Source organism: Stegodyphus dumicola, chromosome 5 (assembly GCF_044657685.1).
Source record: "Stegodyphus dumicola isolate Sdum_Otavi_A_Nest chromosome 5, ASM4465768v1".
NCBI lineage: Eukaryota > Metazoa > Arthropoda > Arachnida > Araneae > Eresidae > Stegodyphus > Stegodyphus dumicola.
In genome coordinates, this window is record NC_140772.1 from 42,112,462 (window position 1) to 42,400,819 (window position 288,358).

Here is a 288,358-nt window from a genome sequence, read left to right on the forward strand (position 1 = left end):
TGGTGGCTAAAATTTTCAGGATCCTTCAAATACTCATAAATGTTTCCAAACTCAGGATCCTTACCCAGTTCGGTTATTACAGTTTCTCGGGAATTTATTGTACATGCTGTAAGCATTGCCATCTTTACGGTATTGCCTTGTTCGTCTATTTTAATCCTTGATAGGGCATCTGCTACGATATTTTCCTTTCCAGGGGTATGCTTGATTACCAGATTATATTCTTGCAGCTTGAGTGCCCATCTTATTAACCTTGGGGATAAATTTTTCCCTGAGTACAATCTAGTTACCGCCGCATGATCAGAGTACACTGTTATCGGCGCCTTTCCAAAATAGACTCGGAACTTTTGCACTGCTAACAGAACTGCAAGTGCCTCTCTCTCGGTCGCGGAATAGTTTCTTTGTGTTTGATTTAAAGTTCGGCTAAAAAATGCCACGGGCTGCTGATTTTGCGAAAGTACCGCTCCTACCGCATAATCCGAAGCATCCGCTGAAATTTATAATATGAACAAAGTCCTAGAAAAGAAGAGAGCTTCTTTGCCGTGTTTGGAGTCGGATACTTTTGTACAGCGATTATTTTTGATTCATCTGTCTCGATCCCTTTTTGAGATATTTTGTAACATAAATATTTTAATTCAGGGGCTGCAAATTTGCACTTTTCGACATTAACTTTTAGACCGGCCTCATTTAATAAAGAAAACACCTGTCTTAAATCCTGTACATGTTGGTCGAGATTATCACTAGTAATAATGATATCGTCTAAATAGATAAATGTGGACTTTCCAAGAACAGGTCTTAACACAATGTCCATGCATCGCTGAAATGTTGCCGGGGCCCCTGAAAGGCCAAACGGCATACGCAAAAATGCATAAGTGCCAGACTTGGTTATAAAAGCAGTCTTAGGCACGTCCTCAGGCCTCACCCCTATTTGAAAATAACCAGTCGTTAAGTCTAAAGTCGTCATAAATTTGGTTGATTTTATGTTCCTTAGAATTTCTTCTATAATCGGTAACGGATATACCGGATATTTAGTTATGGAGTTTAATTTACGGTAATCAATAGCGAATCTCCATCTTTTTGGATGCGTCAAAGGATAGTCATTATTTTTCTTACATAAAACCACCGGGCTAGCATAACTACTTGAGATGGGCGTTATGATCTTTTTACGTAGCATATCGGTAATATGCCATTCTATAATTTTTTCCTTATTCTTATCATACCGGTATGGTTTTTGACGAACTGGCATTGCATCTCCGGTGTCAATACTATGGTTAGTAACCTGAGTAAATCCTGGAATATCACTAAATAACGAAGCAAATTCACTTACAACTTGTCGGATTCTTCCTTGCTCGTCATTAGGGAGGTGGTCAAGTTTTAACATCGGCGGTTCAGCGTTTTCTGTACGAACTGGTATCATTGTCAGCTTAAGGGACGCTTCATTAAAATCCAGCGTAGCTTGTGCTTCTGAAAGAAAATCTATTCCTAAAATTAAATGTGCTTGCAGATTCTTTACTATAAAAAACATCACCTTTACTTGTTCATCCTTGATACGGATATACAAAGGTACTTTACCTACGCACTTACATTTTTCTCCTTGCGCCGCTAACACTGTCGTATTATCCGCATTATATATGCGGTATTTGCGAAAATACTTCCTACAAAAATCTTCTGCCACACAGGAACACTGCGCGCCGGTATCCAGGAGTGCGGTGGCTGGGATATTATTCACCAAGACTTCAATCTTCGGAAGAGTCAAATTTTTCACCATTACTGTATTTAACTTGTAGGAAGAGGGGTTTTCGTGGCCTTCGGATTTCCGCACCCTCTCGTCAGCAGAAATCCGTTTTAGTTTAAATTATTTTTCCTTTCCGTGCTTTCCTTCTTTTTCCACTGGCCTTGAGACTTTTTTCCTGGGTTGCTATTGAACTGTCGACGTTCGCCGGCTGTTTTTGAATGCTCGGGTTTCCTTGCCCACTGATTCGCTTTTTCTCCGTAGCCGTGTGCTTGAGTTTGCTGTAGTCGTGGCGTACCAAATTGGTTTCGCTGTTGATATTGGCGTCTTCTTTCGACATCCGCCGTTCTTCTACTTTCAAACTGGATTGCTAGCTCTAATAACCTTTCCAGTGTAGTTGGATTTCTTAATTCAATAAAGTCTTGCACTTGGGGCAGTAACCTCGGCAAAATCACTTGAATTATTTCAGGATCCGGACGTTTTCCATACAAGAGCTTGAAAACGTGAATTTTTCTTAAAATAAAGCTCGAGAGGTTTTCGATTCTTTGTTGATATATACTGAAAAGTTCCGTTTCTAATTTCGCACGATCCCTTACAACAGGGAAGGCTCTTAGTAGGGCAGTCTTGAAATTTTCGTAAGTATAGGTGGGACTTTCTGCTTGACCCAAGAGACTTCTGCCTATACATTTGACAGTTAAGCGCTTGGCCCCTCAAAGCGCTGGTAGCTAAGGTAACTTTTTGAAACTCGTGCACGGGGTAGAGCATGAAGTGGTCATCCAATTTTTCCAAAAAACTGGTTACCGGTGAGTTTCCATTAAACGTTGCTTCTGGTTTCATCGAAGCGCGCATGGTCTGGACGATGTAACCAAATCCTACCAGGGCAGCAGCTGGCATTTCTGGATTCTGAGCCGTTTCTGCAGGCAGCACAGGTTCTTCTTGAAACTCGGCCATGGTTATTCTTCTTCGTTGGGCGCCACTATCAGGTTCAATGTTCCTTCTTACCTTCTTCGGGAACATACAAGGACCTGACTCGGAACAGAGAGCTTACTAAAGCTATGTTCACTAATTGTGGTAAGTAGACAGGATACAGACGAAGGGTATACAAAACCCTTTATTTTTCTCTATATACAATAACTTCCGTACTTCGGAATACACTGACCCGCTACTTGGGATCTAACGTAAAAGTATAAAAATAAAACTAAACTCTAATTTAACTTTAGAATAATAAACGTGGAAGATTGGCCTTATATTAACAGGAAGCGTATGTAGTACAGAGGCTGTGAACACTACAATACGTTTAAATTTATCAAGAGGATTAAAACCTCTGGCCTGGAAGGCAAACAGCAACTACGTAACTTCTAAGGTAAGCGGCCTGCTTCGAACTCACTGCTTCCTCTCTCTCGCTTGGCAAAAAGCCACAACTTAAATACTTGGCGTTCGCCAGACAACTTTGCATAAAAACCTTCATGCTTATAATTCTGGCCGGAAGTAGAAAATAAGAAGTGATAGTAAAGATTTAAAATAAAAATAAACGTTAGTAAAACTTAAGATCCTTACAGTATAAAAGAAATTAAGCAAAAAAAAAAAGAAAAAGAAAAAGAAACAGTTTTTCACAGACGATTGAATATTTCTCATTCAATTAATTCAGTTTTCACTTCGCGACAAGGCAAAAATACATAAAAACTCAAAATATCCGTATTAAAAATTACGAAGTAAATCTTAAATACTTATTTCCTCGAAAAAATTCCGGAAAGTATTAAGCATGAATTAATTCGCAATAATAAATGAAGGCGTTATTTTTGTGTTGCGAAGCTTAGTGTCTCTAGATTGGCAACAAATCTATAATTCTGCTGCTTGAAATGTAAACAAATATGTCCGCCATGTTATTTAAAACATAACCGCACATAAACAGCTTTTAAATTAATGATAATTGTACAAATATTGCTTCCAGAATTACGAAAGGCATAAAAACTTTAACCGGAACATAAAAACAACATAATTCAATCATTTTTAAAGCAAAAAATGTACAATTTACAAACAAATAAGAGTAAAGAAACTGAGATCACTGAGCCTGGTAACAGAGTGGATATATTTATAAATATATTTATATACATTTGGCGCTGCTGATTGAAACCAAAATACGAGGTGCACATCTACATGGTATAGTAGTCTTATATACAAAATTTCAACGTTCTGAGGCTACTCGTTTTTGAGTTATGCGAGATACGTACGTACGTACATACGTTCGTACAGACGCCACGAAAAATTCTCTTCAGAATTCATTTTAAAGCAGTTTTTTAGTTTTTTTTGGAGGAAAACAGTCTTTTATTCTGTCCTTACGTATAGATATTACGCAAAAACATCGTTAAATTGCATTCGAAAGCGGTCAAAGTGGATATTTTCGTTGAAATATGCTGCCTGAAGCATTTCGCGACTACAGTACTTCCTCTTTACTTCGTACAAGGAAGTAAAAATGTACAATTTACAAACATATAAGAGTAAAGAAACTGAGATCACTGAGCCGAGTAATAGAGTGGATATATATATAAATATATTTATATACGTTTGGTGCGGCCGATTGCAACCAAAATACGAGGTGCACATCTACATGTTATAGCAGTTCTATATACAAAATTTCAACGTTCTGAGGCTACTCGTTTTTGAGTTATGCGAGATATGTACGTACGCACGCACGTACAGTCGGTCACAAAAGTATTCGAACACCGGCACCCATTCAGAAAATTTACTTTTCCGTTGAGAAACAAGATTGTCTCCAGAGTCCATCTTGGTTCGATAGAAAAAAAAACAAAAGGATGGCTCATGTCCAAAATTGGCTAGGTGCATGAAACAAAATACAACATGACCTATCTGGGTGAGATGGGAAACAAAATGGCTGCTCACGTGATCCATTATTGCGCTCATAGAAAACGCAAAGTGTCGCTGCGGCTCGTCTCGGTTCGCGAAGAGTGAAAACCCAAAACGGTCTGTAGTGTCTATCTTTGTTGGATGAGAAAACAAAAGGATGGCTCATGTCCAATTTATTTAGGTGTGGGAAAAAATATAACGTGACCTATCTGGATGAGATGTCTCCAGCGATCCAGTATAGACTTTTTCCCCATCTGCAATAGGTGACATCTATAAACAATTTCATTGAAATCTCCTCGAAATATAAGAAACAGCTAGCTCGTGAAATTGTAAGGTATTCCCAAAGAATTCCACTTCTTGAAGAAGGAAAAACATCCTAGCTGCAGATGAGGTAGAGAGAGAAAAAGCATGTTGCACCATAGAGAGCCCGCACGGTTCTGAACAGAAAACGTGGAATGCTTTTATAGAAAAGAGTTGAAAGTGAAAGTAAAAGCCGATTGGAAATTTTTCACTTGGTTGCCGACTGGAAAAAAATTTTCAGAGCTCAGAAAAAAAAATTCTGAGATGTAAAAAAAAAAAAAAAAAAAAAAAAAAACTTTTTGTTAATTTTTATCATGTTCTCTAGACATGATAAAAATTAACTCTACCACACCCCTTTTGTGTGGGAATGTTGTCTCACTGTTTCTAAAAATAGACCATGACTCATTCTAGGAATTCTATGTTTTAGAAAGGATGAGTCATGGTCTTTGGGTTTCTCCATTCCAAAGTAAACAAAGTGCAGACATCAACTTAATAGAAAAAAGGAAGAGTTTTTTTTTTTTTTTTTTTTCAGCTCTGGAAATATTTTCCCATTCAACAGCCAAAGAAATATTTCCAGAAAATACAATTTCATTTTTACTTTCACTTTCAATTCATTTCTTATATCTATAAGAACATTTCATGTTTCTGTTCAGATCAGTGTGGGTTGTTCAAGATGCAGCAACTCTACTCCATCCCACAACCAGGAAAAAAAAAGATGTTCTTTCATGAGGAATTCTTTTGGCTTTCGAAAACAACGATGACACGATGATTGTAATATATTTCTGTTCTCATGTCCGATGCTTGAACTCAGAATTATTTCCAGACCTCTGAGAATTTTTCTTAGTCCACTCGATGACCCAAATTTCGTATATTTATTTAAGCCACACGAGTTTCGACTTCCCATTCGTGTGTGCTGTGCATTCAACCTGGACACACATTCCCTGAGCTCTAAGAACATTTTCCGAGCCCACTCAATCGCTGAAATGGATTAAAAATAAATTCTTTCATACCTTTTTAAAGCTCAAGCGTGTTAGGTGTCATGGAAAGAGCCTTTTTTTCCCCTGAGCCCTAAGAAAATGTTTCCCACCCCCTCAATCGCTGAAATGGATTAAAAATAAATTCTTTCATACATTTTTAAAGCTCAAGCGTGTTAGGTATCATGGAAAGAGCTTTTTCTTTTCACAGCCCACTCAATCGCTGAAATCGATTAAAAACAAATTCTTTCATACATTTGTTTAAACCTCAAGACTCTTAGCTGTCATGGAAACTAAAATTTATGCCACGGTTTGTGTGTCACACGTCATCAACGTTATGATTTGAGGTGAAAATTGAAAACCCGGTATGAAAAATCTCTTTAACTTCACTTTAGAAGAAGGTGTGGGATAGAGAGATTTCGTCATGGGAAAATGTCTTTCAATGTCCGTCATGGGAAAATATATTTCAATATCATGTCAACTCCTTTCAAATAGGATTGAAGGATTTTTCTTAAACTATGTTGAAATCTTGATCCATAAAAACCACGGATGGGAAATTCTGATCCATGGATGGATCATCCAATTTCGCTAGACCCTGATAAACGGTTGCTGATGAAATCCAAACGAGGGGCCCTAGCTTTTCAAATGGGAAACATTTTCCCCTAAACGGAGGAGTGATTTCTATTCTGTGAGACGTCAAAAATTGAAAAAAAGCTTGTGTTCACAGAAGCTCTTGCTAGAAGAGTGGTCCTGGGTCCAGATGAGGTAGAGAGAGAAAAAGCATGCTGCACCTTGGACAGCCAGCACGGTTCTGAACAGAAAACGTAGAATACTTTTATAGAAAAGAGTTGAAAGTGAAAGTAAAAGGCCAATCGTCTTGGCTGGAGAATTTTCACTTGGTTGTCGACTGGGAAAAAATTTTCAGAGCTCAGAAAAAATTTGAGATGAAAAAAAAAAAAAAAAAAACTTTTTGTTAATTTTTATCATGTCTTCTAGACATGATAAAAATTAACCCTACCCCCTTTTCTCTGGGAATGTTGTCTCACTGTTTCTAAAAATAGACCATGACTCATTCTAGGAATTTTATGTTTTAAAAAGGATGAGTCTTGGTCTTTGGGTTTCTCCATTCCAAAGTAAACAAAGTGAAGACATCGAATTAATATAAAAAAAGGAAGAGTTGGTTTTTTTTTTTTTTTTTTTTTAGCTGTGGAAAATTTTTTTTTTATTTGACAGCCAAGAAATATTTCCAGCCAACAGGAGTTCATTTTCACTTTCAGTTCATTTCTTATATCTATAAAAACATTCCACATTTCTGTTCAGATCAGTGCGGGTTTTTGACGATGCAACATCTCTACCTCATCCCACAACCCAGGAAGAAAAGATGTTGTTTCATGAGGAATTGTTTTGGCTTTCGAAAACCACGATGGCGTGATGATTATAATATATTTCTCTTCTAATCCGTGGGGTTTGTGGAAAATACATTCTCGGTACGCAATCCCCCACCCAGGAAGAACAGAAAATGTTTTAAAAAGAAAAACTTTGGCCTGACTTTTGAAAAAAACAATGATCACAGGGCTGTTGGGATAAGATTGAGAACCCATGATGATGTGCGATGGGGCTAATCTTTTTTACTTAAACGGATCTTCTTCTAAACATCCAAGGTATGATTGTTTCCCTAGACCAAAGAAAACAATACCTTTTTTTCTTTTTTACAAGAAAAGTATCCTCAATAATGTTGCTGAAAAGATTAAAGCGATATTTCCTCATGGAACTATTGGACCGCTCGTCTATGGTGTTGTCGGGTGGGATATCGCATTTAACCCCTTTTTACCGACTCACAAATCACGAAAGAAGTGGCTTTCCAGCATCCAGTGCACCCAGCTTCCCTTACAGAGTTCCGTGAAGGAGGCTCGTGGGTATTGAATTCTATTTCTGTGTGTTGTTTCTCAAAGACCCACAGGATGAAATCCATCTTCCTCCCTCGCGATTGACTAAAAGAATTCCTCTTCTTGAGAAAGAACATCCTAGGTCTAGAGGAGATAGAGAGAGAGAAAAAAAGCATGTTGCACCTTGGACAGCCCGCACGGTTCTGAACAGAAAACGTGGAATACTTATATAGAAAAGAGTTGAAAGTGAAAGTAAATCGCGTTGGCTGGAAACATTTCTGTTGGCTGTCGACTGGGAAAAATATTCTCAGAGCTCAGAAAAAAATTCTGAGTCATGGAGAAAAAAAAAGAAAAAAAATATATATTATATAATATATATATTATATAATATATATTATATAATATATATATTATATATTATAAATACTTTTTGTTAATTTTTATCATGTCTTCTAGACATGATAAAAATTAACTCTACCCCCTTTTGTCTGGGAATGTTGTCCCACCCTTTCCAAAAATAGAGCATGTATACCAATATACTACAAACAGACCTGAACGCCTGTTCTCAGGATGTAGCTATACAAATTTGAAGGTAAAATAAAATAAAAAAAAGACATCTTTTTGGGGGAAAGGGAGTAAATTTGTATAGGAATATACTACAAACGGAATTTAAGGCCTGTTTTCAGTATATAGCTATACAAATTGGAAGGTAAAAAAAATAAAAAAAGACATCTTTTTTTTCGGGGGGGAAGGCAGTGAATTTGTATAGGAATATACTACAAACGGACTTTAAAGCCTGTTTTCAGCATATAGCTATACAAATTGGAAGGTAAAAAAAAAAAAAAGACATCTTTTTGCTGGGAAATTAAGTGAATTTGTATAGGAATATACTACAAACTGACTTTAATGCCTGTTTTCAGTATATAGCTATACAAATTGGAAGGTAAAAAAAAATAAAAAAAAGATATCTTTTTTGGGGAAAAGGAGTGAATTTGTATAGGAATATACTACAAGAACATCAAGAAAAGAACATCATGGGTCCAAGAATTGAAACTGAACGTCCAAAAACGAAATGTTAACGACTGGGAAGAAAATTTTCAAAGCTCAAAAAAGATTTAAAAAAAAAAAAAAAAAACTTCCTTTTTCTTTCTTAATTTGATGTCTTCATTCTTTTGACCTTGTAGAAATTAAAAATGTGAAGACATCAAATTAAGAAAGAAAAAAAGAAGGTTTTTTTTTTTTTTTTTTTAATGTGTGTAAATTTTTCCAGAGCTCTGAGAATTTTTCCCAGTCGGTTTCTAGAAGCAACTCGTTATTGTATTTAAACCACTCGCGTTTCGGCCTCAGATCAGTCTGTGTTGTGCACTCAACGTGGATACACGCTTCTCACTCTCCTGGGAAGAGCTTCTGTGAAGGTATGTGAACATTTTTTTCTTACTCTTTTGTATTTCATAGACTACAAATATTTATTGAGTCACCCATTTTATAGAAATGTATTCTTATTTCCTTTCAATACTTTGAGGTAGGGTAATATTTTTCCCCTGCTACTGTTTTTGCTTTTCAAGGCTAGAAATGTTTTACTCAATAGCCGTTTTCATAGAAAACATGCTATTATTTCGTATACTGATATATTTTGTGAAATTTTAACAAATGACTTTCAACAAGGCAAGATCATGTGACCCACAATTGACTCCATCAGTCAGGATCAACGGGTCACGATTGTTCCATCGTGTACTGATATATTTTGTGAAACTTTAACAAATCCTTTTCAACAAGGCAAGATCATGTGATCCACAGCTGGCTAGACACGTCAGTGTAATCGGATCACGATTGTTCCATCATATACTGATATATTTTGTGAAACTTTAACAAATTCCTTTCAAGAAGCCAAGATCTCGTGATCCACAGCTGGCTAGACCCGTCAGTGTAATCGGATCACGATTGTTCCATCATATACTGATATATTTTGTGAAACTTTAACAAATTCCTTTCAAGAAGCCAAGATCTCGTGATCCACAGCTGACTCCATTAGTCAGGAAAAACGGATCACGATTTTATCAATCGTATACTGATATATTTTGTGAAACTTTAACAAATCCCTTTCAACAAGGCAAGATCTCGTGATCCATAGCTGGCTAGAGCAGTCAGGATCAACGGATCACGATGGTTCCCTCGTATACTGATATATTTTGTGAAATTTTAACAAGGCAAGATCTCGTGATCCACAGCTGGCTAGACTAGTCAGGATTAACGGATCACGATTTTATCAATCGTATACTGATATATTTTGTGAAACTTCTTTAACAAATCCTTTTCAATAAGGCAAGATCTCGTGATCCACAGCTGGCTAGAGCAGTCAGTATAATCGGATCACGACTGTTCCCTCGTATACTGATATACTTTGTGAAATTTTAACAAATGACTTTCAAGAAGGCAAGATCTCATGATCCAAAGCTGACTCAATCAGTCAGGATTAACGGATCACGATTGTTCCATTGTATACTGATATATTTTGTGAAACTTCTTTAACAAATGACTTTCAAGAAGGCAAGATCTCGTGATCCAGAGCTGACTCAATCAGTCAGGATTAACGGATCACGATTATTCCATTGTATACTGATATATTTTGTGAAACTTCTTTAACAAATGACTTTCAAGAAGGCAAGATCTCGTGATCCACAGCTGACTAGACTTGTCAGAATTAACGGATCGCGATAGTTCCATTGTATACTGATATATTTTGTGGAACTTTAACAAATTGTTTTCAACAAGGCAAGATCCTGTGATCCACAGCTGACTCCATCAGTCAGGATAACGGATCATGATTTTTTTCAATCGTATACTGATATATATTTTGTATATTTTGTGAAACTTTAACAAATCCTTTTCAAAAAAGGCAAGGTCTTGTGATCCACAGCTGACTCCATCAGTCAGGATAACGGATCACGATGGTTCCATCTTATACTGATATATATTTTGTGAAACGTTAACAAGTGACTTTCAAGAAGGCAAGATCATGTGATTCAATAGAATTGTTCAATCGTATACTGGCATATTCTGATAAAACAACAGAATGATCCAATTTTGAATACGATCCCAATATGTTTTTATAAAATCCATTTCATATTTTGTAAAACGTGAACGACTGATTTTCAAGCTGGCTGCATGGGTGTTTTTTTCGTGGTTTTCCCCCATGTGTAACGTGAATACGAGCCAGTTTCCCTTCCAAAGTCCTCCACGAAGGCATTTCTTAAGGCAAATAGCCCTCAAATGCTTTGCCGTCATCCGAATCGACTTGACCTCTCTCCAACTTCCACGGTGTCATTTGAACTATCGAGTCGGCTGTTGGAAAAAAATGTCTGACAGCTGAAAACAATATCTCCACACACCTTCACAAAACCTCTTTCCAGGAGGAAGAAGCGTGTATTCAGCTCCAGTGCACAGCACAAACTGATTTAAAGCTGAAACGCGACTGGTTTAAATAGATGAGAACCCTCTATAGAAATAATTTGAACATATCTGGTTTTGTGAATCAAGCCGACTGGGAAAAAATTCTCAGAGCTCAGAAAAAAATTCTGAGATGTAAAAAAAAAAAAAAAAAAAAAAAAAAAAAAAAAAAAAATCTTTTTGTTAATTTTTATCATGTTTTCTAGACATGATAAAAATTAACTCCCTTCTCTTTTTGTCTGGGAATGTTGTCTCACTCTTTCTAAAAATAGACTATGACTCATTCTTGTGGAATTCTGTTGGGCTTTTACTTTCGATTGGGTTTTGACTTTGTTTCAATTCCCCAGTTATCTATAAAAGCATTCCGCGTTTCACTTCAGATCCGTGTGGGCTGTGGAAGAGGCAACACGTCTCTATCTTTACCCAATCTCATGATATTCTTTAAGAATTTCTTAGCCATTTGTCAAAGAAGGGGACTATAATTGAAGAATTTATGAATTTGGGAACATGTCACCCATGGCAAATCTAAAATCTTGGCACTGGATACTGGAAAACCCCGCTCTGATTATAATTCTGAGTTCTAGCATGGGACATTTTTTAGATCAATAAGCTAAACTATTTTTCTAGTCTCTTTTTCTCTCGTGACTAGGGTTCCACATTTGTGTAGAGAGAGACATGTTGCCTCATCAACAGCCCGCACTGTTCTGAACAGAAACGTGGAATGCTTTTATAGAAAAGTGAAGAGTTGAAAGTGAAAGTCGAAAAACGAAATGGCATCGGCTAGGAAAAATTTCTCAGAGCTCAGAAAAAATTTTGAGATGAAAAAAAAAAAAAAAAAAAAAAAAAAAAAAAAAAAAAACTTTTTGTTAATTTTTATCATGTCTTCTAGACATGATAAAAATTAACTCACCCCCTTTTTGTCTGGGAATGTTGTCTCCCACTTTCTAAAAATAGACCATGACTCATCCTTTCTAAAGAATAGAATTCCAAGAAAAGATTGGGTTCTGGTCTATTTTTAGAAACGGTAAGACAACATTCCCAGATAAAAGGGAGATGAGTTAATTTTTAATTTTTATCATGTCTAGAAGACATGATAAAAATTAACAAAAAGTTTTTTTTTTTTTTTTTTTTTTTAATCTCAAAATTTTTTTCTGAGCTCTGAAAATATTTTCCCAGCCGATCTCATTTCGTTTTTCGACTTTCACTTTCAACTCTTCTCTTTTCTATAAAAGCATTCCACGTTTCTGTTCAGAACACTGTGGGCTGTTGAAAAGGCAACACGCCTCCCTCTCTACCCTAATCGGGAATCCATGATGTTCTTAAGAAGAATTCTTTGAGAATCTCTTAACCTTTCTGAACTTTAGACGAGCTAGCTGGATGTTTCTTCATTTCTTTTTCAAGTATGGGTTCAAAGGATTCTTTTAAATAGTTGCAAGTAAGACGTTGTATCATTTTCTGTTGATCATGAATCTATTAAAAAGTTTCAATGTTTAGTTTTAGGGTTACCTATACCCGGCATGATTCATATGTTTTACTCTACGTTTTAGATGAGACCCTCTCTTAAAAACACGATTTTCCTATTCAAAGTTGAAATGAGTTTCTAAAAGCATGATTCTTTTAAAAAAACATGTGTGATTGTGTAGGTGTGGTGGGACGGTTAGATTTATTCTCTTACGAGATAGTCATCTCCACCCTCTCGTGGTCGCTGAAATCTCGTGATGGCTCAAGTGAAAAGGGTTCGTTTATTTTGACTCACAACCACGTTATATTTTTTTGGATATCTCCTCCAACGACTCGTGGAACTCTTTTCCCTGAAATCAGGTATGTTTAGCAGCGCACGCCCTCTGAAGTGAAGCTCGGAATACTTTGACAAATCCTGTCGAGTGGATTCTGAAACCATTTTTAAAGGACCTCAGAGAAACACCCATGAAGACGATACCAACGTGTCGTTTTTCAGAAAGCATGAAGGTGGTTCATGGTGAGAGATGAGGTGGTAAAATAGTTTTTTTCTTAGAAAGTTGAAAAAAATGGAGAGTAGTAAGACACAGTCTCTTTTTTCGAAACTGAGTAGGAGGGTCATTTTGAGATGAGCTGGAAAATATTTTCTGAGAGATTTGAAAAAAAATTTTAAAAATAAAAAAATATATATATTATATAATATATATATTATAAACAATTTTTGTTCATTTTTATCATGTCTTCAGACATGATAAAAATGAACGACATCTCTCTTTTTTTCTTTGAAACCTCTCTCAACCTATCTCGTCCTGTTTTTCAAGTAACATTCCTTTCCTGAAAAGCTAATTTCTTTAGAAACCTAAGACAACTCCTTTCTTGAAAAGCTAATTTCTTTAGACACCTAAGACAGCAGGTAGAGACATCCTTCGAACCAAAAAGAGAGTAGAGGTCCTTTTGAATAATGTCGAATAGACAAAACACGAGTAGCCATTTCCGTTCTGTGCTTTTTTCATAGGGACGATCCACGAAGGGTCCTCTTTTGTTCACGGCCCGTGGTTCACCCATGAATTAAACACGTAGGCTCGAAACTTTCTAACATCTCTACCTCCACGGTGCAGTTTTAAAGGAAGGTGACCCACCCATCACCCCAGCTATGAAATGAAATGTCAAAACAGTGCACACGTTCTAGAATAAGAACCCTTGTAGACATTTGAGGGCTCTACAGCACATACTCAACAGAAACAAAACGATAAAAACTTTCATAGATCCCAGAGAGTGGATGCTTAAAAATAAGGTGATGTCTCGTCGATCAAATCAGCTGTAAATAAATGTCTAAGAGCTGTGAAGAATGGATGGCCTACCTTTACAAAAGCTCTTTCTAGGAGGGAAAAGTGTGTATCCAAGCAGAATACACAGCACAGACTGATGTTAAGTCGAAACTGGATTGATTTCAATACACAAGTATGAATTCGTTCTAATAACACTTTAGATAGGTCTCGTTTGACTCATCGAGTCGAGGGGGAAAACATTGACGTGTTGCCTTTCCAACAGCCCACACTGTTCTGAACAGAAACGTAGAATGTTTTTATAGATAAGAGAAGAATTGAAAGTGAAAGTAAAAAAACGAAATCGGATCGGCTGGGAAAATTTCTGAGCCGAGAAAAAATTCTGAGTCAGAAAAAAAAAAATAATAATAATAATAATAATAATCCTTCCTTTTTTCTTTTTTGATGTCTTTCTGATTATTATTATTATTATTATTATTATTAGTATTAGTATTATTTTTTTTTTTTTTTTTTTTTCCTGACTCAGAATTTTTTCTCGGCTCAGAAATTTTCCCAGCCGATCCGATTTCGTTTTTTTACTTTCACTTTCAATTCTTCTCTTATCTATAAAAACTTCTACGTTTCTGTTCAGAACAGTGTGGGCTGTTGGAAAGGCAACACGTTAATGTTTTCCCCCTCGACTCGATGAGTCAAACGAGACCTATCTAAAGTGTTATTAGAACGAATTCATACTTGTGTATTGAAATCAATCCAGTTTCGACTTAACATCAGTCTGTGCTGTGTATTCTGCTTGGATACACACTTTTCCCTCCTAGAAAGAGCTTTTGTAAAGGTAGGCCATCCATTCTTCACAGCTCTTAGACATTTATTTACAGCTGATTTGATCGACGAGACATCACCTTATTTTTAAGCATCCACTCTCTGGGATCTATGAAAGTTTTTATCGTTTTGTTTCTGTTGAGTATGTGCTGTAGAGCCCTCAAATGTCTACAAGGGTTCTTATTCTAGAACGTGTGCACTGTTTTGACATTTCATTTCATAGCTGGGGTGATGGGTGGGTCACCTTCCTTTAAAACTGCACCGTGGAGGTAGAGATGTTAGAAAGTTTCGAGCCTACGTGTTTAATTCATGGGTGAACCACGGGTCGTGAACAAAAGAGGACCCTTCGTGGATCGTCCCTATGAAAAAAGCACAGAACGGAAATGGCTACTCGTGTTTTGTCTATTCGACATTATTCAAAAGGACCTCTACTCTCTTTTTGGTTCGAAGGATGTCTCTACCTGCTGTCTTAGGTGTCTAAAGAAATTAGCTTTTCATGAAAGGAGTTGTCTTAGGTTTCTAAAGAAATTAGCTTTTCAGGAAAGGAGTTGTCTTAGGTTTCTAAAGAAATTAGCTTTTCAGGAAAGGAATGTTACTTGAAAAACAGGACGAGATAGGTTGAGAGAGGTTTCAAAGAAAAAAAGAGAGATGTCGTTCATTTTTATCATGTCTGAAGACATGATAAAAATGAACAAAAATTGTTTATAATATATATATTATATAATATATATATTTTTTTATTTTTAAAATTTTTTTTCAAATCTCTCAGAAAATATTTTCCAGCTCATCTCAAAATGACCCTCCTACTCAGTTTCGAAAAAAGAGACTGTGTCTTACTACTCTCCATTTTTTTCAACTTTCTAAGAAAAAAACTATTTTACCACCTCATCTCTCACCATGAACCACCTTCATGCTTTCTGAAAAACGACACGTTGGTATCGTCTTCATGGGTGTTTCTCTGAGGTCCTTTAAAAATGGTTTCAGAATCCACTCGACAGGATTTGTCAAAGTATTCCGAGCTTCACTTCAGAGGGCGTGCGCTGCTAAACATACCTGATTTCAGAGAAAAGAGTTCCACGAGTCGTTGGAGGAGATATCCAAAAAATATAACGTGGTTGTGAGTCAAAATAAACGAACCCTTTTCACTTGAGCCATCACGAGATTTCAGCGACCACGAGAGGGTGGAGATGACTATCTCGTAAGAGAATAAATCTAACCGTCCCACCACACCTACACAATCACACATGTTTTTTTAAAAGAATCATGCTTTTAGAAACTCATTTCAACTTTGAATAGGAAAATCGTGTTTTTAAGAGAGGGTCTCATCTAAAACGTAGAGTAAAACATATGAATCATGCCGGGTATAGGTAGCCATAAAACTAGGCATTGAAACTTTTTAATAGATTCATGATCAACAGAAAATGATACAACGTCTTACTTGCAACTATTTAAAAGAATCCTTTGAACCCATACTTGAAAAAGAAATGAAGAAACATCCAGCTAGCTCGTCTAAAGTTCAGAAAGGTTAAGAGATTCTCAAAGAATTCTTCTTAAGAACATCATGGATTCCCGATTAGGGTAGAGAGGGAGGCGTGTTGCCTTTTCAACAGCCCACAGTGTTCTGAACAGAAACGTGGAATGCTTTTATAGAAAAGAGAAGAGTTGAAAGTGAAAGTCGAAAAACGAAATGAGATCGGCTGGGAAAATATTTTCAGAGCTCAGAAAAAAATTTTGAGATTTAAAAAAAAAAAAAAAAAAAAACTTTTTGTTAATTTTTATCATGTCTTCTAGACATGATAAAAATTAACTCATCCCCCTTTTATCTGGGAATTTTGTCTTACCGTTTCTAAAAATAGACCAGAACCCAATCTTTTCTTGGAATTCTATTCTTTAGAAAGGATGAGTCATGGTCTATTCTTAGAAAGTGGGAGACAACATTCCCAGACAAAAAGCGGGTGAGTTAATTTTTATCATGTCTAGAAGACATGATAAAAATTAACAAAAAGTTTTTTTTTTTTCTTTTTTTTTTTTTTTTCATCTCAAAATTTTTTCTGAGCTCTGAGAAATTTTTCCTAGCCGATGCCATTTCGTTTTTCGACTTTCACTTTCAACTCTTCACTTTTCTATAAAAGCATTCCACGTTTCTGTTCAGAACAGTGCGGGCTGTTGATGAGGCAACATGTCTCTCTCTACACAAATGTGGAACCCTAGTCACGAGAGAAAAAGAGACTAGAAAAATAGTTTAGCTTATTGATCTAAAAAATGTCCCATGCTAGAACTCAGAATTATAATCAGAGCGGGGTTTTCCAGTATCCAGTGCCAAGATTTTAGATTTGCCATGGGTGACATGTTCCCAAATTCATAAATTCTTCAATTATAGTCCCCTTCTTTGACAAATGGCTAAGAAATTCTTAAAGAATATCATGAGATTGGGTAAAGATAGAGACGTGTTGCCTCTTCCACAGCCCACACGGATCTGAAGTGAAACGCGGAATGCTTTTATAGATAACTGGGGAATTGAAACAAAGTCAAAACCCAATCGAAAGTAAAAGCCCAACAGAATTCCACAAGAATGAGTCATAGTCTATTTTTAGAAAGAGTGAGACAACATTCCCAGACAAAAAGAGAAGGGAGTTAATTTTTATCATGTCTAGAAAACATGATAAAAATTAACAAAAAGATTTTTTTTTCACATCTCAGAATTTTTTTCTGAGCTCTGAGAATTTTTTCTCAGTCGGCTTGATTCACAAAACCAGATATATTCAAATTATTTCTATAGAGGGTTCTCATCTATTTAAACCAGTCGCGTTTCAGCTTTAAATCAGTCTGTGCTGTGCACTGGAGCTGAATACACGCTTCTTCCTCCTGGAAAGAGGTTTTGTGAAGGTGTGTGGAGATATTGTTTTCAGCTGTCAGACATTTTTTTCCAACAGCCGACTCGATAGTTCAAATGACACCGTGGAAGTTGGAGAGAGGTCAAGTCGATTCGGATGACGGCAAAGCATTTGAGGGCTATTTGCCTTAAGAAATGCCTTCGTGGAGGACTTTGGAAGGGAAACTGGCTCGTATTCACGTTACACATGGGGGAAAACCACGAAAAAAACACCCATGCAGCCAGCTTGAAAGTCAGTCGTTCACGTTTTACAAAATATGAAATGGATTTTATAAAAACATATTGGGATCGTATTCAAAATTGGATCATTCTGTTGTTTTATCAGAATATGCCAGTATACGATTGAACATTTCTATTGAATCACATGATCTTGCCTTCTTGAAAGTCATTTGTTAACGTTTCACAAAATATATATCAATATAAGATGGAACCATCGTGATCCGTTATCCTGACTGATGGAGTCAGCTGTGGATCACAAGACCTTGCCTTTTTTGAAAAGGATTTGTTAAAGTTTCACAAAATATACAAAATATATATCAGTATACGATTGAAAAAAATCATGATCCGTTATCCTGACTGATGGAGTCAGCTGTGGATCACAGGATCTTGCCTTGTTGAAAACAATTTGTTAAAGTTCCACAAAATATATCAGTATACAATGGAACTATCGCGATCCGTTAATTCTGACAAGTCTAGTCATCTGTGGATCACGAGATCTTGCCTTCTTGAAAGTCATTTGTTAAAGAAGTTTCACAAAATATATCAGTATACAATGGAATAATCGTGATCCGTTAATCCTGACTGATTGAGTCAGCTCTGGATCATGAGATCTTGCCTTCTTGAAAGTCATTTGTTAAAATTTCACAAAGTATATCAGTATACGAGGGAACAGTCGTGATCCGATTATACTGACTGCTCTAGCCAGCTGTGGATCACGAGATCTTGCCTTATTGAAAAGGATTTGTTAAAGAAGTTTCACAAAATATATCAGTATACGATTGATAAAATCGTGATCCGTTAATCCTGACTAGTCTAGCCAGCTGTGGATCACGAGATCTTGCCTTGTTAAAATTTCACAAAATATATCAGTATTCGAGGGAACCATCGTGATCCGTTGATCCTGACTGCTCTAGCCAGCTATGGATCACGAGATCTTGCCTTGTTGAAAGGGATTTGTTAAAGTTTCACAAAATATATCAGTATACGATTGATAAAATCGTGATCCGTTTTTCCTGACTAATGGAGTCAGCTGTGGATCACGAGATCTTGGCTTCTTGAAAGGAATTTGTTAAAGTTTCACAAAATATATCAGTATATGATGGAACAATCGTGATCCGATTACACTGACGGGTCTAGCCAGCTGTGGATCACGAGATCTTGGCTTCTTGAAAGGAATTTGTTAAAGTTTCACAAAATATATCAGTATATGATGGAACAATCGTGATCCGATTACACTGACGTGTCTAGCCAGCTGTGGATCACATGATCTTGCCTTGTTGAAAAGGATTTGTTAAAGTTTCACAAAATATATCAGTACACGATGGAACAATCGTGACCCGTTGATCCTGACTGATGGAGTCAATTGTGGGTCACATGATCTTGCCTTGTTGAAAGTCATTTGTTAAAATTTCACAAAATATATCAGTATACGAAATAATAGCATGTTTTCTATGAAAACGGCTATTGAGTAAAACATTTCTAGCCTTGAAAAGCAAAAACAGTAGCAGGGGAAAAATATTACCCTACCTCAAAGTATTGAAAGGAAATAAGAATACATTTCTATAAAATGGGTGACTCAATAAATATTTGTAGTCTATGAAATACAAAAGAGTAAGAAAAAAATGTTCACATACCTTCACAGAAGCTCTTCCCAGGAGAGTGAGAAGCGTGTATCCACGTTGAGTGCACAACACAGACTGATCTGAGGCCGAAACGCGAGTGGTTTAAATACAATAACGAGTTGCTTCTAGAAACCGACTGGGAAAAATTCTCAGAGCTCTGGAAAAATTTACACACATTAAAAAAAAAAAAAAAAAACCTTCTTTTTTTCTTTCTTAATTTGATGTCTTCACATTTTTAATTTCTACAAGGTCAAAAGAATGAAGACATCAAATTAAGAAAGAAAAAGGAAGTTTTTTTTTTTTTTTTTTTTAAATCTTTTTTGAGCTTTGAAAATTTTCTTCCCAGTCGTTAACATTTCGTTTTTGGACTTTCAGTTTCAATTCTTGGACCCATGATGTTCTTTTCTTGATGTTCTTGTAGTATATTCCTATACAAATTCACTCCTTTTCCCCAAAAAAGATATCTTTTTTTTTATTTTTTTTACCTTCCAATTTGTATAGCTATATACTGAAAACAGGCATTAAAGTCAGTTTGTAGTATATTCCTATACAAATTCACTTAATTTCCCAGCAAAAAGATGTCTTTTTTATTTTTTTACCTTCCAATTTGTATAGCTATATGCTGAAAACAGGCTTTAAAGTCCGTTTGTAGTATACTCCTATACAAATTCACTGCCTTCCCCCCCGAAAAAAAAAGATGTCTTTTTTTTATTTTTTTTACCTTCCAATTTGTATAGCTATATACTGAAAACAGGCCTTAAATTCCGTTTGTAGTATATTCCTATACAAATTTACTCCCTTTCCCCCAAAAAGATGTCTTTTTTTATTTTATTTTACCTTCAAATTTGTATAGCTACATACTGAGAACAGGCGTTCAAGTCTGTTTGTAGTATATTGGTATACATGCTCTATTTTTAGAAAGGGTGAGACAACATTCCCAGACAAAAGGGGGTAGAGTTAATTTTTATCATGTCTAGAAGACATGATAAAAATTAACAAAAAGTATTTATAATATATATTACATAATATATATTATATAATATATATATTATATAATATATATTTTTTTTCTTTTTTTTTTCTCCATGACTCAGAATTTTTTTCTGAGCTCTGAGAATTTTTTTCCCAGTCGACAGCCAACAGAAATGTTTCCAGCCAACGCGATTTACTTTCACTTTCAACTCTTTCTATATAAGTATTCCACGTTTTCTGTTCAGAACCGTGCGGGCTGTCCAAGGTGCAACATGCTTTTTTTCTCTCTCTCTACCTCCTCTAGACCTAGGATGTTCTTTCTCAAGAAGAGGAATTCTTTTAGTCAATCGCGATTGAGGAAGATGGATTTCATCCTGTGGGTCTTTGAGAAACAACACACAGAAATAGAATTCAATACCCACGAGCCTCCTTCACGGAACTCTGTAAGGGAAGCTGGGTGCACTGGATGCTGGAAAGCCACTCCTTTTGTGATTTGTGAGTCGGTAAAAAGGGATTAAATGCGATATCCCACCCGACAACACCATAGACGAGCGGTCCAATAGTTCCATGAGGAAATATCGATTTAATCTTTTCAGCAACATTATTGAGGATACTTTTCTTGTAAAAAAGAAAAAAAGGTATTGTTTTCTTTGGTCTAGGGAAACAATCATACCTTGGATGTTTAGAAGAAGATCCGTTTAAGTAAAAAATATTATCCCCATCGCATATCATCATGGGTTCTCAATCTTATCCCAACAGCCCTGTGATCATTGTTTTTTTTTCAAAAGTCAGGACAAAGTTTTTCTTTTTAAAACATTTTCTGTTCTTCCTGGGTGGGGGATTGCGTACCGAGAATGTATTTTCCACAAACCCCACGGATTAGAAGAGAAATATATTATAATCATCACGCCATCGTGGTTTTCGAAAGCCAAAACAATTCCTCATGAAACAACATCTTTTCTTCCTGGGTTGTGGGATGAGGTAGAGATGTTGCATCGTCAAAAACCCACACTGATCTGAACAGAAATGTGGAATGTTTTTATAGATATAAGAAATGAACTGAAAGTGAAAATGAACTCCTGTTGGCTGGAAATATTTCTTGGCTGTCGAATGGAAAAAAATTTTCCACAGCTTAAAAAAAAAAAAAAAAAAAAAAAAAAAAAAAAAAAAAAACTCTTCCTTTTTTTATATTAATTCGATGTCTTCACTTTGTTTACTTTGGAATGGAGAAACCCAAAGACCAAGACTCAGCCTTTCTAAAACATAAAATTCCTAGAATGAGTCATGGTCTATTTTTAGAAACAGTGAGACAACATTCCCAGAGAAAAAGGGGTAGGGTTAATTTTTATCATGACTAGAAGACATGATAAAAATTAACAAAAAGTTTTTTTTTTTTTTTCATCTCAAATTTTTTCTGAGCTCTGAAAATTTTTTCCCAGTCGACAACCAAGTGAAAATTCTCCAGCCAAGACGATTGGCCTTTTACTTTCACTTTCAACTCTTTTCTATAAAAGTATTCTACGTTTTCTGTTCAGAACCGTGCTGGCTGTCCAAGGTGCAGCATGCTTTTTCTCTCTCTACCTCATCTGGACCCAGGACCACTCTTCTATAAAGAGCTTCTGTGAACACAAGCTTTTTTCTAATTTTTGACGTCTCACAGAATAGAAATCACTCCTCCGTTTAGGGGAAAATGTTTCCCATTTGAAACGCTAGGGCCCCTCGTTTGGATTTCATCAGCAACCGTTTATCAGGGTCTAGCGAAATTGGATGATCCATCCATGGATCAGAATTTCCCATCCGTGGTTTTTATGGATCAAGATTTCAACATAGTTTAAGAAAAATCCTTCAATCCTATTTGAAAGGAGATGACATGATATTGAAAGATATTTTCCCATGACGGACATTGAAAGACATTTTCCCATGACGAAATCTCTCTATCCCACACCTTCTTCTAAAGTGAAGTTAAAGAGATTTTTCATACCGGGTTTTCAATTTTCACCTCAAATCATAACGTTGATGACGTGTGACACACAAACCGTGGCATAAATTTTAGTTTCCATGACAGCTAAGAGTCTTGAGGTTTAAACAAATGTATGAAAGAATTTATTTTTGATCCGTTTCAGCGATTGAGTGGGCTGGGAAAAAAAAGGCTCTTTCCATGACAGCTAACACGCTTGAGCTTTAAAAATGTATGAAAGAATTTGTTTTTAATCGATTTCAGCGATTGAGTGGGCTGTGAAAAGAAAAAGCTCTTTCCATGATACCTAACACTCTTGAGCTTTAAAAATGTATGAAAGAATTTATTTTTAATCCATTTCAGCGATTGAGGGGGGCTAGGAAACATTTTCTTAGAGCTCAGGGGGAAAAAAGGCTCTTTCCATGACATCTAACACGCTTGAGCTTTAAAAATGTATGAAAGAATTTATTTTTAATCCATTTCAGCGATTGAGGGGGCTGGGAAACATTTTCTTAGAGCTCAGGGGAAAAAAGGCTCTTTCCATGACACCTAACACGCTTGAGCTTTAAAAATGTATGAAAGAATTTATTTTTAATCCATTTCAGCGATTGAGTGGGCTCGGAAAATGTTCTTAGAGCTCAGGGAATGTGTGTCCAGGTTGAATGCACAGCACACACGAATGGGAAGTCGAAACTCGAGTGGCTTATATAAATATACGAAATTTGGGTCATCGAGTGGACTAAGAAAAATTCTCAGAGCTCTGGAAATAATTCTGAGTTCAAGCATCGGACATGAGAACAGAAATATATTACAATCATCGTGTCATCGTTGTTTTCGAAAGCCAAAAGAATTCCTCATGAAAGAACATCTTTTTTTTTCCTGGTTGTGGGATGATGTAGAGTTGCTGCATCTTGAACAACCCACACTGATCTGAACAGAAACATGAAATGTTCTTATAGATATAAGAAATGAATTGAAAGTGAAAGTAAAAATGAAATTGTATTTTCTGGAAATATTTCTTTGGCTGTTGAATGGGAAAATATTTCCAGAGCTGAAAAAAAAAAAAAAAACTCTTCCTTTTTTCTATTAATTTGATGTCTGCACTTTGTTTACTTTGGAATGGAGAAACCCAAAGACCATGACTCATCCTTTCTAAAACATATAATTCCTAGAATGAGTCATGGTCTATTTTTAGAAACAGTGAGACAACATTCCCACACAAAAGGGGTGTGGTAGAGTTAATTTTTATCATGTCTAGAAAACATGATAAAAATTAACAAAATTTTTTTTTTTTTTTTTACATCTCAGAATTTTTTTTCTGAGCTCTGGATATTTTTTCCCAGTCGGCAACCAAGTGAAAATTTTACAGCCAAGACGATTTGGCTTTTACTTTCACTTTCAACGCTTTTCTATAAAACTATTCCACATCTATTCAGAACCGTGCGGGATATCCAAGGTGCAACATGCTTTTTCTCTTTCTCTATCTCATCTGGACCTAGGACCACTCTTCTAGAAAGAGCTTCTGTGAACACAAGTTTCTTTCCGCTTTTTAATGTCTCACAGAATAGAAATCATTAATACGTTTAGGGGAAAATGTTTCCTGTTTGAAAAGCTAGGGCCCCTCGTTTGGATTTCATCAGCAACCGTTTATCAGGTTCTAGCGAAATTGGATGATCCATCCATGGATCAGAATTTCCCATCTGTAATTTGGATGGATCAAGATTTCAACATAGTTTAAGAAAAATCCTTTAATCCTATTTGAAAGGAGATGTCATGATATTGAAAGACATTTTCCCATGACGGACATTGAGAGACATTGAAAGACATTTTTCCATGACGAAATCTCTCTATCCCACAGCTTCTTCTAAAGTGAACTTAAAGAGATTTTTCATACCGTGTTTTCAATTTTCCCCTCAAACCATACCGTTGACGACGTGTGAGACACAAACCATGACATAAATTACAGTTTCCATGACAGCTAACACTCTTGAGCTTTAAAAATGTATGAAAGAAGTTATTTTTAATCCATTTCAGCGATTCAGTGGGCTGGAAAAAAAGGCCCTTTCCATGACAGCTAACACGCTTGAGCTTTAAAAATGTATGAAAAAATTTGTTTTTAATCCATTTCAGCGAATGAGTGGGCTGGGAAACATTTTCTTAGAGCTCAGGGGAAAAACGGCTCTTTCCATGACAGCTAACACTCTTGAGGTTTAAAAATGTATGAAAGAATTTGTTTTTAATTCATTTCAGCTATTGAGTGGGCTGGGGGAAAAAAGGCCCTTTTCATGAGAGCTAACATGCTTGAGCTTTAAAAATATAGGAACGAATTTATTTTTAATCCATTTCAGCGATTGAGTGGGCTGGGAAACATTTTCTTAGAGCTCAGGGAATGTGTCTCCAGGTTGAAAGCACAGCACACACGGATGGGAAGTCGAAACTCGAGTGGCTTAAAAAATAAATATACGAAATTTGGTTCATCGAGCTGACTAGGAAAAATTCTCAGAGTTCTGGAAATAATTCTGAGTTCAAGCATGTGACATGAGAACAGAAATGTATTACAATCATCATGTCATTATTGTTTTCGAAAGCCTAAAGAATTCCTCATGAAAGAACATCTTTTTTTCCTGGTTGTGGGATGGAGTAGAGTTGCTGCATCTTGAACAACCCACACTGATCTCAACAGAAACATGAAATGTTCTTATAGATATAAGAAATGAATTGAAAGTGAAAGTAAAAATGAAACTGTATTGGCTGGAAATATGTCTTGGCTGTTGAATGGGAAAAATATTTCCAGAGCTGAAAAAAAAAAAAAAAAAAAACCTCTTCTTTTTTTTCTATTAATTTGATGTCTTCACTTTGTTTACTTTGGAATGGAGAAACCCAAAGACCATGACTCATCCTTTCTAAAACATATAATTCCTAGAATGAGTCATGGTCTATTTTTAGAAACAGTGAGACAACATTCCCACACAAAAGGGGTGTGGTAGAGTTAATTTTTATCATGTCTAGAAAACATGATAAAAATTAACAAAATTTTTTTTTTTTTTTACATCTCAGAATTTTTTTTCTGAGCTCTGGATATTTTTTCCCAGTCGGCAACCAAGTGAAAATTTTACAGCCAAGACGATTTGGCTTTTACTTTCACTTTCAACGCTTTTCTATAAAACTATTCCACATCTATTCAGAACCGTGCGGGATATCCAAGGTGCAACATGCTTTTTCTCTTTCTCTATCTCATCTGGACCTAGGACCACTCTTCTAGAAAGAGCTTCTGTGAACACAAGTTTCTTTCCGCTTTTTAATGTCTCACAGAATAGAAATCATTAATACGTTTAGGGGAAAATGTTTCCTGTTTGAAAAGCTAGGGCCCCTCGTTTGGATTTCATCAGCAACCGTTTATCAGGTTCTAGCGAAATTGGATGATCCATCCATGGATCAGAATTTCCCATCTGTAATTTGGATGGATCAAGATTTCAACATAGTTTAAGAAAAATCCTTTAATCCTATTTGAAAGGAGATGTCATGATATTGAAAGACATTTTCCCATGACGGACATTGAGAGACATTGAAAGACATTTTTCCATGACGAAATCTCTCTATCCCACAGCTTCTTCTAAAGTGAACTTAAAGAGATTTTTCATACCGTGTTTTCAATTTTCCCCTCAAACCATACCGTTGACGACGTGTGAGACACAAACCATGACATAAATTACAGTTTCCATGACAGCTAACACTCTTGAGCTTTAAAAATGTATGAAAGAAGTTATTTTTAATCCATTTCAGCGATTCAGTGGGCTGGAAAAAAAGGCCCTTTCCATGACAGCTAACACGCTTGAGCTTTAAAAATGTATGAAAAAATTTGTTTTTAATCCATTTCAGCGAATGAGTGGGCTGGGAAACATTTTCTTAGAGCTCAGGGGAAAAACGGCTCTTTCCATGACAGCTAACACTCTTGAGGTTTAAAAATGTATGAAAGAATTTGTTTTTAATTCATTTCAGCTATTGAGTGGGCTGGGGGAAAAAAGGCCCTTTTCATGAGAGCTAACATGCTTGAGCTTTAAAAATATAGGAACGAATTTATTTTTAATCCATTTCAGCGATTGAGTGGGCTGGGAAACATTTTCTTAGAGCTCAGGGAATGTGTCTCCAGGTTGAAAGCACAGCACACACGGATGGGAAGTCGAAACTCGAGTGGCTTAAAAAATAAATATACGAAATTTGGTTCATCGAGCTGACTAGGAAAAATTCTCAGAGTTCTGGAAATAATTCTGAGTTCAAGCATGTGACATGAGAACAGAAATGTATTACAATCATCATGTCATTATTGTTTTCGAAAGCCTAAAGAATTCCTCATGAAAGAACATCTTTTTTTCCTGGTTGTGGGATGGAGTAGAGTTGCTGCATCTTGAACAACCCACACTGATCTCAACAGAAACATGAAATGTTCTTATAGATATAAGAAATGAATTGAAAGTGAAAGTAAAAATGAAACTGTATTGGCTGGAAATATGTCTTGGCTGTTGAATGGGAAAAATATTTCCAGAGCTGAAAAAAAAAAAAAAAAAAAACCTCTTCTTTTTTTTCTATTAATTTGATGTCTTCACTTTGTTTACTTTGGAATGGAGAAACCCAAAGACCATGACTCATCCTTTCTAAAACATATAATTCCTAGAATGAGTCATGGTCTATTTTTAGAAACAGTGAGACAACATTCCCACACAAAAGGGGTGTGGTAGAGTTAATTTTTATCATGTCTAGAAAACATGATAAAAATTAACAAAATTTTTTTTTTTTTTTCACATCTCAGAATTTTTTTTCTGAGCTCTGGATATTTTTTCCCAGTCGGCAACCAAGTGAAAATTTTACAGCCAAGACGATTTGGCTTTTACTTTCACTTTCAACGCTTTTCTATAAAACTATTCCACATCTATTCAGAACCGTGCGGGATATCCAAGGTGCAACATGCTTTTTCTCTTTCTCTATCTCATCTGGACCTAGGACCACTCTTCTAGAAAGAGCTTCTGTGAACACAAGTTTCTTTCCGCTTTTTAATGTCTCACAGAATAGAAATCATTAATACGTTTAGGGGAAAATGTTTCCTGTTTGAAAAGCTAGGGCCCCTCGTTTGGATTTCATCAGCAACCGTTTATCAGGTTCTAGCGAAATTGGAAGATCCATCCATGGATCAGAATTTCCCATCTGTAATTTGGATGGATCAAGATTTCAACATAGTTTAAGAAAAATCCTTTAATCCTATTTGAAAGGAGATGTCATGATATTGAAAGACATTTTCCCATGACGGACATTGAGAGACATTGAAAGACATTTTTCCATGACGAAATCTCTCTATCCCACAGCTTCTTCTAAAGTGAACTTAAAGAGATTTTTCATACCGTGTTTTCAATTTTCCCCTCAAACCATACCGTTGACGACGTGTGAGACACAAACCATGACATAAATTACAGTTTCCATGACAGCTAACACTCTTGAGCTTTAAAAATGTATGAAAGAAGTTATTTTTAATCCATTTCAGCGATTCAGTGGGCTGGAAAAAAAGGCCCTTTCCATGACAGCTAACACGCTTGAGCTTTAAAAATGTATGAAAAAATTTGTTTTTAATCCATTTCAGCGAATGAGTGGGCTGGGAAACATTTTCTTAGAGCTCAGGGGAAAAACGGCTCTTTCCATGACAGCTAACACTCTTGAGGTTTAAAAATGTATGAAAGAATTTGTTTTTAATTCATTTCAGCTATTGAGTGGGCTGGGGGAAAAAAGGCCCTTTTCATGAGAGCTAACATGCTTGAGCTTTAAAAATATAGGAACGAATTTATTTTTAATCCATTTCAGCGATTGAGTGGGCTGGGAAACATTTTCTTAGAGCTCAGGGAATGTGTCTCCAGGTTGAAAGCACAGCACACACGGATGGGAAGTCGAAACTCGAGTGGCTTAAAAAATAAATATACGAAATTTGGTTCATCGAGCTGACTAGGAAAAATTCTCAGAGTTCTGGAAATAATTCTGAGTTCAAGCATGTGACATGAGAACAGAAATGTATTACAATCATCATGTCATTATTGTTTTCGAAAGCCTAAAGAATTCCTCATGAAAGAACATCTTTTTTTCCTGGTTGTGGGATGGAGTAGAGTTGCTGCATCTTGAACAACCCACACTGATCTCAACAGAAACATGAAATGTTCTTATAGATATAAGAAATGAATTGAAAGTGAAAGTAAAAATGAAACTGTATTGGCTGGAAATATGTCTTGGCTGTTGAATGGGAAAAATATTTCCAGAGCTGAAAAAAAAAAAAAAAAATAAACCTCTTCTTTTTTTTCTATTAATTTGATGTCTTCACTTTGTTTACTTTGGAATGGAGAAACCCAAAGACCATGACTCATCCTTTCTAAAACATATAATTCCTAGAATGAGTCATGGTCTATTTTTAGAAACAGTGAGACAACATTCCCACACAAAAGGGGTGTGGTAGAGTTAATTTTTATCATGTCTAGAAAACATGATAAAAATTAACAAAATTTTTTTTTTTTTTTTACATCTCAGAATTTTTTTTCTGAGCTCTGGATATTTTTTCCCAGTCGGCAACCAAGTGAAAATTTTACAGCCAAGACGATTTGGCTTTTACTTTCACTTTCAACGCTTTTCTATAAAACTATTCCACATCTATTCAGAACCGTGCGGGATATCCAAGGTGCAACATGCTTTTTCTCTTTCTCTATCTCATCTGGACCTAGGACCACTCTTCTAGAAAGAGCTTCTGTGAACACAAGTTTCTTTCCGCTTTTTAATGTCTCACAGAATAGAAATCATTAATACGTTTAGGGGAAAATGTTTCCTGTTTGAAAAGCTAGGGCCCCTCGTTTGGATTTCATCAGCAACCGTTTATCAGGTTCTAGCGAAATTGGATGATCCATCCATGGATCAGAATTTCCCATCTGTAATTTGGATGGATCAAGATTTCAACATAGTTTAAGAAAAATCCTTTAATCCTATTTGAAAGGAGATGTCATGATATTGAAAGACATTTTCCCATGACGGACATTGAGAGACATTGAAAGACATTTTTCCATGACGAAATCTCTCTATCCCACAGCTTCTTCTAAAGTGAACTTAAAGAGATTTTTCATACCGTGTTTTCAATTTTCCCCTCAAACCATACCGTTGACGACGTGTGAGACACAAACCATGACATAAATTACAGTTTCCATGACAGCTAACACTCTTGAGCTTTAAAAATGTATGAAAGAAGTTATTTTTAATCCATTTCAGCGATTCAGTGGGCTGGAAAAAAAAGGCCCTTTCCATGACAGCTAACACGCTTGAGCTTTAAAAATGTATGAAAAAATTTGTTTTTAATCCATTTCAGCGAATGAGTGGGCTGGGAAACATTTTCTTAGAGCTCAGGGGAAAAACGGCTCTTTCCATGACAGCTAACACTCTTGAGGTTTAAAAATGTATGAAAGAATTTGTTTTTAATTCATTTCAGCTATTGAGTGGGCTGGGGGAAAAAAGGCCCTTTTCATGAGAGCTAACATGCTTGAGCTTTAAAAATATAGGAACGAATTTATTTTTAATCCATTTCAGCGATTGAGTGGGCTGGGAAACATTTTCTTAGAGCTCAGGGAATGTGTCTCCAGGTTGAAAGCACAGCACACACGGATGGGAAGTCGAAACTCGAGTGGCTTAAAAAATAAATATACGAAATTTGGTTCATCGAGCTGACTAGGAAAAATTCTCAGAGTTCTGGAAATAATTCTGAGTTCAAGCATGTGACATGAGAACAGAAATGTATTACAATCATCATGTCATTATTGTTTTCGAAAGCCTAAAGAATTCCTCATGAAAGAACATCTTTTTTTCCTGGTTGTGGGATGGAGTAGAGTTGCTGCATCTTGAACAACCCACACTGATCTCAACAGAAACATGAAATGTTCTTATAGATATAAGAAATGAATTGAAAGTGAAAGTAAAAATGAAACTGTATTGGCTGGAAATATGTCTTGGCTGTTGAATGGGAAAAATATTTCCAGAGCTGAAAAAAAAAAAAAAAAAAAACCTCTTCTTTTTTTTCTATTAATTTGATGTCTTCACTTTGTTTACTTTGGAATGGAGAAACCCAAAGACCATGACTCATCCTTTCTAAAACATATAATTCCTAGAATGAGTCATGGTCTATTTTTAGAAACAGTGAGACAACATTCCCACACAAAAGGGGTGTGGTAGAGTTAATTTTTATCATGTCTAGAAAACATGATAAAAATTAACAAAATTTTTTTTTTTTTTTTACATCTCAGAATTTTTTTTCTGAGCTCTGGATATTTTTTCCCAGTCGGCAACCAAGTGAAAATTTTACAGCCAAGACGATTTGGCTTTTACTTTCACTTTCAACGCTTTTCTATAAAACTATTCCACATCTATTCAGAACCGTGCGGGATATCCAAGGTGCAACATGCTTTTTCTCTTTCTCTATCTCATCTGGACCTAGGACCACTCTTCTAGAAAGAGCTTCTGTGAACACAAGTTTCTTTCCGCTTTTTAATGTCTCACAGAATAGAAATCATTAATACGTTTAGGGGAAAATGTTTCCTGTTTGAAAAGCTAGGGCCCCTCGTTTGGATTTCATCAGCAACCGTTTATCAGGTTCTAGCGAAATTGGATGATCCATCCATGGATCAGAATTTCCCATCTGTAATTTGGATGGATCAAGATTTCAACATAGTTTAAGAAAAATCCTTTAATCCTATTTGAAAGGAGATGTCATGATATTGAAAGACATTTTCCCATGACGGACATTGAGAGACATTGAAAGACATTTTTCCATGACGAAATCTCTCTATCCCACAGCTTCTTCTAAAGTGAACTTAAAGAGATTTTTCATACCGTGTTTTCAATTTTCCCCTCAAACCATACCGTTGACGACGTGTGAGACACAAACCATGACATAAATTACAGTTTCCATGACAGCTAACACTCTTGAGCTTTAAAAATGTATGAAAGAAGTTATTTTTAATCCATTTCAGCGATTCAGTGGGCTGGAAAAAAAAGGCACTTTCCATGACAGCTAACACGCTTGAGCTTTAAAAATGTATGAAAAAATTTGTTTTTAATCCATTTCAGCGAATGAGTGGGCTGGGAAACATTTTCTTAGAGCTCAGGGGAAAAACGGCTCTTTCCATGACAGCTAACACTCTTGAGGTTTAAAAATGTATGAAAGAATTTGTTTTTAATTCATTTCAGCTATTGAGTGGGCTGGGGGAAAAAAGGCCCTTTTCATGAGAGCTAACATGCTTGAGCTTTAAAAATATAGGAACGAATTTATTTTTAATCCATTTCAGCGATTGAGTGGGCTGGGAAACATTTTCTTAGAGCTCAGGGAATGTGTCTCCAGGTTGAAAGCACAGCACACACGGATGGGAAGTCGAAACTCGAGTGGCTTAAAAAATAAATATACGAAATTTGGTTCATCGAGCTGACTAGGAAAAATTCTCAGAGTTCTGGAAATAATTCTGAGTTCAAGCATGTGACATGAGAACAGAAATGTATTACAATCATCATGTCATTATTGTTTTCGAAAGCCTAAAGAATTCCTCATGAAAGAACATCTTTTTTTCCTGGTTGTGGGATGGAGTAGAGTTGCTGCATCTTGAACAACCCACACTGATCTCAACAGAAACATGAAATGTTCTTATAGATATAAGAAATGAATTGAAAGTGAAAGTAAAAATGAAACTGTATTGGCTGGAAATATGTCTTGGCTGTTGAATGGGAAAAATATTTCCAGAGCTGAAAAAAAAAAAAAAAAAAAAAACCTCTTCTTTTTTTTCTATTAATTTGATGTCTTCACTTTGTTTACTTTGGAATGGAGAAACCCAAAGACCATGACTCATCCTTTCTAAAACATATAATTCCTAGAATGAGTCATGGTCTATTTTTAGAAACAGTGAGACAACATTCCCACACAAAAGGGGTGTGGTAGAGTTAATTTTTATCATGTCTAGAAAACATGATAAAAATTAACAAAATTTTTTTTTTTTTTTTCACATCTCAGAATTTTTTTTCTGAGCTCTGGATATTTTTTCCCAGTCGGCAACCAAGTGAAAATTTTACAGCCAAGACGATTTGGCTTTTACTTTCACTTTCAACGCTTTTCTATAAAACTATTCCACATCTATTCAGAACCGTGCGGGATATCCAAGGTGCAACATGCTTTTTCTCTTTCTCTATCTCATCTGGACCTAGGACCACTCTTCTAGAAAGAGCTTCTGTGAACACAAGTTTCTTTCCGCTTTTTAATGTCTCACAGAATAGAAATCATTAATACGTTTAGGGGAAAATGTTTCCTGTTTGAAAAGCTAGGGCCCCTCGTTTGGATTTCATCAGCAACCGTTTATCAGGTTCTAGCGAAATTGGAAGATCCATCCATGGATCAGAATTTCCCATCTGTAATTTGGATGGATCAAGATTTCAACATAGTTTAAGAAAAATCCTTTAATCCTATTTGAAAGGAGATGTCATGATATTGAAAGACATTTTCCCATGACGGACATTGAGAGACATTGAAAGACATTTTTCCATGACGAAATCTCTCTATCCCACAGCTTCTTCTAAAGTGAACTTAAAGAGATTTTTCATACCGTGTTTTCAATTTTCCCCTCAAACCATACCGTTGACGACGTGTGAGACACAAACCATGACATAAATTACAGTTTCCATGACAGCTAACACTCTTGAGCTTTAAAAATGTATGAAAGAAGTTATTTTTAATCCATTTCAGCGATTCAGTGGGCTGGAAAAAAAGGCCCTTTCCATGACAGCTAACACGCTTGAGCTTTAAAAATGTATGAAAAAATTTGTTTTTAATCCATTTCAGCGAATGAGTGGGCTGGGAAACATTTTCTTAGAGCTCAGGGGAAAAACGGCTCTTTCCATGACAGCTAACACTCTTGAGGTTTAAAAATGTATGAAAGAATTTGTTTTTAATTCATTTCAGCTATTGAGTGGGCTGGGGGAAAAAAGGCCCTTTTCATGAGAGCTAACATGCTTGAGCTTTAAAAATATAGGAACGAATTTATTTTTAATCCATTTCAGCGATTGAGTGGGCTGGGAAACATTTTCTTAGAGCTCAGGGAATGTGTCTCCAGGTTGAAAGCACAGCACACACGGATGGAAAGTCGAAACTCGAGTGGCTTAAAAAATAAATATACGAAATTTGGTTCATCGAGCTGACTAGGAAAAATTCTCAGAGTTCTGGAAATAATTCTGAGTTCAAGCATGTGACATGAGAACAGAAATGTATTACAATCATCATGTCATTATTGTTTTCGAAAGCCTAAAGAATTCCTCATGAAAGAACATCTTTTTTTCCTGGTTGTGGGATGGAGTAGAGTTGCTGCATCTTGAACAACCCACACTGATCTCAACAGAAACATGAAATGTTCTTATAGATATAAGAAATGAATTGAAAGTGAAAGTAAAAATGAAACTGTATTGGCTGGAAATATGTCTTGGCTGTTGAATGGGAAAAATATTTCCAGAGCTGAAAAAAAAAAAAAAAAAACCTCTTCTTTTTTTTCTATTAATTTGATGTCTTCACTTTGTTTACTTTGGAATGGAGAAACCCAAAGACCATGACTCATCCTTTCTAAAACATATAATTCCTAGAATGAGTCATGGTCTATTTTTAGAAACAGTGAGACAACATTCCCACACAAAAGGGGTGTGGTAGAGTTAATTTTTATCATGTCTAGAAAACATGATAAAAATTAACAAAATTTTTTTTTTTTTTTCACATCTCAGAATTTTTTTTCTGAGCTCTGGATATTTTTTCCCAGTCGGCAACCAAGTGAAAATTTTACAGCCAAGACGATTTGGCTTTTACTTTCACTTTCAACGCTTTTCTATAAAACTATTCCACATCTATTCAGAACCGTGCGGGATATCCAAGGTGCAACATGCTTTTTCTCTTTCTCTATCTCATCTGGACCTAGGACCACTCTTCTAGAAAGAGCTTCTGTGAACACAAGTTTCTTTCCGCTTTTTAATGTCTCACAGAATAGAAATCATTAATACGTTTAGGGGAAAATGTTTCCTGTTTGAAAAGCTAGGGCCCCTCGTTTGGATTTCATCAGCAACCGTTTATCAGGTTCTAGCGAAATTGGAAGATCCATCCATGGATCAGAATTTCCCATCTGTAATTTGGATGGATCAAGATTTCAACATAGTTTAAGAAAAATCCTTTAATCCTATTTGAAAGGAGATGTCATGATATTGAAAGACATTTTCCCATGACGGACATTGAGAGACATTGAAAGACATTTTTCCATGACGAAATCTCTCTATCCCACAGCTTCTTCTAAAGTGAACTTAAAGAGATTTTTCATACCGTGTTTTCAATTTTCCCCTCAAACCATACCGTTGACGACGTGTGAGACACAAACCATGACATAAATTACAGTTTCCATGACAGCTAACACTCTTGAGCTTTAAAAATGTATGAAAGAAGTTATTTTTAATCCATTTCAGCGATTCAGTGGGCTGGAAAAAAAGGCCCTTTCCATGACAGCTAACACGCTTGAGCTTTAAAAATGTATGAAAAAATTTGTTTTTAATCCATTTCAGCGAATGAGTGGGCTGGGAAACATTTTCTTAGAGCTCAGGGGAAAAACGGCTCTTTCCATGACAGCTAACACTCTTGAGGTTTAAAAATGTATGAAAGAATTTGTTTTTAATTCATTTCAGCTATTGAGTGGGCTGGGGGAAAAAAGGCCCTTTTCATGAGAGCTAACATGCTTGAGCTTTAAAAATATAGGAACGAATTTATTTTTAATCCATTTCAGCGATTGAGTGGGCTGGGAAACATTTTCTTAGAGCTCAGGGAATGTGTCTCCAGGTTGAAAGCACAGCACACACGGATGGGAAGTCGAAACTCGAGTGGCTTAAAAAATAAATATACGAAATTTGGTTCATCGAGCTGACTAGGAAAAATTCTCAGAGTTCTGGAAATAATTCTGAGTTCAAGCATGTGACATGAGAACAGAAATGTATTACAATCATCATGTCATTATTGTTTTCGAAAGCCTAAAGAATTCCTCATGAAAGAACATCTTTTTTTCCTGGTTGTGGGATGGAGTAGAGTTGCTGCATCTTGAACAACCCACACTGATCTCAACAGAAACATGAAATGTTCTTATAGATATAAGAAATGAATTGAAAGTGAAAGTAAAAATGAAACTGTATTGGCTGGAAATATGTCTTGGCTGTTGAATGGGAAAAATATTTCCAGAGCTGGAAAAAAAAAAAAACCTCTTCTTTTTTTTCTATTAATTTGATGTCTTCACTTTGTTTACTTTGGAATGGAGAAACCCAAAGACCATGACTCATCCTTTCTAAAACATATAATTCCTAGAATGAGTCATGGTCTATTTTTAGAAACAGTGAGACAACATTCCCACACAAAAGGGGGGTAGGGTTAATTTTTATCATGTCTAGAAGACATGATAAAAATTAACAAAAAGTTTTACATCTCAGAATTTTTTTCTGAGCTTTGAAAATTTTTTCCCAGTCGGCAACCAAGTGAAAATTTTACAGCCAAGACGATTTGGCTTTTACTTTCACTTTCAACGCTTTTCTATAAAACTATTCCACATCTATTCAGAACCGTGCGGGATATCCAAGGTGCAACATGCTTTTTCTCTTTCTCTATCTCATCTGGACCTAGGACCACTCTTCTAGAAAGAGCTTCTGTGAACACAAGTTTCTTTCCGCTTTTTAATGTCTCACAGAATAGAAATCATTAATACGTTTAGGGGAAAATGTTTCCTGTTTGAAAAGCTAGGGCCCCTCGTTTGGATTTCATCAGCAACCGTTTATCAGGTTCTAGCGAAATTGGAAGATCCATCCATGGATCAGAATTTCCCATCTGTAATTTGGATGGATCAAGATTTCAACATAGTTTAAGAAAAATCCTTTAATCCTATTTGAAAGGAGATGTCATGATATTGAAAGACATTTTCCCATGACGGACATTGAGAGACATTGAAAGACATTTTTCCATGACGAAATCTCTCTATCCCACAGCTTCTTCTAAAGTGAACTTAAAGAGATTTTTCATACCGTGTTTTCAATTTTCCCCTCAAACCATACCGTTGACGACGTGTGAGACACAAACCATGACATAAATTACAGTTTCCATGACAGCTAACACTCTTGAGCTTTAAAAATGTATGAAAGAAGTTATTTTTAATCCATTTCAGCGATTCAGTGGGCTGGAAAAAAAGGCCCTTTCCATGACAGCTAACACGCTTGAGCTTTAAAAATGTATGAAAAAATTTGTTTTTAATCCATTTCAGCGAATGAGTGGGCTGGGAAACATTTTCTTAGAGCTCAGGGGAAAAACGGCTCTTTCCATGACAGCTAACACTCTTGAGGTTTAAAAATGTATGAAAGAATTTGTTTTTAATTCATTTCAGCTATTGAGTGGGCTGGGGGAAAAAAGGCCCTTTTCATGAGAGCTAACATGCTTGAGCTTTAAAAATATAGGAACGAATTTATTTTTAATCCATTTCAGCGATTGAGTGGGCTGGGAAACATTTTCTTAGAGCTCAGGGAATGTGTCTCCAGGTTGAAAGCACAGCACACACGGATGGGAAGTCGAAACTCGAGTGGCTTAAAAAATAAATATACGAAATTTGGTTCATCGAGCTGACTAGGAAAAATTCTCAGAGTTCTGGAAATAATTCTGAGTTCAAGCATGTGACATGAGAACAGAAATGTATTACAATCATCATGTCATTATTGTTTTCGAAAGCCTAAAGAATTCCTCATGAAAGAACATCTTTTTTTCCTGGTTGTGGGATGGAGTAGAGTTGCTGCATCTTGAACAACCCACACTGATCTCAACAGAAACATGAAATGTTCTTATAGATATAAGAAATGAATTGAAAGTGAAAGTAAAAATGAAACTGTATTGGCTGGAAATATGTCTTGGCTGTTGAATGGGAAAAATATTTCCAGAGCTGAAAAAAAAAAAAAAAAAACCTCTTCTTTTTTTTCTATTAATTTGATGTCTTCACTTTGTTTACTTTGGAATGGAGAAACCCAAAGACCATGACTCATCCTTTCTAAAACATATAATTCCTAGAATGAGTCATGGTCTATTTTTAGAAACAGTGAGACAACATTCCCACACAAAAGGGGTGTGGTAGAGTTAATTTTTATCATGTCTAGAAAACATGATAAAAATTAACAAAATTTTTTTTTTTTTTTTCACATCTCAGAATTTTTTTTCTGAGCTCTGGATATTTTTTCCCAGTCGGCAACCAAGTGAAAATTTTACAGCCAAGACGATTTGGCTTTTACTTTCACTTTCAACGCTTTTCTATAAAACTATTCCACATCTATTCAGAACCGTGCGGGATATCCAAGGTGCAACATGCTTTTTCTCTTTCTCTATCTCATCTGGACCTAGGACCACTCTTCTAGAAAGAGCTTCTGTGAACACAAGTTTCTTTCCGCTTTTTAATGTCTCACAGAATAGAAATCATTAATACGTTTAGGGGAAAATGTTTCCTGTTTGAAAAGCTAGGGCCCCTCGTTTGGATTTCATCAGCAACCGTTTATCAGGTTCTAGCGAAATTGGAAGATCCATCCATGGATCAGAATTTCCCATCTGTAATTTGGATGGATCAAGATTTCAACATAGTTTAAGAAAAATCCTTTAATCCTATTTGAAAGGAGATGTCATGATATTGAAAGACATTTTCCCATGACGGACATTGAGAGACATTGAAAGACATTTTTCCATGACGAAATCTCTCTATCCCACAGCTTCTTCTAAAGTGAACTTAAAGAGATTTTTCATACCGTGTTTTCAATTTTCCCCTCAAACCATACCGTTGACGACGTGTGAGACACAAACCATGACATAAATTACAGTTTCCATGACAGCTAACACTCTTGAGCTTTAAAAATGTATGAAAGAAGTTATTTTTAATCCATTTCAGCGATTCAGTGGGCTGGAAAAAAAGGCCCTTTCCATGACAGCTAACACGCTTGAGCTTTAAAAATGTATGAAAAAATTTGTTTTTAATCCATTTCAGCGAATGAGTGGGCTGGGAAACATTTTCTTAGAGCTCAGGGGAAAAACGGCTCTTTCCATGACAGCTAACACTCTTGAGGTTTAAAAATGTATGAAAGAATTTGTTTTTAATTCATTTCAGCTATTGAGTGGGCTGGGGGAAAAAAGGCCCTTTTCATGAGAGCTAACATGCTTGAGCTTTAAAAATATAGGAACGAATTTATTTTTAATCCATTTCAGCGATTGAGTGGGCTGGGAAACATTTTCTTAGAGCTCAGGGAATGTGTCTCCAGGTTGAAAGCACAGCACACACGGATGGGAAGTCGAAACTCGAGTGGCTTAAAAAATAAATATACGAAATTTGGTTCATCGAGCTGACTAGGAAAAATTCTCAGAGTTCTGGAAATAATTCTGAGTTCAAGCATGTGACATGAGAACAGAAATGTATTACAATCATCATGTCATTATTGTTTTCGAAAGCCTAAAGAATTCCTCATGAAAGAACATCTTTTTTTCCTGGTTGTGGGATGGAGTAGAGTTGCTGCATCTTGAACAACCCACACTGATCTCAACAGAAACATGAAATGTTCTTATAGATATAAGAAATGAATTGAAAGTGAAAGTAAAAATGAAACTGTATTGGCTGGAAATATGTCTTGGCTGTTGAATGGGAAAAATATTTCCAGAGCTGGAAAAAAAAAAAAAAACCTCTTCTTTTTTTTCTATTAATTTGATGTCTTCACTTTGTTTACTTTGGAATGGAGAAACCCAAAGACCATGACTCATCCTTTCTAAAACATATAATTCCTAGAATGAGTCATGGTCTATTTTTAGAAACAGTGAGACAACATTCCCACACAAAAGGGGGGTAGGGTTAATTTTTATCATGTCTAGAAGACATGATAAAAATTAACAAAAAGTTTTACATCTCAGAATTTTTTTCTGAGCTTTGAAAATTTTTTCCCAGTCGGCAACCAAGTGAAAAATTTCCAATCGGCTTTTACTTTCACTTTCACTTTCAACTCTTTTCTATAAAAGCATTCCACGTTTTCTGTTCAGAACCGTGCGGGCTCTCCATGGTGCAACATGCTTTTTCTCTCTCTACCTCATCTGCAGCTAGGATGTTTTTCCTTCTTCAAGAAGTGGAATTCTTTGGGAATACCTTACAATTTCACGAGCTAGCTGTTTCTTATATTTCGAGGAGATTTCAATGAAATTGTTTATAGATGTCACCTATTGCAGATGGGGAAAAAGTCTATACTGGATCGCTGGAGACATCTCATCCAGATAGGTCACGTTATATTTTTTCCCACACCTAAATAAATTGGACATGAGCCATCCTTCTGTTTTCTCATCCAACAAAGATAGACACTACAGACCGTTTTGGGTTTTCACTCTTCGCGAACCGAGACGAGCCGCAGCGACACTTTGCGTTTTCTATGAGCGCAATAATGGATCACGTGAGCAGCCATTTTGTTTCCCATCTCACCCAGATAGGTCATGTTGTATTTTGTTTCCTGCACCTAGCCAATTTCGGACATGAGCCATCCTTTTGTTTTCTTTTTTCTATCGAACCAAGATGGACTCTGGAGACAATTTTGTTTCTCAACGGAAAAGTAAATTTTCTGAATGGGTGCCGGTGTTCGAATACTTTTGTGACCGACTGTACGTACATAAGTTCGTACAGACGCCACGAAAAATTCTCTTCAAAATTAATTTTAAAGCAGTTTTATAATCTTTTTGAATCAAAAGAGTATTTTATTCTGTCTTTACGTACAGATATCACGCAAAAACATCGTTAAATTGCATTCGATAGTGGTCAAAATGGATATTTTCGTTGAAATATGCTGCCTGAAACTTTTCGCGATATCAATACTTCCTTTTTACTTCTTACAAGAAAGTAAAAAGGGGACTTACAGAAAGAAAAGGAAAAGAAGTAAGAGAATTTTCTTTCAAAAAAGTAACGATTGTGTCCATGAGTGTAGTCAAAAGGGGAGGAAGCTGTTGTTATTTACATTAAATAGAGGCTTGCAAGTGTGTGTAGTGAGTATTTTTTGTAAAGCTGAATAGATGTGTAGATGGGAGAAAATTAATTATAAAAATATAAATATTGGGGTTTCAGTCACATAACAGTATAAGTCTAGTTTAGAAGCTAACTTTTGCTATGGTAGAAAAACTAAAATTTAAAAATATTTTAATTATTTTTTTTAACATGGGAAACAATATGTTTGCCTCTACCTTGAGACACAGTAACAAAAGACACATAATATCAAAAGACATATAATGTCAGGCAAAATTATATATTAACTAAAGTAACATCATCTATTGCGGTTTCCAACATATTCATGTGGGATGGCATCATTCATTATAATGAGATGACGCGACAAGCTGTGAGGATAAATCTTTTACTTTTCCGATGATAGAAGTCAGACGATTCCGCCATTAAGACGATGACGCGATTAAAAGATGTTTGAATGTAAAGGCGATTCCTTCTCTTCATCTGTAAATATTCTCATCTATTTCCTTCTACGTATATAATTACTTTGTAGTTTGTTGTAACTATTCATGTTTCATTAAATATTCAAGTTTTACGTAAATCGGACTAGTTTATTAGCCCCTAGACAGCCACATCGGAAGAAAGTTTACAGACATCATATTCCTAGACAGTAAGTACCGATTCTACAGATTTAAGCGCTCAGGCCGCGATGAGCCTAGGAAGAAGCATGATGAATATCGCAAAAGAATACACGCGCTATACCTAGTAAGATTAAAGAGCCAATGTGTTATAATTGTGGAAGTTTAGGTCATAAATCTAATTCGTGTAACAATAAGAGTAAAGGATTTAAGTGTTTTAAATGCGATTTGTTTGGACACAAAGCCGTAGATTGTTCGAAAACATCATCTAAAAGTATCCAAGATGCCAAAGCTGTTACTCCAATAACTCAGACTTGTCAGAAAGAAATGCATAAAACTGTTAATTTGGGTTATTTGCAGATTGATGCTGATACTGGTAGTCAGGTAACGTTAATCCGAGAAGATATATATAAGAAAATAACTTAAGTCGGCAGATCTACAGTTAACGGGGTTTGGTAATGGTAATTATACTATACTAAAATTTGATGGTGAATTCCAAATTGATGGTTCGTTATTTAAATTAAATATTTGCGTTATCGCAGAAAATAAAAAATCTGATAGTGATTCCGAAGGGCATAAAAATGCTCATTGCAATGGAAATGGATCTGAAGAAGGATATGGAAAAGTTGTTAATTATGTTTTTTTTACTTCTAAAACCAGAAACTGATCCTGTTAGTATAGTTCCTGTTACAGTACAGAATGTGATCAAACTGGATACTTCATTTACAATCAAAGCAAATGGCAATGATTCCCTGACTGTGAATTCTGACGACGTTCCGAGTGATGTAGCTTCTGATATAAATGAAAATGATGCTATTAAAGATGAATTAGTGCAAAAAGGAAACTCAAGCACAATACAATTAACTCTGAAGCCAACGAGGAGAAACACCACTGCAGAAGGAGATTCTGAAGCGAAGCATTTTCCCGAACAAGAGTAATTTGCTAAAGATGATGAATCAAATGCGAATTCTACTAGAACAATTTCAGTAAAATACTTTGCAATAGAGAAGCAAAAGAAGCCACTGGAGACGAAGAAACTACAGAGACCAACGAAGAGGAGAAGATTGAAAAGGAGAAGTCGATCAGAAAACCTGACGACAACGACGTTGATACAGAAAGCAAAGACGGAACAAAAGAAACTAAAGAAGGTGAGAAAAAAGAAGCGAAAAAGCAGATTCAGAAGATATAGGAAGAAACCCGAAAGGCTTTGACAATGAAATACCAATTTTGATGATTCCTGATTATAAACTTTTTCCCAGGATGACAAAATTTTCCCTATTTGACTAATGGACTATTATTTTAAAGACATGAACTAATTTAAGAAGACTGAAGATGATGTCTAAGGATGAAATGTATGAAGGAAGACGACTTAAAGAAGATGATTTTTAGAAGACGCATACGAATGACGGATTTTGAAGATATCTAAGACGCATTCAGAAGACGTATCCAGACGGTATCTAAGAAGACGCATTCAGAAGACGTATCCAGACGATGTTTAAGAAGACGTAAATACGAAGACGAATTGTTCCAGACAACATCAAAGAAGACGTGTTTGTGAAATGTATGTATTCAGATAGACTGTTAAAGATGAACGAACACTGAAAGAGCATTGAAGAAGAGATAAAGCCGTTATTTTTGAGCATGTTAAGATGATAAGGGAAGATGGCTGAAATAAACCATTTAAGACGACTTTTCCCTCAATAGTAACTAAAAATCTCTTTTTTTTTTTTTTTAATTTTATTTTTCAGATCCCTAGATGAGATAGTGGTGCTACGAGAATGCGAGGCCGCATTCCATCAGGATGGACGAGCAGTTGTGGGTTGGCATCGTTCATTATAATGAGATGACGCGACAAGCTGTGAGAATAAATCTTTTACTTTTCCGATGATAGAAGTCAGACGATTCCGCCATTAAGACGATGACGCGATTAAAAGATGTTTGAATGTAAAGGCGATTCCTTCTCTTCATCTGTAAATAATGTCATCTATTTCCTTCTACGTATGTAATTACTTTGTAGTTTGTTGCAACTATTCATGTTTCATTAAATATTCAAGTTTTACGTAAATCGGACTAGTTTATTAGCCCCTAGACAGCCACTCGGAAGTAAGTTTACAGACATCATATTCCTAGACAGTAAGTACCGATTCTACATTCATATATTTTTCAGAAAACAACATCAGACAAAATCATAAATCCATACAGTGCAATAGCAATATGCATATCAGCAAAAATAAATAAGTAAATAAATTACAGAGTTTATTTAAGACTTTATTACAGAGTTTAATTTTAGTATTAATTATTTTTTAATTAAGCATTTTATTTATTTATTTATTTAACCGTCATAATTTATTATATTTGTACTAGTTTATCAAGTTGAGACATACTGTATTAATATATGCTTTTTAGAGAGATAGGAAACATAGATTAATCTTTGTCTCTCATTTTGCGGAAGGAGCAAAACCGCAAATCGATACATTCATCAAGGCCCAAGATCGTGTTTTTCACCTCTCGAGAAATTCCTCAGAGGCAGGCCCGCGCCGACAATAGGTGCAAGGTCGTGTGTGCAATCATTAAAACAAGCGTTTCGTCTCGCTGCCTGTATGAACAGGAAAATTCTTGTCTTATTTGATCGCCCCTCCGGGGCTCGACTCAGGTAAAACATGGGAAGCTACTGATTAGTATCTGTACATAGGCAGTTTCGGCCACGGGTGTTTAAAATCAGTCTCCACAGGACCGGAGTCATCGCAGGTGATGGCTGTTTCAGGCTCGACAGGGACCGTCTTGCCCGTTCCGTTCGTTCTGGTGGAGCTATATAGTCACATAGTCATTGTAGTCCGGGGAGAAATACCCCCGTCGATGGAGTTGGCGAATTCAGCGAGCCTTTAAACTGCTTGAGGCTTCCAGTGGGCGCCTGGAGCCTCAAAACTGCATATTCATATACTTCCCTTGGTTTTCCCCTGAGGGCGCCTAAAGCCGACATCTGTATACCATGACGTAGCGCTAGCAGGACGGATTGGTGGTCCAAGCTGTCTGACAGTGTTTAAGTGACTTCGTTCTGCTGTCCGCGGTTGGGGCCCCTGTTGATGGCAGATGTGTTTACCATTCCTCCAGAACGGGAAGTTAGAACGTGAGTTGCTGACTATTTCTGTCGACTCAGGTTAGACTTGGCTCGACCGATAGGTTAGCGGCTTCTTGGATCGCCTTTAAGGGTTGGGGCGTTTAACATTGTTTAACATTGTTTAGGCAGGCTCGACCCTGCCAGGTCTGAGTGCCCTTCCTCTTCGCCCACTGTCTTACTTCACCGAAAGTTATGACCAGGGCAAGAGTTCGTCTCTGGTCTTCTCTTCTGTCTGATTTGAACGTGAAAATACTTGATGTCGATGCGTATGTAAGAGTAGACGCATTTGATAAATTGCTTAATCTTTATTTTTTGTCTACTGTTGCAATTGAAGTAATTTGTTGCAACATTTATCTTTTTTGTGATTGCTTGTACTTATTGTTTTTCTACATAAAAAAGAGCAAGTGCAGTTACATATTATGCTAACCCGCGAACAGACGCACTGGGTCAAAAAGAACCGGTTCGGGATTTTTGAAGAAAAAATTGTAAATCTTCAGAAAACGTTTTACATCTGTGCCAATAGTAAATTTTAGGATCAACCATGAAAAAATATGCCCATTAAAATTTTTAATTTCTAAAAATGCATTTATGGAATAAAATGTCTTAAAGGAATAGTCATTTATATTATATATTAGCTTATTAAAAAAATACTTTATCTCTGTGTCGCTTCTTTACTTTCTTTATCAGCTCTATTATTTACGCTGCATCGATTCTTTATTTTCTTAGTTAGCTCTGAAGCTAGTGTGTTATTAGCTCTGAAGTTTACGCTACATTGATTCATTATTAGCACTATAGACACCGAGGAATTTCGAAACTAGATGATTTTGCTTTGATCTCATCACTTAAATTCGCGGCTAAATCAGTAACTCTTTCCGCAACTGTATTTCGAGACAATGAAATTGATTGAAAAGCCTTCACATTTCCAGGACAAACAATGTCTTCAGGTTTCATTAGGCATTCCTTGATGAAATCACCGTCAGTAAAAGGCTTCGAATGTTTAGCTATCAACTCGAACAAGACATAGCTTGCATGTACCGCCGCTTCACTTTCTTGCAACACTTGACTAAACATGGACTGTTGCTTTTTCACTCCTAACTTGAGCTCTTTCAACTTTTCTTCTCTCATTAATTCTTCGTAATTGTTATATTTCGATTTGTGTTGTTCGTAATGACGTTTAATATTATATAACTTTGGTACATTAATAGCATTATTACATATCAAGCAGATTATTTTATCTTTTATTTCACAGCAAAAATATTCTAATTCCCATTTTACTTGGAATATTCTATGTTCGTCAGCGATTTTTCGTTTAATTTTACTACCAATTGGTTTTGATATAGACATACTGAATACAAAGGGCTGGAATAAACCCGGTTAACGTTAAAAAGTTAACAAAAATTTATTCTTTCCACAAGAGATAAATCAAAATGCTGAAATATTTCTTCAAAAATATTCTAACAATATCACAAAATGTCAAACGTTTAGCAAAAATCAATTCAAAACAGAGAAACTAATTCTATCTCACAGCGAAATCGCTACAAATCAATCACATCATACTGAGATGAGTTGTTTGTTCTCGGCTTTTATAAGCTTTATATTTAATTTCTCGAATATACTGGAAACATCTATAAATATTTGGATTTTTGTGGGTGGCAACAGCAATTACGAGATATTTATTTATTAGGTATTAAATGCACGCGCTGTTCTATTTTTAACCTTCCAACGCAGCTGTCTTTTCAAAAATCGTCTGCGTTGCTAAGGCAACATGAAGCAAATCTAATTACAATTCTAAATAAAAAAAAAAGAATAAAAAAACAAATAAATAACTATGAAATCCGTAACAATATGAATTAAGTAATAATTAATAATAAAGCAAAGTGCATGCACATGCATGCACCAATATATCGTACAAAACTATGATTGGAAAACTGAGACCATGAGTTCGGCCACATTCGGCTATCCGGGGATGCGTACAAGTTCTGAGTGCACGTGTCCCCCAAAAGCCGAAGGTAGCTGAACGCAAACTACTCACACGCATTTGTAATTTAAAGTAGTGTGTGTGTGTCAGCTCGCTGTGAGTAATGTAACAACACTGAATAAATTATCGTTAATTACTTAGCAGTAAACATTTCATTTTTTTCTTCGTTGATATGTAATTTTATTATTATATATTATTATTTGCCGATATATTGGCCGGGCCGCAAAAATATTTGTTGTGGGCCTCATGCGGCTCGCGGGCCTCGAGTTTGACATCCTTGCTTTAAATATTCACAAGATATATATGAAATGTATTATAATGATTTCCTGTCACACACTATGTTAATTCATCGCAATGGCAACTGGTGGCATTTTGATTAAATATATTTACTGCATTAATTACTGACACAAATTAGTACTGTCTTTAACAAAGAAAAAACAGTTTTACTGGGTTTAATTCCCGCAAGTACATTTAATATACTAGATGATTTAACTCTTCATTACTTAAAAGTTTTAGAATGATTTGTAAGCCACACTACGTCATTTTCCAGCCATCAGTAACTTCGTTCCCCGTACATGTGGATTTTATAATAAACCGGCGTGCATCTTTAGATTAGAATATTTATACTCTTGCCATGTTAGTGAACTATCATAATAGTAAATTTTAAAATTTATTTATACCTAAATCGCTCGAATGTATGACTAATTATAAATTTTACAATGAGTTTCGACAAAGATGGGTCCCGAATTTATCATTACGAAGCAAAAGATAGAAGAGTGTTTCCTTTGAGCAGAAAACCGATTTAAAGGTGCACGAAGCGGCATTTTGGTTTTTGCTTACAATTACAGCGGTTTCTGCCGAGTTTCTCTGAAGGTACTATATAAATCTTATTCCTCTTTTAATTGAATGTAAAGCATTGCTACTTGTTACTACGCTTCATCTGAGGTACCTCTAATCTCTCTGTTTGAATATATTTTCTGATATTCATTTGCTCGTTATTTCATTGGAGTATAATGGTATTTTGCTATAAACAGGAGAAAATTATTATAAATTAATCTTTTTAGAATTAAATATCTGGATATGAAAGTAAATAAATATATTGATTTAATTCTTAAAGAAATAAATGCTTTGAATTTTTGCATGTAGGCGAATCTCAATGTAACATTGATGGATATAACTCTTAAATGCATTCCTTCGTAAAGAGGTGGCAGAAGAGAACGAAAAATAATGCATTTTTTTCTCATGATATAATTATTTTCATTTATATTTTGTATTCGTTGTAGTTTATGACATTTTCCCATTGGACTAATCTTTGGAATATGGTTACAGGTAGTTTGGCGACATTTTGGTAAGGCGATAAAAGTTACTAGCTAGGACTTTAGTAGTGTACATGGATAAAGTCAAGAGTGTGCGCAATGCCATTTTTGTGCAATTCTGGGATGTTTTTTTTAAGTGAAAATAGGTCGACGTGTACATGGATGATACCGTGTATGTGTATGTGTGTGTACCGCGTATTCTTAAAAACGCGGCAAGCAGTTTGCGATTCTGCACTTTCTCCCAATTTCGCACCCAATCTTCGTCATGATTAAGCATTTTTGTTCCATAAAAGTTCTAGTATAAGCGTAATTCGGCTAGCAGATTGTTGGAAAAAATGTTGAGTAAAAAATAAACGCCTTTACTTCGTGAAAACAAATTGCCGTCCAAAACAAAACTAGCAGGTTGCTATATCAGGGTTGGTTGCCAAATTTTCGCCAGAAAATCGCCAAGTAATATTTTGTGGTTGATGCTTGTAGTAAATTCATAAATAAGTGATTCACATATTGGTTATAGATAAATAACTTGAAAACAACATTTGCCAAAAAATGTATAATTTTCTCAGTAACGTTTCCCCATGAATGTTGTTTCTTTTCTGCACTGTCTTCTGTACTTCTTTTCTACTTTGAATTCTATATTGTTAGCCATTCTGAAAAGTTTCGTGATGAGTTCTTTCTGAAATAGTTTCAAAATAGATATTTTGTCAATTGAAGAATTCCAAATTTTTAACTGGTAATAATATGTAACCAGGTTAAGGGCAAACGTCAAAGTTACTAAGCCGGTAAACATTTTTTCAACAAATCTCTAAACCATTCATCTTCAAACTGTGTCTTCTGCAGAATCCTGAGGTCTCATGCCATGACTCGAGAAGTTAAAAATTTGAAACTTTTCAGATTATTATTATTATTATTATTATTATTTTTACATTTACTTTTTTGAAGTTTTAGAGTAGTTCAGCCAAAAAAAAGGGGGGGAAGGCATTTTCTGAAATAACAGTGGTTTGAAACCTCTACTTTGAACCATAGTGAAGAACAAAAGGGTTATCTACTGCTAATAAGTGTAGTATGGAGAAGACTGAAGAAAAGACGGTTTAATCCTAGTATCCGGTGCACACGGGATTTGGCTACTTTTGGCGACTTTATGATGAGCAGTAAAAACGCGACATATATGATGAATAGTAAACGGGTCATTCAAAGAATATATATAGTTATACATAGTATATACTATGTTTTTATATATACACATAGTATATAGTGTATAGTATATGTTGCGTATGTGTATAGTATATACAGTGGATGGACAAAAATATGGAAACACCTTGTGAAATGCATGTTTGAAAAGAAAGATTGATTTTAATGAAATATGTAGGTGGCGCTGGCGTTTTTGACTACTGACGCCACCTATACAACTTCGTAAATGTGCTAAACAGTTCAGTTGTTGTCGGAGTACTGTTATGTGAGGTTGTCATTGCATTATGTCAGAGTTAACAGACTTTGAACGTGGGCAATTTGTTGGAGCACGTATGGTAGGTGCTTCGGTAAGCAAGGTAGCCGAGGTGTTTAGTGTATCGAAGATTTATTCCGCATATTTGAAAAGCGGAAAAACATCATCTGCTAAATCACAGCGCGGACGAAAGTGTGTCCTAAGTGATCGTGACAGACGATCATTAAGGCCAATTGTGACGAAAAATAAGAAGACCACAGCTGCAAAAGTTACTGCTGAAATGAATGTTGTGTTACCGAACCCTGTGAGTACCAAAACAATTAAAAGGGGAAAACATAAACAGGGTATTGCTGGCCGTGCTGCAATTGAGAAGCCACTCATCAGTGATGCTAATGCCCGTAACAGGAAAAGGTGGTGTTTAAGTCATAAAGCCTGGACTATAGAGCAGTGGAAGCGAGTAATATGGTCTGACGAGTCTTCTTTCACACTGTTTCCCACTTCTGGCCGAGTTTACGTCTGGAGAACGCCATCTCAAGCCTATAATACAGACTGCTTGTTGCCAAGAGTGAAATATGGCAGGGGTTCTGTTATGGTTTGGGCAGCCATATCGTGGTTCTCTGCTAGCCCCATGATAACTGTGTCAGGGCACATGACTGCCAAGACTTATGTGAACATTGTGGCCGATCAAGTTCATCCATCCCATGGTACAGACTTTGTTCCCCGATGGTGATGGTGTCTTCCAAGACGACAAAGCCCCTGTTCACACAGCTCACATTGTCCAGGACTGGTTTTCTGAGCACGAGGATGAGTTGTCCCATCTCCCCTGGCCACCACAGTCACCAGACCTGAATATTATCGAACCTTTGTGGTCTACATTGGAACGGAAAGTGTGTTCTCGTTATCCACCGCCAACATCGTTATCTGAACTTTCCACCGTTTTGCAGGAAGAATGGTATAATATTCCCTTGGCAAACATACAGGAACTGTATTTATTCATTCCGAGAAGACTGCAAGCTGTTTTGGATGCCAACGGGTTTCCTACACCATATTAAGCAAAGAAACATGTTTTTTTAAAGGTGTTTCCATATTTTTGTCCAACCCCTGTATATAGAAGTTCTTTGGATCATTTTTGGTATTGGCGATAATTTTCAAAATCGCGCCAAGGCTGCACCGTGTACTAGGATTTTACCGAAAAGGCAATTTTCTGGTTTGGAAGAAGTTTTAATATTTATTTTGATTATTAAATATAAAATTATGAGTATTTCAATTTCAAAAGAGAGCTACAATTCTGACAGAAAAGTATGTCGTTGTTTTGGATAGTTAAGTATCTTTGAAGTGGTTAAATAATTATGGTTGAAATGAACTCTACAGTACCCCTTAGTGAATTGTTTCTTTTTTGACAGACTATCAGCACCAGGAAGGATCGGCATCAATTTCAAGATGGTGCCGATCCTTCTACCTGCTATACAAAACCAAAACAAGAAGTCAAAGACTTGCACAAACTCGGTGTCCATGTACACATTGACCTATTTTAACTGGAAAAAAATCAGAGAATTGCACAATCTCGGCATTGTGCACTGCCTTGACTTTCTTTGTGTACACACCGATTTATTTTCACTTAAAATCAGGAAGCTAAAACCAAGATAAAACTATCATGGTAACCGGAAATGAGATGGAATGATAACCAAAATGTGTCGCCAATGAATTGCACAAATGAGGCATTGTGCACTGCCTTAACTTTGTCTATGTATACATCAATCTATTTTCACTTAAACAAAATCAGGAAGCTAAATTAAAGTTAAAACTATCATGTTAACCACAAAATATTCGCTGCTGTCTTAACACACAGAGATTAACAAATAACCAAAAATACACAAACAGAGAGTAATTAATAACCAAAAATACATATTTCTTAAAATAAAAACATTAAACAACAAATCTTTTAACAAAAGTTAATGCACAGAGACTAATAAATAAATGAGACGTCAATTTTTAACATACCTTTTTTTTACATGCATACGTTCACGCTTCCCACCACCATCTCCGTCCTCCATGTAATTTAAATTATTGGTTGTTTTGGCTCATCTGCTGTTAATGGTGGATAAATACGTATAATAGCTTCCAAGTCAACATTCATCCTGTTACTTGCCTCAGACATACTCAAATGATGATACCTATGTCAAAATACAACCACCAACGCACGTGCAACCAAACACAGCAGTTGAAAAGAATGGTAAGAATAAAAAAAAAACCAGTCTATATGAAAGGGTTACTATTACAAAAAATAGCCAAAATCTCAATTTATAACAAAATGTTTGGCGATATTTGCAGAAGCAACCCCTTTTTAGTGATGAAAACTAAAAAAGAAAAAAAAAAAAAAAAAAAAAGACAGTTTTCCCCAAGACTAGCTTCGCCAACATTATCATCATTAGGGTTACCGAAATACCTATTTCACGTAGTGGGCTTCCAGATTTCACGAACAACCAGTACCACTTGGCGATTTTTTCAGACGGAAACCAGAGGGTACTATACAGTAAAGATCAGCCGTAATTATAAACATTGTTTTGAATTAGAAGCACTTAATGAATAAACAATGTAAACACATAAACAGTCATAATGCTTATTAAAAAAATATTTAAAAGGTTGGTTTTATAATATTGAGGCATTTATTTTAAGTTTTATTAACAGTAAAGCTTTATGTAAACAGTGTCATATCATTTCTTTGATTTGTGTTACATATATTCTCTTAGACTAGAATGTTGAGGAAAATAAAATTATGCAAGAGAGAGTTTCAGACCTAGCATAGTTTAACTGCTACTTGACCCTTGTGGAGTAAAACAGCCCTAAATACAAGAACTAGTGTCAGTACATTATCTAACAAAAAGTATTTGGGCACCTATGATAGAAAGGAAAAACAGAACTTGGCGGCAATTGAATTGGAAGTTGATCTGTCAGCACCATCCTTATCTTCAGGGCAGATGTTTTCATTTTATTTGGCTTATAATTCCTTACTAAATATAGTATTTCATCTCGATGTATTCCGTCTTTGATATGATTTAAATCAAATTCCTCGTCATTATAATTTGCTTCCGATAGTGAAGAAAGTGACACAGAGGTTATTGAAAACGAAAAAATTTCAATTGACAAATTAGTCGGTATTCTCGACACAGCAATTATAGGACTTGAACAGCGAAACTTTTTAACTGAACAAGAAATTATGTCTGCTTATAAAATTAAAGAGAAAGTATTATCACATAAAAAGAAGCAACTTAAACAACTTACATTGAAAGAAATGTTTAATAAAGTAAACAAATAAATATTAGCTTTTTTTTTTTTTTTTGTAAATTTTGATACCCTTAAATCATAATTGTTCTTTATTTCATAAATTACGGTTTCATATTTTTAATTTTATAATTTCTGCATGCCATCTTGCCAGATTTAAACTGATGTTCTATAATCCGGAAAAATCGATAATCCAGAATCGCCAAAGTCCCGACGTGTCCGGATTAATGACCTTGACTGTACTTATTACTTTTACTTTTTGGCCACTAATAATTGTTGTTAGTTTAGTTTCATGAGAGTGGCAGCAGGGCAATTTATAGAATTAGGAAAATATGTTTCTGTAGTTAGTTAGGCTTTATTGATGATTAATTGTATGTTATGTACCTGAGTGATATTTTATTAAATAAATGAATACTTTAGAATATAGTAGTCTCTTTAGAGTCTGTAATACGCTGGTAGCGTAATAGTTTGACACGTAAGCGAACACACCTTAAAGAAAATACCTTAAAACACTCACATTGAAACTACTGAGTGAGACTCGTTGGGAAAGTTATATAGATTCTCTGAAACCATTAAATTTTGAAATAGAAAGTATTGACTATGCTTTATCAAAAATTTATAAAAATGTAGATAATATGATTCGAAATGAGACCAGTGGTTTATTGATCACAATAAAACAATTTAAGTTTTCATGTTTGATCATCTAATCCGATGAGTAAACTACTTTATTCAGAAGATTTTGATTTATTCTGAGCTACTGATTTATTAAATTGTTAATTAACTTTTTAAAAAAGAATTAAGATCGCATGAATTCTCTGACAACATTATCTTAGAAGCTGGAAAATTAGCTAGCAAAATAAACGTAGAGAAAAAACTTTGAATTGATTACGCTGCTTCGTGTTTTATCTAAAAAAACAAAATATTTTGTATACAAATGTAGATGAACCTATACAAGATTCAAAAGAGAAATATAAAATAGATCTTTTTTTTTTTTTTTTTTTTTTTTTTTTTTTTGCTGTAGATCATGTGATCAGTGCACTGGAGCTGAGATTCAAGTAACTGAACAGTTACAATGACTGATTTTTATACCATGTCCAATGAATTCAATAAAAATGAATTATTGGCGCATTTTAAAGATCAGGAAAATGTCTTAAGAGATGGTGATTCCTCCGATCTTAATGCTTTAGAATTGGCTGACGAAATAGTCCTTGTTCCTTCATTTTTAATCCTCTGAGCGGCACAGGATTTTAGATCCGTCATGAAGACCGGTATTTAAACAGCATTTATTAATTTTGTATATTTACTTATTTTAGTCTGTATTTTCATAAACTTACATTCATTAAGATGATATTTACATTATTAAAGAAAGTAAGAAAGCAAAATATCTTAAATTAGAAGCTAATATATGCCAAGTAGCAAAGCTTCTGATGACCAGATAAAGCCGTTTCAGAGGGTTAAAAAAAGAAAAGAGGTCTAGTTGATGTTCTTAAATTCATTACTTCCCTTAACAATGGGAGAATTAAGCATTGCTTTAAGAATTTTGCTAACCCTGCTCATAGCTGTTGCTACCAGTGAAGGATCTTTTTCTGAATTAAAAAAAAAAAAATAAAACAATTACTGAAGAACCATGTCTTCTCAAAATCATCTTAATGGGTTAGCAGTGTTTGGCCTTGAGTAAGAATTGAGTAATGGATTTGAAAGAAGTTATTCACAATTCTGTAAAAAAAAAAAAAAAAAAAACTTCAAAAGAGATTATTTTTTAAAATTTAGTTTTAAACTTTGTATATTGTTATTCTTTATTCTTTGTTGTTTTAAAAGTATTGTTTATATTACTTTTTGTTCACAGTTTATGTGCTTTTTTAAAAAAATAAATCATAAATATCGCATAAGTGTTATTGTCTTAATTCAATTAGATTAAAACATATTTTTCCATATGTAATTTTTTTCTTTTAATTTTGAAGTTTTTGTAACTTGAAGGGCACTTTGAGCTTGAAGCACTTTTGAGGTTTGCATACAGCGGCAAAAATGCTAGTGCTGGCCCTGGTAGTAGGCACCTTTTGTCAATAAGTGCAATATGTCATCATAAATTAAAAAATGAACTGGTGTCAGAGTTAAATATATATTCAAATGAAAATAGTAAATCTAATTCATCCAATAGTGATTGCATCACCATGTCACATCACTTATTCCTTAAATTTCATAATTTAAATGAGCATTTCTGTATATAGTGAGACTGAAACACTAATAAGTGATTTTTTTAATCCAAAGATATATTTCTGCTTTGTGTATGTAGTTATGCATGTAAACTTATTTAAATATATATAAAATTTTAATTTTCTGATTATCTGCCAGATGTCGCACAAGATCTTAAATCTTGTGTTTAAGATCTGATGCAAGCACATCAGACAGTGGAACAAGGAGTCTCCTATGCATGCAGTTGAAAATAATCTAGTCTGAATATTTCTCATTAAGTTGTGCATATGGATAATGTGAAACCAACTTTTCTTGAATGCGATAAAAAATATGATAACCCAATTCTATCAAAACAACTGTCATGCTTGCCTTGGCTAGCATTTTTGAAACTGTGATCAGTTTTTAAGCAAAAGATGAAATCATAGAATTGAAAGCATGGTAGAATACATGCATCAACAACTAAAAGCATTTATTAAATGTCAATTACAGTTAGATGGAGTGAAACATCAGTTTTGCTTGGAATGAGGTCATTCATTAAACAAGATATTGAATCATCACCTGCTGAAATGGTCTATGGAACTAACTTGGCACTTCCAGGAGAATCTCTCTATAGTTCTTCAAATGTGGTTCCTTCAAAATGTTGATTTTGGTCAATCAGTGCGAGTTCTTTGACCAGTTGTAGCTTCTTGGCACTTTTTGGGTAATGTGTTTAAATTTTCATGTATACTGTATGAATAGAGAAAGCAACCATATCAGGAACCATTCAAAGTATTGGCTTTAAAGCAGGGGTTCTCAACCGGAGGTACGCAAGAGAAAAATAGAAGGTATGCAAAGAAGCAAAGTATTTTTAACTATTAAATTCAAAAATTAAAACCCCAACATCCTCATTGAGTTTTTTCTCTAACTCAGATCTTTCTTTCAGAGATCTCTTTCAGGTAAATTTCTGCGATCTGAGCTTTGTTCAAGAGTGGTGGTACTAAAGGTTTTCAGTTTTCGTTTAGATGGTACGCGTTAGTCAAAAGGTTGGGAATCGCTGCTCTAGAATAGAATACATATTATAATACTAAGCCAACACATTGGATATTTGCTAATCTAATTCCATGGTTCAAAAACTTCACAGAGGTTTGCTAAACGTTATCTTGACTGACCTGAATGACTAGAGTGAAAATTTATCAAAATGTGTAACATTTTAATGCCAGATAAGTTTTCTTCTTTATATGAATATGTTTATGTAAATAAACATGAAGATGCTCTCAAATAACTCCAAACATATTTGCTTATTTTTAACTGTAAGATAGGATATAATGCTGTTCAGGATCTCTGCATTAATACACTGAAGAACCAAAACATTATGACCACCTACTCAGTAACGAATTGTGCGACTTTTGACCTCCAAAACAGCTGCAACTCGCCTTGGCATGGATGCCATAAGTTCTTGGCAGATGACTGCAGACAGGTTGTACCAAATGCAAAGTCGAGATATTCCGATATGATAGAGTTTGAGCTCAGAGCTGCTGCTCCATGACATCCCAAACGTGCTCATTGGGTTAAGATCCGGTGAGTTAGGTGGCCAGGAGATTAATTAGAATTCATCCTTATGCTCCTCGAACTACTCTAACACAATTTAAGACTTGTAATATGGGGCATTGTCCTGCTGGAAAATTCCATTTCCAGTTAGATGGACAGATGCCATGTAAGGGTGCAACTGATCTGCAGTTATGCTCAGAGAGTACACAGCTTTCATGGTTTGCTCTACCACAGCTAAAGGCCTCAGAACCGCTCATGAGATTGTGCCCCAAAGCGTAATACTGCCACCACCAGCTTGTGTATGACCCGCCGTACAGGAGGGGAGCAACTGTTTAGCTGGAAGACGGCATACTTTGACACGACCATCGATGTGATGAATGAAAAATCATGATTCATCTGGCCAGGCAACTGTCTTCCACTTATTCATGGTCCAGTCTTGATATTTTGAGTCCACTGTAGGCATAGTTGATAATGCTTGGTCAACGGACACACATGATGAGACGTCTGCTGTGCAGTCCCATATCCAACAGTGTCCACTGAACTGTGTGTTCCGAAACACTTGCTCTTGGACCTGCACTGTACTGTAGTGTCGTCTGAGCCACCATCTGACGATTTTGCTGTACCAAGCAGGACAGTCTCTGATATCCTTTTTCTTTGATGACACATGAACATCCAACACCTTGGCATCTACTGCTGGTTTCACCATCATTTTATCCACTTTGCATAAATACTAACAATGGCAGATTGTGAACAACCAACTAGTCGTGCAATTTCGGAGATACTTGTTCCGAGTTACAAGCTGCCGTCTATTAAATTTGTTTAGCTCAGCAGCCTTTCACAGAAGTGAAGGAATGATTCCTTACCTTCTCCAAGCAGCAATTAGGTACCATTCCCATTCAATCAAGTGCCTTCCACGTCATCCAGACGAGTACATTCAAAAATGTGGAATGGTCATAATGTTTTGGCTCATCAGTATATGTGTTATCTTTTTTTGCAAAAGTTATTGTGTTTGTAGATATTATTAACCAGCATACAATGTATTATATCAAATTAAATACTGATATTAGATTCATACGTTTAAAAACTAAGTAAACCAGCGTAATTCTAAGCATATAAACTTAATTTTCATCATATAGTTTTCCTCTTATTTTCTGTTTGGAGCAAAAACTTATTCTCATGAACTTTACATAATAAAAAAATTATAAATGGTTTTGAAATTCTGATTATATTAGTCATAATTTCAGAAGGGTGCAAACTATCTTCTGTTAAAGATTTACTGATACGAGCTTTTTAATTACTTTATTTGGAAAAGATAAGTATTTATTGTTTCTGATAATTAAACAAGTATTTGTTCTTCATTATAATTAGTATATTAAACAAACACCTTTGATTTTTTTTTTCTTTTTATCAAGAGCAATGGGAAAAAGCAAAAAGGCGGATTTTCAGAAAACGAAATTGCGTGTTGGCCGCATTCTTCCAAAGGGTACAAATGTGACAAATACTTCATTCAAAGCAAAGAAGATTATTACCCGAGATCAAAGACTGATTAAAACAATAAATGAAAAATTAAAGGTTAGTTCCTCCATTTATATTATCTTTACTTATTTTAGGAAATTTAAGATTAAAGGTATTCATTTATTTTCCCTTTTTACCTTATATTAAAGAGAAGTATGCTAATTGTGGGGATTTTCTATTCAAGATTCTTGATAATTCTTGAGTAGATTATGGTAACTCTACTTTAATGGAAAAATTATAAACTGATCATCTGAATTAGATAGCCTGCTGTTTTCATTAGCATACTGTATTATAAATTTTAATTAAAAAAACGTGGAGTAAAAATATATTTACGGTTGACCCTTGCCGAAAATTGCTGATTTTTAGCGGTACATTGATACCATGTTTGTGCATTTTGTCTTCCCGCTACACAAATCCAAAATAACAAGTCATAGAATTGCACAAACTTGCTATTCATGTACACATTGACCTATTTTCACTTAAAAAAAATCAGAGAATTGCACGAACTTGGCATTACGCACTTCCTTGACTTTGTCCATATACACTATTTTCACATAGAAAGTCAAAGGAGCAGCCAACAAAAATATATAATCTCAATAAACTACATGTTAAATCAAATAACATAAAAAAGGAAATTCATCTTAGAACTACACAAAGGAAATATCCACTTACCTTATTTAGAAATTTTCCTGTGTTCAGTCAAACAAAATTCCTTAATAGCATCCTAAAATTGTCTGAACTAAGATCAATTTAGAATCTGTATACTGGCATCGCATCATAACTTCAAGAAGATAACAGTTAAAAATATCCTCCATAGTGCCAGTATCCTCCGACGTTTGACCATATGCATTTCTTTCCTACAAACAGGACACATATAATGCCTACTAAATAAATCTTGATTTACACATGAGTCAATGCTCTTTTTCCCTTTCGTTCCAAATTGTACAGAAACTTCAAATTAATCTCACCACATTCAGCCATTTCACCTTCTAAACCACAAAACAAGCAACAAACTTCCTAACCAACACGCACCACAAGCCCTTACAAATGTTTTCCCATTATTCAAATTCACCGCAATCACGCAACCAATTACATCATAATAGGGTTTTCATAACATTCAACTACTCAGGTTACTATAAATGATACAACAACTTGGCAATTAATGAAACGACTTCGTGATAATACAAGGGACACCCTTAAATCTACTCTAACCAATCATGGATACCTGTTGGTTGTCCTGTCTCATATTTCCTTGACAATAATTTAATACTTTTTCATTATTATAGCTCTTATTAATTAAATGGTATCGACATATTTTACAAATTATAGCCAAATGGCCAATAATCCGAACAGCAGGAATTTGTGTTATGCTGAACTAAAGTCTTTTTTTTTTTTTTTTTTTAAGAATATTAACAGTTTTTGCTGTATGAAGACGTGGAAGATGCTGAAGATTGTCATTGGTTTGCATTATATATTAGCAATTTATTAATAGTGTTGTCACTGTTAAAATACTGGGGAGAGGTAATAAAAGGGGTAATTTTTCTTTTGGATTTTAGATATTGCAACTTGGAAAGTTTAGAAGGATTTGAAGGCTCACAAAAAGAGACTTGTGATTCTAGAAGTTTAAAAAAAAAAAAAGTGACAAAATGAAAAATAGCTTCATGGTATTAACACAAAATGGATGTATTTTACAGAAAGTTTGATGAATTTCTTAGTTTTCTGGAGAATTTTTAGAAGAACAATGAAAACATAATATTTGATTGTTTTTCTTCTGATACTAGAAGTCTTTCATAACATGTTTATCTTACCTTTATTTTCACTAGACACAAGCAGGGAAAATATCAGAAGTGCTTCTAATTTTATCACATGGGCAAGCATCTGTAAAAAGAAATTTTTCTATTAAAAAAGAAATTTAAAAGATTCATCTTATACAGGTTGAATCTAAAAAAGTTGGCAAAACTTTATGGGGTGATAGAACTAGGGCTGTAGAGTCGGTAGGGAAAATGTCTGACTCCTGGAATTTTAGACTCCAAATCCCTCATATATATATATATATGTAAATGTACAGTACACATGGTTTACAGCTTATTTTTTTAATATAAAAGAAGTAATAGATGCTACAGAAAAAAAATTGATGGCATAGCAAATTATTTATATTAATTAGCATTTATTATGAAACAGAAAAACTTTCATTAGTTATTTGTAAGAAAAAGTATAGCTTCGGCAAGACCTTCTTTGTTGGAGGGCCATAGATCCAATTTGATAAACTTCAGAGAAGAGTCTTTCCACACTAAATTGAGTAGGAGGAACAGCTCTCCTTCTACTCAAGTTAGTGTGGAACTACTCAAGTTAGTGTGCTAGTACTTCGTTTAACATGCATTGAGAGCAGAATTTAGGAATGCATTAGGCAGCAGAATTTAAGACCTATAGCAATTGCATTAGGTGAGAAATTGTCACCTATGGACTATATACAGTAATAAATAGTTATTTTCTATTTTATTGACATATTAATAAATATAAGGGAGGAGGATGGATGTGATATTTGCCATTAGTGATTAAATTGATTCACTTAGTTACAAATCTGACTGGTAAATTTAGGTAAGCAGCACTAGCAGCAAGAACTCCCAAACTTGATGACATTCTTAGGAAGTGAGCAGAAAAGGAGCAATTATTGATTAAGCAGTACAATAAGAAAGTACATATTTGATGATAAAGCGGTTGTTAGAATTAAGATCTTTTTTAGAAGATGTAGATAACCCTAATGTTTCACTAACAGAAAGACTGTGGAATGATCTTGCAGAATTGGAAACTCTTCTTTCTACACTGTATATAGCCACAAAAAAGCTGCAATCTGAAGAATTGACAAGAGGTGTGAATGGAGGAATGTGATGTTTATTCTTTCTGAAATGGAGGGTTTATTACAGAAGGAATCATTTCTTCAATGAAGAAAAAAGAAACTAGTTTTTAGACAATGGGATCTTGCTGGGTTCAATCAATATATGTAGATCCGAAATACCCAATTTTCTTGGATGAGGAACAAATTAAAAAGACGAAGAAAGCCATCTATGAACTTTCATTAAAAATGAAATTATTCTCAGAACATTTGGAGAATTCGAATTAGGACAGTCAAACTGCAGACATTGCAAATGAGTCTCTATCATTATCTTCCAAAGATGAATTAGATTTTGAGAACTATTTTTGGATAATATTGAAAAGGTTAAGGCAAAGTGAATGAAAGTAAAGAACCATTAGCATTTAGATATAAAAATGAAAAAATACAAACAAAATTTCTACATGGCCTTTGAAGAAATAGAGAAATATGATTGCGCTTGCAAGACACCTCTTTTAGAATTTATAAAAATTCTATCCTGAAAAGTTAAAAAAAGTAGCTGTAACAGTAACAGCTCTTCCTCCTACTCAAGTTAGTGTGGAAAGACTCTTCTCAGCTCTGAAGTTTATCAAATCGGATCTATGTCCCTCCAACAAAGAAGATCTTGCCGAAGCTATACTGTTTCTTAAAAATAACTAATGTCAGTTTTTCCATTTCGTAATAAATGCTAATTAATATAAATAAAATAATTTGCTATGGCATCAGTTTTTTTTTTTTTTTTTTTTTTTTTTCTGTAGCATCTATTACATCTGTTATATTAAAACAATTAGCTGTAACCCATGTGTACATGTTTACATATATATATATATATGTTACATATATATATATATGTATGAGGGAGTCGGATTCGGTCATTTTCCTTACCGACTCCACAGCCTTGGTTACAAGAGCACACGCACTAGGTTCAAAAGACCCAATTCATGTTTTTTGAAGAAAATATTGTAAATCTTCAGAAAAAGTGTTACATCTATACTAATAATAAATTTCAAACTTAAAAAATATGCACATTAAAATTTTTAACTTCTTTAAATGCTTTTATGAAATGAAATTTATTAAAGGCATAAAAATTGTATTATGTATTAGCATTGGGGGAAAATATTATATAGTTTGGTGACCGGAAAAATGCATACAGAAAAATAGCCCACAGGAAAAATGCTCACAGAATAAGGCTCGCAGGTATAAAAGCTCGCAGGAAAAAAGCCCGCAAATATGCGCATATGGAAAAAAGCTCACATTAACCTTTTAAGGGGCGGTAAATAAAAGCATGAAAACTGTAGTAAAATTTTGCATGTACTGTAATATTTTATACCACTGCCCCTGTACAACATTTTTTTTTCCCCTGTAACTGCTAATAATTACTTTTTGTTTATTTACTCTCTTTTTGCATACTTTTGATGTGTATCTATAGATATTGATGTTTGAATGTAGTTACTCAAGTTTGGAGCCAAAAAGTTATAAAATTTCTGCAGACATTTAAAATTTTATAAATAAAATTGAAATTTTTAGGCACTTTGATGATGCATCTCAGTTGAACATTATGAAGCAGCCTTCGAAAAGTCTCCTAAAACCACAAATTGTTGCGAAGGCTCTCATAACGCACTAAATTCATTATTTAATTGTAGCTATTCCAGTATGTGGCTTTTATTTGACGGACTGAAAAAAGATTTAGCTTCTCAACATTTGTTATTAGCTAATGTAAATACAGGATGTACTGAAGTAAAGAAAAAGAAAACATGAAAAACTTACATTTGGTAATTGTGTATCATGTAAGAAACTATGATGAAATCGATAATAAAATTAAATATTTTAAGTAATTTAAATAAAATAATCATTCGAAATTCTCATTCATTATTCTTCTAAATGTTTATATTATAAAATGTGTAACTTATATTTATTTTATTAATTTTTAACAATTAAAATTGTAATAATTTTTCACTGTATAATTCTGTTTCATGTTTACTTCCTTTCTCCTCTCCTTTTCTTAATTCAAAACAGCCCATTTGCTAACCTTATATAGCAAATGAATATACCCATAAGTTATAAAATTTTTGAAATATATACCATAGTTGTTTTGGTAATTTAAAATAATTTTTCTTTAGAAAATTCAAGTAGGTGTACGATGTTCAAATCGATTAATTATTGATTCATTAATGTAAGGATATTCCTATGTGAATTATTTATCAGTGGGTTTTATTTCTATGTGGGCATATATCTGTGTGGGTTTTTTTCCTGTGAGCATTATTCCTGTGGGCTTTTTTCCTAGAACCCTTTAGTTTGTATCGATTCTTATTTTCTTTATTATCATGATAGTCACAGAGGAAATGCAACGACAAATTTTAGTGGCACATTGAACAAAGTGTCACATGTTCCAAATACAAATATTTTTCACATTTGGCAAAACGTGTTTCCTTTTTTCTGTGCTTTTTCAATGGGCAAACACTGCATCTTTTTTCTTCCGGTAATTTTTTTTCAATAAAATTATTTATGGCATTCTCACTCTCGTTTTCAGAATCTATATCAGTTTTTGAATCAGTATTACGTTAACTAAAATTTCTCATTTTCTTCAATACATTCTTCGCGAGTTAAAACACCTAATAAATTTTGCAACATTTCTTTGCTGTAAGATAAATTACGTGACATATTTGTCGCTTTCTATACTATCGCAAATCAACTAAGTACCGTAATTTCGCACGTATAGTCCGCAACACGATTTTATATAAAAAAAATTTCAAAAATCGTCAGATAGTCCGCGGACTATACGTCGGAAATTACATTTTTTTAATACGGCAATATTCCCATGCTTTTTAAACGCATCCTTTTGTTTGCGCCAATTTCTCACCGCTTTCTCGTCCACTTCAAAATAACGGGGTAAAATCCTAGTGTACGGTGCAGCCTTGGCTCGACTTTGAAAATTATCGCCAACACCAAAAATGATCCAAAGAACGTCTATATATATATAGTATATACACATAGTATATATACTATATACATAGTATATACTATGTTTAACTATATATTTTCTTTGAATGACCCGTTAACTACTCATCGTATATGTCTCGTTTTCACTGCTCATCATAAAGTCGCCAGATCCCGTGTGCACCGAATACTAGGATTAAACCAATAACGGCCCACTTCTCTATTTCCATCTTTTTCAGCTTTCTCAACTACCTTGAGTTTAACTCAACAGTAAAACTCCGGCGATGTTTCATCAATGTTATCGAAGATGAAAGACAAAATACTGTGCAACGTGCTATACTCGTGATAAGTGGTAATGAAATGTGACCTTCGACCCCACTCACTCAGTGTTGCCAAACCACGCTTTATAAGTAAACGAATCACGCTTTTTTTTTCGTTTTCCAAGTACTTGCTACTATGGCTCCTAAAAACCGAGCTGATGCATCAATTTCTTTTCCCTCTCCCGGCAGTTGTGCTAAAGCAGTGCGAAGGATACTGGGATACAAGACTTTGGTTGCGCTAAGTGAGTGCTCATACAAGATTTTCTTTGGCTCATATCCTGGCATCGCTTGATGCGCCAGCCTCGATTTTAGGAGTTCTACTTGCTACTACTCATTCGTTCTGCACTATGCTCTATGGTTTACTATCGATACGATACATACGAATGTTTTCTTGGAATCTCGTGCTTTTTTTATATTTGATCATCGGCAGTTCACGACAGCGTGTTTTTTAAATTTCAACGATTTTAACCGTGAACAGCCAGTGTATTATCCGCATTGGTGGATAGTCCGCAGCTTCAAAAATTCGCATTTTAAACACAGATAGTCCGCGGACTATACGCGCGAAATTACGGTAATTGTAATACAAATATAGCACACTGAGTCTAAAAGACCCGATCCAATCAAAATCAAGACTTCAAATCAAAGCCCCAGTGAGAAAACTTCGGAAACATTATAAGGTATTTCTCCTGCCTTCTTAATGAGCTTTCGTGGTGTAGTGGTCTGCACAGCGCATAGTTGAGAGGTCCGTGGTTTGATTCTCGGCAAAGACATTGCATATTTTTTATCTCTCTGGCCTCCGAAAAAAATACCTAATGTCTCTACAGTGGCGCCCAAACTAAAAGGGCATTGGATGATGATTCTCCTCATCCAGAATTTGGCGATTGGGTCCTCTAAAAACCCCAGTCACTCTTTAAAAGGGGGAGGTTATAAGGTATTTCTCCCGCCTTCGTAATGTAGTGGTCTTCATGCTCAGCCCGTAATTGAGAAGTCCGCAATTTGATTCCCGGCAAAGGTGTTGCTAATTTTTCCTCTTTCCTGCTTCCAAAAAATACCTAATGTCTCTACAACATAAAGAGGTCAACCTAAGACATGACTACAATGAACCTCAACAACTTATGTGAAATAGACGTTCTTTGAAAAAAAGGTTTGTTTAATTACACGGGTCCGTTGGACTCAGTGCAGCCGCTCACGGGTTAAAAGTATTTAATTTCCATGTGCAGAAACATATATGAACCCAGTAAAGGATATGCTATCAAGAAAATATTGAGGAAAATTTCAAAAAAAAAAAAAAAAAAAAAAAAAAAGAGGCTAAACCAACAACTATTTGGTTTGAACTATTTTAATGTATTAGAGATTTGTACAGCAATTTATGAAAACTTAACAAATGTTTAATGTAAGTATGTGTATTTAATTTTGCCTTAAATTTGTAAATGGTATGTAATTGATTTTCTCCACACAGTTATATGCATATTAATTTTATTTTCACTGTGTTGGAAGCATGTAAAATGTTTTCTTTCCTACCCAAGTTTTCATCTGTATGAAATATTAAAAAAATTACAAAATTGAATGAAGTTCACCAAACATCATAGCTTAACATTTAGTTTGTAATTCTAAATTTTAATTTATTTTTTATAAAAATTGTGTTGTAACTAATTTAATTATTCAAATTATGCATTTGACCTTAAATGAAATTCGATAACTGAGAATTTTTATGAAGCATGACTCCCTCTTTCAAAAAGACCTATTATTTCATATTTCAAAGTTGGTAAGCGTTACATCAAATGGATACTTAGAACTATCTTTCCCTTAAAACCAGAGTTTATCAAATTTATTTTTAAGATTGAAAATTAAGATCCACCCTTTAAAATTTGTCAACTCACTGATGACTTTGGAAATAGGAGAAAAAAGCTTGTTTGGCTCTCTTTATGAGTGACAGTAATTATCCCACTTTTTATTTACAAAATTTCGCTTATCTGTAGCCTTTTGCTGAATCTCTACATATAATAAAAGAAAGAGTCTGTCTGTGTGTGTCTTTCGTTCGCACTGCGCGTAAGCTAATAGACCCATGGCTATGATATTTGGTGCATAGGTGCATCTAGACAAGAGCCAGTGCACCTCGAAGTGATTTTTTCGAAATTTGAATTAGAATTTTTTTATTTTATGTTTTGTGATGAAATCGCGTCATTTTGAGACATAACGGGCTATAGGAAAGCGAGATTTTACTCTACACACTCCATTTTCACATCGTCATGAAACGTAGGCACTTAGCTATTTTACGAACTTAAAATAAATTTCGTGTTTCAATAAATCGATTAAATACGAATTTATTTAACAAAGGGAGCTTAACACCTTTTCAATGGGATTTTTTCTAAAAAAGTTTATTTTTAAAAATGTACAGTTTATTTTTCTTTGATTTTTGGACACATTAAACTTTCATTCTTGCGACTGCTTTTACAAAAAGAATTTTGGAAAAATGATAATATTTTGTATTTAGAAAAAAAAAAAAAAAAATTAAATGAAGCTTCTGAATACACTTCTCACATCTTTAAAAATGTGATTTTGACAACAACTTTCCTGTCTTATTGTTGTTGATAGATTTTTGATGAAATCGCATCATTTTGAATAGTTTCATTCTTTTAGAAATATGGGTTTGGCAATTAATTTTTATTTTTATTTATTTTTATTTTTTTATTTTTTATTTTATTTTATTTTATTTATTTATTTATTTATTTATTTATTTTGCTTTTGTCTGAGGCAAAAGTACCTATATCTTAATACTCATAGGGAAGTAGACTATCACGTGATATACGAATTTAATGATGATAAAGGTAGCAGCCTTGGTACCGGTGGACTGCTGACTGTTGAAAATCAGCACTGTTGCCACTTGGAAAAATGGGGACGATTAATTTGTACAGTTTTTAAATTTAATATTGGACGTTTGGTCAAGAGAAGGCAACGGGATGTTGGTTAATTTATTTATTAGGATAATTAATATTTGTATTAAGGGATATTGCTTATTTCATTGTAATTTTGTTATACATAATAACTTTTTTTTAAGAAGTTGTTCTGCAGAGTAAAATTCTACGCAGTTTTTAAATTTAACGTTTGGTGTTCCCTTCAGCCATTTTCCCGGTACATTTAAAAGCCAGACGAAGGCTGGCCACGAAGCTGCTAGTAATTAATAAAGTGGACAATTGTTGCAAAGGAACTATGGCTATTTTCAAATTACTTTGCAACCTGCATGCTTATATTCCGCATGCAGTTTTCGATATTGCATTTCCATATAATTTGGTCATTTATGAAGTACAACTTCATAGAATGTGAGTTTTTTCATCCTGTATTATTGGGCAGAACACCATATTTCTGAAGGAAAATGTCATATTCTGCCAATGCTTCCTTTCTCATCAGCATTCTGCACTCTCGTGATAAATATGGTAATAAATCTCATAAATCCACAATTAATAATCAACTAACCCATAACTCATAAATCCAGATGTACTGAAAAAAGTGTATGATGTACGAGTTCACTGCTGTTGTGTATATACTTGAAAATATGTCAAAAGTAAAACAGTTCTACTGAATGTTGAAATTGGGAATACAGATATCAGGAAGTACTGAAAATAATGTTGCTTGTAAAAGCAAGAATCCATAGAGCTGGCTTTTCAAAATTTTTGAATTGTTACATTACTCAATTTATCATTCATGTGGCTTCATAACTGTTGCTGCTGAATGAAGCAGGATATTATATTCTGCTCTTCCACATAAACCTTGCATCAGTTTTTAGGCTGTATTGTAGACTGTTAGTTATACAGCAAAACATTAAGATCTTTCATTTATAATTCAAATTTTATGTAACATCTTTCATATTGCACAATATGAACAATTTAAAAGCACCAAGTACATTTCTAAATAATTTAAATCTTTCTTTATATTTAATAATGTAGCTAATTGATATCCAACTGATAATTTTTATGAACATTATAAAAATATTTCTCAATGCCATATATTACATGCTTAGTGCAAACTTTTTGTAATAATATCTGTTAAGATTATTTAATCTTGATAATATGCTTCAGTAAAAGTTATTTATCAAATGCAAGTTGACAATTTTTTAAACTGGCCAAATTATCCACACTTATCATAAGGTGGCAAACATTATAAATTTATCAAATGAAGACAGACTTGAGCAGTTTAAAATGCAAATTTTAATTATTAAACAAGGATTATAGGATGCATTAAAATAGTTTTCACAAGATTCTTATATAATTCTTTCATGTTGTTTTTCCCATACACACAGAGTCTTGATTTCACTTAAAAAAAACTTTAGAGAATCCATAGAGCTGGCTTTTCAAAATTTCACACCTCAGCCTTGTGCACTGGCATCTTATCATTGCACACAGAACATTCACTCTTATTTGCAAATGAGTACATTCCCATGCCACCATAGTAAAATAGACATTTTGTCCTTTATTTCATATTTTAAAAAAGTCTACCTTTTGGCCATGATCACAATCAACCAAGAACAGCTAAAACAAGTAGACACTGGAACCTAATGAGAAGAAAGCAATAGTTTTTTTGCAGTTTAAAACTTATAAATAGCATTCAGAAACTGGCAATACATGACTGAGAGAGAAATATTCCACAATTCCAGTGACTCAGATCATCAAAAAAGAAAAAAGGGTCACAAAATTAAAATCATTATCTAACAATAAAATCACTAAATTTGGCATGCATTTTACTTTAGCATATGCTTTTATAATCATTTGATTAGCTTTTAAATCTTCAACATGTATCATCCTAAGTCAAGAAAATGTCATTTTTTTAACCAAATATAAGGTCATTAAAAATGCTGAACATATGAGAATAATTTATATATTTTTAATGCAAGCATTTTTTTAAAATTCTGTGTAATTTCTTACATCTTTTTTATTATATTATGTTTATATTTGGAATTTTATTATATTTTGAAATATATGGTAATTAAAATGTCAATTAAAAATGTCTTTAGGTGTGTGCATGCATGCATGTGCATGTATTATTTTATTTCACTCTGTTCTGTATATGTACCAATAAAATTTTATACTTCTAATGATTCAAAATCTCATCAAACTTGTGTGAGAACTATTTTAATTAGATTATACTTTCTTTTCTTCATAGGATACGCTTAGTCATGTTGAACATACTAATGCATCTAAAAGGTGTGAAGCTTTGAGTAAAATAAAGGCCCGTGTAAAACAAAATGCAGAAGATATTGTTCCTGATATATTTGATATTTTGAGCAAAGTGATTAAAGTTCTCTATGATACTGAGCCTAAAGCAAGGCATGAAGCAATCAGTGTAATCAAAGAAATTTTGGAAACAACTACAGAAATGCAAATCAAATGTTCTTTTCCTCTTTTGACTTCCAATCTTATATGTGCCATGACCAGTTCAGATTTTGAAGTTCGAAAGGATTCATTGGATCTTCTAAGTGCTATGCTAGAAACGCATCCAAATCTGATATGTCATTCATTTAAAGTCCTTTACAACCTTCTTGACATGGTATCTTCTCCATCAAGAAGATCAAAACGGCAAAGAGCATTGATTGTAAATGTAAATAACAAACTGACCTCGCAAGATTGGAGAATAAAAGTTTTGACTCAACTTAGAGGGTTTCTTCGAGCTGTGCTAGCCAGTATGAATAAACTAAATGAAAATAAAGATGAACAAGAAGTATACTGGGATGGTAAAACACCATTATATTTACATGTTTATGCTGGGGGTGGCTTAAAACCACTTGATATAGAACAGTTATCAAGTGCAGAGTCTTCTCTTAACTTTTGTTGGAAACCTGAAGCAGTAAAACAGTTTATATCTGATATAATTCCTGTTCTTATTGCTATTTTTACTGAAGAAATATCTGAATTTGCATCTTGTTTGACAAAAGGTGAGTAGTTTTATATTTAAGATATTATTTAAAAGTAAAAAAATCTAAATGAAATTTATTAAAATTATATTTCTTATTATTATTATCTAAAGATGAGCATTTGCTAATTTATTAGAATTATAGCTGAATTTATTAGTCATTTAGCCTCATTGTTGCTAATATTCTCCAAGGTGCATCATATATGGCGACTGATTTTATGTTTGTAAGAAAGGGGAAACACATGTACAGCCAAGCCTTACTTTCGAATGAACTCTTATCTGCAGTTTTGAGATAGCCATTAGCCTCTGCTAACCAGTGTTCTTGTCTGGATTATCATATTTCTGATTATGTATCTAGAATAAAAGTGGTGAATTATTTGTATTCATTTCTTCCCAAATATTTCCAAAAGAGTTTTGTAAAGTGTTTGGCTTTTCACGAATAATATAACCAGTATTACATACTGTTGATGATCTGATATGGAAAGTTCTGTGTTTTAATTTGATAAAATATAATGTTCATAAAGCTTATACAATAATTTTGAGGAATATCTTCATAATGATTCTAATACATTTATACCATTCTCTTCTAAAAGGTAGAACTTTATAAGAGTATTCCTGCATTAAAGGCAGTTCTTTTATGAAAATTAAGTTTCTAGTGTATAATTAAAAAAAAAAGTTTGGTTAATTTATGCTGAAGCACTACCATACAGTAGAATTTTCATTTGCTTTGGGTATCAGATCTTGAACTTTTCTGTGCCTAATATCTAATAAGATAAAAGTTGATCTTATGCATTTCTGTGCTAGCATACTGTGTGAAGATTTCTGTCTTTTCAAACTGTGGTCAGTTTGCAATAAAGGTGCTGGCCCCTTAATGAAGGGGCATTGTTATGAAATATATTTGCATTGTTTTTGAATTATGCACATACTTGCCTAATTAGATACGGCATATATCTTGAACACAAGAGGTTATTAGCTTAACCCTTTCCGGCACGCAACCTTTAAAAGTAGGAATTTCGGAAAAAGAAAAAAAAAAAGGAAGTCTAATCAGGCCTATAGGAGTACACAGGTAAAATTTTGGGAAGCTAGCCTTATCATTTTAATTCTGTGGATGTGCCCAAAGCGGGCGCGGTGAATGAATAGAGCTTCGAAAAGAGTGCTGAAACGAGCATTGCGGGGAAGTGCATAAAAGAGTAAGAGATTTTGCCTATGATTAAAAAACACTAAATTCTGAATACCGTAGCAGATTTAGTATTTCCCAGGGTGTGCCATGGAAAGGCCTACTACTCTACACTCCCCACTCTAAAAAAGCTCTTCTTGGTTATATGATGATTACATGCGTGTAAATGGAAAAAAGTAACTTGGTTATATGATATTTACATTTCATATTTACATTTTCATCTATGTTTTTCATGGTCGTACTTTTCGAAGAAAGTGACACTACCTTTGAAAAAGCACAACCCAATATTGCATGTTTCGCACATGTACCGTGATCCGTATCAGATTCACTATCTGAAAGCAATTCGTGTAGCACGTTCAGTGCTTCAGAAATGGTCAGCCCTCTCTGATCCATTTGGAAAATTAAAAATCCAAAAAATAAACTAATATTATATCTACAATTTGAAATTTTAAAATAAAATTAAATAAACATCTACAACTCAAAACTATTAAACGTAGCACTAAGAAAACTTCTTGAACGAAAGCTCTGGGGGAAAACCAAACAGCTAACTGATAAAATTACCCCTGACCTTCAGTAAATCACCCCAACAATTTCTTAGTTGATAACCAAACCTCCCCCTTCCAAAAAGAAAAAAAAAAAAAAAGGGAAAAGAAGAAAAAGAAAAACAGGAAAGGAAACACAGATATGAATCCACCTTTTTGTCGTGAATGACCTGACCGATGAGCTGCAGAGAAACAAAGATACAGGTTTTAGTCTTGTCCTAGTCTTATCAGTGAGCTCACTCTGAGCACACCTGATGTTCGCCGTTCAATTTTAGGCCAAGATTTTAAGGTAAAAATTTAAAACTAATATAGAATAAGGAGATTAGCATACAGCCACGAAAATAACATAGAAATTTCTTTTGAAACAATTCCTTTTATGTTCTAAAAAAAATCTGGAAGATTTCTTTAAAAACTAAACTTGGCTAAAATATATGGGCTGGTTTGTCTTGCACTGCCATCTACTATAAATAAAGAAGGTTCAGAGTAACCTATAATAACCTAAAAATCCTAAAAATTTTCATTAAATTTTTCTGTGCGTACAGAAGAAAATTTTTAGGTGGGGCCAGATCGGGTGTTTCTTTATGTCAGTAGCTTCTGTATTTGGGATATTTATATATCACTGACATAGAGTCTTATTAATAACTAAGCCTTCAGGTGGCCATTTAAAACAAACAAATGGCGCAAGAGAATTATTTAAAATTAAAGTTAACTTTAATTTATTCTTTTGAAGTAATACAGTCAAAAGTTGTTAATTCGAACACATAATCCGGACCTCAAAGCTAAAAACTTTCTGCGCATAGGCGTTTACGCGTGCGCGTAAGACCTTTTACCACTGCGCATATGCGGGTGCGCAAGTGCAGAATACGTTTTCGCGTGTGCGTTTTATGTATAACGGACGGTATAATCTAAAATTATCTAATTATCTGTTTCAGTTAATGTTGATGATTGCGTTGTTCCTTAATCTTCGAATCGGATCCGGCTTATTATTTTTTGCAGACTGTAAGAGCAATTTTATAAAAGTAAACTTGAACTTTCGATTATGTCAAATAGAATTTCCAATCCTGAAGCTCCCAAAGGATCATACAAAACGAAAGTATGTTTCGATGTCCATCAAACAAAAAGTGGAATTGCCGCAAAAAATGAATAAAGACATGAAGAATGTGACAGAGAGGTTAGTGAAAACGAAAAAATTTCGATTGACAAGTTAGTTGGTATTCTCGGCACAACAATTAGCGGGACTTGAACAGCGGAACTTTGTAACTGTACAAGAAATTGTGTCTGTTTATAGAATTAAAGAGAAAGTATTATCACATAAAATGAAGCAACTTGAAACAACTTACATTGAAAGAAATGTTTAATAAAGTAAACAAATAAATATTAAGCTTTTTTTTTTTTTTTTTTTTTTTTTTGTAAATTTTGATACCCTTTAGATTATAATTGTTCTTTATTTTATAAATTAAGGTTTCATATTTTTAATTTTAGAATTTCTGCATGCCATCTTACGAGATTTAAACTGATGATTTATAATCTGGAAAAATCGATAATCCGGAATCGCCGAAGTACCGACGAGTCCGGATTAACGACTTTTCACTGTAGAATAAAAAGAATCTGCAATACAGCAAAACACCTTCAAGAAGAAATACTTTACTTCGTGACAATCTTGAAAAATAACCTAATTCCACAAAAAATAATTAAAAATACCTTAAAAAAAGCTGGCATTAGCCTTACCAATTTTTAGATTTTTTGAGTTAGATAGTGATATTTTATATTTAAAGCCCAATGGGAAGGTATAAAGTGAATGACTGATTCTGAAAATCTAATGTATAAATGTACAGATAATTCTTATCACTACGTTTTCTTTCCTCCAAAAAATTTTGGCACAATACTTTTAATACTATTGTTTAAATAGTTTTAAATTACTTTGATGGCCAAATCTAATCCTGTTATTAACAAACGGGCCTTTTCGTTTCGTGAAGCTCGATTGCCCTCTAGCTTGAAGAATTACGACTTTTATTAACAAATGACTGTTTTTTTCATTTTTCTCTTACTATTGTGGCCATGTTAAGTAATTTTAGCTGAATTAGCCATTTTCACTTTTTGCTGCAATTCTTCTTAAAAACAACTTGACTGACGCCATATTGAACTTTTTCCACGTCTTTCCGAGTCTTTCGACTCCCTTTTCAACTTTTGGTCGGGTTCCCGCCAACGGACAGTCTCTTTACATTGGCTGTTGCCCAGTGACTTCGTTTCCCCCTTCATACGTCACACAACGAGTTAGAGAGCGTTGAAAAGCACGGAGGGGAATTACAACCTCTTTTTGTTTTTGGCTCCACGATTGAGAAGACGACATAACCACAGGTCTGTTTTTTATGTTTCTTTTACAAAAAATCTTTCTTGGTCTTAACAAGACCCATGCTGTTAGGTTTCCTTTAAATTTAATTTCAGATTCATTTATAAAGTTTTAATTCTTTAAGCTTGCAGATACAGCCCACACGTTATTGTATATTTTGACTAATAGCAGACCGCTATTTATTTTTATTTTTATTTTTATTATTGCTGTACATCGGAGTTGCATTTACATTTTTTTACACCTTAATGTGTCAATTTATGCGGATGCGTCGGGAAATTGGAACAGAGAATTGAGACTAAAAAAAATTTTTTTAGGACAGTTTATCTAATTAATTAAAAAAATTTTGTAACGCAAAATTTCAATTGTCTGTTTCGGCGAAACGCGTAATGGAGTTAACTTGGTTCAACGTTCAACCAAAATTTCCCTTGAAAAGCCAGGGTGGACCTCGAATTGAGCTAATTTACCATTTTCCGCTTTTTAATTTTATATGTTTTAACTTGTTCCATCGATTGGTTTTTTACTATGTTTTATATTTTGCCTTTAACTTGTTTCCAACAATAAGTATTTTACTGTGTTTTATAATTTACATTTTATTTCGCATGTAGACTAATATTTCACCTCATTCAATGTAATTTTTTTAAAAAACTGTGTTGAACTTTTTCTTGGAGCCACAGCTCCTGGTAACTTTTTGGCGAGCTAACTACAATTTCTCTTCTCATTTTCTTAATTTTGCAGCATATTGCGCAAAAGATTTTGACTAAAATTGGTCTTTTTAGTATTGTACTTACAACCTAGTTTATAATATATATATATATTGTATGATCTTAAATTCACTTAGTTCGAAAAAAAGTTATTCTAATACTTGCACAATAGCTGCAAAGTAAGATAATAATAATTTATTTACTAAAGAAATATTGATTTTATTATCTCCTAATATTAATTTTAGCAGAAGTATCTAAAAAGAGGGAACCCATAGGCTGGAAGTTTAATTCCAAAAATTGTTTTAAAGTAACTTGAATGTAAATTGTTAAAAATGTTTTACGGTGACTTGAATTAAATCATGAATAACAAAATTTCGATTAGAAAAAGAAAACTTATTTAGAACCAAAGTAGAGTACCAAAGAACTCATTCTTATTAAGCATTTTCGCTAATACAATTTTGAGTATTGATAAAATACTTGAGTAATTGTCCCCCGACACCCTCGTTTTTATGCATTTTAATTCAAAACTATTTGTAAAAAAAATTAAACATTAGTAATTAGAATTATGAAATAGAACTTAAAGTAACTGAAATAAACATTAGAAAATTAAGAAATGTAATGCAATCTTTGCAAAAACAAATCAAATAATAAAAATTGAAAATTAATATATATATATAATAATTTTAGTAGAATTATCTTTTTACATACTTTTACTAAAATTAATATTAATATAATCAATAGTTCTTTAGTAAATAAATTATAATTAATATATATATATATGACCATATTATTGATATAATGTTAATCATGATATCGTTAAGTATATAGACATGCATCTTAAAATGTGTCCAAACAGTATATATAGTGGAAGAAAAAGATCTAAGGTAGAAAAATGATAAGGTTTTAATTTTCATCAAGAAAATACTGATTAGTCATGGCCTTTTAGGGCCAAGCAGCTGAGGGTTTGGAAGTCAGCTTGGAGAGTTAAGAGACTAATGTTCATAGATTCTATTTCTAATGATTGAATGGACTGGTTGCCTAAAATTTTTGTGATGTTTTTCATATGTCAGTATTTATGAGGTTTGATTTTCAAATATCCGGTCTTGATTTGATCACATAATTTGGCATTTTGAAATATCTTTTTTTAAATGATTTTTAAGGAATGGTATGGTAGCAGCTTTGTTGATATCTGTCGATCTTTCATATTGAAGCATTAAAAAACATATGCAGTCAGAAGGAAATTAGAAACAAAATAAAATGTTCTGGGTTGACATGCTAAAAGCACATTTAAATATAAGTAAAATAGGAACTTTTGCAGATGACCTGTTAGCTGAAGCTGGAATGAATGCCTTGATCAAATTTCCCCTCCTTTGTTGCTTTCTGTGGGGTTACTGTACTTTTCAGAATCAATGTCCAGATAGATATATGGTAAGTTGAAGGGAAAGTATCTGATTTTAAGGCTGCTTTTATGTGAGGTTTGTTGATGATTTTGGCCTTGTTCCATTCAATTATTGAATTTGAATGCTCCAAGGTAACTAAAAATGTGCTACTGTTATTGATGTATTAGTTGGTTCTTTTTGATACTCGGAAATTCTTGCTGACAATTGTCAGGATGTCAAAACAATATATTGAGTTTCTGCAGTTATATCTGTACTGCAGGATAGTACACACCTGAAGTATGTTTTTCAGTGGCATCCAATTTGTCCATCCCTAACAATTTGCAGGTGGGTGGAGTGAGGGTTAAGAAATTTATTTTATGTTATTTCAAATGTGATTGTCAAACAATACTTGCTGAAATTGCTCTTTGTATGATTAGATAATCAACAGATAGAAATTATACTTTAGCATATAAAAATTTAAATAAATATGATTTCATGTTTTGAAATTTTCTGACAAATTCATTCAAACTAATGCCAATCTTTCTGTCACCAAAAGACCCTAATAGAGTTTAAAACAGGAAAAAACTATCACTTTTATAATTCGGTACCATACTGGTTCGCTTAAGTACAAATGCAAGTGATGTCTTTTATTGTGACATTTTGCCAAATTCCACTAGTCCCGCAACTTTTAAAAATGCTTTGGCTATGTCTTGAAACAGGATTTTGCATCATCCACTATAAATTGCTGTAAGACTTTTTAGATTGTTGCTACCAAATGTTATCACCCTACATTATTTAAACAAAAATTAAATTATGAAGAATCTGCATGTAGTATGTAGGTATGTTCCTCTTGCTGTGAAAAAAACGATGGTACCTAAAGCCATCAAATTTTGAATACTGTTTTCCTCCACCCAAACATGTGCCCTTTGGAAGCTGGAATTTTGAATTTTGTTTCATATTTTGTAAAATTTTAATGAATTTTTAATTAAGCCTTTGACTACTAATGGGACATATATGTCCCACTAAAAGTTAAAAAATTACTGCTAGGTTAGAAAGTACTTAAAAGCTCCTGAATGCTGGGGATCATCTTCCAATAGTTGGAAAATATGGATGCCGCTGTGCTTGTTGTACCGAAATGAGCATAGAGATAAGAACAAATATGAGTTGCTCAATGTGTAATGTTGTGTTATGCAAAAAACGCTTTCTCGTATACCATACGATGTAAAATCTGTTTCACATAATAAAGTTTTTTGGAATAATAGGTGTACTTATAGTAAGTCAGTCGCTCCGTGTGGGTCATATACACCAAAGAGGCATTACATTATGACCACTCTCGATCTATAACAATGGGCTCACCCAGGAACAAACCACTGTGTATGTGTGGCTGATGTTGGAGTATATAAAGCGGCTATGCATTTTCTTTCCAAACATATTGCAATTAGCAACATAATGTGAAAAGCAGCTGATTTATCAAAGACTTTAATCAAATCGTCAAAATGATTATACCATAGCCATAATGATTTGAAAGCTATAAACATCAAATCATTACGTCTTGGTGACTGGGAACATCAATATCAGAAACGATGCTTTTAGTGGGCTGTTCACGTGCCGTTATTGTGAGCACGTATTGAAAGTGGTGTATGGGGTCGGGAAACGACAAACAAGTCCCTGGCCAGCAGTGTGTCATCGGCGGCGCATTGATTCCAGAGGAGAGCAGAGATTCCTACACATTGTTCGCCATGACCGAAGAGCTACAACAGCCGAAATCACCACCAGCTGCGATAGTGTTTCTCAACACACTCTGCAGCATACATTGCTGCGTATGGGCCTAGGCAGCCGGAAGCCAAAGCATGTCCCTGCACTGCGAGCACATCATCGCCAGCTGCATCTGCAGTGGTCCAAGAAACATCGGAATTGGACATTAAAAGAACAGAAGAAAATTGCATGGTCTGACGCATCATGTTTCTTGGTCCATCACATCAATGGGCATATGCATCATGTTTCCTGGTCCATCAGGGGCATGTACATCATGTTTCTTGATCCATCACATCGATGGGTATAGATTTCCAAATGAAACCCTGGCTCCCTGATGCACAGTTGGACAGAGACAAGCTGGTGGCGGGGGTATTATGGTGTGGACAATGTTTTCATGGAGCACATTAGGACCCATAATTCCCATAGAACAATTCTTGACATCTGTGTAGTATGTGAACATTGTTGCAGACCAGGTTCACCCATTCATTAGGTGCCTTAAAAAATCCTGTTTTGGGAGATTGCTAAAATCTAAAACCCATTCAGCACTTTTTTTTTCTCTTATTAAAAAAAGTAGAGAGAATATAGAAATGGCAGTAACTTTCTTCTTTGTGAAAACTTGCCTGGCTTTGAGGATCAGGTTTAATTGAAACTAAAGCAAAAAAAATTTTTTTTGCTAGTGTGTTGTGATATCATGCTTAACTATTATTTGGAGGTAAATTGCTCTGTTTGGCAATAGTTTTTATGTGTCAAAAAGGGTTGATGGCAAAATGCATAATTAGCAGTTATTATGTCTAAGTCTGCATATTTAAATCTGAATGTGTTTCCCTCGATTTTAAGTTGTTTTATTATTATTGTTTTTATATTAGTTTTACATGTTTTATAATAAATTTTATTGCATTCTTAAAGCCTTTTATTTCTCTTGTGATTTTCTTTTTCCCCCCTCCTTTATAGGTTATGTTTTATCTGTGAAAGCAGCTGAGAGTGTGCAAATTATACTTCAGATTTTTGCTATTCTCGGAGAATGGATTAAAATAATTGCAGATGCAGACAATGAATTGGTAATGCTTTAGAATTTATGTCTTATTAATTCCTCTACACACATACACAATTTATGTGAACATTGTATTAGAATATTTCAATGCAATGAAACCTTGGCCCACATGTGTAATTTGTTCCTAAAGAATTATCTTGCATCATCCAAAATATTCATAAACTGTAGCTATTTTGCCCATAGGAATTAATGTAAAATTGATAATTTCATTTTTGGCTCATAGATGATTGCTTATTTGAATTTTACTACAGTAGTTTATGCTCAAGTTCATATCTCAAAACTAATTGACATCAGTAAATCTAAAGCAAAAAATAAACATGGTATTAAACAGATTAAAAGAAGGTTTCGTTTTACGATGCAGTATAAAGGAGAATGAACAGTGAAGTGATGAGGAAGAGAAATTGGAGGGATTAAATAAGGACTGGCTTCCATAAAAAAAAAAATCAGATAACTGTTTTTTTGTTGCATTTTCTTTTACCTTTTCTTTGCCATTTAGCACCACTTTACTCTGCTGAGTGCTCACTGGACTTCTTCTGAAAATATTTATATGCAACTGGTTTTTATTGCTGCTTTTGAAGCAATTCCAATCATTTGTTGCCGAGCTCAATTTTATGGCCTTCTAAATTCTTGTTGATAAACTCATTTCCATTTTTATTTTTAATTTCCAAACTGCTGGTTTTGCTGCTGCAAGCTGTTGGTTTTGTCTTTTCTGTTATCATAGCTAACAGAAAAAATCATCTATGTCAGTGCCCTTTTAATGGCCCTCTAGTAACTCATTTCCATCTTCATCATTAACTTCTAAGCTGCTGGTTTTGCTGCACCTATTGCTGCTGTGAGCTGTTGATTTTGTTTTTTCTGTTACCATAGTTCATAGTTAACAGAAAAAAAATCCTCCACATCAAAATCTTGAAAATCTGCACACTATGCAGTTTGGCCCAAATTTTTCTCAAACCATGTTCATGATACTATAAGATACTTGCTTTATTTCTCAATGAGAGTCAAACCAGTAGAGATTATTAAAATACTTCAAAAAGTCTTTGCATTTAAACTCTGATTCAAATGTGACTTCAGTTTATGTTTGAAAAAATCATTTGTTACCAACTTGGCCCCATAACATGACATGCTGTTTGCTACCCAAGATATTTTTTTGTTCAGATAATTTGTTTGTGATAAGAGGAATTTGTGATCCAAGTTTCAACTGAACTTTAAATTGCTGTATCTGAAAACTCAGAACACCTTATGTTTTGCCTAATATAATGTAAATAATGAAGTAGATATTTACATGATCCAGTCAGATAGCATATGATGTAAAATCATGTAATCAAAAACAATGGAAAAGCGAGGAATTTTTTTTTCTTCCATTGGGGTATTTCAGTACCTTGCTTCTGATTTAACTCAAATTTTTTCATATTTTTGGTTGATCTTTACAATATGGTAACTGGTAGTTTGGCGACATTTTGGAGGCGATAAAGGTTACTACCTGGGACTTTGGTAATAATGTGAGCAGTACTCAGTTCCGATTACGCATTATTTTGTGTGAGGGAAATGAGAGATCATGGGATATGTCATGTGATATTAATGGACGAATTACGGTTCTTTAATCGGAAAAGGGGGGAAATCGGGAAAAAATCTGGAAGTTTTGTATTTGGCTTTATTCTGTGTTGTGTGAAACAGTGTTCGTGAATTTTTGGATCCCATGGCCGTAACTAAAGTGAATTCGAAATGGGTATTTATGTATGTATTAATTTAATGTATGTGCTCATTTATATTTTAAGTAGTGTTTTTGAATTTAATTATATTTTAATTAAATGATAGTTATTTTGCGAATTTTATGTTTGTAGGAATTTGGTATACGTTTTAGTTGAAGTAAACGTGCATGGAAATAATTTAAATATCTGACACTAAGTATTTGTAATGGTTGCGGTATGAATTCGTTGGTGATGTGTATAATGTAATAGATGATTTAGAGGTAAAAGTTTTTGGATATTTTATTTATTTTATATGTGGAAATGTTCATATTTGGAAAGGGTAAATACTTTTTCGCGATCAGGTAATTTCATATATGTTCTTTTTACCGGATTTAAAGATTGAGAAAATTGTCATGTATTTTCGTGAAATTTTTCTAATTTATGAGAAAAAAGCAGTGTACATGGATATAGTGAAGAGTGTGCGCAATGCCATTTTTGTGCAATTCTGGGATGTTTTTTTAAGTAAAAATAAGTGGACGTGTACATGGTTTAGTGATATTTTAATTAAATGATAGTTATTTTGTGAATTTTATGTTTGTAGGAATTTGGTACACGTTTAAGTTGAAGTAAACGTGCATGGAAATAATTTAAATTTTTGATACTAAGTATTTGTAATGCTTGCGGTATGAATTCGTTGGTGACGTGTATAATGTAATAGATGATTTAGAGGTTTTGGGATATTTTATTTATTTTATATGTGGAAATGTTCATATTTGGAAAGGGTAAATACTTTTTCGCGATCAGGTAATTTCATATATGTTCTTTTTACCGGGTTTAAAGATTGAGAAAATTGTCATGTATTTTCGTGAAATTTTTCTAATTTATGAGAAAAAAGCAGTGTACATGGATATAGTGAAGAGTGTGAGCAATGCCATTTTTGTGCAATTCTGGAATGTTTTTTTAAGTAAAAATAAGTCGGCGTGTACATGGTTTATGTGTATGTGTTATTTTGAAAAACGCGTAAGGAGTATGGTATTGTGCACTTTTTCCCAATTTTGCAATGAATATTTGTCATGATTAAGCAGTTTTGTTAGATAAAATTTCTAGCATAAGTGTAATTCGGCTAGTAGATTGTTGGAAGAAGTGTTCAGTAGATAAAAAGAAAAGAAACATGTCTTTACTTCATGAAGACAAATGGCGGCGGGAAAAAAAAATAGAGGGTTGCTGTAGGAGAGTTGGTCGCCAAATTTTCGCCAAAAAAACGTAAAGTTACCATAATGTAAAGATCAACCATATTTTTTTGTAATTCTAGCTTAATAATGCTCTATTTCATTCTTAGGCAATTCAAAATTGATTTTTTCAAGTTTATATATTCGATTTTATAAGCAGTATGATTCATTTAAATTTTGTTACATAAGTAATGTAATGCACATACATGAATTTAAATAAGGTGTTTCCAGAATACTGTGCCTAGAAGTAAAATTATAATGTTTCTGTAAAATTACTAGCAGTAAAATTGTAGCGTTTTATTTAGTGAGATATCCTGGTAAAATAATGCTCTTAGCTTAGTAGTCCTGATACAGAATTATTGAATATTAGTAGAGCCATCATCCATGTATTTCTTACCTCTTTGTTTAATTCCAATGATTAATTTTCTTGCAACTTTGGTTAATTATATAAACATTGTTCAGACTTGGAAGACTGATTAAGCAACAAAAATGAAGAAACTTCATAGAGAATTAAAGCATTTTGAGATCACAGAGAATTCAAAACCATCTGTGGTAATCACTACCATGATATATTTGAAATCAGATTTTAGATCCTTGCACATACATACTCTGTGTATCATATTAGAGAATAAAGAATACCATTTTACAAAAATTTACTTATTTACAGATTGCATTTGCATGCAGGTTTGTGCATTTTAGCTTCCCCTGAAAACATACTTTTGATTCACACAGACAGCGCATGCATAGTGACAAGATAGAATTATAAAAGGAGCTTGGCAAATACTGACATCTGTTGAACAAATAAGTAACCTATTTCAGATACCATCTTCAACTGGAAAGGCATTGGAAGTTGTATATATATTAATAGAATGTCTTCAAACTTAAAGTGAATTATTTTGAAAATATACAATTTTTCTGTAATGTGAAACTTAATTTTAAAAGTAAAATACCAACTGAAAATTTCAGAAATATTTCTGAAACTATGGTTTAGAGTTATGCATATGCACATTAAATTTGTGCTAAATAAATAATTGTATGAACAGATGAGCATGATGTGATTTTAATTTATGTTTGCATATCTATAAGGGGCAATCAAAACATGAAAAATTAACCGAAGGCAAACCGAAACAGTAAAATGTATTTCAGGCATTTCTGCCAACATGTCTAAGAAGCAGCAACAATCCAGAGACCTTTAGTTACACTTTAGGCCAGTTCAAAGATAATACATGGAAGCATTTAAATAATAATGAGAACTGGTGCACTTTTTCTTTCTTTCTTTTTTTTTTTGGGGGGGAGGAAGGAAAAAGTGTTAGGAAGTAATATAGGGCTTTAAAGTGCATGGAGAAAAAAAAAAAAGAAAAAAAAAAATAGAAAACATATGTTATAATAATAAAGGAGTAGAGCAAGTGCTTTAAAGCAGATGGTATCTTGGCAGATAACGAAAGGTGCAGTGCACTAAAGCACATCACAGATTCTGTTGTTGCAAAAGTGAATGAACTCATTCAGCAAGATTGAGAAGTAGCAATAAAGAAAACATATGAAAAAATGTAACAATAAAAAAAATTGTTGTTAGATAATTTGGAGATTATTAAGGTAATTATTAAGATAATTTTATTCAAGATAATTTTGAAATTATTAAGATTTTTAAAAATTATTAAGATAATTTTGGAAAACAAAATTTTTTTGGTAAACAAAATTATTAGGATAAATTTGGGAAAATTATTCAAATTGTACAATGATGTGAGAGTTGAGAAATAATTCCAGAAACAACCTAAAGACTTTACAAGAATTTTGTTGTACATTTGGCATCTCCTAGGATAAATGTCTAAATAATAGCAGCAAATATGTGAAATATTAAATAATTGTTAGAAAACTTTCTGCTTATTTTTATGAAATATTGTATTTTTACTTTTGTGTATTGTGTTCTTTCTTGTCTATTTTGTATGTTGGGTTTTTGTTTTTATAATTTGGTCAAAACATTTAAAAATATTTTTGAAGTTCACTTGTAAATCCGTAATGACATAAATTTTTCTTGTGTTCTTTAAATGTTGTATTTTTTCTATTGAGAAAACTTTTACTTTAGTATGACATGTGGTTTAAATCTGGCCCAAACTGTGTTTTCTGACTTGTACACTTTGCTTTAATCAGAATAAACCAAACCCTTATTCTGACAAGATGATATTATATAAACATGCTACAAAATACGGTTAAAGATAAGCTCATATCCACGCGGCATGTGCATGCATGGACCATGTATAATTTAATTGCAAATCTGTCGCTAATGAATTTTTATCATACTTTTTTAATAATAATTTTATTCTTTCTTCTTTTCAAATAAAAGAATACTACCACCAATTGTTGTCCACTACGTATTATTTTTAAGGAGATAATTTAGCAAATATAAAAAATAATGGCAATATTATGATGTAAATGTGAAGAAAGTGGAGTTTAATAAATAAAGCTAAAATGGCATGTAAAAAAATTTGGTAATCTAATTTAAAAAACTATTCCAATTCTATGGATTAAAAAAAAAAAAAAAAAAAGGGAAGATGAAATAATGAGCAATGAAGTATATTAGTGAGTTTAACAGCAAACTGATAAACTGCAAGGTCAGGAAGATCATATTAAATGTTAAAAATGCTATTCTGGGAGACATTAAAATCTAAATCTTTTCTATTTTCTTTTCGTTTTTTAATTTTCGTTTTATATTTTACTTTCTCATGTTCTTTAATGCTTTATCAAAAGAATAATTATTCGCTCTAAAGCCACTACAGACTGTAATTTTTTAAACTTGAAACCACACTTAAAATGAGGTTTATTTTTTTAATGTGATTTTTTACGTTCAGTCAAAGTCTGACTGTAGCGAAACCAATCACTGGGTGGCGCAATTTGATGAACCTGTCTGCAAAACTCCATTTATAATGATTTTATATTTCTCACAAAAATCTGTTTTAAGTGAAGTTTCACTTTTGGTTTATCATGTATAGTCAAAATCTAATATGTTATTTTCCATCATATATGACTTTTGAGAAAATTTGAGAAATTTTGGACTAAGTTTGAGAAATTTTAAGTGATATAATATATATTTTCACAAAAATCTGTCCAGAGTTTCAGGTAAAGTAGCACTTTCAGTTTATCAATTGTATCCTAAATTTAAGATGTTGTTTCCATTGATATAAAAGTCTTATATACTAAAATTGAGAAGTTTTGGATTATATTCTAATATAGTTTTTCATTAAAAACTGTTATGGGCTTCAAGTAAAAGTATCACTTATGATTGTCCAATTTTACTTAAAATCTAATCTACTCTTTATCTCAACACAGAAAGCTTAAATATAGAAAATAAGACATTTTTGGAAGCTAACATTTTTGGAAGTTAACCTAGATGAAATAAATTGTGACACACATACATACAGACAGATATTTTAAAAATAGCAAAAATGTGTTGTAGGGACCCTAATGAAAACTTACTATTGAATTTTTTGAGGTTAATGGGAGGTAAGTGGTAAAGCTATCATTGAAGATATTTATTTGAAATTATTTACAATTCTTAATAAAGGATTTATAAAGGCTAAAATACTGAAATAACTTGTGCATAACAAAATAAGCAGTAAAGATGGAATTCACCATGCAGTTTAACATTTTGTGCTTGGCATGTATTTTACGTCGTGAACATGCAGTTGTGTTAAAGAAACAAAGTAACAACATCAAATTGCCTATTCCTATTAAATCAAGAATTTTTTTAATTTGTTGTTATTTTTTACTTTAACAAAACGTTAAAATTTCAATGCACAAAAAAAGGGGGGAACAGTTCTATATCTCCGATTCTACTACGCCAATTGACAAAATTCAAATTGTGTTTTTCATGTTTTGAAAGTGTGATTTAGGATATATGTTAGATTTATATATACCATTGTTCTAATATAGATATTTTGACACAAAATTGAACTTTTCTGAACAACATGCCAAATTTTTCCAAATTTCGAGTCTATCATTCAAATAATGCCTAAATATTAAATTGTTTAAAATTTCGTGAGAAATTTACGGAGGAATTCAAAAATTCATCTTGGTATATTTTTTCAGTTTGCACCAAAAGTAATTCACTTCCCGAACTTCTTAATATATGGTAACCTAGTTTCCTTTTCCTTTTTTACATTGTGCATGAGCAAAAAAAAAGTCACATCATACCTACTTTCAAATAATTTCAACAGAGTGCCTAAACCACATTTGATGTTATTATCACTTTCAACAAATACGCCAAATTTCAAAATGCCCCAAAATATAAATTCATCTATATCTTCGGAAATTTTAAATATAAAACAGTAATTTTTTGCAGGTATGCTTAGAAATAAATACATCTACTTTAAGATGATGGTAAAAATTTTATAGCTTGTAATCCAAACTTTTTTCAAAAAAATATATAAAAGTACTTTTTTAAATAGATCATAAAGAAATTGGCGAATTTTATTTGGAATAAACCTAAATCAGGGTTTGTAGCGGTCCTTATATTTGAAAATAAAATATAAAAGCCCTTATAGGTGCTTACTTTTTCTCTAAAGCACTTATTTTTTTTTTTTTTTAGTGCTTATTTTTTGCTTTTAATGCCTTTTTTTTAATGAACACACATTTTCCCCCCCGGTACCAAAGCTGAAAGTAAATAAACAACTTTTCCTCCTTATATGGAACGTCAGATGGTGAATCATACTCCCAGAAATAGCTTTTCGACCCTTTCTCTGCATTAACATAACCTTTGGTGCATGCGAGTACCGACAGGTGCACATCGTTCTATTGGTCAAAGAATTCAAAAGCAGTAGAAAATTCCAATACATTCTGTATTCTTTTGCTCCCACCCAATACTACACACGTTTGAATTTCTATCAAGATTTTAATAATTTACATTCTCGTTCTGCGTGGTCAGTTCATATTCGCGGTTATTAAGATCGGTATGCTTATATTATGAGCATATGTTTGGATATTTATAATAATATATTTGCAGTAACTGCTGAATATAGATAAACTTCAAGAATGGGTAAGTGTGTTTTAACACAGATTAGTTTTCTAAGGAATAATATTCATAATGGCATAAATAAAGTGAAAGTAATCGAATAGTCAAAATAATTGTTTTTTTTAGTCCAAAGGGATTTCAGTCCCGAAGGACTATTGCTTTCGTTTTGGCATTTTGCGTCGGACTCATAAACGTCGGTTCACTTTTCAAACTGTTGCCACAAAATGTTAGAGTCCTGCATTATATTTGAAGAAATTAAATAATGAAAAATCTGCATAAATGATTGTCTATTCCTCGCATTGTGATAAAACAATGGTACATAGAGCCATCGAATTTTGAATGACGAAATCCTACTGCGAATATGGGCATCTGAAATCCCAAATTTGGAATTTGTTTTATTATAGATTTTATATTTTGTAAAACTTTAACGAATTTTTGATTTACAAACTCAATGCTTTAAAAGCGAGAAATGGCAACGTTATATAGAAAAAAAATACTTTTATCTCCAGCTCGCGAGACTGTGTATATCAGAAATTCTAAAGATATGCTTAATTTAACATTATTTTGCAATATTGCTCTTGAACTGAATTTTATGGTTTAAGTGCAAAGAACATGATATTTAATAAATAAAGGTAACACTCAAAACGTTAAAAAAACGCCCCTTTGGACGTAATTTAAAATCTGAAAAATTTAAGATTTTTTATTTATTTATTTATTTTTTTTGCCAATGCATTATACAGTATGGAAGTTGGGGGTTCTCCCCTTTCTCCGCAAAATCTCGAATATTGAAACCGTTACAGTTTGCAGCAAAGCAAGCAATGTACTTTTTTTTTGGGGGGGGGTCACTTCTCAACCTGGATTGAATGGGACTAAAAGTTCTGCGGTCTACCAATCCAAGCGAATAATGATTCTATTCCGGAAACTTAATGCAGTCTGTTCAAAATTAGAATGAAAAACATCCCAGATTGGTAAATCTCTTTATTAATCAATATGAGTACGGCAGGCCATGTGTCCTGCTCAATGATAAATATACCACATGGGCGTATGACGATGAAAACCAGAGGAAGCAAAGGGGCGTTTTCCTTTGTTTAGTTATTTATTCTCTAAATACCGGCAGCTATTGATTCTGATTGCGTAATATCACATGTGGAAGAATTAAGGCCCACGTATTGCACAATAACGTTTGCGATATTTCGGAGAGATAAAAGAGTTTTACTGTGCTTGCTAAGCAGACTATTTTTCAGTTTCATTGGGCTATTTTTTTCTCTCATTGTAAACTAGTTCTGTAAATTGAACTGTTATTTAAAATTTAAAAAAAAAAAAAAAATGTAATTGTTTTCCATGGTTGAGTAATGCTCATTCTCTCTTAATAAATACTGAATTTCTGATATTTTAAATTACAAATCTAATTTTTCTTTTAAGGTTATGCAGTTGTGTATAATGTAATTAGTCAGGTGTTTTTTTTTTTTTTTTTTTTTTTTTTTTTTCTGAAAATGTGCCTGAAAAGTGCTTATTTTTTTAACTAAAATGTGGTTATGAACCCTGTAAATTTCGAAATGTGAAAGGAAGAATCAAATAAGTTTAACAAGAAAGAGAGATTAATAAATATGTACCAAATTCAATTAACATTGAGGAGCTAAAATTTTGAGGGCTAATTTTTTAAAAACTACTTGTGCTATTTTTTACAAAACTTGGCAATTTGGCATAATTTGAGTCGTAGAATTGAGATATGGAAAAAAATTGGCATGTCATTTCAGAAAAAGTCTGCTTTTGTGCCAAAATACCTATATTAGAACAATGCTATATATAAATTTAATACATATCCTAAGTCGCACTTTCTAGATATGAAATGTGCAAGTTGAATTTCGTCAAACGGCCCAGTTAGAACGGGAGATATAGAACTGTCTCCCCTTTTTTTGTGTAGTATATCTCCTGATCATTGTCATTGCCGATAAAGACTACTCCAGTAACTGAAGGCTGTGAGCTCAAATCCCTGCAAGGCATGGACATTTGCTTCTTTACAATATGAAAGGCATTAAAAATCAGTTATTCAGAAGATTTCCCTGATGATAGTGGTTCAGTGGTCCCAATTAATGGCATGCCTTTTGGCATGAAATCTTAATAGATGGCAACTGTAATAATATAGCATAGCTGCCACCCCTACCAGTTTTTTTGTCGCAACTCCCATTCTTCTGGTCATTTTTAGTCTTTACTAAGGAAAATGTTTCTCAGCCTTATGATGGATAACTGATAATTTCTCAGCCTTAAGCAATATTAATGGAACTTACATTGTGGAATTTCATCCTCCCACCTCTACTGATTCTTAATATAATTTTTCATATTGAATTTTATTTGATTGAAATTTTCTTAAATTATTGTAGACATTGGTAGAACTTTATATGAAAATTTAACAAATGTTAAATCATGTGATATTTTCATTTAATTTTGTTTTACATCAATACAGTAAATCCTTTGTTTTACATTAATACAGTTAAACCTTGTGGAATGAATTTTGCGTATTCGATTTTTCCTGATTGTGTCCATTTAATTTGTGCAACATGAGAATTTCTATTATACATGGTACACTACACAGCATCAATTGTAGTAATAGCATACTCTTTGCAAACTCAAGACCTACAACAAAGTTTATTTTTCCTACGAGATATCTTTCAGCATATGGTGTCACTGATCCATAAGTCAGCTCAAAAGTGACTATTCCGTTTGTGTCTTTATTTCATCTATTTTTATAGGTAGTGTCTTAAAACTCAGTTGTTGAGAAGAGCATAATCTTATTTGAATTTTGACGTTGCTCTTTATAAAAGAACACCTATTCATGCATATGCAACCCTTTTTGGAGCTGAATGATTCAGGCCAAATTGCTATCATTTTATTCGCATTATCAGAACTGTAATCACACATCCATGTCATAAGTGTTTATTCTCTTCTTTTGCATTTGTATGTCTTTAAACTCAATATGATGTCTAAAATGAAGAGTGAAGATGTTAAACAAGCAGAAAAATGTAAAGTTTTAGCATTATATTGGGCCAGTTGAAATTTTGAAAAATTTTACATTGTAGGAAAGAAACATGCTCGCAAAGAAATGAATGATCTGCAAAAAAAAATCAAGCATAAAAACAGTACAGAGGAATGAAGAAAAGATTTGATCTAGTGTCAAAGCTTCAGGTGATACTTCGGCAAAGTTTGCTCTAGTTTCAAGAATTCCTCAATTAAAAAAAATAGGTAAATGTTAATAACTTGGATTGAGAATCAAGTAATAAAAAAATGGTTTATGCAGATGGTGCTGCTGTTCAAAGGAAAGTTTTAGATTTGTCTTCTTTCGTTTTATGTAAAGTTGGCCAGTCTTCGGAGCAAGCAGTCAAAAGTTGCCTTGAAAATTTTAAGCCTTGTTTTAATTTCCGCAATGTAAAGCTTTAGGGTAAAGTTGGCTCTGCTGGGGAAGAAGCGGCAGAGAAATTCTGACCTCAATTTTTATAATTAATTGAAGATAAGGATTACATTACACAACAAGGTTTCAATGTGGATGAGATGGGCCTATTTTAATAACGAATGGATTAACAAACCATTGGTTACTAAGACTGGAAAGATTTTATAATGAATAGTTACAAAGTCTTTCTAGTCCACATCAAAAAGTCTGCACAGGTTGCTTCAGCTTTTAAGCTTTTAACTTTTCTTTAAGTGAATTAGGATTAATGTGGCTTCATTTTTTTTAAGACTTGCTTTGCTTGTTTGGGGAAATTCATCTGGTTGTTTGCTCATTTATTGATTTAAAATGTTTCATGAATTGCAGAGAAACAATTCTGAGGAACTGCCAGTTGTGTGGAAGTAGAATAGAAAAGCTTGGGTAGCAAAAGCCTTTTTTAATGACTGGTTTAAAAATTCATTCATTAAAGAAGTCAAACATTATTTAAAACAGCAAAACATGAGCCTTAGAATTCTCCTAATTCTCGATAATGCTCCTGGACACAGTGCTGAAATCCTCACTACATTGCATCCAAATGCAGAGGTTTTATTGTTTTCCACCAAACACCATTTCCTTAACACTTTGACTGCCATAGGAGTCAACAGTGGCTGGCACTCGACTTGGCTACTAGGTGTGATGTGACCAATAGTAAAAATACATAATTAGAGCAAATATCAGTACTGATAAATTTTTAAATAATACAGTTGTTATTGTAATGCTTTGAAGAATTCTAAATCACAAAAATTTAGATAAGAAATCACAAAAATGGCCTACAGTGCCTCAGGGGTCGTAGGTGACCCCTCTACCATGAAAAATGCATTAAACACAATTACATAACTCACCTTATCTTCTGTAGGTAAAATTTCAACATAATATATATTGTATAATAAAAAATTCATGTTGGCACTAAAGGCAAACCATGTGAAATGCACGCTGCAGTCAACGTCGCTTCAGCCAATGAATCAAGGAATCATAAAAACAAAGCCTATTATGTCTGGCATCTGGTTACATCTCTGGAAATAAGCACTAAATGAAGGAAAACACAACTTACTAAAAGCATTTTGGAAGCAAGTAATTCAACATAAGACTGCATGGGAATAAGTGAATTCATCAGTAATGAATATTTGTTGATATCAGCTCTGGCCAGAAGTCGTCAACAGTTTGAAAGGATTTTAATCAATTGAAAATGAAGTCAAGGAAATCATACATACAGTCAAAAGTCTTTAATCTGGACTTCGTCGATTTCGGATTATAGATCATCAGTTTAAATCTGGTAAGATGGCATGCAGAAATTGTAAAATTAAAAATATGAAACCGTAATTTATGAAATAAAGAGCAATTATGATCTAAAGGGTATCAAAATTTATGAAATAAAGAGCAATTATGATCTAAAGGGTATCAAAATTTATGAAATAAAGAGCAATTATGATCTAAAGGGTATCAAAATTTATGAAAAAAAAAAAGGTTTATATTTATTTGTTTACTTTATTAAAACATTTCTTTCAACGTGCACATGCGTAAAGCATACATTACACATAGTCGAAATTAGAAAATTGCAACTAGAAAACTATTTGATGTGTATTCGTGATATTTATAATGATGAGGAATTCGATTTAAATCATATCAAAGACGGAGTACATCGAGATGAAATACTACATTTAGTAAGGAATTATAAGCCGAATAAAAAAACATCTGCCCTGAAGATAAGGATAATGCTGACAGATCAACTTCCAGTTCATTGCGCGCCGCAACGTCTCCCCCCCCCCCCACAGAGCAGCCTGAAATTGATAAACGGATTTCGAAACGGTTAGAGGAACAAAGGATATGCCTTTATCCATTTTTTCCTGCAATTCCATTTTTTGTTTGATGGACATTGAAACATGCTTTCACTTTGTAGATCCTTTGGCAGCTTCAGAAACGGAAATTCTTTTTGACATAGTCGAAAGTTCAAGCTTACTTTTATAAAATTGCTGTAACAGTCTGCAAAAAATAATAAGTCGGATCCAGTTCAAAGGTTAAGGAACAACGCAATCTGCAACATTAACTAAAATAGATAATTAGATAATTTTAGCTTAGCTTATACCGTCCATTATACATTAAACGTGCATGCGTAAACGTATTATGCGCATGTGTAAACACATTATGCGTTTACGCATGCACAGAAAGTTTGTAGCTTTGAGGTCCGGATTAAAGACTTTTGACTGTATTGCAAAATTAATAGACTGCAAAGTATTTTCAAGAGTGAAAGAGGGATAAATCAAAGAATTAATCAAGAATGACTATCATGAAATGACAGATGAAGAATTGGATGATCTTATTTCTCTAACTGACTGTGAAAGCAGCAATAATGAAGATTAAAGAGCCTTTAATGTACAAGAGGTTAAAGAATTGCTTAAAAAGGCAATCGAACTGCTTTGTTTTGTAATGGACATTGACCCAAATAAAAAAAGAAGACATTTTATGATGGGCATTGAAAAACTGTGGATTCCATATTTCAAAACTTTTAGAGAGTTGCATCAGTCATTGTCCCAAGCAAAAAAATCACTTTTTTAAAAAATAATTTTATAATTATTAAACAGTAATAAAAATCCTTTCAACTGACATTTGTTTCATTTTGTCCCTTTAGTTACAATAATATTTAGGTTCATATAAATTATGCATACATTCTTAATATGATCATTACCTGTTTTTTTCCTTAGAAAGTGAACTGTGCAGAACATGATTTTGCCGAACACACAATGTGTTAATGATATAAACTCACATATTCATCTAGAGATTACTTGTATGTGACATATTATAAAGTTTATCACACGATAGTATGTACTTTAATTATTAATATTTTCGTATTTAAAAGTACAGTAGAAGTCCAGAAATATGCAAAGCTTGGGACCAGAGGTTGTGCGGATTTCAGGACAGAAAGGATAAATCATAATATTTAGACTAAAAGTGCAAAATAAATAAGGCATATTAGATACATTAAATTTTTATATGCATTATTGCAATAACTTATATGCATTAAATTATTATTACATGTGTAAATTGATTATATTATTCATTGTGTTATATGTACACAGCATCGAGGTTTGCCAATTCCGCGTCATGCAAAGATTTCCAGTGTTAGAATCACTGTTGCTGTAAAATTTCAACAGCTTTTCTTTATTTTTCCGTATATCATACACAATCGTGTCGCAGTTCCATACGATTCTGCTCTAAACCGAGGAGTAGCACCTGCCTCCATCTTTTGCAGAATTTGCACTTTTTGCATTACCGTAAATGCAATGTTTTTCAATGTTGTAAGTAGTAAAATCATGAGTGTGTTTCTTATCTGTCATTGTATTAAAAACGGCTGAAATTTAAAATATTCTTAATTCTTCTTAATATCCACAATATATCCAGATTAAAAAAAAAAAGGCAGCACTAAATAATCTTGTGAAATAACAAAGCTCAGAAAATACAACAACGTGAATCGTGAACTTGAAAGAAGAGTTGAGTGAATCGTCTGCTTTTTTACCATGATGCAGATTAGAGGGTAAAAAACTTTTATCATGATGTCAATAATTTGGCATTTCCATTATGACTCATTATTATTCGGTAATTATGATGTCATTATTCGGTAAGTATTTTTTCTTTGATATTTTCACAATCAATGCTACGGTTTCCGCAACCTAAAAACAGATTTTTTTTTTTTTTTTTTTTTTTGAGAGGAAACGCAAATTTCAGATCGGTGGATTTTTGGTATTTGATTGTATATGCAATTATGACTGGCATCCCATTTGTCCGAAAGGTACCAATTAATGTTAGGAAAAGAGAGATGAGATTTTTGAATTCCATCTCCTGGAATGTTTTTGATCAAATTGCATTAATGCTGGGAAAGTTGTGACCACAATTCCTGAAGGTCTGCAACTAACAAGTGCATCTGTCTGTATTTCTATATCTATGAGTGTGAGGCATTTCTACATAGCCTGGAACCAAGATGTGGCTGCAAGTTCTGGGAACATGAGATAAGCAGTAATAATATTACTGTTGAAGTACCTGGGCATTACCTACACTTTCTAAAAATAAAGAAATGATGATTTTTTAATTCTTTGCCATTTTTTATTGTCATGCCTATTTAATTTCATTTTTAAACTTTTAAGTGCAGAAATATATGTAAACTTACATTGTTTCTTTTAGGATTCCTGGTTCAAACGTGAATTTAGTAGTACATTTTCGTATACATTGATTAAGGGTTTTCCATATTCTGTATCAACAAAAAGTAAAAAATCTGAGGTAATACATGTGCAGTCTTATTTATATATACTTGACTTTTATATTATTAGAATGTGTTTGAGTTTTATTTATTGAAAGAATACTGAAGTACAACTGAATAAATACTATAAATAATAGAGTATTTATTTATTTATTTTTAACGGAGGTGTAAAATGAAATATGTGTATGCAATTAAGCACTATTTATACGTTTCTAATTTATATATTTATGCATTATTTCATCTGTGTTTCAGTTCATTGATGTTAATGTTAAAGGTAACATATTTTGTTTATATGATGATTAGCTACAGTTGTACATAATTTTATTCCTGTTTTATTTATCACTGTTCTTTTACAATTAAACTATTTCTCTAAAATCATGTCTAACAGAGGATATTTCAGAATTATAAAACTGAAATCTCATTGATGGATAGATTGGGATCACTTTGAGAGGTAGAATAAATAAGGGAGCCTGCCAACCAAACAGATCTGCTGATGTGAGACATTTCAACAGTTGATTGCTTTTGTTTTTTGCAGTCTTCTGTAGTCCTTACATTCTTTACAATATTTGGAAAATGAGAAGAAAAAGATGAAACCAAAATTAGGGGGAAATAAATAAAAGAATATGAAATTGGAAAAAGTAGAACTAAAAAAATTGGGTTATTTCCTTTTCAATAGTGAAAGCAGTTTCTGATGGGAGAACAACAGAAGAATGAGCAGCAGCTTCTAGAAAATCCACTTAAAAAAAAAAAAATGTGTGTCCTACATACAAATATTTCCCAAAATTCAGTACCTTTTAATAAAGATTTTAATTCATTATCATGTATTAAATATTCCATTAAATTAGTGTAAGAGAACAGATAAAATAGCATTGCATGTGAAGGATGATTTTGAATTGGATGGTTGTGTAAATTTAAATTTTGCCTCTGAATTTCATGTCATTGCTAAGAACGGTATCAAACAATTTCTAGATAATTTGTTGATCAATATTAACTGAAAGATATCTAGTGCTGATGAAGCCCTTTGACCTCTTGTCTGCAAAGGACTCTTTTTAAAGGCAATCGGTGGAATGGAATCTCTCGTTATTTTATTGTGTTCAAATGTTGATAGAACAGAAAAGATAATATTTCTAATTAAAATCTATGTAGGAGGTTAATATGAAAGTCAATATTTTTTTTTTTTAATTTTAAAGCTGCCATTATGGTATAAAAAAATAAAAATATTTAGGTTATTGTAAACTGCCACTTTACAGACTGCTCAAAAAATGATTAAGATGATGAGATGCTAGAAATGCAAAATTTTGCTTTTCATGGATCAATGTATGCACATATTCGCATCCAAATAACTTTTTAAAAAATGTAAAACTCATTTCGTTTTCCATCATTATGTATGAAAACACTAGAACTTTTAGACCTTAATCAAGAATTTCAAAGTATTCATTAGCTCAAGATTGATTCAAATCACTCAATAGACTATTATTGCTAGCAATATCCTCCAAAAAAAAAAAAAAGAGAAACATAGTTGAAGCTATAAATATGTTCCTTTTTGACTTAAATCAAGTAAAGTCTCCTTCCCCCAATCAAAAAAAAGTTTTAATTGTTTCATCCAAAGAGGTTATTTAAATTCAGAATCAAGTGAAAGCATTGACAACAAAAACACGGATGGAACTGTGATTATACATAGAGAGAACTGAAATCTAAACCTCCCATTACTGTCAAAGAAAACATAAACCACAGCTGGCAGTTCTCCAGAATTTTTAGCATCTTATTTTGCCGTTACTAACATGCTTTGTCTTTTTGCCCATGAGACTGCAGCTGTTACATGAAGCTGAGAATAAGTAAGAATAGTGCCACAGTTAACCTCCAAACAGAATTTTTTGAGTTCCAAGTTGAAGATCTCTCTTTCATGAAACATTTCAAGAAAAATGTATCGATAAGGAATGGATTGTGATGTCAACTCTAAAATGGTGCACCAAGAAAAAATATCAAAGACTTCTTTCTTAAACTGCAGTATGCAATGTTTTAATATAAATGGATATTCAGGTAAATGAAAGTAAACAAGAATAGAATTTAGGTAATCTTTTTCGAATGCATCTCTAGAAAAAAGGTTAATCACTAAGTGCCCCCCCCCAAAAAAGAAAAGAAATTGCTGTGAAGAAAACTATATTGACCACATTCTTAAAAAATATATATATTTGACAGCAACATTGCAATGCCTTACTAAAATTAAAAATGAGCAAATTATATTACCCTTTTCCTAATGATTTTCATTATAATTTTTCTTATTAATTTATAATGAACTGTTTTAATCTGTAGACATTTGTAGAACTTTTTTGAAGCTTTAACTAGTGTTTAATCACTTACTGTATCTATTTAATTTTGTTTTACTTCCAGTTAATGTAACATTGCTAAGTTTATTCACACAGTTGTATGTAGTTCGTTATTCATTTTATTTTCATCATGTTTAAAAATACTTTGATAAGTAAAACCTGTTCAGCCCTACTCAGGATTTTGTCAGTATAAAAGTTCAAGAAATTGTAAAATAAAATGAAATTAGTGAAAAAATGTAAAATTTAGACTTCTACATCAGATTCGCATTAGAAATAATTCAGTAACCTGAATTATGTATTATACAATGAATTTAAGTCAGTTTTGAGCTCTCTTACTGACGTCACTGCATAGCATGTCACAAAAGTCTCCTCGGTTTTTCTAATTTCAAATTTGGCAGCTGTGCATAAACTGCCATAAATGTATTGCCATCAAAGCTGTGCCCAGTTGAAGAAAACGATTAAAAATAGATTTCCAGAAGATTATTTATACAATGGGAGTGAAGAAGAAAATGAGGCATTAATATACTTTCTCTTTTAGACATAGTGCATTGAGCTGACATGCTCAGAAATTTGCTTGTCATGATACTGATGAGAAAATGTTTCATAAATTTGATTCTAAATTTAAAAAAAAAACTAAAATACAAATGTAGACTATAAATAACTACATTTAGTGTACAAAACACAAATTCAATGTAGGTTTTGTATTCTTTTATTCCTTAAATATTCAAATTGAACAACAGGTTTGACAGTATAAATTTTACTGTTTTGAGTATTTTAAATAATTGCAGTAAACACAACCTCGGACACTTATATTGACCAATTTTTCCTTATGTTTCTTTTCAGTTATTCAAACTGAATAACAGAGGCTTGATACTTAATTACCTTGACTACAAGCTAAGATGAATGGTTAATAATAATTTTCAAATATTAAAATGATTATGAAGTAATTGCAATAGTTTGCTTTTATGTCAACATTACGTATGATGTTTTGTAAGATGAGATTGGTTGTAATATCTTTTTAAAGTTCATGCATTTGTAATATTGCACATTTGTAGAGTCTCCTAGCATCCCTTGCCCGCAAAAACAATTTTGAATATTGTTTGGTTGTAATACCTTTTTAAAGTTCATGCATTTGTAATATTGCTTATTTGTAGAGTCTCCTAGCATCCCTTGCACACAAAAACCATTTTGAATATTGTTGGCAGTGTGCACATTTCATGTCATGTTTAAGAAGATGGAGGAAATTACATCCTATGAAATAAGTATGTCTGTTATTAGTGTTATGGTTGTAGGAAATGTAAAACCAGCAAAGACTCACCACTAAATATGTGAATGCTGTATTGGGATGGCAAAATTCACAAGTGGTTGAGAAATGTGTTAGACTACATACAGAAAAAGTACATATTGGACCAGCCATTTACAATCACCATGATCTCATGCATACAGTAGACACCATGATTCATGAAAACAGGCAAATTACTACTTCCGTATACCTGCGAATTTTTAGTACTTTCTGATTATCTGCCCCCCCCCCCAAAGTCACTAGTTCATTGGAGACTTTGTAAACTGGTAAAATGCTTGTTTGGCCACTTTATGGCTAATGGCTATTGTTGATAAATAATTATAATAAGAAATATTTTATATGAATTAGAGAATACCGAGTTTTCAACTATAACTGATCAATTCCCTACAACAGTGTTCTCAAACTCAGACTGCATGAGGGCTGAATGCACAATATGAAGGCACATGATGGGCTGATTTTTTTTTTTTTTTTTTAATTTTTTTTAGCCAAAATGAAAACATTTATGTAGCAAAATAAATTTCTTTAATTAAATATCTAAATTTTATTTACAAATATTTACCAAAAGTATATGAACAGTAATGATAATGATGCAAAGGGAAAAAACTACAATTTATATTTATTTTCTCTCTGAAATGTAAAGGCTGGTATCTGCAAAAAATTTCTTATTAGCTACATTTTGTAATTCAAGCCTACTGATAGCTAAATATTGAATTTTCAAAATGGCATTTATTTTAAATAATTTTAGTTTGTTGGAAAAAAAAAAAAAAAAAAAAAAGCCTTCCAAATGGAGAAAAATTGGAAATAAATAATAACAACCTATTATCTTTCTTTTATGTATTAAATTTTTCTGTGGCATATGCAGAAAAATTGCACAATCTATGTAAATAATACAAATCTGTATGTAAATAATTATTATTTGTTATTTCTTACTACAACACCTTATGGTAATTCTGTATTGATGAAGTTTTGAACCTTGGGTAAAAGTTAATAATAACTGTAGTATTCCTTCGTCAGTCTGGATCTCTGTTTTAGAAATTATGAGGGGGGGGAACCCATCGCATGTAAATAAATGTATACACAAAGTGATTATTCATATTGCTTAAATTAATAATTAAGGGTATTTCTCTTTTGACAAGTAATTAATCAAATCTCTATCTTCAAGTACTCTGAATATGATTTATAATTTATAAAAAAATAAGATTTATTTTATTTATGACAAGTAATTAATCATATCTTTATCTTCAAGTACTCTGAATAAAATTTATATTAGAATGTAAATTAATTAGCTCCATTTGTAGATTTTCTGGGGCATTACTCTTATTCTTTTTTAATGATGATAAAACTCCTTCAGAGGAGTGAGAGTTTGAGATTGCTGCTTTACAACATTGTGACAGAAAAACTGGTGTTACACGAAGTTCTCAGTGGGTTCTGAGGAAGTTTACCAAGGAATGCAAAACAAAGAGATTAGTATTGGCAACAGGATTTTTTAACCTATTACCCATAAGAAAGGTAGTGATTTATTAATTTGCATCATCATAGAAGACAAGATATAAGTGTCCCATGCAGTAGTTCCTGGAGTGGTGACATTCATCTACATTGAAAGTGAAATTCAAATAATCTTATCTTGCAAGAATATCATAACTATTCTTTAAGACATATGCATTGTTTTGTAAGTGAACTAGCAATGCTGCTGCATATTGTTAGGCATCAAGGAAACTTTACTGCATAATCCAGAGAGAATGCTGTTATACACTGTGGTATATAATATTCAAGTTCTGAAACTAAACATATGCTAAATCTTTAAATATGTTTTTTTCAAACGCAAGTTTTACAGATTTATGATTTTGGTATGGTGGTGACAAAATCTAAGTTTCAGCTTTAAAAATGTAATATCTTTGTTACCTTCTAGTTATTTGATTTACTACTTTATTTTTCTTTAATATTTTCCGCTTTAAAATTCTAGTATAAATCCATGGTCACAAGCTTTGTAAAATTACTAATGTCAATCAGGCTATCAAAATTTCACTATATCTCCCATGAATTTTACCTCCCCACACAATAAAATTACTGCTTTAGTCATAGTGCATACTCTGGGAATTGATATTTTAAAGATTTCTTTTTACATTTATTAAATGCTTTAGTAATTTAATTTTGATTCGAAATAAGTGTGTTATTATTGTAAAATAATAGGAGTTTTATACCTTCAGCTTCCATGCCTAAAAACTAATCTGGCAATTATCTATCTGTATACTGGATTTGTGTTGGAATCTCGCTATGCTTCAGAGAAAAACTGGAAAAATATGCTGATATATTTAAAAGAGGTGTTCAATTTAGAATATGAATCACGTTTAAATTGTATTCCTATGCTTCTGAAAATTGCAGATAACTATCTTCAACTCTCTAAAACAAATATTGGTAAGTAAAGTTCATATTTTTTTTTTTTTTTTTTTTTCAAATTTTATATCTGATATGTCCTGTGTGTCTTGAATAATTGGGCAGATGGGAAAGAAGACTTAATTTTCATTATAGCTCCAAAATTATAATACGGTACAAAGTCCGTAATCCGGACTCGTCGGGACTTCGGCGATTCCGGATTAGGGTTTTTCCTGATTATAGATCATCAAGTTAAATCTTGTAAGATGGCCCGCAGAAATTATTCAATTAAAAATTTGAAACCGTAATTTACGAAATAAAGAGCAAAAGGGGTATCATTTACAAAAAAAAAAAAAAAAAAAAAAGCTTAATATTTATTTGTTTATTTTATTAAACATTTCTTTCAATGTAAGTTGTTTAAGTTGCTTCGTTTTTTTGTGCTAATACTTTCTCTCTATTTCTATAAACAGACATAATTTCTTGTTCAGTTACAAAGTTCCACCTTTCGGAAGCGGTATTTTATGGATTCAGAGCCATGCTACAGATTTCGTCGTCCCTTGATTGATGTTTGGGGCATTGTCGTCACAATGAAAAACTTCTGTTATATCATCTTCATTTATTACCCCTTCTCCACATTATTTGACTTAAAAACTCATTTATGGATCCACTCAGAACACTTTCACCAGATACTGACATACTGCAGAGCTCTAAACTTAAGATTTTTCATGCTCATTATTTTATGCTTTTACTTGGAAGACAGAACGGAAAGAAATCTGGGTTTTGCTTTTGAATGTTTCCATAATCCAAACCAAGTTTCTCTTGAAGTACCATAGTTACTCCCATATTTTCCTCTCTTTTCGTACTAATTGTACCACTTGAAAGCTGTGAGCAGTGTATGCTATTTTTGAAGGGACTACTTAATTGATAAACATAACTCATTGAAAAGGACATATAAAGACACACTTATGTTATTATTCTTTGTATTTCAATAATATTCTTTTTATTTACACAAAACTGCACTGTGTGCAATATATGCACAGTACTTGGGCATACATTTTAAGTGTCCCATGCAGTAGTTCCTGGAGTGGTGACATTCATCTCCATTGAAAGTGAAATTCAAATAATCTTATCTTGCAAGAATATCATAACTATTCTTTAAGACATATGCATTGTTTTGTAAGTGAACTAGCAATGCTGCTGCATATTGTTAGGCATCGAGGAAACTTTACTGCATAATAATTTGGTTTAAATCAAAAGTTTCTAAATCGTATGCTGCAAAAAATTAGAGGGAAAAGTGCATGAGGGGGAAGAAATGTGCAAGTAAATATGGTATTTGAAAGGCTGTAAATTTGTCAGATGTCACCCCAAATTGTAATAGATATCAATAGGCAATGCCTAAAGTTTAATTGAAGCTACTGTAAAATTCTAATTTAATACAATATTTTCTACTCAGTAATTCACACACTATAAGTATAAAATAATTATGTGGATGAATATACAATGGTTTCATGAAATTAAAATTAAAGCAAATCATTATCTACAATATATATATATAAATCTCTGTACTAATTTGCTGCACATTCAGTTGTTCATTTTTATATAAAAATATGTATATATATATATATATATATATATATATATATATATATAAGCTTAATGTTATGCAGGATGTCTTTTAAATGCTGCTTATAAATTGATCACATTTTTCTATAAGCTGAAATGTCACAATTTCTGCATTTAAAAAAAAATTATTATGTCTGAAGTAATGTGCTTGTAATTAAAGTAAATAATTACTTCACTGGTATATTTATGTCCTATGAGTATCAGACGTAAATAACAGCTTTCATTTTGCATTCATTTTATTAGAGTTTTTTCAATTCATGGGGTGATTGAAAAATTTAAGTAATATTTAATTTTTCTGGTAATTTTGATAATAATATTCTTCTTTCCAAACATTTAATGATTAAATTCATTACTTGTTCTGTCAAACCAGATTTTTTATTGTTCTTTTCTAAATATTTTCATAGGCTCAATATATTTATATATACATACTGATATATAATGTGTTTTATAATAAGTCTTTGAAGAATATCTATGTATGAAGCCTACGAAGAAACAAAATGTTCATTATCAGTTGGGAGTTGATGGCTTTGATGCTGCCAAATTAAAATTAAAATATTTTTATTTTTGGTGTATATATTTCATTTCTGTTTTTAGGATGAGGTGGATTATGTAAATATCCAGTGAGGTAAAAATAAAACAATAATTTATACAGTTGCAGATAAATCAGTATACAATGACTGCGCTGACTTTTATGTATGGTGTATGTTTTTAAATTCGAACTGAAAATGGCAGTAATAACATATAAATTAAGAATAAGATGATTTATGATAAAAATAGAGAAACTTGTTTAAAATTTTTAAAAAATGAGAAAAGCTAGTGGTGAACCGAAATTTGAGAAAGGATTGGAGTAGAAAAGGTTCCGAGTTAGGTCTGAATTCACATCGTCTCTCTCGTAGTCCAGTGCACTAGCCATTCAGCTAGCTGTGATGATGCTCATGAGTAAAAATATTGGAACAAGTAGAGATCATTGTAGTCAGATTTGATCTAATATTTAGTAAGCATGAGTTGTATGGCCGAGCTTGTAACTGTCCTTGAAAATTTCATAGTTGTACTTACAGAATAAATAGTTTTTACGGTCAATTACTTTATTGTAGAAATTATTTTGTTATTGTGATATTTATAGAACTTCTTGTTTTGCAAGAAGGAGGGAGCATTTGTAATAATTGAGGCAGAGTAAAATTTTGTATGCCAGAGCATTTGATTTCGTAGAAATCAGTTATTTAGGTTTCTGTTGCTTACAATGTTCCATACAGTTGAAGCATATGAATATTTTGGTCAGATGATTTTTATATAAACATGCAGTTTTTCTTAAAATAAAATTTAAATGTTAAAACTGTGCTGAAAATGTTTTTTATGCAGCAGTTATGATCTCTTTAAATAAAAACTCATTGCTGTGTGTTTTCCTAGTGACAGCAATCCTAGTCTCCGTGTACTCTCCGCCAAAGGCAGATATCGAAAACAGTATCTTGCAAATGCAACAACTGATGCGAGAGCAAAAAATAGACAACGTGTTGATTGCGGGAGACTTTAACTGTCATAGTACAACATGGGGATATGCTACCACAGAGCCAAAGGGACGTACCCTGGAGGATTTTATTTCAAGCAACAACCTGATCTTGCATAACCAGCAAGATGCGACCACCGACTTTGATCTTGCATAACCACCGACTTTTGATCGCGTCCACTCAAGAGGGTGGCCGGACCTTACAGTCTCGACCCTTCAAATGGCACAACTAGTACAAGATTGGATGGTCGTGGAAGGCGTAAGCCTTTCCGACCACAATTACATACGATTCACCATTGCCAGAGCCACAGAAACAACTATCATCAGAAGGTACAACCTACCAGGTCGCAAGGTCAGGTCATTCGTTACAGCTATCAAATCACGCCTGGCATCCTTTAGCAATCGAATTGAGCAAGCAACCACTAGAGAGGAACTACATGTACTCACGAGTAAACTGATGTCAACCATTAGGACGACTTGTGACGACATCCTACCAGTACGAACAATACGACGGGTCACCACATTAAACTGGTGGAATAGCCAATTACGCGCGCAACAGCAAAAGTGTCGTGCCTTAAGACGACGGCTAAAAAGTGAGCGACGACTGAGCATCACCTCTAACACACTCACTATATATCAGAAGGAAAGGGCCCAATACAAAAAAATGATCATTACCGCCAAACTGGACAGCTGGAGAAAGTTCTGTACAGAAACTACAAATACCTACGGCATACATCACAAGATAGTGGCGGGAAAGCTGTTCAAACAGGCCTACTTTCATCTCCTGCCAATACCTAACACCAATGAACACCTTACTGAAGCTACATTTACAGAAGTGCTCAACACGGTCTTTACGAAGGACGATCCTACAGATGACACAACGACACAAACAACCATGCGTAACCAAACCCTGGCTACAGATGCCATGAACGATGCTCTTTTCACAAATCAAGAAATCCTACATGTCCTGCGACAGCTACCGCAAAAGAAAGCACCGGGGCCAGACGGAATAAACTATCGAATAGTTAAGATCGCAATACGGTCGCACGTCAACTTCTTCCGTACCCTTTTCAACAAACTGCTTTCCACTGGCACATTCCCCAGGTGCTTCAAAATTGGTCAAGTTATTCTTTTCCTCAAAAAGAATAAAGACCCAAAAAGAGCAGACTCCTATCGTCCAATATGCCTACTATCAGTGCTTGGTAAGACATTTGAAAAGTTACTCATGAACAGACTGCGACACCACCTGCATACTACCAAATACTTAAGCGGAAACCAATACGGATTTAGAGCAGGAAGATCAACAATCCACGCACTCATGGAAGTCAAGGAGAGCATTTTAGAGAACAAATTTACCGGCCACCACACAGCATTCATATCATTAGATCTAAAGAGTGCCTTTGACACTCTGTGGTGGCCGGCCATACAACATGCCCTGAGAGAGGCAAAATGTCCACGGAATATTTACCACACCCTGGAGAGTTACCTTTCAGAGCGAAAATTGATTCTACCGCATAACAGCGGTGTCATCCAGCAAGACCAAACCCAAGGATGTCCGCGAGGTTCCTGCGCAGGGCCGTTTCTATGGAACGTAACGTACAACATCATACTCACACAGCCGTGGCCGGAACACACAAAAATAATTGCATACGCGGACGATACAGCTCTAATTGTGAAAGGAAACACCAGGGAACAGCTGCAAGCAAATTCCCAGGAATCCTGCAACCTCTTCCAGGAGCGATGCACAGCAATAAAACTCCAAATAGCTGAAACAAAATCTCAAATACTGCTGATTCCTAAAAAAGGGGGCACACTCGCACGCCAACCAAGAATAACGCTCAACGGCCAAAGACTTCGCATTAAGCGAGAACTAAAGTACCTGGGCATAACTTTTGATGATAAACTAAATTGGATCCCTCACGTGCTGGAGCTTAGGAAACGAACAGCACAGATTGCCCTCAAGCTCAAGTTGATGAATGGTTACAGATGGGGACTTAACCCCCATTTACTCAAGACCCTGTATATGACAGTCACTGAGAAAATAGTAACATATGGAGCTGCAATATGGGCCTCTCCGATGCAAGGACGCAAAATAAAATATCTACAGAGTATACAAAGGCCGTTCCTGCTCAACATTACTAAAGCTTTTAGAACATCTCCAACGAATGCACTCAATGTCCTGGCCAGATTGCCCCCTCTTTACATAAATGTGGAAAAAGAGGCAGCCTACCAATTGGTGAAGCAGCTTAGCCGCCCTGCGTGTTTGGTGACCATACTTTTACGGCAGATAACCTAGAACAGGAGTCCAATCGCCTCCACACACACCCGTCGATGCAAGGCCAAGGCGTGCACATTAATATTAAGCAAAACACAAAAGCTACGGACAATGATATCGTATTCTACACAGATGGCTCAAAAACTGACGAGAATGTTGGCTGTGCATACATCGCATTTCGGCAACAGCAACCAATACGCCAATGGAAAGGACACTTGGAATCCAGAAACAGTGTTTTTCAAAGCGAAGCCGCAGCCATTTATCACGCAATAAACACTATTACCCAATATCGACATCAAAACAGTTTTATAATAACAGACAGTCTGTCAGCATTATATGCTATATTAAATCCTATGCACGGCTCCCCCATAATTGCAGCAATTCAAGAACAACTCTCTTTTCACAAGACCTTAAAAATCAACCTAGAATGGACAAAAGCGCATATTGGCAACCTTGGGAATGAGGCCGCAGATCGGCTCGCAAAAGAAGCAGCCCAAAATAATGATGCAGAGACACTGCAAATTCCATGGCCCACCTCATATCTAAAAAAGAGCTTGAAACAGGTCGCTTTCACACTGTGGCAAGAGGCATGGAACAACGATGAGACAGGACATCGTGCGTATGCGTATCTGCCAAAGGTTGATCCAGAACGTCTTATAGTAAATCCATAACTGGTCTACTATATTACCGGGCATGGCCCGTTCCCAGTCTACTTTGAAAGATTCGGCAAGACGACTACCTCCTTATGTTGCTGCGGTGAACTGGGAACGCCAGAACACTATGTCGAAAAATGCTCACTAACGGAGGATCTACACATCCCGTTCCCAGAGACAAACAGATTAGCCTTCAGCAGGTTCATAATTAAGCAGCGACATCTCAAACGCAGCATTACAAAAATTGTTGACAAGCTTATGGGCTTAGGAACAAACCTATGCCAAGTGTAAACCATTTAAGAGTACTTAGTGCATCATGCAACATTCCCATACCAGCTAAAGGGAGCTCACTGGCAGCATTATATAATTGTAACTGCACATATGAATAGCTCTAACTTATTATGTATGCAGCAGTAGTATACAAGTACTTTGTCTTCATAAAACGCAGTAATGGCAGCATCTGTAATCACAGTCAGCAGCATCATATGTACACATGAAATACCAAATGTATGCTTTATGTACTCCTATATTCTGCCACCAATGCACTGTTATCTTCGTATTTTTGTAACGCCAGTCTGCAATTTCACTATACGTATTAAATTTGCAATGCGTATTTTCCCCCGGTATTTAATTCAGTAATCATGTATATAACTCACTATCTCGTATCAGTATAATCTCACCCTCTCTATGTTTCAATATCACCGCACTATGCATCTCAAGTCTGTAATTTATATACGCCATTATTACACACTCCTATATCCTGTCACCAAGTGAACTGTTTTGTTTATGTATTCTTGTAGCGTCTGTCTGCATATCTTGCTACGTATTTAACATTATAATACGTATTTCTCTCCCATATTTAATTCAGTAATCCTGTATATAATTTATTATCTTATATCAGCATAATGTCACCCTTTCTATGTATCAATTACCTTACTATGTATTTCAAATTTGTAATTCATAAATCCTCCTTGTATAACTCAGTAATCCGGTATCTAATTTAGCATCTTGCATCAGTATAAACTCACAAGGTACTTCATGTCACATTTTATTCAGTAACAGCATGTTTCATGTTTCAGTATGTTCAGTTTCCCATGTTTCTCTGTCTTTCAAATATCAGTATAACATAAGTATTGGTATCAGTATCTTATTTCAGTATATCCTCATTATGTTACCCTCGTGTTTCAGAATGCTCAGATACAATGTGCTTTACTATGTACCTCAAGCAGCAGTATAACCTTTCTATACAATTCAATATTGACATATGTATATCTCTCCTGGATATAATTAAGTATTCCGTATATAACTCAGTACTTTGTAGCAGTACATTATGTATTTCACGTATTAGAATGTACAATTATAGTATGTTATATGTTTCAGTATGTTCAGCATTTCCTGTTCCAACATGTTTTTCAAGTCTCAGTACAATCTCACTATGCCTTCTATGTTTGTTATACAAATATCTCTCTTGTATATAATGCAGCAATCCTGTATATAATTCAGTATCTTATATCAGTATAATCTTACCATGCATTTCACGTTCCGGTATGCTCTGTTATAGTATGTTTTCTGTCTCAGTACGTACAGTATTTCATGTTTCATCAGGTATCTCGTGTAATTAGCGTAATCAGTAATATCTCACTATATATTTCATGTTTCAATATGCTCAGTCATAGTATGCTCATGTTCAGTATGTACAGTATTTAATGTTTCACCATGTATTTCAAGTCTCAGAAGTATCTGTATAACCTCATCATGTATATCATATCTTAGTATGTTCAGATACAGTAAGTGTCATAATTCAATATGTATAATACTTCCTGTTTCAATATGTATTTTGAGCATTAGCATAATCTTACTATGCATTACATGATTCTATACCATATTGTACTCCAATATATAATTTAGTAATCTGGTATATAATTCAGCAACTTGTGCATACTAATGTCTGATAATTCAGCCTGCAGCAGCAGTGATGACCCTTGTTTAGCCATGTCATTTTCTACAATATTTGTAAAATAATTTCCCAATGGCTGCAAGGGTATAGCTGATGCAATGTGGCCTGCATCAGACGCTGGGTTTCAGTGGTCGGTGCGAGGCGTTTTTGTGGACTCAGTGACCTTGGCACGTTTCACTAGACACAGGTGGACATGGCGCTATACCAATTAACCCTAATGGTAGAGGGATGGTGCCCACGTCCTCCGTCGCATGTCGCATGTATAAGTTTGTTGTATTTTTTTTTTCCACATTTTGCTGTGCACACTACATCAGAATGAAAGTATGTAATTTTAAAATGTATAACTGTACCTTTTTAAAACCTATTTTTTTATGCTACTAAGCTATGTTGTAGCATTGTGTGAAATTTAAAATAAAACTGCAGTGTACAAGTTTCCATTCACTATTTATGAAGTTCTTGCTTAAAATTTGTCTGCTCACATTTCTGTAACTTAAATTTGAGGGAGGAATATTTTTTCTGACAGATTTCACTGTGGGGGATATCAAAGCCTTACTGAAAATTGTCCATATCTTGAAAGTGTACATGTGAAGAAGTTACCATGTAAGAACAAGTAATGATCCTTTAGAGCCTATTAAATTATTTCTTCATAATAACAACACATATATCCCTACATATAATTATTTTATAGCTATAGGTGAACTGAATATTGAAATACAGAATTTGATATAAATATTAACCTTTTCTTGATGAGCAGAAATTTTTACTATTCAAAATGTTTGCTTCTCCATTCAGTTCCAACTTAATGAAACTGAAATATATTTATTTGTATATATGCAGCCAGGATAAAACATTTCTATCCATTTAGGATTTCAGATTCTATTTTCTTTAAATTAGGTTATTGTAAAATAATTCGTTTGTGAGATTTATTATTTGAAATGTACCAAATGCATTACGAGTGCTGTAGGTTTTCAACTATATGTTAAACTAATAAAGTAAACAGTGCCTAAACTGGTTCATTTTGCTTAGTAAGTTGGTTGTTGTACAATTTACTGTTGGTACTGTTTATGTAACTGATGTCCTTTTATAACTGACAATTTATGATTACTAAATGCATTAAGTATATTCCTCTATATATAATACATATAGAGGCAAATATGATTAATTAATATTTTTTATATGATCTTTTTTTTCTGCCCTGTACTGTATTAGAATACTTTTATTTTCTCTAGAAACAGTTGATGCACTTGTGACTGGCGTATGTTCAATAGCAAAAGTGCATTATTTGTCTCCAAATCGAAATTTACTGTTTTCTTTCTTCAGGAAATTACTATTAAACCCAGAATACAGAAATATTCAAAAGTATGTATTTAAATAATTTGTTACACAATGTTTATATTCATGTAATACAGTAGAATTTCAATTATCTGCACATATTATGACTAAAAGTTGCGTCAATTAGAGAATTTTGAAAATTTTAGGTTATATTTTTCTGAGTTTTTTTTTTTTTTTTTTTTAATTTCCATTCCTTATTTTTACTTTAAATTTAAATTATGATTATTTAGATGCAAATAATGCCTAATATCCTGTGGTGCAAAATTAACAAAAGCTGATTTTGCAGCCTAACATCTAGCTATAGAGTTATCTAATTTGTTTGATAAGTTATTGCTGCTTCCACTTTATAACCATTAACACAACACACAACTCCAATTTAAAATCAAACAGATATTTATTAGCCACTTTTGGTGATTTTGCAACTTAAAATGATACTGAAAACTAACACAAAAGCTTCTCACTATACAAAATCTCAAAATGTGGTGACTTACTGTGGTAGATAAGTTCCATTTGATTTTCACAAGAGTATTGTACTTTCAAGACTACAACCATTGGTTTGGTTATAGTAACTAACTGCTAATATCTGTTCAAAATGAGGACCAGATAAAAGATCACAGGATAAATGCCCACAGAAGAAACTATACATTCGTGATTGCCCACACAATAAATACATTCACAGATAAACCGCTGATAAATGCCCACAGTGATGAAAGCCCATACAGATACATATGTTATGCACAAGAAAATTATTTTTCCATTATTTTCACTTTATGCAAAGCAGACTCTTCTTTCAAAATATTCTTGCATTTCATGTGTTTCAAAATAGAAATAAGCTTTTAAAATTATGCATTTTATTTCAGTTTCTATAAGCTTTATATATTCATATTGCAGCAGTTTGTGCAACATGAATAATTTTTAATTAAATATTTATTCATGTATAGAGAATAATTATTATTATACTGAAACTATTATACTTATTAAATGCTGAAACAGCTCCAGAAAATTGTATGTGCATTGAATTTAATATTCAGAAGGAAAAATTAAAACTGTGTTTAGAGAATATTCTGCTATGTTTAAAAAAATATTTTTATAATAGTGAATTAAGAGTTAATAATTTAAGTAATTAAAGGTTAATAATTAAGTTAATTTTTAAGTATTGTGCTTTTACATAATTTAAATTTATTACAAATAATACATTTGATCTCTATAATGATTATTTGTAAAATTTGCAGAAGTCCTGTTTTGTGAGCACTTGTCAACGAGTTTTATTTTTGTGTTTTTGTCATGTAGTTTTGTACGTGGCTTCTGACTATTCATTGTTCATTCTGTTAATAGTCAATGAATGATTTGCGGTTTATCCTTTCTTCTCATTGAATGGAAGAAGTAAAGAAAGAAAGGTCTTGTTTAATTTCTTTATTCTCTCTGGAAACTAATGGGTAGAAAATGGGATTGTATTGCAGTATGGCATGGGCAAAGCTGCTGCATTGTAAATCGAGGGTTGCCAAAGTAATGAGTTCCTATTCTTAGATAGGAGGAGTCGGTTAGAGAGAAGAGTAGTTAGGACGTAGTGAGAAATAAATTGTTCTTAAAAGGATTTTAGAAATTTTAATATTTAAAACAAAATGACATCTAAAATTTCACCCGTAACTATATTTAAAAAACCTGTTTCACACTTTAAATATATTTTTTAAATTATACTATATAAAGAATTAGCAACTTTCTATCAAAGTTAATAAAACTTTTTCAAGTCCATATGAACTTAGCCAAGGAGTGCCTCAGGGATCAGTCCTTTGTCCTACACTTTACATTATGTACTTGGATGGTGTAGAGAGGGTGCCCTTTTTTTAAATAAGAATTAGTATGTTTGCAGATGGCATTGTTCTCTGATGTTTTGGCACTGATATTGATGAATTTGAATCAAGACTTAATGACTATCTGGTGGATTTGTCAAACTTTGTAAAAATGTAAAAACTGTTTTAATTCAACTAAATCAATGGGACTTCCTTCGTCACTACCAATAAGCACCTATACAGATATCAGCCAAAGTTGAAGCTTAGATGATCAGAAGCTTATTTATGAGAATCACCCCAAGTATCTGGGGTTTATATTGGACCTTTAATTTACAAGTCACAAATATATTGAGCATATTCTTTTGAAAAGTAGAAAGCACCTGAACATTCTTAAATTCATCCCTTGTAGGGACTAGGGAGCTGATGTTAGTACTCTTAAAAACCGTATATTGGCATTCATCCAGCTCATTCTTGAGTTTGGATTTCCAATTGATACTATGCTTTTTATACCAACCTGAAGAAATCAGAATAAGTTCAATAATGTGCTGCCCATATCAGTACTGATAATAACTGTCTTTCAGAAATTGCCCTTTTTGAGGCCAACCTGCAACTTCTTCAATTTAGAAGACAGGCTGATCTTGTAAAATACTGCAGCAAAATTTTACTTATGGCTGTTAAACATAGAAAATGCTGTGGTTCGCAAAACAAATATTTATTACTGAGATATGCAGAGATATACGCAGTGTTACATGCAAAGAAACATAAGCAACGATAAGTACAAGCAGAGATAAGTAAGTACAAGCAGAGTAATACAAGCAGATAAGTAAGTACTAGCAGTGATAAGCGGTTACAGAGGTCATATATATAACTTTATAACAGATCATGGTTTAACAAATCATGAACAAGACACAATAAATAACCAATCAAAAGTAACATACAGAAGGAAATTTCAGAATAACTTGGACCTGGCTGAAAGCTAATGAATGTATCGGACGTGACAGAAAGCTATACTTCCTTTTAACCAGTAAGAATGTGATTACAAATATCTCAACACTAACCCTTAATCGCACGTTATACAAAACATAAAAGAATTACACAATTTTTAAACAACTCAATGATAACAGTTCATAGAATTTAGTTTTGGACAAAGCCTTAGTTAACATATCTGCAATTTGTAAACCTGACTGTACATATTCAATTCTAATATTATTTTCCTTTAACAGTCTTACGAGTGAACTTTAATTTTATATCTATATGTTTCAACCTACCTGAAAAGTTTTCATTAGCAATACTTTTAATACATGACTGGTTATCCTAAAAAATATAAGCATTTTTAACACTGGAAATTTCAATTACTACATTTTTTATCCATAAAACATCTTGAATACCTTTACATAAAGCAATTATTTCAGCTTCTGTTGATGAAAGTGCAATACACTTTTGTTTGTTACAGCACCACATAATAGGACAGTATGAAGACATTATAAAGTAACCAGTAATTGATTTCCTATCTTGAGTATCTACCCTCCCCCCCCCAAATCTGCATCTACATACAAACATAAATTTGCCCTTTCCAAATCACCCTTTTTGTATATCAATTTTAAATTTAAGATATTTTTCAAGCACCTAAGAATTCTTTTTAGAGCACGCCAGGCAACATCAGTAGGATGCTCCTGCAGTTGACTTAAGCAATTTACTGCAAAAACAATATCTGGCCTTGTGATGTATGCTAAGTAAAGTAAAGATCCAATTAATTCTTCGTACGGGCCATGAAATGCATTTCCTTTCTGAAAATCAGCTGCTATAGATTTTGGTTCAATGGGAGTTTGGGCTGTTTTACAATCAGACATTTTAAATTTATCAAGTAATTTTTCAATATATGGTTTCTGATCTAAATATAAACAACCAGACTCAAATTTCAATGTAATGCCTAAAAATTCCGAGACCCCCCTCAGATTTTGATATTTGACAACAATGATATTATAATATTTGTTTCTTTTACATCTGAACCTGCAATTAATAAGTCATCTACATAAAGAGCCATAATTACTCTCTTACAATTTAAATTTCTGATGAAAATACATGGTTCAGAGTCCAATTGCTTAAAATTAATTTAATAACAAAATTAAGAAATTTCTGATACCGTTGTCGAGGAGACTGTTTAAGACCATATAAACTCCTTTTAAGTTTACATTTCTTACCACTCATATCATTATATCCTTTTGGCTGGTCCATGTAGATGATTTCATCTAACTTACCGTTCAAAAAAGCTGTCTTGACATCTAAAGTAAAAGTTTGCAAACCTTCATTATTGATAATTACCGGGATTAAACGTAAAGAGCACATACTAATCACTGGAGAAAACGTTTCTGTATAATCTATGCCTTCCTTTTGCATAAAGCCATGAGCAACAAGCCTGGCTTTGTGAGTTCCATCTTGTTTTTTACGTAGAACCCATTTGCAGGAAATAGCTCTTTTATCAGGGGGTAAACTTTGTAGATCCCAGACATCATTATCTTCCATAGATTTTATTTCCTCGTCCATAGCTCTTTTCCATGGTTCTTGTTCTACTTGTGGTAGATTTACAATATCTTCAAATGTCAGAGTGTCTTGTTGTGCAAACATTACTTAGTAAATCTCAGGATCAGGATACCTAACTGGCTGCTTCTTTTCTCTTGAAGATTTCCTTTGTCCTCCTTCTTATTTGCAGTATTTAATTTGCTGTTATCAGTGTCTGAAATTGATTTGTCTTCATTTTTAATGTCATCATTGTCATTTTCACTCAAATCAGAACTATCGGAAATATATTTTTGATTTTCTATTTTCTTCTTTTCTTCATTAAATTTAACATTTCAGGAAACAATAATGCGTCTTGTTTCAGGAATCATTAAATGATATCCCATTGTGGAATAACCTACAAATATCATTCTGACAGATTTTTCATCTAGTTTCTTTCTTTGTGATGGTGGCACTAGAGTATAAACATCACAGCCAAATACGTGCAGGTTTGTTAAATCAGGGTTTTCACCATACTTCAGAAAATAAGGAACACGATTGTCAATCGAACTATTTGGGAGACGATTATTTATATAAGCAGCTGTACGTACTGCTTCACCCCAAAGGAATTTTGGTAATTTTGCCTCAAGTATCATTGCTCTAGCTTTTTCCAGTACAGTTCTATTTGCTCGTTCAGCAACACCATTTAGAAAAGGTGTATAGGGAGGTGCAATATCTATTTTTACACCTGCTCTTTTAGCAATATCATGCAATTCTCCACTGACATATTCTTTGGCATTGTCTCAGCACAGTTTTGTAACAGTTGGATTCAATTTAAAGAATAGCTTGAGTTCATTAGCAATGTCACTTTTTCTTTTGAGCAGTCTGATTTCCATAAATCGCGAGTAGTCATCAGTTATAGTCATGAAATACTTTTCCCCATGGACTGTTTGAGGTACTATTGGTCCACATATATCAGTGTGTATAGTTATAAGCGGTTTGGATTCTTTTATGCGAGGACCCTTTCCTATAGGCAAAGCACTTTGTTTGGCACGAACACATACTTCACAAAAGGATTCTTTTGCAGGAAGATTCATTAGTTTTAATTTTTGATCACAGCAGTGTCCTAATCTTCTGTGCCATAAATCATCACTCTTAACTGCTAAGGCTGTAAATAGGTTTGGTGAAAAATCACTAAAATATTGTCCGCATTTGTCCAAATATCCAAATCTAAAACACTTGTTTTTGTGTTCAATATAAACTATTTCATTTTTAAAAATTACACTCACACCTGCTGCTTCAATATTTTTAACAGAAATTAATTGTCCGTTTAATTTTGGAACATAAAGAACATCTTTTAACATTATTTCAACACCATTCTTAGTTTTACCTCAAATATCACCAATTCCTTCCACTTCTAAAACCGCCGACTTAGACGCGCACTTAACAGTTCCAGTCTTAGGCTTAATTAAGGTAAACCATTCCTTGTGAGAAGACATATGAGAAGTTGCACCAGAATTAATAATAAATTGATCATGACAAGATTTCCATCCATAAAAGATATTGCAGGGGATGCATACTTATTACCATTTAAATTTGCCTGCTTTTTAGAATTATCAAAACATTCACTTTTGAAATGACCAGTTTTTCCACAGTTATGACAGACACAGTTCTTTTTCCTACAAAATTTAATAGAATGTCCTTTTCTTTTACAAAAAAACAAAGTGCAAAACAATTCTTTACGAGCACTAATAAAAACAGAATTATCCGTATTTGGTTTAGAATACTTATTTTCATTTTTATAATCAAACATAAGATTCACAATCAATAAGTCTACTTGTAACAAAATCTAAACTCAAATTATCGCTTGGCTGATTCTCTAGAGATGCCTTAATATTTTCATATTCCTTTGGCAAAGACATTAAAATGTAAATAATAATATCAGAGTCACTTACTTCAGAGCCAGAGACGCATAGACTACTCACCAGGTTCATTATGCTGTCGATATGCTGTCTCATTGACACATCCTTGGATTTCCTTATGGTAGCTAGATGTTTACGTGTTAAAATTTGACTCACTGCACCTTTAGCGCTGTACGTAGCTTGTAGTTTCTTCCATATTGTACATGCCGTGTCGTCACGTTGAAGAGAAGCAATAACATTATCACTTAGAAGCGCAAGTATTAAGGCATAAGCCTTTTTTGATTTCAAAACATCTGCAACTCTGTCCGCAATTGCTTCTGCTTCCAAAAATGTATCTAATTCCCTTGTCGTAAATACTGCTCGAACTCTTCGATACCAAACAGTTAAGTTATTAACACCGTCAAATGGCGCTACACCAAAAGCTTCTCTTTCACTTCCGGAAAAAGCCATCATTTACGATACACCGAATCAAAATAATGCGAACGATAAATTATTACACTGAAGGTTCAATTAGGGAAAATATCAGCGAATTCTAACTTTTGAAGGAACCATGCTCTGCTGTTAAACATAGAAAATGCAGTGGTTCGCAAAACAAATATTTATTACTGAGATATGCAGAGATATACACAGTGTTATGTGCAAAGAAACATAAGCAATGTTAAGTACAAGCAGAGTAATACAAGCAGATAAGTAAGTACTAGCAGCGATAAGCGTTTACAGAGGACATATATATATAATTTTATAACAGATCATGGTTTAACAAATCATAAACAAGACACAATAAATTAACAATCAAAAGTAACATACAGAATGAGATTAAGTTTCAGAATAACTCGGACCTGGCTGAAAGCTAATGAATGTATCGGACGTGACAGAAAGCTATACTTTCTTTTAACCAGTAAGAATGCGATTACAAATATCTCACCAATGGCAAACACACACACACACACGCACACAAAAAGGGGGAAAAAATCAGCATATCTTAGTAAGTGGAGAAACCATCAAAGATTATAGGAAAACAGTCCTTGCATCACATTGCATCTCAACGCTTACCTTGTGACAGTGAGTCCCACTGTCTACAGTATTGTTTGAATCCCTCATAGGAAGTCTCAAGAATCCACTTAATCTTTCTTCTCTTGTGTACACGAAAGATTTTATCATCGATCTCCTTGGACAGTTGATCTTGGAAATCATAAACAACATGCCAAAAAATCTTTACTGATGGTAGCAAAATTTATGATAATGCAGACAGAAGAATTTATATTGAGACCTCTCAGGGGGGTGGGGAGAGAAGACTTTTTGCCAACGTAACCCAGATTTCTGTTTGAGTTTCAGAAACAAATTAATAGCAATTGACATGAAATTCGAAGCTATTCTAGTCGAGAAGGAATCTGCTGATCTATAAATCTTATCTGATTGTCATAGTTCCTTACGACATTTCATCAATTGAATCTCTGTGGGAAATAAATTGTTTCCATCCTTAAAAAAATCCTTGTTAAAGCTTATTTCACTGCATCATTATGTCCATTTTCAGTGGATTCCGTCTCATCTATACATTTGCACCCAATGAAATAGCAGACAAAATGGCTAAGGAGGGCTGTCTCATTTTACTCCCTTCTCCTCCAGCCTTACTTTTTTGGAGCTATTTTCTCTGAAAAAGTCACAAAATATGGTGGAGTGGTTGGCGCTGCCAACCCATCACTATCGTCTGAGTAGTAAGCTGACAATGGCTGTAACCTTTATATGTGACAGGTGCTCTCGTGCTGCACTTTCACGAGTAGCAAGTGGCCACATCAAGTGCTCCTTTTTCTGTGGGAGCAGGATAGTCTTCGACACCTGCCAAGTGTCACAAACATCAGGCTTCAGCCGAACACATCTCGGATTTTTTAGGCCCTTCAAGAGAAGAAATATTTTCCAATCCCCTTCTTGTTCTCAACTTTTTTTTAGGGTGAATGGACTTTCAGATCTTCTTCATAAGATTTTTGGATGATAAGTTTACAGCAACAAAGAATTAGCCAGAATTTTCAAATATTTTATAATTTTTGAATGACTGAAAAAGTTAGAAAATAAAAATTCTATTAATATGATTTGGAAATATTTGTTATCCTTTTTTAAGCGGTAAAGCATAATTTTAGCAATAGATTCACAGATCTACAAAATGTATAAAATCTTGATTTGATTGTGTCTCCTTTTGACTCTTTCATAAGCCAAAAAACATGATGAACTAGTCTGCTAAAAAAAATGATAAACTAAAGTCAAAATAATTCAAAAATAAGACTTTTGAATTATTTTGAAGAAATGGAATAATTAGATATCCTAAAATTTGCATCACTGTAGTGTTTTTCATTTTAGTATTTGTATGCTGTATAATTGAGATGTGATTTAGCCTTTAAAGCACTTAAAGCATTAAAACATACTGAACTTACAAGACTAAAGAAGCTTTACAATTAAAGCTTACAATTATAACCCCAGTCTAGTTTAAAAACAAATAAGTAAAAACCACATTAAAGTTGCATTAAAAAAGTTTTAGCTCAGTATAAAAATATTATGATGCTTGATTCATTGCAGATGGATTTTTAAATGTAATTTGTTTAATAGTACTACAATTGTTGTTATTCAGAAACCTTTTATAAAATAAATTTTAAGTGTATCTAGATTTCATTAGGGGGTAGGTATCCCCAGATTTTAATAGTTCCAACAAAGCAATTGTTGCCTTACAAAGTTTTGTGTTAAATGCTTTAAAAATAGAATAAATACTAAATGGGAACAGTTCAATTTCATTTTATTCAAAAGGGAAAAATTGTATGTATAAGATAACCTCCTTTAAAAAAAATACATTTTTTTCTTTACATTTGTTGCTGTACATTATTCACTTCTCTTGAGAAAATACGCATTTGCTATGGAAATGCAGCTTATTTTGCATTTCAGAATTTCACAAAAGACATCAGGGAAAATGACTTCCACTATATGGGGATAATACAGTATGAAGTCTAAAATCTGGACTTTTGGACCAAAAACTAAAAAATCAATGCATAATTAAATATGCATTGATTGCATGCATATATCCTCTCCCCCTTGCAAAATCTAGGAATTGAGAATATAATACTCAACAAAGGGAAACAGATGTGCCATAAATTTGAATTTTCTCCTGGCTGAGTTTCCTGCTTGTAACTTTTCAAACACCTGCTGGCTCAGGAGTCTTGCTATAGCCAATAACAATATATTGATTAACTATACATTGTTGTTCAAGTTGACCAGGATTATACTTTCAGCCCTTGAATAGTTGTGAGAGGAGGTAGGACCCACGCTACATATTTTGCCATCCAGTGCAATTTCTGCAAGTCTTAAATTCTGCTGCCTAGTGCCTCTCCTAAATTCTAAACATTTTTCCATCCCTAATTTTGTTGCTTGGTGCTGCTCTAAATTATATAACTTTCATAGCCCTAAATTCTGCTACAAAATGCAGCAGCACCGGTTCTGTTGGGGGATAACATTCTTTTATCTAGCCTAACCAGTAAGAAAGCCCCCAGTGTTGCTGTATCTAAATGTCATCCTACTAGATTTAAATTGATGATCGAAAATCTGAAAATTTCCCAAGTTTGGAATTGTCAAAGTCCCAGCAATTCTGGCTCTTGGGCTTTGTAGTGTATCTGATTTTGTTTTATGGTAAAGAAATGTAAAGGAAACAATTTCAGAGTTATTTGAGAAAAGATAAATGTATTGAATATTTTGAGTTGCAGAAATTTGAATTTTCAAGAAACTTTTCTTACTTTGAAATAGTTATATATTAATTGAAAACTTAATTTATTTATAAAAGTTCTAGTAACCGAAGTTTTATAATTAAATAAATCAGATATTTCAAATCATTTCAAAATGAGATGCAGTTCTACTAACTAAAGTTCTATCTAGCTGTTACAAAAGTTTTCCACCAGAAAACTTTCTTTATAAAGTTGGAAAAAAAAGTGAAAGCAGTACCTTAATTGCATGTAGTAATCACCATCCAAGTCTATGATTTTCTGCCACTCAAATCTATGATTTCAATGCATTCACCCCAGGAACTTGGTGGCTACGAATCCAAAAACAGATCAACCTCATTTCGGATATCCTGCTCATAATGGAAGATAGCACCAGCGAGATGTAGCTGCAGATGTGAAAAAAGGTAGAAGTTCGAAGGATCAGTGTCAGGGCTATATGCTGAGTGTGGTAAAAGATCCCATTCGAGTCTGTACAGAGTGCAGCCATGTGGTCTTGCATTATCTCGATGGAATATTACCCTTTTGTGCCAGAACTCAGTTCGATATTTTTGCCCGATAGCAGTGTCAACACGGACTAGCATCTCCCTGTACACCTTACTGTAGAGGGATTTACCTTTTCCCAGATACTCTTTATGGGTAATACCACCAAACACAAAGCATGATCTTTTTGTTAGTTAAATTCTGCTTTGTGATGCTGCCGATGGACTCGCCAGACAGAGACCAAAACCTTTTTCGGCCTGTGTTGTTGAAGTAAATCAACTTTTCATCATAAGTGACAATACTGTCCAGAACTGTATCATTGCATTGATATTAGTGCAGGCTTGAATATATGTGTCCTTATCTATTTGAGCCAGCTCATGCAGCACCCAGCGATTGAACTTGTATATAGAGTTTATGCAATGCATAGCGTGACTAATGGACATGGCACTAAAGTCCTTAGCAAGCTCTCGAGTGGTTGCATATTGATCTTCTTCCATAAGTTCTTACAAGTGGGCCTCATCAACATCAGTAAGCCGACCAGAGCTCTCTGCTTTTTGAATATCATAGTCCTTGTTTTTGAACTTTCAGTATCAAACTTTCACAATGTCATATAATACAATGTTAGTACCTAAAGTTGTATACATGATTTGGTGACATTCTGTAGCTGACTTTATGCAACAGAACTGGAAGTAAATGATGATTCTAATCTGATAGCATGAGGGTTCCACTTCAGACACCTTGTACTTAATGATAACAATATTGTTTTCCGAATTTCACTATACAGTGTTCTAAAGCAAGTCTGTTTATTTCAAATGCCAAAAATCATTTGTCAAAATACAATTAAACACGCCAACATGAACTGTTTGTGCAGACGATGTTTATAGTGGTGGGAAACTTTCATTAAAACCCAATATTGTGCAAATATTATAATTTTCTGTGGTTTCAGAATTGTAAATAATATTGATATTTGTGTTATGACCCACTACTTGGAACTTCATTTGGCTGTATGGTAACCTTGGTAGAAATTCACAGGTGCATTTTGTGTTTTTATAATGCTGTCTATTTTCATCATGCAAACATCCCATTGTTAATTGTTCCTATCCATGAAAGGTTTGTATGTGGTTAAGTGTCATAATATCATGTTGAGAAATCAAAGGAATGAGAAAGAAAAATGTAATATGTCTTTAAAACAAAATATATTTTTGATGAAAAAGGTCAATGATTTCTTTGCATGTATTTCTTGATATAGGCATCTAATTTGATATTATTAAAGGCTATGGTTTTAGTTATGATGCACAGTAAATTGGTTAAATGGTATAAAAAATTTTTGTTTGGATGATTGATGTAACAATATTAGACTCACATTTTAGACAAAGAAACATGGCATCGAAACACCGCTTCTCAATGAAAAAATGTTGCATTGAAATGCTGCTTCTCAAGTTTAATATGAAACTGATTGAGCAAATTTTTGAGAAAAGCAGTTTATTGTCAGATCTGTATCAACGCTTATCCAATTAGTGGTAGACATTTTCCTACCTTAATGTGAGCAAAAAGGATGAAAAAAAAAACAACAAACATTTTATGCTTGTAGGCCATGCAGTGTAGGACTTTACATCTCTTCTTGCTGGTTACACTGTTATTAAAAACTAAAAGATGGTTTAAAATATTCTAGTATTATTTAAAAAGGATTTATCTTATTCTCTGATTAGTTAACATATGAAATACATCTTCCTGATTTCTTAATATCACATGCAAATATGTAATTGTAGCATAAAATTTTGGACATTTATCAGTTGAAAAATGTAACTAAGTAAGCTAAGTAAAGAAGTTTCTTATGCCGCCATTTTGGTTTGATGACCACCTTCTCCATATCAGTAATAATTTTACAGACCTCACCCAACCATTGACAAGGTAGGACTCCTGCACATAAAGTACAATAAGGTAAGAAATTTTGAACACATTTTTAAGTACTTAGTTCTGCAATTGGACACTTTGAATTTATTTGCATACTTTTTCAAAAAAAAATGCAAAATTTCGGCTTCTTCAGAGCAGTTTGAATTCTACTTTCTTTAGCAAGAACACAGTTTGGTCACCTTCAAAATTTAGTTAGATTAGGCATAGAAAGTCACATTTTGATTTCAGTAAGTTTGCATTTTTCAATAGTTTTTTCAAATAGGTTTTCAGTTTTTAGCTGTTTAAGGCTCAAATTTGGCTTTCTTTATTTATAGAAATATGTATTTTTAGTTTTTCAGTTTCTTAGTATTAAAAGTTTAGTTTAACATAATCAAGGACTTCCCAGTTTTTTAGTTTTGTTTAAATGACTATTAGTTTTGCTCTTTATTTATACTTGCTTTTGAATTTCGGGTTAGCATATATGTATTGCTTTTAGACCAATTTATTTTTTGAATTTCAATGTACATAATATAAAGTTCTATGGTTTTTAATTGTCATTTTGGCACTATGTTATGTTTTATTTTATTTATTTATTTTTTTTTTTTTTTCCCCAAGTGTTTCGAAAATTTGTAGGGAAAATTCTGGTACATTTGAGATTCGAGTTTTCGGTTTTATGTTGAATTTTAAAGTCTTATCTGGAGAACAAAACATATTTTCGAAACATAGTAATTAACTTTTATGAAGTTTAATTCATTTTCCCTTGATGAATTCTGGAGTTTCAGTAAAAGAATATTAATTTTTATTTGTATAATATTGTATATTTTCCTTATAATACCCCATACTCACAGCTCCCATAATCCATTAATTCCCATAATCACAGTTTCAGTTTTCGAGTTTGTTCTACTATGACTTCTTTCTTTAATTAGATTAGTTGTGATATTGTGTTAAACCGCTTATACACGGTTTCAATTATTATATAATAGGGGGGCCGCCTTGTTTTTATTCCAATTTAATAATTATAAATTAAGATGCTTTAAGTTTATTCTACTTCAATCCTGCAGTTATAGCACAGGATGGGTTTAAAAGATTTTTATAATTCTAATTTTTAGCCTTTTTTTATATTTCTTTATATATATATATATATATGTGTGTGTGAATGAAAACAAAATTTTGAAGTACCGGTGTAGGAAGACTGAGGCGTAGAAATGCAGAAATACTGATGGCGCAGATAGTATAGAACGTAGATCCATATTGAAGAGGAAGAATTTTGATAGTTTAGACTGGAAAACTTGGCAGTCAAAGCAAATTAAATTTCATTTTTATTTCAGTTGACATTTGTGGCAGCAATTTACTTGGCATTCTAACCGTGCTTATTCAAGAACATTTACTTATTTGATATTGTTATGATAGGAAGACAGCATAATGAAAGAGTATCTTTACAGAAAGAGAGGTAGAAGCTAAAGTGTGCAGTTATCCAGCATGGAAGTTCATCAAGAGAAGGTTTTGGGATACTTTTCCATTTCACCATGGCAAATCTCACCAAACAAACTTTAATGGCGCCAACATACAGTATACACATAAAAAATGTTAACAAATGTTAGTTCTAAGATGTTTTTATTTTTTGAAGACATAAAAATTTTAATATCATTTAAAATTTTATAAAAAGTCAACAAATAAAGACAATAAATTTGTCAAAAGACAATTTAAGAATTTACTATGCTTTCATAGTTCAACATCCTGATTCGCCGGTTCATATCACATGATCCCAAGTGATCTCATCTCTTGCAAACTACGCTACAAAAATCTAATTCTCTCAGTAATTATCTACATTAATTTCAAGTTAAATCTTGATTTGAAATGCAAGTTTAAATGCGAGAATTTTTTCAATTCGTACGAATAGCTTACTCAGAAATTATGTAAAACCACAGTGCTTTACTTCGCTAGTGCATTCTCATTAGAATTGATGAATTTAACCCATGACTTTGCCTTTTCTATATTTTTGCCTTCTGGTGAGCAATGTGATCACATCCTAATTGACTTAATTACCTGAACTACCTGGTAAAAATTCTATCTAATTGTATGCAAGTATTGAAAGAAACAATCAATCCGATAAGAAATGGCTGCGACTTGTTTTGAAAATGAGGCTTAGAAGGTTACCAGCAAGGATATTCCATTTGGCATTAGTTGTACAGTTATTGATGATTTTATCGCTTGCAAAACGGAAAAGTACCAGTTTTGGTTTAGGTTAGTGGGGTGTTGGTGCACCATTAATATGGTGTTGTTGGCATGATCGCCTAAAAGTAACGATGCTAAGAATATCAAATACAAATTACTTCCACGTAAATCGTTAAACTAAAATTTAGTGGTTAGTACATTGCATGATCTTTACTAAATAGAATAATATGACTTACCTAATAAAGCATGCATGAGCCGAATCTCTTTTTTTTCCAATCTCACATTTATTTTATCAAACACATTTTCTTGGTTAAATAAGGCACATTTATCACACACATATAAAATATTAAAATATCATAACTTAGATACACACAATGCGATTACTAAACATGGAATGTTTCGCGGAGTGCCAAAGCATGACTATTCGTGCAATCCTGTCCTATCGGATATATCAGTGCTTGAAATTGTCTCCTATTAATTTTCGTATTATCGCGCGGTCTGGTTACATATTTGTATGCTCTTCTTTTTTTTTACATTCACGTTTTTTTTTTACACACTTATTATCACGTGGTGACACATCACTGGTCAAGCACATCTTGAAGTCAAACACATATTGATATTCTCCTTGAGCGTTTATTTTATGTTATTCACGGCATCAGAAGTTAGTGAGTCTCAAACCAAGCATTTTTCACTAGATACTGGATTTCTTCATTCAGCTTCTTTCTATGCAAAAATACGACGACATTCCACGTGCAAAAAAATGCAGGAACGATGGCGACTCTGAGTGTGTGTGGGCCTTCGGCCACTCGTTAACACAATGACAGGCAGCAAGAGGGGAAAGAGAAAGAGAGAGAGAAACCAGTCCTTCCAGTATTTATACACTTCGATGCACGTGGCCACGTGGGATAACGATACAAGAATCGATGCAGGCACTGTGAGAATTCTGTGTTCTCACAGTTAGAAAGGTTTCAGTTCTCCAAACTTTGAGTTTAAGTTCTGAATTAGCCACATCATCACCATTGTGCAAGCCATGTGACGTAGATTGATCTAGAAATGACACAATCCAGAAAAGTTATTACTGTCTCTAGAATACAAAGAGAAAATATCCAAATTAAAAAGGAGGAATTAAGACACTATTACTAAATTAAATTTTAAAGCTGATTTACGTATTTTTCATCTTACATATATATACTTTTTCTTAGAAGTTTATAGTTTGAAGTTTTATGAATGTATTGTACTGTTTATCAAAAGTTATCCCTTGTAAATTTTTAATGAATAAGTTTTGTTGTTTTTGACTATATGTGGTAAAGAAAGATCCTCAAAAATCTTTTGATATTTTTCTGTCAACAGGATGCATTATATCATCATTATATCTATTTAGATATATTTATATTTTTATATTATTTCATCATTATATCTATTTAGACTTTTTCTAATTCTCTATGACTATATATAAACTTTACTGACTGTTTATAATTAATTATAGGCAATGTTTGTCAAAATTCTAAGGTTTCATCCTGATTTCATTGGTTTATTTTTATATATTTAAAAATTTTCTTTTGATGTCTATGTTCTTACATTTTTATCGATATTTATCTGTATAATTTTTCGACTCTATCTGTACACATATCAAAATTGTATTACTATTATAATTGTATGTTTGTTTTATATGTTTCTTTGTACACATTCTCTAATTGTAAAACTGTAAATCATTATTAATGTAAAAACTTATGTAAAATATTCTCAACCACCTCCTTGTCTTGGTGTAGTAGATGGTACCCATTGATGGAACAACTATTGCCGAAAATTGTAATGATGGTGCTGCTGCTCCATTGATGGTTTTCTGACTTCAACAGGATGCTACTTAGCACCAAACACAAACATTGTCATGAAATCTAATTTGATTGGAGTATCTGTAATGATATGTAAAGTTTCATAAAAGAATATTTGTGGTATTAAGTGCAGAAAAATATAAAAAATAAAGATGAATTTAAAGTAGATTTTACCAAACAAATTTTAGATTTCACGGGAGGCATAAGACAGTCAATTTCATTTAACATTGCAAAAAATATAATTTCTTTTTCTTATTATATATTGCAGGGCAAGCAGCTTGAAATTTTGGTTTCAAGTTCTTTTCAGAGAAATGAGTGAAATGATGTCATCTAACTATGTTGACCAAAAGTTATTGAAAGACATTAAGAAAATATGCACTCTGAAATTTCCTACTTTTATGGAAACCTTGAAAAGAGTCAGACCTAATCAAATGCTTCGTAAGTTTAAATATATGTGTTTCTTAATTTTAAACTATTTCTATTTTTTGTAGAAATACTTTTATATAATTGTGAAATATAAGTTTATATATAATATAGCTATTAGCTTAAATCTCCATAGAATTCACTTGTATACATACATGTCTTCTGTAATTTTAAAATAAAAAATTTTAGGTTAAATTTAATTATTCATTTGTAAGTTTTTTTATTTTTAATATGAGTTTTGCTCTTTCAAATACTTAAAAATATTCCTCAGTTTGGAAATCATTCTATACCATGATTTTGTTAGTATTTTAAGGTATTTCTCCTACCTTCTTAGCATGCCTCCGTGGTGTATTGGTCAGCACGCTTGATGCATATTCGAGATGTACGATGTTCGAGTCCCAGCAAGGGCTTTGCTCATTTTTCATCTCTCCTGCTTTCAAAAAATACCTAATGTCTCTACAGTGGCACCCAAACTAAAAAACGTGGTGGGTGATGATTCTCCACCACCAGGATTAGGCGATTGGGTCCCCTAATCTCCAGTCGCCTTTTAAAAGGGGGAGTATATAAAGTATTTCTCCAGCCACCTTAGTGCGACTTCGTGGTGTAGTGGTCAGTACGCTTGACGTGTATTCAAGAGGTCCGTGGTTCGAGTCCCGGCAAGGGCATTGCTCATTTTTCACATCTGCTTCGAAATAACATAATTTCTCTACAGTATTTTAGTATGCCATCATTAGTATATCAATAGTACTACGTTCAGTAATGGTTGTAAAACCTAATTCATTAATCTCTTAAATTCTACTGGAGCATTAGTGCAAATGTTATCTTCTCAAGTTGATCTGTGTCACCTGAAATAAATACTCATTTCAATTTTGCTTTCTCAATCAAAGGAATCTATAGATATCCTTGAGCTAAATCCAATGCTATGAAAAACTTACATCCTTTTAAACCTTTATGTAAGTCACGTATTATCAGAAGAAAAAATCCTTAACAGTTTGTGAAAATTTAATTTACTGTAGTCTGCTACTAATTAAAATTCTTTTTTTTTTTTTTTTTTTTTTTTCTTTTTTTATAAACAGCACTGGGCTGGGGTAAGACAATCTTATTCCATCATATTTCTTCTTCAGTTATAGTCATTCTTTACACGTTACATTGGGCACACTTTGCAAATTACACATTGAATAGAGCTCACATTGCAAATTTATGACTGACAGATATTGCTTGCATTTGGGAAGAAAAAATTGCTTAATCTTGTTACTACCCAAGTGTTAACCCTCTGGCTGCTCATCCCGCGATTTCCACGAGCAACTCAAATGTAACAAAATCTGCACATCCCGTTTTCCCCCTTTTACCACTGAAATAAATTATATACAGTATTGGACATTTAGTTTACGTTTTGGCCAACAGATATTGTTAGTTGTTCACTAAATTGCGGCATTTGAAAGCATGTGGTATTACCGCTCAAACTCCACTTTCTTCTTACAAAAATGGCTGCTAGAAAACATTCAGCAATTATCTTGATTATTTAATTAAATTATTGAATTATTAATTAGATTTATTGATTATATTAATAATTAGATTGATTATTAATTAGATTTATTGAATCTAGGGTAAAGACTGTGAAGTTGGACTTTGCCTTGAACCCTGTTTTGAACTCTTTCATACTTAACTGCATTTCTAAGATATTTTTTCCTCAGTGTTTTATATTTTCTTATATTTTATATATTTTACATTTTATATTATGCAATAAATAGAAATTAACTGTAATTTGACTGAAATTTATTTTTAAAAAAATTTTGGGGGGTGATAACATCAGAAATTGGTTTTTCTGGCAACTTAGTTTCTCATGATAAAAATCTATATAAAAAATATTTTCTAGAAAGGAAAAAATGCATTTTTCAATTTTCCAATATATATAGATTTAAAATATACAAAAAAAAAAAAAAAAAAAAAAATTGCACAATTTTTGAAGCGATTTCGGTCCACAAATTGAGCAGTCAGAGGGTATATAACAATACATATTATGTGCATAATATGTATTGTTATAAGATTGGGACAACTCAACTTTTTCAAATTTAATGCAAAACAGTCTTTAAATTCATTTGCTAACTATAATATTTCTTACATACTTTCTGGAGTTATATTCTTGTCAATCCTAATCTCTTGTTAGATTATCGGCTTTTAAAGTTTTACAGTTTATTAATACTAAATATTCCCTCCTGCATGGAGTTTCCTGGTATAGTGTAATTAGTTCTGCAATGTTGGCTGTACCAATGCACTGGTTCCTTTTCACAATTAATTTTTCATCTCTGAAATTTGTGATTAGCACCATGATTTCTCCCTCTGTTACTTCTAGTAATGATCCCAACTTATCTTCCAAATCCTGAATGAGCACTAACCCATTACCTAAATCTTTTACTGTAGCTTTCACATCTAATATATATTTCATTGATTGCTTTTAGTTTAATTTTTATGTATCAGTATCAAAGAGTATTTCCACCAGCGTATTTTATGTATAATTCTTTCTATATTTTAGCATAAATAATTTGTGGTAGATAGTCTGTGTTCTACCTTCAATTAAATCTGTTGGCAGCATACAGTCATTTACTAAAAGCACTGTGATATATCTTCCAGTATAATTATCTGTTTCTATGTCTGCTATTACTTTTCCTGCTATTTTTGCTGCTAGTATTAGTTGATTCCCGAACGCAAATAATTTAAGTTTTTCTTCTGTTTTGTTTTTATTAAATTTAACTAAATCACAGTTTATTCTTTTAACAGGCAGCTTGAGTTTCCGGGATCAATCAACACAGTTATAGCTGCATTGTGTTTTATTTAAATGCATTTTATATATGTGGATATGAATCTGCAACATCTGTTCCATTCTATGATTACATAATTATCTCTCCTTACTTTATTTTCTGATACTCGTCTATATTAGGCAAATGTTTATTGATATTCATTATCAATTGACTGGAGTTTCTTACATATTGCTATGGAAAGCTTTTCTCCTCACAGTGAAAGTTTTTATTTAATTGGTGACAGATTCTCTGATCATCTCACATTCTGTATGCTATTATGTGCATAGAGATTTTCAACTAAACTTTTCCAGATTTATCCCCATTCATTGAATAAATGTTGCTCTTTATGTGTGTTTCTACATTTGATCAGTAATTATTAAATCAGTTCCTCCCAAGTTTACAGTTGTAATTTTTGGATTGCACAATTTTTCTTATAATAACTTAAGTCAATTTAATAGTAGTGTAGCATTATACTAGTCATTGCATTTGGGATCTAACTCTCAGGCAATAATTTTCATCATTTCTATAGGTAAAAGTCCTAATAAATGTGCTAGTCTGTATATTCTATATTAGTTCTCTTACACTTACATTCAAACAGGTTTTATTACAAGTTAATGTCAACATTTGCTTGACATTTTTTAATCAATCTATATAAATCTGAATATATAGAAGTATTGAGAGTATTATCTCTCATTTTTATGTTAGAGTACTTGCCTTCAAATTCCCTATATTTTAAGCTCAAATTATTTCAAGTTCATGTTCCTGCTTTTCCTTCTTTAAGCAGTCATTGATTATTGTATTGAAAACTTACAAATGTGCAATTCATATTTTTCACAACTTACTTTTGCAAGTTTTTAATTATATGTTTTGAAGTAGTATGTATCCTGAATTCTACACATATGATAAAAAACAGCTTTCTAGATTTTTCTCAAGAGTTGGGAATAATTAATTTCAAAACTGTTCAGTTTTCTTACAGAAGTGAATTAAATACAGTCAAAAGTCGTTAATCCAGACTCGTCGGGACTTCGGCGATTCCGGATTATCGATTTTTCCGAATTATAGATCATCAGTTTAAATCTGGTAAGATGGCATGCAGAAATTACAAAATTAAAAATATGAAACCGTAATTTATGAAATAAAGAACAATTATGATCTAAAGGGTATCAAAATTTCCAAAAAAAGCTTAATATTTATTTGTTTACTTTATTAAACATTTCTTTCAATGTAAGTTGCTTCGTTTCATGTGATAATACTTTCTCTTTAATTCTATTAAACAGACATAATTTCTTGTTTAGTTACAAAGTTCCATTCTTCAAGTCCTATAATTGCTGTGTTGAGAATACCGACTAATTTGTCAATCGAAATGTTTTCGTTTTCAATAACCTCTGGGTCACTTTCTTCACTATCGGAAGCGAATTATAATGACGAAGAACTTGATTTAAATCATATCAAAGACGGAGTACATCGAGATGAAATACTACACTTAGTAAGGAATTATAAGCCAAATAAAATAAAAACATCTGCCCTGAAGATAAGGATAGTGCTGACAGATCAACTTCCAATCTGCGGTGGGAAATTGATAAACAGATTTCGGATTTCAAAACATACTTTCGCTTTGTAGATACAAATTACATATTAGTAAATATATATCGGAAATTCTATTTGACATAATCGAAAGTTCAAGCTTACTTTTATGAAATTGCTCTAACAGTCTGCAAAAAATAATAAGCCGGATCCAATTTGAAGATTAAGGAACAACGCAATCTGCAACATTAACTGAATTAGATAATTTTAGCTTAGCTTATACCTCCGTTACACATTAAACGCGCATGCGCACAAACATATTCGCAGCCGGAAAGGTCTTACACGCACTCTTAAACGCCAGTGCGCATGCATGAAAGCGACGCATGCACAGAAAGTTTGTAGCTTTGAGGTCCGGGTTATAGATCATTCCGGATTATGGGTGTCCGAATTAACGACTTTTGACTGTAATGCAAATCTTTGTCTTACCTTTTGCTGTTGAACAAGCAGGAGACTTTAATAATCGTATTCGTTACAAAGTGCAGTATCTATATTACTCAGTTCATAAATATTTTGCTATTTTAGCTTCAGTTTCTCTGCGAACATCTTTATAAGTTTTTGGTCTGCCTTCTGCATTGATGCCTGTCTATACTTTATTCTTTGCATTTGCTGAATTATTTCTGTAAAAAGATGCAAAGTGATAACACATAACACTATTAAAGCATATTTATTTGATGTATTGAATTACATTTTGAAAGTGCTCATTTAGTGATTAAAATGTAAGCAATAAAAAGTGGTGACAAAATTTAAGTCACTAATTATAAATTTAAAAGTAAAAGTTACATGCTTACGTTCAAATAATCAGTAACTAAAGTCACTTTTATTTTTTTACAGATTATAGACTACGAATGTAAATTTGTAGCATTAAATCTCTTGAAATGTAGCCTACATAAATAGCATTTCACTGACTGTACTTATTTAATCATTAACTTTCATTGATCATAACAAATTTGGTATAAAAAATCACATTCTATCTTAAAATGCATTTTCAGGATTTGTCTTACTTCTGCAGTTTTTATTAAATTTCTTTAGCTTTAAAGCAGCTTTACATCTCTGGTGATTTCATAGGGTTTCCCCCTACCTAAATACACTATTTCACATCAGTGATTGAAACACATGTTCTAATTTCTATTAAGAATAAAAAATGTATTGCTTTGTTGGATTAGGTTAAAAGTTAAAACAAATTATTTTCTGCTAACTGAAGACCGGCAGACAGCTAGTTTGTTACTTTAAAATAGGCATTTCAGGGTCAATAATAACAACTGTGGCAGGTGGGCAGTTCCCCATCCCCCAGTTCTTTTCTGTTTAGCATGTTTCTCTAAAGCAGTGGGGCCCACCTTTAGACTATCACGAACACATTTCAAAGCATCAGCATTTTTGTTAAATATATTTCCAATCTTATGTGATACATCTGAAATATAAATTTCAGCAAATGGGTTTGAGATGAATAATAATATTGATTGAACTGTATGGAAATCAGAGAAGCGGAGTTCAAAATTATTTTTCAGTGCGTTTAGGTTTTTTCCGAGTATTTCTCTGTTTCAATTGCCTTGTGGTTATTAATATGGCTTGATAAATTCTGAAAATGGGTGATTTTTTTTTTCTTTCATCTGATTTATCCACAAATTTAACTTTATCTGAAAAGCCTTAATAGTCCCAGTCAATTGAAAAAGGTTTTTTTTTTTTTTTTTTTTTCTCTTCTCTGAAGATCTTTGTTCAATTTGTTCCATTTAGCTGTTATATCCTTGAGAAAATACAGATCGGATAACCAATTATTATCACCCAATTCTTTATAACGTTCGTTTCCAGATTCCAAAAACTGTTCTGTTGGCGAAAAAAGTTCTACAAATCGTTGAAGTTCCCCTGCCGAGCCATCTAACATCTGAATGACGATGCATAAAGCAATAAGATTCCATATTCGTTATCAAGTTCATTAGTCAGCAATCAATCAATCAATTATTTTATAACATTTTGCAAGATATCTCTTATGACTATAAATGCTTACCATATTTTAACAATTAAGAAATATAAATGAATGGTTTATAACATCTGAATGACGATCTAACATCTGAATGACGATGCATAAAGCAATAAGATTCCATATTCGTTATCAAGTTCATTAGTCAGCAATCAATCAATCAATTATTTTATAACATTTTGCAAGATATCTCTTATGACTATAAATGCTTACCATATTTTAACAATTAAGAAATATAAATGAATGGTTTATTTTAAAAATATTTTTTGTTATAGTACATAATTGGGCTGGCGAGTACATACAAAATGATCGTGCTCGCCGATCGTTTTGTATCAATCATATCGTTTTGTATTAATCTATATAATTTTGTATCAATTTTGTTTTGATCGTTTGAAACGATCAGCGAGCACAAGGTTGGGCACCACTATTCTAAAGTATATGAGTAAAGACTGACCTTGAACTATAGTCTCAAATGAGAGGGAGAAAAGTACTGTGTGGTGATGACAATACTTATTGTATTCACAAATAGCAGAGGGTTGGAAAGGCTTTAAAGTTATGTCTGTTGTAAGTCAGCATTTCTTAAATTATATGCTTCATCCTTTGGGACATTTCGTAAAGACTTGTGCTTCTTCAGTGTAACATATAATAACTTACATTGCAGACTGGATTAATAGATAAGCGTAGAAATAATATAACTATATCAGATTTTCAAGTTTAGGGTAAAATTGTTATTTATAAAATAAAAAAGTCATTGATATTTATATATTAACTGATAACTGTAATTTTCCATTGGCTATATAACTTATCGGTATATTTTTATTCATAATAATTTATTAATAAATATTGAATTAAATGTTGCAGGGATCATATAAAAGTACTTTATAAATGGTTGCTGTGTAATTATATAGCAGCTTATAGCCAGATCTTCTCATTTCGTAATACCTTAAAAGTATGCAATGAGCTTTCTGTCTGCTTCTTTCCTTTTTTTTTTTTTTTTTTTCCCCCTCTTAATTTGAAGTTTATAATGTCTGAAGTTTGCCAAATCTTGGAAATAGAAGTTGTTTGTTTTTGTAATGGATTGCCAAAGAATCTGATCTGTGCTAATTCTCATGAAATAAAAATCATACTTTTCTCATTAAAACAAGCATTGATTGATAGTGTAATATTAGCAAGTGCACATAAACTGTGTCATTGAAAAAAGGAAATTAGTTTAAAAGGTATAGATCCTATTTGCCATAGGATTAATTTACTGTTGGTGTCGTTATGAATACATATGATTGTTGACACAAAATATATTTATTGGCAAATTATGTTCTAAACATGATAAATTTAATTAAAGTGTTTATTTTTCTAAATATTCTAAAAGCTATGTTTGTAGTTGCTGGATGCTATTCTAGTTGGCCTCTGACCCAGGTGTTAGCTATATGGAATTTAGATGCCAGCTTTTTGGGAGATATTGAGGCAATAATATGAGTTCTGCTGAACTGATGGTATATAGCATGGAAATGGGTTAATGATGACAAACTGATTACCAGAGGTTGAAGTGTGCCACTGTATACCAATTGCTGTAGGGAACTTGCATCATGGATGTGTTTGAGCAAGTTGCATACAACTAGACATGGCTGAGTAGGCAATTGCACAATAGAAAATGACTGAGCCCAATTTTATTTTATGCAGATCTGTTTCTATTAGCATTTTTAAGATGTTATCCTGATGTTTGTGGGGAATCAGATGCATAGTGGTCTGCTGTTCCTTCCCTCATGCGTACAGAAAAATCTGCGTCACTGCACCAGAAATAGTGCAGGTATGCAGGAAGGGATTTGTTTGGAGGGATATTGTGTCAGTCAAGAGCAGCTGCATCATAGCTCTTACCATGTTTTGGAAAGAGTAGGAATACCGTGTGCTGTGTGGTGGCTGTGAGCTATCTCTCCTGCTGAAACTTTCTTTGTAGGAGTAACTAATAGTTGCATCCCATGATTTTGCAGTACTAATGTCCTGTTGTGTATGGTGGGTGTAAGCTATCTCTCTTGACAAAACTCTTGATAACTGTGCTCTAGTATGATAAGCCAGAGTGCTACTACACTGAACAAAATGTAGAAGTTTTATGCAAACAGAAGTATTATGACCATGTGTGGGTTCCTCTTCCCTCTCTTCATCGATTTCTTAGTACAGTAAGTAAGGCATCATAACATGCTGAAGTAATGCACATTTATCAGAATCATTATTCCATAAAGGGAAAACAAAAGCTGCAAAATTAAATCATTTAGGGTGTTTAGACAAACGGAGACATCATGAGGTAAACATGCCTACATACTATGTGTTAACTTAAGAAGAGTAAATATTTTTAATACATAATATGGTGGTATATCTTTCTTTCATTATTAATTTTCTGTCTTTTTTCATTAACTTTATTTAAACATTGTTTTACTGGTGTTTAGTTATTAGTTACTAGTCTTTAATTAGTGAAAATTTTGCATATTCAAAAGTGGGGCATTTGACTAAATTATCTTATACGAGAGAATTTCTGTTAACTGTGCTGGCAGTTTTAAGAAATCTTTGGGGACATGTAGTAACATTAAAAAGAGCACAATGAAAATCAGTAACATGCATGAATTTTCTTCTCAATAATGCTTGATCATTTGGGCTTTCTTATCAATTTGGCAAGATAGCCATTTGCCTCGATGTTAATTAAACTTGCCCCTGTGATCTTTTTCCGGCAAAGCTTTGCATTTTTAAGGCACTTCATATTACATTATGCAAAAGATACTGCAATTTATTGTCACAATTATTTACATATGTACAGAATTTGTAACAATGTGTTGATGTGAAGACATTGCTCAAGAAGATACGATTTTGGAATGGATAAAAGTAAAAGATAGCAAGACATGTTCTTGAGTTTTGAATCACACACACAAAAAAAAAAAAAAAAAAAAAAAAAAAATCATTCACACTATAGATTTGGAAAGATGAAAGTGATGCAGATGATGGCAATGAAACAGAAACAAATGAGAAAATTAAACATCCTGAAGTCTTAAGCAAAGCACTTTATAAAGCAGGGCCTTGTTGCTTTTGCTAAACTGGCATAACACTCTGTGACAGTTGATAAAGTAATAAGACTATGTATCTGTTTGAGTGCATGCGTAGGCACGTGTGTTTGTGCTTATTGACTTTTTTTTAAAATTCTTTATTTGTCTTAAAAATACATTTTAATTGAAGGATTTAAATTTTATTCTGTAATAAATGAAGTTTGTTAAAATGTTAATAGTAGTATTTGTGCACTTATTTTCAGAATTTTAAGTAAGCTGTTTTAAAAAAAATGTCATAAAAAATGATTTGATTTAAAATTTACTCTGTTATCCAAGTTTTTAATCTGTAATGATTACTGTTCCAGTTGCCTCAGTTTATTGAGATAATTAGTAAGTATTATTGTGTGATATTTTATTTTGCCATGGTTTATTTATTTATTTATTATGGGATACCTCTCGTACTTTATTTGTTTGTGGCCTATGCGTATTGGTAATGTTCTGTTGGGTTGCATTATGTTTTATTTTGTTTGTTTCTGATCTTACATATGAATCTTTCATGCCAACAGTGATTTTTATATAAAGCATTTTTTTTTTTAATAGAGGGTTAAAGTAATTGCTTCATTTTATGCAAAACTGGATAAATAATAAATTTTTATATGTTATCACTTTAATTCATTTTTGTAATTATATTGTAAATGTTTTTTCATATGCTAGAGATGTTGCAGTATCCAAATGAAGATTTCCAAAACACGGTAATACATCTCATTATCCACATGGACGAATTACCATCTGATTTTTTACAAGACTTATCTGAATTAATGTCACTTAACTCATCATTTTCTCTAAGGACTGCTATTCGAATGATAAGATGTTTGTATCACAGGTAAGTGGAGATATTTTATATAAAAGTGTTTTTAATTATTATTATTATTATTATTATTATTGTTGTCGTCTTTGTATTCTAAAATATGAATGTCATATCTTATGCTTCATCAATTCAGCTTAACACATTAATTTTGCAGTAGTATTATTATGCTGATTTAATATATGAAAGGAAATCTTGTCAATTTTTCCCTACGATTTCTGAGATATTTCTTTTGACTTAGTGTCAATAATTGGTTTGAATGAAGGCAAATGAATAACTATAACAAATTAATTTTTTTTTTTTTAAATTTAGTATGGTTGTTTCAGTAATAAAAAATAGTAAATAATATTATTAAGTTGAATAATTAATTTTCTTCAATTTCTTATGCATTTTAATTCTTTTAACAGGCAAGTTATATTTACACTACATCTCTTAGACTTCATTCAGTTGCAGAGTGATATAGCTTGAAAACAGTTAATTGTATTTGAATGAAATGCCCACAGTTAAAAAGAGGGCAGTTAAGTTAATAGAAGACGTTGCTCTCAACATCCTCCTAATCATATTTCAGCTCACTAGTTGTTTGAAATTGTAAAGCATCCACAGAAAGCTTTTTGTGTTTTCCAATTCTGTGCATGCAAATTTGGAACAACTATGCAGCATAATTTCCATCAAAGATCCAGGGCTAAAATTTTTATTTAAATGATTACAGAAGGTGATACATTCCAGTGTGCCACGAAATGCTCAGATATCCCCTCATATCTGAAGAAAACATCAATCGAATTTGAAATGCTCTCACTTTCAGTGTGTATAAATAGATGGTGTGTATTCTTCTTCAAACAGTTTGGAAGGTGTTAGATGATATTTATTCCTAAAACTCTTCAGGACTTAATTTCTGTAAATATTTCATGAAGAGGTCAAGCAAAAATACATTCTTTTATAGATAATGTTTAATTTATCTGGACAAGTGAACAAATGCAGCATCCAAACTCTGGAAATACAACAGCTACATGCTATCATGAAACATAAAAGAGATTTCCCTGATGTGTATGTATTTTGGTGTGGAATGATACATGGCTTCTCCCCACCACCACTCAGAGAAATCTGTCTCAGTAAATGCCCTTCCCCCCTTTTTTATACGCAGAGTAAACTTTGTCAGGAAACTCATATCTTCTCGTATGTTAAGAAAGTGACTTTTTTCACTTCGGCAAAATAGTTGGTCTGTCGTTTCCAATTATCTCGATTTTACTTTTGTCGCATGTGTATTTGGCACCCTGTAGTGTTTTGTTCTTTTCACTTTACTTTTAATGTCCACTTTTTCTATATCACTCTCAAGAGTAGCTAAGAAGGTTTAAAAGTGGACTTGATTCTTTTAAAGCAGAATGGAGTGTGAATTATTTTGTCATAGAATGAAATGATAAAATGTTATGTTTATTATGTTATGGCATATAGCTGTGCAAAAAGAGTATAAATAACATTGTCATAAGCATGTGACTTAATATTCAAAACACAGAAAATGAATGATCACTAGAATTGGAATGCTTAGAACAGAATGCTTCATTACATTGCAATTTATTCACAAAAATAAAAAATGATAATGAAGCATTAACTAAAGTCAGCTTAAGAAGAGCACACTTACTAGCCAAGAAAGGGAAACCCTTTACCAGTGGTGTATTAATTAAATTTTCTTTGCTTGCAGAAGCCGAAAAAATGGGTATGTTTTGATTTGTCAGTCTTACTGTTTTAAAAGGGTTGAGGCGATGAGGAACTGCATGAAAAGTTAATTAAAAGACAAAGCAAAAAATTCAGTTAGTTTTCATTGGCTGTTGGTGAGTCAACAGACATTACCAAAACTGCTCCAACTGGTGCTGTTTATTTGAGAAGTCAGGACTGAATTTGAAGTGACTGAAGAATTATCTTCTATGAATAGTATGCATAGAAAAAGTATAGTGGAAGATATCATCAAGTAAGTCAAGAAAATGCTATTACAGTACAATCTGCTATGCAGTCAATTTATGTAAGTAACAACTTAGGTGGAGAAAATGTGAATGGAATGTGAAAAGGATTAGTTGGATAAATTTTTAAGGCTTATACAGAAGTTAAATGTTTAAAACATTTTGTAATCAATCATATTGTTCATTAGAGACTCTTTGTGGGAAATATCTTAATCTATGTTGTATCATTTATCCTGCTATGTTGGCAGTTAATTTTATTCACTCCTGTAGATCATCAGTTTTGTGTTTTTTTATTACAGACTGAAGTTGAATATCCTGATTTACCCTACTATATAAGTATTTCAATGACTCAGCAAAAGTTTTGTAGATTTTTTTTTAACCAAGAAAAGTAATGGGAGTTTTTTTCATATTGAGAAAACAGCTGAATTAGCATTATTCAACAATAAAATGGCTATAGAAAGTAATATTTATTATAGATATTGGGGAATATGTTAATGAATTTAAACTACAGGAAAAAACAATGCTACTATGTGAAACATATTTTATCATAAAGTCATAAAGCTGAAAATTATGTTGTAAAGTTCTATAGATAAAAATTAGTATCGTTTTAAGCATATATCACATTAAGAAAGTTCAGTCATTTTCCATACTTTAAAAAATTTCAAATGTTAGCAAAATCCCTATTTCTAAAAAAGGATTGTCATGGATCTGTTTTCTGAATTAAAACTACAATTACAATAACATTTTCGAATCTTGATGCAAGTGCAAAAGACAGTTCTATATATCAAAATCTGTTTGATAGTACAATTGAGAAGCTTCCTTCATACCTTCAATTAGAAGTGATTGTTGAGCAAAGTGATAATATGCTGAAAATGATGTTTCAGGAATTAGGTCTGTCTTAAGTGTATAAATATATTTTAGAAAATAAATACATCAATTAAAATATATAGGATTTATATTTGTACTTGAAAGTGCTTACCAATATGAATGGACATATTCGAAACTGAAGTATGTAAAATTACAGCTCAGATCAGTACTGATGCAAACAACTTTTATAATAGGAAGTACTAACTTCAAACTCCAGTATAATGAAATATTATCTTAAAAAAATTGTATTCAACACATTAGTACAAATTTTAACCTGTTATATAACATGTTTGTGAATAAAAATATTTTACTATTTTTTGTAAGTATCAGCAAAATGTGTCTAAATATTATTTAAAAAATTTCACTTTGTTACTAATTTAAGCCCCCCCCTTTTTTTAAACTCCTCTGTGAGTGGAATCACACATGCAAATATCTTTGAGGCTGCTACCTGGCCCACCTAGCCCCAAATTTTTATGCTAAAAAAAAAAAAAAAGACCTGTTCCAAAAAATGTTTACTGTTCCTGATTTAAATATGTATTTGATTTTTATGATTTGAATATTATAACATTGAATACTTGTAGCTGATTAGTTATTTGCATTATAACAAAGCACTCGAAGGCTATCTGACTAAAGGGAGGGATGCCTTTCATGAAAGACTTTTTGAAAGAAACTGGCTAGTATATGTTAAACATGGAGAAAAGCCTGAGAACTCGCATGCAGCTAGCCCATTTGCTGATATTTGAAACTGGGTTATACTACTACTGTTCAGCAGTCTTATTGCATAGCTATTAGTAGGCAAATACATTTAGCTATTTTGTGAGTAGTTATACAAATGTTGACAGGTTATTTTATTTTTAATATTGGCTGCACGTTTATGAGGTTTTGAGTGCACTTTTTTAAATATCCCTAAGTGTAGCAATAAATATTTTGTGGAGAAGGAGAATTGTATAATGAGGTAATTGCAATATGAAGAGGAATTAGCATTCAGATCAAAAACAGAACTTATCAATAATACCACAAAATCTTTGAAATCTAAGCAGAAAAATTATAAATGTTTATAAAAGAAATTAAGAATATGTTTCTTTTATTTCCAGTAACTTTCTAGTATCCAAATAAAAAGATCTATTTATAAATATTTAGAAGCATAGTATGTGTTTGCTTTAAAATGTACTTGAGCTGCAAAGCACTCTTTGACTTGTCAAACGATTTTATATAAAACATGCTTAGGTAGTCAGTACACCTATAAAAGAGCTTTATGCAGTAGAATCAAAGGAGATAACTAGTCTTTACTTTCTTGAATATGAATGCTACACATAAGTATTCCTTTACAAAATCCTGTAACATATGGAACAAAATTTTATGGAAAGCATTTTCATTATTGCAAGAGTGAAAAGAATTAATATTGGAAAATAATTTTTGATGCTGTAGATTTATAGATTTGAATAGTAATGGAAATCAGTTCCAGAATTAAGTATACATACATGTATCTTTTTCCTGTATAAAATAAAATAATTTTCAGATTTTCTATGCTTTATTTAGGTTCTCAAGGAAGAATGTTTCTCCAGTAGATTGTGTGAATTTTTGGAAGTTTCTGCTGAATACTGCTTGTGGTAATTTTAATCCAATCTTGATCTAGTCCTTAACTCTCTGAGTCATGGCTTTTTGGATCTGTTCTTGAAAACCTGTGTTTAAATGGCTTATATTAACTAAATTTTTATAATGATTTATTTTAATCTCTGCTTATATTAACTTTTATTCATTAAGATGATATTTGTATTATTAAGGAAAGTAAGAAAGCAAAATATTTTAAATTGCAATCTGACATATACCAAGTAGCAAAAAATCTCATGATTGGATGAAAGCTGTTATGCTTCTCAGGAGGTAAAGAGTTATGAGAATGTTGTGTGTTTACATCTTTTACAAATATATTATCCCCCTTGCTATCCCTGAATTATGATAATATGAGGATTAAGTTTTTTCATTTAATCAATCCTTAAAGAAAACTGGTATTATTATATAAATTGACATGTGTTTAGTCAATTAAAGTCATCCAAAAAGTAATATCATTTTTAATTTTATAATTGATCAAACCTCAAATTGTCTGTCTAAAAGTGAATTTTTAAAGCCTTTTTGTATATACTGGAAAAAAAAAAAAAAATGGTCTAAAGGCAACAATCCTGCTAATATTATAAAAGGGGAGAGGGGGCAAAAAGTATGGCTTTTTGTGGAGTGGGCAATGCACAAAGTGCTGTGATGGTTCCCAAATGTTTTTTGAGCTGACTTTGAAAGACTGTTATTGCTTTGACTGCCCTATCTATCTTGATAATGGTATACTGAAACCACACTGTCCATTTCAAGAATTTAGAACAGTGTCTTAGTCTGGCAAGCAGGTTACATACTGACATATTTTTTTCAAAATAAGCATTTGCCCTGTTTATGATTCTTGAAAAACGTGTGCGTCTTCTTTTTTTTTTTTTTTTTTTTAGTTGTTTTCTCTTAGTTGATGAAAAATAAATACCATGTATTCTGGGGTATAGCATGCATGTTTAATTCAAAAAATAAGATTGAAACTTAAGGGTGCAAGTTATACACTGGGTGTAAAAATTATAGATTTAAAAATAAGGAATGAGTGTAGTAAAAATTAAATTTCTCTATGTACACTGTCCAAAAAAAAGGGAGACAGTTATATATCTCCCGTTCTATTGGACTGATTGACGAAATTGAACTTGCGTTTTTCATGTCTCGAAAGCACGACTTAGGACGTGTATTAGATTTATACAGTACAAAGTCCGTAATCCAAACTCGTTGGGACTATAACAATTATAAGCATAATATATATATTACGCTATATTATATAAGTATATTATATTATATAACCACTGCTTGTGCTCTTGCACTCTATTTTGTTGCAGATTCGTGTTTAATAGTTTTCTTTAAAGCATTTTTTAATTCCCATTGTAATGTTTGTTTATAAAATCTGATTGGAATTTAATTTTTCTAAATTATATTTTCAATTGAGGCTCCATCTTTAGCATGTACTTCAATAAATCCCCCAAAAGATCCTTTGATTGAAACTTTTCTGTGGGTAAAATAAATATCTACATACCTAAAGACTTGCAACATTTGCTCTCGATGAGCGATATCAAGAGTCGAACCAAATATAAAAGTCCATAATTTCTTTGATGTGACTTACTGTTTGAGTACTGCTAATACTGTGGTTACTGTACTAGTTCAGCGGCCGAATAAATAATTCAAGGTCGAAGGGCTTATAATATAATAAAAGACTACAGTGCATTCATTGTTATCATTTTTAAATGACAAGCGTGATCTGTATGTGCATTTCGTTTAAAAAATAAAAATATTTCACTATTTTAGAAAAATAAAGTACACAGAAAGGAAGAACGTTTTGTATAGGGAGATATTTGACTGATTTATTGCAAACATTATTTGTAATATATTTCATCAGACAAACCAAGAAAGGAAATAATTATATTACAATAATTATTGATTTAAAACTTATTTCCCAGAAATTGATCAAAATAAAAATTGAAATTTTCATGAAAATCTTGCTTGTCTTAGGGACCATTTGATGCCCCTCTGCCTGTGGCGGCCGGGGCATAATAGACCCCCCTTGCCCCCCTCTTACTACGCCACTGACTGTTTCTTATTACAATTAATCTATTCTGGCACTTTTCTAGGACCAGGGTTCGTAGCGGTCCTTATAAGTCCTTATATTTGAAAATAAAATATAAAGGCTCTTATAGGTTCTTACTTTTTTTTTAAAGCCCTTATTTTTTTGTTTTTAGTGCTTATTTTTTGCTTTTAGTGCTTTTTTTTTAATGAACGTGCTATTTTTCCCTGTACCAAAGCCGAAACTAAATAAACAACTTTTCTTCCTAATATGGAATGTCAGATGGTGAATCATACTCCCGGAAATAGCTTTCCCCCCTTTTTCTGCATTAACATAACCTTTGGTGTGCACGAAGAGTACAGACAGGTACCTGTCGTTCTATTGGTCAAAGAATTGCAAAAGCAGTAGAAAATTCCGCTACATTCGGCATTCTTTTTCCTGCCACCCAAATACTACACACGTTTGAATTTCTATCAAGATCTTAATAATTTGCATTCTCGTTCCACTTGATCAGTTCATATTCATGTTTATTATGATCATTATGCTTATATAATGAGCATATGTATGAATGTTTATAATAACATAGTTGCAGTAACTGCTGAAGTATAGTAAACTTCCAAAAATGGTTGTGTTTTAACACAGATTAGCTTTCTAAGGAATAATATTTGGAATGGCTTAAATAAAGGGAAAGTAATCGAATAGTCAAAATAATTTCATTTTTTTAGCCAATACATTATACAGTACGAAGATTGGGAGGTTCTCCCCTTTCTCCGCAAAATCTCGAATATTGAAACTGTTACAGTTCGCTGCAAAACAAGCAACTGACCCTTTTTTTTTTTTTTTTTTTTTTTTTGGTCACTTTCCAATCTGGATTGAATAGGACTAAAAGTTCTGCGGTCTACCAACCCAAGCGAAGAATGATTCTATTCCGGAAATTTAATGTCGTCTGTTGAAAATTAGAATGAAAAACACCCCAGTTATTTAGTTCTTTATTCTTCCAATACAGGCAGCTGTTGATTCCGATTGCATAATATCACGTAGGGAAGAATTACGGCGCACGTATTGCGCAATAACATTTGCGATATTTTGCAGAGATAATTAATTTTGATGTTCTGTCCGAGATTTGTTTATGAACACTTAAAAGAGTTTTACTGTGCTTGCTAAACAGAATATTTTTCAATTCCATTGGTTTATTTTTATATGATGCACATATCAAAATGTTAAAAGCATTTATTTAGCGGAAAAATCTAAAGAGCGGCTACAGTCTACTCCTCCCCCCCCCCTCCGCTCCTCTTTTTCAAGTTACGCTCGACTGTCCGAATATTCGCCAGTTTCCAAGTGTGCGGGTTAGTTAAGCTTTTACTGTTAAAGGATGATTGCATGAAGCAAATTTCTGTCTTCTGATTACAGAAATGTTCCTCTTTTTTACTTAAATTACTTTGCTCGTAATATCTGTTAAGGGAAAACTGATATACAATGAAAATTTAGAAAATGTTCAAAATTTAGATTTAAATTATTTAAATATCAATATGAGTGGAAAAATAAATTGTATTTATTATTAGGTTCCAAGCGAATACAATAAATATTCCTTATTATTATTTATTTTCTCTATTTTGAACTGAAATTTCATCATTAAATCTTGTAATATAGATTAGTTCTGCATAGTTTTTTTCCTCTCATTGTAAACTAGTTCTATAAATTGAACTGTTATTTAAAATCTAAAAAAAAAAAAAAAGTAATTATTTTCCATGGTTGAGAAAATGCTCTTTCTCTCAATAAATACTGCATTTCTTATATTTTAAATTACAAGTCTAATTTTTAAGGTTATGCAGTTGTGTATAATGTAATTAGACAGGTGCTTATATTTTTTCTTAAAATGTGCTTGAAAAGTGCTTATAAGTGCTTATTTTTTTAACTAAAATGTGGCTATGAACCCTGTAGGACTGTTTTTGCAACTTCTTCTACAAAAGGCCATTTCTACTCCTTATATAAGCACATTTATTCTTTGGCTTATTAAATATTTTGATTTAATTTTTCTTCCACTCGTGTTATGGAACTTTCACCAACACCAAACATCCTTGCTGCAGCATGATTTCCATTTTCTTTCGCAAATTGAATGGCTTTGCATCTGAAACCAACACTGTGTTTGTTTCTTTTTGCGGGAGCCATATCTACTACTAAATAGTCAGTCAACTGCATTTCAACTAAAATAAATGTGATTTACTAAAGCCTTGAATTTTCTCTTCAAAATCATAGTTTCAAATCACTACAGAAAAAGAAAACATCTAACTCTTAATTCCATGAATTCGTTCAGGAAGTGCATTGTTACTCCAGATTATTTTCTGCTCGAGACCCTACAATAGCATTCTTTTGGGCATTTACATTGAATACAATCCACCCTCTTTGCAGGAATATTTACTCCCTCAAGCATTTAACTCACACACATATTGTTTTCCTTATGGCTTGTCAGTTTGATATTGTTTGAAAGGCTAGGACAAATCTTCAAATAAGTGATCTCAAAAGATAAGAACATTGCACATGTATCTTTTAGGTTTCTTTATGAAGAATATAATGCACATTATATGTTGAATGTACCTAAAAATTTAAAAAATGTAGCTTGAAATTATCGAAGCATGTTGTACACCGGTGTGCATTGTAGGCTGGAAAATGCAATATTTTTCAGGAATATGCATACTCACTAACCTTGAATAAAACAAGCTTTCACTTTGAAAATTTTGTTAAATGCTTACTAGAATATGGTTGATACTTTACAATCTTCATTCTTGTTGCAGAAGCTAATACTGACACTTGAAATACACTATGAACAACATCATCAATTGAATGGAAATGTGAAGGAAAAAAAAAAAAAGCTGTCTGATATGAATCATAAAACCGTTTTTAAACATTTCAGTTTACAGACTTGACTAAGAAAATCTTCTACATCCTTTTCCTTCTAATCCTAGTCTTCATATTATTGCTTATTTCAATTTTTGTTTTGTAATATTTAGATAAGTAAATTCTTAGCATTAATAAAAAGCATTGTGATATGTAAATGATGCTGAAATTAAGCCAACATCATTTCTTTTCAAATGAATTTTAATTCTGTAGAAATTATAATACTTTTTTAATATTATGACCCTTATTATTTAATCATTATCAGGATTATTGGTAAATTGCCAACATATATCATAAAACATTGCCAAATGATCAGGATCCCTAAGCACAGTTACTTATAGTTTATTTCGATATTTTTATGGCCAGTTTCTCATATTCAAATGTGCAGTAAAATGCCTCTTTCTTAAAAGAAAGATACAGCATCATCTTTCTTAGTCAATCAAGAATTGTTGAAATTTTTTGGAAAGAAGAATATAAGAGAGAGAGAGAGTAATTTGTAGCTTATTCATAACTCTTTGTTTAACAGGCAACCGGTAAGTGACTGTAATTAGAACTGTCAGCTATTTGACAACAATTTGTCACATATGTTGCCTCTATCTCAATAATCTTGGCACCGTTTAAATAATAGGGGCAATAATAATAAGGAAGTACCAAACTGTATTATGAAGATTTGGAAGAGGTTTGATTCAAATAATGTACAATAAAAATTCTGCAATCTTTTATGTTCTTTAGCAACCTTTTTTTTTTTTTTTTTTTTTGAAAGATGATTCATAATGTCAATCAATATGTACATGAGACATAAAGATTTCCTATAATAAAACTGATAAAATTTCTTTTCTAAAACTCGGGCATTTTTTTGTTTTGTCTATAATATTGATTTCATAAATTATAATATTTAAATTCTTTGCCTTTAATTGTTTTGGATGAAGTTATTTGTTAGAAAAAATAAACTAAATAAAATAATAATGCATTATAAATATTTTAATTACTTAGAATAAGTCTACATCTGCTTTATTTCACATTATTGTAATGAATTATTCAAAAATTAAAATTTAAATTATTAAAAAATGTGATGTGGACACTACACAATTTCACACATGGCCTATTAAATTATACTAATTTTTGCACTTCATTTGCAACTTATTTCCTCTAATTATTCTTACTTAATTAACTGATCTCTCTAGGCAATTGAGAATGACATCAAAAATTATAAATTTTGAAATTAAATATCCTGGTCAATTTTTTCTATACAGGGGTCAAACTTCTTATAATTTTTATTTTTTTCATAATGAATATAAAATTTCTTCAAATATAAGCATAGGAACCGGAAGAATACAATAATGTTAGATTTTGTTTTTTGTCAAAAATAATTAATTTTTCCCTTATAATTTGAGTTACCTGGCCTTTATTTTCGCAATCTTTCGGACAAGGGGGTAGGAGTATATATATGTGTGTATGGTTTTGCTGATTGCAATAAAAAAGGAGATGCACAACTAGATGATAGCAGTCCCATGTACAAAATTTAAGCATTCTACAGCTAATCATTTTTAAGGTATGTGAGATACTTACATACATACTTATGTTACAAAAAAAAAAAAAAAAATCCCCTTTCTGTCCATTTTACGATCTGTTTTGGAAAAAATATTCCTTTATTCTGTAGTGACCTCGAGAGCAAGTCAACTCTGTCAAATTTAAAAAGGGTTGGAATTCTTGAACATAGCATACAGGAGCTCTTTTGTACCAGTGGTAGAGAATTCAACTGACATTAAACAGGCCCAGGATTGAATCCAAAGGTCATTGTCATCTTTATGGTAAAGTAAAACGTGCACTGCAGCAATTCTCACTGGTGGTAATAGATGGCTGCGCAAGCAAGCAACCAAAGCCGAGGTCTCTTGCACCACGTGATTGCTACATTGGCGACCGGAGAACTACTGAAGACAAATGACGAACTATGTCACACATGCTCTACCCCAAACTAACAGCTACACAAATGCCAACAGACCAGGCCTCTGAGCACACCCACATGCTGGAGCCATAGCCATTGTTCATCAGCACAATGATCAATCGCATCTACGCACTGAGCTTGCAACCACGCCCACAAACTGGGCTTCTCCTCATATCACATCAGAAATGCTTAGGAGGGGAGCTTGTAGTGATATCAAGAACAGCTCAACGCTCACAAATTTGAAAAGAATTGGAATTCTTGAACCTAGCACACTGGAACTCTTTTGTGCTAGTGGTAGAGAATTCGACTCGCATCAAACAGACCTAGGATTGAATCCCAAAGTCATTATAATCTTCAAGGGTAAACAAAACTCGTGCACTGTAGTACTTGTCATTGGTGTTAAGAGATGGCAACATGAGCAAGCAACTGAAGCTGCCAAGGTCTCTCGCACCACGTGATCGCTACAATTCTAACCATACATACAGACTTGATGCAAAAAAATTGTCTAAATGGATTCGAAATGGTGAAAATGGATATTTCTATCGAACCAAATTTTTTTGCGGTTACTTCGTACAAGAAAGTAAAAATTAACTATGTAGAAGATCATGTTAAAAAAAAAATTTAAAGACCAAATGTTGTATGCAATAACAATGCCTCAGCAGTTAGATAATATAGTCTTAGTAACACAGGGTAACAAATGTAACAGTTCACATATTTTGGAAGAGCTCTGCTATGAGCATTCTCTATGTCAAAACGTTTAGAGAATAATTATTGTTGAATGAATTTGGTCATAAAATAGATGTTGTGGAGTATGTGTGTGTAAGTAATAATTTGAAATTTCCTTTTAACAGATACTGTGTTTATTAATGAAACAAACTGTTCTGAAGAAGAGAATGCAGATTTTTTCTCTGCTTGGAAACCATTGCAGGGAATTGCTCCATTTGATGTTGTGCCCAGCTCAGCGTGGAAACGACATTCTGCAATTTTTGAGGTAAATTTCTATTATCTATTAGTGTGAATGTAGACTATTTAGGTATTTTTAAAATTGAAATATAATTTTACTTGAATGGCAACTTTTATTGTTTTACATTTGGTATAGTTAATTATGCAAAATAGTTTAACAATAATATCATTTAAGATATGTACAAAGTTTTTGTTAGCTAAAAAATGTGTAATGTTTTAAGCCTTCACATATAACATCATCATATTTCATATTTTTAAAGCTGACTGAATATTTTGAGAAAGTAACGCTTTCAAAATATTTTGTAAAATACACAAGTTCATATTGTCCTTTAAAGTACTCAAATATCCTTAGGTGTTTTTTTTTTTTTTTTTTAATGATTTTTAGTTTAAAAGTCCTTAATTTCAGCCAAAACTGGCAAAAGGTTCTTAATTTTATTCATCTGACATTCTGTCAGTTTTTTATGACTACCATTTTGAATATGAATTAACAATTTTGAGGAATATTTATTAGTGATGATGCATTAACAAATATGTATTTGATGGGTTAATGTTTGAATTCTTCCCTCCTTCTTAACCCTTTAACTGTCAAGTTATTTTGATGATTTGGGTACACAAATTGTCAAATTTTTTTATTGCAAAAACCATATGTAAAGTACAAAATAAAATATACTTAAGTAGTTAAAAATTGATATTTTGATGTACATGGGTAAAATTTTTAAAGTTTTGTAGCCACTGCATATTTTCTTTGAGGCAGCTGTCACTCAACATGGCAGTTGCAAAGTTCACTTCTAGTGGAGCATTATTTTCTAAAAATAAAAAAAAATTAAATATTTTCTAAAACATAAATAAATATAAGTGAATACCTATTAGTAGTTCAGTAATTCAGTCTTATGTGGTACAACTGGAAACACTTCTCCAAGCACAAACCAACTCCACAATCACTACACCAGAATCGTGATTTCGTGATTCCTTCCTTATCTTTTCCCCATTTTTATCCTTTTTCGAACAACACACTTTGCACTGTCTTGTAGGCTCACGTTTCGCAGGAATAGGAGGAAAATGGGATATAAAATGTCGTTCAGTAAGACGGGCAGGGTTATCTATTGTAGGTGGTCTGCCAACATTCTTTTGTCCAGAAGCTGCATCATCATATTTATGTAAAAGCTCTTCTACAACTTGGATTCGAAATTCTAAAAATGTAATACGTTTCCCAACTACATTTTTATAGAGCAAATATGAGTTCCAGAGTACCTTGTCTAGTAAATGTAAAAATATCTTTTTATAATATTTTATCTGACGTTTTCGGATTGTTGGATGAAAGAATATTTCCTGATCACAGCGATCTACACCACCCATAGTTAACCGTAATTAGAAACAATCTTCGGCTTGAGTATATCTCCATTTTTTATTATTGAGGCTGACCATGGAAGTATCATGAATACTGCTCATCAAACACACATCCTTCATCTTCGGTTGAAGAATCTAAATCATCTATATAACGTTTCAAAGAACTGGACGCTATTTTACAACAAAAAGATCCCATGCACCTTGAACCAAATAACCTCTAACCTTTGAAATCTTCAGTAAAGTGCTGTCATCTATTGAACTGAGCGCACATTAACTTTTCCCGAGATACAGTCGGGTTTGACAAAGAGATGAAGCCGAAATAAATGTCTCCCAATATATATTCCGGTATAACAATACGATGCACTCAAAAAAAAATTACCCCAAGTAATACTCGGGCGTGACATTTTCGAACAGTAGTGCTCGGGCATGACAGTTAAAAGGTTAATATAAATGGTAGGTACTTGAATTTCAGATACCATGCCCAGCTTTGATTGAAACAAAGATTTCAAAGTATTTATTTTTATTTTATTTTTTTTTTTTTAATGGAGAATTTATAAAACATTACATCAAAAACAACTTTTCCTTTTTTCAGTTCCTTATTATACTTAGTAATTTACTTACATGCTTTTAAATTTGGCAACTTATCAACATTTTGGCAATTTCAAAATCAGTTTGTATATAAAATTTTGTATTCTGAGATTTGCAAAATTTTAACGATTTATTTTTACAAACATAATAACACTGATAAATATAATGAATGATGATAATAAATGAAAATTATGTTTAAGAAATAACATTAAAATAAAACATTTGTATTTTCTCCTAGTGACATTAAACTAAAAATGTGACATTACTTCCCATTTTAGTGATTTCAAAATATTGATTCTGAAAAATAAATATGATAATAAATGCTAAAAAAAAGCACAGTTTCCAAAATACTTCTTCAAAAAAACAAAAATGTTGCTGTAATTATTTAAAAATTAATTTAATTTGTCGTATAAATATATATATATATATTTCATGTTAAAAGTTTTGTTTTGCCAATGTTTCAGAATATTTAAATATGTATTGATTTTTTCTTGAAAATTCACTTTACCCTTGTTTTTTCTGAATTTTTCTTTTTCAAAAATCTTCTGGCTTCTTATTCTTCGGAGGTTCATAGAGATAGTTTTTCTTTCGGATTATAGTTTTTCTTTCGGATTTTAGACCTTGCTCGTCGGAAGGTCTAAAGGCAAGATTTATATATTATTATTTTGAAGACAAGATTTATAATGTACCAAAACATTTGTGCACCATAACCATGGATGCTGTGATTGGTGAAGAATACAATTATTAAAGTCTCTTGCTTGTTCAATAGTAAAAGTAAGAGAAAGCTTTGCAGTATTTTATTATGCTTCTGTAAGAATACTGAATGATACAATTTTGAAATTCATTATGCCATTTTTGACAAAGTCTAGAAAGCAGATCTTTTTATCCTATATGTAGAATTCGGAATAAGTATTACCCCAAACATGTAATTACAGACTTGCAAAGTTAACTGTAAAGATTATGAACTTGTAAAATTTTAGATAGAATAATCAATGACTGTTTAAAGAAAGAAAACCAGGTGCATGAACTTGAAATAATTTGAGCTCAAAATTGTCAGGAATTCAATGGAAAGAACTCTAATATGGAAGTATAAGACAGTACCCCCAATGCTTCTATATATTTAGATTTAAAAGACTGATTAAAAACTTTTGAGCAAATGATGACATTAACTTATAACCTATCTGAATGCTAGTAAGAGAGCTAATATTTGAATATAAAGACACACATTTATTAATGACTTCTAACTGAAAAACGAAGTGTCTTCATGGTTATTAACACATAATAGATGTGTTTTATAGGAAATTTGTGATTAATTACTTATCTTTTTGAGAATTATTGAAAGAATAGTGAAAAGAAACTATTTGAATAACTTTTGATCACAGAAATCTTTAATATATTTATCTTCCCTTTATTTTCTTCCACTAGACACAAGCATCAAACTAATCGAAGAAAGTAAAATGGAAAACCACCAGTTAATTAAGAGATTCATCATATATTGCATTGTACCATACCTACCTCAGTGCTTGTCCTAAATTTTGTTGCCTAGATGCTTCACTAAATTCTAAAAAATCTGCCACATTGGCTCTAACACCAGTCCTGACCTTATATATCGTTTCATGTTTATTTTCAATACTCATATTATTAAAGAAATAAGATTAGCAGTTTCTTCTATACATTTTAAGTAGAAGCAGCTCTTTGGAATAACAGAATTCTTTAATTAAATCTGGAAATTCTAAAATGAAGAGGAAATTCATTGAAAAAGAGATTGGTTTTATAAAAAGAGAAACAATTATTCTTCAAAGGTGCACTGCTAAAAATAAAAAAAAAATGGGACAGTGCTATATCTCCCGTTCTGCTGGGCCGATTGACAAAATTCAAACTGTGTTTTTCATGCCTTGAAAGCGCGACTTAGAATATATATTAGATTTATATATAGCACTATTCTAACATAGGTATTTTGACACAAAATCGGACTTTTTCTGAAATAATATACCAATTTTTTTTCCATATTTCGATTCTACAGCTCAAATTATTCCAGAATACCAAGTTTTGTAAAAATCATACGAATAGTTTTTAAAATATTAGCTCTCAAAATTTTAACTCCTCAATGTTAATATTGAATTTGGCAAATATTTATTAATATCTCTTTTTTTATTAAACTTTTTTGATTTTTCCTTTCACATTTCAAAATTTAGATTCATTCTATAAAATTTACCCATTTTTTGTGAACTATTTTTTAAATTTCTATTTTTAAATAATTTTTATAAATTTTTCGAAAAATTTTTTGAATTATGACTTATAAAATTTTTACCATCATCTTAAAGTAGGTGTATACCTGAAAAAAATTAGACTTTTTTATTCAGAATTTTCTAAGATATACACGACTTTACATATTTTCGTGTTTTGAAATTTGGCATCTTTTTTTTGGGGGGGGAGCGATAATAACGCCAAATGTGGTTATTTTTAACCTTAAATTTCAAGTAAAATTTTACGGAGAATTAATTATATGAAATTTTTCCCCTCAATGATATGTAATAAATATTTATTACTACTATATGAAAAGCTATTTTTTTTAATTATAGATGATATTATTCAAATTTTTAACTATTTTTTTTAATTTCTCTCTTTTTTCCTTTTTTAAAAAAAAATATTTGTAAGAGTAAATTTTTATCTTCACGTTTTATTGTCTGCTACTTTACTTTAACTTCGTTTAAATCGAATTGTCTAAAATTGAGAACTTTCATTTGATGTTTATTTGAATTTTAAGAAAATATTTTATGACATTAACTGCATAATTTATTTCTAAACAAGCTGTTGCTTATGAAGTGACTGAAAGAGTGGCTGATACTATCATCCATATTTTTAAAGCACAGTATATTTTTATAGAAACATAAGATTTAGAATAATCATTTTTATCAAAAAATCATTTTTATCAAAGTTAAACTATGATATAAACATACAACTCTCTAGAGACCAAATTAATGGAAGTTCAATGATTATGTAGCAGTGATCTGCAGCTATTTAATGGCTGGATAATTCATCAGGTTCTGTGGACAAGTAAGAATAATTATATAAACGATACCCAAATTCTGGATTCAACGATTGTACGATGTTTATTAAATGAATTTTTAAGAAGTTTTTAAACATAAAAAATCAACTCATTTTTTGTCCTAAAATATATTTTTATGCGTAGCGTATTTTCATTATATCCTTAAAATTCTAATTTAGAATGTAATTGTCAAGAACTGAATTCTAATCATCAGTAATATAATAAGTAATTATTACGGTTATTAATAAATCCTTCTTATAAAGTAATTGCAAATATTTCAAAAAACTTTCTGTCTGAATGCGAATATTTCTATTAATCAAGATTGCACATGATATTATTTATTTGCACTTCAATTCTTACCGTTAGCTCTAGTAGAAAATACAAATCAATTATATTTAATTAAAAAATGAACATCTAAGTTTAGAAACAGCATACCGTAACGGCAATTCAGTTATTGGCGCCATATCTTTCATGTTACTCCCGATTGGCAAGCTACATGATTTTTAATGAGTATTCGGGTTTTGCTAGTAACTTCACTTGGAAATCGCACTTAAACTAGGTTAGTTGGTTATTTGAACATAGAAAGAACATGGGAGCTATTTGGTTAAGATGCTTTTATAGAGAACCTATGTAAAGAGAACCTAGAAAACTACGAAAACCAACCATGCAGCCTGGGTTAGACTTTGCAACAAGCAATTAGTATTTAACAATCTTCAAATGCTAGGCAACTGGTGAGGCTCCAATTTAATATTTTATTTGTCAATATTTAAAATATTGTTGTATTCTTAGACACAAAAAAGCAGAATTTAAGTTTTGGTAACTCGTTAGTAAACTATCAAGCCATAGTGCAAATGAATATTCAATTTCTTTTGAAATAATTGTATTCACTTAATATTCTTGGAATATGAGCTAAAGAAGGAATGTTCTCGGAAGATTAAAGAAGTGTTTAAATCCAGTGATATTAGGTTTGTCTTACAAGCTCAGAATCAAAACGATTCTGCAATTGCCCGAGCAGTTGACTTGTAAATGGCTGTGAATTATGCAGATGACTTTTAATCTTGCATTATTCAGTCAGAAAACATATTCCAAATGTTTTGTATTGCATGACAATGCATCTTTTCAATAACCAATCGGAGAACCGCTTGTTTCCGAAAATAAGTATGTGCACTCAATTGTCCTGCATGTTCTTCAAATTTGTCTTCTTGTGTTTTTTTTTTCTTTCCCAAAAACTAAAGTTGCCTCTCTAAGGAAAGTTTTTTTTTTTTCCATTATGTGTTGTGCATTCAGACAAAAAGTTGAATCAGCATAAATTCTATTATCCATTTTTATTATACTCTGATTACTTTATTAACATACAGTGAATATATACTAAACCTTTTACTTCAACTTCAGTAATTCGGAATTTTTGACAGAATTGTTGTTGGAACTAGGACTTAGAACTAGGACTTAGTTGTTGGAACTAGGACAAATTGCATATTTCGATAATCCAATAAATTCAAGGTCAAAGTTTCAATATTTTATTTTCGGAGGGAGGGGAAATTTTTTCAGTTTTAGTCCATTATCCTAAGTATATTTGCTTCGATTCTTTATCTTTTTCCAAAAAAGCGAAAATCTTATGCATGATATACATATAACACACAGCTTCAAATTAAAATTTAATAATATACAGGGTGATTATAATTAAAGTTCCTCTTTGAAACGGTGATAAAAGGAAAACTATTGGATCAAATGTTATCAAACTTGGTAACCGTGTAAAGGAGGTCATGGGAATTTATTTTCCGCGAAAGAAAGAAAGTTTGAAACCTCACCACCAGGGGAAAAATGGCACTGTATGCAATATTGTTAAATGAAATATGGGTTGGAATCCAATTTAACCTTTTCTTACGTGGGTTTAATATGTTGTATACCCTTAAGAAACTTTGAAGTAAGCAAATTACCATTTAAAGGCGTTAAATTCGATAAAAGTCGAGTGCGCCATCCGTGTAAGGGAGAAATTTGTCCTTGAAAACCACGAATTAGCGATTAGAAAATGTGAGATCGCAAATCACTCGCACAAGTACGTACAGTCTGGAAATCGTTTTCTTGCAGATTGCTAATTTGTAATTTTTGAAGCCTAAATTCGGCCCTAAAACATGAAGATATTGATTTAAAACGCTTTTAATCGATTTAGGCCAAAGAAATCCCTCATGTTATCTACCTAGTTCCATTGCATTCTCCTACTGCATTCGATTGTATAGCAGTCATTCCACACCAAGTTAGCTAGTTTCATAACTGAACCATTTTTCTCTGAATAGCAGTTGACAGCTGGACCACTGTGATTATAGCTCGCTTAGACTAAAAGTTTAATATTGCAGCATACTGGCGAAATCAATATATAGACAGCTTCAACTTCTGGGAAAAATAAACTGTCTTCACAGTGTCTACAACTATCATTTATTCGGTGGTAGGTTCAGGTTTGGCAGGGACCTTATTGTTATTGTCTTCTATGTCCCTTGGTTGTGAGGGCGTTACATGGTCAGATATCGAAGGTTGCCTTTGGGGGATGGGCTCCCATTGGTCAAAACTGGGGGAACGATTGATGTCTAACTATGACCGTATTCTATGTGAAACATTTAAATCCCCCTGCATAGACTTGGCGGATGGTGCCTCCTCAGAGGACCTCCAGGGGCTGGGGCTATTTAACCGTGTATAGGCTGCCTTATGCATGTCAGGTGTGGATGCCCCTTCCTTCTGGTGTACTGTCTTATTTGAACGCTTCCCAGGTAAAACCTGCGATGCTGCTGGTTATAATCTGTACCTAGGCAATCTCGGCCACAGGGGTATAAAATCAGTCTTCACAGGACTAGCGTCATCGCTGGTGATGGCTGGTTCAGGCTTGTCAGGGACCATACAGTACTGTCCTGTCAGTTCCGTTGTTTGTGGTGGAGCTATATAGTCAGATATTTATGATTCTTCAGAGGGAAACACTCCCATCGCTGAAGTCGGCGAGTTCAGCAAGCCTTTAGACTGCATGAAGTTTTCAGGGGACGTCTGGAGCATCAAAACTGCATATTTATATCCTTCCTTTGTCCCCCCTTCCCGGGGGACACCTGGAACCGACGTCTGTATACCAGACGTAGTATTAGCAGGCCAGATTGGTGTCCTGGTCTGTCTGATAATATTTAAGTCACTTCGTCCTGCTGTCTGGGGTTGGGTCCCTATTGATGGCAGATATTTTTACTTCCCTGCAGAACAGGGACATGGAATGCAAGTTGCTGAGTATTCTTGTTGACACGGCTTAGTCTTGGTTCTTTGGCTCAATTGATAGGTTAGTGGCCCTTAGATCTCTTTTAGGGGGTGTCGCGTTTAACTGCATTAAGACAGGTTCGAGCTTGTCAGGTCTGGGTGCCCCTTCTTCCTAGTGCACTGTCTTATTTGAACGAAAGGTTATAACCAGGGCAGAAGTTTCTCTGGTGTTCTCTTATGTCTTAATGGACGTGAAAATACGTGATGTCGATGCATATGTAAGGGTTCGATAAATTGCTTAATCCTTATTTTGTGTCTACTGTTGCAATAGTAGTAATTTGTGCAACATTTATCTTTTTTTGCGATTTTCTTTTGCTGATTGCTTGTTATTGTTATTTTACGTGACAAAAGGTAAACACAGTTACATATTATGTTAAGCTTAGGTTAAATTTTTAATTCAGAAAAACAGCGATTTGAGCATAATTACTCGAAAAATGTGTACTTCTCGTTTTTGAACCATTGTCATATCCTTGGCCGCATAAATTACTAATATCTAAAAAACCATTTTCTCTAAAGTCTGTAATAAGAATGTTGTTAGTCCTTCACCTGCCGTATCTATTGCAAGACAAAATACTATGTTTCATTAATGTTAGGATGTACAGACATGATAAGAGCAAATTTTGCAATCATTTCTATACACTTTCATAAATTATTATTTCTTTCGAATTATTTGTTGCTAAAACCATGGAAAGCTAAGTTTTGTTTGGCTAAAAATTGAATGGCGTAGATAATTCTTTCAATAACATCATGTCAATGCTTCTTTTTTTAATAAATTTTGAAATTCTGAATCACCACCTTTATTCTTTCGTAATCATTTTAAGAAATTGGACCAAACATACAGATTTCGAAAATGCATTTTACTGTTTTCATTTCATTTTAAGTGCTCACTTAAGTGGTTCCAGTCACCAAATCCAATTTTACGTTACTGAAAAAATGCAAATATTGCAACAAAAACAATACGCAGAATTTTTTCCCTCAGTACTTAGCACCAATCCCTTTTAACGTTTTCGTTGTTTGGCAAGATTCAACATAAAGTACGTCTTAAAAAATGTACGTCCATATGCATATCATTACATCCAAATGCATATCTGTTGCAGAAACTATAGATTTCACTATTATTTATTCTGTTATTTTGACTGGCTGCATTGAAGTTAAAGGTAATTCCCATCTGAAAACAATTTCTCTTTCTGATTATTAGGTTTTTTTTTGGGGGGGGGGGTAATTTCAATGGTAGCTGAGACATTGATGGACAACTAGTGCTGGTAGCATTAACTTGGGTTTTCTCTGGGTTTTGGAAAATTTAAGTAAATTTAAAGTTCTGGTTTATTAAATATTCCTCTCGTTTTCTTTTCTTCAGTAAATTCTGATACCCAGACAGTTTTTTCTGTTTTTCTTCTGACATCTGGGATAAAATGAAAACAGAAAAAGTGGAAGTAAAAATAAAAGTAAAAAATAACTATTATAAGAACCACTGCAATAAACACTTCGTGTTGAAAACACTCAAAAAGTCTTTGTTTGAAATATTTTACTTTCCTTCTGAAAAACCAAGTATATATTAAAACATTGCTGAGAAAAAATATTAACTGTTAGGTCAATACCAAATAATTCAAGGAGGCAGTTGTACTCTTATGTTTATTAACCCCTTGGGTATGGGTTTATTTGAGAAAGTATTTGCATGTGGAACGGATATAATTTTTGTTTGCGATTCATCAATAGCTACTTCACTATCAGGAGTACAAAGGTAATAAAATTTATTATTTAGGTAATCCACTATATTTCTAATATTTCTTATTTTGTCATCTTTAATTTCCTTTTCATTATCCGTAAAATGTAGAAAGCTTGAAATATCAAAAAACCTATCGCGGGGCATAGTGCTGGCAAAAATTTTAGTACTTATTACATATCTTTTTTGACCAATACATATGCATTTTTGGCTTCTTCATTTGCGACTACAGGAAACCACCTTCAGTTTTTTTTTTTTTTTTTTTTTTTTTTTTTTTTTTGTTACACAACCTTCTTTTTCTATCACTTGTCTGGCATATCATTCGTCTCTTCTACTATTGTGTCCCAAAAATCTTCATTCAAGACTTCTTTCAAAACATCTAAAGGCATAGGATTACCACCTAGTCTATGCAGGCTCAAAGGATTAATTACAGATATCTCAGAAAAACTTTTTATATCGGCTACATTTTCTTCTTCTTCCCAAATCCATTCCTCTGATACTAGTTCACGAGAAGATTCACTATCACTGCTCGATAGACGTCTTGTGCGTCTTCGAAACCTTGGTTTTATATTACAATTGTCATTATTTTCTGGTTCACAAGAAGATTCACTATCACTGCTCGATAGACGTCTTGTCCTTTTGCGTCTTTGAAACCTTGATATTATATTACAATTGTCATCATTTTCTAGTTCAATATCGTCTTCAACACCTTCACTTTGTATTTCATTGTAATTGTCACTTTCGCTATCACGATCATAAAATATATTCCTTGTTTTTGACATAATGGGGCAGTGTATCGCAAATAATGTTCACCGAAATACTGTAATTGGCTCTTCTATTATGACTGATACAAGCTACAATGAAATGAACAGAATTGTGCCTAACCTCAAATAACGTTTTAGATTTGTCATCCGCTCCTAGGGAAAGCAAGTGAATGACGTCTCTCAGACATCAAATGTACCCAAGAGTTTAATTTTTGGTTGACGTCTTATACACGTCATCCGCTCCTAGGGGGGAAAAGTGAATGACGTGTCTCAGACGTCAAATGTACCCAAGGGGTTAAAATAAATGACTTAAATTATATGTATGTATATATTCAAGATGTAATGGAATAACGAATAAGTTTTCTTCGACTTTTCGTGCAGCTAAAAATGAGAAAATGGCCAATTTGTAATTTCAGAGCACCTTGTATATTTTTACTTCACTTCAAATCTAAAATAGGTGTATTATAAATTAAGTGTTATTCCGTAATATGTCAATCTTTTTCTCGAAAGATAATAATTTTTAATTTAATAAACAAATGGTTCATGTAAAACATTTTTTGAGTAATTCTGCTCAAATTGTCGCTTTTCTAAATTGAAAAGCTAACCTAAGTTTCACATAATAAGTAACTACCCTTAGCCTTTTTTTATGTATAATAACTATAACAATAAGCAATCACCAAAATGATAATTGTTACATAAATTAATACGATTGCAACGGTAGACACAAAATAATGATTAAGCAATTTGTCGTACACGTCTACCCTTACGTACGCATAAGCATCACGTATTTTCATCTATGTATAGTAAGCTCAACTTATGTCAAAAACTGCAAAAAGCATCAACTAATAAAAATGAAAGCGATATAAATACATAGATCTTGTGCATGAACTGCAGTTTTTGAAAACTTTTGGAAAATATGTGGCATTATTTTGAAACTCTTTATCGGCAACATAGAGGTGTGCAGAAAAGAATTTTAGACATCACCCCTAGAGCACTTTTTGTGCCATGTTGTAACCACAGTTTGAACCTTGTCATAAACAACGCTGCAAACAACAATTTATTTGGTGCAAACTTATTAGATATGTAAATTAATTTGTTTTTAATTTTAAGAAAATAAGTAGTGTTAAGCAGTATATTTGTTATCCAGTGCATTTAGTATATTATTTTGCTTCTCTTGCAGTGTTATTTCTTTTTATGTTTAATTCTTCAATAAATATGTTTGAGTGTGGTTTTAAGAAAGCACAAAATGTTTGCACATTTAGAAAAATTAAAAGAGAAAATGTAATTTTTTTATTGTTATGTTAATAATATTTTACTTTAAGTGTTAACCATAAGCAGTTTCTCTTTAATATCGTCACTGCATAAAGGCGGTCGCTAGACATTTGCACGATGGCACCAATTAGGTTTGGCGGAGGCCTGTGTGGGATTATTTTAAATATAAGATAAAAATGTTTCAAGAAATTTTATAACTTAATGCTAATTACTTGAAAAACTTTGGGAAGTTATTTTATTATTCTTGAATTTGTTTTGTTATCAAGTTAAATATTAAATTACGTATCCAGCCTACAAATTTATTTTATTCTTACAAATTGTAAAATTGAATTTCAGGTGTAGATAATTGCTTTAGCTTATTAACCTTCCAACACGCGCGGATGCGCAAAATTTACGACAGATTCAGTTTTTAATGGACATTTTTCGCATATCGAAGCTGAGACGTCTGAAGGTCATTTTTATTCCTCAATTCTACCCTTCCCCACATCATAGAATGTGTCAAAAGGAAGTCATTTGAGGGCTTTTGTGCTACGTGGCAGCTTTTTGATAAAATTTACGACACGCGTGTGATCGTGTTTTAAAATTCGGAAAATATTTTGTAATTTTGTGTTATTAATTGCCGTGTATTATTTTAATTTTAATACATTTGGCTCTGTAAATTTTATGTCGGTTTTAATGGCAAAAAAATATGTTCAACCAGCTAATCTTCAAGAATTATCTGATGAAGACAAGGAAACCTTTAGATGCGAGAACAATAGTGATTTCCATTCCTTATTTTCTTTTATTTCTATTTTTTAAAAATAAATAAAAACATTAAAGTTAGATTAAAGTGCGTTTTTGTAACCAGTAAGAAGTAAATTTCCTTGCAAAATTAAGTAATGCTAAACTTACTTTTTTTCCTACCAAGGTGTTTTCCCATTTTATTGTCTATACTTGTCTTTGGTGATTATTAAAATTAGCTTCGATTTTAAAATATAATTATTAAATAATAAATTTAAAATTTTCTCTAATGAAATACATCATTGCATTTCCATCTCACTAACTTAAAAATAATTTACTTATATTTGAATGTATCTTGCAATAATAAGCTTTTCATAGTCACATTTTTCTCTTTTAGCAAAACTTACCTTACTGATATCAAGTCTTAAGGAGTGTTCACATAATAACTTAGCTGCCATAATCGTCGTAGCCTCGGTGTCATGAGGCATATATGTCATTAGCTTCATTTTCCCTGCGGCACAGGGTCTAATACGATTGCAACAGTAGACACAAAAAGTGCGATAAAATTTTATATCTTAACAAATTTATTATCAATATTCCCTCATTTCTGTCATTTTTCAAGCCAAATACGGTAAAATGAAGGATGTTGTAAAAAATACGATGTACACGTGCTCATGTGAAATTGCATACCGCGCATCCTGGAAGATTAAGTTTCTATTTGCTTTTTGATAGGTCCTTAATTTTTACTTCCTTGTACGAAGTAAAAAGGAAGTATTGTAATCGCGAAAAGTTTCAGGTCGCATATTTCAACAAAAATATCCATTTTGACCGCTATCGAATGCAATCTGATGATGTTTTTGCGTGAAATCTGTATGTAAGGACAGAATAAAAGACTATTTTCCTCCAAAAAAATTATAAAACTGCTTTAAAATGAATTCTGAAGAGAATTTGTCGTAGCGCCTGTAAGAACGTATACATGTACGTACGTACGTATCTCGCATAACTCAAAAACGAGTAGCCTCAGAATGTTGAAATTTTGTATATAGAACTGCTATACCATGTAGATGTGCACCTCGTATTTTGGTTGCAATCGGCTGCACCAAACGTATATAACTATATTTATACATATATATTCCAGTCTGTTACCCGGCTTAGTGATCTCAGTTTCTTTACTCTTATATGTTTGTAAATTATACATTTTTTGCTTTCAAAATGATTGAATTATGTTGTTCTTATCTTCCGGTTAAGGTTTTTATGCCTTTAGTAAATCTGTATGCAATATTTTTAGAATTATCAACAATTTTAAAGTTTTTTAAGTGCCGCTAAGCCTAATAATTTTTCTGATGGCGGCCATTGATTGTTTACATTTGAAACAGTAGGATAGCGGATTTGTTGCCAATTTAGAGAAACTTAGCTTCGCAACAACAAAGATAACGCCTTCATTTATTATTGCGAATTAAATCATGCTTAATCCTTTCTGGAATTTTTTTCGAGGAAATAAGTGTTTAAGATTTACTTCGTAATTTTTAATACAGATATTTTGAGTTTTTATGTATTTTTGCCTTGTCGCGAAGTGAGAACTGAATTAATTGAATGAGAAATACTCAATCGTCTGTGAAAAACTGTTTCTTTTTTTTTATTATTTGCTTAGTTTCTTTTATACATCGTTCTAGCTTTATTATAGTATTTGAATAGAACATGTTTCATCGATTAGATAATTCTTTAAATGATATAAATTTTGTGCATTCTGAGTTATAATATGAACGAAATATAATACTGTTAAGTCAATCTAGCGCCAGAGTGTCGCTATGGTAAGCAAATAGAGTGAATTTTAAAGAATGCATTTATTCTATTGTGGTTTATGTGGTGTCATTGAAGTAGGTTTAATTCAATCTAATAAGTTTAAATGAAATGCAAGAAAAAATGCATATAATTTAATATTCCATACAAGGAAGTCATGTGGTGTACACATCAGATTTTTTCCTTTGATGGTTCTTATAAAAGTATTTAATTTCCAATGCAGAAGTATGTAAGAACCCTGAATACAATATGAAATTTTCTCATTTTAATACTGTAGTTCATTTGAAGTGGGTAAAAAAATTAGATTTTATAGAAATTCCAATAATACTTATACTTTTATATTTATTAAGATCATATTTTTCATATTGCTATAAATCTTTTATTGGAATAGTCTTGCTTCTGTTTCTCTGATTGAATTTTTTACATTATTTATTGTTTCATAGGTGCATTTTTCTGTTAAATTGCATTGTGTGTTTGCAAGGTTTTTTACTCACTTGGAAAATCTTGGAAGCTTGGGAAAATCTATAAAAATGTAAACATTTTTTTTAAATGTCAGGAAAAGACTTGGAACTTTTTTCAAAAATTTAGAAAAATCTGCAGTTTTTCTTCCAGTATTTTACTCAATTTATATCTGAAACAAGTTTTTAAGCATATAACTCTCCTCTCCATCTGCCAGTGAGATATTATTCCTTCTTCTGATTAGAAATTTAACTGTTCTGTCATTTTTTTTAATAAATGTAACTCTTCAAAATTGAATAATAGAATTTATTCATATTTGAAGGGCAGTCAAAATTGTTCTGGGACAGATTAAACTATAAAATTTATTTATTTTTTAAGGAAGACTAACAGTCACTATTCTGTTGAGTTGTACGTCATAATAAATAGCTATATTAATTGAACGCTTTTGTGAAACAAGTGTAATTCTTAGTTGTTCAGTTTTATTTTGAACTATTGTCATAGTAATATTTATTATGAATAATTGTTATATATTACCTCAGCAAAATGAACAGTTATCTGCTGAGTTTTTTTCTTTTCTGTCTATGTAGGTTTTTTTTTTTTTTTTTTTTTTTTTTTTAGAAGTTCAGATTTCATCTGCAAGAGGAGAGTATGAACAAAAATCAAAGAAGTTTCTTTTAATCATAGTTTTGTATAGCAGATTAAATGTGCTATTAAAATTTGATGCATTTTTATATATTATACGAGTGCTTTTTAATTCTGTAATTACATATTAGTAGCTGAGCTCTAAGGTTTCAAGTGCCATCAAATGGGCTGGCTGCATACAAGTTTTTGTAATTCCCTCCATGTGTTATGTGAATACAAGACCAGCTCCCCTAAAAGTCCTCCATGAAGTTATGTGTGTCCCTTTATGCAGATAACTGTCGTGTGCTTTTGTATAATCCAAATAATCTAATTTAACCCAATCCTTTTACAGTGATATTGATTATGGTATTAAGTAAACTGTAAATTTAATGGACTACAAATGATTTACTAGTCTTTAAGTGTGAATAAGTGCTAAATCAATAACTTTATAATTCATCGGGGTTGTTATTCGTTGTCATAATGCTTCTGAGTATATTACATGATAATGCAGTATATTCAAAATCATTATGACAGTGAAGTATTGCTGTTGAATCATACTGTAATTTCAGATATTATGTATGTAATACCTAAAACCATAGACAAGTAAATGTTCATGTAATATGTATTTAATTTTGAGACTTTGTTATACATAAAAAGAGAATTTGAAACATAAACAACAGAGCAATAGTTCTTCAAGTTTTTTCAAGGATCTTGAAGTCTCAAAATATGTTTACCCCAAAATTAGATCCATTGTAAAGTTTATTAGAAAGCCAGTTTGATGGAATGGTTTCAAATAAAAAAAAAAAAAAAAAAGTCCATACAGTTATTTATGAACAAAAGTTTCAGTTTTACAGAAAAATGTAAAAATCGAAACTTTAGTGAAAGGTGTTGGAATTTTTTTCTGACATGCATATTAAGCAAATAAGTTCTAATCTACCTGCTGATGCATATGATCTGTGTGTATTGTGCTTATTTTATTTTTGTTTATATCTGTTAAATGTGTAAAATTAGTTTTTGGAGTTAATTTTAGTCTGTTATAAGTAAATGATTTTTTTTTTTTTTTTTTTTTTTAAATATTTTAATTCTCCTCATTTCTGCCCCAGCCATTGTGTGTAAAAAGGATTAAATAATGATGTAAATTTGCATATTGATTATCTATGTACTTTTCCTGGCAAATTTTCTAAAGTACTGAAATTCTATCAGCTCATAATTTAATGTAAGAGGTGAAAAATGCATTTGAATTTTCTATAGATTTTTTAAAGTTGAAATTCCAGCAATTCCATTTTGAGATGGAAAATCTCAGATGAAATTCTTGATTAAAGCAGGAAAGCGTAATGATCACTTGCAGAATTCAGAAATGGAATTGTAAGGTTTTTAAATCTGTAATAAATTAATTAAGACTGTCGATTATGTACGTAGCTCTGTTGAAAATCATGCTTTTATATATTTTTGAGCAAACGGAAATTCTAATTTATTACTTAGAAATTCAGTTTATCTTTAGCATGAAGTATAAGTTTTATTTAATAATGTTTAATACATTTTTATGTATTACAGATATGCCTTGAATGCCTGAGTGTATTTCCTGATGATGAGAAGATAGCTGTTTTAACGATATATTTTCTAAAGACATTTTTGGTATGGTACTTTATTTTAAAGTGTAAATTACTATAATAAACTATGAAAATAATTAAATGTGCTGAAAGATGAAATATTGTATAATGTGTTTTAAAAAGCAAATGAATATATTTCACATATATTAATTTGGTACTTGAACGAGTATTCAATCTCTGCTGATATACGGCCAACAATCTGTTGCTGCCTTTTGTTGATGAAATGTAATTTTGATATCAGCGGATAAATTAAACAGATGATTGTTATTATTTCTGATGAGTATTGTCTGGCAAATGAATTTAAAATCATGTGAAGCATATGTTTTTTTTTTTTCCACAGCTTCTCTACCTCCATACAAACTTTGATAAATAAAAAGGCCACTGACATTTCAAGAACCATTTCTTGGTTCTAAGTGCAAGTAATTACTTTACATTACTTTTCTATTTTACATCTGCCATCACATCAAAATGCTTGCAATGTTTTGACAAAATGCATATACCTGGAAGTAATGAATTACTTCTGCAGCATTTTTCAGTAGATCTGGTAAACACAAGATGCAGTACAGTAGAAACTAATACAGTACAAAGTCCAAAATCTGGAGTCGTCAGGACTTCGGCGATTCCGGATTTGTGATTTTTTTTGGATATTAGATCATCAGTTTAAATCTAGTAAGATGGCATGTAGAAATTTTATAAAATTTAAAATATGAAATCGTGATTTATGAAATAATGAAGTATTTATCATCTAAAGGATATCAAAATTTACGAAAAAAAGCTTAATATTTATTTGTTTACCGTATTAAACATTTCTTTCAATGTAAGTTGTTTAAGTTGCTTTGTTTTTTGTGCAAATACTGTCTCTTTAATTCTGTAAACAGACATAATCTTTTGTTCAGTTATATTGTTGAAGTCCTGTAACTGCTGTGTCGAGAATTCCGACTAACCTGTCAATCGAAATTTTTTCGTTTTCGGAAACTTCTCTGTTACTTTTTTTACTATTGGTAGTGGTATTTTCTGGGTCTAGAACCATACTACAGATTTTGCCATTCATTAATTGATTGATGATTGAAAAGCACTGTCATCACAATGAAAAACTTCTTTTATATCATCTTCATTTTTTACCGCTTCTCCACATTTCTTTACAAAATCCGTTAATTGGAAAATTTCACCTTTGTTTTGCGATATCCGAAAGCCTTTAAAACTCGTGGCTTTCATCATCAGATTTAGCTATCTTTCACTGTACATCTTTGGCTATGCATATTCAGCTTGGGGGCTAATGACAAGTTGTTCCGTTAAATTTTATCTTGCTTCTATCGCGCACTGAGACAATTAAACCTGAATTGTATTAGTTTAGTTATTTATTATACTTATGTCTATTTCTTGCACATACTTATCAGAGTTTTGAATAAATAAATTCCCACCTATACTTAATCCTTATTTATTTGTTTACCTTATTAAACATTTCTTTCAATGTAAGTTGTGTAAGTTGCTTCGCTTTCTGTATTAAGAAACAAAGTATTAGCAATACTTTGTCTTTAATTCTCTAAAAAGACATAATCTCTTGTTTAGTTACATTGTTGAAGTCCTGTAACTGCTATTTCGAGAGTTCTGACTAACTTGTCAATCATTGTATTAGTTATTTATTATATTTATGTATTTCTTGCATATGCTTATAAATTAAATAAATTACCACCATATACCTTATTAAGGGCCGGCGCTAGATATCTTACCGCCAGATGCAGTCTCTGTGGGTCCTAAATTCTGCAGCTCAATGCCGTAGTGCTGGTTCTTGGTTTATGTGAATAACAAATCAGTTATTCTTAATTCAAATAGCCCTAAATGTAATCTTTGGGTCTATGAGTATCATCAACAAAATCTATTTTTAGCATATGGAAAGAAATTTTTGGTAAATTCTTCCTGGTCAACATTTTTTAGCGCATTTAACTTAAATCTGTAATCATCGCCAAGTGTAATGTCAACAGAAAAGGTTACCACATTCCTTTATTATTCAATTACTAACATAAAAAATTGTTTAGGCACCGCTACATAAGTCAATACTCAATTTATCAAGTTTCAATAAACATGCGGTGGTGAAAGGAAAGTATAATAAATAATGATTCGCCAGGTTGGCATCATATCAAGATGTATCTATGTGGAATGTTTCGGTTTGAGATGTGTGCCAAGTGGATACCTGCAACGGAGTCAAGTTACTGATTGTTAAAATTTATGTTAGAATGATTGTTTCTTCAATAACAAGGTATGTTATTTAATGTTGAAGTGAAATTAAGAATCAAGACTCTCCAGATGTTTTATTATGCATGGAGGGGGGAATCAAATGTTGTATGTGTAAAGCCTATAAGAAAAATGTTATTGGTGGTTTTGAGGTCCAGATTTTAGATCATTCCGAATAATGAACATCTGGATTTCGGACTTTGTACTGTATAAGATAAACAAAATTTGTCCCAAGAACTTTCCACAGGAAAAGGATTACTGAAAAAAAGTTACAGATAAGCACTTCATGTAATTGCCTGAAGTCTGCATTGAAGTTTTTAAAAAAGAAGGCATCTTCTCTCTTATTTCATGCATTAAAAAAATATATAGCTTTCTAGAAAAGGCTGCAGTTATTTCTACGGTTTGTCCATAAGAAAGCAGAAGCATGGATTGTATTTTTGCCACTGTATCAGTGGGTACTAGCTAATACCCAAGTATCAGTAATTTACACTGTTCTTAAAGAACAATGAAATATGGTTACTAGGTTCCAAAAAGCAGGAGAAACAAAATGACTTAGTTTATGGCTATTTAAGAAATGCTGACTGTGTGTAAAACATCATTAAAAGATAGAACATCCGTCCCACTTTAAAGATTGCAAGAAGTAATTATTCAAGTAACAAGCATGATTTTCTCTTGAGAACTTGACAAATACTGTCTTTTCTATTTCAAATGGGAATTCAAGTGATTGTTTCTTGCTTGTCATAATCTTAGCTTTAAAATTTTACATACTATCTGATAATTATAAATAAGAAAATTTACCCAATGTTAATAGAAATTTTATATTTTGGCATGAAGATATATTTGCTATTTTAATACTCCTAATATGTAATAGCACTGTGTCAAATAGTTCTTACTTTGATTAGATAAATTCACTGACAACATCAAGTTTACAAAACTAAAGTAGTAACTGTTAAACTTTTTGTATTCGTAGTTTCTTCCATTTGTCCTAAATTTCCTTAAATACAGCTAAAGAAAATTGAAATTATCTTAATTTTATCTTAATACAATAGAGCCTCTATTATCTGAGGTAACTAAGATCATAACCGCATTGGATTATCAAGATTTCTGATAATGGAGCCTAAATTTGAAATCCTGTCTTTTTTGGGGGGGGGGGACAAGGTTTTTCTGAAACTGTTTATTTGAAATTCTATAATAAGTGCACAAGTACTATTATTAACATTATAGCAAATTCCTCTATAGCAGATAAAATTTGTTTCCTGTAGTTAAGCAAATAATCTGTATAAAATTATTTGTTTACTTCATGACAAAAATAGTCATGGAAAAAGGACTGAAATAGACAAACTTAATCAAAATGTACACAAAATAAAAAAGTAGAAAAAAAATCAAATTTTCTAAATACATTTTTTGGGGAGGGAGAAATCCGTTATCCTTTTTTGTTGCAGTTTTATAACTATCAGAGGGAAACATCAGGACTTCAAACATTGAAGAAATCAAGGTTTCAGTTCCTTCGCCATGGCTAATTTTCATACTTTGTTTAATCATCATCTGTACCACTCTCATCACTAATGTTTTTATTGTTCTCCAGGTCTATGGCATGAATTATTTCTTAGTCTCTTCTTTCTTGTTTGCCATTTTCTATGTTTACCCATTTCAAAACTTCATTCAAAGCAATGTAGCAGCAGCTTATTCTTTTACCCTTTGAAACATGTTTTCAAATTCATTATCAAAAGCTTTTCAAAAGGTTGATAGATTGTTCTTTCTTCCACAAAATTCCTATCCTGAGCATACAAAAAAGTCGCTTATTTTATAGCAATATGTTTCAATGCAGATAGGAGAAATGAGGATCTTTCCTATCCCTTATAAAATCACTTCATAGGTTCAATTGCACCTCGATTCATTGGTTATATGATAGAGATGGCATTAGCTGGGTGGAAAATCACTAATATTTTCCATACATTAACCAGAGCCTGGATTTCTTACCTGGATGATATACAATTTGATTATCACTATGGCTTCTTCATGCAGGTTTAATAATTTTAAATAGGTAAAATGTTTCACACGTGCAACAAACTGTATGAAACCATATTTCAAATATCTTTTCACTTATCCGTGCAAACTTTTGATTTGCATCTGGCAGAGAATTTCCAGTAATGTTCAAGAATGCTGTGGATAATTTTCTGATTAAAAGCAGTGGTAGTTTATCACCTAAACCAGCATTACTGCGAAAGAAAAGTGAGATCCAATCCTTGCTTTTTATGTCTTTTCTTATATGTTTAGATTCGCATATGGCACAATAAGAAGATTATTAATAACTCCATCACTGATGAGTAAGGCCAAAAGATCAGTCACTAGAAAGGACATTCATGAGTATTACTTTCTCTGTACTCTTTTTAATGTTCCTACTTTTTCCTATGATTTCAATAAATGGGTTACCTGCTGGGTTTGCAGGAGCCCCTGTCAATAGAGGTTCTATTGTACTCTCATTTCTAGTTACATTCAAATCCCTTTAAAACAATTTACAGTTCCAGACAGTTTTGATCTTATGTAATCATGGTCACTGTATTGTCACAGTACTCTTCACATATCTGAAGATGAATAATTGAAGCTTTAATGTTTCTTATGGATGACTGAGAGTATTTCACAGCTGATGGGCTGCTCAGTAATGAACATTTGAACCTCACAGTATGAAACTTAAAAACTGATGTATGAATGCAAATGGCATCAGATTCTGTGCAAAAACTGCCAAAATTTTGCACATGCACCTATTCGTACAAAATTTCAAAAGATATTCACAGGCGGATCTCACTTAAAAAAATAAGCTACATATTTTGAATGTGCCTTCAAAATCACAGACATCTCATAAATGAAAAAATAATTTCCAATCTAGTATGTTGCTTTTATTCTTGATCCATAAGAACTTGAATCCAAAAATAAGTTTTTAATTTAAATAATTCTAGTACTGCATCATAAAATTTGATGAATGGCATACAGTAGCCACTGCTACATACTGCCATTAAGATACCATTTAGAATGCTTTAAATGCATTTTGTCCACAGTGCAAATTCTATTTTATTGCATAAGTAGGCACTACTTCGTGTAAGTGAACAGCTTGGGCATTTCATCAAGTGATAATAATCAGCCTTATCTAATCTTCATCATTTGCTGTGCAAATATCATGCCTTGTGAAACAATTGTCATTTAAAATGGTTGCAGTGAAGGAAATATAGGTTAACCTTGCTAATCAAACTGTCATATCACTTTTGATATAATGTAAAATTGTTGTGATTTGATAATAAAAAATTGTTAACGTAATCCCTATCTTTAATAACTTTTTATTAAAAATTATTTTTATTGCTATTCTGTTTGAAGAAACAGTATTTGATGAATATGAAAGCAATGATATATCTGTTTTATATAATAATCAACAAAAACAAGTTGTATTTTCCTCATTATTTAACTGTTGTTTGCAGAAAAACAGACTTAGTGTTAAATGCAAAATTGTCAAGTTTTTCTTAAAGTGGTTGAAAACCACTAGTCATATCAGGTCAAAACTGGCATAACAGGAACTGGCTATGGCTGAAATGTATAAAATAACTTGGAATATAGCAAGTAGTTGAGGAGAATAATTTTAGAACTAAATGAGTTTTACCACAGTATTTATCTAGAAGTTAGAAGCAGTTAATTCATCTGTTATGTTCAGCCTTATATTTTTCACAGAGTAATCCAGTGTAGCAGAAGAAGAATTCAGTGCTATTTCAAAATTCAAAGAATTTATTTACTGTGAATAAATGAAAAGGTGAAGACTATTGTCTTGCCCAAGGTATAGGCAGACATCGTTATCAGAATGCAAACAAGAGTTATGACATCTTCTTTTGTTTAATAAATCCTTATTAGAGAAATGCATGCTGAAACCACTTTCAGCAACAAAACTCTTCAGGAACATCGTGCTGTCTTTTCCAATAGCAATCAATATGCCCAAATGTTTTAAGTGAGCCATTATTGCACAACATGATATTATATGACTTGTGAGTTTCCCTGCTCCTTATATGAACATAAGGAAAATCAAAAACTAAAGCACTTTTCATTGGTGATGAGAATCTGTACTGAGAAGTGTAAATTGTAGTAGTGTAGTGTAGATTGTGTAGTTCTACAGAATTTTTTTTTTTTTTTTTTTTAAGTTAATGTGCAGATTCCATGTACTGGCTGGATCTCTTATATGTAAAAGGGGTGTAGTTATTTTATATACTCATTATATGCTGGGCTAAGAGATCATTTTCACATAAAATAGTAAATGTGCTTATATGTAAATTTCATTATTTGGCTTACAGCTGTTTCTTCCAGTGCCAATATGTGTATACGTCATTCCAGTTTTCTTTGAGTGAACCAGCTTTATATAATCTGCATTGCAAACACTCAACTATTTGGTGATTAGGCACTCGTCTGTTGAACTAATTCATGATACTGTTGTATCACTGGGCATTAGTTTATATGTTTCCATCAATTACCTCAGAGACAAGCATTTCTGCAGTAATTTAATGTTGAATTCTACTAATACAAAGTCGGTGTTTCAATTATCAAGTGCCAGTGCCTTCTAGAATCTTGTTATGATATTTTTGGATAAACATTCATGTACAAATATACGATTTCTGAAATGTGGAATCTATTTTTTTAGTTTGTGCCAAGAATTTTTAATTACTTTGTATAATATTTTATCCCTACTTCCATTTTGTTGTATATGGTAACCCTTAGAGTATGGGATATCCTGTAAGTGTTATATCCCATATGTCATATATATGTACATGTTATATCTGTATACCATGAGATATCAAATTCTAAGTCAACCAGAACAGCATGGCTAATATGCAGATTAGCCAAGACCAGCTGCTTTGATGTTGAATTTTCAGTTGAAACTCGTGAAAATATAGGTGTTTGTGACTAGATAGTATATGTAGAAGGGGGGCATTGTAAGTGAAAAGGCATTTAAAAAGTTGGTAGAAAAATGAGTGGGAGAGTGTTACATTCCATCTTGCTCCCTCCCCGAGATTGTTACATTCTATCGTGCCCCCTCCCCGAGATATTCTCAATTAAAACTAAAATTGAGCTAAATCAATAACTTTTATAAGCTTTGCTGTAATACGTATTATATTCATATGTTGTATGTACATACTTGTAAATATTTGAATTCTGTTTATTGCATTGTTGTATTATTTATTTAATAGTTTGTAATTTGTGGCCATATCTATTTCTTTATATGTGTATATGTTTCTAATATAGAATTGTTGATTTTGTTGATCTGCAAATGTCAGTGTTCAGAATGTAAAAATAGCTTAAGTGCAATGTGAAGCTTATTTCTGTTGTTTCTTTAAACCTCCATGAATGTGTTGAATGTATTTTTTAATGAAAATTAAGTCTGGATGCATTTTTATATTGAATTTTAATTGTTTTTATTTAAATTTGTTATCTTCAAGAAAACTGCTTTTATGTCATTCTTCTTTATATTAATATAACAATGTTCTTTTACAGCTCAGTAATTCAAAGTTGCCTGTCCATTGTGCCATTGCTGTTTTGAGACTTAACCATAAACTTTTGCACTCTTCTTGTATCCCTCGAAATGAAGACTTAGAATCAATAGTGTATGATTTGATGTATTCATGCCTCCTTTATCTAAGTATAATGACTCATCAAGTTCCAAAACAGGATTGGCACTTACATAACATCAATGAGTTAGAAGACAGTTTATATATCAACAGAGAATCAGTTTTTGAGCTACTTAAAGCAATGACAAATTCGCTAGAAGCTGAAGGTATTGTAAAATCATCTCTATAAATTTGCTTATGTGTATAATAGTATTTCCATTTGTGAATTTCCAAGTGAAATCTTTATATTAAAATCAATAATGCTGTTCAGTATACAGTCAAAAGTCGTTAATCCGGACTCGTCGGGACTTCGGCAATTCCAGATTATCGATTTTTCCGGATTATAGATCATCAGATTAAATCTGGTAAGATAGCATGCAGAAATTATAAAATTAAAAATATGAAACCGTAGTTTATGAATTAAAGAACTATTATGATCTAAAGGGTATCAAAATTTACAAAAAAAAAAAAAAAAAAAAAAACTTAATATTTATTTGTTTACTTTATTAAACATTTAAGTTGTTTGTTTAAGTTGATTTGTTTTATGTGATAATACTTTCTCTTTAATTCTATAATGAAATTCTACAAACTTTCTGCGCGTCACAAACTTTTCATGCGTCAGGACGCATGCGCAGGAAGTTTGTAGATTTGAGGTCCGGATTATAGATCATTCCGTATTATGGGTGTCCGAATTAACAACTTTTGACTGTAGTCATTAGTGGTTCCAGCTGCCATATATAGTAAAAGCTTGACTATCTGGTAAGCTCAGTAAATACTGATATCTGGATTCTTGAAGATTCCTGATGGTTAAGCGCATAAAAAATGGAATTCACATCATAAAAGCTGAATTAGTGGAAAAACTTTCCACTCTAAAATAATAAAGACAGTCATTATATTTGTTACCAATTGAATATCAGAAACCTATGTTTAAAATTAAGATTTGGAGGCAGGGACACATTTCAAGCTTATAAAAGTTGGCATACTTTGTAGGTCTGATCCGATTATGAAATCCCTCTGAATATGGAAGCTGGCTGATTTATCACAGGCCATTCCAGCAGAGGTTTGACAGAATATGTCATTTTTACTTAGTCAGATAATGAAGAGATACAAAATCTGGATGTAGCATGTAAAAAAAAACTTATATTGCTTATCATAATTTTTAACATTATATCATCAGTGTTTATCTGTTTTCAGAGTTGTTTTTTGGGGGGGGAGGGGTGGACTAGTAACTTTGAAAATACTTCACTTCATGAAATCCCAAATATTTAATACTTTTTTCAAAATGGTGGGTGGGGGGAATAAGAACTTATACCATACTTTACAAAAGTTAAAGCAGCTTATCAAGAATTAATCAAATTTACATTAAACCAAAACAAACTTCTTAGTATTGTGACATTATTGGCACAAAATCGCCCTGTTTGTTGGCAATGTGTACCTACTTCCTCCCACCTGTAATATTGGTCTACCTTCTGCAAGTTTACTCTGAGCAACAGTAATTGTGGTGAAGAAGTTCCCCCCCCCTTCTATTTGACATCCCTGATTTAAAATAGTTTCAAAGGTTATGATATTATGTCATCCTATTTTTCTTCCTTCTGTATAGATTTCTTTAAAATTGATTTTATTTTAATCAACCTCCTTTGCCTTCCCTCAAAGAAATTAAGCTTACTATAGAAGTGTTCTTCATAAGTGCTATATCCCTCTGCGTTATTTTCCAATCAAGTATAAGTCTCTGTAGTTAGTAAAACTGGCTGCTTGATAGTATGTATATAACTGTTATTAGGTATTTCATAATAATACTGTAAATCCCTTCTGTGATTTTAAAAGTCTATTTTGTCTTATCTTTTTTTATGTATAAATTGTTTTATTTTTTTAAATTACAGTCTTTTTTTAACTTTATATATCTATAGGTGTAACTGATGATGGACTTTCCTCTGTATTAAAGATTCTAAAATATTTAATAGCAAAAAAATTACTACTTCTTGAAGATGCAGGAGAAGTTATACCTTTAGTAAGAATGATACTGGTAAGAATGATATATTTTGGTTAATTTTTTTTTTATTGTCTTATGTGAAATACCTTTTCCAGGATTCAAACCCAGGCAGTTGACATCCCGTCCACCATGCCAAAAAGAAGCTGAGTATTTACCTACATGGTATTTGCTTTTAGTCAGTGTTTGCCTTGACAGCAATATATAAAGGAAGTTATATATTCTTACTGTCACTACAAACTAATTATATTCTTTGATTAGTTAATTTCAGGAGTTATAATCTATAACTCTATAAAATTTGAGAGTTAGTTACCTGTCAGTTCTCCAAATCTTCCCTAAGTACATAAAATTTTGACAGTTCATAAATCTCGAGACTAAGGGTTTTGCAGATTAGTGAATCTTGTGGGTGGTCATGTCTTTTTGACTTTCGCTTGCATTTTTTCTTTCTAATTATTACATTAAACCTTGATTGTGTACATATTAATAACCGACTGACACACTTTCATATCTTAAGAATTATTTAGTCAAAAATGAATGCAGAGCTATTGTATTCAAAAATATAAAAAATAATTTCAGTGCAAGAGGAAAACATATTTAAGCTATGTGGATTCTTTGAAAAAGTAGACTTCTGTGTGGAAAAGCACAGAAGAAATTTTTGTCAAAAAATTGTGTTCACATACTTTATAGAAATTTTTATACTATTAAATAAAAGGATAAATAAACTAACTGTTTACTAAAACCTACAAGAACAAGAATTTTTTTAAATGCTAAATTTGCTGTTATGCTCTTGGGCATGTGGTAGAATTGATGAAATTTGAATTCATTAAAAGAAAATTTCTCTATTTAACTTCCTCCTTTTTTCTTGTCATGCTTTCTTTGTAGCATCGGAAAAATCTATCCTTCCTCCCCCCCAGGAATTTATTCTTTTTTTATTAGCATTGTAAACATATCAGCTATGAAGTGCAAGTTATAGAATTAACATCTGAAAAGTCTGATCAAATTTTAACTGTATAGTTCAGAATTAACGTTAAAAGATGGTGGAATATAGAAATTTAGTGAAGAAAATCATAAATAGCTTTGATAATAATATTTATTTTATTCTTCAATCAAAATATATTATAAATGTAATGTGTTTTTGTTCAAAAGTTCAGTTGTTAATACAAATCTGGTGGGAGAGAAAAGTCATTAAATTTGCTATTTATAATTTTCTGAGAATCAAAGTATTATTTGCATTTAGAAAACTGAATACTGATTCTAAGCATTCCCAAACTAAGAAGTTGTAGAATGTCAGAATAACTTATAAAATGAAATATAAAAGTTATTTTACTGTACTGTATATTAATGTAAAATATTTCTGGGTAAGAAATACATTTTGGATTTTCTTTCTTCTTCTTCTTTTTTTTTTTTTTTTTCTCTTAATTTTTCTTATAGAAGTTTTTATTGTTCTAACTTTTAACTTTTCTATTAAATTGGTGTTTCCCTTTTAATGATGCATAAATAGACATTGTAAATTAAAAATTAGAGGCAGTAGTTTTACCCTCTAGTTTTTAATTCACAAAGTAGTTATTAAAAATTATCATTATCTAATTTTGCTTTTTATAATCATAGGAAGTGTCCAGCGAAAATATTGAAAAGGAACCTCTATGGAGAGATATCTGTACATTCTTTCGATTCATCTAATAATTTTTACTTCATTATGTACAAATAAATTTTTTGATGGACTTCATCATATTTTATACTATAATTTGTAAAGAAATGTTGAATTGCATTTGTACTGTACTTTTTTAGTATCAAACCTGCATGTGTTTCATGTATTCCCTAAAACTGCTATTAAAATGCTGTTGGAAATTATCTGTAACTCTGAATAGCTTTTCAATTGGTCACTCTGAAGCAGGCATTTTGATTCATAAAAAGAAGAGTTCCTCAAAGACATGAGGAAAAAAGCTTTTTGGTATTAAACCAAACTATATGAGTAATTCCCCCCCCCAAAAAAAAATTCAGGAAAGTTTAGCTGCTTATAACTTGATACCCACCAAAATTGCTATGAAGGATCATCACTGAAATTATATCATAGCAGAAAACAATGTAGGGACAAAACATCATAGTTTTAAAACATCTTGGTAAAGGTAAAGCTATAAATAATTGTATTACAGCAAAATATCCCAAATATGCATTTTATGGCTCTCACACACCTACACTTACTTTTTAATGTGATAAGTAAGAATTTCATGGGCAATTCTAAATTTTCCATTTTTCTTCTTTTGGCTTGTATATTGTTTTGCTTTGTATTGCAAATGCTTTTATGCATAATATTTATACTCTTGAGCAGTAGTAAGATGGCTTTATGGGTAATTGCAGAGCTACTTATTGTTGCATGTGTTATAAATTACTGTGGTCTTCTTAAAAAATTTGAAAATTAATACAAAGTTTAGATAATTACAGAATATTTTAATACTTACTGTATTAGTATGATTTCCTTATATACAATATTTGTAATTCTTGCTGTGTTATTGCGATATACTGTTACAAATACTTTGAGTATATGCAAACATAAACATTAGTTATTTGCAAAGATGTGCTGTTTGCTTGGGAAGCATGTAAAAAAATTAGAGGGGCACTAAACTGATAGATAATAATTGTAATAAAAGTACATTTACCCCTTCTAGGTCAGTGTTGCATCTCGCACATTCGACATTTTCGTGCCTGTAAGGTCGGCATCGCATGCCATGCGTTGAAGTGAAAAATTCCATTATTGAAACTGAATTTGTTGCTTTAAACTCCGCGATTATTTTTGTATTTCTGAAAATTGCTAAGAGATAGCTCGACTAGTCCTAGTTTCTTCACAATTTTTGCAGTCCTCTTTAAATATCTATGTGATATCTGTTAGAATTTCAACAAAAAAAAATCAAGATATTTTTTATATTCATAGCCAATTTTTTTGATAAAGCAGTTATTATTTTTTTGATTAAATAAATGATTTTGGTTTTGTGATAAATGTGGTTTTTATGCTGTGATGTTCAAGGCAGGCTGTAAAGCTGTTTTAATGGTAAGGTTGGAAAACCATTTTCTAAAGCAATTTTTACAGAATTGTAATAATTATTTTTATGTAGATATTTATATTAAACACATCAAAACGATCAAGTTAATAAATGTAGTATCACATTTTTTTAAATTTAAAACTTGGGTGCATTGCAGGGAAAACTGGTGATCAGTGGACAGGATATAACATATTTGATAACCTGTAGGTCTATAAAAAAAACTTCTCACTGTCAAAAATACTTTGCATTTTTGAATTCGATAGAACATATATTGATTTTCAGCAATTAAAAAAATGCCTTTTTTGGGTCAGAAATTAAAAAAAAAAAAAAAAAAAAAAAGATAGACTAAGAAAGGGGTTAATCTGATGGGAAAACATTTAGAGAGTACAGTTTTAAGCATTAAAATTTATCAAAATACAGGGGTTGGACAAAAATATGGAAACACCTTTAAAAAAACATGTTTTTTTGCTTAATATGGTGTAGGAAACCCGTTGGCATCCAAAACAGCTTGCAGTCTTCTCGGAATGGATAAATACAGTTCCTGTGTGTTTGCCAAAGGAATATTATACCATTCTTCCTGCAAAATGGTGGCAAGTTCAGATAACAATGTTGGCGGTGGATAACGAGAACGCACTTTCCGTTCCAATGTAGACCACAAAGGTTCGATAATATTCAGGTCTGGTGACTGTGGTGGCCAGGGAAGATGGGACAACTCATCCTCGTGCTCAGAAAACCAGTCCTGGACAATGTGAGCTGTGTGAACAGGGGCTTTGTCGTCTTGGAAGACACCATCACCATCTGGGAACAAAGTTTGTACCATGGGATGAACTTGATCGGCCAAAATGTTCACGAAAGTCTTGGCAGTCATGTGCCCCGACACAGTTATCATGGGGCTAGCAGAGAACCACGATATGGCTACCCAAACCATAACAGAACCCCCACCATGTTTCACTCTTGGCAACAAGTAGTCTGTATTATAGGCTTGAGATTGCGTTCTCCAGACGTAAACTCGGCCAGAAGTGGGAAACAATGTGAAAGAAGACTCGTCAGACCATATTACTCGCTTCCACTGCTCTATAGTCCAGGCTTTATGACTTAAACACCACCTTTTCCTGTTACGGGCATTAGCATCACTGATGAGTGGTTTCTCAATTGAAGCACGGCCAGCAATTCCCTGTTTATGAAGCTCCCTTCTAATTGTTTTGGTACTCACAGGGTTCGGTAACACAACATTCATTTCAGCAGTAACTTTTGCAGCTGTTGTCTTCTTATTTTTCGTCACAATTGCCCTTAATGATCGTCTGTCACGATCACTCAGGACACATTTTCGTCTGCGCTGTGATTTAGCAGATGATGTTTTTCCGCTTTTCAAATATGTGGAATAAATCTTCAATACAGTACCTCTTGAAACACTAAGCACCTCAGCTACCTTGCTTACTGAAGCACCTACCATACGTGCTCCAACAATTTGCCCACGTTCGAAGTCTGTTAACTCTGACATAGTGCAATGACAACCTCACATAACAGTACAACTGAACTGTTTAGCACATTTACGAAGTTGTATAGGTGACGTCAGTAGTCAAAAATGCCAGCGCCACCTACATATTTCATTAAAATCAATCTTTCTTTTCAAACATGCATTTCACAAGGTGTTTCCATATTTTTGTCCATCCACTGTATCTCTTGTTAACATTTCTTTCCAGAGAAGTGTTAAAATTTATAAAAGCAAGACTTATATGTAGCAATAGGTTTATTTATATTTATATTAGATTCTTTGTTAAGTATTATTGTGCAGAAACTTTAGGAATTAATGAAATAAACATGAGTCATTTCTCGAGCTGTGATGTGTTGATAGTTATGCAATGATGAATGCAAAAAATAATAATGATTTGCCAGACTGGCATCCAGCATATAAATTATTCAGTAGGAATAAAATAATCATTGTTTCAACGTAAAATGTTTCAGTTTGAGATCTGCATCAAAATATATAATGGGCATACATAAAACATAATTTTTTTTTTCTTTTGTAAAGTAGTCACTTTAAAGCAACTAATTTGTCAAAACCTTTTACAAATTATGATTATGTGAAGTATACGCTCGAAAAGCTTAAGGTGAATATTTTGTTTTAGGGTAAATTACTGGATTTTATTGTTTAGTAAATTAAATAAATTATTAAATAATGATTAACAAATTCTTCTTTATTAGAAATGTAAAAGTAATTAAGATGCTGGATTATCCAGAAAGTTCTGTGTTTTTTTTATATGAAAGCATATTTCCCATGTATTGTATAAACTTCACGCAGCATCTGAAATACTACAAGTGACACCTTAATCACCAGTCTGTGATTAAGTTGCCAGTATGGTAGCAGCGTTGAGTGACTGCTTTAGAGACGATTTCAGCCAGTCGGTAATAAAATCCCTAATGTCTGGTGTGATATAGTAGCTGATATCAAGGATAACCTTGACAGGGTTCTGGTCAGAGGGTAAATCATCTCTAACAGAAATATCCAGTAAGCCACTGTCATTTTTTAACAGGGAGAAATGAATAATTCTCACTGAATTAGCACTATATCGTATAGGAGTTTTTGGAGCTACTATTCCGAATCTGGGCGAAGTGGGCATCCAGTGTAATTAGAGTTATAAAAGATTCATGCATGCAATTTAAGTCACCACTTACAATGAATCCCCTAATTAATTCTCGATTAATTTTAAGTTGCTATTTTTCAGTTAATTTTTCATATCAGTTATAAGGTGTTTTCTTAGGTTTGAATTCTTAACATTGTACTAAATATTTTAGTGTTTATTGCAATTATAATTTATTTTTTATTCATTGTTTCTTGTTTCACTTTATTTGTTAATACCTATCAATCAATTTTTATCTCGTTGGATGTTAATTACTAATACAAACTATGTTTCTTTTAGTGTTAAATTTGTTTGTGTAGTTATTTCAGTTACTGGTGTTACTTCAATTTTTAGTGTTACTTCTGTACAGTTTTAACAAGCCCTAGAAGCAGTCAATATTTTTATTTTGTTTTAAATTTTACATTTTAATGTGTACATTGCACAAAAAAAAGGGGGCACAGTTCTATATCTCACGTTTTACTGGGCGGATTGACAAAATTCAAATTGCGTTTCTCATATCTCGAAAGCGTGAATTAGGATATATATATATATATATTAGATTTATATATGGCATTGTTCTAACATAGGTATTTTGACACAAAATCTGACTTTTTCAGAAATAACATAATTTTTTTTCCATATTTCGATTCTACGACTCAAATTGTGCCTAGATATTAAATTTTGTAAAATTTGGTGCAAAATTTACAGCAATTTGGCCAAGAATAATTCACTTCGCGAACTTCTTAATATTATGGCAACCAATTTTTTTTTCCCTTCCATTATGCCGGAATGGAAAGAAAGGCACCTCATTCCTACCTTTTTACATTGTGTATGAGCGGGGGAAGTCACAACGTTTCTACTTCCAAATAATTTTAGCAAAGTGTTTAACCTTCCAGCACGTGCACGTCATATTTTTTATGACATCCGTTATTTTACCGTTTTTGGCACGAAAAATGACAGAAATGAGTGAATATTGATAATAAATTTGTTAAGAAATAAAATATTATTGCAATTTATTATTATTGCAAAATACAAGTGATATTACATTCAAATATAAACTAAATTATTTTTTAAGTTCTGAAGTTACTGAGATGGAAATGCAATGATGTATTTCATTATAGAAAATTTTAAATTTAATAATTATATTTTAAAATCAAAGCTAATTTTAATATTTATCAAAGGCAAGTATAGACAAATAAAAAAAAGAAAACACACTCACCTTGGTAGGAAAAAGGTAAGTTTAGTATTACTTATTTCTGCAAGGAAATTTACTTCTTACTGGTTACAAAAAGGCACTTTAAACTAACTTTAATATTTTCATTTATTTCTAAAAAATAGAAATAAAAGAAAATAAGGAGCGGAAATCGTTATTGTTCTCACATCCCAAGGTTTCCTTTTCTTCATCAGATAATTCTTGAAGAATGTGAGCAAAATCAGCTGGTTGCATATTTTTTTCCATAAAAACCAATATAAGAATTACAGAGCGATATGTATACAAATTAAAATAATATGCGGCAATTAATAACACAAAATTACAAAATATTTGAGAAAAAAAATTATTTCCAAATTTTCACCCGTGATCACTCGTGTGTCGTAACTTTTACAAAAAAGCTGCCACATAGCACAAAATCCCAACAACAAAAAAAGTAAAGTGACTTGCTGTTGGCACATTCTATTTTGTGGGGAAGGGTAAAAAGGAGGATTAGAAATGACCTTGAAACCTCTCAGCTTTGGTATGCGAAAAATTGGCATTAAAAACAGAAATTGTCGCAAATTTCGCGCATACGTGTGTGCTGGAAGGTTAAACCACATCTGATGTTTTATGACTTTCAACAAATATGCCAAATTTTAAAACGCGCCAATGTATAAATTCACATATATCTTCAGAAATTTTGAATAAAAAATTGTAATTTTTTGCAGGTATGCTTAGAAGTACGTCTACTTTAAGATGATGATAAAAATTTTATAGATTATAATTCAAAATTTTCTTTGAAAAATTTATAAAAATTATTTAAAAATACAAATTAAAAAAATAAATCATAAAAAATGGGGGAATGTTATTTGCAAGGAACCTAAATTTCGCAAAGCAACATGAAATTGATAAACAGATTTCGGAATGGTTAGAGAAACAAATCACCACCGCTCTGTCACTTTCTTCATGCCTTTATCCATTTTTTGCAGCAATTCCACTTTTTGTTTAATGGACATCGAAACATACTTTCGCTTTGTAGATCCTTTGGCAGCTCCAGAATTGGAAACTGTTTTTGACATAATCGAAAGTTCAAGCTTACTTTTTATAAAATTGCTCTAACAATCTGCAAAAAATAATAAGCCGGATCCAATTAGATTAAGAAACAATGCAATCTGCAACATTAACTGAAATAGATAATTTTAGCTTAGCTTATACCGTCCGTTATACATTAAACACGCATGCGTAAACGTATTATGTGCGTGCGTTACACATGCGCAGAAAGTTTGTAGCTTTGATGTCCGGATTAAAGACTTTTGACTTTATATACCAAACTCGATAAACATTGAGTAGCTAAAATTTTGAGAGCTAATTTTATAAAAACTACTCTTGCGATTTTTACAAAACTTGGTAGTTTGGCGTAATTTGAGTTGTAGAATGGAAATGTGGAAAAAGATTGGTATGTTATAACAGAAGAAGTCCGATTTTTGTATCAAAATACTTATATTAGAAGAATGCTATATATAACTTTAATACATATTTTAAGTCGCACTTTCTAGACATGAAATGTGCAAGTGGAATTTCGTCAATCAGCCCAGTTAGAACGGGAGATATAGAACTGTCTCCCGTTTTTTTCATAGGGTACATGAACATAGATGCTTAACAACATAAAACAACTGCAGATTCATCCAAATGTAAATTATTTGTTAATTTCAGTTACTTGTAATTTGAGGAATTTAGGGAAAAGACCTTTATAAATGCTATGCATATAGCTTTGTGCGAATGTAGAGTCTTGGATGACTAATTTGATGTCTTTTTTTTATTTATTTTAATTTAAAGTTTCATTCAAATGATGATGCAGAGCATAGATGTACAGGAAGCAACGAATGCAAAGAGTTTGAATTCAAATTGATTTATTCTGCTCATTTTTTCAGATGCATTTTTTGTACTATTCTAAGACTGGATTTGTTGAAAATTCTGTTAATGCTTTCAAAAAAGTACTGCATTTTATTAAATCAGTTTTATGTGCCCTCAATTCACATTTATGTAACTTGTAATTATTTCGGGGGGGAGGTGTGCTTTTGTTCTTTCCTATTCTCAAACATGGGTATTTTTCAAGTCAAGCATTTTTGAAAGGCAGAGCTTACTTTATTCATGTTACACATAATTCACATTTTAGTTAACACAACAACTAAGCTTACTCACAGATCACCAAAATATTAAACAAATCATTCCATCAAATACAGGAAAACATCAGCCACTAATGGCAAAAAACTTGATGCTTTTGCGCAACAATCACAGGACATCCATTTGCCAACGTTTATTCAAGCCTAAATAAGTTATTTTTTATTATAAATAAATTTTAATAAATACGTTATACAGTACAAAGTCTTTAATCCGGACTCGTTGGGACTTTACCGATTCCGGATTGTAGATCATCAATTTAAATCTGGTAAGATAGCATGCAGAAATTATAAAATTAAAAATATGAAACCATAATTTATAAAATAAAGAGTAATTATGATCTAAAGGGTATCAAAATTTACAAACAAAAAAAAAAAAAAAAAAAAGCTTAATATTTATTTGTTTACTTTATTAAACATTTCTTTCAATGTAAGTTGTTTAAGTTGCTTCGTTTTATGTGCTAATATTTTAATTCTATAAACAGACATAATTTCTTGTTCAGTTACAAAGTTCCACTGTTCAAGTCCTGTAATTGCTGTGTCGAGAATACTGATTAACTTGTCAATTGAAATTTTTTCGTTTTCAATAACCTCTCTGTCACTTTCTTCACTATCAGAAGCAGTACATCGAAACATGCTTTCGCTTTGTAGATTGGAACTCTTTTTGACATAATCGAAAGTTCAAGCTTACTTTTTATAAAATTGCTCTAACAGTCTGCAAAAAAGAATAAGCCAGATCCAATTAGAAGATTAAGGAACAATGCAATCTGCAACATTAACTGAAATAATTAGATAATTTTAGCCTAGCTTATACCGTCTGTTATACATTAAATGCGCATGCGTAAACATATTATGCATTTACGCATGTTCACAAAGTTTGTAGCTTTGAGGTCCGGATTAAAGACTTTGTACTGTATTAACTTATATGCATGCATATTTTAAACTATCAAAAAACAGCACAAAGAAATTATGAAGTAGCAGAAAATTTGCAAAATCCCATAGATATGAATTTAACAGTAATGAGTTTCTGTTGTTACTATGGTTCAATATAATTTTTCTTAAAATTAGCAAATATGCAAAAAATCACTTGATTTGGCAACTCTGCTGTGGATTAACAACAGTCCTGGGATGGCTAATGTTTGTTTTTAATATTGAAGTTTCCAACTTCAAATTCTGTTTAAGAGGTGGCAGTTCCGGACATTATTGTATTTTAAGAGGGCTTTTATTTGTTTAAAAAATTATTCTGTTTTATTAATTGTATACTATATTTGCTGTTCTTATTCTTTTGGATGCTATGAATCAAAAGTTCAGGTTTAAAATCTTTAGTATGGAATTTATTGGATTCGCTCTTACTTATAGTTTGAGAAGGTAAATGCATTCATTATTTAAATTCGTCTTTTGAAGTCTGGTGAGTTTAAACAAATTCCAGGCAAGTTAAATTCATTTCAGGTTTAAATTTTAATACATCCACTGATAAAATTTAGAATATTGTAATCCATAACATCATTTTTAGTCCATATTGACAGATACTTATATTAAAAAAAAAACAGTTAATTATTATTGATATTTGTGTACAGAATATTGAATATTAATTTATTTGGAATGGTGTCGAATTTAGGGGGAGGCAAAGAAATCAAATTGTTTTTTGCTCTGTACTTACTAAACTTGAAAATAAAATTGCCAGATGTTTAGAAACTAATTAGATTGGCTTTGGAGAAATAAAACTTTTAAAAAATCAGCTGATTAAAAAAAAAATTCAAATTGATATCTCAAATAATCAAATTAAAGACATTGAGCAATTTAGAGAATTACAGAAAGACATAGAGGAAAATCAGAAATATTCTGAATAACTTATTCAAGTCAAGGTTAAACGATAGTTTTTAAGCTATAGAGTAATAAATCTGTCAGAACTTATGAGAATAGCTCAAATTCTATTTCAGAAACCGTCTAATAATCTCCCTAAATTTGATCTGGCTAGTTTTAATGGAAATATTGAAGATTGGTTAAGCTATAAGCAAATATTTTCATCTACTATTCATGAAAGTACTGGTTTGTAAAAATTAGAGTCTTTGAAAGCCTCTGTAGTTTGATCTGCCATTAAATTAATAAAAGGTTTCCCAATCATCGAATCAAGTTATAAGGAAACTTGGTAAAGTTCATTATTACGATTTGACAATAAGAAAAATTTAGCATGAAGCCATGCAAAACTAAATGCCCAGAATTTGAATTCATTTCATTTGTAAATTTAATTTTAATATACACTTTGCAAATGAAATTAGACAATAACCTTAGAAGACAATGAGAATTACCTTTAGATAATGATGCTTTTCTTATGAAAATTTTCTCAAAAAAACTATTGTGAGGTGTACCTGAAGTCAATTTGAATCTAAATTAGTTTTTAGCAGCCAGCCAGTAATACTATAATAGCAAATTTAAGGGTTAGAACTTATAATTTAATATGCCTTGAGATTTCTGAACTACATGCATTACCGTAGTATTCGTATTTCTTAATCCACAAAGGAAAGATGCAATACAGTCAAAAATTGAAAGTAATGTGTTTGCGTAAATGTAATGTGTTTTGTTACAAAATATTTTATTTCTACATTATGCCATTATTGTAATGATAAACATCACACTTTTGCACTATGCCAAATCATTTCCAGTTTCTTCATCTAACATTGAGAACAAAACAATGTGAATGTTGCAAATCTGAGCAGTTAACCTCATGTTAATTTCAGTTGTTTGGCAAGTACTCCTGCTGATTGTGAAACTTTATTTTCAACTGCAATTATTCTTCTAAAGTACTGGAAGTTTTCTGCTATGTAGAGCCGTGATGCATTGAGGTAGTCAAAAATCTCTAATCTCGAAGGTTTGTTCTAAAAAATTTAGGGCTGCCAGTGAGAACTACAAATTATAAAATGTCAGGTATTAATAAAATTCTCATGAAGACTGCTTTTTAGTCCAAAGGGATTTGAATCCCGAAGGACTATTAGTTTCGTTTTGGCATTTTGCGTCGGACGGATAAATGTCGGTTCACTTTTCAAACTGTTGCCATAAAATGTTAGAGTCCTGCATTATATTTGAAGAAATTAAATAATGAAAATCTGCGTAAATGTATGTATATTTCTCACATTGTCATAAAATAACGGTACATAGAGTCATCGAATTTTGAATAACGTAATCCTCCAACGAATATGAGCATGTGGAAGACCAAATTTGAAATTTGTTTTATGATCGATTTCCTATTTTTTAAAACTTTGACGAATTTTTGATTAACAAACTCAAGGATTTCAAAGCGAGCAATGGCAACGTTGTGCAGAAAAAACATTTTTATCTCCAGCGCGTGAGTCTCTGTATCGGAAATTCTAAAGATATGCTCGTTTTAAAACTATTTTGCGATATTGCTGTTGCACTGGATCTTATGGTTTAAGTGCGAGGAACATGATATTTTATAAAGAAAGGTAACACACAAAATGTTAAAAAACGCCCCTTTGGACGTAATTTAAAATCTGAAACATTTCAGTTTTACTCGTGCTTTTAAGTCAAAACTGAGATGGTTCCTCTCAGGAATCATATATGCAAATCCAATCCTAGCTTTAAATTGATCTTTAATTGTCATACTACAGTGCAATTAAATTATGATCTTCAGAAATTTCAGGAGATTGAATCTAATCCTAATGCATCACCAGTTCCGAGTTCTGAAGATTTATACGCTAAAAGAATGAACGGTAGAATGCATTTAATTAAGGCAATGTAACATTTTTTTAAATTTCACAATTTAATCACACCCATTTGTGGCCGAGTGGTAAAATCGCTGAACACTTGTAGTTTCGACCTGGGGGTCGATTCCAGGTGAATGGGCGTTTTCGTGGTTTTCCTCTTGTGTATGTAGTATGTCAAGTACCTCTTGTGTATGATTCATGGTTTTCCTCTTGTAGCTTTATTATGTGTCAGTTTCTCTTAGATAGTTCTCCACGGAAGCATCCCTCTCTTTAGTCAGATAGCCATAGTATGCTTAGCCATAATCAACACCACAGTTTAATCGTGCAAAGGGAAACAAAAATTCTTAGGGCTAAACAAATATTATGATTTTGTTTTAAATTCCTAATAATGAATTAGGATGCTAAGAATTTCTTTCTATCGGTCTTAAGTTTAAAACAATAATATCTTTAAAATCCTTGCTTTGGAAAAAATAAGCATATTAACGTGAAGAATAACAACTTCTTAACCAAAGGACTCGCTATTCGAATTTTTCATATGTATAAAGCGGAGGTAGATGAGTTAATTTACGGCAAAGGAAATTCTGTGAAGACAACCTGTCTGCTAGGCTGATAGTTTTTGTGTGCCCTACAATTAAACAACGGTCCAAAAATGTGGCAATTGAATCAAAATTCCGTTTTATATGAAATATCAAATCAGATTTTCGTTTATCTTCTCAATTATTATCAAATTATTTCTTAAAAATTAAAATAAAATATGTATAATAAAACTCTTCAAACTGTGTTAAATAATATATAGAACAACTGCCTGCCCGGGCCGTGCAGTCCTTGGAACGGGGCAGCAAAATGCCCAGCTGCAGTAGAATAGTTTCCTCTGAAAGAGAACTTAGTTGCCAGATTTCTTGCAAAATTGTTCATTTGGCGATATGCCATAGACGGAGCGAGTTTTTACCAGAGTTCCCAGAATGTTCTCGAATGCAGGTCAAAAGCTGTATAAACCCTGCCTGTATGCAGAGTATCTTGAGTGTGTTGAGTTCAGAGATTAGCTTGAGAGCGATCGACCGAGTCGGGAGTTATACTTTAGTGCTTTGCCATGAAACCCTCTTCACCGTTATAGCCTGAAGGCTGTGTTGCTGATTGTTTCACTGTGTTTATCATGGTTTTTCAATGACTGTACCACATCATTGGAACTGTCCTGTGTAATACTGACAAATGAATTGTTTTTCATTCTTCATCAAGTATTGTCATCAATTACTCCAGATCTGCGAGCCTGCAGAACGCAACAATATGTATTTATGTCTAAGCTGATGATATAACTATGGCATACTGAACTATAGTACACATAAAACATAAGCTTAAACTAATTTAAAATATTGAATATATTGTTACGGATTTTGTATTTAATTAGCTATTTTTAGTAGAATTCTAATTAAAATTGTTTTGTATCCCCGTGCAGTGCAGCACGAGACATATTTTAAGAGAAAGCTACGCCGGAAAGCACATTTAACATCTAATAAATAGATATCTCGTAACTTATATTTAAATTGAATAAATGTAATTGAGTAATGTGTTAGCTGTAACCGTAATTCTACCCTTTTGCTTTCCAGAAATAGAAATTACCAGAACGTCCTCTCGACTGATTAAAAGGCCGGAGAGAGACAGCTTAGCTCAGTTGCTTACTTAGTTGTTATTATTGTCGATTGGATTAGCTGTCTTTGCGCTTTGGATTTCATTCTATTTAACGTTTTATGTTTAGTTTAAAATATAGCTACTGATTATATCGCGTGATATGGTACGAATATCGTTTAAAAAAAATCCAATATTTTAGTTATATTTCTTGGGGGTAAGAATAAATTTTATTAACTCTTTATCGGGCTTGCACGTTCAATCTATTAAAAATCCGTACGCACGCAAAACTTTTTGGTGTCAGAAGTGGGATTGAATGCCAGTAATAAGAGCAATGGAAGAACAATTAAGGCAGTTGATAATAACTGCATTTGCTGAATTCCAAGAAAGGATGTTCAAGTCAAGCTCAATTCTTTGGCTCTAAGAACAAAATTTGAAGAATATTCTAGAAAGAACGGGATGTTGTGGGTGGATTTAGAGAACTAGTTGGATTCGGGATTTTGAAAGTCTTAAGGAACTTATGCTCACCGAGCAAATTAAGCAGCGAGTTCCTCTAGAAATCAGAGAGCATTACTTAGACAATTGAGAAGATTTTAAAAAAGTTCTATTTTAGCAGAGTAAAGCGACAAGTATGAGGCTTTGCGAAGAGATAAGAGGAGGTTAGCGCAGACAGCGATATGTAAATTCCAAATTATTTTATTAAAATCAACGTGTAATTATCTGTCTCAAAAATTGTACAACTATAGTAGTGATAATCAGAAAAGTAGTGGTCATCAAAGAATTAAATCGGAGAAGCACAGAAAAGTGGAGGTTTCTAAAAAAAGGAAGGTTTCGAGAAACAGCTTAAAATAAGTGTTACCAATGTGGAAGAGACGGGCATATCCGATTTAACTGCCCATCGCTGGAACAAAACAAGGCTAATCTTGCAAATAATTTAGGAACGGAGAGTTTAAGGAAGTGTTTTGACAGGCCGGAAGACTTAGATTCCAGATTGGAAGATGAGGAAGAGATAAAAAGTGAGTGTTGTGAATAATAAGGTTTCGGAAGCAGTAATTAATGGAAGAGAATATCTAAGAGATACTGGAGCTCGAATAGATCTATGTAATAGTACTTGGAGTAATACTAGTGACTTATTAGGGGAAACTGTATGGGTTATGGGTGAAACAGCTTTTGGACACAGAAAATAAGTATTTATCTCTGGCGAAAGTCACCATTGGAGGTAATTTTGATGTGATCACCACAAAGGCAGCGGTTACTCCGGTGGAGTAAGTGTGTATTATTGTTGTGTATTATTTGTTAGGATATAAAACTGCACAGTTGATAAAGGAAATAAGGGACCAGCCGGTTCTCTTGGACGTTGTGGAAACTCGTAGTCAGGAGCGGAAGACTTAAATTCCAGATCAGAAGACGAGGAAGAGATAAAAAGGGAAAGTGTTGTGAATAATGAGGTTTCGGAAGGAGGGAAATTAACAAGTAATACGAAGAAGGCCATTGAAATTCCAGTCATCAGTTCAGAAGAAAGGTTTATTCTTGCGGATGTTTCGCCAGCAGAATTCTTGGAAGCACAAAAACATGCGCAAGTTTAGCGACCCTCTGGAAGAAAGGGAAAAAGAATTTATAATTGTAAAGGGGGAGATACTCCCCTTTACAATTATAAATTCTATAATTCTGTGGCAAGTTCTAAAAAAGGGGAAGATAAACTTCAGCTGTGTGTGCCTCTTGTTTTTAGGATATTGATCTTGAAGTTATTCCACGAGGAATTCTGTTGATTCCACTGTGGCAATTCTGTTGAAAGGTTGCATTCCACTTTGAAAAGGTTATTGAAGGCTTTGTGCTTGGAAAACGGGAAAGATTGGAACGTGACTATTGTGATTTTCGAAACCAACTATACCGTAAAGCAGGGTTTCTTAAGTTCCAATCACATTATGTTTCGGCTACGCGGGACTTGACGTCGAAGGGACAATTCTCAGAAGTCGCACAATTCCAAGAAACCCACGTAGTTAGGTTACCATTTTCACTTACTACAAAGACTTGAACGCCAAACACTAACCGATTATCGCTCAGATTGGGATCACGCAAGGCTTCAGAAGCAGAACTTTCGTCTGATTGGTTGTCTCTACTCGGTACTGAGGTCCAGCCGAGACTTCTCGATGAGGTTTGAAAAAATCCCGCGTAGCCTCGACATTGCTTTTGTAGCTAGGCGGGGCTCTTTTTTCGAGGAATCCTCCCGTTTAAACCAGTGCTACCAGAAATCTCGTTTCTCAGAAAAGTCCCGTCTAGCAGGGAATAACCTCTTTAAACTGGGGATCGCGGAACTTGCAGCAGGGGGTCGGCAAAAATTTTAGCTGTTTTTGATATTTCTTTAATTTATTATAATAATTTTAGAATTACCAAATATTTTTACACAATGTATCTGAAAATAGATCAAGATAAGACAGTAAAGACAAGTAAAAAACGAAAACGTTTCGACGCATTCTTTTTATAATATTATTTATAATATAAACACATAATATATATACACATATTATATGTAAATATTTTATAATTTTCCTTGCTTTGCACATGACGGTGTCATTTCATCGGTTACTTATTTAAAATGTTCACATTGCCCTGTGTCTTAAAACTAGAAATTAAAAGTTAATGACCTAAAACTTCAATAGTATATTACAGTACAAGTGAAAAAATTGACAGTTTCTCTCACTCGTATGTCAGATTTGCGCAATACTTGTGGGGTCCTACAAAATTTTTGTAAATAATATGGGGTCGCGAAAAAAATCTCATTGATAAAATGGGGTCGCGATTGAAAAACGTTTAAGAAACCCTGCCGTAGAGAATCTGGGTAAGTGTAACACTGATACCATTTATCATGTCAAATTGGTTGCACCTTATCACCGGCGCTCTGAGTTTGTGAGTCTGATAATGGAGGAGGTCATGGCGGATATCGAGGGGGAAGTTGATATTCCTTCTCCTTTGGCTGATTCAACGCAGACTAATTTGAGAGAAGGGATAACTGTAGAGGATTTTTGTAGTGTTTTGGCATTGTATTTTTTTAATTCAAAATTTTTTGCATCCTGTGTTTCTTTTTCAAAATGGTTAGAATCAAATGTTTTATCTTGAGTATTAGCATTTTGTAAAACTGAGAAATATACTTTGTGTGAGGAAGACAATAGCAGTAGCTAAATCTTTTTGTTGTATTTTTGCTTTTATGTTTATCTGTCTTAAGGTGATGTTATGTAGGAATAAGTGCAAGTTAAAGTAACTGTCTTCTCTGGTTACCACTTTTGTTCTAAAAGCAGTGAAAAGTACTTCGAATATTCCTAACCATAGTCTAGGAAAATTCTATGAGGAGAAGAGTTTTGATAAGGTCGCATGGAGGTTCTTTGTCTAGGATGAATGATTTCAGATTGCAATAATACTTTTTTCAGTCGAGAGGTGAAATCTTGTTGCAACGTTGTTTAATGATTCCGGCTGCAGCCTCGAAGGTCACTCCAAGGGACAAAGAGATAAAAGAAGTCTTTTCATCTGGGTAAGAAGATGGACACCTTTGTTATATACGAGTGAAGGAATCTTTCCCGGGAGTTTTCTGCTAACTTTGTTAGGTTGAGCGGTTTTTTTAGGAGAAGTGAAACCATCTTTATCTTGCACCTGAGTGCGCTTTTTAGACTTATTACTGTTATATATGTAACTGTAACTGTATCTATTATTATCTTTAATCCATATTTAGTTTTACTGGAATATCGTAACTCTCCTATTTCAGATGAAATTAAGTCACCTTTAAAATTGATGTTTGGAAGAAAAGTAAATGGATTGATGCCTATAAAAGAGAATTTTGTCCCAGCTAAACGATATGAAGACCATAAACAACATTTACTGAAGAGACAAACCTTACAAAAAAGTTATTATGATAGGAATGCAAGACCATTAAAACCACTGAAAACAGGAGATCATGTTTACATAAAAGAGAAAGGGAAAAAACTAAATGAAAGAGGGAAAATTATGAAAAATTTCAAGACCACGTTCATATAGGATTATAAGAACAGATGGAAGAATTGTAGAAAGGAACAGAAGAGATCTTCTTAAAGGAACTAATCAAGAAGAGTTTGCAATACAAAACAACTATGAGAATGAAGTTATAGATGAACCCGAGATACATGAAAATAGTAGAAGCACTACAAATTTAGATGTGCCTGTAAGTCCTTCAAAATCTAACAAAACTGTTGTGTCACCAAATAGCAAAAGAGGTATAGTATCATCAAATTTTTCAAATGGACATAACTACGTCACTCGATCTGGTAGAACTGTTAAGAAACCTTATTATTTAAAAGAATATGTTTAATTTTACTACTATTATTATTTTTTATAAAAAAGGGAGATGTTATATATGTAACTGTAACTGTGTCTATTATTATCTTTGATGAGTAATGTAGAATAAACGATGTTTGTGTACATCTTGTAATCATCACTGAGCACGTACCCAACACATATAAAATGCAACACAATTACTACTTACAGAAATTTTTGAAATACTAGAAAAGTATTTACCTAAATCAGAACTACCACTAGTTGGCATGAGCGCTAGTGCTAGGTTTACAAACTACATTACTAATTTTAGATTGACTGGCATTAACATCATTTGCAACACCAACACTAGAGTCATTAAGAACAGGATCACCAACTAAAGAATCACATAGTAAAGACTTACCGTATTTATGCGAATCTAATGCGCATCCCCATTTTAAAACTTTAAATAATAAAAAAATTGTTTGTCGGCGAATGTAATGCGCATCAATGGTATGAGGAATTTATTGAATCTTATTTTATACAACAATGGATTTGTATATAAACTATCAATCAATGGTATGATAATTTTATTTAAATTTAGATACCATATTTTATACAACAATGGATTTATACATAAAGTAACAGAACATAGAATTAACCTATTAGTGGGCTATTGTTATGTGAAACAATCATTGTTAATTACCACTACCGTATATACGGTACATATCGTAAAGTATGAACATGAAAATAAATGGTAACATTTCTATCTAGCTAACAGTTTCTACAATCAGTGATTAATAGTAAACGTCTTTATTCACTATTTTGATGATAACATTTTTAGTCCCCTTCTCCGTAATGGTGTAGTTACGAGGCATATCAAACCAAATTGGCGTCTCGTCAGCGTTGCTAATTTGCCCCATTGAAAAATTCTTTTCCTTCCGAAGTGTGATGACATACCGCTAAAATGTTAGTAGTTTTCCCTCAAAATCTGCAGGAAGCTTTTGGCATATTGTTGTACGGCGTCTTAGAAATAAGCCTATCCGCTTCATAAACCGATCCACCCATCGACGGCTAGCTTTAAACTCTCGTTTCGGTATTCCAAGAACTTCAGCCTCCTCTTTTGCTTTATTTCTTATAGTGTCGTTAGTCACAGGTTGTCCATTCTTCCTCCTTTCACGTACAAATTCCAAAACCTTTTCTTCAATTTTAGGGTGTCTTCCTTTGCGAGGGCCAGTGAATTTCTTTCTACTAGTTTTAGATGCAAACAGTGCCAATTTCTGTTGCCGCCACAAGCGAACATTGCTCTCAGCTACGTTAAACTCTCTCCCAGCCTTTCTATTGCCATTTCTTTCAGGATAAAGAATTACTTTACGTTTGAAAGTAGCGTCATATGACATTCTTCTCTGCTTGCCCTCCATTTCGTGACTACGTACTCTGCAGTATGCAATAATGTGTCAACGATAAATGTAACGGTAAATGTAGTCGAGAAATACAGTAATCCATTGTTACGATTTAAATTCTGTTGACGTCATCGGCGAACTGCTGACGTCATCGGCGAACTGCTGACGTCATCGGCGAACTTTGCACTCGAATCTAATGCGCACCCCAATTTTGAGTACTACATTTGGCCAAAAACGATGCGCATTAGATTCGCGTAAATACGGTATATGCTTCCTGAAAGGGTTCGTGTCAGCATCGTTCCTCTCAAGGGATGACTCATTGCTTCTCTTTCTTGCCCTAGGCTACGTGCCTTCATTAACAATGAGAGGCCTTACACTTGACGCTATTAAAGTGCCATGAATAGACAACTTTAGATTAGCTTAGATTTTATACAATGCTATCGACTTTGAAAACGATTGATATGGATCCCTCCTCTGGATTATGATCGCTACTATTCAAGAAGTTGCCATAGTTCAAGACCTGATGTTCAGGAACTACCCTATTAAAAACGTTAAGCAGTTTTAAAAAAGTCACGAAGGACAAAAAATCAAGCTTCCCATCTACCTCCTGGAACTCAAAATAACCCTCGAGGGAAATACGATTTACCAGCTCACTAAATGTTCAGCTTCAACGTCGTTATAGAAAAATTCAACCCCAAGAAAAGACCAGTAAAATGCTACCGCTGCCAGCAGTTCGGGCATTCTCAATACCGTAGCAGTAATCCCGTGAGATGTGTAAAGTGTGCTCGACAACACAGAAGTAACGAATGCACCAGGAAACCTGAAGTGCCTATTTTGCAGACTCTGCCACATGAGCAGCTACAGAAGCTGCAGCCAATATAAGAAAAGGTTTGAAAGGAAAAGCAGTCCACCCAGCCGAAAGTTCCTGAATTATCCGAAGAAAATTTTCCCAGATCAAAGACAGCCTCAATCCCAGCAAAGAAAAAAAAAACCCTTTCAAGCTACGTACAGCGAGAAATTGCAAGGAAAAATCACCCCTTCCCCGCCGAAAGACCTTTACGATGCTCTTAATTGGATCCAAAACGAAAAAATCCACTCGTTCCTAACCAAAGGCGTAGCTAGGATTTTCAGCGCCCGGGGTCAACTGAAGATTTTTCTCCCCTTTCTCTGTGCCAAGAACGGAAAAATTTCATTCTAAAATTTCGTAACATCAATTTGGCGCCCCCTGAATGCTGCGCCCGGAGACAGATGTCCCCCCTTGCCCCACCCTAGCTACGCCACTGTTCCTAACTTCCATCACATCATGTATTGGAAAGATCAGAGCAGCAAAAAATTCAGCTGAAAAACTACAAACAGGATTTAAAGCAGCTATGCTTCTCATAAAATTCGCAGAGTCAGAAGATTAGAAAACGATTTAGAAACGCCCGCCATGACTAACCAATAGGATAACAGGAAATCTCCACGACTATTTGCCGGGCTTAATTTATTTCAATTTCTTATGAAGTTTACCTTCTCCGGAGGTGGTATACGAATGGCTTTCACCATTGCAACATCTTGTGAGAATTCCTTCTTTTGAAACTTTCTGCCAACATCACTCATGTTATGTTAGGAAAGTTATGCCATTTCGTCATGCGTTACATACAGGATGAGCCTAGGCGCCTGTACACATGTGCTTCGCATGTCCCTGAAGTAAGCCAATGAGCTTTAAGATGGTGATTTTGACTTCTCGTTTAGACAACATTCCCATGTGCGGGGAAAGTAATGTAAACTGACATGCAGTATCGGCGATTTGGTATAATTAGTTTTGTGTGTCAGCATAAATCAGGTCTCAAAGTATGGATATAGAAGTGATAAATGTATGCGATAAAGTCTCTAAATATGATGCCGTATCTGATTCAGATGATAGTACTGAAAATCTACCGTCATTGAAGGAAAGGATATTATTGTTGCATGGGGAAAACAAAAGGTAATTTGATAGTTAAGAGTTTATTATTGCAGAGAATCCGTTGGCGACAGTTTATTTTTTACTCGTTTAGCACTTTAATGTTATTGAAATCATATTAATATAAACTGCCGTGAAATGTTATCATATAACCTTACCACTAACTTACAGGAACTAGTATCCCAAAATATGTCCAGGAAAAATTGGCTCACCATCAATATTCCCATATACGTATTTTTATATACTTTTATATTAGTTATCATAGGGACTTACAGTTATGTCATGTTATTAACAGTTTATTGAGGTGTGGTTTCACATATATGTACACTGTACATTCCTCTAGCTTCCATAAAAATACCAACTTGATAGCATATGACGATGTATAATGCTGGAAGCGATTTCTAGAAGCTTATTGCTACTGCATCCAAGCTCGGGAGAACCAATTTTCTCATTCTGTATGTGAGAAACATTCTAATGTTCACATTCATTTTGAATATTTAACAATTTTCATTTCATTGTTTCGCCAGGATGTTCTGTATTTGTATGTATTGATCAACCAAAACATTATGGTTAACTCTACCCTGTGGAAATACATTAGGTAGAATGATATGAGAGGTGGCATATAATATATAAATGTAGGAATATTATTTAATGACTGCCAGGGGTCTTGAGATATTATATATACATTATATAATATATATATATGTAATGTCTATATATATCATTATATATACATTATATATATTATTATTATGGTTGCATATAATGAAGAAGGCAGTTAATTTAAATTATTTTGATGGAGACCAGATTCCTGACAGCTAAGAGCTTGGGAACAAATATTTCCAAAATGACATTCATTATCAGGTTTTGGTGATTTGTCATTGTTAATACCTGTGAAAATTGGGAGAAAAAGGATGAAACTGGTATCATTGGGGAAAAAAAAAAAAAATCAAATTTGCATAAAAATTACTACTTTATTTCTCTTTTTTTCGCAGATTCTAAAAAATTGCATGATTTTGTTCAACTGTTTGATGTCCATTCTCTTAAAATTTCAACATCTACAAATGTACCGGATATATAGAGTTTTATAATTTTCACAGATTATATACATAACAAACTTTTTGGCTTTAAAAAAAATGTTAAACAATATTAATATGGTAATTTTCTAGTTATTTAAAAAATATGTTGCAGTCTGAAGCAGAAGAGGGAGTAAACAAACAGATCTTCCAAGCATCACATTACTTAGAAATTTACTTTCAAGGTTATGATGTCATTACATGTCATTCTTATTACTTCTGTATAGATTTCCTATTCATTTCATTTTATTAGTCTCAAAAACAGCAGAGTTCAAGGATTGATTAACTTTCAAAATATATTGTGTAAAAGTATATTTATGGGTACCTCTTGGTGAAAATTGACAATTTTTGGCGGTACATGGATACCAAGTTTGTGCAATTCTTTGGCTAAGCAGTGCGCACTTCCTTGACTTTATCCATGTGCACGTCGACCTATTTTCACTTAAAAAAAAACATCAGAGAATTGCACAAACTAGGCATTGTGCATTCCCTTGACTTTGTCCATGTACACATCAATATATTTTCACTTAAAAAGTCAAAGGAGCGCTCAATTCTAGGAAAAAGTGTATTTACGGAACATTCAACTACTCAGGTGACCAAAAATGAAATGGCAACTTGGCAATAAGCGATCAACAACTTGGCGATAAATGAAGAAACAACTTCATGATAATACAAAGGGTACCCTTTAGTCTACTCTAACCATATATTGTAATCAAATGTATTAATTTTTTTCCATAAGTTTATGTACATTATTCTCAGTACAGTACAAAGCTGAAATCTGGACACCCAAATATCTGGAGTAATCTAATTTCTAGAACCCCAGACCACTGTAATTATAAAGTCTTCAAAATGAGAATATAATATATAAGGAGGGGGAAAAAAAAAAAAAAAAAAAAAAAAAAAAAAAAACAGGCAGGCATGCCATGAGATTTTTGTATGTTACTTTAATGACAATACATTGATCGATCGATACTTGTATTAAAATTAACATTCAGCTGTTAATTCCTTAGCAGCTCTTTCTAGTTTTTCATACTTGATCCCATGAAGAGACCTGAAGGGTTAAAGATTCCTTAAGTAGTCTCCTAAGAAAATCTGAAAAAAGAAGAAATGGTGGGGCACATTTGACTCTGAAAAATTCACTGCATTGTGAAAAGATGATCTGCTCGGAGCACAAGAATAATTTTGGTTTAATGGAGAGGTAAGCATCCAGGTTTGGAGGGCATAGTTCTGAACGTATGAGCTCGAGAAGCATCCTCGGGTTGCTGTTTGTTAGGAAGCAATACAAAACTGATTTAAATGCATGAGGCAATAAGGTGGTGAATCCAACTTTGTAAATAAAGTCCAGTATTAAAATAATTGTTCATTTATTAAGAATTACAGTGTTGATTGATGTTAACCTTGAGCTCACATCCAGCCTATGAATGTTTGTGGAGGAGGTGGGGAACAATTTTCTGTCTAATATAAATAATATGTGAAGATATATTTGTTTAAAGTGGGATGCTGCTTATACAGTTTTCCTTTATTGGAATAGTGGGAAAAAAAGAATTAGATTCCAAAAAGCTCATGCAATGTAGAAATTGCACTTTTCCTTAATTTTCTAATTTGGCCCAGCTTATTATTTTTTTGCAGGCTATTATTTCTACATCTTAGCTATCTTATCAAAATTAATTTTTATTTTGTGTTGAAAATACTTTCTAATTCTGGAGCTATAGCAAGATACGTAGAGAAAAATCATATTTGATACCTGCCTTCTATAGCAGGTTTGATACAGTTCAAGCTCAAGAAAGTGCGATTTCAAAATTAGGCAAAACAATAAGCTTATTTTGATGTAGATTTTGAATGCTGTAGAATGTGAAGTTTTCTAATTAATAAAGAAACATGGAAAAATGATAATAAATGAAGATGATATACCAGAAGTTTTCCATTGTCATGACAATGCTATAATTAGCAGTCGACTAACAGATGGCAAAAATCTATCGTATAATTTTAAATCCAGAAAATATTGTTACCGATAGTGAAGAAAATAACAGAAAGGTTTTTGAGAATGAAAAGATTTCGTTTGACAGTTTAGTCGGAATTTTGAACCTGACAGTTATAGGATATGAATCATGGAACTCTGTAATTGAACAAGAAATTCTGACTGTTTATAAAATTAAGAAAAAATATTAACTCCAAGTAAATAACCAAAGTTGCATCAATTGTTCCCATGGAATTCTAAAGGAATCGGTGCCTCTTCATGTAATAAACAATCGGTAATCGACTCACTTCATTTTTGCACTTTACTAAAAGGCTTTCGTTACTTTCTACTATTTTGTTAGGCCTTCTAGTTTCACTGGAAGCTGTGTTTAGAATGCTCCGAGTGCAAACTTTTCACAGCTAATTTGTCCAGTTTATTATTGTTTCGTCAGCTTTATTCATCTGACTATATCATGTTTATTAATATTATTTTTTTATGATAGAATTCTATAAATTTGAAAATAATCTACTGCTTGATATACTGCAGAAGGCAGGTCTCAAATTTTAATCATTTTTCTTAAAATGTAAGGCAAAATACAACAATAACAGTTAATTTGTATCTTTGCTCATAAAAACAAAAGGTGGTTTATCAAAACTTGCTCAGGGTTGCATCAAACAAAAGCACAGAAGTCATGAATGTGCTGTCACATCATGATTATCCAGAACTGTTGCTATTTTATGGTGCTTGACAACAGTTTCATGGTGGTTGGAATAATACATAAGTACTTTTTATTTTCATCATATTTTAAAGTATTGTTAAATAAAAGCTTTCCATCCCTATCTAGGAATTTTTCTTTATAAAAGTGTAAGAAAACTACAAAATGAAATTAACCAAAGAGCACAAAATTTAGAAAATATAATTAAATATTAATACAGTCAAAAGTCGTTGATTTGGACACCCATAATCCAGACCTCAAAGCTACAAACTTTCTGCGCATGCGTCGCGTTGACCCATGCACATAAGACCTTTCGGCTGCAAATATGCGCATGCGCATAATACGTTTACGCATGCGCATTTAATGTATAATGGATGGTATAAGCTAAGCTAAAATTATCTAATTCAGTTAATGCTGCAGACTGCGTTGTTCCGTAATCTTCGAATTGGATCCGGCTTATTATTTTTTGCAGACTGTTAGAGCAATTTCGTAAAAGTAAGCTTGAACTTTCGATTATGTCAAATAGAATTTCCGATATATATTTACTAATACGTAAAGGATCTACAAAGCGAAAGTATGTTTCGAAGTCCATTAAACAAAAAGTGGAATTGCTGCAAAAAATAGTAAAGGCATATCCTTTGTTACTCTAACCATTCCGAAATCTGTTTATCAATTTCACGCTGCTCTGCGAAGGGGGGGGGGGAATACCGCGGCGCACAATGAATTTGAAGTTGATCTGTCAGCATTATCCTTATCTTCAGGGCAGATGTTTTTATTTTATTTGGCTTATAATTCCTTACTAAATGTAGTATTTCATCTCAATGTATTCCGTCTTTGATATGATTTAAATCAAGTTCCTCGTCATTATGATTCGCTTCCGATAGTGAAGAAAGTGACACAAAGGTTATTGAAAACGAAAAAATTTCGATTGACAAATTAGTCGGTATTCTCGACACAGCAATTATAGGACTTGAACAGCGGAACTTTGTAACTGAAGAAGAAATTATGTCTGTTTATAGAATTAAAGAGAAAGTATTATCACATAAAACGAAGCAACTTAAACAACTTACATTGAAAGAAATATTTAATAAAGTAAACAAATAAATATTAAGCTTTTTTTTTTTGTAAATTTTGATACCCTTTAGATCATAATTGTTCTTTATTTCATAAATTTTGATACCCTTTAGATCATAATTGTTCTTTATTTCATAAATTACGGTTTCATATTTTTAATTTTATAATTTCTGTATGCCATCTTACCAGATTTAAAGTGATGATCTATAATCCGGAATTGCCGAAGTCCCGACGAGTCCAGATTAACGACTTTTGACTGTATGTATTTTACATCAGAATAATATAAATAATTTAATAACCTGAAATATGTATAATAAAATGAATGAATGGTTGTCAGCTATGGGTATGAGAAACTCCTAGTATTTGCCTTTGTTATCCTAGTATCATATGCATTTATGACTATACTGAGCTTGTGAATATCATGATTGGATTGTGTATGATCCAGTCATGATATCCACTGGCTCATGTGAATATCGGGTTGTACCGTGACTGATACCATAATGGAAATGGATTACCTGGTCAGATGAATTATTTCTTTTACATTATGTCAATGCTCATGTGAAAGCACACGATCTTTTAGTTGATTGGCACTTACAAGCATGAGAAGTAAATTGGCTAGTATTGTGATTTGAGAAAATTTTTGTTAGGCATCTCTGGGACGGATGGTTGTTATGGAGTACACCCATGACACCTGTAGCCCTGGGCAAATAATCACTGTTGATTAATTGTAGCTTTTTTTGGCTCCTTTCTCCTCTGTTGCTGCAAGATAATGCTCTTGGCACAAATTAAGCTGATGAATTCCAGGTAATATTTAGTCTCCTAACTCTCTGGATATTAATCCTATTGAGCATAGCTGGGGTTTCATGGGCACCAACTCTGAGCTCAACAACCACCTCCTTATAATCTGCGAGCAATGTAAGACTTCTGCTTCCAAATGCAGTACAGTAAAAAGTACGTAATCCGGACTTGTCAGGACTTCGGCGATTCTGGATTAGGGGTTTTTTGGATTATAGATCATCAATTTAAATCTGGTAAGAGGGCATGCAGGAATTATACAATTAAAATATGAAACCGTAATTTATGAAATAAAGAGCAATTATGATCTAAAGGTTATCAAAATTTACAAAACAAAACAAAACAAAAAAAAAAAAAACTTAATATTTATTTGTTTACTTTGTTAAACATTTCTTTCAATGTAAGTTGTTTAAGTTGCTTCTTTTTTTGTGCTAATACTTTCTCTTTAATTCTATAAACAGACATAATTTCTTGTTCACTTACAAAGTTCCTCTGTTCAAGTCCTGTAATTGCTGTGTTGAGAATACCAACTAACTTGTCAATTGAAATTTTTTCATTTTCAATAACCTCTCTGTCATTTTCTTCACTATTGGCAGCGGTATTTTCTGGATCTAGAACCATACTACAGATTTTGCCGTCCGTTAATTGATTGATGATTGGGGCATTGTCATCACAATAAAAATCTTCTGTTATATCATCTCCATTTATTACCGCTTCTCCACATTTCTTTACAAAATCCAATAACTGGAAAATTTCACCTTTAGTTTGGATGTCCGAAAACCTTCAAATTTGCGGCTATCATCTTCATCGTGTTTACCATGAAATATGGTAGCTGGCCATAATTTATGCCAAGCATTGGCCATAAATTATGCCAAGCATTTTTTAACTTATCTGGAGACACAACCTCCCACGATTTTGCGATGCTCCACATAGCAGATTTTATGCTAAAAAATTTCAAAAAGTCTTGAATAGTCTTGCCGTTGTTTAATAAATTTAACATAGATTTTAAAAATGCTACTTTATATTTTCATTTCAGTGCGTGCACTATTCCCATATCCATAGGCTGAATGATAGACGTACAATTTGGAGGAAAGAATAATATGGATACATTATCTTTCACTAAAACTTTTAAGTGAAGTATGCGCCGAACAGTTGTCAACAATCAGGACTATTTTTGAGTCATTGGGTAAACTGAATTCAAATGTCGCCGAGCCTTGGGTATAAAATGACTTTCAAACCAATCATTCATCAAAGCTTGTGTCATCCATGCTCTCATGCTCTTTTATTTGCATGATATATAATGGGGAAAATCATTACTCCTTTAAATGCTTGAGGTCGTGCATGTTTTCCGATTACGAAAAGTTTGCACTTGTGCGTTCCTGCAGCATTTGCACACGCTAAAATTGTTAGTCTCGCTATGGAATCTTTGACACCAGTTGGAGCCTTTTCCGTAGATGTTGCCAAGGTATTTCGCGGTACATATTGCCAGAAAAGATCAGTTTCATCAGTATTGTAAATTTGTTCTGGAGATAATTATTCACTAGTAATCAGTTCAATGAATTCATCTGCAAGTTGTTCAGCAGCTTCAATATTAGAAGCTTTTTCATCTGAAATTATTTATCTTATACCATGGCAATTTTTATTTATATTAACCAGGGAGTTCTCAAAGTAGTGGGTACTGCACATAGTGCTCAGTCTCTTAAGTATTTATTTCTGATATAATTATAACTAAACAAATAAAGGGTGGCATAAAATCTGATCCTTTATCTTCATTATTAGCAATTCCAAATATAGGGTTCTGCATTATTTTATTTCTAACATACGAAACAGCTAAATCCATCACGGCAAGTTCTTGATAAGTGTTTTGCAAGGCAGTGTTTTCAGAGTTCGTTGTCTGCACTTGGTTTCAGAGGAACAAAATTTCATTATGCTAAATTTAACAGAAACAGTCCTCTAAAGGTAATTGTAATTGAATGAGGGTTTCATTTTGAACAGCAGCTGATTGGAGGAGGAAGTATCCCATCTTTTAAGGATTCTACATACAAAATCTTCCCTTCAGGGTAGATGCATTATGCTCGCAGAGTGTTATAAAAAATATCATGAAATGCTTCTTAGCTTTGCTATACATTAGCAGTCTTTGATTGGAAAGGGAGTGGTAACTGTAAGCTGCAGGAAAAAAAAAAAAAAAAAAAAAAAAAAAAAAAAAAAAGCATTGATTATGCTTATAATCATGAAGTGGCATATCAGCTAAACTAAACAGATGGAAGGCAATCTTTCTGCTGGCTAGAAACGTAGGATTTGAAATTTAAATAAATCTCTGTAAGAAGCATTAAAAAAAAAGTGCTATGTGCTTAATTTGTAACATGTCAAAAATGTCAAGAAAAAACTCTTAAGCCTGAAAGAAAAAAATTGTTATAAGATATTGATGTTCTTGATAAAAGTTGACTGTTCAAGCATAAACGTATCTTTATCTGGCTTTAGTTTATGGCTGTCATTCGTTCTTGTACTAAATCTGCATGTCTTTATTTTTATGCAGTTGTACTAAACTGAATTTTCTAATGAAGTATGGTAACCATTCCACTTTTTTTCAGTAAAATATATTTTGTGTATAATTCTACATTCTAACAATTCTAATATTTGTTTATAATTAATTTTAATTGCATATTTATATGTGTGAAATCTTTTCTCATTTTAATTTAAGTTTAAAATCAATAATCTCTGCCATTTTTCTTTTTTTAAGAAAAACTTTTTCAAAATGCATGGTTTCTCATGTGCATTCTATATCAGAGAGTGAAGATAGCGAAGCTGAGCCTGAGAGTGTGAAATGGATACCAGAAGATTGCAAAGCCACTAAATTGACTAACTGTGCTGAAGAAAAAGACATTAATAATAAATCTGATGAAGAATGGGATATCGGGAAAGTGAGTATTTTTTAATATTGAAATAAAATTATGAAATGTGGTTCTGTCGATGATGAAGTGTTTTTGAAAAATTTTAAAACTTCATTAAGTATCGTTAATTATTCAAGTGAGTAGCATTGTGAGTGCTCTGAGGCAAAAATTTAGTAGTCTTTATGTAGGTAACTAAAATTTTTCAGATGGGCAGACAGTACACATTAAAATTAAATTATTTGTTGGCTGTGTAAATAGGAATTATTTTGTGTTTGCAGATGATAATTTGTGTCGGTAATTGCTATTTATCTATCATAGAATAGATTCTGGAACAAAGGAAAAGAAAGCTGACACATGAACGTATTATGCAATAGTTTTCTATAGTTTCAAAGTATGATTAAATTAAGAAGAATGCCTTCATCTACAGTTAGCACATGGAAATGAAATTTCATCTTGTGTCAGGTGTAGTCAGGTGGTTTTAAAGGACTTCATAGAGGTCTAAATTCTCTACTGGATGGACACGCAAAAAAACCTTTATCGGCAGTAATCCCAGAAAATGTGTCAGCCATATGAAAAATATTAATCAATGATAAGACTTTGACAATAAAATGATACTATTTACATTGGATATACAGCTATACACAAAATTATTCATGAAGAACTGTGTATAAAAAAAATTAATTTGTCAATGTCTCCATAAATTAACAGCAAAATGCAAATTATGTCAGAATCAATCAAGAAATCCTAACATTATTTAATGATAGTGGACAGTACATTGTTTTAAAATTCCTAACAGGTGATAAAATGTACATGTAGTTTTTTGGCATTTAAATATGCCAAGAAAGTAAAGTATGGGTCTTTGAAGACAGTGCACATTAAAAGGAAATTATTTGTTAGATGTGTAAATTACCTTCTCAAATCAATAATGATGAAAAGACAATGAACAAGAGAAAAGTAACACTGAGAATTTTCATGAAAATGTTGAAAATGATTCTCACTTTGATTGACAGTTTAATTCTTATTGAATAGTATACTTAAATGTGATTTGTTAAACATCACATCAGATTTTAGTGAACTGTAACATTCTGATATAGATGGCACTCTTCAAAGATTATTAATCATTGATGAAATGGTCCTTAGTTACTGCAACCAGAGATGAGTTTCTTCCACTGATCTTTCAGGACAGTAGGAGAAACTGGAAAAATCCATGAGAAAAGAGAAGAAATGAACAAACAGTAGAGTTGATAAAGGGGATAAATTTACTAATAAGAGTTTTAACTTATTTGAAAATAAGTATTTATTATTTCTATAAGAAAATGTAAAGCATTTGACCAAGTTAGGAATGAAATATATTATTGCATGCAGTAGTATATATATTATATATTATATATATACAAATCTTGTAAGTTTACAATTGAAACTAGTTGGATTATATATACTAGTTGGAAACTAGTTGGATTATATAGTTGGATTATTATTTAAATTGCTGAGTTGGATTATTATTTAAATTGCTGATATAATATAGCTTCTTATAAATAAAATATAGTAGAAATAATAATAAAAACGTGAAATAAATTCAAAAATTAGTTTCCTTTATTTATTCTCTTTAGTGGAAGAAACCTGTTTCTTCTGACTGGTCTTTTCTACTGCAGAAGAAACTTAGTCTTCTTGAAAACTGGTAGAGAATATTGAAAATTGAACTTTGTTCAAATATTTGAAAAAAAGAAATTAGTTGTTGGTTTAGACATTAAATAAAAATTGAAAAATCAAGTTTTATTAACTTTGATGATTTTATTCTCTAATGAAGCTTATATTTTTCTTTTCAACCTTACACTAACTGATGGAGTTATTATAATTATACCTGTTATTGTATTTCCCTAATAAAATTTTGCTTAGTGCTCTTGAACTAATGGATTAATAAATCATGTTAAGTAAACTTTTTTCCCAGTAGTCTTACCATGTTAATATTTTATAGTGTTAGTTTCTTAAATTACATTAATTATTGCCTAAACAGCTATTAACTAAATCATTGAAAATTATAATATCTGGTTATTTCTGTAAGTGAAAGAGAAGGAGAGAAAAATAGATACAGTGGCTCACAAAAATTTGTAGGGTACTTTGGCTTTTTGTAATTCTTAAATGAACATAAAAACTAAAATAAATTAAAACAAAAAGAAAGACATTTTATTGTAATTATATATAAATTCAACATTTTCTTATCATAAATACATTTTTGAAAAGATGAAAATTAAATTAAAAAATAAATATCATTTGTTTAATGAGGAAAAATATTCTCACAAAAATAATCAGACACTTTTAATAACAGCCAAAACTGAGAAAACTTACATTGTTTCTGCTTCTTTATATTCTGTAGGATAACCTTTACACTTGTTCACTTTATTTAATCTTTTGGGCATTGACTGCACAGTTTTTTTTCTGGATTTATTTTATGCCATTCCTCTTGAATCACTGCTTTCAGTTGCTGCCACGAAGATATGCTTTGTTTTCAAATTTTTGATTCTAGTTCCTGACAAATATGTTTGATAAGGTTAAGATCTGGTGATTGAAGTGGTGCCTTAATTACTTCTGGACACTTATATAAAAGGCAGAGTTTGACACTGTTCGCAGTATGCTTTGGATCATTATCCTGGTAGAATTTAAAACTACTTTCTTTGTTAAGTTTTTGTGCTGATGATGCCAAATTTCACTTCAAGATGTCAAGGTATTTATACTGATCCATTATACCATCTACAAACTCTATATTACCAACACCAGAATGTGCCATAGATTCCAGTACCATAACTCCTTCTCTGCCATATTTAACATTCGATATTAAGTTTTGCTTCTGAAACTCCTCTTTTGGTTTTCTCCACACCAACGCTCTTAGCCGAATATGTTAAATTTACTTTCATCAGCAAACAACACTTTTTTTCCAGTAATTAGGTGTCCTTTGTTTCATTGATTTTGCAAAAGTGAAGCCAAGTTTTCAGCTTTTTTTTTTTTTTTTTTTTCAGTTTTTTTCAGTTTTCAGCTGACATAAAATTTTCTGTGTGCTACTTGCCCATGATATCCTGCAGATCGCATTACTATTCTTACAGTTTCTGGATTTACACATATTCCATGTAATTCATGACATTCCACAGTAAGTTTAAGGAGCACTCAGTCTTGGATTCTTTTTAATATTTCTTAGAATAAAGCATTTCATTCCATGAGATAACTTAGATGGTCTTCCAGGTCTTCTTTTGTTTTGAATACGATTCTGTCGCTTATAACGCATAATGATACCGAAAATTGTAGAATCATTTAAATAAGGTTTTAAATAGGCAATTTTTCTAATGGTAATAATTCTTTCTTTTGATGCAAATCAATAACTAATCTGAGGATTTCTAATGATGTTTCCTTTAGTGACCGAGCCATTGCAAAAAAACATTAAATTAATGAATATTTTCTTAAAAAAATTTGAATTATAAAAGCAATCAATTTTTAGAGTTTTGTTAAGCTTCTTTATCCAAATTAATTCCATAAAATTTCATTTTTTTATTTATTGCAAATGATTTTAATTAGATATTATGGAAATGTCCAATTAATTTTGTGGTATTTTTTTCTTCCATTTCAGTCTAAAAGGCTATTTTTTTAAATAGACCATTTTGTTTTTCCAAATTTATTCAGTACAAAGAGATAGCTAAGAAAATATGTATTCAAAGGGAAAATATTCTTTATTAGTTTACTGCAAAGCTTTTCTCCTACTAAAAAAAAAGCTGCAAATATTGTTGTGTCCAATCATTTTTGTGAGACGCTGTATATCATTTGAACACATTTTCCAGCTATAGCAACAACTTTGTTTTAATTGTTTTGAGAAAGTCTTTTTCTTAAAGTAGCCATATCTTTGCTATTCTATTTTAGCAAATACAATTGTGGAAATGGTTCACTTTAATAATACAGCAAGAAAATGACACCTTAGGCATATTTCAGCTAAAATTTAACCTTTTTTTAAAACAATCTGAGCTGAGTTATATGCTGAAACCATTTTAAACTATTTTAGTGATCTATAGTGCTATGCAGAATTTTACTTCTTCTTTTGCAATCAGTCCCACTTTCGAATTCATTTTTCTGTATATTAATTTTTTTATTATCTATTAAAGTAAAAATTTGCAGTTTTTTCGCCTTCTTCTATTGGGACAATGTGTAATGCATAAATACCAAATTGGGATATCAACAAACTACATAATTCCAAAAACTTTATTCATATAAATTAAGTAATATCATACTACAACTCTATAAATCATTTTGTGATGCATCACAAAATAGTATTAGCAGTAATTTTATCTTGCATCCAAAGCTATGATTGATGTGGAATATAAAATTTAATTAGTTCTTTCATCTTTCAAACTAAGCTGAAAGTTTCCAACACATAAGTTGGAAAATGTTCAGATTTCTAACTAATATATTTAATTTAATTCACCTTTCCAGCTAAATGAATTTTAGAGCATGGGGCATTTAGAATACTCTTCTCAGCACAGACATTTTTACATGCTAAATATTCCTATAACTAATTTAAATTTACTAAAAGAGATAAGCTTACAGTTTTTGATTATCACTGTCATAATTTCATCAAGAGATATCCCTGCTCTTAAGTATACATTAGCTGCAGTTGTTCCAGGTTCTGCTAAACAATTTTTAATATATTAATTTTTTTCCAGTTTATAAGTGAGCCAGTTGTACTAGTTGAGCCAGTATTGACATCTAATCAAGTTCTTTCTAAAACAGCAAAAAGAAGGAAAATAGCTGAGAAAGAAGTATGTTGATTTTATTTTTATTTATTTATTTGTGGAGCAAAATTTTACTTTATATTTTTGTGATTATTTTATTATTTTGTTCTAACAGAAATTTTTATGCAATTGTTCCAAATATAATTTATATGTGGAAGATAATATTGAAAATAGCTGTAATTTGGAATTTATAATTTGAGTTATATTAGCAATTACTTTTTTAAAAGCCAGATTTTTAAATCTGCAATTTCTAAAAATTTATTTGTACATTTTTAAAGCTTCTGATAAAAAAAAATTAATAAAATGTTAAAAAAAATGATTTAGTTTCAAAATATTATCATTTTAAAACTAAATTATTTTCTGTTATATTTTGAAAAGATGAACAGTGTAGATAATTTATATATTTATTGTTATTATTTGCTTTTTCCAAAAGAAATTTTTCTGTAATAAACAAATACTAGAAAAAGTGGACGTTAACATTATCATGTGTAAAATATGCAATTAATAGTGAAGGGGAATCAATTCTTAATTTTAAGTAAAAAGATTATCATTTTTTTCCTAAAGTCTTAGGAAGCAGATTATTTGAAAAATGATATGTTCTGTACCTGTTTCAAAAATGAAATTTCTAGTCTCAAATCAAAAATTGCAGTGTCTTTAAATATGTCTGTACCATGCAATAAACAAAAGGTATTTTATGATCATATAAACCCCATTTCTAAAAACTCCTCAACTCACTGATGTTACTTTTCGCTAAGTTAATATAAAAAAGCAGCAGCATTTTTAAAATGATGGTGCACTAAGAATTCCACAAAAGAGAAATGGGTCATTATAATTAAAAATAGCAAGAAACACCCACAATGAAACCCTTTTCAAGAAATCCTTATGTAATTTTTCTTTTTTGCATGCTCTTTCAATATACACAGCAATTAGTATTAAAAAAAAAAAAAAAACACTGAGATTTTTATAAACTTAGCATTGTACACACTGTTCTTCCCTTATACACATCAATCTGTTTTGCTGAAATACACAGCAATCTGTGTATTGATACACAGTAATTTATATATAGATTTTTTGCACAATTATGACACAGCAGTGTGAAATACACAGTAATCTGTGTAAGATTTTTTGTTTCTTAGATACATCGCTTTCTTCTCTTGTTTCTTACAAAATATTTCTTTTCTTATTTTTCATAAACAGAACAGTATGTATGAGCCATATAGCCATATCAGATGTCCGATTCAGAAAGTCACCTATAAGTTGATAATAAATTTCATAGGGGTGCTGGTAATCCGAAGGTACCAAATAATGTTTAAGTACTACAGGTATTTGAAGGAAAGATAATCCAACTCCAAAACTATGAGAAAATAGATAATCTTCAGAACGTAGCTATACATCCAGATTGTAGCATTTAAGTGTGGATCTATAGAAGTGTTTTTCCTATTGAAAGTTAAGTTGGTGCACTTCTAGAAATGACAGATTGAATGATAAAATATATTATTTAAATAGTTGTTATATTGAAATGAAATTTAATGTATTCTCCAAATTTAATGTATTTGTATTTATTTATGCACTTGTTTTTTTGCATTTTATTTTAGTCTCCAGATAGCAAGAACATAGAAAAAGAAGAAAGAATTAGATTAAGAGAAGAAAAAAGAAAAGAGAAAGAGTTAGCTAAAGCTTTGAAATTATCAGAGAAGGAAATACAGAAACGTAAAAGACCTGAAGAATGTCTGAAGGTGAAATTTTACGATTTTGTTATTTTATAAAATTTTATATAAAACCAACTTCACTTCTTTCATTGTTAAATGTGTTTCTTACTACACAGTAAATATTTAATTTACACTTTTCTTATAAAAGTTTCATTTACTTTTTTCTTTAAAAGTAAATCTAGTAATTCTAATTTGGTATCCTATATGAAAATGGCTTATCTTTTGTCACATTATCAATTTAAAAATATATATATTGATGTATTTGATTAATTTCATTCCTTGCTTTTTATTTACAAGGTAATAAATAAATTTTGAAATGGAAATAAAGTTTTGCAAAATATATTTTTAAATGGAAATGTGATTTTTAGTTACAAAATGAGTTCTTTGATCAGAACTTTTCTGACTTGCAAGACATTTCATACATGTATGCACACCAAAGGAGGAAGCTTAATTAATAAAAATAGGAAACTGATTATTTATATTTTTTATTAGGAAAGGAGGAAAAACACTCACTTTACTATATATATGTATACTGGGTGGCCATAATTAAACGGACAGTGCTCACAGTGTTCTGTAGCTAGATCTATTTGCGAGAATGACACCACATTATGTAGGAAGATTAAACAAGACGGGGGGACGAAGGATTCCGTGAAAAAACAAATTAGTTCCAAATGTCACCGCTAGGGGAATATTTGGCGCTGTGTAATAGAAAATAGAGTGTTAACAAATGCAAATTAATACGGAATAAAATTACCTTTTATATGCACATTTTCTGATTTCGTTCAAGTGCAATATGGCAACACTTTTAAAAAAGCGTAAAATCTACATAAACACTGATAAAGTCTCGTGATCTGCAATATCAAGTACACTGAGCAGAACTTCTTTATTCAAATTGCACTTTACATCCATTCGTACAGTGCCAGCTGCTTGGGTTTTAAAAGGCAATGTGTTACGTTTCGAATCAATCGGATTGAAAGTTTATGTGCAATGTCTCCTTCTTTAGTCGAGCGTGCGTTACTGGTCAAATTCTTTTACCTCAACCAGTGCAACGCGTCAGCCGCTCTTCGTGCTTTTAGAACACCCAAAAAAATGCGTAAAGGTAACGGTCCTGTGTCAGCTAATGGGCTAAAAGCAATGGTTGCGATGTTTGAGAAAACAGGTTCTCTGAAGGTTCAATCAGGCAGAAAGACGAAAAAACAAATTGTATCCTGTACCACAGGATACAATCGAAGCAGTTGCCATGGCGATTGTCGACAGAGGACCAGACAAAATTGCTGCCCCATCTAGCACTCGTGGAGTAGCTCAGAATATGGATATGCCTTACAGTACGGTATGGAAAATTTTACGAAAGATTATCAACTTCTATCCGTACAAGATCAGCCGTGTACAGGAGTTACTGTACATCGACCATGATAAGCGATTGACTTTTGCTGTCACCTTTCTTGCCAGAATGGAGGTAGATGATGCTTGGCCGTGGAAAATCTTATGGGGAGACGAGGCCCACTTTTACCTGAATAGAACTGTGAATACTCAGAACTGCCGAATTTGGGATGACAAATCACCACATGCAGTCACTGCAATTCCCTTACATTCACCAAAGGCAACTGTTTGGTGTGGGTTCACAGCGGAATTTATTGTAGGTCCATTCTTCTATGAGAACATTACCCCGACAGGACCAGAAACCTGATTTGTTACCGGAGAGAAATATCGCCACATGTTGAACAGCTTTGTCATTCCGGCATTTCAGTGAAGACAATGCCTGGGGAAAATTATTTTCGTGCAAGATGGAACCCCTCCACACATTGCTGTACGGGGGCAACAGATGCTACGACAGAAATTCACAACAGAAAGAGTCATTAGCCGCTACTTTCCAACTGCATGGCCACCTCGGTTTCCTGATCTTACCCCATGCAACTTCTGGCTATGGTGTTACCTTAAGTCCAAGGTCTATCAAGGAGTGGTCCAGGAGCTGGCTACGTTGAAGGATAACATATCGCGGACTGTACGGGAGATTCCTGCAGACATGTTACTTTTTGCTGTTGTGCATATTGTGCACAGAATGCAATATGTGGTCCACAACAACGGCAGCCACATTGAACCTCATTTGAATGTAAAATAAAAGGTAATTTCCATATTGATTTGCATTTGTTAACACTATATTTTCTATTACACAGCGCCAAATATTCCCCTAGCAGTGACTTTTGGAACTAATTTTTTTTTTCGCGGAATCCTTCGTCCCCCGCCTTGTTTAATCTTCCTACAAAATGTGGCGTCATTCTCGCAAATAGATCATGCTACAGAACACTGTGAGCACTGTGAGTTTAATTATGGCCACCTGGTATATATTTACATGTAAAACTGCAAGTGAAATGTGAAAATATTGAAAAAGTATTATATTGTTATTTTAATTATTGAAACCATTAGGTTGCGGAGAAAATATTTTGAAAAAATTTTAAGAAAAAAGCTTAATGTGTTCTGGCCTCTTGCTAGACAGGATTTTCTTATGTGTGTTTGATTTCAATTTTGAATCTATCAGCACAAAATTTTCTAAACATAAACTCTCAAAAATGAAATGGTTTATGTTTAGAACAATTGCATGTTTAATAATGAAAATAAAATGTGTATACAAATGCAATATTTGATACCCATACTTGATAGATGGAGAATTTTGAACAGTTACACTTTTGTTATCTCGAACTAGAGGCAAGAGTGATTTTATTTTTCCTCAGTTATATCATTTAGAATATTGTTTCTTTCCTTATGCATTTTGATATGTCATCCTAAGGTGACACTGTGAATGATGTTATGCTTCTTAAATGAAAATGAATAACTGATAGAGCAGCTTTATTACGAAGTTAACAGACACTAATGATGATGGTTCCAAAGATGTGATTAATGAAGATTTAGAATATTTTTTCGACTGACTTTTGGATTTGTTAAGTGAAATGAAATTATTGAATAATACTATTTATAATTTATTCTATGATGAATATGAATCTGATGTTTGACAATGTGACGAGTGCACAGATACTGTCAAACTTGCTATTTTTAAAGCATGTAAAGCTATTCAGAATGCAGTATCTGTAGTTGCTAATAACATTCCATTTTTTAATTTGTTCCGAAGTGCTCCTATCCCGGTTTCACATTCTTGTACTGTGAAGTTACTGCTAGCTAAACTTGAACCATTTCATGAAATGTAGAACAGTTTCAAAGTTTTGGAAACAATTTAAGTCTGTCAATGCCAAATTAAGCCTGTCAATGACAACCCAAATCTTTCATCCATTGATAAACTTGTATTTTCGTGCAGTTATTTAGCAGGTCAACTGAAGAGATTAGTTGATGGAATAAGTATTATCACAGATGCCAATGAAACTACAAAAAAACTTCTTATTGACAAATATGGTTATAAAAATAGAATAATTCAAGCTCACCTCGATCTTTTGGAAAATATTATGCCAATATGACATCCATCACCTACAATCTTGAAAAAGTTTTCATTGAGTCCAACTGAAAGCTGCAGGCTTTAATTGCTTTAGGAGAAAATATTGAAGCATATAGCCATGCCATAGCACCTAAAATTTTACTTGCGTTTCCTGATGACATGTATTATGGATTATTCACGTCAAAAGTGGGAAAATTTTGCAAGAGGTTATTACTGAACTTCAACAGTTTCTTGCAGAAGTGGAAAGAGCACTTATTGCTCAAAAGGTAAGAAGTGAGAAACCAGGTGATTATGTATTTAGTTTTACTACAGCAGCTCTAAATATTAACTCTAAAACCCCAAATGGTTGAAAGAAACCACCATTTTACCCATTCTTTAATACTAATAAACAGTGGCCTCAAAACTGTGAAATTAGAACTGATATTGTTGTGCGTATTCAAAAGCTGAAGAGTGCTGGTAGATGTTTCTTGTGTATGAATTGAGAATATTATTTTTAAAATTGTGCATGCAAAGAAAAGGCTTTCTGCATTAAATTCAGAAGAAGCACCATGTTTCAATATGTAAAAGTTCAAATGTTGTTCCAATTCCTCCTGTTACTTGTACTAATCAAATATGTGTATTTTCTTTTAACTTAACAAATAATACTTTCTTTTAACTATTTTCAAATAATACTTTTCTTTTAACTTAACAAATAAAACTAATCAAATATGTGTATTTTCTTTTAACTTAATTTTCTTTTAACATTCTACATCACTAACCTAACAAGCATTGCTAAATTAGTTCGATGAATTTTAGATGCTGGAAGCCAGTCCATTTTTTTTATTCATTCATGCCTCATAGACACATTAAAATTACAAGTTATTAGTTCAGATACGCTGCAAGTTAGAGCATATGAATCTTCCTCATTTATAACACAACTCAGATGTCAAGTGCAGTTTGAAGTATCCGACATCTGAAATAAATCTACAGTCACCTTAAAGGCATTTGAAAGCAGTAACACTTATCATCTCACTATAACATTAAGTATTGTACATCTTACTCGTAAACAGAAACTGAAACTTGCTAATCCCAATGATACATCACAGAACACATACCTGCTGAAGTGTTGATTACTGCAGATTTCTATTGGAGTGTTGTCACTGCCGAGCCACTTAAAAATTAATGGAAATCTTTGGTATAGTGTCTTCAATTTTCGGTTGGATTATTATAGAATCTTATTCCATATAACTACTGATACTTCCTTATCCATAATTCATAACGTTATCAGCTCTGTCATGATTCAAAAGCAAAAAAATGGAGAAACATGATGAAATGATGCATAGTATTCGATGCATCTTCTCACACAAAAGGAAATCATTCACTTAATGAAACCCACAAATAATACCACCATAATTTACTTCCAAACATTTTGGCTGTGTTACAGTTTCACAAACAAACAGCCACATGTGACAGAAGTCAAGCTTTTTTACAATTAATATTATCTGAGGAATATAGAGACACACCTCGATTTTTATGGTTTAGAACAGAACTGGATACTAACAGCAAAAGAACTCTCAAAAAAGAAATTCTTTGTTACAGGTTTTCATGACTACCTTTTGGGTTAATTTCCAGCCCCTTTTTGCTATATTCTGCTCTATGGGAATTGGCTGCTGTGCACTTGGATATTTATCCTACCCCAACAAAACAGCTTGAAAAGAACACTTTTATGGGTGACTTTATAATGAAGTTGATTCTGAAGGTGAGACCATGACTTTTTATTATGAAATACAAGGTTTAATGTCTCTTATTAGTTTGCCATTAGTGAAGTGGAAAACAAATTTACAAACACTCAAAAGTATTTGGAAGCAAGAGGGTGCTGAATTCAAAATAGTGACACAAGTTTTAGGTATCACTTGGAATACTGAAGAAGACACATTTCATCAAGACTTTTAAAGTAATGTTTAGGACTTGACAGAAAGAGTCACACTCTCCAGACTGTTCACTACAATTGAAATAGATTTTGCCAGTCTTATCTTTGTGTGCAACATGCAAACCTTGAACACATTGTACATTTGTGCTATTCACTACTTGAGCTTTGCATCTGGAGCTCATGTTTGACCTGACAGCTGATAAGTTTATGATGGCATTTCAGAGGTTTGGTTGGTGAGGCCTTCCTCATACTATCTATATTGACAATGCCACCATCTTCCATGCCTCAACCAAAAAATTGGTCTCTTTCTGGAATACCATAATGGGTAATATAGTCCAAAATTCTTATGCTACATATGGCATTTAATGGAAATTGGTGGGAAGGTTGGGGGGAATGTTTAATAGGATTAACTAAATAATGCCTTAGAAAATTGCTTGGCCACTCATTGCTGCATGAAGAAGGACTGTTTACTGCATTAGTTGGTGTAGAAGCTGCCCTGAACAACAGACGATTAGTGTATGAGGGAGGAAACGACAATTCCAAGGAAGCCTTGACTCTAGGTAATTTTCTGAAAGAGATGGTCTAAAGAATATCTTTTGGAATTACACAGTTATCATCAAGTATGCAATATTCACAAATTAGTTCCCTTAGGAAATCTGGTACTTCTACAGGAGGATGTAAGGAGTCAGCATATGTGGAAAAGAACCCTTGTTGAAGGGGCATCGAAGGCCATGATGGAAAATGCAGATCATGTGTACTGCATGTTGATCGCAAAGAAGTGACTTCACTGGTGCAGCTGGTCATACTACTTGAGGTTGACTAAGGTGTTTAGGATGTTCTGGACTTTCTATAGACAGTCACATGACATAAGTCACAGTTTTCTTGTGTGCAGAGTTTGATTTAAATTTTGAATCTGGCAACACAAAATCGTAAGAACAAAATGTTTATGTTTAGAACAGGTGCCTATATAATAATAAAAATAAAATGTGTATATAAATGCAGTATAATGTATCTGATTGCATGAAATTTTTAAAAGGAAAAATTTCTAGAACAGTAACCAAACATAAGATGATTGCTAACTATCATAATTTTACATTTATAACTGCCATAAATGTATTAAATATGACTCCATAACAAGCTACTTTCTATAAATTTGGCAACTTGGGCCAGAAAGCTGTATGACGAATGTTGATTTTGGCTGTTATTCTATACTATGTTGTTATAGCATGCATATAATTTTTCCACATAATTTTATGTTTGTCAACATGTATTTGTAATAAGCATCAGAGACAACAATGTTTATTTCTCCATGGTTTCTATTAACAGTCTTTAGCCAGTTGTGGGCAGAGATGGTAAACTATCTTTATAGTTGTGTTAAACACATCTCTTTTCTTTTTCACAGATGGTTATCTAATAATTCTTATTTAGAGGAATTTATGTATTCATTCATGTAATAAATTTATTAAAGATTATGATAAACTTTTTGAGGAAATTTTATGAACCGATTCATAGATATTCATCAGATCAGCATTATTGAATATAGCGAAATATTCTCATTTAATATATACAGTCAAAAAAGTCTTTAATCCGGACTCGTCGGGACTTCGGCGATTCCGGATTATCAGTTTTTCCGGATTATAGATCATCAGTTTAAATCTGGTAAGATGGCATGCAGAAATTATAAAATTAAAAATATGAAACCGTAATTTATAAAATAAAGAGCAATTATGATTTAAAGGGTATCAAAATTTACAAAAAAAAAAAAAAAAAAAAAAAAAGCTTAATATTTATTTGTTTACTTTATTAAACATTTCTTTCAACACGCGCATGCGTAAAGCATACATTACGCATAGTCGAAATTAGAAAATTGCAAGCAGAAAACTGTTTAATGTGTATTCGTGATGTTTATAATGATGAGGAATTTGATTTAAATCATATCAAATAAGGAAGTACATCGAGATGAAATACTACATTTAGTAAGGAATTATAAGCCGAATAAAATAAAAACTTCTGTCCTGAAGATGAGGATAGTGCTGACAGATCAACTTCCAGTTCATTGTGCAGCGCGACGTCCCCCCTCCCGCAGAGCAATGTGAAATTGATAAACATATTTAGGAATGATTAGAGAATCAAAGAATATCCCTTTATCCATTTTTTGCAGCAATTCCACTTTTTGTTTCATGGACATCGGAACATGCTTCCACTTTGTAGATCCTTTGGTAGCTCCAGAATCGGAAATTCTTTTTGACATAATCGAAAGTTAAAGCTTGCCTTTATAAAATTGCTTTAACAGTCTGCAAAAAATAATAAGCTGGATCCAATTAAAAGATTAAGGAACAATGCAATCTGCAACATTAACTGAAATAGATAATTAGATAATTTTAGCTTACCTTATACCATCCGTTATACATTAAAGGCATATGCATAAATGTATTATGCACATGCGTAGATGCATATAATTCAATGTTATTTGCATCTGCTATTTTCATTTTAATTGGAAACTAAAATTTGTTTACATTTTTGAAGAATAATGTGCACATTTTGAACAAGTCTGATATAAGTGTTTCTTCTATGAGTGAAAAATATTTTACAAAAAATCTGATGTGTGCACCACATGACTTCCTTGTATGGAATATTAAATTATACCCATTTTTTCTTGCATTTCATTTAAACTTATTGGATTGAATTAAATCTACTTCGATATCGCATAAACCACAATAGAATAAATGCACTCTTTAAAATTCACTATATTTGTTTACCATAGTGACACTCTGGCCCTAGGTTCACTTAACAGCATTACATTTTGTTCATTTTTTAACTATGCCTATGTTGTAACGCAATTAAGAGGCAATCAGCCTTGTGCGGTTTTTAAAAATATATTATAAATAGGGTATCTTTAATGATCATTTGAATCCAGTAAGATAGAACGTACTTTTTGTACCTAGTGCAGTGTCTCTAGAAGAGTAGTAAGCACAGCGCCATCTTTTGGTAAAAATTGTAGGAGAAAAGAAGAGCCATTTTTGGTCTGGAGTGGGGCTGAAGTCAGAACCCACGATGTGAGGATCCACAGCTTGAGGATTTCTGCCGCTTGGCTATGCTTGTCTTGAGAGAAGTTGCGAATTAATCTTAATGTGCAAAGTTTAAAATAATCTCAATGGCTTGGTTAAGCTAGACAAAGTTTCTGCATATTTTAGCTGATTTAATTCTCTGAGCTAATATGCTTATTAATTTCATGAGATAAAAGGTTTTCTAATCTTTGAAAATGTTAATGATTTATGCTAAATTTTTCTGCAGGTTTTTCGGCTTAACTTTGTCACTGTAAAGGTTTTTAGGCATTTCTTGATTAGTTTGGGCTGGAGCTTAAATGAACTCGGGTAAGTCATCTTGAGTGGGAATTTCTTGTGGTTTTTTTGTCTTCTCTAAATGATGAATCTTTTTCTGTATACCTCACAACTACGATAAGAAGGAATGTGATTTTTGTGCCAGTAAATTCAAGTTGGTTTTTCATCTGGTTTTAATTTACAGGTATTGGATCTGTGATTTTGTCTGCACTTACAGCATCTGACCTTTTAAAGCAGTTATTTTGGGAGTGCCCAAACTCCTGGCAATTGAAACATTGAATTGGGCGTTTTCTGGGCTGATACTTTTCTATTGTGATATTGAATCTGAACATATTGTTTACTTGATGAATTTTCTCTCCTGCAGAATTTCTTTTTAGTTCAAGGAAAAATATAGGTAAACGGATAATTTGGTCTTCTGCTTTCTTCGGGAATTGCTTTACTTTAATGATAGGGAAGCTTCTGCGTTCTAAGTCTGTGTGAATTGCTTGCTCGGTGTAGGATCTTGGGATATTCTTAAGTGTTATTGAAGAGGCTGAGGAAATTTGGTATGCATGAAAACTAATCTGTGCTTTCTGGAATTTATCAACTGTAGCTTATCGGCTTCGGTGGTAGTGTAAAGGAAAATCTGTCTGGCTTTGATTGTAACTTTGAATTCGTTTTTACATATTTTTCTTAGCATTTTGTCTTTTTCAGGCCAATCAATATCGTTTTCCGGAATGACTAAGGGGGGAATTTTCGTTTTATTTGCTGGGTTATTCTGTGCTGTAATCGTTTGTGTTTCATTTGTAACTTCCATAGCTTCGTTATTTTCGTTAAGAGTTTCAAATCTGTTATTTTGTGGAACATCTGGTGGTGAGATAGACTCGGTATTTTTCGATGTCTTCTTTGGAGTTTGCCAATCGTTCTGATTTATCGTTTTATCATCTGTTTTAGAATTTGCGACCTTCGGGGTGTTCTGAATGCTTGCTAAAATTTACTGATTTTGTTGAATTTCTTCTTGTAACTTTGAATGCATTTCTATTGCTGGTGGGGAAGTAAATGTCTTCATAGATTCAATGCAGTGTAATTTATCGGTGACTTCGTTTACTAATTTGAGTGCGAGATCTTTTGGGTTAGTCGGAAGCTGAGTATTAAGATATTTTTATAAAGTATAAAGTGGAAAGTATAAAGTCTTATAAAGTATAAAGATATAAAGTGGAATTGCTGCAAAAAATGGATAAAGGCATATCCTTTGTTTATCTAACCATTCCGAAATCTGTTTATCAACTTCATGCTGCTCTGCCGCAGCGCACAATGAATTGGAAGTTGATCTGTCAGCACTATCCTTATCTTCAGGGCAGATGTTTTTATTTTATTTGGCTTATAATTCCTTACTAAATGTTGTATTTCATCTCGATGTATACTCCGTCTTTGATATGATTTAAATCAAGTTCCTCGTCATTATAATTTGCTTCCAATAGTGAAGAAAGTGACACAGAGATTATTGAAAACAAAAAAATTTCGATTGACAAATTAGTTGGTATTCTCGACACAGCAATTATAGGACTTGAACAGCGGAACTTTATAACTAAACAAGAAATTATGTCTGTTTAATAGAATTAAAGAGAAAGTATCACATGAAATGAAGCAACTTACATTGAAAGAAATGTTTAATAAAGTAAACAAATAAATATTAAGCTTTTTCTTTTTGTAAATTTTGATACCCTTTAGATCATAATTGTTCTTTATTTAATAAATTATGGTTTCATATTTTTAATTTTATAATTTCTGCATGCCATTTTACCAGATTTAAATTGATGATCTATAATCTGGAAAAATTGATAAACCGGAATCGCCGAAGTCCCGATGAGTCCGGATTAACGACTTTTGACAGTATTCTGCTGTTTTAAATGTAAACAAGCATTGGCCACCATCGAAAAAATTATTAGGCCTAGTAGCACTTAGACAATTTTTAAATTGTTGATAATTCTAAAAATATTGCATACAGATTTACTAAAGGCATAAAAACCTTAACCGGAAGATAAAAAAACATAATTCAATCATTTTTAAAGCAAAAAAAATGCACAATTTACAAACATATAAGAATAAAAAAACTGAGATCACTGAGCAGAGTAACAGAGTGAATATATATATACATATATTTATATACTTTTGGCATGGCTGATTGCAACCAAAATATGAGGTGCACATCTGCAGGCTATAGCAGTCCTATATACAAAATTTCAACGTTCTGAGGCTACTCGTTTTTGAGTTATGCGAGATGCATACGTACGTTTGCACAGATGCCATGAAAAATTCTCTTCAAAATTCATTTAAAATTAGTTTTACAATTTTTTTTTTGGGAAAAGAGTCCTTTATCCTGTCCTTACGTACAGATGCCACGCAAAAACATCCTTAAATTTCATTCGATAGCAGTGAAAGTGGATATTTGCTTTGAAATAAGATGCCTGAAACTTTTCGCAATTACAATATTTCCTTTTTACTTCGTACAAGGAAGTAAAAACATAGCTTTTTTGCTTTGAGAACAGAAGGACCTATACTATATATTCACTTGGAATGCATAGAGCATGAATTGCTTAAAGACTCATTTTGTGTATTTTCCTTACATCCTTTAGACTTAGAAAATATGAGAAGGCAATTAATAATAAAGCCATGAGGAATGTAAAAAGAAAATGATGCAGCTGATCAAGCAAATTTATATTAAAAACAAACTGCAGTGCGTCAGTTAAATTAGAATTGCTTTAGGCAACTCAGTTAAATTATGTTCAGGAATTTAAATGTCAAAATGTAATGAAAAGAAAGAATAGGAAAATAATCTGAAATTAAACATGCTTTGTAGAAGTCTGAAAATGCTATTAAATTAAACTAAAATTAAAACTACAGGAGCCTGTTATGTATTTGAAATTGTAACACATTTTTTAAGATCTGCACTAACTAGACATATGTTCAAAATTTTTATCACAATTTTATATATTTTTTTGTTAATATCAAACTAAAACTGAAATAGTTTTTTTCTTTTTGTGTTTAGTGTTGCTTGCTTCAAAATACTACATTAACATAAATTAATTGAAGTCATTGAAAAATTAAATTAAAGTAGTAAAATTGATTGTAATTTTCTTTCTTTCTTTTTTTCTTTTCTTTTTTTTTAAAAAAAAAATACAAACCCTAATTTTTAAACCTTGTAATTTTCATGATTCATGTTGTTTGTTTTATTCTGATGTTAAGCAAATAGTCCTAAAAACGTTCTTAGCATGTATGAGGATAAAAAGTCTGATGGTTTGTATTAAATGTTACTTTTTTTCATTGTAACTCTTTGAGTTAGTTTTCTTCATCGGATTAATTTAGATTTTCATGTTTTTCATCATGTAGCTTTCTTTTGTGCGACTTGATACTTATATTATACCATAGGGAACTATCACATTTCTTTTTGGTTTAGCATATCCAGCTAGCAGATGAAAGATCCCTATTTTGAATTGTGGCAAGGGCACAGTTTATGTTTCACCTTTCTATGCTCTGTAAAACCTAATAAGTCTACTGTTGTGCCTGAACTAAAACGTGGCAGATAATAGCCCATCATCTCTTCGGCATTGCCAACTGAGTGCAAAGAACTATAAGGAATTATCATATTTTCCCATATACTCTCCCATGGTATGATTAGCACATTCAGCTGGGATTTAAAAGATGGCAATGGCAAAGTTGGGTTTCATATTTTCCAGGTCTTATAAAGCTAAAAGGTCTCCACAGTGTAACTGATTGAACAGAACATTTTATGTAATTAAAAGAGGAATAGCTTATCGATCTAGTATTTGTTTAAAGAAACTGCATTAATAGTTGAATACTGTATTGCTAGTCATGTGTAGTAATTAAATATCTATTACTCAAAATATTGTGAATTTCTTTTTTACATCAATACTACAAAATACTTTATTTTATTTTGAAATCATTTAAAAATAGTTCATTAGTACTTTCTAAAACTGTTTAAATATATATGTAGTGTAATAGATATATCAATATGCTGTTCTTCTGTCTCTTTTTACACCATTCTTATCATTTGTAGAATTTATGTTAGACTAATTACTTTTTCATCAAACTTATTTTAGAGCATGAAAATTATTGTTGATCATAACATAATTTTTGAAGATGGAAGTCAAGATGCTTTCTGTGTACTGGATGAAAATAACTTGAAATATAGTATTGAAGAAAATCCTATAAATTTATCCATCAAGTGGTATAGAACTGTCATTAGCATTACTATGGAAAATGGACAGGTAAATCTGAAAAATGAATTTTATTTATTCTTTCTCATTCTCATAACTTGAAAATGTGTTACCATCTATAAGATGAGCTTATAATTCCAGATAATTTTGTTTTTCTATGAAGGTGGTTGTTTTAAAGAACATGGCCATAGGTAATGGTAATTATCGGGTTTTAACAAAAGTTTTGCACCACCACAAATATTGTCTGTGCAAACAGTTCACGCTGGCATGTTTAATTATATTTTGTCAAACGATTTTTGGCATTTGAAAGAAAGAGGCTTGCTTTAGAATACTGTGTTCTGAAATCTGTAAAACTATATCGTTATCACTAAGTACAATGAGTCTGAAATTTAACTATCACACTACCATATTAGAGCCATCATTTCTTTCAATTTTTGTTGCAAAAAGTCAGCTACGGGTGACATTCTGCCACATGATTTGCTTTAGGTACTAATGTTGTATCGTATGACACTGTGAAGGTTTGGTATCGAAAGTTAAAAACGAAGGATGACATTCAGGAAGCAGAGCACCCTGGTTGGTCTACTGATATTGATGAGGTCTGCCTGCAAGAACTTGTGTAAGAAGATTAGTATGCAAGCACTCGAGAGCTTGCTAAGGAGTTAGACTTTAGTGTCATGTCCATTAGTCGTACTATGCATTGCAAAAATTTGACGTACAAATTCAATCGCTGGATACCGCATGCACAGACTCAAGCAGATAAAGATAGATGTGTTCAAGCCTGCACTCATCTGCTCGATTATCAATAGAAAGACAAAATTCTAAACTTTATTATCACTTGTGAGGAAAAGTCGATTTACTTTAACTACACAGGGGGAAAAGGAGGTTGATCTGCACCCGGTGAGCCCTTCCTCAGTGTCACAAAGCACAATTTGACTAACAAAAAGATCATGCTTTGTATCTGGTGGGATTGCCATAGTACGTAGCGTATTCGGAAACTAAGTACCGTTTCATTCTAGCACCATCGCAGTGCTGTAGTAGGCATCCCGCGCATGCGCACTAGTTTTTCTTGTTCACTGACTTTCAATTGTCGCCATTTTGGTTGCTCTATGTTGTGTTTTCAGTTTGCTGTGCGCATTCAAAATGTTTAAGACAATTAGTTCTCCCACTGACTGTGAGATTCATGCAGTGATTAAATTTTTGAATGCGAGGAATGTTAAACCGGCTGAAATTTATCATCAAGTGACAGAAGTTTACGGTGAATATGCGATAAGTGATGGAATGGTGAGAAAGTGGGTAAGAATGTTTAATGCAGTCGAACAAATGTCCACACCGAGGCTCGGAGTGGTTGGCCTTCTGTTGTCACCGATGATTTGGTAAGGAAAGTTGATGAAGCAATTCATGAGAACAGACACTTCACAATGGCAACTATTTCAGAGGCATTTCCACAAATTTCACGTACTGTTTTGTTCGAAATTGTGTCTGACCGCTTGAATTATCGCAAACTGTGTTCCCGATGGGTTCCAAAAATGCTCACTGATGTTCACAAAACAAAGCGACTTGGTAGTGCCCTGACATTTCTCACGTGGTACAGTGATGAGGGAGAAAACTTTTTAAACCAAATTGTGACAGGTGATGAAACTTGGGTGTGTCATTTCACACCAGAATTGAAACAACAATCGATGGAGTGGAGACACACTCATTCTCCGAAAAAACAAAAGTTCAAAGTGACAATGTCATCACAAAAAATCATGTGCACTGTCTTCTGGGATAGGAAAGGCGTTTTGCGTACTGAATTTCTTCCCAGAGGTGAAACCATTAATGCTGCACGATATTATGGGACTTTAACAAAACTAAGGCGTGCCATTCAAAACAAACGAAAGGAATGCTCAGTAAAGGAATTGTGTTGCTCTATGACAATGCTCGGCCCCATACTGCTGGTGTCACTTAATCGTTAATTCGACAGTTTCAATGGGAGCAGTTCGATCACCCACCGTACAGCCCGGACTTGGCGCCGTTCGACTATCACTTGTTCCTGCACATGAAGCGCGAGCTTGGTAAACACAAAAAATGCTGTGGAGTCGTGGTTATTGAAACTGGCGGGAAGTTTCTTTGACGATGGTATACAAAAACTGGTCACCCACTTTGACAAGTGTTTGATCATTGGCGGAAACTATGTTGAAAAATAGTTTAAGACATGTATTTTCATGTAAAAATAAAATTGGATTTGAAAAAATTGTTTTACTATTTTTTTTTTTTTTTTTTTCAAAACGGTACTTAGTTTCCCAATACGCCTCGAATTAGCTGCAAAGAGTATGTGAAAAAAGGTAAAACTCTTTAAAGTTCGTGTTGGTGCTAGTCCGTGTTGACACTGTTATCAAGGAAAAATATCAAACTGAGTTCCAGGGCAAAAAGGTGATGTTTTATCAAGTTTAATGCAAGACCACATGTGTCTGCATTCACCTGCTGGACTCTGTATGGACTTGAATGGGGACCTTTTGCCATTCCCACTATAAAACCCCAACATCTCACCTTGTACGTTTCTTCACACCTGCAGCTACATCTTGCTGGTGCTATCTTCCATTTTGCACAGGATATCTGAATTGAGGCTGATCTGTTTTCGGTCTCACTGCCACCAAATTTCTGTGCCAAAGGCTTTGAAAAGCTACCAAAATGTGGCAGAAAATCATAGATTTTGGTAGTGATTACTACCCGCCATAAAGGTACTGCTTTCATGTCTTTTTTCCCAAATTTAAGAATGTATTTTGGCGGAAGACTTTTGTTACAACCAGATATTAGTTACATAATTGATAGTAATTAATCTTATTGGTGGTTTTTAGTTTTTATTAAAGAAAGCCACGGAAATCTGGTATATTTGTTTATTAATGCCATAATGTTAATAAAAGTATGAATTAATTACAGCTAAGTTGTTAATCATATGGTAATGAAAAATTAGGTGGGAAAAGGGGTACTTTCTGATTATCTGCAACCTTCACCAGTTCATGAGGCAAAGCAGTATGTCGGCTGAATAGTTATGTGGGAATTGGGTATGCATATAGCACATGTCTCTTTTGTGTACTATGCCAAAGCTGTATGATGCTGAGTTTGCGGAATTCTCTGATTTTATTTAAGCGAAAACAGAACACTGTGTAACTTGGGAAAAACAAGAAAAAGGAGAATTACTCGAAAATGTTAAGTGTTTTATTACCAATGTTACTTATTAATATAATTTTAAGGAATTCTTAGTGTGCTGCTATTGATGTGGCAAAAAATCAGTTGCTAACAAGTTCAGGAATCCTCTCCAGACAATGCATTCTCAACTTTTCAGTGGTGATTGTGGGGTGTATATAATCAGAAAGTATCGAAGAAAAGTACATTATATTTAATTTTTGAAATACAGGATTATTTAAAATTTCATGAAACCTTTTAAAAATTCACAACAAATAAATTATGTAACTGATATCTAATTGTATTACCCTGGAACAGAGAACTTGCCAAGTTTTTTTACATATTTTACAAATGCTCAACGTGTCCACATTTGTTCTGCAAATTTGTTCTGCAAATTTTCTCAAAAAGGATCTTATTTCATAATATAAGAAGCAAAAAATGTCCATTTCAAAACAATTCTATGGAGGAAAGAATAAATCTGCATGCATTTTTTAACAGAAAGAAGAACTAAAGATAGAATAATATTGTTTTAATTATAAATAATTAAAAAATTGAATTTCAGAAATTAAAATGAACAAATATATAAAAAGATGAAAAAATTGTCCTTTTTCTGACACACAGATATAATTTTAAAAAGAAAATAAACATAATTTGGGCAACTGAAAATGCAGTTTGTTCTTAAATTAACAACTTCTCAGTTTTCTGAGACATAACTGTTCATTTGAAAAGTATCTTCAGTTGTTAGCTATGGCACACACTCGTCAGGATTAAATGTGGCCTTGTTCATTACGCAGTTTCGTGTTTTCTCCGGAACACATTGAAAGTTATTGATTAGTCACGTTCTCTCCACAACAGGACTCTATCATAACCACAGAAAAGAAAGTTCACCTAAAAATGTGGGAAATAGAAATGCAATTTCAGCCTTTTTTAGCAGGTATTGCAGTGGAACTAGTTCTGATTTGAAAGTGTGCCTTTATAGTACCATCTTTGTTAATTTTCAGACGAGAGACTAAAGAATACAAAATACAGTCAAAAGTCTTTAATCCGGACTCGTCGGGACTTCGGCGATTCCGGATTATAGATCATCAGTTTAAATCTAGTAAGATGGCATGCAGAAATTATAAAATTAAAAATATGAAGCCATAATTTATGAAATAAAGAGCAATTGTGATCTAAAGGGTATCAAAATTTACAAAAAAAAATGCTTAATATTTATTTGTTTACTTTATTAACCTTTTCTTTCAATGCGCGCATGCGTAAAGCATATATTACGCATAGTCGAAATTAGAAAATTGCAACCAGAAAACTATTTGATGTGTATTCGTGATATTTATAATGACGAGGAATTTGATTTAAATCATATCAAAGACGGAGTGCATTGAGATGAAATACTACATTTAGTAAGGAATTATTAGCTGAATAAAATAAAAACATCTGCCATGAAGATAAGGAAGTGCTGACAGATCAACTTCCAGTTCATCGTGCGCCGTGACGGGCCCCCCTGCAGAGCAGTGTGAAATTGATAAACAGATTTTGGAATGGTTAGAGAAACAAAGGATAGGCCTGTATCCATTTTTTGCAGCAATTCCACTTTTCGTTTGATGCACATCGAAACATGCTTTCGCTTTGTAGACCCTTTGGCAGCTCCAGAATCGGAAGTTCTTTTACACATAATCCAAAGTTCAAGCTTACTTTTATAAAATTGCTCTAACAGTCTGCAAAAAATAATAAGCCGGATCCAGTTAGAAGATTAAGGAACAACACAATCTGCAACATTAACTGAAATAGATAATTAGATAATTTTAGCTTAGCTTATACCGTCCGTTATACATTAAATGCGCATGTGTAAATGTATTATGCACATGCGTAAACGTATTACGTGCATGCATAAACGCATTATGCAGAAAGTTTATAGCTTTAAGGTCCAGATTATAGATAATTCTGGATTATGGACATCCGGATTAAAGACTTTTGACTGTAATTTTTTCTGCAGAGTATGGAGACAGAATTCGGTGTTCTTGAGTGTTGAATATTGTATATTTGTAAGGTCTTGACTGCAGGTAAAAGGGGAAAAGAAACATTACTAAGATCATTTTAAGACACAAAAAGTTTATTTTTGAAGGGAAGAAGAAGCAAATATTTGAGTTTTGTAAGTTGGTGAAGTGGTTAAAAAACCAAATATCTTCATAATTCGAAAGAAATTCATATAATGAGAAACTAAGAGAGTGCAAGTTTTCTGTTCATATGTTATTGATTTTAGTGTAATATTTTAGCTTTGAGGTCCAGATTATAGATAATTCTGGATTATGGACATCCGGATTAAAGACTTTTGACTGTAATTTTTTCTGCAGAGTATGGAGACAGAATTCAGTGTTCTTGAGTGTTGAATATTGTATATTTGTAAGGTCTTGACTGCAGGTAAAAGGGGAAAAGAAACATTACTAAGATCATTTTAAGACACAAAAAGTTTATTTTTGAAGGGAAGAAGAAGCAAATATTTGAGTTTTGTAAGTTGGTGAAGTGGTTAAGAAAACCAAATATCTTCATAATTCGAAAGAAATTCATATAATGAGAAACTAAGAGAGTGCAAGGTTTCTGTTCATATGTTATTGATTTTAGTGTAATATTTGTGTAAAATATCTGCCCTCAGTTGTTAAACATAATTATATATAAAATGTAAGCTATTTTTAAACTTTAACACAATTAATATTATACATGCATTCACAACTGATGTATGATAAGCTCTTGTATTGATTCCCTTTCATAAACTTTACTTTTTAAAAATATCGCTAGTATTTGCTCAGCATGCAGTCTTATGGTTAGTTATTTTACTTAGATTTTTTTAATTGCAAAGGCACTTAATTACATGTTATTGACCACATTTTAATTAGATAAATTCTCAATTCATAAATTTATGGAAAATAATTAGCAATTGAATTCTTAATATGATTTGTCATATATTTAACTTTCCCCACTCGGCTATTACAGTGGTTAGTGATCCTGAGTGCCGCAGCAATGGGCCTGGTTTCGAATCCTAGAGAATGCTTGGTTGTAACTTTCCATCCTTTCATAGCAGGCAATGGTGGCCACCTATTAGGTGCTTCCATAATGAAATGGCCACCACTTCCGGCTCTTGTTGTGGCACAAGGCTAATGACTATTAAATAAAGCACCCCTCCATTTAAAACATATATATATTTAACTTTCAGTATTAATTTTTAACTTTTTTATGCTAATTACTAAATTTTAGGTAGGATATTTTTGCACAGAAGCTAAATACTTTTAATATTGTTTTTAAAGTTATATATATTTTACAGGTAGTGAAAGAAGAAAGGGATGAACTTGAAAATATCTTGGTCTTGTTAATTTCTAACAAAGACTTTGTACAAATGGTGTATGCATCTTCACAGGTATAAAATAATTTTTCATTTTAATCTTATTAATTAAAAGTTATTTTGGAAAATGTTGTTTAACTTTTTAAAATAAAACTGTTGTAAAGACATTTGAATTAGTTCCATTAAAATATAATAGAAATATTTTGCTAAACTAAGGATCAAAATTAAAATATAAATATATGAAAATTATGCATCTTTATTCTCAATAGAAAGTAAGGAGGAATACCAAAGAAGAACCTACTCTTCTGGAGCATATTACCAATATTAAATCTTTATTTCCTATGATGGATATAACATGTGCCATTGTTGGCTTGGGAAAATATATAAGGTAAATTTATGCAATGCATATTTCATTTTTGTATGAAATATTGTCCTTGCTGAAATAAAAATATTTTGTGTTTCATGTATTTCCCACTGATTGCTAAATGCCTAATATATGTGTTTTAATCTTATTAAAACGAAATGCAGCCGTCTTATTTAATGCTTATATATATTTCAAAACTGTTAGCTCTTGCTAATTTTTATACAACTTAGATGATACAAAAGATATTTTAATTGAAATATTTTTTTGAAAGAAAGTATCATTTTCAGTATTTTAACTTGGTATAAAATTAGAGTGAAGATTAGTGCTATATATTTATATATGTTACTATATTGCTAGTTAGAAATGGCCTTATTTTCTATGAATTAAGAGCTGAACATGAAGCAAATTTTTATAATGGATCTCTATTTCAAAAATCATATATGTTTAGCCACTTTATAAGGTATTTCTTGCACCTTCTTGGCATGCCTTCATGGTGTGATCTGCACCCTGGACGCATATTCCAGAGGTCTCTGGTTGGATTCCCGGCGAAGACATTGCTTATTTTTCATATCTCCTGCTTCCAAATAACCTAATGTCTCTACAGTGGCGCCCGAACTACAAGGGTGTTGGATGATGATTCTCCACACCCAGAATTTGGCATTTGGTTCCCCTAAAAACCTCAGTCACCCTTTAAAAAGGAGGAACTTATTTCTCCCACTTTCTTGGCATGCCTTCATGGTGTCGTGGTCTACACACTAGGTGTGTATTTCAGAGGTCCGCGGTTTGATTCCCAGCGAAGGCATTGCACATTTTTCATCTTTCTTGCTTCCAAAAAATACCTAATGTCTCTACGACTTAGAGAGTGTAGTGAACTTAGAGAGTGTAGTGAAACACATTTATATGCCATATTACCTTAGAGAGGAATATTAATTGAAAGAAAATTTATTTCTTGAATAAAATCATTGTAAGTAACGGGATGTTATTATTTCAGTATGATACCAAAATAAATAAAACAGCTGAGTAAAAATTATATGTTTCTAAAATGAAACAGCTGAGTAGAAAATGCTGAATGAAAATCAACAATTTTTTTTAAACCAAAATATTGGTTTCTCAAATTCAAAAATGAAGACAAACCTTTATTATCTATGACAGCAAAAGAATTATACACAAGGAATGCTATTATTTCAGTATGATACCAAAATAAATAAAACAGCTGAGTAAAAATTATATGTTTCTAAAATGAAACAGCTGAGTAGAAAATGCTGAATGAAAATCAACAATTTTTTTTAAACCAAAATATTGGTTTCTCAAATTCAAAAATGAAGACAAACCTTTATTATCTATGACAGCAAAAGAATTATACACAAGGAATGCTATTATTTCAGTATGATACCAAAATAAATAAAACAGCTGAGTAAAAATTATATGTTTCTAAAATGAAACAGCTGAGTAGAAAATGCTGAATGAAAATCAACAATTTTTTTTAAACCAAAATATTGGTTTCTCAAATTCAAAAATGAAGACAAACCTTTATTATCTATGACAGCAAAAGAATTATGCACAAGGAATTGGTGCCTGATAAATGAAATAATATTGATACACTTTTTGATTGGACGTTCTGGAAAATCTTGTCATAAAAACCATTATAGGTGATCAAAATTCCAACATTGCATAACTGATTTCATCTTAAAGATAATTAATGGCCCTTTCTACAGAGCTCAAGAGTGTTAGTTTGAAAAATGTATTTGCATTTTATCACAACATATGTATTCAGAAATAAATAAAAGGTTTTTATAATTAGATGCAGAGAGACAAGGAAGTTCTCCTTCCTTGGATTATAGATTTTATATAGATATATATAGAGTATTGAAATAAATTATTTTGTTTCTTCATCAATGCAAGAATTGTTTGTTACCATTTAAATTATCTCTATCATTGATTTCTTCTTGATAGTTATAACTTTATAGTTATCAGAATTGAAAAATGCAAAATATTATGAGTTTAATTTCAAAAAATCATTTCTATGTTAATTAGTTTTCTTTAGTAATTCATTCATTTAATTAATTGTCATTTGAATATATTATGCATGTCCTTTCCCTTCTGATTATTCTTCTACAGTTAAAAACACTTTTTTTCCCCTATTTGAAGAGAAATGAAAGAAAATGCAAACATAGATATTGAAAGAAAAAGGGTTTTAAAGCAAGTTTCTAAAACAGCCTCTGAAGAAGTAAGAATTGTTACTATAAAGTTTATTAAAGTACATTTTATTTTAGTACTTTTGTGATAAGTATCTGTCATGAAAGAAAATTGGTAAATACATATTGAATGATGTGAAAAGAATTACCAAGCAAAAAATTCCTGGAAATAATGAATAAATTAACAGAAAGAAGTTTGTGAAGAATAAAAAATTAAGAAAGAAATATGTGAGGAATAAATTGCAGAAACTGAATGCAAGGAATAAAACATAAATACCATTTTACTACTAGCAGAATGTTATTTACATTTTATTCCTTGCATCAGTTTCTCACACTAATTTCTTGCCTATAGTTTCTGCAACTGCTGCTAATATGGCTTCAGAAATTTTTCATTACTTATGCACTGGCACCACATAAATTATTTAAGTTTTATATAGCACTCTTATAGTAAAAAATAATTTCATTTCACGGCAGAATATGAAAAAATGATTCTTAAATGCATCTGTATGTCAACAATAAAAACATTTGGAGGTAAAATGTCAAAAATTTTCGGAAGAATGATATTTATGTTGAATTGGTTCTAACGTTTACGGTTACCATTTCTAAAAATGTTGCTATTTATATACTTTTGGGCTGAAAATATCCTACCCTTTTAAATGGTGTACGAAGGCATTAAAAATTATGAAACAGTTGTTGATTTGAATAGTTAGATTGCCTGCATAAATTGTAAAGTAATATGGTTAACAGTCAATGATGGACTTTGGTGATTAATTATTATGGATATGTCAATTTCATTTCATGGTAACACTAAAGTACCTTTAGTTCTTGATCAGCCGGTAAAACTGTTATCAAGCCATGAATTACAAGCATGGGTCAAACATAATATTTATCATCCTTTTTCTCAAGATGATTAAAAAATTTTTCTTTATGCATTTGAATTGTCAATTAATGCTAGGAGCAAGACAAAGATTCTTATCTTTTTATTCATAGCTTAAGAAAATTCTATGTTATTGCGTTCTTAATATATACTTGATATTTTATTGTATTACCATACTCTTTGTACATAGAATGCTGAGAAGTTATGTTTTTTAAAATTATTATTCATTGAGAGCAAAACATGTCATAATATTAATTTTTAGCATTTTTTATGATTTACTTTAAAGTAATTTTTAAAAATTATTCTTTATGACATTCTAAATAAAGAAATGCATTTTTGATATTTTTTTCCCATTACAGAAATACAGTATCCAACATATTTGAACTTCTCTTACTTTTGATATAGAAAAGTAAAATTTCCATATGCATAAGTCAGGTACCAGCATCTAACGAACTCATTGCTCGATAGATGCTGAAATTAACAAACTATAAGTTAGTTTTCCTTACTAATTGAAATTAAGGTAACTGTTTATTTGCTTGATATTCCTGAAATAAATTTTTGTATCAGGCCTAGATAAATGTTAAATATTTGTTTGTGTAATGTCAAAAGAAGCTATTTAATTTTTATAAATACATTTTATTTTTTATTGATGCGATTTCTGCATTTCGATTTTCGTAACATTATATTTATATATTTTTTAAAAGCTGTTTATAATTTACTTATGAATTTCAAACAATTGTATTTTCATTCCATACAAAAAATATGTAAATGTTAAAAGCTATAGTCTAGTTTGTGTATAAAATAAATATATACACAATTAATAATAATGTAACTATAAGTTAGTTAGTGTGTAAGATGAAACTAGCAAATGTGTAAGATGAAAGCAACTAAAATTAAACAATACTAAAAAGGTTACAATTTCAGATGGGAAAGAGGTTAAAATGTAGGATTTATTTTGTCAGCAAGATTTCTACCGTTATGAAAACTTAATTTATTCTGTTCTGTAAGTAAATAATATGCATGAGGTTGTTTGAAATCATTCTGATACGTTATCATCTGATTAATGTTTTTCAGAACATTCTAAAACATGTATATTCAACTACTGATGTTTTATAACAATGTGTTTTCAGAGTTTCTACATGAAACTTGTTGTAATTTTCATTACACATGGAAAAATCTTTGAAATTTACAATAGGACTATACACAAATTTGTAACAGTCATGTATGTAGAATAAGAAGAGAGAGTAAGGTATATGCCAGTTTTGGCAGCATTGCTCTACTGCTCTTTTTTTTCCCCCCAGCAACTAATTAAAAATAAGCTCATAACAAAAGCATCATCCAAAATAGAAAGTTTTCCGAAAATGCCATGGTGTATGAAATTGGATGTATCAGTTGTATTATCATAACTGTACTATTTTCTTCAGCAGCAGTGCAGAAAATGCATAAGACATAAGAAGGAAAGTTTTAGAAGGTGCTGTATATATAATGAGTGGCCAGTATATTAAATTCAGTGATTTCATTGCTCTTTGATGGCTTTTCTGTTCAGATTATATGTTAATTCTTCTCCAGTTTATGCTGTAGAAGTTGCAGTAAAACCATAGATGGAATCGGTCTAGACATCCACTTTTTATTATTATGTCATAGTTTTGCCAAACACTGTTAGTGTTTGCCAAACACTGTTAGTTTATGACATAATAGTAAAATAATAAATAAAATAACATAATAATAAAAACATTGTTATTAACATGACATAATAATAAAAACATTGTTAGTGTTTTTTCCCCTTTATTTCTCTGAAAGTTTAATGCTTAAATATTTAATTTACAAAAATAGGTATGAATGTTTTTTTTTTTTTTTTCTATTATATAACATGTGAGTGCAACCGCCTTAGTAGAAGTCACCAAATTTTCAAAATGTGCCAAACTTTGACTACCATGCTCGTAACAGTTCTTCAGTCAAATAACCTTGTCATTTTTGTATGCATTCTTTTTGTGTATTCTAAGTACCAGCATTTTTTATAGGCAAATCATAATATTTTTTGCCTCAAACTTAATTTTACTGTATGTATTTGTGGAATTTGCTAGCAATGGAAGAAACTGCAGTTTAAATCTCTACAAGAATACAGTATTTTGCTGCAAAATTGCTAAAGGAAAGAATTTTCACTGGAACAAAAAAAAGTAAAAGTCACATTCTAAGTAGGTTTATTGACTGATTTTTATGATGAATACCTGATTAGAATGTAAAATATAAGTAAATTTTTTGCTATTGAATGAATGGTGAATATGTCATAATGCTTTTTCTTGTGTAAAAAATTACTAAATATGTGAAAGTGGTTGCATTAATATCCGAAAAGGGAAGTATATGTAAATATTTTACTAACTGTAAAAATTCATTTTCATATAGGTTGCAACAGAAGTTCAACTGCAAGCATTTGTGAATTTTATCTTTTTAGATTCCATGAAAGAATTTGGCGATACACTTTTTCGTTTCACAAAAGCCATTGCAGAGGCACCACTTAAGTACATATATTTATCTGATCTATATGCTTTTAATTTTTTATGCTCATCTGAAGTGCAATTTCTAAATAGTGGAATTATTATTAGCATTCTTTTTGCTCAATATTTTTTGTTTTTGTTTATTTAAAGTGCCTTATTTATATGTTATTTGGTTGAAATTTAAGGCTTAGAAATTTTGAAATTTAAAAAATGTTCTATTTTTTAAAATATAATGCAATCAAATGTGGCAATGCTATTGAAATTCTGGGTTGTGAAAATTTATAATGGGGTCATTAGGTGGTGCATTGATAGTATATAACTTGGGGTTAATGCTCTGATTGGGGTCATGATATTGCTTTCTGAGATTATTTACATTTTTATGGGGTTGCACTGCCTTAAAGTTTGAATACTGCATTGAAATAGGTCATACCATTTTGAAATAAATGCCATGTTAATTGCAGGTATTTCATTTATATAAGGGAATTGAGTGCTTTATAATGAAAAAATTAAAAATAGCTTAACCTCTTTACAAAAGAACAAGAGTTTCATCATTTTAGCCTGCTAATGTTCATTAAAGGTTAAAATCCAAATCGCTCGAGAAGTAACTCAAAACTTAACTGCAAATAAAAAGTAATTTACTTGACAAAAATATTATAGTCTAGCACTTTTGGTAATAGGAAATAGTATCTAACTTTTGGTAATGCAAAATAGTATCTGACAGATAATATCAATATATATGTATATTGTTAATAAATAAGAGTTAGCATTGCATGAATGTGAAAGTTGGCTTTGTTAATATCATTAAATGCTGTATAGGATATAAAGTAATAACAAGTATGTAATACATATTTTAAATTCATGAATTTCAATTCCTTTAAATAGAAATCTATGTAAAATTATCAGTGAGTTAAGACATATAAGCAGTTTATATTGGAAAGACACATTTCAATTTTGCTTGGTTTATGAAGATCACACTCTAGTATATATTCAGGCATAAAAATTATGTTAATCAGTTATTGATCTCTTTTCTATAGAAAAATGTCATTGCATTGATACTGGTATTGGCGGAATTAATGACTTTGTTTCACTTATAATGTTTCATAATGCTATGAATATTCCTACCATTTATACATATTATTTATCTACAGAGGCTTCACAGTGTACCTGAAAAGATTTATTTTGTAAAATAATAGTCTTTGTAATTTTTTTAGTGCTGAAAGCAATACATGTCATTTCATAGAAGGCTGTGTATTATTGCGACATGTTAGGGAAAAGCATGGTAACATAAAGGAATTCTGTTACCACAGAAAAGAGTTTAGATTTGCAAAGAATTTGATGAACTTTATAAATGACAATAGATATAAATGACATATAACTTTATAAATGATATAGAAATATTGGGAATTTTGATTTGATGTTTTGAACTGTATTTTTGTTTTAATCTGTGTTTGGTGTGCTGCATTAACCATGAGGCCGATTATTATTGAGTTGATAAAAGGGTAACCAGGAAACTTACAGCACACTCATACATTACCTAGTATTTATCTGTACACAGGTGTATTTTCTATTTCAAGGAAAATAGAAAGTAATCAACTCAGAAAATTCACATCATGAATTTGTTTTTTGTTGAAATTTTGTCTGAATAAAGTTGATTGGACATCCAGCATTATCTTCTTCTCTCTTTTGTCATCAGATCTAAAATTTATTTGCAATAATTTGACAGAATACCGTGACTGTATTATATAAGAATCATATAACAAGAATTGATTTTGAAATGATGCATTTCAAAAAAGTTTATAATAAGCATTTTATGTTTTTAGAACAGAAAGAGAAAATAAACCAAATTAACAAGAAGACTTTACAGGCTATTAAAAGTGCTTAAAAGGGTTAAAACATTTAATAAAAATTTTATGTTATATAGACATTTGCACATATATGTAGCTTTACAGTTATAAATTTATCTAATTACAAATAAAATAAAGGATTTCCTCTATCCCCATGACTATATTTCAAACATTCATTTACCACAAGGATCTAGTGGCTACTATACTACTACTGTGAACTGATAATGCTTTAGTGGCAGTACAAGAAAAATTTGGTTTTTGCTTCTTTTCTATAGATGAAATCATATTCATGTTACAACTATACCATCTTGTATAATATTGCATATTGTAAAATCTTCCTTTTGAATATAGAATATATTTTAAAAGAAAAAAATACATAGAAAAATATTTAAGCTAAAACTTTTTTTAAAAATTAAAAAGAACATTAAAAAAAATTAGAATTCTTCTAGAAAAAATCTTATAACTTTACTAGTTGAAGTACCAGATGCCAGTTAAATTAGATTGAGAGTAATATAACTAACAACAGAGAAAACAATACCGCTGTAACCCTTCTCTAATAAGGATGCAATATATACGATTCATAGTCAGACATTTTTCAGTCTGATGCAATATGGAACCCACATAAAAAATTTCGATCGAAAAATAAAGTAATTCTCTCTCATTAGATCAGCAACAGTGGCAAGCAGTTTTTAATGATTTTGTATTTCTAATCAAACGTTCTTAGAAGCTCAAATTCCAGCCATTTCATCTATATTCAATTTCAGTTGATTAAATATAGCACAAAATTGATCATAATTGATCAGAAATCAATAATGCAAACAAACACACAAACAGACATTCTTCTTTATATATAGAGATTCTTTAAAACTTACAAGTTTTTGACTGACAAACTCTACGATGTGCAAGCTAGCAGTAGCAACATTTTTCGAAATGAAGCATTTTTATCTCCAGCGCATAAGACTGTTGCTACTCGGAGAAATGAGTGCAAAAATTAATGTTTTCAGAGTTTTTAATTCGGCTGATTAAAGTCGTACAAAGATTGGAATGGTCTAAATGGCTTCCCGCATGTTTTTGAAATTGGGAATAATGTATTTAATGTTTGGCAACGATATTTTTATTTCATCATAAAACTTAGTAATTTTTTATTAATAAACTCTGCGATTTTGTAAAAATGAGGGTGAAAATTATTGTTTTTCTGTGTTTTTAATTAATATCTGTGATTTTACCTACTTTTTATTTGCAAAAAAGTAGATGTCAATCTTTTCCAGGACCCAGAAAAGAATCGTAGAAAGTTCAGCGATGATAGCTATTGTAGTGACTGAGTTTTTAGAGGACAAACACACAGACTTTCTTCTTTATATAGTATATATATATACTGATGCATTGCTATCTATATCTATATCTATTTATATATATATATAGCAATGCATCAGTAAGTACATTATTTAAATTAGATTTTTCAAAATGTGCATCTGAGCAAACATTTTCAGTTATTTTTCAAAAGATTCATTCATTAGAAACAAAATTGATCAACAGTTAATGCATGCAGTATTTTTCTTTATATGCTTTCACTAGTTTTAGTTATTTTGACACCTATAGTCTAACAATTAGAATGTTATGATTTTTATAGAAAAGAAAAGCAACTTCAGAAAGGTCTGGCATTCTCTTGGTATGCTGATGCGGATACCAGTTGTCCTGTCAAGTTAGAAAAAGATGCTTCAGGCTGCATAAAATTATGGCAGCAGCAAATTCAGCAATTTCAGAATGTTGGACCAGAAGTAGCTGAAGCAATTGTGTCAAAGTATCCCTCTCCACGGCACTTAATGGAGGTATATTTTGAAAAAATTACTTGAAATTTACTATCATACTATTTTACATAATGTTATTATGCCATAGGTAGCAACAAAGAATACATAATGCTTACTTAATTAATTTTTTTGTCCATATCAATTATTTTTGTTACTTTTTATTACAGCTACTGGCAGAATAAAGGTACTGAGTTTTTAACCTGATAAAATTTTCTTTTAATTAATTCATTAAATTGCATGTAGTTGAATTCAAAGTTATATTTGCGTGTTTATTTGTTCCAAAAAATGGAAATTAAATATCTAGAAATCATAGATGTAATGGTACAGTCAAAAGTCTTTAATCCGGACTCGTCGGGACTTCGGCAATTCTGGATTATCGTTTTTTCCGGATTATAGATCATCAGTTTAAATCTGGTAAGAGGGCATGCAGAAATTATAAAATTAAAAATATGAAACCGTAATTTATGAAATAAAGAGCAATTATGATCTAAAGGGTATCAAAATTTACAAAAAAAAAAAAAAAAAAAAGCTTTATATTTATTTGTTTACTTTATTAAACATTTCTTTCAACGCGCGCATGCGTAAAGCATACATTACGCATAGTCGAAATTAGAAAATTGCAACCAGAAAACTATTTGATGTGTATTCGTGATATTTATAATGACGAGGAATTTGATTTAAATCATAACAAATAAGGAAGTACATCGAGATGAAATACTATATTTAGTAAGGAATTATAAGCCGAATAAAATAAAAACATCTGTCCTGAAGATGAGGATAGTGCTGACAGATCAATTTCCAGTTCATTGTGCGCCGCGATGTCCCCCCCCCCCCACAGAGCAGCGTGAAATTGATAAACATATTTCGGAATGATTAGAGAATCAAAGGATATGCCTTTATCCATTTTTTGAAGCAATTTCACTTTTTGTTTCATGGACATCGGAACATATTTTCGCTTTGTAGATCCTTTGGTAGCTCCAGAATCAGAAATTCTTTTTGACATAATCCAAAGTTCAAGCTTACTTTTATAAAATTGCTTTAACAGTCTGCAAAAAATAATAAGTCGGATCCAATTAGAAGATTAAGGAACAACACAATCTGCAACATTAACTGAAATAGATAATCAGATAAATTTAGCTTAGCTTATACCATCCGTTATACATTAAAGGCATATGCATAAATGTATTATGCACATGCGTAGATGCATATGCACATGCGTAAAGGTATTATGCGCATGCGTTAACACATTATGCGTTGATGCATGCGCAGAAAGTTTGTAGCTTTGAGGTCCGGATTATAGATCATTCCGAATTATGGACATCCGGATTAAAGACTTTTGACTGTATTTAGTTTCCCTCTTATAATGCATATTGTGAGGGCTACATGTGAAACATTGGCACAGCATACTTATGTGTAACAAAATAATCATTCCAGAACTTCTAGAATTGCAATCCAGCTATATTTGTAAATTTTTGTCGCAAATTTGAAAGGCAGTGTGCAACCTATTTGTGTGAACAAGGATTTTCTTCCATGCAACATATGAAAAATAAATACAGAACAAAATTAAAAATGCATCCTAATTTATGATTAAAACTAAGTAAAATAAGATCAGACATAAAGAAATTGATCTCTCTTAAACAGGCCCAAATTTCACACTGAATTTTAGAATTAAAGTATTTTGACTAAAATTTTGATAATTAAAAGGGTAACCAATTTTTAATCTAATATTTTTATGAGTACATATTTAGTACAAATAGCCAATAGTTTGTGCAAATGGCAATATATATATATATTTAACATTTCTGTTGAGAAAAGGAGAAATAATCATTGTAAAATGTAGTTGTGGTAAAGACTTCTACCGAAGAAGTGGTGGTAAAGTTTCTCAATTTTAGTTTAGATGGTACATGTTAGTCAAAAGGTTGAGAATCTCTGTTGTAGATATATGTGTTTAACAAAAATTAATTGTATATAATGTAACTGAAGTATTTAAAGATATACTCTAAGAATACGTACATTATTTTGTATAAAAAAAGCATAACAAGGAAAATATACAAACAAAGTGATGGAAAACATTTGTGAGACCTGATACCAATAAGGAAGACAGATTAATAGTCAAAAATAAAGTTGAAAATCTGCAATATTCACCACTATTCCCCATATGCCAGTGATAATAGGCACTTATGGGCCAGTTACAACCAAATGACAGCATTAATAATATTTTGAAATCCGAATCATCCAAGGATAATGAAAGAACACATGCCAAATAATGATATTAATAAATTTATCTGTCTGCTTTTTTTAAAAAATATTTTCCCAATTAGATTAGAAAATAAATAAAGGGGAAATAAAAAAAGATTTAGGCAGAATGTAAATTTATAATAATTGTCAAACAGTACAAATTATGCTAGTATTATAAGTATGTGAACTATATGCATTAAAGTGTCAGGTGATATAAAATCTTTTAATAAAACCTTCGATTTCTTTTATAATTAAATCACTGTATATGATTGTATATACTTATGTTTTAACTCAGAACTTGAAATGGAAAAGGATATTAAGCTGCAAATATTCAATAAACAATATCAGATTGTTGGTAACTTTAAATGGGATTTCATTGAATATAAAATAGGTTAATTTTTAAGCAAAATTAAAATGGATTAATATATAAAATAAATTACTTGAAAGGCAGCAAAAATATACTATGTATGGTGTGAAAAACTAAAGGAGGGGAACTTTTTACATTCCAAAAATTAAAAATTACCGCCTAGATAGGAAAATCAAAAGTATGATTTTGTTCTTTCGATATAAGGGCAGTGCAAGCTAAATAATTAACATTGCAAAAGATCATTTTGGAATGTACTGATGCTATTGAAAATCAATTTAAGATTCACATGTACTTTCATATTTATAGGATATTTCATAAACATACTTGATACTGATGAAAATGGACCTACATTTTTACTTTCCTTCTAAAGGATTAATTAAATAAATATGTGCTACGAAAGAAATTGATTTGATTTCACATAAAAACAGAGTATATGGAAACACTATCACTTCAGTGGTAGAAGTCTTTTTCCTATAAGAAGAAACTTTCCTATTATTAAAAGAAAGAAGAAACCTTCCTATTATATTTTTTAAACATACTTGATACTGATGAAAATGGATCTACATTTTTTCTTTCCTTCTAAAGGGCTACGATAGAAATTGGTTTGATTTCACATAAAATCAGAGTATATGGAAATACTGCCACTTCAGTGGTAGAAGTCTTTTTCGTATAAGAAGAAACCTTCCTATTCCTAATGTTTTCCTCAGTTTTTTCTGATGAGGAAGAAACTTATCAATCATGTTTGAAATGATTAATATATTTTCAATCCTAACTTTTTTTGAAAACATTTATCTGTATATTTTAGGCATACAAGCGATGCAGAAGTACAAAAGAGGCTGAAATTCTGTTGCAAGATATAGTGGTAAGTAATTTTAAACTGTTAAAATGACTTCTCACCTTGAAAGGTTAACAGGTACATGCAGATCATGCAGAAATTAAATTTCAAGAATAAAAACTAGCAATATGCAAATATAAAACAAAGCAAAAATATATATTACCATGCAAATGTAAAAATAATAAAAATAAATGTAAATGATTTTTTTTTTTTTTCTATTGAGGATATTTAGTAACTGCTGTTCCTATATCTATAACTTGCTGTTTCACTTAGCATTGTTCTTTACTACACTTGCTTTGCTGGAAAATTACCGTGGATTATAAAGCAGTGCTTTATGCATTGAACATAAGTAAATAACATAGATTTAAGAATTATTGAATTGAAATTGAAGTTAAATTTTCATTTCTAAGCTATTGTATTTTCCTTTATTAATTTTTTAACCTCTTGCATTTTCATTGAATTTGTGAAAGGCTTGGATGTACTTGTTTATTTTTCCAAATATATAGGGAAGATTTTATTAAATTGATTTTTCTTTTATGTAAAGTTCTTTATTAGTTAATTGAAATGAGTGTAAATTAAGGAGTATGTGCAAAATGCTATTGTTCATTTTAAAATCTCAATTTTTCATGCACTGAAATTACTTTGTTAAACCAAATCCATACTTCAAAATGTCATTAGCTGTTCCTCATTTTTGTACACTGTTCACGCCAGTATAAAAACTGGTTCTTAAGCTTGCTAGATACACATACAAATTTTTTTTACTAGTTGGTTTTCCATGGTATTTGAATATCTTATCCTTCTGTAGTATTATAACTGTTATAAGAACATGTCATTATTGCTGTGATAGGTATGGTTAGCAAAATTTCTCACAGGTGGGGAACACCTGTGCAATTTATGGTCTGAGAGACTTTATGTTTGGGAATGTGAGAGAAATTTACTGACTGGAAAAAGTCTTGATATTTGGGAAATATCTTTCCAGTGCAAGTGGTTAACCTCAAAATATATATTTTTCTGGTGAGCACAGTAGCTGGTATTATATAAAAAAAAGTATTAGAACAAATTTTGCTGATTGCAGAATAAGAAAAAATGTAATAATTAGTTTGATCATTACTAGCTAATTTGTTAGTTTACTATAAAAGGTGTACAAAGTTGTTACACTTTTTTTAGTTTATATCAGAAAGTAGAAGACATATTTCAGTGATTTTTGTCAGATACAGAGGGGGGTGGAGAAAAATTAACATGAAATTTCCTTGTTTTACATTTAATGGACATTAATTTTAACATTTCCATTTTTTTATTTGACTTAACTATTTTTTGCAATCATATGTATATTTTTTCCTAAATTATTAACTTTTTCAGCATTTTCTTTCTTGCTACTGCATCCTGTGCTTAGGCTAGAAATGCTAGTGGAAGAGTTTACTAAAAGAGTGGAGTGCTTTCATGATTTTTATAATTAGGAAAGTTTTGATAGTGAGAGAGAACTCTGGTTTAATTTCTAGAAAACAAAGAAACTAAAGTTCAGGAACATAAAGGAGTTGACAGTGGAAGATTTGCTAAAAATATTGGTGGCTTTTTTCCAGAAACGAAACATGGTTTTATTTCTTTTTTTCAACAATGTACTATTAGTACTGTTGAGTGCTCTAATAGTACCCTGTGCAGTGTAAAATCTACATTGCACTTGAAAGCATTTCTGAAAATAAATAATAATTAAAAAAAAAAATAGCTGTAATAAATTAAAGACCAAGTGGTAAAAAATGGTTCACTCTCTTATGATGCTTATACCCCAGATTTCAACCATCTATTTAAACTCACATATTCCAGTTCAATATTTATTTGCTCATTTATTCAATTGTAGCAAATCATGTGAGGGCTATCTCCCTAAAGTAAAGCATGTCTTAGGAGAATTTTCTAGGGAAAAATACCTTGTATTCAATGGTGACTCCAAAATGAACTATTCTAGATTTTATCTTTTCCCCCCTAAATTCATTTGTTCTCCCAAATTCGAGATCTTTCCATGCTACATAATGCTGCTTGAAAAAGCTCATATTAATTTTGGTCATATTAGTGTGTCCTCAATGCTAAATGTATTGCCTTTTCAATACATTGCCAGGAATTGTCCAGGTCACTATTGGTCAGAAACTACTGTAAACATTGTGAAGTATGTCATTTAAATAAGAAGAGTAAACAAAAGAAATTTGGTAATTTTGCTGAAAATAGTGAAAATTGATGATCGATTGCAAAAATTGTTAAATAACTATAATCATATATTTGCTAAAAAATAAATATAATTTGGGTTGTATCAATATTGAACCTGTACAAGTAGTTTTAACTTCAGAATTACCTATTATCAAGCATTTCGTAAAGATAATAATGAAATTAAGGTACAAATAGATGAATTGTTAAATGCTGGTATAATAAAACTGCCTTTCAATCCTTATGCTGTACCTGTAAATTTAGCTTATAAGAGAGATGAACTGGCAAAAACTAGATTGTGTATTGATTATCGGAAACTTAACCAAATTATTAAAAAGATTCTGAACCTATTCCTAGAATTGATGCTGTATTAGACCAAATAAAAAATAACGAATAATGCATTCGTAAATAACGAATGCAAAAATTTTTTCCATATTGGACCTAGCATCTGGTTATAGGCATATAAAATGAAATGAAAATTAATAATGGCGTAGTTTTTCTAAGAGTGTTTATACCTAGTAGATGCAGAAAGTACTCAAAGCTGTGATTGCTTAATTTTAGTTACTTTTTTCAAGCAGCGTTATGCAACATGGAAAGATTTCAAACTTAGAACAGATGAATTTAGGGAGAAGAACATAAAATCTAGAATAGCTAATTTTGAGGTTGCCAATTATTTCTTAAAGCAGCCATTGTATTTTGTTATATCTTACACACACACATATATATATAGAGAGAAAGAGAGAGCCCTAGAATATTTTTTGTGACATCTTAAGAAAGTATACATATGCACATCTTGAAGTATGTCCAAGAAGTTAATAGTAATACACTACAAAGTCCGTAATCTGGACTCGTAGGGACTTCGGCGATTCCAGATTAAGGGTTTTTCCAGATTATAGATCATCAATTTAAATCTGGTAAGATGGCATGCAGAAATTATACAATTAAAAAGATGAAACCATAATTTATGAAATAAAGAGCAATTATGATGTAAAGGGTATCAAAATTTACAAAAAAAAAAAAAAAAAAAAGCTTAATATTTATTTGTTTACTTTATTAAACATTTCTTTCAATGTAAGTTGTTTAAGATGCTTCATTTTTTGTGCTAAATGCGCATGCGTAAACATTAATGTGCATGCGTAAAGCATACAAAAAAAGTTTGTGGCTTTGAGATTAGGATTATAGATCATTCCTGATAATGGATGTCTGGATTATAGATCATTCTGGATAATGGATGTCCGGATTACAGTCTTTGTACTGTATATTAAAAGCATCGGTAAAGGTATAAGTAGGAAGAACACCAGGTATTTACCAGCAGGTGATTCAGGTGTTGTCCACATCTAACTATCCATAAATGTGAATGCCATACAGGGCCTTAAGTGTTTTCATTGTTCATCAGACCCTATAGAGACATTCAACTCACTGCTGGCTCTGCTAGTGGCACCTGGACTCTCTTCCATTTACCCACATTTTGTTTATTGAAATGCAAAATGTACATAATTATATCAGTTCTTTGGTTCACAAGGGTTAGGAATGCTTATATAATATTATTATCTCATTCTTTGGTTCACAAGGGGAATTTTGGTATTAAAATCAAGAAAATATCCCTCTCTTATGGCAGTTTTGGGAAATTTGGATTTTCTTAGTGATACCTCGTGTCAGTGAGAGAGTTAGTCCAACTTGCCAGTGTTCAGTAGTCTTAATCACTTGCCCACTCTTGCAATAATCTGAATCATACTTTAGTTTTGTTTCACGGTCCAAGATTGTTTCCACCCCCAAACTCGATGGTGAAATCTGATTTAAATTAATTCTCCAAATTTATTTATCATTATCATTTTATAATTCAAAGCAAAATATATAAATATTCCATACTTAAAAATTTAATTAACTTAATTAAATTATTTTTAACTTCGCTGATTTGATTTGTATTTCTTTTCAGGTGAGAAGAACTTATGGACCTTTAGGAACTCAGCGACGTGTTGGACCTGAATTGTCATACAAGATTTATCTCTTTTTTAATTCAACAGATGGTAATCAACTTTTGCAGCGATGATGTTTATTTTGTAACAAATCTTAGAAGATAGAATCATTGTGGAGAAGGATCTTAAAATTGTTTTTTGACTTCAAATGTTTTTAGTTGGAATATAATGGCATTTCTGTGCTTCATCTTTATGAATAAATTTTAACTTCAATGCATATGCATATAAATATAAATAGTGTATTGTTATACATGTATTTTCTGATGTAAGTTATTTTTTGCTAAATTAAAAAAAATTAATGCAAGTATAACTTTTTTAATATCCCCAAACATATTATGCCTTGCAAAAATTTCTAATTAATGTTATGTACTAATTGACTAAAAAATTACACATGCCTCTCTAATTTTGTACCATGATAATAATTTATACCATAGATATTAGCTTCATTTTTATGGATGTGTTTAATATAACAGATTAATTGTGTTTAATATGGATGTGTTTAATATAACAGATTAATTAGTCAGTTTGACTTAAATCTTATGATTATGAGCAAAAAATGGTCTAGACTCTAGAGCTCAAATGCTCTTCAATCTCCGCTTGGATGTTAATAGCCTGTTGGCAACATACACTGCGGGAGGGGGGGGGGTGGAGGAATTCATGTTTCAAAAGCGCAACTTCGGATATATATTAGATTTATATATAACATTGTTCTAAAATAGGTATTTTGACACAAAATCAGACTTTTTCTGAAATAACATGCCAATTTTTTTACATATTTCGATTCTACAACTCAAATTATGCCTAGATGTTAAATTTTGTAAAATTTGGTGCGAAATTTACAGAGAATTTCAAAAATTTATCTTGGTGTAATTTTTTTAGTTTGCGCCAAGAATAATTGACTTGGCGAATTCGTAGTATATGGCAACCAGTTTTCCTTTTTGTTCCATTATGCCGGAGAGGAAAAAAAGGCACCTCGTTCCTAATTTTTTACATTGTGCAAGAGCAGAGAAGAAGTCACATCGTTCCTACTTTCAAATAATTTTAGCCAAATGTTTCGACCACATTTGATGTTTTATTGCTTTCAACAAATATGCCGAATTTCAAAACGCCCCAATAAATAAGTTCACGTATATCTTCAGAAATTTTGAATAAAAAACTGTAATTTTTTGCAGGTGTGCTTAGAAATATGTCTACTTTAAGATGATGGTAAAAAATTTTATAGATTATAATTCAAAAATATTTTTGAAAAATTTATAAAATTTATTTAAAACTACAAATTTAAAAAATAAATTATAAAAAATGGGTGAATTTTGTTTGGAATAAATCTGAAATTCGAAATATGAAAGGAAGAATTAAATAAGTTTAATAAAAAAAAGAGAGATTAATAAATATATACCAAGCTTAATTAACATTGAGGAGCTAAAATTTTGAGAGCTAATTTTTTAAAAACTACTCTTGCGATTTTTACAAAACTTGGTAGTTTGGCGTAATCTGAGTTGTAGAATGGAAATATGGAAAAAAATTGGTATGTTGTTTCAGAAAAATTCTGATTTTGTGTCAAAATACCTATATTAGAGCAATGCTATATATAAATCTAATACATATCCTAAGTCGTGCTTTCGAGACATGATAAATGCAAGATGCATTTCGTCAATCGGCCCAGTAGAATGGGAGATACAGAACTGTTCCATTTTTTTGGGGGGGGGCAGTGTGTATTGTTCTTCTGATTTGTCTTGTGAAAGGACAGTCATCATTAAGTACCCTGTGGTTTGCAATATACAGGGTGTACCATAAATGTTGCGACAAACTTCTAGGGGAGGTAGGGCACATCATAAGGATTAAGAATTGCATGCCCATGCCTCGAAACGTCACTGTAGGCCACCAGGGGGTGCTCTACAGTGAGGATTGCCTCATTCGAACGGTAGCCACCATACGAAGAGCATGGAATGCTGTACGAACAGAGAGCTTGCAGACACGTACTTAGTGTATGGAATAGATGAAGATAATAAAGGAGCCGCTGCATGCATTTATTGAGAACGCTTCCCTAACAGACATCAACCACACCACAATTTGATTGCACGTCTCCATCAAAATTTGTGTGACTACGGTTCATTAAAGAAGTAGACTCATTTTAGACTGTATGTTCGTAGCCATTTGAACAGCTCATTCCCACATTGAGGAATTGGGCTTGGTGGACCAGTTACCTGACACCTCACACTCACCGAATATATCGAGCCTTGATTTCTTTTTGTGAGAAGCCATCAAAAGCATCATGTACCATGATCCTGTTGTGTCTGAAATGGATTTTGTGGCAAGACTCGCCAGCCCAGCTGCTACAATGAAAGAAACTCCCGGTGTGTTTGAACATGTTCGGCAATCAATGGTCTGTTGGTATCAGGTATGTTTGCCGTCTGATGGTGGAAACTTCGAGTATCTGTTGCTGTCGAAACACCATTTTGTATTCATGTCCAATAAATGTTTAAAATTAATCACTCTCTTGTTTCCTTTCCCATCTTCTACCACTTACCCCTGACATTTATGGGTATAGATTTCTATTCAATTCTTTATTCTTATGATGTGCCCTACCTCCCCTAGAATTTTGTTGCAACATTTATGGTACACTCTGTGTAAGGACTTCTTCAGATATATGAAAAAACTCCATTTGTCACATGAAATCTTTTCAATTCATGATAGAGCCACCACCATTTTGAAGAGAACTGTTTGTTTTCAGGAAGACTTTGTGTTGTCAACGCCTCAGTTCTAATCTCCCATTAACCCAGTGGAGCAGGAAATAGGATTTTTCTGACGTCTCAGCTCAGTGTTGCTGTATAAAACTTCACTTTTATAAAGTATGTTCCTAACACCACTCAAGATGTTGTGTTTAATAATGTACAGTCAACAGTAGTATATAGCACATGCTTTCTCTTCTATAGAGTAGAACAGGCAGTATGTACCATTATGTTTGCATTCTGGTATTCCTTGATGCTCTAGCATTGGACTTAAATGTGATCTTCCTTTTATGCTTGATTTTTGCTTGGTCTGTATGAACCTGGCAGTTAGTGAATGTTTTTAGTTTACTAAGTTCTGTTCTTATTAGTAAAAATTTTAAGGTTAATATCTAGAAGCTAAATATCTTAATTTTTAAACTTAAATAGGATGTTTTATATCATCGACTCTTAGGAAAAGGGGGGGGACTGATTCCCGTGCCGTGAGAAGAAACAATAATCAGTTTTAAAATGCTCAACACATTGTACATACTAGAGTGTAAAAATTTTATCATTAATAAAAAAAAAAAAAAAAAAAAAAAAAGAACGAAAGAGAGAGAGAGAGAAAGTTTATGTTTAAAATATTGTAGCATACTGTTTTAAAATTTGAGTCTGTTAATTGCCTGATAATATCATGAAAAAAAAAATATTTGTTTAAATAAGTTATATGATTTTCAAGCAACCCAGTAGTAAATTTAAATAGTAAACAACAACACACCATATTATGACACTTTTCTGACAAAGCTGCAGCAGTTTTAAAAGTTCTACACTATGTTTTGAATTAGCATGAGCTTGGTGATATTTTGAATCTTCATGCTGTTTTTGTAAATTTCATCTCTTGAATATAGTGTTATCTATACCTATATCTAAATTTGAGCTTGAGTATTTATTGATAGAAGGGTGGTTAAATTTCTTGCTTCTGATTATTTTTTTCTTTACAAAAATATAATTAATACAGTCAAAAATCGTTAATTCGGACACCCATAATCCAGAATGATATATAATCCGGATCTCAAAGCTAAAAACTTTCTGCGCATGTGCCGCGTTGACACATGCACATAGGCGTTTACGCGTGCGCGTAAGACCTTTTACGTCTGCGCATATGCGCGTGCACAAGCGCAGAATACGTTTTCGCATGTGCGTTTTATGTATAAGGGACGGTATATGCTAAAATTATCTAATTATCTATTTCAGTTAATGTTGATGATTGCGTTGTTCCTTAATTTTTGAATTGGATCCGGCTTATTATTTTTTGCAGACTGTAACAGCAATACTATAAAAGTAAACTTGAACTTTCGATTATGTCAAATAGAATTTCCGATTCTGGAGCTCCCAAAGGATCATACAAAGCGAAAGTATGTTTCCATGTCCATCAAACAAAAAGTGGATAAAGACATGAAGAATGTGACAGAGAGGTTAGTGAAAATGAAAAAATTTCGATTGACAAGTTAGTCGGTATTCTCGGCACAGCAATTAACGGGACTTGAACAGCGGAACTTTGTAACTGAACAAGAAATTATGTCTGTTTATAGAATTAAAGAGAAAGTATTATCACTTAAAACGAAGCAACTTAAACAACTTACATTGAAAGAAATGTTTAATAAAGTAAACAAATAAATATTAAGCTTTTTTTTTGTAAATTTTGATACCCTTTAGATCATAATTTTTTTTTATTTCATAAATTACGGTTTCATATTTTTAATTTTATAATTTCTGCATGCTATCTTACGAGATTTAAACTGATGATTTATAATCCGGAAAAATCGATAATCCGGAATCGCCGAAGTCCCGTCGAGTCCGGATTAACGACTTTTGACTCTATTAAAAAAATAGTGTAGTGTAAGAATTGTTTTAGCTAAGTGAAAATTTGGTTTCAGATTCTATTAATAATTATGCATTTAAATGGTAATAAAACAAATTTCATGTTTTTTAATTTTATTTATGAAGCAGTTCGTATAGCATATTGTTTTCAATGTTTTTTACTTCCTTGTACGAAGTAAAAAGGAAGTAAAAAACATTGAAAACATCGAACAGTAGCATATTTCAACGAAAATATCCATTTTGACCGCTATTGAATGCAATTTAACGATGTACATGCATAAAAGTACATTTATTCAATTGTTTGTTGAATTGCTTGAAAGATGAAATACATAAATTTTATATATCAATCTTTATCAAATTTGTCAGTTACTGCCACAGTTAAATGTTTATTTTCTGCATTGGTGGACATAGGCTTCATGAAAATTCTGTCTTCAAAATCAAACATATTAATAATGTTTGTTACATGCTAAACCTTATTGTGATGATTATAAATCAGAGGAGCAAAAAGCTGGTGATTGGTATAAATAAATAAAATTTAATTGAAATAGATAATATTTACATTATATTCTAAAATCTGTGCTTTTGACATGATGGTGCCACTTCTTGTCATTAACCTTTTATACTGTCAGAAGACTGGCTTTCCCTCCCTTCCTTTTTTGTGTGTGTTACGTTTCGAGACCGCTTTCAATCAATTAAGCATAATACATTAATTAATTTGTCATTAAATAATATTTAGAAAGATAGTATTGGCCATTTAGCAGTAAATAAACTACATTTAATTTGAATAATAAAAAATTCTCAGCTAATGACAGCAGTGACAGGAAAGACTGTTTTGAAACATTATGATAAAATCATTGAATCATCATAAATCAATAAATCGTATGTAAGATGACATGAAGAAATTATGAAATAATGAAGCATTTATGACTTTAAAGAAATCAGCATTTACGCACACACAAAAGAAAAAAAAGCTCAGTATTTATTTGTTTGTTTTATTAAACATTTCTTTCAATGTAAGTTCTTTAATTTGCTTCCTTTTTTTGCTAATACTCTCTCTTTAATTCTATAGATTGACATAATTTCTTGTTCAGTTACAAAGTTTCTCTATTGAAGTCCTGTAACTGCTGTGTTGAGAATTCCCACTAGATTGCCAGTTGAAATTTGTTCATTTTCTCAACAACTTTTCTGTCACTTTCTTTATTATTGCTAGTGATATTTTATTTTCCGGCTTTAGAAGCATACTATCGATTTACATATTTTGACATTCTTTAGTTGTGCACTGCTGATGACTGGGACATTGCCACATCTTCATTTATTACAACTTATCCATATTTATTCAAAAATTCCATTAATAGGAGAATTTTGCTTTTGGTTTACAATGTGTGAAAACCTTTAAATTTGTGGCTATTATCATAAAGCTTATCTAGCGGCCGTTATACTGTACTGCCAATCATAAAATTGGCGCAAAAGACATGCTGTTCAACTAAATTTTGTCTTGCTTCTATTGTATGCTGACAAAGTTAAGCCTGAATTATATTAGTTATTTATTATACTATTGATTATTTCCCGCAGATGCTTTAATGTTATCCAAGTTGTAAAAAAATAAATTCTCATATATACATAAGGCTTATCCAAGGTCAGCACTAAATATTTTGTGTTCTGATTCAATCTCTACAGATCCTAAATTCTAAAACTTTTGCTGCATCTAAATTTTGTGTCCCAGTGCCCTTCTGAACTTCTGCTGATTTTGGCATCTTTTAATTTTGTTGTTCAGTATTTGTGTAAATTCTAAAAGTTTTGCTTCTCCTAAATTCTGCTGCCTGATGCAGCTGAATACACTCTTTGGCACTGGTCCTCGGCTTAACTGTTATTCTTATTCCAAACTGCACTAAATGTAATCTTTTGGACTATGAGTATCCTTACAAAATCTATTTTTTCTATATGGAAAGAAATTCTGTTAAATTTCTTCCTGTCAATGCACTCAACACTTCACAGCTGTAGTCTCTAATGATCATTAACATTCAAGGTTATCATGTTCTTTGGTATTCAATTACTAATATTAAAAATTTTTTATAAATGTTTAGCCATCACTGCTTGAGTTATTTTTTATGCTGCAGTGTTTTCATAGTTATGTGGTGATGAAAGCACAAATAATAAATAAGGACTTGCCAGGTTAGCATCAGTGCAGAAGTGGAATTAAGAATCAGGACTCACTGCATTATATTTCAGAGCTTAAATTGTGCCGGAGTCCTAAATAAAAAGGCTCCGGCATTTCTTTTATGTAACTGAACAACAATTTCAGTAGAAATTTGATCTTGAAAATTTTATTTTCTGCAATAAAATTGCATTAAAAGTCGTTTATTCAATTTTAGTTTATCACTTTACATTTTATTTAATTTTAATTATTTAATTATTTTAATCTTTAATTATTTAAATAAATAATAGTTAATTTTTATTTAATTAAATAATACTTATTATTTATATAATTGATAAATATTAATTATTAATTAATCAGATAATAATTAACTATTTAATTTCTTAATTATTAATGATTTTAATAGTCACTTTTTTCTTTATTTACTTTGTTCCTCTTTGCTGACAGTCTTCTCTTTGCTGATAGGGCTCTGGCACTTCTAATTTTAGAAATTAAGCTAATTAGAAGCTTAATTTCTAAAATTAGAAGTGCCAATTAGTACTATGTTTATTCTAAATTAGTGCTATGTTTTATGATAAAAAAATATCAAATGTCCAAGTGTAAAGCATTACAAAAATTTTTAAAAAAAGTTGTTGTTGATCCAGAAATCCGGATTTTAGATCAATCCAAATATTGGGCATCAGAATTTCAGACTTTGTACTGCATTCACGATGAATTGACATTTTTCATTTATTAATCCCATATTTTTTTTAATTTTGTAAAAATTATTATTTATATTATCAAAATGATATAACTAGAACATGTTTAACTTCTTTGCTTCCATGCTTCAGTTTCCTTCTGTGGGCTTGAACATACAAGTTGTCGAGTAATAAATTTGGTGAACACTGGTAGTTCGATCTGGGTTAGAATTCTTTCAAATGGCATTGTGGAGTGAGCATTTTTGTGGTTTTCGCTTTGGGAATAGGAGCCAGTTTCCCTTAGAAAGTTCATGGCCCACCAGCGGCCGAGCGGTAACGTCGCTGAACACTGGTAGTTCGGTCCGAGGTTCGAATCCCATGAACGGGCTGGCTGCATGTACATTTTCGTGGTTTTCCCCATGTGTAATGTGTATACGAGCCAATTTCCCTTAGAAAGTCCTCCATGAAGGCATCCCTCCCTTAAGGCAGATAGCCTTCAAGCGCTTTGCCATAATATAATAAAACCAAACCAAACCAAACCAACCCTTAGAAAGTTCTCTATGATGTCATTCCTTCCCTTAGGCACTCAGCCCTTGTGTTCCTTGCTATAATCCAAAAAGGCAAGCCTTCTATGGACATACTCTCTCAAATGTGATATGGGAATAATTTTGTTTTACAGCATGTTGCCAGTGGTTTTACCACTGGCAACATGCTGTAAAACAAAACTGAATAGAATGTGTTGAGTTTTAATTTTGTCATGAGCATTTTTTTATTATTTTACTCTATGATGGTAAAACGCAATGCTTCAATGCTATTATTCAGAATTTAGAAAGGTTTCACAGAGTGAAAACAGTTAAAATTTTTACATAAATGTAGCAGTAGAATATAATTGTCATTAGTATTTAAACTCTTAGGTTTCCTACTTCATTATGGAAATAATTTAAGTATGTAAGTACAATCATTGCACTTTTTTATTTGAGTTGAAAATGTTAGGATTTTCTGTTAATTTTATGTAAAGAAAATCATTAAAATAATAATGTATGTACACATAATAATGTATGTATTCTTAGAGTAATTAATGTATGTATTCTTTTTGAGTAATTAATGTATGTATTCTTTTTGAGTAATTAATGTATGTATTCTTTTTTACACATAATAATGTATGTATTCTTAGAGTATATTTTTAAATACTTCAGTTACATTATATACAATTAATTTTTGTTAACCACATATATCTACAACAGAGATTCTCAAGCTTTTTACTAACGTGTACTATCTAAACAAAAATTGAGAAACTTTAGTACCATCACTACATTTTACAATGATTATTTCTCCTTTTCTCAACAGAAACGTTAAATATATATATATATATATATATTGCCATTTGCACAAACTATTGGCTATTTGTATTAAATATGTACTCATAAAAATATTAGATTAAAAATTGGTTACCCTTTCAATTATCAAAATTTTAATCAAAATACTTTAATTCTAAAATTCCAAATGTGATATGGGAATAATTTTGTTTTACAGCATGTTGCCAGTGGTAAAACCACTGGCAACATGCTGTAAAACAAAACTGAATAGAATGTGTTGAGTTTTAATTTTGTCATGAGCATTTTTTTATTATTTTACTCTATGATGGTAAAACGCAATGCTTCAATGCTATTATTCAGAATTTAGAAAGGTTTCACAGAGTGAAAACAGTTAAAATTTTGACATAAATGTAGCAGTAGAATATAATTGTCATTAGTATTTAAACTCTTAGGTTCCCTACTTCATTATGGAAATAATTTAAGTATGTAAGTACAATCATTGCACTTTTTTATTTGAGTTGAAAATGTTAGGATTTTCTGTTAATTTTATGTAAAGAAAATCATTAAAATAATAATGTATGTACACATAATAATGTATGTATTCTTAGAGTAATTAATGTATGTATTCTTTTTGAGTAATTAATGTATGTATTCTTTAATGTATGTATTCTTTTTTACACATAATAATGTATGTATTCTTAGAGTATATTTTTAAATACTTCAGTTACATTATATACAATTAATTTTTGTTAACCACATATATCTACAACAGAGATTCTCAAGCTTTTTACTAACGTGTACTATCTAAACAAAAATTGAGAAACTTTAGTACCATCACTACATTTTACAATGATTATTTCTCCTTTTCTCAACAGAAACGTTAAATATATATATATATATATATATATATATATATTTTTGATATTTGATACTTGATCTACCAAAACTTTTCCCTAATATACTTAATATACTCAATATCATGACTCTTGACAAATGGAAAACCTACCTAAAATGCACACTTTTTCATAACTACATCAAGTTTCAAAATCAACTTTTTAAACAAGTCAGAGGATTGCCAATGGGCTTACATTCCAGCACCTCGATCTGTAATATCTTTTTATTTGTCAAAGAATTTAACTTCCAAAAAAATCTGCAACCACAAGAGTTAAATTACTACAAACACACCTACAGATTTATTGATGACCTTATTACAATTAATAATTTTGGTAAAATTGAAAACTCCGACATTTATCCGAATTGTCTTAAACTTAATAAAACTAATAATTCACAAAATAGCATAGACTTTCTAGATCTTCAAATCATTAACTACAAAAAAATTTTACTTTTTGACAAAACAAGAAACTTCAATTTCAATACTAACAAATTAATAAATTGGAACTCCAACATATCCAAAAAAGTAATTAACAATACTATAATTAATGAAATACAACGAATTCAAACTATATGCACAGATACAATAGATTTACAATGCGAAATTTTGATCCTTATCAAAATTCTCAAAAATAATCTAATTCCCTTTCAAATTATCAACCATTGCCTTAAAAGAGCAGGCGTTAAATACTCACTCTAAATCATTTAACTGATAGGGATATGATAATTTATTCCTAAACCTGAGAAGGCGGTATAAGTTGGATGACTGTCAGTTGAAAGATTTGTATATAGTGTAATTACTCAATTGTATATATTGTAAAAAGCTAATTGTCTTCAGACATATACTGTTACTAAAAAAATGGGCCTATTTCCTGCCTTTAGACTGTCTACTAGCTCTTGAACAGCGAAAATGCCTTTTTCCTTTCTTAAATTCTTAATCATTGCGACACGACAATTAGCCAGAAATTAATTAATTTCCATTCACTAGTATTTTTAAAAAAATCTTAACAGACGGTCTCTCTCAGATAAGAACTCCACAAAATACATCCCTCAAGAATTCCAAGTCCCACCCACTACCATAAATTTCTTCACCCAAGTCTTACCGACTGATATAATTCAAAGCCCCTACTGCCGCTAAGAATTTTCGGACACCCTACACTTCTGAGTCAGACACGAAGAGAACACATTGCCAACTCCCCCACTAGAAAGAATGTAAGTTACTTAATACCTTTCTGGCCTTTATATCTTCATGTACATTCACTGATCTTATTTATATTATTTTCTATTTTATTTTTATATTATTTTTATATCATTTTTATGTTCTCTTTGATTTGTTTTTACAAAGTTTGCATTATTTATCTTTTTTATAATCTTCTATGTTTATTTCAACTTTACTTTGATTTCGGTTTCATAATGACAATTTCCAATGTTTAATTTCTACAAATAATATAGTACTCAAATACATAAAGATGATAGTGTCGGGGACGGTTACTCGAGTTTTACAGGATTTCTCTACAGTAATTGATTTTTACTCCAAATTGAATTGACTAAAATGCTTCATGAGAATAAGTTCTTTGAGTAACAACTATTCGCGGAAATATTTGGCCTGACTAGAATTGCCGGTTTGGCTTTAACTTATAACTCGAGTAAAGACGAAACACTTTCATATTTACGTATTTTTATCAATTATTGATCATTGAACGGGAGTTGGTTTGTTCCCCTTGAAAAGTCAACTAATTTCCGATCAATGACAATAATTACATGTTTTAATTTTTACTTTTACAATTGTAATATTATTCTTCGTGATGATTTAACTCCAGTCCCCGTTAAAACATTATTAACATTTTGCTTTCAAATTACTTCAAAACATCTTTCAAAATATAACTTACCAGTATGGATGCACACTTTTAAAATAATTCTACTTTAATTAAACTTAGGAGATAATATAATCAATTAATCAATACTGTTTAGGAAATAAATTATTTATATATATATATATATTGCCATTTGCACAAACTATTGGCTATTTGTATTAAATATGTACTCATAAAAATATTAGATTAAAAATTGGTTACCCTTTCAATTATCAAAATTTTAATCAAAATACTTTAATTCTAAAATTCCAAATGTGAGATGGGAATAATTTTGTTTTACAGCATGTTGCCAGTGGTAAAACCACTGGCAACATGCTGTAAAACAAAACTGAATAGAATGTGTTGAGTTTTAATTTTGTCATGAGCATTTTTTTATTATTTTACTCTATGATGGTAAAACGCAATGCTTCAATGCTATTATTCAGAATTTAGAAAGGTTTCACAGAGTGAAAACAGTTAAAATTTTGACATAAATGTAGCAGTAGAATATAATTGTCATTAGTATTTAAATTCTTAGGTTTCCTACTTCATTATGGAAATAATTTAAGTATGTAAGTACAATCATTGCACTTTTTTATTTGAGTTGAAAATGTTAGGAATTTTCTGTTAATTTTATGTAAAGAAAATCATTAAAATAATGCATCCAAGAATCAGATTATTTCTTTATAAAGCAGATTTTATAAGAATTTTTTTTTTGCATGTTAGGCTTAATTGCAAGATGCGCTAGGGCACATTGTGAAGTTCAGCTCTCTGATGTCATGGGTCGAGGGGGAACTTAATTCACTCTGAGAGTGAAGAGGTTAATGTGGAAAGGTCCATTTAGAAGGTTATGGATTGAGAAATTTAACAAGTAAAATGCAATAAACATGCATATTGTTTCAGTCTAAACTAAATGTAAATGTACACGGAATAATTATAAATTTATTTGTACAATAATAAAATTATACGGCTAATTTAAACATTAATGATAATTGCATATTAATGAATTAATATATACATTTTTATTTTGTATAGTTAATGTTGAGTTATAATACAACCCAAAGATTTAAAAGATTATGAGATTAATTGTAGCCCTTGCTTTTGCAATATAATCCTTTTTGTTAAAGATTCAAGAAGATTTTGTGGTTGGAATTTATGTACGTAGGGTCAGTCACAAAGTTAGTTGAACCTCTTTGTAAAAACTTTATTTTAACGGCTATTTCACTGAAACTCTCTGGCGACACTTCAGACATTTAGCTGTATTGTGTGATGTAGCGGCTTTTATGAAGCAATTTTAGTTTGTCTGATAATCAGTCGTAAGCATGTCTGGACAGTTGCAAGTGGCGTCCAAATCGCAAATGCATGCAGTGATTCGCTTTTTGTAGGCGAAAACGTATAACGGCTGTGAAATTTATCGACAGTTGCATGAAGTTTATGGTGAAAATGCAATGCATTGTCAAGCTCTTGCAGAGTGGTGCGACATGTTTAAGAACAGACGTATAGATATTGACGACACTGAGCGAGCGCGATGGAAGACCATCAACTGCCACAAGTTCTGAAATGTCTGCTGATGTGAATGAATGCATTCGTGCAAACAGATGCATAACAATAACCGAAACCTCTAAAGAACTGGATATTTCTCATGGAAGTGTGCATGAAATTACTGCCGATCAGCTTGAATTTCATAAAGTTTGTGCTCGATGGGTGTCTCGTCTACTGACGGAGGAACATAAAGGGAAGCGTTTTGAAATTGCGTTGAAATTTCTGCAATGTTACCAAAAGGAAGGAAATCAGTTTTTGGACAAAATTGTGACCGAAGATGAGTCTTGGATTCACCCCTTCTCATCTGAACTGAAACGCAGCTCCTTCAAGTGGAAAATTCCACTTCCCAGACACACACACACACAAAAAAGTGTCGAACAAATCCATCCCTGGGAAATATTATGCTGAAACTGTTTTCAGCAGACAAGGTTTGCTGCATACAGATTCATGCCGAAGGGTGCCGCAATTAATGTACCTTCTTATTGTGAAACACTAAAACGATTGCGGAAATCACTTAAAAATTCACGCCCAGGTAAACTATCAAATGGCATTGTGCTCCTGCATGACAATACAAGACCGCATGCAGCAAAACAAACGTGTGACCTTCTGAAAAATTTTAGGTGGGAAGTCTAGAATCACCCTCTTTACAGCACACACTTTGCAACGGGATTTGTTTTTGGTCCCATAGCAGCAGAACTTTCAAAGCAATGATATCACTGGGATGATGAGGTGAAAACAGCAACCCAAGAATGGTTCAGAAGTCAAACAACAAAAATCAGCGTTATACCTACAAAATTTTCACAGGACTAGTTTCGATGGTTTTACCGAACCATTATCTTCAGCTGCAAAACCGCAAGTCATTTGCGGTTTTGCAGCTGAAGATGCATAAATACATACAATCCATATACTGATATAATTAAAAATTAAATTAATTACTGTAGTCTTAAAATAATATGACATTAAATTAGGGTAACTGTATACAATTCATTTGTTTTTGAGGATTTGTTTTTAAATAATATAATTACTTTATCCAGTGGCACCTAAATGTTAACACAGAGTAAGAGATTTAAAAATAAAATTAGTGGTTCATGTTTGGAAGAATTTTTAATTTTAGAATCTGAGATATTTTTGTTTATCTCAACCTGCATGTATTTGTGTAGTTTCATGTGTGAGTGATATGGAATGTGTCAATTGTTGCTAAAATCATTTTATAAATTTTTTTTCTTGTGATAAAATTAGTGTATTTTTTGGGTCAAATGACTTAATATTTTCTGCAGTCCCAGTCATTTGCCATAAAACTGATGTATTTTCATTTCATGTATACATTTTTATAATAATCTGTGGAAACAAATTTCTTTTGAAATATGTTAAAAATTTTTAACAAATGCTTGTTAATTAAAAGTATGCAATGCAATACTTTTATTGATGCAGCTGAAGGTAATAAAGGAAGTAATGTAAATGCATTTTTAGTTTATACTAGTTTTCTAAATTTAATACAATGTATGCATTTTTTACAAAATTCAGTAATAATCTGAAAATACAAATACATTAAAAGTGATGCAAAATCAACTTTGTGAAAATGAAAATATGTTAGTAGAATTCTACCAAATTCCTTTTTTGCTTTAAATTGTTTCACATATTAGATTTTATCTTAAGTTTTTACAACAAGTGCTCTTAGTATCCTGCAAACAAATTAATAAAAAAATTGTTTAGGTGAATTTCATGAATTTAAGACTTTGCATTCATTTAAAACTTTATGGAAAAACTTTGTAGTTTCTTTCACATCAGAATCTAGAACAGGAGTATAATTGTAGATGGCACTTTGAATGGTTTCCAATTCCTAGAAGATATATATAAACATTTTAATTTATTATCCTTTTGATCTATAAGAAACATAAACAAATTTAGGAACTATAAGTATATAGATTAATTTAGGCAGAACCAAGTTCAATAACTTTTACTGTAATTTAAAAAAAAGCACAGTAAAAATTGTTGAAAGTGTTTTAATTTTTAATCAGTATGCCATGTTTATTCACATATTATCTTTCTAGTTTCAATAATTTGGTCTCTTGGAATTCGAAAGTGGAAAATTATGTGGTATATGCAATTTCTGTGGGTAGGTGTTAAAGTAAGAAACTGGCAGATTAAAAAATACATATGAGTGATTGTTGTAATATTATTGTATTCTATAATTCAAGGAAAATAGTTATATTTCTTTAATAAATTCCAATCAATTTATCAGTAGGTAAGTAGACTTCTAGGGGGCTGGTCCACTTGGAGGTGACGCTTAGCAGCCTGTTTAAACCCTGCCAGTGATTCTAATTTTGTTCATGAGCTCAGATGGAAGGAACTGTCTTTAAAGCAAAGGGAAACGAAAGTGCAGTGTTAGGAGTGAAGTCAGCCGTGCGGCTAAAGCAGTCTGTTTTGATTGTACTACTATTAAGCTGAAGGGGTAGTGCATGTGGTTTTCTTTTGGTTTTAGATGAATTAGAGTAGAACGTTCTTTCAGAAGATCAGCAATTACTGGTTATCTTAAAGAGCATAAAATGTAGTCAGAGGAATCGGCAGTCCAAATCGATAAAAGTAATCTTCAGGCAATTATGGTGTATCCAAAGTCTGAATTTTGCTGCTGTAGCATATCTTCGGGAATCCTGGATCATAGACTGATTCATTTAAAGAACATCTTAAGTCTTTCTGGTATGTGTTTAAGTTTAAATTGTCTGAGCATGAAATTTTATTTGTAGTGAATTTTGTCTAGAGTTTATCTCTCACTTTTTTATCTCCAGCATGCACGGAACTGTGTATCGGAAATTTTAAAGATATGCTTATTTTAAAATTATTTTGCAACATTGCTGTTGAACTGAATTTTATGGTTGAAGTGCAAAGAACATGATATTTAATAAATAAATGTAACATACAAAACGTTAAAAAAATGCGCCTTTGGACGTAATTTAAAATTTTTTTATTTATTTATTTTCTAAAGTAGGAGACTTGAAAAATGTGTAGTGCCCTCGCCGAGACTCGAACCTAGAACCGACTCGAACCTAGAACCTCTTAAATACGCACCGAGTGTGCTAGCATTACATCACGAAGGCATGTAGAAAGGAGGGAGAAATAACCTTACATACTCCCCGTTTTAAAGGGCGAGTGGGGATTAGGGAACCCAATCGCCAAATCGCGGTGGTGAGGAATCAACATCCACTATCTTTTAATTCGGGCGCCACTCTAGTCATTATATTTTTTTGAAGCAGGAGAAATAAAAAATGAGCAATCTCCTCGCCGGGACTCGAACCTGGACCTCTCAAATACGCGCTGAGTGTGCTACCGTTATACCATGAAGGTATGCCGGAAGGAGGGAGAAAATACCTTATAATGTTACCTAGAAGCACATGTGCTGTATCGTAAATTATAAATATACCACATACTGTTAACTATTAACATACCACATACTTTGATTTACTGAGTCATTATCTTTGAACTATCCGAACTTTTAAGACACAATAACACGCCGAATAAATACTAATTCAGAAGTCAAACAACAAAAATCAGCGTTAATTTACAAATTTTTTTTTTTTTTTTTTTTTTACTCTCCCATCAATAAAATTCCAACTTCTATACTCAAGGACCCCATTCCGGATATGAATTCCTGGGGTATTTATAGGATTCCTTGCCAGTGCGGTTTAATTTACATTGGCCAAACTAAGAGAGCCTTAAAATTTCGCGTCAAAGAACATGAGGCATATGTTAGAAAAAAGGAAACACAGAAGTCTTCTGTTGCTCAACATTGTTGGTCCGAAAATCACACTTTTAATTTTTCTGCTGCCAAAATTATTCAAAAAACATCTTCCATTGGAGAACTGGATTTTCTAGAGCAGCGGTTCCCAACCGCTGTTCCGCGGCACACCAGTGTGCCGTCTGAAGCACCGTGGTGTGCCGCCGGGTCTGGGTGTCACGGTGCTGTTCGCCCGCTATAACTCCTCCCGTCACTCTCCCCCGCCAGTGTCATAGGTGGTCACGGCGCTGTGCAGTGCTATAACTCCTCCCCCTGCCGATCTTGACAAGTGTCCGCCGTGTCCCCGCCCCCATGAGACGCAGGCAGACGCCTCACACAGTGTCAGAGAGACAACGGCTGCTGTGAGGAGAAAGACACTGTTATTGCAGTGATGGACAAGTTTTTGAAAAGGAAAGAACTGGACTCTGAACAAAATCTGGAGCCAGATGAGAGTCTGAGTATGAGTGGGGGTCAAAAGAAAGCAAAGATGGTTAAATTCTCTGGCGCAAGGCAATATAGCGAAAGCTATATTTCAGTTGGATTTACTTTCACTGGAGATGAACACAAACCAACTCCACTGTGCGTGGTGTGGTGAAAAGCTAGCTAACAGTGGTATGGTCCCAAGCAAACTTAAACGCCATCTCCAAACGAAACACCCTTTGCTTCAAAACAAGAATGTGGACTATTTTGTTCGTCTGCGTGACAACATGGAGAAACAGGCAACTTTTATGAGAAAAACAACAAAGGTAAATGAAAGAGCTCTTAAAGCTAGCTATCAAGTTGCTGAACTTATAGCCAAGACAAAAAAGTCGCACACTGTGGCAGAGACATTAATACTTCCTGCCTGCAAAGCTATTGTAGAGGAGATGCTCGGACCTGAAGCAGCAAAGGAAATAGCCAAAGTCCCTCTCTCAAACAACACAATTTCCAGACGTATTAATGACATGTCTGCAGACATCGAAAGTGTGGTTTTGGAAAAGATCCGTATCAGTGAGAAATTTGCATTGCAACTTGACGAGTCTACTGATGTCAGTGGACATGCTCAACTCTTAGCTAATGTGCGTTTTGTTGATGGTGATGCAATTAGAGAAAACTTCTTTTTTTGCAAGGTATTGCCAGAAAAAACAACAGGAGAAGAAATTTTTCGGGTCACATCAGAATACCTTGAACAAGGAGGACTTAAGTGGGAAAACTGCACAAGTGTCTGCACCGATGGAGCTGCAGCCATGGTCGGGCGCACCAAAGGCTTTGTAAGCAGAGTGAAGGAAAGAAATCTAGATGTGATTATTACGCATTGTATTTTACACCGCGAGGCCCTCGTAGCCAAGACTTTACCATCAGCCTTAGTTCATGTGTTGGATGATGTTGTGCGCATGGTAAACATTGTAAAGTCACGACCCATGAAAAGTCGCATATTTGCAGCTTTGTGTGAGGAGATGGGAGCAAAGCATAAAACCTTGCTGTTTCATACGGAGGTCCGGTGGTTGTCGCGTGGCAAGGTCTTGGTTCGTGTGTATGAGCTGCGGGAGGAACTTAAAGTGTTTCTGACAAATGAGGGGTCAGATTACGCAAAGCAGCTTGCAAGTGATGAGTGGTGTGCAAGGCTGGCATACCTGGCAGATATATTTCATCATCTGAATGAATTGAACACCCGAATGCAAGGCCGAAATGAAAACCTGCTTACAAGTACAGATAAAATAAATGGATTCCGTTCAAAGGTGCAACTCTGGCATCAACACGTGGAAAGTGGCAATCTTGAAATGTTCACACTCACCATGCAATGGCAAGGTGTTCACACTGCTGCACTGTGTGAGATAATAGTTAAGCATTTAAAAACTCTTGAGGAGAAGTTGTCATTTTATTTCTCTTCAGTCTCCACTGAATGCCTTGACTGGGTTAGGGACCCTTATAGCTCAGCATCAGTTGTTGGAAAGGAAATGACTTTACAGGAGCAGGAGGAACTATTTGAACTGAGACAAAATCGTGGTTGCAAGCTAAGATTTGCTGATCTACCTTTGGACAGTTTTTGGTTGGATACTGCCAAGGAGTTCCCCCTTCTGGCAAACAAAGCTATTTTGACATTGCTACCTTTTTCCACTACATATCTGTGTGAGATTAGCTTTTCAAGCATGATTGCTATGAAAACCAAATACAGAGAGAGATTGAGAACTGTTGACGAAGAGCTACGTGTGTGTCTTTCTTCGATTCCAGCCAGAATATCAGCTTTGTGTTCAGCCAAACAGGCCCAGGTTTCGCACTGAAAGTATTTTATAATTTTTCACTATTCTGTTCACTTAATATTTCATAATAAAGTAATTATAAAATACTTTCTTTGTGCTTATTTGATTCCTATTCAAGAGAATTACTTTATTATAGTCAATATAGGCACAGAGTTAATTTTTTAACATTTTCTAATGGTGGTGTGCCTCGTGATTTTTTTCTCTGCGACAAGTGTGCCTTGGCCAAAAAAGGTTGGGAAACGCTGTTCTAGAGGCATTTCACATTCATAAAAATCTTTCTGTTCTAGTTAACGATCCTAATTCCAATCCAAATTTGCCTTCGGCTTTTAGAGAAATTATGTTTTAGTTCTGGTTTCGCCAACAGATGGCGCCACTTGCTTATTCTTGTCCAGGCTTTCTTATCTTATCTAAACATTATTTCCCATCTTGTTCATTTGCGGTTTTGCAGCTGAAGATGATGGTTCGGTAAAACCATTGAAACTAGTCCTGTGAAAATTTTGTAAATTAACGCTGATTTTTGTTGTTTGACTTCTGAATTAGTATTTATTCGGCGTGTTATTGTGTCTTAATTATAGAAGCCCCAAACAGGCTTACATTTTGCTTTCTTTTTTGCACGTGGTGTGGCCGCCATTTTGTGATTGTAGGAGTTTCGGTGAGTACATTTTTGCAATTTTCAAGTTATGTTTATGTTTTGTACATTTGGATATTGTGCTTTGCTTGTCTGATTTCATGCATTTTGCTTACAAACATTTTGTTTTCTATTCATTTCAGTGAGGGATTTTTCTGCTATTTTGTGTGTACTTTATTATTGCTCAGTTAATTTAGTTTGATTTTCTGCATTGTTTATCATGCCTTCATCCGTTAATCGTTTCACTAAATTACGCCTGAAACGGCAAAAATTCCTGAATCATCTTGACTTTTTACTTAAATGTAAATGTAAAAAATTGATCCCCAATTTTATTCAAATCAAATCTAATCAAAAACCTTCGAGTCGCGTTTCAAGAATTCTGTTAAGTTGCAAACTTGCCTTACTTCGGTCCGTGATAAGGGATACACGTCAACAATTGTCCAAAATTGAACATGAACTCTATAAGCTTCATCTGGAACTCGCTAAAACATATCCAAAATTCACCGCCCTTGAACAAAAGTCTTGGTCTAGAACGGAGAATGCAGTTAACCGTCATAAAAACAGCCTTGCAGTTAAATTCGAAAAACTTCTTTTACAGTCTTCCAGTTCAAGTAGTTCAAAAAATCTTCCCATTGTAAACATCAAGCCAATAGTTAATATTTCTAATGTTAGTCTTTCAGAAGAACAAGAGAGAATTCTAAAATATAATTTTAACTTCTCACAAACCTGTAAACCCTCGATTCCAAAGATTTTGGCTCCTATCGAAAAAGCTTTCAAGTTCAGTAAAGTTTCAGATTCACAGAAAGAAATGATTAGGCATCTTATCGCTCATAATGTGAAATTCAATAATAAAGCTTTGAAACCAAATCTAACTGCGAGAGAAAGAGCTACAATGCGCGAGATTCATTCTAACCCGGATATTGTCATTTCAAAGGCCGACAAAGGTGGCCAGATAGTCGTCATGGATAAGAACACTTACATCGATGGTGTCACTAAACTCTTAAACGAAGGACCATATAATCCGATCCCTAAAGATCCTTCACCTTCGGACTTATCCAAAATAAAAGCTGCGATCAAATCTTCGCAAATCATTTCAAGCAACTTAAAACATTCGCTTATCCCATCTGTTGCGAATTGTGCCAGATTATATGCTCTTCCCAAAATTCATAAAAGTGGTATTCCTTTCCGCCCTATTGTATCAAATTTAGGTACTGCCTCGTATCCATTAGCTAAATATTTAGTTTCTAGATTTTCCAATCTATTAGACAATAACATTTACACCATAAAAAATTCAATAGAGTTTGTAAAAAAGGTTAAAAACATTTCTCCTCGTAATTTACTCATGGTTTCTTTTGATGTAAAATCATTATTCACCAATGTCCCAGTGGAGGGTGCATTAAGATGTCTAGAAACCAGACTTCGCGAATTTCATTTCTCTTGCATCGAAATTGATGAGCTAATTTCTCTCACTCAACTCTGTTTGAAACAAACACATTTTGTTTTCCAAAATAAATATTACAAGCAAACTGAGGGATTAGCCATGGGAAGCCCCCTCAGTCCCATCCTGGCTGATATCTACATGCATTATTATGAATCAAAATTGTTTGAAACTTTAAACTTCCCGGCATGGTTTCGCTACGTAGACGATACTTTTACCCTGTTTGAAGGTAATAAAGATGATTTAAATAGAGTTCTTTCAACAATGAATTCTATTGATCCTGCTATTCAGTTCACTTTTGAACTTGAGACTCGCAATTCTCTTCCGTTTCTCGACATTCTGGTCACACGTAACACATCCAACTTCAGTACTACAGTTTACCGTAAACCTTCATCGGTTTGCCTTCCACCACACTTTAAATCATGTCATCCGACTAAACAAAAGTTAGCTTCATTTTATTCCTATGTTTTCCGTGCTCTTCAAGTTTGCTCCTCCAAACTAGCCCTTGACGAAGAACTAAATTATTTAAAAGCAATAGCTATTGACAGGGGCTTTTCACCCAACATTATTAATCAAGCAGTTAAAAAATTCTCATCTCAACACACTAAAAGCCACACTCTTATTTTAGGAGATTATAAAAATTCTGTTGTCATTCCCTTCTTTCCATCAATTAGCTATAAAGTTGCACATATTTTGCAGAAATTTAACTTTCGGGTTGTTTACTCTCCCATCAATAAAATTCCAACTTCTATACTCAAGGACCCCATTCCGGATATGAATTCCTGGGGTATTTATAGGATTCCTTGCCAGTGCGGTTTAATTTACATTGGCCAAACTAAGAGAGCCTTAAAATTTCGCGTCAAAGAACATGAGGCATATGTTAGAAAAAAGGAAACACAGAAGTCTTCTGTTGCTCAACATTGTTGGTCCGAAAATCACACTTTCAATTTTTCTGCTGCCAAAATTATTCAAAAAACATCTTCCATTGGAGAACTGGATTTTCTAGAGGCATTTCACATTCATAAAAATCTTTCTGTTCTAGTTAACGATCCTAATTCCAATCCAAATTTGCCTTCGGCTTTTAGAGAAATTATGTTTTAGTTCTGGTTTCGCCAACAGATGGCGCCACTTGCTTATTCTTGTCCAGGCTTTCTTATCTTATCTAAACATTATTTCCCATCTTGTTCATTTGCGGTTTTGCAGCTGAAGATGATGGTTCGGTAAAACCATCGAAACTAGTCCTGTGAAAATTTTGTAAATTAACGCTGATTTTTGTTGTTTGACTTCTGAATTAGTATCCGAACTTTATTTTACAGATAAACTCTGAACAGTATGATAAACTACAATTTATTTAAACTTAACTATTTATATTTTAGAAACTTCAATTTTTTGATATATCTGAACTCTTTATTAGAACTATATATATGAACTATATACACGAACATATATATAGTTCATATATGTACATGAAGATTTTGAAATATGAATTATATTTACACATGAATTATTTGAACTGTATATTTGCAAAATCTGTATATTTGAACTATATATATGAATTACATAAACATATTATTTTACTTACAGCCTTTGAACTATAGCTTTTGTGCTATATCTCTAGATTATGGACTATATACTTTGAACTGTGGATTTTGAATATAAACTTTGAACTATAGATTTCGTACATATATTTCATACTATATTACATATGAACATCATATTGTAGGGTTTTTCTTAATTTGCCTAACAATTTTATTTTAAGTTTTCCTGTTCTCAAACTTCCCCTTACATTCTCTCGCCAGGATGTAAATTTAAAGTTAAGTGAAGTGCTATTTAAACGTATGATATTCTCAGTTTATTCAGAGCATGTTTTGCTATCCTAGCGCACGTTTCGCGGTCATGCTATTAAGCCTCTTGGCCATATCTGTTTAACATCACGCCGGTTAGATTTCTGTGAGTCCATCTCTTAGGAGTAATTTTGAAGTGCGTTCTTGAACTCGTTTATTTTTCAGATTTTTTGATTTGTATTCTAGTCTACGTTTAGTTATCGCCGCAAGTGAATGGTGTTTTGTAACGCACAAAGTCCGTGCTTTTTGTTAATTTAATTTGAGTTAATAAAAGGTTATTTTACTCCCTTCTTCTGGTATTTAATTGACGCCTGTGGGAGAATTCGCCAGGTTCATTGTAGGATCTAAGTTAGTGTATGTGGACAAGTAAAGATAGATCTTACAATATCATATTGATATGTTTCGTAAACTACTCTTCATTACTACTATTTCTTTTCGTCTTATATGCTCAAAATTACGTATATATGTTACGGTGAAACACCGAAATCTGGAGAATGTCGACTTTCACCGGTGAATGTCAACAACCACCTATAGTCGCTTGTTGTATGTCCGAAATATTTTCCAAATACTCTTATTTATGACTTACACCGGTAAATGTCGACATTCACCATGTACTAATGGTAAATGTTCAACATATAAGAATATTATATTTTCTTCTCCGTAATTCAGTGCGAAAAAACACACTTGAGAGTTAAAATAAGAACTTAAGAATATAAGAGCTTAAAACACACGATACATTCAAAATGAGAAAGGAAAATAATAGAAGTTAAAAACTTACTTAATTATACAGTACATTCTAAATGAGAAAATAAAATAATAGTAATAAAAAACTTACTAAATTATGTGATTAAAATCTTATTTATTGCAACAATTTAAACTAATATGACACTTTATGACCTCTCTTTTGGACCTGCACCAGAACATATCTGTGACTGTCGACATACACCGGTGAGGGTCCGAATGTACAAGAATGTAATGCAATATTCGATCTTTCACCGATGTATTTGGTGACATTCTCCGGTGAAAGTCGACATTCTCCAATTTCGGTCTTTCACGGTAACATATATATTAAGGACTTATGTCATATATTATGTTTAAAATTTTTGTGTTATATTTAAAATTCTGTACATTTATTATTATATTATTTTATATACTATGCTCCAGATTTTTGTATTAAATTCCAAACTATGTATCATTCCAAATTATGTATTTGTTTTGATAATATCAATAAGTGGCTGAAGTCACATAGTGGGGAGACGGCGTTAAATCAATTAACCAAATGGTGTGGTGCCCGTCTTCCCCGTTTCTAATCCTAATCGTAAATTATTATCATTACACATTCTGATGTATGTATTTTACAGATTTCTTTCATGAGTGTAATTTCAATGGCCAATATTGTATATGCTTAACGTAACATTTTAAACTGCATGCCACTCACCTTTTGCATTTTGTGCTTGATGGAAGATGCCTCTTGTTCCGTATAAACAAAAAACTTTTCCTGGAGTTTTAAGGTGTTCGTTCTGATCAGACAAAGCGAACCAGATGAAGCCCAATAATTGTCAAGACGAATTTGATTTTGCAGATTTTTGGCACGTTCGTACCATACTCCACATGCCTCACGCAAATTGTTTTCCTGCGACCTGGGGGGGGATGAATTTCCAAATTAAAACACACAAACATTTATTATCGTGGGAGGCCGAGGATTTTTTAACTCTGTAGAAAGAATGTAATCTGATATAGCATGTATTTGACAATAGTTATAGAAAATACAACATGAATAATGTGCACATTCAAAAAGATCTCTTGATTCCTTAAATGTTTGGTCGTAGATTCATGGCTTGATTTAAAAAAAAACAGTTTTAGTGTAATCAAAATATACAAAATTAAAATTTTTACGCGTTTTCTCTATAGAGTAGGTTTTTAATTAATTTCATTTCGTCACAGTCAAGATTTTTTTTTTTTTTTTTGAAAATACAGTCTACATAATATAAAAAATTAACACCGATAAATGTATCAAAATTGCAAAACTTAAGCTATTTTGCTTAAACAAAAGAGATGAGGGCGCAAATAATTGACTTTAAGACACTATATAAAACTAATTAAATTTCCTAAACATAAATTTTCGAGTTAGGGAGAGAAAAAATAATTAAAGCTTCTATTTAATATATTCAGGAGTAAAAAGTCACATTCTAAAATTTATTTTGACAATCTTTAACAGTCTACATTTAACCATTACTTTTAAAATGACGATATTTCAAATAATTTTGATTGTAATATTTTTACGTTTGTTTAGTTTTAGTTAATTAGTTTGGTTATAAATATATTTTTTTTATCAAGATAATTTTTCCACAGGGTCTGTATAAAAGTATAATTTTCCCATACCAATCACGTGATCAAAATTACTGTACTCCCCCACGAAGTCTGTTAGTGGCTGACTCGACCCACAAGTGCCTGAACATTGATTGTCTGAATCCTGACAATGGATTGGCTGCACTAAATGCTTTCATAGTTTTCCTCATGTGTAACGCAAATATGAACAAGTTTGTCTACGAAGGGAAGCCTTTTCCTTTGGCAGATAGCTTTCACATGCTTTGCCGTATTTATTTACGGACTTTATGAAGATAACTGATTTCAATTTGAACAAGTTATCTCTTTTACTCTTATCAAGTTAACTGATTAAAATAAACTCACTTGATTTATTCTTAAAACGGGAACTACGAGTTCTAAGATAGATTGTTGCAGATTTTTATGAGGTGCATTTTTGTCATGCATATACGAAGTATTTAATGATGAATTCTTTGTGAAATATTCTATATAATGGTTTTTGCATTGTATTAAGTTAGGTAAAAATTTTTTACTTTATTTCGTCGACATTTTTTCTTCCCCCCCTTTTTTTTCTCAGTTTGCTATTGTAGGACAGTCAAATACATATTTTTAGAAGAGACTGAATCGTTTTGAAATTTGGTAACGTTTAATTTATTGGTAAGTTGCTCTGAAGAATGATATATGCGAGATACCAGTTTACAGGCATATGTCTTAAAAGCCGCCACTTGTAGAACAGCTTCATATTATATTATACCTAATCTTATCATTTTTTGCGTAACAGCTCTAACGCTGACGTAAAGTTTCCTCTCAGTTGTGAAAGGGCAAGCAAATGGCAGTTATAAATCAATGAAAATCTTTAATTTAAAGTTAGTCTAAAAACTTTAAGACCGAAGGCATAAAGGTTATAATTTTATCATTGCTTTCCGTTCTTCTTACCTTCTAATGCTGTACGTATCTAGGCATGTTTATAAGACATTCTGGATGTTTTGTAGGTTTGGTTTTGGTTCAGTTGATTATGACAAAGCACTAGGGCTATCTGCCTAAGGGAAGGAATACCTTCGTGGGGGATATTCTAAGGGAAAATGGCTCGTATACACGATACACATGGGAAAAACAACGGAAACGCCCATGCAGCCAGCCCATTCGCCTGGAATCGAATCCACATCGGAACTACCGGTGTTCAGCGATTTTTTACCGCTCGGCCGCTGGTGGTCTGGATGTTTCGAGGAGTTCATTATTAAAATGCTCTGTGTAAAACAAACGCTACTTCATATTCCTCTTCATATCCAAATACATAGCAGTGGACATCGACTGCATAAAATCAAACAAAAGCTTTCATCTAAACTTATATAATAAACAGACATTATTTTAATGAAAACTAGTTGAGCTGTAATAGTAGTTAAATTAATGTCTAGCAGCTTGGTCGGGAGTGATCGAAAAAATTCAGTCCTAAAACTTTGTAGACGTATTGTGTATGACTGCATACGAAATTCAACCTATGATGGAAGAAAAGTAATCAAGGGCGAAAAATTCTGATATATTGGGACGCATAAAAACTCATATTCAGTTTTAAATTGAAGATTTATGAAATGCGCTGCCACCGTAAATTTAATGTTTTACATCCAGTACTTATATGTCTTGCGAGCGAAATAATTGATATAAATATGAAAAATTTTTTAAATTCTTGATAATTTTATTTTCTCGAAGATCTGCTGATATAAATATTAAGTATTATAACAATTTGCATGTCGCTAAATTACTTAGTCTTCAAATGTGTTGAAGGAGAGTCTTAAAAAAAATTGGTTAGCAAATTTAAATTGCATCGTTTTGTAGTACTTATCCACTGTGTGCATTTGCGGCAGCATGCCACTTGGCGTCAGCCGATGTTGCGCAGGTATTACTTGTTTCCGCGTATGCTGCGATTACAGGATGGCAACATACAAAATATTCACGATAATTGAAATAATGTGCTATACATTTATCGTACAGGTATGCAACATTAGAGAGTGCATTAGGGTTACTACTTTCAAGCTTAAGTCTTTAGATGTCTTAATTTCCATAGGTGCGATGCTGGAAATGTATCTTACCATAACGTCATCTCTGCATTCAAGCAAAATAATTTGTTAACATATTTGGGATGAGAAGAAACGACAGCACAACGAGTTGCATATTCGCAGCACATCACCATTCTGTCAGTACGCGCGGAAGGGGCATCTGTAAGAAGTTACTAAGTCTAAATTAAGTATTTGCTAAGATTAATGGGACTGATAAATATAAAATATGGTGCATACCTGAAATTCTAAGAAACTTTACAAGAATCATATAATAGATGGCCTCGGAAACGCTATCTCCTCTTTGCTGGTAAGCATCTTGAAGATGATTAATCATCTCCGAGCATTTATCGTAACTGTAAAAAGAGGAACTATATCAACAAAGACTAATTTATCAAGTTTACTTAAAATGATATCGAAAATCGATCTATGGCCCTCTAGGTATTTATTTATAAACATTGTTGCCGAAATTATTTCCTGTTTTCACACCGAGATTCTCATATTTTTAATCGTAGCATAAAATATATTATCTCTGAAATATCGTAACAAATCTTGCACGGGAAGAGACTAAAGTCATTTTGTGCGGATTAGTAGTCGAGCGCCGGCGACGACAAAAGTCATTTTCTACGAATTATTGATAGATTATTGTTATCGGTGGGCTTTTATAATTTTTTTCAATAAGGTCGGGTACACATGAGCACTAGGTCAACGCATTTCAGCATTAAAACGTGCATTGCAAAAATGCATTCCTGTGAATGGACTTTGCTGACGCTGTTATGCTACGACGAACATACCATTCGACACCGGAGTTTCCAGATATGCATTGACATAAATATAGGAAACTGAGCGGCGGACGCACTCTATACAGCCAATTTCGTGAAGCGCACCCTGCTCGTACGTTGTCCACAAGTACGTCCGCATAATTCACCTTCATCCCTAGAAACATCGATTTAACTCTCGGGTGTTCCCAGCCTAATTTGACTTTTTTACAGTAAATTCCTAAGGATGGACAATAATAAAGTAGAATGTGATGATTAAGAATTGTGTGCAGATAGTTTGTCGAATTGCGTGGACGAGGTTATCGATAATGATTCTAGTGAAGACGATATTATACATCGTCTTGAGACTAATTATCCCACGAAGAATTTCAAGCAGTTCTGATTGGAGCCCAGATTCGGGTGATTCTGATTCTTAAGAAGAATGGTCGTCAGTAGACAAACCCCCAATCTTGTAAGTCTTTAGTGGATGCTGTAGTTTTATTTATTGGCGATGATATTTTACATTTCTTGTAGAAGAGTCAAAGATAAATTCACAACTTCCAAGAAAGTCCTCAAATGGAAAAATATGAAGAATTTCTTGGGATTAATTCTTGTTATGGGACAAGTTTATCGGAGGACGGATGGGCTGTGGAGGTCGGAGTAATGGAGTTGGAATCGGAGTCTGGCAGATTTTGGGGTAACAGAAGTTGGAGTTTGAGTCGCTAAAAACAGGCCGACTCCGACTCACTCATGAGTTTTTGTTAGGAAGTTTGAATTTGAAATGAAATTAAAATGAATTGAAAAAAATTAATGACAAGCTGAGTTATTTTCTATTTTATTGACATATTAATAAATAAATATAAGGGAGGAGGATGGATGTGATATTTGCCATTAGTCATTAAACCTATTCATTTAGCTACAAATATCATTGGTAAATTTAGCTAAGCATGAATAGCAGCAAGAACTCCCAAAATCGATGCCATTCTTAGGAAGCGAGCAGAAAAAGGAGCAATTATTGATCAAGCAACGCGATCGGGAAGTACATATTTGATGATAAAGAGGTTGTTAGAATTAAGAACTTTTTTAGAAGATGTAGATAACCCTAATGTTTCACTAACAGAAAGACTGTGGAATGGTCTTGCAGAATTGCAAACTTTTCTTTCTACACCATATATAGGCACAAAAAAAAAAAAAAAAAAAAAAAAAAAAAAAATTATTATTTCTGAATTATTTCTGAAATGGAGGCCTTATTGCAGAAGGAATCATTTCTTCAATGAAGAAAAGAGAAACTAGTTTGCTAGACAATGAGATCTTGCTGGGTTTATGATATGTAGATCCGAAACACCGAATTTTCTTAGATGACGAACAAATTAAAACCGCTAAGAAAGCCATCTATGAACTTTCATTAAGAATGAAATTATTCTCAGAACAATTAGAGAATTCGAATCAGAATAGTCAAACTGCAGACATTGCAATTGAGTCTCTATCATCCTCTTCCAGTGATGAATTAGATTTTGAGAAATATTTTTCGATAATATTGAAAAGGCTAAGACAAAGCGAATGAAAATAAAAAACTAAGAAAGAAAATGAAAAAAAAAATACAAACAAGATTTCTACATGGCCTTTGAAGAAATAGAGAAATATGATTGTGCTTGCAAGACACCTCTTTTACAACTTATAAAAATCTATCCTTAAAAGTTAAAAGAAGTAGCCCTGACAATAACAGCTCGTAATCAAGTTAGTGTGGAAAGACTCTTTTCAGCTCTGAAGTTTATCAAATCGAATCTATGGCCCTCGAACAAAGAAGATTTTGCCGAAGCTATACTGTTTCTTAAAAATAGCTAAAGTCAGTTTTTCCATTTCATAATAAATGTTAATAATTATAAATAATTTGCTATGCCATCAATTTTTTTCTATAGCATCTATTACTTCTTTTACATTAAAAAAAATATGCTGTAACCTATGCGTATATGTTTACATGTGAGGGAGTCGGAGTCGGTCATTTTCCCTATCGACTCCACAGACCTGGTTAAAAGCAATGCTATATAAAATATGTATCCTAAGTCGTGCTTTCGAGACCTGAAAAACGCAAGTTAAATTTCAACAATCGGCCCAGTAAAACGGAGATATAGAACTTTTTTGGCAGAGTGTACATCATCCTTTTTCTGGAAAGTGATGGCAAATCTTTATGGAGATTTACACTGGCGTGCAAAAATTAAGGACGAGACGGTTTTTTCAATATAACTTTGTACAAAAGCTTTCCAAATCAACACATTTAATACCGTAAGATCCCCTATACGTAAGGACATCAGTAATGTAAGCAACACTTACTAAAAGAGAAATCAGAGGGATAAAAAGAAGCTTTATTTAAAAAGTAGCATGGAGCGCAATGCGACTGAAGGCCGAAAGATCCCTGTGATGGGTGTCCAGCAAGAAACATCCGGTCTTTAATAGGGGATATGATCTCCCCTGACTGCTAGGCAGGTTTCACAGCGTCTGCCCATGTTGAGAATAAGGGTGTCAATCAGTTGTTGAGGCATTGCTGCCCATTCGTCTTGCAGCGCCAATCGAAGCTCCGGAATCGTTACTGGTGGTAAGGTACGAGCTGCCAAGCGTCTGCCTAGAAAATCCCATACATGCTCGATGGGATTGAGATCCGGACATCGTGCCGGCCAATCCATACGTTCAATATCCTCACTCTCTAAGAGCTGTTCGGCAGCTACTGTGCGATGACATGGTGCATTATCGTCCATGAAAAGAAACTGCGGACCGATAGCGCCTCTAAAAAGACGCACATATGGAAGAAGAATCTCGTTACAATAACGGGTCCCGTTGACTGAACCTGCGTCGAAGATGTGAAGGTCTGTACGACTACCAAGCATGATGCCTCCCCAAACGAGAACATACCTGTTCTCCATACCTGTCCCTTTCAATGATGTTCGAGGGATGATTGCGGCTTCACCGCTCTCTCCAGATGAGTAGATGAGAATCGCTACTCAGACTGAATCAGCTCTCATCTGTAAAGAGTACTCGTCCCCATTCATTGTCTCTCCAATTCCGGTGTTCCTGGCACCATAGAGAACGCCTTCTCCGATGGGCAGGCGTTAGAGGTACACACCGTACAGGGCGTCGTGCAAACAGACCACCACCGTGCAGTCTTCTGGCCACGGTAAAACGCGATATCGGTCGTCCAGTCGCCTGTGTCGTGTGTCAAGCGATTTCTCCCGCTGTCTGCCGCCTGTTTCTTCTGGCCTGTAATATACCGGTCATCTGCGGGTGTGGTTCCTCGTGGACGACCACTACTAAACCCCCGAATAGCTGTTCCTGTAGTTTGAAATTGTCTACAAAGTCGTGAAACGATGCTGTGAGCAATTCCGAACTCCTGCAGCCACACTTGTCACACTGCGGCCTTCCTCCAACTTCCCAATGATTCGACCTCGGGTAAAAGCATCCAGATGTCGTCTAACAGATTGATTATTCGCCATTTCTCGCTGAGGCAGCAACTCGGTGTGATTTTAACTGCTATACGGCGTGCAATCTCTTTGCCAGAAATACTGATCTTACACCGACAACATGCTTTATACTACTCAGACACTCTCCCTCTACGTCTACCTGCATATCTGCGCATGTGCTACCGTACATCACCTTACTTAATCTCCTGATTGGTCTTTCTGTCCGCTCTGCCTCTTCGTTCAGCTGATATGCTAATTTTTCGACTTCGTCCTTAATTTTTGCACACCAGTGTTGTAAGGATCTTAAGTTTTACTAACGTTTATTTTATTTTAAATCTTTACTATCACTTCTTATTTTCTACTTCCGGCCAGAATTATAAGCGTGAAGGAGTTTATGCAAAATTGTCTGGCGAACGCCAAGTATTTAAGTGTGGCCTTTTTGCCAAGCAGAAGAGAGGAAGCCGTGAGTTCGAAGCAGGCCGCTTACCTTAGAAGTTACGCAGTTGCTACTTTGCCTTCCAGGCCAGAGGTTTTAATCCTCTTGATAAATTAAACGTATTGTAGTGTTCACAGTCTCTGTGCTACATACGCTTTCTGTTATTATAAGGCCAATCTTATTCTAAAGTTAAATTAGAGTTTTAGTTTTATTTTGATATCTTTTAAGTTAGACCCCGAGTGGAGGGTCATTGTATTCCGAAGTACGGAAGTCATTGTATATAAAGAAAAAATAAAGGGTTTTGTATACCCTTCGTCTGTATCCTGTCTACTTACTACAATTAGTGAACATAGCTTTAGTAAGCTCTCTGTTCTAGTCAGGTCATTGTATGTTTCCGAAGAAGGTTAGAAGAAACATTGAACCTGATAGTGGCGCCCGACGAAGAATAAACATGGCCGAGTTTCAAGAAGAACCTGTGCTGCCTGCAGAAACAGCTCAGAATCCAGAAATGCCAGCTGCCGCCCTGGAAGGATTTGGGTATATTGTCCAGACCATGCGCGCTTCGATGAAACCAGAAGCAACGTTTAATGGAAACTCACAGGTAACCAGTTTTTTGGAAAAATTGGATGACCACTTCATGCTCTACCCCGTGCACGAGTTTCAAAAAGTTACCTTAGCTACCAGCGCTTTGAGGGGCCAAGCGCTTAACTGGTTAAAATGTATCGGCAGAAGTCTCTTGGGTCAAGCAGGAAGTCCCACCTATACCTACGAAAATTTCAAGACTGCCCTACTAAAAGCCTTCCCTGTTGTAAGGGATCGTGCGAAATTAGAAACAGAACTTTTCAGTATATATCAACAAAGAATGGAAAAAAACTCGAGTTTTATTTTAAGAAAAATTCACGTTTTCAAGCTCTTGTATGGAAACCGTCCGGATCCTGAAATAATTCAAGTGATTTTGCCGAGGTTACTACCCCAAGTGCAAGACTTTATTGAATTGAGAAATCCGACCACACTGGAAAAATTATTTGAGCTAGCAATCCAGTTTGAAAGTAGAAGAACGGCGGACGTCGAAAGAAGACGCAAATATCAACAGCGAAACCAATTTGGTACGCCAAGACTACAGCAAACTCAAGCACATGGCTACGGAGAAAAAGCGAATCAGTGGGCAAGGAAACCCGAGCATTCAAAAACAGCCGGCGAACGTCGACAGTTCAATAGCAACCCAGGAAAAAAGTCTCAAGGCCAGTGGAGAAAGAAGGAAAGCACCGAAAGGAAAAATAATTTAAACTAAAACGGATTTCTGCTGACGAGAGGGTGCGGAAATCCGAAGGCCACGAAAACCCCTCTTCCTACAAGTTAAATACAGTAATGGTGAAAAATTTAACTCTTCCGAAGATTGAAGTCTTGGTAAATAATATCCCGGCCACCGCACTCCTGGATACCGGCGCGCAGTGTTCCTGTGTGGCAGAAGTCTTTTTTAGAAAGTATTTTCGCAAATACCGCATATATAATGCGGATAATACAACAGTATTAGCGGCGCAAGGAGAACAATGTAAGTGCGTAGGTAAAGTACCTTTGTACATCCGTATCAAGGACGAACAAGTAAAGGTGATGTTTTTTATAGTAAAGAATTTGCAAGCACACTTAATACTAGGAATAGACTTTCTTTCAGACGCACAAGCTACACTGGATTTTAATGAAGCGTCTCTTAAGCTGACGATGAAACCAGTGCGTGTAGAAAAGGTTGAACCGCCAAGGTTAAATCTCGACCACCTGCCTAATGACGAGCAAGATAGAATCCGACAAGTGGTAAGTGAATTTGCTTCCTTATTTAGTGATATTCCAGGATTTACCCAGGTTACTAACCATAGTATTGACACCGGAGATGCATTGCCGGTTCGTCAAAAACCATACCGGTATGATAAGAATAAGGAAAAAATTATAGAATGGCATATTACCGATATGCTACGTAAAAAGATCGTAACGCCTATCTCAAGTAGTTATGCTAGTCCGGTGGTTTTATGTAAGAAAAATAATGATTATCCTTTGGAGCATCCAAAAAGGTGGAGATTCGCTATTGATTACCGTAAATTAAATTCCATAACGAAATATCCGGTATATCCGTTACCGATTATAGAAGAAATTTTAAGGAACATAAAATCAACCAAATTTATGACAACTTTAGACTTAACGAATGGTTATTTTCAAATAGGGATCAGGCCTGAGGGCGTGCCTAAGACTGCTTTTATAACCAAGTCTGGCACTTATGCATTTTTGCGAATGCCGTTTGGCCTTTCAGGCGCCCCAGCAACATTTCAGCGATGCATGGACATTGTGTTAAGACCTGTTCTCGGAAAGTCCACATTTATCTATTTAGACGATATCATTATTACTAGTGATAATCTAGACCAACATGTACAGGATTTAAGACAGGTGTTTTCTTTATTAAATGAGGCCGGTCTAAAAGTTAATGTCGAAAAATGCAAATTTGCAGCCCCTGAATTAAAATATTTAGGTTACAAAATATCGCAAAAAGGGATCGAGACAGATGAATCAAAAATAATCGCTGTACAAAAGTATCCGACTCCAAACACGGCAAAGAAGCTCTCTTCTTTTCTAGGACTTTGTTCATATTATAGGTCCTTTATAAAAGATTTTGCGGCTATCGCTGAGCCATTGTTAAAATTAAAAAGGAAAAAGGCAAGATTCTCGTGGACGGCCGAAGCCAATAGTGCTTTCGAAAAATTAAAACAAGCATTAACGCAAGCCCCTGTGTTGAAATTTCCTGAAAAGGATGAAAATTTAGAAATTTCAGCGGATGCTTCGGATTATGCGGTAGGAGCGGTACTTTCGCAAAATCAGCAGCCAGTGGCATTTTTTAGCCGAACTTTAAATCAAACACAAAGAAACTATTCCGCGACCGAGAGAGAGGCACTTGCAGTTCTGTTAGCAGTGCAAAAGTTCCGAGTCTATTTTGGAAAGGCGCCGATAACAGTATATTCTGATCATGCGGCGGTAACTAGATTGTACTCTGGAAAAAATTTATCCCCAAGGTTAATAAGATGGGCACTCAAGCTGCAAGAATATAATCTGGTAATCAAGCATACCCCCGGAAAGGAAAATATCGTAGCAGATGCCCTGTCACGAATTAAATTAGACGAACAGGGTAATACCGTAAAAGTTGCAATGCTGACAGCGTGTACAATAAATTCCCGAGAAACTGTAATAACCGAACTGGGTAAGGATCCTGAGTTTGGAAGTATTTATGAGTATTTGAAGGATCCTGAAAATTTTAGCCACCAAGATATTGTGGCGATAAGAAATAGGGCGGCCCATTACGAACTAATAGATGGTCTATTATTTTATACAAAAACTACGAATTCCAACAACGAATTTCGACCTGTTATCCCAGCTAGTCTTAGATTAAATATCCTGCAAGAGCTCCATGACAGCCCTTTAGCTTCTCATGCTGGTATTCGAAAAACTACTCAACGCGTACGCGAGGCAGTCTACTTTCCTGAACTGCAAAAGTTAACAAGGGCGTATGTCCAGTCCTGCCCAACATGTCAAGCCGTTAATTATATTAATTTCCGCCCGGCCGGGTTTCTAAATAGTATTAAATCCGAATTTCCAAATGAAATAATCGGCATCGATTTATTGGGCCCTTTCCCAAAAAGTCAGTTAAACAAAAGTCGCTATCTCCTTGTTATAGTTGATCATTTTAGTAAATGGACCGAAATTGTTCCCTTAAAACGAGCCTCCGCGAAATTAGTTACCGATTCTATTTTAAATAAATATATTTTAAAATACGGGGCGCCCCTAAAAGTTATATCGGATAATGGTCCTCAATTTGTAAGTAATATATTTGAAGACATGTGCCAAAAACTGGGCATACGTCATTTAAAAATGGTCCCGTATCGGCCGCAATCAAATATAGCGGAACGGGTCAACAGAAATATAGTGAAAATTATCCGTAGTTATGTTAAAAATTTTCATAAAAGCTGGGATAACTATGTCAATGAATTTGCTTTCGCCCTTAGGACCGCAAAACATGATACAACGGGCAAAACTCCTGCTGAGTTATTTCTAGGCAGAAAGGTTATAACACCGTTAGATAAACTATTTTATGTGCAACAAAGAGCCCCAGAATTTAAAATGGGTGATATAGAAAAACTAATAAAAGAAGCAAAAAAGAATACGGAAGTAGCACAAAGAAAACAAAAATTGTATTATGACTTGAAACGACGGGGAGTAACTTATAAAGTAGGGGATGAAGTACTAAAAATTAAGCATTCACTTTCTTCAGCACCAGAAGATAAAACTGCCAAATTTTTTCCACGCTTTGAAGGACCATATGTTATAGAAAAAATAACTCACGCTGTTGTAGTGTTAAAGGCAAGAAATGGTGAAACCTGTTCCGCAAACATTGACCAGATAAAACCATTCTATGACCGTAATAAAATGCAAATCTTTTCAGATCTTTTGCAGGATCCGGTACGGCAGACACCGCAGGTACAAGTTCCAGAGGTGGGAAAACGACAAGTACAAGGGCAAGCCAATGAGAGACAGAAGCAAGTGAAAAGAAAATTGCCCCGCGGAAAAATTGAAGGTACAAAGAAAAAGAAGCCGTTCCACCGTCCAAAAAACAGAGTTCACGAACACCCCCAGAATGAAGAAGGGAGAAGGACGACGTATGTGGAAAAGACCGGGAGAAAGGACGGCAACTATAACCCGGCTGTGAAACGGAAGATTGACTCATCCGACAGAACTCTCCGCAGCAAAAGTCGCCGAACTGCGGAAGGGCCATCAGCGGCGGAGGAAAAAGTACAAGAAAAATTTGAACGGCCAACAACGAGGTCCAAGCAGGATCACGACAGAAGTTTCCCGGTTCCACCAAGACCAGCTGCCTTCAAGCGGCCAAGACCACAAGCAGAGGACAGAAGGAAGATGTTCAAGGGTGGCCGTAGTGGTGAAAAACGGAAGCTTCCAGAGGAAAGCACTGAAGGGCGAGCCCGTACAAGAAGGAGGATCAACCAAGCTACGGTCTGCAGCACCTTTAAAGACTGGGCCCAGAAAAGGATGTCTGAATATTACAAAGATAAGTAAAATTTTATGTTACTTTACAAACTTAAGTTAATCTTTCATTCTTACTGCAAGTGGCAGATTTCAAGAAGTTTTACCTCATGCGAGGTCTACCTTTATCGCCAAAAGGGCGAGAAATGAGTTGTGACCGATTTTCTTATTATGTTTTTCAATTACTCGCGCGTAAAACTAAAGTTGATGTATAATAGCGCTGTATAAAGACTTAAATATTGTAAAAAGTTATTGTATAAATTTTATTTAAAACATTCTAACAAGAAAGAAGTTTTAGTCTGAAAGACTTTTTGAAATGTAGTATTATTTCAATGTAGAAAGAATTGGCACTTGCTTTGAAAAGAATAGAAGTTAACAATGTACTACTAATGTATGTTTTCAAATGTGTAAAATTAACGGCATCTTGATATGTTCTTGTATACATGTGAACTGTTATTTTGAATGTTTAGAAATACCGTGATATGGTAAAAGTGAAAGTAATGTTAAAAAATTTGTTATTCGTGTGACTGTAAAGATTAAATCATGGTGAATATGTGTTAAAGGTTGAATGATGTAGTTAGGCTCTCTGACGCTACACTTTAGAGTTAGCCACTTTCAGAATAGTACCTCAGGGTCTAGAGTTGAAATTAGGGTGTGTTAAGAGGTCTCGTTATGTTGAATTTTAACACGTTAGTGTTTTGATTGTAGGAGGAAGTGTTGAACACATAGACAGAAACACATTCGTGTTTGGTGTTTTTACAACACATGTCAGAGAGCACGGGGAGAGATAATTAAAATAGTCATGAATGAAATAAGAATGTTAAGAAAAGTATATTCTATATGTTATTTGCAATGTCATTCTGTAACATTTCATTAAACTAGTTTTCCTTCCAGATCTCTGGAAGGAACCAGAATTGAATAAAGCTCCTGTTTTGATGCAGTACAGATGAAAAAGAAAAAAGATTGTTGTATATTCCGGGAGCTGCTATTGTAACAAATTTCTTTCTTTTAAAATTTTCTAGTTTCTAGCTAAGTTATGTTTGTAAAAGTTTGGCCTCGCGTTAGTTTCTAGAGCTAAAAGTTTTCAACAAGGTCGTTTTAGACCTCAGTTTCAAACTAATTAACTCTGGCGGGAAGTATGTAAGGATCTTAAGTTTTACTAACGTTTATTTTATTTTAAATCTTTACTATCACTTCTTATTTTCTACTTCCGGCCAGAATTATAAGCGTGAAGGAGTTTATGCAAAATTGTCTGGCGAACGCCAAGTATTTAAGTGTGGCCTTTTTGCCAAGCAGAAGAGAGGAAGCCGTGAGTTCGAAGCAGGCCGCTTACCTTAGAAGTTACGCAGTTGCTACTTTGCCTTCCAGGCCAGAGGTTTTAATCCTCTTGATAAATTAAACGTATTGTAGTGTTCACAGTCTCTGTGCTACATACGCTTTCTGTTATTATAAGGCCAATCTTATTCTAAAGTTAAATTAGAGTTTTAGTTTTATTTTGATATCTTTTAAGTTAGACCCCGAGTGGAGGGTCATTGTATTCCGAAGTACGGAAGTCATTGTATATAAAGAAAAAATAAAGGGTTTTGTATACCCTTCGTCTGTATCCTGTCTACTTACTACAATTAGTGAACATAGCTTTAGTAAGCTCTCTGTTCTAGTCAGGTCATTGTATGTTTCCGAAGAAGGTTAGAAGAAACATTGAACCTGATAGTGTATTTTCGCTGTTAACTTTCGCCGAGTAATTTGATTAGAAAGGTAAGATGAATAAAGAAGCTTGCATGAGCTCATTTGAGCAAAACAGCAGTGAGATGTCATTTGACAGAAGACACGTGGAAAATTGCAGCGAATTGTCATTTTCCGCAAACGCTTCG

At 32.6% G+C, this 288,358-nt stretch overlaps 2 protein-coding genes across 5 annotated transcripts; both read left to right on the top strand.

Moving 5' to 3' along the window:
* The first annotated feature begins 46,817 nt into the window (after positions 1 to 46,817).
* On the top strand, positions 46,818 to 177,716 carry LOC118182476 (testis-expressed protein 10). 4 transcript variants are annotated; one of them, XM_035351819.2, is made up of 16 exons: positions 46,818 to 47,120; positions 53,308 to 53,554; positions 57,419 to 57,578; positions 68,805 to 69,573; positions 78,407 to 78,513; positions 94,083 to 94,178; positions 99,996 to 100,203; positions 109,403 to 109,532; positions 126,117 to 126,286; positions 136,369 to 136,537; positions 140,878 to 140,948; positions 148,661 to 148,800; positions 165,955 to 166,035; positions 173,766 to 174,045; positions 175,786 to 175,901; positions 177,474 to 177,716. In XM_035351819.2, the coding sequence occupies exons 3-16, from the start codon at positions 57,423 to 57,425 to the stop codon at positions 177,543 to 177,545; spliced, it is 2,565 nt and encodes an 854-aa protein (XP_035207710.1). In that variant the 5' UTR covers positions 46,818 to 47,120; positions 53,308 to 53,554; positions 57,419 to 57,422; the 3' UTR covers positions 177,546 to 177,716. The 4 variants fall into 4 exon arrangements, with proteins under 4 accessions (XP_035207710.1, XP_035207711.1, XP_035207713.1 ...); XM_035351820.2 differs by lacking the exon at positions 53,308 to 53,554 and adding an exon at positions 54,969 to 55,179; XM_035351822.2 differs by lacking the exon at positions 53,308 to 53,554 and having other exon boundaries at positions 57,421 to 57,578.
* A 19,759-nt stretch (positions 177,717 to 197,475) lies between these two features.
* On the top strand, positions 197,476 to 249,754 carry mms4 (Methyl methanesulfonate sensitivity 4). Its single transcript, XM_035351827.2, has 12 exons — positions 197,476 to 197,888; positions 206,222 to 206,402; positions 211,073 to 211,168; positions 212,737 to 212,877; positions 225,643 to 225,810; positions 232,241 to 232,333; positions 232,528 to 232,646; positions 234,771 to 234,849; positions 238,098 to 238,213; positions 241,664 to 241,862; positions 245,252 to 245,308; positions 249,411 to 249,754. The coding sequence occupies exons 1-12, from the start codon at positions 197,758 to 197,760 to the stop codon at positions 249,522 to 249,524; spliced, it is 1,494 nt and encodes a 497-aa protein (XP_035207718.2). The 5' UTR covers positions 197,476 to 197,757; the 3' UTR covers positions 249,525 to 249,754.
* Positions 249,755 to 288,358: the final 38,604 nt, after the last annotated feature.

Excerpts from the sequence above, each read along its gene's own strand:
- LOC118182476 (XM_035351819.2), top strand. The coding sequence starts at position 57,423 with ATGGGAAAAAGCAAAAAGGCGGATTTTCAGAAAACGAAATTGCGTGTT. Across the intron at positions 78,514-94,082 it reads CAGATGCAGACAATGAATTG|GATTCCTGGTTCAAACGTGA; the intron begins GTAATGCTTTAG and ends TGTTTCTTTTAG. Across the intron at positions 94,179-99,995 it reads CAAAAAGTAAAAAATCTGAG|CTTCCATGCCTAAAAACTAA; the intron begins GTAATACATGTG and ends TTATACCTTCAG.
- mms4 (XM_035351827.2), top strand. The coding sequence starts at position 197,758 with ATGGATATAGAAGTGATAAATGTATGCGATAAAGTCTCTAAATATGAT. Across the intron at positions 225,811-232,240 it reads TTACTATGGAAAATGGACAG|GTAGTGAAAGAAGAAAGGGA; the intron begins GTAAATCTGAAA and ends TATATTTTACAG. Across the intron at positions 241,863-245,251 it reads CTCCACGGCACTTAATGGAG|GCATACAAGCGATGCAGAAG; the intron begins GTATATTTTGAA and ends TGTATATTTTAG.